At 40.5% G+C, this 286,101-nt stretch overlaps 11 protein-coding genes, 2 long non-coding RNA genes, 29 other non-coding genes and 1 pseudogene across 53 annotated transcripts in view; 30 read left to right on the plus strand and 13 right to left on the minus strand.

The window, feature by feature from the left end:
- Window positions 1-229: 229 nt before the first annotated feature.
- kcnh4b (potassium voltage-gated channel, subfamily H (eag-related), member 4b) lies at window positions 230-39,149 on the minus strand. The gene is made up of 16 exons (XM_085466353.1): window positions 38,490-39,149; window positions 28,251-28,484; window positions 25,852-25,983; window positions 25,244-25,377; window positions 15,925-16,165; window positions 14,229-14,386; window positions 13,769-13,970; window positions 12,916-13,110; window positions 11,861-12,060; window positions 11,322-11,571; window positions 10,999-11,213; window positions 7,690-7,728; window positions 5,979-6,361; window positions 5,243-5,337; window positions 3,567-3,643; window positions 230-2,685 (listed from the first exon to the last, which is right to left on the minus strand). Exons 1-16 carry the CDS (start codon window positions 38,563-38,565, stop codon window positions 1,648-1,650), a joined length of 3,669 nt encoding a protein of 1,222 aa, XP_085322479.1. The 5' UTR covers window positions 38,566-39,149; the 3' UTR covers window positions 230-1,647.
- Window positions 39,150-42,769: 3,620 nt separating this feature from the next.
- On the minus strand, window positions 42,770-111,495 carry ghdc (GH3 domain containing). 4 transcript variants are annotated; one of them, XM_085466359.1, is made up of 13 exons: window positions 111,270-111,495; window positions 109,399-109,523; window positions 89,621-89,750; window positions 48,350-48,625; window positions 46,870-47,066; window positions 46,582-46,776; window positions 46,388-46,507; window positions 45,701-45,998; window positions 45,391-45,580; window positions 43,827-43,898; window positions 43,596-43,729; window positions 43,396-43,484; window positions 42,770-43,287 (listed from the first exon to the last, which is right to left on the minus strand). In XM_085466359.1, exons 4-13 carry the CDS (start codon window positions 48,621-48,623, stop codon window positions 43,066-43,068), a joined length of 1,791 nt encoding a protein of 596 aa, XP_085322485.1. In that variant the 5' UTR covers window positions 48,624-48,625; window positions 89,621-89,750; window positions 109,399-109,523; window positions 111,270-111,495; the 3' UTR covers window positions 42,770-43,065. The 4 variants fall into 4 exon arrangements, with proteins under 4 accessions (XP_085322485.1, XP_085322484.1, XP_085322483.1 ...); XM_085466358.1 differs by having other exon boundaries at window positions 109,394-109,523; XM_085466357.1 differs by having other exon boundaries at window positions 103,864-109,523.
- LOC146703211 (uncharacterized) lies at window positions 50,495-52,783 on the minus strand. The gene is made up of 2 exons (XM_085466355.1): window positions 51,902-52,783; window positions 50,495-51,493 (listed from the first exon to the last, which is right to left on the minus strand). Exon 1 carries the CDS (start codon window positions 52,687-52,689, stop codon window positions 52,033-52,035), a length of 657 nt encoding a protein of 218 aa, XP_085322481.1. The 5' UTR covers window positions 52,690-52,783; the 3' UTR covers window positions 50,495-51,493; window positions 51,902-52,032.
- Window positions 55,918-56,000, plus strand: trnal-cag (transfer RNA leucine (anticodon CAG)). The gene has a single exon. It is a non-coding gene; the product is annotated as a tRNA-Leu (tRNA).
- On the plus strand, window positions 57,065-57,147 carry trnal-cag (transfer RNA leucine (anticodon CAG)). The gene has a single exon. It is a non-coding gene; the product is annotated as a tRNA-Leu (tRNA).
- On the plus strand, window positions 58,212-58,294 carry trnal-cag (transfer RNA leucine (anticodon CAG)). Its single transcript has one exon. It is a non-coding gene; the product is annotated as a tRNA-Leu (tRNA).
- trnal-cag (transfer RNA leucine (anticodon CAG)) lies at window positions 59,359-59,441 on the plus strand. The gene has a single exon. It is a non-coding gene; the product is annotated as a tRNA-Leu (tRNA).
- Window positions 60,506-60,588, plus strand: trnal-cag (transfer RNA leucine (anticodon CAG)). Its single transcript has one exon. It is a non-coding gene; the product is annotated as a tRNA-Leu (tRNA).
- On the plus strand, window positions 61,653-61,735 carry trnal-cag (transfer RNA leucine (anticodon CAG)). Its single transcript has one exon. It is a non-coding gene; the product is annotated as a tRNA-Leu (tRNA).
- trnal-cag (transfer RNA leucine (anticodon CAG)) lies at window positions 62,800-62,882 on the plus strand. The gene has a single exon. It is a non-coding gene; the product is annotated as a tRNA-Leu (tRNA).
- On the plus strand, window positions 63,947-64,029 carry trnal-cag (transfer RNA leucine (anticodon CAG)). The gene has a single exon. It is a non-coding gene; the product is annotated as a tRNA-Leu (tRNA).
- trnal-cag (transfer RNA leucine (anticodon CAG)) lies at window positions 65,094-65,176 on the plus strand. Its single transcript has one exon. It is a non-coding gene; the product is annotated as a tRNA-Leu (tRNA).
- Window positions 66,241-66,323, plus strand: trnal-caa (transfer RNA leucine (anticodon CAA)). The gene has a single exon. It is a non-coding gene; the product is annotated as a tRNA-Leu (tRNA).
- On the plus strand, window positions 67,388-67,470 carry trnal-cag (transfer RNA leucine (anticodon CAG)). The gene has a single exon. It is a non-coding gene; the product is annotated as a tRNA-Leu (tRNA).
- Window positions 68,532-68,614, plus strand: trnal-cag (transfer RNA leucine (anticodon CAG)). The gene has a single exon. It is a non-coding gene; the product is annotated as a tRNA-Leu (tRNA).
- trnal-cag (transfer RNA leucine (anticodon CAG)) lies at window positions 69,679-69,761 on the plus strand. The gene has a single exon. It is a non-coding gene; the product is annotated as a tRNA-Leu (tRNA).
- Window positions 70,823-70,905, plus strand: trnal-cag (transfer RNA leucine (anticodon CAG)). The gene has a single exon. It is a non-coding gene; the product is annotated as a tRNA-Leu (tRNA).
- Window positions 71,970-72,052, plus strand: trnal-cag (transfer RNA leucine (anticodon CAG)). Its single transcript has one exon. It is a non-coding gene; the product is annotated as a tRNA-Leu (tRNA).
- On the plus strand, window positions 73,117-73,199 carry trnal-cag (transfer RNA leucine (anticodon CAG)). Its single transcript has one exon. It is a non-coding gene; the product is annotated as a tRNA-Leu (tRNA).
- Window positions 74,264-74,346, plus strand: trnal-cag (transfer RNA leucine (anticodon CAG)). The gene has a single exon. It is a non-coding gene; the product is annotated as a tRNA-Leu (tRNA).
- trnal-cag (transfer RNA leucine (anticodon CAG)) lies at window positions 75,411-75,493 on the plus strand. Its single transcript has one exon. It is a non-coding gene; the product is annotated as a tRNA-Leu (tRNA).
- trnal-cag (transfer RNA leucine (anticodon CAG)) lies at window positions 76,558-76,640 on the plus strand. The gene has a single exon. It is a non-coding gene; the product is annotated as a tRNA-Leu (tRNA).
- On the plus strand, window positions 77,705-77,787 carry trnal-cag (transfer RNA leucine (anticodon CAG)). Its single transcript has one exon. It is a non-coding gene; the product is annotated as a tRNA-Leu (tRNA).
- Window positions 78,852-78,934, plus strand: trnal-cag (transfer RNA leucine (anticodon CAG)). The gene has a single exon. It is a non-coding gene; the product is annotated as a tRNA-Leu (tRNA).
- Window positions 79,999-80,081, plus strand: trnal-cag (transfer RNA leucine (anticodon CAG)). Its single transcript has one exon. It is a non-coding gene; the product is annotated as a tRNA-Leu (tRNA).
- Window positions 81,141-81,223, plus strand: trnal-cag (transfer RNA leucine (anticodon CAG)). The gene has a single exon. It is a non-coding gene; the product is annotated as a tRNA-Leu (tRNA).
- Window positions 83,496-83,578, plus strand: trnal-cag (transfer RNA leucine (anticodon CAG)). The gene has a single exon. It is a non-coding gene; the product is annotated as a tRNA-Leu (tRNA).
- A 6,918-nt stretch (window positions 111,496-118,413) lies between the features above and the next one.
- trnal-cag (transfer RNA leucine (anticodon CAG)) lies at window positions 118,414-118,496 on the plus strand. The gene has a single exon. It is a non-coding gene; the product is annotated as a tRNA-Leu (tRNA).
- Window positions 118,497-118,749: 253 nt separating this feature from the next.
- Window positions 118,750-118,832, plus strand: trnal-cag (transfer RNA leucine (anticodon CAG)). Its single transcript has one exon. It is a non-coding gene; the product is annotated as a tRNA-Leu (tRNA).
- A 205-nt stretch (window positions 118,833-119,037) lies between these two features.
- trnaq-uug (transfer RNA glutamine (anticodon UUG)) lies at window positions 119,038-119,109 on the minus strand. The gene has a single exon. It is a non-coding gene; the product is annotated as a tRNA-Gln (tRNA).
- Window positions 119,110-119,616: 507 nt separating this feature from the next.
- Window positions 119,617-119,688, minus strand: trnaq-uug (transfer RNA glutamine (anticodon UUG)). The gene has a single exon. It is a non-coding gene; the product is annotated as a tRNA-Gln (tRNA).
- A 1,527-nt stretch (window positions 119,689-121,215) lies between these two features.
- Window positions 121,216-125,761, minus strand: LOC146703240 (FERM domain-containing protein 6-like). 3 transcript variants are annotated; one of them, XM_085466365.1, is made up of 13 exons: window positions 125,543-125,761; window positions 125,188-125,278; window positions 124,364-124,443; window positions 123,782-123,840; window positions 123,412-123,637; window positions 123,172-123,327; window positions 122,710-122,775; window positions 122,537-122,605; window positions 122,242-122,413; window positions 121,903-122,055; window positions 121,479-121,610; window positions 121,363-121,385; window positions 121,216-121,279 (listed from the first exon to the last, which is right to left on the minus strand). In XM_085466365.1, exons 1-13 carry the CDS (start codon window positions 125,759-125,761, stop codon window positions 121,238-121,240), a joined length of 1,488 nt encoding a protein of 495 aa, XP_085322491.1. In that variant the 3' UTR covers window positions 121,216-121,237. The 3 variants fall into 3 exon arrangements, with proteins under 3 accessions (XP_085322491.1, XP_085322490.1, XP_085322492.1); XM_085466364.1 differs by having other exon boundaries at window positions 122,239-122,413; XM_085466366.1 differs by lacking the exon at window positions 121,363-121,385 and having other exon boundaries at window positions 121,217-121,279; window positions 122,239-122,413.
- LOC146703241 (uncharacterized) lies at window positions 121,603-128,183 on the plus strand. The gene is made up of 3 exons (XR_014921969.1): window positions 121,603-122,098; window positions 123,188-123,296; window positions 123,492-128,183. It is a non-coding gene; the product is annotated as an uncharacterized LOC146703241 (long non-coding RNA).
- gpam (glycerol-3-phosphate acyltransferase, mitochondrial) lies at window positions 126,400-143,465 on the minus strand. Of its 4 annotated transcripts, none has more exons than XM_085466360.1 (21): window positions 143,400-143,465; window positions 140,464-140,601; window positions 140,166-140,285; window positions 139,564-139,637; window positions 138,654-138,767; window positions 138,331-138,480; window positions 138,134-138,233; window positions 136,672-136,808; window positions 136,182-136,281; window positions 134,438-134,650; window positions 134,092-134,205; window positions 133,906-133,991; window positions 132,950-133,062; window positions 131,882-131,952; window positions 131,156-131,423; window positions 130,797-130,954; window positions 130,279-130,356; window positions 129,993-130,130; window positions 129,678-129,867; window positions 129,326-129,384; window positions 126,400-129,239 (listed from the first exon to the last, which is right to left on the minus strand). In XM_085466360.1, exons 2-21 carry the CDS (start codon window positions 140,545-140,547, stop codon window positions 129,123-129,125), a joined length of 2,484 nt encoding a protein of 827 aa, XP_085322486.1. In that variant the 5' UTR covers window positions 140,548-140,601; window positions 143,400-143,465; the 3' UTR covers window positions 126,400-129,122. The 4 variants fall into 4 exon arrangements, with proteins under 4 accessions (XP_085322486.1, XP_085322487.1, XP_085322488.1 ...); XM_085466361.1 differs by lacking the exon at window positions 143,400-143,465 and adding an exon at window positions 143,110-143,376; XM_085466362.1 differs by lacking the exon at window positions 143,400-143,465 and adding an exon at window positions 143,016-143,098.
- A 163-nt stretch (window positions 143,466-143,628) lies between these two features.
- On the plus strand, window positions 143,629-146,284 carry LOC146703243 (large ribosomal subunit protein eL19). 2 transcript variants are annotated; one of them, XM_085466368.1, is made up of 6 exons: window positions 143,629-143,694; window positions 145,100-145,206; window positions 145,296-145,418; window positions 145,619-145,739; window positions 145,835-145,945; window positions 146,035-146,284. In XM_085466368.1, the coding sequence occupies exons 2-6, from the start codon at window positions 145,101-145,103 to the stop codon at window positions 146,159-146,161; spliced, it is 588 nt and encodes a 195-aa protein (XP_085322494.1). In that variant the 5' UTR covers window positions 143,629-143,694; window position 145,100; the 3' UTR covers window positions 146,162-146,284. The 2 variants fall into 2 exon arrangements, with proteins under 2 accessions (XP_085322494.1, XP_085322493.1); XM_085466367.1 differs by lacking the exon at window positions 143,629-143,694 and adding an exon at window positions 144,040-144,122.
- Window positions 146,285-162,121: 15,837 nt separating this feature from the next.
- LOC146703244 (SH3 and cysteine-rich domain-containing protein 2-like) lies at window positions 162,122-205,876 on the minus strand. Of its 2 annotated transcripts, none has more exons than XM_085466370.1 (11): window positions 205,474-205,876; window positions 185,399-185,774; window positions 184,156-184,250; window positions 172,184-172,268; window positions 171,879-171,991; window positions 171,695-171,758; window positions 169,656-169,699; window positions 169,402-169,490; window positions 165,747-165,798; window positions 164,307-164,444; window positions 162,122-164,058 (listed from the first exon to the last, which is right to left on the minus strand). In XM_085466370.1, exons 1-11 carry the CDS (start codon window positions 205,561-205,563, stop codon window positions 163,960-163,962), a joined length of 1,245 nt encoding a protein of 414 aa, XP_085322496.1. In that variant the 5' UTR covers window positions 205,564-205,876; the 3' UTR covers window positions 162,122-163,959. The 2 variants fall into 2 exon arrangements, with proteins under 2 accessions (XP_085322496.1, XP_085322495.1); XM_085466369.1 differs by having other exon boundaries at window positions 169,644-169,699.
- On the minus strand, window positions 177,910-179,292 carry LOC146703245 (uncharacterized). Its single transcript, XM_085467283.1, has 2 exons — window positions 178,633-179,292; window positions 177,910-178,563 (listed from the first exon to the last, which is right to left on the minus strand). The coding sequence occupies exons 1-2, from the start codon at window positions 179,290-179,292 to the stop codon at window positions 177,910-177,912; spliced, it is 1,314 nt and encodes a 437-aa protein (XP_085323409.1).
- A 15,699-nt stretch (window positions 205,877-221,575) lies between the features above and the next one.
- med1 (mediator complex subunit 1) lies at window positions 221,576-233,349 on the minus strand. Its single transcript, XM_085466372.1, has 16 exons — window positions 233,182-233,349; window positions 231,404-231,510; window positions 230,730-230,808; window positions 230,594-230,648; window positions 230,171-230,303; window positions 229,820-229,848; window positions 229,581-229,652; window positions 229,197-229,271; window positions 228,404-228,567; window positions 228,205-228,316; window positions 227,919-228,043; window positions 227,684-227,811; window positions 227,253-227,454; window positions 227,061-227,156; window positions 226,172-226,277; window positions 221,576-226,088 (listed from the first exon to the last, which is right to left on the minus strand). The coding sequence occupies exons 1-16, from the start codon at window positions 233,300-233,302 to the stop codon at window positions 222,263-222,265; spliced, it is 5,430 nt and encodes a 1,809-aa protein (XP_085322498.1). The 5' UTR covers window positions 233,303-233,349; the 3' UTR covers window positions 221,576-222,262.
- A 24,486-nt stretch (window positions 233,350-257,835) lies between these two features.
- Window positions 257,836-261,697, minus strand: LOC146703247 (neurogenic differentiation factor 2 pseudogene; annotated as a pseudogene). The gene is made up of 2 exons (XR_014921970.1): window positions 261,331-261,697; window positions 257,836-259,230 (listed from the first exon to the last, which is right to left on the minus strand). The product of XR_014921970.1 is annotated as a neurogenic differentiation factor 2 pseudogene (transcript).
- A 2,686-nt stretch (window positions 261,698-264,383) lies between these two features.
- On the plus strand, window positions 264,384-276,524 carry LOC146703248 (uncharacterized). Its single transcript, XM_085466373.1, has 7 exons — window positions 264,384-264,456; window positions 264,936-265,078; window positions 265,161-265,346; window positions 271,972-272,055; window positions 272,873-272,951; window positions 275,072-275,191; window positions 275,298-276,524. Exons 1-7 carry the CDS (start codon window positions 264,384-264,386, stop codon window positions 275,408-275,410), a joined length of 798 nt encoding a protein of 265 aa, XP_085322499.1. The 3' UTR covers window positions 275,411-276,524.
- trnal-aag (transfer RNA leucine (anticodon AAG)) lies at window positions 274,104-274,185 on the plus strand. The gene has a single exon. It is a non-coding gene; the product is annotated as a tRNA-Leu (tRNA).
- Window positions 276,525-279,423: 2,899 nt separating the features above from the next.
- pnmt (phenylethanolamine N-methyltransferase) lies at window positions 279,424-281,959 on the minus strand. Its single transcript, XM_085467234.1, has 3 exons — window positions 281,607-281,959; window positions 280,834-281,044; window positions 279,424-280,429 (listed from the first exon to the last, which is right to left on the minus strand). The coding sequence occupies exons 1-3, from the start codon at window positions 281,779-281,781 to the stop codon at window positions 279,991-279,993; spliced, it is 825 nt and encodes a 274-aa protein (XP_085323360.1). The 5' UTR covers window positions 281,782-281,959; the 3' UTR covers window positions 279,424-279,990.
- A 1,989-nt stretch (window positions 281,960-283,948) lies between these two features.
- LOC146703251 (uncharacterized) overlaps window positions 283,949-286,101 on the minus strand; it is a 2,950-nt gene continuing 797 nt past the window's right edge. The window contains exons 2-4 of the long non-coding RNA XR_014921971.1: window positions 285,627-285,779; window positions 285,170-285,255; window positions 283,949-284,574 (exon numbers count right to left, since the gene is read on the minus strand). This is a non-coding gene — a long non-coding RNA (uncharacterized LOC146703251). The remainder of the gene's footprint in view (window positions 284,575-285,169; window positions 285,256-285,626; window positions 285,780-286,101) is intronic.

Below are 286,101 nucleotides of genomic sequence, written 5' to 3' on the forward strand. Positions count from 1 at the left end.
TTTCTCATTTTGTTAAACTCGGGGTTGCAAATTTAACTTAATTATTAAGAAATAATCAGACAAGACAATCATCAAATTTCCAGAGTAATAATAAAGTAAACTAAACAAATACAGTGATGTCTAATAATTGTGAGTTTTGGTCTTTTTCAGGCATCAGTACTAATCACCTAATAACTAAACAGAAAACGTTTTAGGAAAAAACGCAAAAACACGACTTTTCTTGGCATATAAAAGTCTTTATACTGATATATGTAAGCAATACCATGAGATTTGAAAACCACAAATAACCTGTCAAATAACAGCAAAGCATCGTAATCCAAATCCAAGAAAATTCAGAGCTTTGCCTCAGTGAAAAATAATCCAGTTTCTGTCTTTTTCTTTTTTCTCAAGCTTTGACACAAATAACCGGTAACTGCATTTTCTCCTTAAATAATTCCAAAGCAATTTTCCAAAGCTTATGCCGGTCTCCTGACTGCTGATGGCTTATTGCAACTAAGCAGTCATATATAGCACACAGTATGCTGGTTATTCTGACATGTTTTCTGTCTCTGAAATATCATTTGCATAAACAGTGGTAAGTGTGACACAACAGCAAAGGACACAGTTGCACATTTTCTGCATATTTATTTTGTCAGCCAGAGAGAAATCATTCAAAAGCTCCTGAATACTCTGAAAATTCTATAAGTGTCATAAGTTCATCTTTTTGTCCCTCGGAGGCATTTTTATTTCATAAATTAAGACCAGTTTAAATATTTAATGGGACCCACTTTATTTTTTTTCTTTGAAGCTAAATCTTTTTATTTATGTTTAAATTATGAGCAGCTATGGTGTGTTTATTATAAATGCTTGAGGAAGATTTTCTTTTGCATTGTTTTGCTCTATTTAACGCTTTAGTGAGGAAAAATAGGAAATTTTGATGTTTTAAGACTGCTTTAAAAGGAGATACTAACATAATTATAACTGAAATCATAAGTAAGTACTGTGTACTGGTTGGTGGAGTTTAAATATTAGATATTTATTGTCCAAATATTCACAAAACAACCCAGAAGGCTGAACTGAGAAAGACATTCAATTAAAAACAATAAACAATCTATGCCGTGTGATGCACATACTCTACTTTCTACATGCAAAGTGAGGCATGTTTCATTTTTGTTCCTCTGTATTCTTAAAACAGCAAATCATCCTCACCTGTCTGCACATAAATACAGCGCCTGTGTACACAATCAACTGGTTGTCATGTAGAATGCTTACACATTAATTTGGAAACCTTTTCCGTAGGAAAAAGAATAAATTACTTTACCATGCAAGGAGGTAACAGGTATTATCAACTGCAAGTTGTTCTGAAGATGTTGGAAAAAATATACAATATATATACTGGAACCCACTGTCGTGAGCTTTTTTCTTTTTTAGACACACTTCAGTAAAGCCAAAATGAAGCACAAAATACATGCGTTTGCATAGAAATAGTGTAAATTGCGTGGAGTTTGAGTAATAAGGGAGCATGGGAAGTAAAAGGTGGGGAAACAGAGCACACATCGACAGTCTCTGCCAGAGTCTCAGAAAACACTGTTGCATGAAGAAGTTGCATGTTAGAAATTTCGTGTTGGGTTCTGCTTTGTTCCAGTCTGCTGCTGAGATGTGGAAATATTAATCCGTGAGGTCCAGGCACCACGACTGCTCTGTGCTCTGAGTCTGAACGCCGATGCTGGACCGTCGTGAAGATGCACTTCCACTGTCCCTGCTTTCCAAAGAGCCTGTGTTTCCCAGTAGGCATTCCAGACTGGTGTGCTCCACCGCAGATGGGTCACCTAGTGGGAGATGGGGCTCAATAACATCAGATTGTAATGATCCTGAATCCACAGAACTCCCAAAAGGCTGGCATGGTAATGTGGGTGGAGAGGAAGAGACAGGGTGGAGAGAGGAGTTTGAATCCTTAATTTGGAAGATTGAGGTATCCTGGATCAGAGGGTGAGATGGCGGGGTGGACATCAGGACACACATGGCCTCATTTGAGGCTTTTAAAGGATTAAGGTTGGCATAATGACTGGGTGATGTGTCCAGCAGGCTGTGTGTGGACATTCCTGTAGGGACACTGGACAAAAGGCAAGAGTATTCATCATTATCACTGGGAGGCTGCAGGCACAAAGTGGGCTGGGACTGACTGATGGTAATTGAGCTAGCACCGAGGGGTCTGTTGTCTTCATGTCCAGCATGAGGTGGAAGGCCTGGACTTCCTCCATGGAAGCCTGGGCTGATGCTAAGAAGTGATGGGCTGGTCCACAGATGTGCAGTCATGCTCTCAGAGCTATGACACGGGACAGATTTAGGAGAAGATTTTGGAGAGAGTGTTGGACAGTGGTTAGCAGGCGGACTACAGGACTGAGGCCGCTGGTGGCTCTCTGTTGGGGTTTCAGTAGTTCCACTGCAGCTCCAGTGGCCAGCGGCTGGGGCACTTTGGTGGGAATAGTGGCTCCCGGGAACATTATGGAGGTGGAAAGCTGAACTATGACTAAAAGGCATGCCGCTGTTGGAGGCTCTGGGAGAGTTGGACGCCATTTGGACACCACACGGATGGGAGGGGAAAGAGGCATTGTAGTGATGAAAAGATACGTGAGCCTGGAGGATGTGCATCATGTGGTGAAGGCTCTTGGTGAGCTCAGAGACTTCCTGGTTTAACGTGCCCATCTGTGGAGAGAGCACTTACAGTTTACATGTGACATTTAAAGACTTCCAACATATTCAATGTAGGTAAATTTTCAAGGGAAACATTAAGGTAACAAATGATAAGGTTCTATCGCTGCTTAATTAATGAATTAATCAGCTTCTCTCTTTAAAGTTTACTCTCGGGCTGATGTCCAGCTATAACTTTCTGATGACCTTCCGAGGACTGTAAAAAAGTTGAAATCCCCTCTTGAAGAGATGTCTTCTAAAGCACTTGTGAAATCAAGGAAGAAGAGCAGGTAAGTGACCCTAGCAGAGAATAAAGCAGACAGAAAGCTAAGGATATACAAAATGCAGATGGGGGCCAAAAGGGCCACAAGTAGAGAGAGGTTGTCAACTATTTTTTAAATTGCAGAGTCAGCACTACCAGCCATCCTCTGCATTGCAGAAGTGCCCTGCTGATTAATTAATATTGACTTCAGACAGCACCCATCTGGATACTCCTGCTGCACCTGCTTTCTCTCTATTTACATTCAGATTAAGAGAGCAGGGGGAGACTGAGGTATAGGCCGGCATCAAGTCTGCTTCATCTCACTTTATATTTTCCCTTTACATACACCAAGCAGGCCGATAGTAGATGAGATGCTACAAATTTATCTGTGTGACAAAAAAAGTGAAGCTTGTGATTCTATATTTTTGCTTTTTACATACAACATAGAATAAGATGGATTTTTGTTTCTTAATTATTCCTGTGTTTCATATTCAGTCACTACCAAAGACAGAATGTATGATAATAAGAAGGAGAGCACTGAGCAAACTGCTCTGGATCTGTGAGAATTCACACTCAGGGCTACATTATCCTCTGTGCTATCAATTTTAATTTGGGCTAAGGGGCTGTAGCTCACCTGAAGGTTGAGTTGACTGATGCTCTGCCTGACCTCCTCCGTCTCCAGGAGCAGAGCAGGATTATTTTGTGTGGTGTCTTGGGAAACGAGGGGAAGAAAAATAGGAGGAGTTTTAGCTCCCAGGAGGATTGATCAATTTTAATATAAAGAAAAATTATGTTGCATGACCCCAGTATGTGCCGATAGAAGTTATACATGCATGTGTAACTATGTATGTTTAAATTTCTCTATAAATGAAACGTCATCCAAATTTCACTTAAATCCCCAAAATAGAAACATATTTTTTTATGATGGACAAAAATAAGTGATCCTTCGCTTTGAGTGTCTGGTGTGACCCTCTGACTCCCAGGAGTCATTGCCATTCAATGCTTTTGGTAACTTTTGATGAGGAATCTACCTGGAGGAAATTTAAGCTTTTCTTTCATCCACAAAACATAGTTTTAAACAGCTTTGTGGTGCACACAGACAGTTCTCTTTCCTTACAGTCCTGCATGCACACCGTTGTTGTTCACTGTTCTCTTGATGGTGGGCTCATAAACATGAACATCATTATTAGAAGGGACTTCAGCTACTTAGATGTTACCCATGGTTTCTTTGTGAGCATCCTCTATCTGTACACCGGACAAAGATCTCGACTCGACTGACCAGTGGCTCCTCGTTGTTCCCATGTTGAGACTGAAACACCGGGGAGGACAGAGCTCTAAATCTCTTTTTAAAAAATACTAAAGGGGAGCCGAGTCATGATTGTCATTCTACTGACTGAAAGAACCTCACTCTAATTTCACATGCAAATTTCCAACTATTCTTAGAGGTTCACATTTTCCCGTCAACAGGTATCTAACGTTTCCTTATTCTTCCTAAAAAAAAGAGACCACGTGATTTATTTTTCATTTAATTTAGTCCTTCTTTTCTTCTTTTATGACTTGCAAGAAAAAAGGATGATATTTTAGGCTATAGTTTTACACAAATACAGAAAATTCACAAACTGTATATGCATTAATTTATCTGTCTGAGGTGGGTGGGATGTGTTAGTTGTAACAGCAGTTTTGTGAGCTGTATAGAGAGTTTAATTTGCTTTTCTGCTGGAGTGCATAATGCAACACATATTTGAAAATTTCTTTATATTATGCAATCTAATACAGCTGCACATTGCACTGTGTTACATAGTGTTTAACTTTACAAAGACTGGTTTTGCAGTCTTTGTAGAAAGTGCTTTGGCTTTCTATATAACCTTGGTCTAGTATCATAGTGTCCACAAGCAAGCAGATGATGATAGGCAGACAGGAATAACTGTCTGCAATCAAAACAGAAACTGGAGATCGCCAGAGAGGAGCTAAAGAGATGCAAGTTGCAAGACTATGCTACCAAAGCACTCCCCTTAATAAGCAAATTAGCTGAATCTCTACTGAACTGAAACTGATAGTAATCCTAGGAGGAAAGCAACCATGCGTGGAGATTGAGGTCAGATGGCCAGAGCCCTGCTTTGACCTCAGTTGTCCTTTAACATGTTCTCTGACTCTGTGGACACCTGGCTGTCATTTCATTCTGCTGCGCTCTCATATTCCCCCTAAAGCAGGCAGACCTGCCTTGTGGTATCCACTATTTGAACTCCTGAGTTTACCTCCAGCCATCTGGCACCCAGGTGACCCTAGCAGCTCGTGGGTGGTTTGACTTACCTTGGGTGCTGCTGCTCTCTGAGCTGGCATTAGGCCTGCTGTGCTCAACGTTGAAATGGAACGTACTCCCGTTGTCTTCGATGCCATCTACAACCCTGGCGAGAGGGGTGAAGAGGAGGGAGACCGGAGTTAATGTAACAGTAGAGCTTTTTCAATTATCACTGGAGCCAAGAGACGACCGAGCGATGTGCCATGAGAGCTGCTGCTGGCAGACGCCCATGTGGGTTTGAACATGAAGACAGCAGCACAAGTCTGGAGGGGCAGACACCTGAGCTCTGTGAACCAGCACTTACCCATACCTAGAACTTACTGGGTGACTTAGGGATGCATTATGAATACAGATAGCGGGATCGGGAGTATAAGGTATGATGGTTATGAAATGCAGTAACATCTGTTGAAATATGCAATGCAAATACACTCCATCTGCAGCTTTCTGCTCAGTCCATTACTGCAAAGCCTCATTCAGATGCTCTTGGAGATACTATGACTGTATTAAAATCAAGGTGACTATATAAACATTCAAGAAATACGTGTGAAATTGTTTTGAAGTAGAAAGAAAAAATTATGCTCCTTATGTATCATCAAAACACACATAGAACAGCCGTAAAGTACTTTAGTTAGTATTATAGTTCCTGAGTACATATTATTATTAAACCGCATGGAATTGTATGACATTAATTTAGCCTTTGCGTTTTTACTTATGTTCTGGCTGAGGCCTGAAATTAAATATGACTACCTGGGACTAAGATCCGGTGGCCCAAAACAAGTGACAGTTGGAATGAGCAGCTTTGTAGGCTTTTGCTCAGCTCCTGACTCTCCCTCAGCCGCAGTTGATGCCGTGCTCGGGGCTGAGACAGGAGTCGTGTGCTCTTTTTTCGAAGGTGGCTGAGGGGAGCTCTGTCCTAGGAAGCCACGGCTAAGGTTCGGCGAACGGCAGCGTCGCAGGGCGTTGAACTGCCGTAACTCGTCCCCCAGGAGGTTCCCCAGGGAGGTGCGGCGAACGGGGCTGGTGAAGTTGGGCAGCAGGAGGTTGCGGCGGGAGCGCGTGGCTGGCGACAGGTGGAAGGAGTCATCAGGGTCATCAGTCTTGGTTTCCACAATAGAAGGAAGCCTGGATTGCTGCACAAAAAGAAAGTACAGTATGGAGAGTTAGCAACTAAACTGTACACTCTCAAAATAGTAAGATAAAAACAGTAAAGTGATGATAGTTAGCTCTGCTTGTTAGCAAGATCAGTAAGAAGACCTATTTGCTTTTGGATGGTGTATTTGAACTTGCATTATAATTTTAACTGAAATGGGACTTTGTCTTGATTTAGTTAAATGGTTAACTCTTTGAGTCACATCTGGATCTGGATCCATGAACTTTTTCGAAGGCTTCTTAACTATTGAAAGATTATAGGAGCTTATTTTTGCAACTGGAAAAAAAAATCTGCTACTTGTGAGTCAAAATCTCAGTTTATTTTTAAGTCAAGTCAATAATTTGACCTTAGGGGTAGGTTTAGGGTAAGGGTCAGGGTCTGGGCTACAGATGGTGTTAGAAAATAACTAAAAATTGACAAAAATCTTGAAATTTCACATTACCAGATTTTGAGATAATAATTAAAAATTTTAACTTGAGAATGGGGAAAAAAAAAAACTTTTTTCAGACCCATAAGAATTTATTTTTTTCTCAGTGAGAGGAAAAAAAGCTTCTACTGTATGTAATATAGATAAAATGTGCATATCTTGGAAAATTCATCTTAAATTAAAGCAAGAATAAATTCAGATCCAGACTTAAGATTCAGCTCTTATATTTATCTCTTTATATATTTATGCATAACAAACACCAAAGAAGACTTTTTTGTTTTATCTTTTTTAATGAAAAAACAAAAAAGAACTAAAACATATCTTAAAAACTGTTCTGTTCAAACTATCTGTCAAGTTTAAAACATCTAATATGGTTTAAAGCTGCCGATGAGGACAATTATGTATTTACAGCTGACAGTATGTCCATCATTAATTTACTAATGTTAGAAATGTGCTGTGCTTCTGCCAACAGAACTGTATTACACAGCCGTTTAAAACAGACAAAGTGAGCACTGTAAATAGTGTTTTAATGATACAGCAATAAAGCAGACTGATAAGTTCAGTACACAGTAAGCAAAGTAGCTCATAAGAGTTCCCATTAAAGGAGCTATTGACCCAGTTAGTGTGCCAGCTTGAGAGACTGAGCTGCTTTCATGTAGGGGAAGTCCTTACACAAGTCCCCCCAAAGTACTCACTAGCATTGCAGTAAGTTCCAGAAAAAAATGGTGGATGAAATCTCAAAAATACACAGCACACGTAATGACAACAGCTGTTCCAAGGCACTGCCAGCTGTAGATTAAAATTCAATACCAGCAGTATGTTAAGGAAATCTGAAAATGTGAAACCTGACTAGAAGGATACTGAATTTGCACTGAACTCACGTGTGGAAGCCTCGGTGACTTTGAAAATCTTCGGAGGCCCTGCGTTGACAAAAAAGAAAGACACAAGAAAGAAAGTAAGGCATAATACCTTAATTTATTCATTCAGCCTCCTGTGTATCAAACCCTGAACATTTTAGATTAACTGTTGCAGTGAAATCCCAAAAAATGAATACATTTCACTGGTTCCTTTTCTGTAGCAAAAGTGTCTAAATTCAAATTTGTTAGTCTCTCTTTCATCCACTGGTGCCACTAATTAAATGAACTTGGCCAGCGATGCAGCCACATGAGCTGAATTACATGCTCAATCTTCTTTCTACGCTCGATTGCGCCGGAATTCCAGGGGAAGTTTGTCTTTCCCTGGTGTGTGTGTGTGTATGTATGTGTGTATGTGTGTGTGTCTATGGCTAGAAAGTTTTAGCAACTTAGCAATCACCAGCTGGGTGGCAAATAAAGCTGTGGTAGCGTGAGTCCTTCCCTTGTGTGTCAAAAATGTGCTTCTGACAACATGGCTAATGTGACAGCACAAGCCACAGCCTGCCATTCTAGCAACATCATGCCAGCGATGCACTTTGACGAGGGAAACCAGCGAGGACGTGAATTAAATTTAATCTTTTGTTAAAGCACAATGCTGAGGTTAAAAAAAAAAGTGGTGCTATGTGGGAGGCGAAGGGAAAACGTGCATGAATCTGTTGAAAACAGGGGCAAACACTCCTCATAAGGAAACTAACCCTGGAGCAAAATGGGATGATTAACCAGCCAGTGAGAAACATTGGTTTCAACTTACATTAAATGTCAAGTCAATTAAAGGAGCACTAATGCAACAAGTGTCCCACATAGCAAAGTAGGTTTGCAGGGACAGGGGATTCTGGGAATTTCAGTCACAAGTATGCTATCTTGCACAAAAAGGGACGGAAGCAGCAAATTATGCCTGACTGACTTATAAAATTACACACCGTATCTGATTATCAAGTAAGTAGAGAGGGTTTTGCATAGTAGAGAGCTTTTCTTTTTACTTCTAGAGTCTAGAAAATCTCAAACTGGATCTACTGGGTCCAACAAGTTGAAACAGAGTTATCCCAAATAGAGCTGTCTATGAGCTCTCACAGTGGAAGATGCACTTCCAGAGACATTAATGTGGTCTGTGGGCGGGTCATCTGAGATAGTAGTCGTCTCTGCGAGCTGCACTCTCCAGGTTAGAATCGTCATGCTAAAAACTCAAAGTTCGGGTGGCAAATAAAGCTGTGGTAGCTATATATAACTAATATCATTTTTGTATACTGTCATCACTGCTTAGCAGCGGGTATCTTTGTCAACTTTGTTAAACTGTTTTTGTCAATTTGAGGCTCCAAAGGGAGCCACATCCCCATAACTCAGACCGACCGGCTTGTTCTTCACACGCCATGACTACAGACTACTTAACCCTCCCTGTGGCGACACGGTCATTATAGCCCAACAAATTTTGACACTCTGCTGGATCCCTGGTGGTGGAGTGACCTTCCCACTCTGCCCAGTACAGCGCAGTCATCCCTGATCTTTCAAAGCTCACCTCCCTTAAGAAATAAGCAACACTCCTGGGTCCTAGACCCCAATTACAACAAACCATTCAACCTGACCTTAAACCTGACAACTCTGACACATCATTACTTTTACTGTTAATGTTTTGAAAGTAAGTCTGCCATTGGGTGTTGAGTTGGTAGAGTGCACAGCATTTGCTATGAAGTGAAGCAAGATCCAGGCTGGACAAATAACTGATGAGCTTTAAGTAACTAAAGTAACTACGCAGTGTAATCCTCCATAAAGCCAGAGAGAGCTGCGGGTTCACAGCGAGTGCTTTGGAGTGATTTATGTAATAGCAAACTTATAATAATACCAGTATAGAGTGTTTTTTACATAATTGGCTGATGATTACAATTTCAGTGTATCTGACTTGCAGTTGATGTTTTTAGTTTCTCCAGCTGAGACACTCAGCTTGGTTTGCTGAGTAAAAAAATGTTACATTTTCTCCCCAAACTGCTAAAAATAATTTCACTGACAGCAAAGCAACAAAAGCTGAAATTAAATTATAGAATTGACAGAAAAAGAAAAGTCTTTTTCCATCTGGCATTCTGCTTTTTCTCCATTTACAGAAGATAAAGTAGTCCCTTGTGGATACCTTATATTGTAATAAGTATTCCTACAATCTGTTTCTTTGGCACTGTTTCACTGCGACTGACTGATTACTGTGCTGTCAGTATATAATACTCAAGTTAGTCTCAGGAGTTAAAGGACTTCCCTTCCTAGAGGAATTCCCATCTTAAAAAGACCCACTGTGAGGATGCCGATGAGACCAGTACAACTGTGAGTGTGTGTGTGTGTGTGTGGTCTGGAAATCATGTAGCAAAATAATTCCTTCATCCTTGCAGGGGGGTGGCTGTCCCCTGGCTTTGTGTTTGAGCAAAAACCCTGAACAGATGGCATGAGAGAAGTGCTAGTACTCACGATCAGCCATGCTTCAGAGAAGCCTATCTAATTTAGAAAACATAACTTATGTTTAAACACATACACAGTTTCTGCATAACTAAACATTCATTCTTAGGTCACAGGTACTTCTGCTATATATATATATATATATATATATATATATATATATATATATACCAATATATGCAATGGTTACTTAAAGGTGGGATTTTGCTCTTTGATGTTGCCTCATGGAACAAGTCTACCAAACACAATCAGTCTGCTTTGAAGTGCTGATTAATACAATTAAAGTTGTTTTCCCTGAGCCTGACTGACAAAAAGACATCTGCTAATTAACACAACCAGCACAGATGCCTATCGCGTCCCAAACTAAACAAATCAACCTAAGAAAAAAGAGAAAAAGAAATGATTAAGGCCAACGAGAAAAGTCAGATTCGAAAAAGAGAAATGCTTGAAGCAAAAAACATAATGTTTGAGAGGGGGAGGTTGCGGATGTCCTTGGAGATCTTTGTCAGTTTTGTCAGTCACACATGAAAAACTAAATCAGTTTTGTTTGTAGAGTTCAATTAAATATCCAATGAAGCCAATTACTTTTTTCTCCAAGGTTAAAATCGTTCAATGCTTAAGTTTGGATTGTTAAAACGATTACAGAATAGTAGCTGAAGATATGGACCCATGTGGATTGGCAATGGCAGCATTTGCTACTTGCTAGTTCCAACTTGTAGCTGCTTTTATCTTCATTAATGTCTTAATTCTTCATGGCATAGAATGACATCCCAATTTAGGCATGCTGGTTTTTCAGGTTTGAAGGCACCGAATCAACACCAGTATGTTGTGTGTATTTGGTACCTCGTCCTGGCTGCCTTCACGAAGGTTATAGGTGAGGTTGTTGTGGATGTCGGAGGTAAACACGCTGCCATACTCGGGGTATAGTTCCAGCACCTCCTTCAGGCCACGCACACTGATGTACTGGAGATCGCAGTAGGTAAGCGCCTTCACATCAGCATTGGTTTTGATTACCTGGTCTGTTCCAGGCAGGTCGGAGCCAATCAAATCTCCTTTCCCTAAAATCCAAAAGATGATAAATTCCCTGTTACACTTTAAAGTACAAAAAATATCAAATAAATAGAAAAAACATGATGCAAAAAATGCAATCTGACAACAATACAGACCTAATATAGCCAGCACCATGCCATCCTTCAGCACCTCTAGAGAGCCAGAGCAGACGAAGTAGTTGGCATGCAGCGCATCACCCTGACGGATGAGATACTCTCCCGGGACACAGAATGAGGTTTTTATATGAAGAGAGAGTGAGCGCAGGCAGCCGCGGCTGGCCCCCTTAAAGACCGGCAGCTGGAGGATGTCCTTATTCAGATGCATGGCGATATCGGCCCGCAGCTCATCAGGGAAGTCATGCAGGAGCTGGGGATTTGTGACAGATGTAACGAGGTGTGACACTGATAAGTAATTAGGGAATGGACTGTGTTGCCACCAGTCACCCTCTTTTGAATTTCAATAGGATATCAATTGATGGAGTATAGGGAACCATGTGCTGTGCACAAACAATTACAGCTTCAAAGGGCTGGCAATGAATTTTAGAGCAGAGTTCATTGTTCAATTGCCATCGAAAACAGTGCTGTGAAGTTCCTTGAAGGCAGATAACAGCATGTACAAAGATATTACATGACAGCAACAAGAAAGGGACTCCTACCTCGTTGGCATCTATACCATTGTTGACAGACCATGTGGTCTGGAAGTACTCCAGCATGCGCTGTTTAAGCTGCTGGGACAGACGGTGGACACGAATAAAGTCCTTCAGGTCCTTCATACGTGTGTGGTAGAGAGAGCGGCGCGAGTACATACGCTGGATGATGGCGGTAACATTACCAAAGACCAGCGCATGCATCAGTGCTGTAATAAGGACAGAAACAAAGGTGTAAATATAAAGGTGGGATGTGTAAAGATGTAACATATTACAATTTCAAATCCTATTTTGAAGTGTGGGCCCAAAGACATTCTTAAATTCTTAAGTTTTACCTCCTGATTACAAAAAAGGTTAACAATATTAAATAAAAACGAAAGAAATAAAAGATTTAAGTCTATTGATCCTTTATAAAATGTTTGTTTTTTAACATATTGAAATACATTAAGTGGATAAAAGCACAGGGTTACCTACAGATTATACCTACATGAGTTTCTTGGTCATGGATACCCATGCAATGAAGCTCCCACTGCACAGTTTTGTGTTGATGTTAATGCCAGATGAAGAGGTTTGCAGAGCATTGGTGACTTTTACACATCTAATATTCCATGATCCCCATTCTTTCACACATTTGTAAAGGCAGACTGCATTACTACATGCTTGAGTTTATACACATGTGGCAATGAGACTGAAAAAACTGAATTCAAGGATAGAAACATGTGGTTTAATACTTTGTTTTTTTCTCATAAAGTGTATATTATATGGCTCATTGCCCAGTCATGATCTACTTTTGATCCACAAAGAAGCCACAAGTTACAATTCTGCTTTCATCACCGATCAGAAAAGCAGTAAAACAAACACTTATTATGTATCTTCTGATATGCTGCACCAATAATTGCCATTTCAGCTGTTTCTGGGTTATGAAGACGACGGCAAGCTGTGTCTTAAAGGCCAGCCAAGCCATTCAACTCGATTCCTGCTGAATTTGTTGTACTTGCATGCCAAACAGAAGCAGCGTTATGCCAGGATGCCAGAGGGAGAATGTACCCCGGTGTCAGACGTACCGCCGATGAGCATGATGCAGATGGAGAAGATCTTCTCAGCATCGGTGTTGGCACAGACGTTGCCAAAGCCCACACTGGTCAGGCTGCTGAGGGTAAAATAGAGGGCAGCGATGTAGGAGCTGTGCACTGTTGGGCCGCCCACTGTGCTGTTAACGTAGGGCGTCTCCAGACGTTTGCCCAGCTCATGGAGCCACCCTTGAAAGAGAAGGTTAGAGAGTAGCGTTGACAGAGCAACGTCCAGAAGTTTAACCTCTTGTTATTTTTATGTGGATGGTAGTGGCAAGATCGGAGTGCAATGTGAGAGAAATACAGAAATGTATGTTTGTGCCTGCATGTGGGTGTCTTTCTGTGTATTAGAAAGAGATGATCAACAGCGTCAGGAGCCAGGTATGTTGGCTATAATTAGACCTACTCCTCCAGGGATAAATAGTGCTAAGCCTTAATTAGCGGCTGTGACTTCACCTCCCTTCAGCCAAAATGTACATACAAAAGCATGCATCATTCATTGACACATCAGCGTGCTGCTTGCTACCAGCCACTTTTTTGTAAAAGCTTTTGATCTGGTTTCAGGCTGTTCTTATTAGAGCAGCAGAGTACTGTCTCACCACAGAGCAGAGCTAGACACCCAATAAGTAAGCAATTACTATTTATAGCATAGTAGGGACAAAACAAATGCCTACTCAGTTTTTGCAGGAAACAGCCGACTTACACACCTATTAAAACTGAATCAAATCAGAACAGGCTTCGCTTATGTTCTGAGAAAATGTTGAAATGTCTTAATGTTTCGCCCTTGCTAGATGAAACACCAAAAATTCAACAGATCGGACTTCAGCAAGGCCACAACTAGACTCACCTATGTCCCAATTATCATTGGTCTCTAGTTCTTTGCGCCCAATCATGTACCAGATGCAGGCCATCCAGTGAGCCAGCAGGGCAAACACAGACATCAGCAAGGTTAGCACCATGGCGCTGTACTGGGAGTAGCGGTCAAGCTTCTGGAGCAGACGAAGGAGGCGCAGGAGGCGTACTGTCTTAAGCAGGTGGACTAAGGAGGTCTGAGGCAAATATGGGAGGAGAGGTGACAGAGAAAAGGAGAGAAAGGAAAGAGAGTAGAAAGCTAAATATCAAAATATCAACACTCAAACACTTTGTATTGTTTGTGAAATGTAGTACATATGGTTTACTTGTCACATAGGCAGCCAAACTGCAACAACAGGGCAGCAAGTTATCAGTTTAATGGTAATGCTGACAGCCACAGATGGATGCGGGGACAAAAAAGAAGGCTGGACATATGATTGTCCAGTAGTACTCACCACTGTGATATTGAATGCGTACAGCAGGTCAAAGGGCAGGGCAGCCACCAGATCCACAAAGAACCAGGTGGTGGCGTAGTGGATGCAAATAGAGCGTGGCTCATACACCACCTGGCCTGACTGGCTCACATAGGTTGTGCGAAAGTTCATGATGATGTCTGAAATATGTAATTATAAAAAAAATAAAATAAAACAAATAAGCAGGCCTGAAATATGACAGAAAACACTCAGTTCATAAAGAGCTTCAAGGATTGCCACTAGAAGCCTTTCAAGGGGTAAAAAGTCAAGCACCACAGCCTACGTGAACACTGCTGCTGACCATGTCGGTCCCCGTATGACCACAATGTACCCATCTTCTGATACAATAACACACCATGTCTCAAAACTGGAATCATCACAAACTGATTTCTTGAACATGTGCTCAAATGGCCTCCACAGTCCTAAGATCTCAATCCAACAGAGAACCTATCTGGTGGAACAAATCTGCAGTAACTGTGTGATCCTATCGTGTCAATGTTGAGCGAAATCTTTCAGGAATGTCTAAAGTTCCTTGTTTAATCTATGCCACAAAGAATTAAGGCAGGTCTAAACGAAACGGTGGGAAAATTATTAAACATCTGGGATGCTTCATAGTTACTTTACAATTTCAGGGTCTGTATGCAAGAAACATATAACCTTGACGTCACCACATGGCAAGCATGTAACATGCAAACTATTTGAATTAGCAACACCTCAGTTGAGATGAAAGCTCATCGTTGGATGCACATTTTATTTTTCATTGAATATTTAGCATTTATGGGAACACAATAAATAATTAAATAATAAAAAAAAAAACACAAACAAATACATCAGCATTAAAAAGATGTTTCATTACACCGTGTTCCTGGAGCGAATTGAGCCCCTTTCATGCCCCTTTCAGCTTTAATATGGAATTCATTAATTATTCATTTAACTAGAAATGGGTAGACTCTAAGTAAATGAGCTTTCAGAAACAAGCAATCTCATGCCCGTTTGTGCCAAGTTGATGGCATCAGGAATCTGACATAAACTCCAAACCCATGCTCAGAGGAGTGTGTTGCAAGCCAGCCACCTTAATTTATCCCTTGGGTGCTTTATTGAACTAAGAAGAGTCCCTCAAAGAGACCAAGTACATCCTGAAGGGACTCCTAAACCCAGGTAACCTGAATAAGAGGGGACATTTCTAAGAAAAGGCTGCTTGGATTGTTTTGGTTTCCATGGTGCCATAGATGGCACAAATGGATAGATGTTGGAGTAAAACCTTACGTCAGCATGTTGAAAAATGCTTCGAAAACACCGAAATGTGATCATGTTTTATCTTGAGCAGGGATACGGGGACATCTTTGGAATACTGATAAAGTCTAATTTTGACAAACCAGTGTTATGGACCAATATTTGTTGTGTCACATCAATTTTGCATTGGGTAAATGTTGAAAAACAGTGTTAAGAATACCTAAAAGCCTTTAAAACATGTTAGTTATGTTTAATAAAGAATATTTATTTGTTTTCCTGGAAGAAAAGGAGAGTAAATAATAACAAAACACCAAAAAGGACAAAAAAAACATCAATACTGTCATTAGATATTGACCAAATTGTTACACTGGAATCTCTCTAGAGTTTCATAATTGATATGTTTTTAATCTAATCATCTTTCCCAATTACGTCTTTAAAAACTTACCTATAATAAAAAGCATTTCCACTGCAATGTCACTGACAATAGTGGAGCGTGCAGCTGTGATGGCATCATCGTGTGGCGTGAAGCTGACATTGTAGGGCACGGTGACAGCCACGTAGAAGGTAGCCAGCAGAATGAGCCAGTCCCACAGCGCTTTCGAAACACTGTAGTGGAGCAGGATGAAGCGTGACTTCTGCACCGCTGCCACCTTGTACTCCGGTATTGCAGGTTTGTCCATCATTCTCTGTAAACAAACAGGTGAATAAAGTTTCAAACTTTCAAGCACAACCTCTAATATTCCTTCAAACATGTACGATAAAGGGAAACCACAGCCTCATGAATTTGAAGCTTTACTTGATAAATAACCAAAACACACAAAGTGCACTTGAGGAGCTGCATAAATGAATAACTGGATAACCAGATGGTCACGAGGTGGAGTATTGTGATGGACACCACGGTGCCAAGATTTAGCAGAAACAGACAATGTAAATGTCAACACCCTCTCTTGTGCGCTGACCGCTGATGATTCACCGTGGTAGGCAACTCAAGTGAAACAGATATGGTAATGCTGCTGGTTATCTCTTCTCCTGTACCCAGTGATAAGACCTCTACAATGTCTGGGCAGTAACAACACAGTGAGTGTCTATAATTTCACACGTGGCTCGGCTTCACACTTCCAAATGTCATTCATGCTTCAAATCTCAGGTATCCAAGTGTCGTGGTAGTTATGTTGTTATGAGAAAAACGCGGCATACCACTAGATTGACCGTGCATTGCAGTTATCTTTTCTCACATTTTGAAAATCCAGTGGTGAAAAGTATTGCAGATGAAATGGGAAGCCATTCAAAGCATAATGAGACTGCAACTCTCCAAATGGGGCCATGCACTTGCCACATAATAGCCTTAACTGTGTTTGGGAGACATGAGGAGAAGCTGTTACCTATGACAGCGGTGAGAGGGGAAAGAAAAGGCGAGATAAATGAGCAGTAATCCCATCTAAAAACAGTGTGAGCACTTTGGGAACAGGTGAACCCAAAAGAAGAAGCTGGTTAATTAAGGCTTAATGGGAGATTTCGTGTTTGGGCCCTGATGCTGCCTGGGCACCTCAGAGGAAAATGACAGATTCTATTTGAGTAATTGGAAGACAACAGGCAACGTTTACTTAAAAAAAAAAGGAGAAACATCAGAGAGATGACATACTCCAGTGTTTCCAAGGAAAAAAAGGATGATCCAAGTGTTCCCTCAGAAACCACGTATTAAAAGATTGTGCAAAAGATTTTATTATCACACTATCAGTGGGTTTTCTGGTCTCTGTCTAAATCCTTTTCTATCATCAACAGCTGTGTCCACTCTGATGACAGTTCAAGCAATGTCAGCGAAACCCTGACTGTTTCCTTTTTTCTTTTTTTTCATTTGCCTTACATCACAGAGGTCGCAAAGCCCACCAGACTTTTGGTTCTCGATGCAGGGAGTCGAGCCACATCGCAGTGATTAGGAAAGAAAAGCCTAGCATTTGCAGGCACGCATGGGAGTGCATGTCACACAGCTACAGCTGGTCTTCACACATCATTAACTCAAACTGTAGCCGTTGGGGCTACTGTTCCAACTACATCTCCCAGAGGTCTTTGAGCTTAGGAGATACACATGGCTTAATATGCAACCCCCTTCACCCTCAACCACAAACTACTACATAGCAAACTTAGTGTTGAAATGGCCACAAACATAATTTAAATGTCACAACAGGGCATTATACTGTCTAGATTATGCATTCTGATTGAGTCTGAACTTATTGTGCAAATCCTGGATAACTGCGCGTAATGGACTTTGCAATATTATGTTCAGCTTGGCAAAATCAGCAATCAAGGTGTCGTCTACTTAACTGTGTAACAACAAGAGACTGGAGATAAACATTCACGGTGAGTAAAGAAATAATAAGTAAAAAAAGAAAGAGAGAAAGTAAGATGTGAAAGCTCAGGTCAGTTTTTGTGTTTGCTTCACAACTTCAGGAGGCTCCAGACGGCACTATTTTTCCAATTATGTGAAAAGTGGCAACATCTCTCCCCTGGGACGTGGAGCTGCCTGAAATCAAGTCTGATTTGCTTGTCAGTGTGCTTCAGTTTTATTACACACTACAAATATAACAGATTTGTAAACTTTCTGTTTCAAAATCACAATTCTTTAAGCAGCAAGTTGCCACCTCTGCTTCGGCTTTCTGGCTGTGGTCCCATTTAAAGATCTGGAGTGTGTCTACATGTGTTTGAGCAAAGCTACGGATCCTTGCCTGACAGGTCGATGAGCTACAAATAGAGATCTAGTCAAAATAGATATGGCTGGCTTGATGTGGAGGCAGAGCACACCATTGTTAGCTAACAGCTACTAAGATACAGACAGTGAAGGAGGAAAAAAAAGAAAATGTATTAATAGTCAGAGTAAAGCAGTGGAGGAAGGATATTGATTCTTTACTTAAGGAGAAACATCAATATCACAATAAGTAAGCCCTGCATTCAAAATATGAAAAGTATCAACATGCCTTAAGGATCAACAGTACCATACGCAGAAATACAGGACTGTGCAAAAGTCTTGACCCACTCCTCATTTCTTTAAACTTTGTTTGGTGAAATGTGCAAACACACATGGAATTATTATTAGTTATTCTTCTACACATACTCAACTCTCTTAGTCAAGCTTTCTTGTAATTTCTTTAAGTAGTCTTCAGGATTAGTTCTCCAGGCTTCTTGAAGGACATTCAAAGCTCTTCTGTGGATGCTGGCGACCTTTTGTTCTGTTCTCTGTCAAGATGATCTCACACTGCTATTGAGGTCTGAACTCTGGGGAGGCCAGTCCATGACTGATTGTGTTCCACTGTGTGTGTTTTTCAATCCAGCTATGCTTTTACTGCATTGGCAGTGTGTTTGGGATGTGGGTTTTTTGCATTCATCATATCATCAGATCCCTAACACCACTGGCTGAAATGCAGACCCAAAACATGACAGAGTCTCCACTGTGTATTAAAGATGGTTCCTTTACTTTTCTGAAGTCCTTTGAACCCAGAATTTCACATTTGGATCCATTACTCTATAAGAGCTGTTGTTTACTTCTAGTGTAATTTAGCACACCTCAGTCTTTTCTCCTCATTTCTCTTCCTTAAGAATGGCTTTTTTGATTAAGCCTTAGTGAATAGTAGATGGATCAACTGAAGTCCTGGCACTTGTCCGGTTTCCTCATGTATTCTGAAAAACGCCAACTCTTTTGGCTAATAGCTAATCTTGATAGAGCAGAAAAACTGTTTTATGCCTGTGCTACATTTGGTCCTTTTCATAGATTTGACTAAACAAATTAAAATGAAAATGTTTAAATGTGTTTTCTAATAAAGTGCCTAAGAATTCAATTTAAAATTGTTTGTTTGCTAAGTTGTTTGTTAGCTGTACTCACAACACTGGTGTATCCCTTGGTTTCGGTGCCTTTTTGATGCTTGAATGAGCTAAAGGTAAATGTTAACATTACTCTGAAAATGGTCCAGTACAAGAGCTGGGCTGAAAATTAGTGAAAAAGGAGCCAATATCAAAAAAATATATCTTATTATTATTAGACTTCATTAGTATTATAAATCACATTTTTCTGTTATTTCAGCTGTTGTATCATTCTGGAATAGTGCCCTTTAAACTGCTGCTAACCTCACAGAAAATGGAAGTGTTTGAGTTAAGTGTACATACTCAAAATGTAAGCATTACATAAAAAAAAGTTTTAAAAGCAAAGTTCAGTATGTAAGCTGCACTAGCAAAGAAGGGCGAGACAATTTAAGTAGAAGAAAATGGGAGTATATGCAGAAAGACAGCAGGATGAAGCCAAAACGAGATGAGGTTAGAGCATGGGTTAGAGTGACAGATGGAGAGGAAGAAGAAATGCAGAGAACGGTGGTTAAAGCTAAAAAAGAAGGGGGAGTAGGATGGGTGATGGTTTGGGGTAAGACGTGCATTTGATCCACTTATTCAATATAAATGAACCGATGTAGTTCACACGGCTATGTTATGTTGACTTTTTCAAGTCAAGCAAAACTGGTTTCAGTGTCTTCATTTTTTTTTAAACTTTTTTCTTTTATAGTGAATTCACTGCCCTTAAGTACTTTTGCTATGGTGCCTGAATTTTCACATAACATCTGCACAAATGTAGAGTTCGCTGTACTCATCAGTGGTTATGTTTTGGATTTTGTTTCCCACCTTTTCCATTTTTTCCTTTTAGCACATATTCAAATGTAGCTGAGGCCAAAAACACTGCCTCCAAAACATATATATAAAATATATATTTAAGATAGATAGATAGATAGATAGATAGATAGATAGATAGATAGAACATTTAGCTATTTAGGAAACAGGACTGTAAGAAAATACAGTACAGTGTATTAAATAATCTTCTGTATTGTTTTTTTCATATATTTTTCTCCCATTTTTAAATTTATTTTTCTAACATTTACCATCAGGCAAATGTACGTAAAAAAAAATAAGTACGAAAGTACAAAAAGAAAAAAGAAACAAACAAAAAATTTGACAGCACTTGGATTTTAAAATGAAGCATTGCCAAACACTAAAATAACTGCATGAACAAAACAGAAAGCAGCATCTAGAATATTCCATCCAATCACTTCTTAATGTATTATTTGTTTATTTTGTCATTCAGAGAAGCACATTCACTTATTAAAATGATAGTTAATGTGCAGCAGTGTTATGTAAATGTACAGGCGGGTGCATTAACAGGTCTCTAAAATGAACCCCAGTGCCTACAAAATTGTAGTTATAAAGTCTGTTTGTGAAGCCAGTCAATTAATAAAACTTACATACAAATACAATATGTGCCAAACTGTGCAAAACCCAAATAAAATTAACCGAACATGCACTCAATGCTGAGATGAAAAAAGTCTGCTCATGCAAATAAACAAGCAGACACATTTCATCTGGTCTGTTGCATTTTATTATTACTGCTTTGAAAATAATCCCTTTACAAACTGCTTTTTTGCTTTGTTTTTGACACTGGTGATGTCTGAAAGATAAAAGTGACTGAAAGACTCACGCAGACACCATCCAATGAGCTGTCAAAGAAACACAAAACAAATAAAATGTCGCTTTTATTCTAAACAGCAGATGTTTCTGCTTTGCATCAACACATGCTCGTTGCGTCCGCGTTTATAAGACTGCATCATCACATGTTGGCTCAGAAAGATATGATGCTGCTGGAAATTGCCTTTTTATGCGACTATCAGTCCCTGAGGTCACGAATAAATTAGGCAAGAGCACTGGCTTGTGTGGGCTTTTATTGTGCACTGAAGTCACATTTTAACTCAAAAGTTTAAAAAAAATAAACTAAAATTCAGCCTCCGTCTTTGGCTTTGCTGTGGATTTTAAACGTGTTGCATTCACTGGTCTGCTGATGTGCTACTTTTCATACACACCTGTCTTCCCTTCGCTGCAATAGGAGTTACATATCAGATCGTGAGCTATCGATTGTTTCTCTGCAACTATTTTGTCCCTAGCGAAGTTGCCCTTGGCTCGGTGTTCATAGGAAAAGAATAATCTAATCTCTCTGGGAATTTGCTCAACACTTTAAAACGATTATTCTGGTAGTAGAGGTGGAGTAGGGGAATAATGGAGGTTTGTAAAAAGTGTGTGCATGTGTGAGAAGGGGAGGACATGAGAGACAGAAATGTGTTGAATTTGTATTAATATCCCTGAGAAATGACTTAAAAATACATCCTCGAGAGCTGGCATAGAATCTGAATGTTGATTTTATGGTCATATGTTGCTCTCTTCCTTTGTTTGGATGTTTTTGTGAAATGTGTGTGCACTTTCAAATGTGTGTGTGATCGGTGCGCGTATGGTATCAGCACTGGCATCTGTAAGTAGGTGGAAAAGGAGTGCAGCAGGAGGCTTGGCAGATGGAGGGAGGTGTAGCACACCGATTCCAATGAAGGCACCCGCAGGTCAGGTTTGAAAGCAGCAGTCGAGATTTTGATTTTGGAAGTATTAACAAGATGCGGGTCAGCTGCATGCAGCAGAGTATTATCACTTCGTTTTTTCCTATTTTTCTTAAAGCCCGCAGTTTTGGTGCTGTTTCAACTGAGTGTAAACATGCTTGATTTCTCAATTAAATACCAATGTGACCCTTTCAAAGTGCTGGCATTGTCTTATCCACGCTCTGATTGGTCATAATTATTTAAAAGTCGACACTACTACTTGCAATGTGAAGTAAATGTCTTGTCTCTTGGGTTCTTAGTAACAGTTTATTTTATTTTCTAATATAAATGAGCTTTCAGTAGTCAGTTATTCTGACTTTTACTGTAACTTCTTATATTTGAGCAGTATATACCTGCAAAATTATGTGCGGTGAAATTAAAAAAGGGCAATCCTGTGTGAGATTCTCGTTTCTTTTAAAGGTTGGCCGTGTGTCACTGCTGTGGGAGCTTAAAATTCAGTGTCAGGTGAGCGACATAGTGTAAAAATGGCAGAAACACTTTAAAAATAATGATATTCAGCTGTAAAGTTTTACTGGGCCACTCAATTTCTGGACTAAAATTAACAAGTGTTTTGGTTTCAGGCACTTAACAGCTAAATGATCCTCTAAAAACACGCACCACTTTTTATTCAAAAAATGTATTTTGAATGTTTTCTGCCTGAACCAGACGCAGATGTCTCACAGGTTCACTCGAAAAAAACCAAAACCTTTATCCCTGAAAAGTTTTGAATTGCTTTTAGTCCCTTGTGATCAAACACATATTTGAAGGACAGGTTTGAGTGCAGACTCGGTCAGTAACCGAACCTCTGTGGGGAATGAGTGGGATTATCTCAAAATGGTGCTCTGTCAGAAAAACTGCTCCCGTTTGGATCTGAGGGCAAAACAGAAGCTTGTTCTCATGAATATCACAGCATGGAGCGAGGCATGACTTTTTATTCAAGCCTATAAAAGCCTTTTTTATGTAGAAATAATAACCACAGCTAAAGGTCTCTAAAGGCCCTTGAAACACACACATACACGGAAAAAAAAAATAGACAAAATAGTGGTATTCCTATCTACAAAGGGCTGGCAAAACATATGATATCCAAATGATCCAAAATTATCCTAAAACAGAAAACAGGGAATTTATTTAGTTACATTAACATATCAGCCAGGTTGCTCTTCTAATCCATTTACATTCTATTTAAATTTATAGATTACATTAATGGCCTAGTTGCAATTTAAGTGAATGCATGCTGGTGTATAGCAGCCTCCATAGACTTTAAATTAAAAATGGATGTAGGCACTGTGAAATCACCAAAAATTAAGCTAACGAAGCAAACTTAAGCATCCTTTAATCCTTATTTGTTTAGACTGAGAATTGGACAAGTAATATATTTGGGATGTACATGCTAAAAGAAAATCAGAGAACATTAATTATTTGTTGTATTTTTATCTTTAAGTTACATATAAAAATTTGAATTCAGCCTCTCACTGTTGTTGACATGGCCTGTTTTGTCATACAGAAAGACAGTGTTTGGCCCACATTTAGTTTACTGGGATCTGGCCAACCAAACTCTGACTGGGGGGATTTTTTTATCCAGCTGAATTAGGCTGTGCCACATTGATTGACAGGTGTTGTGAACAGGCAGCTGAAGCCCACAGCGATCTGCTGGGCCTTACTCTGGATCCTGTTGGAGCATACTGAAGCATTTTTAATGGATTACCTGATAATATTATGGCTTGTTGTCCAACAAATTTGTGCAATACGTAGCCTTCATTTGTGGCTATGTGCAGTGCACCTGTATAGTTTGTGAATGCAGCTTTCTAACCTAGCTTAGCTGGTCAGCTTGGTGAGCACTCACCCACATTAAGGTTTTTCAGTCAAGTGACATTTTGTACGTCACAATCATGGTGACAATGAAAGAATCAAGTGAATAAGGCCTTAGTCACACAGCTCTAGTGACCAGTCAGTGATCGCCATATTTCTAATGGCTAATGTTGGCAGATAATATTGCTAACTGTATTTTCCTGGAAGTGATGGACTAATCTACAAACTACTGGCAGCTACTGTAGGTGGAGTGTAAGTGTGAAAAGTATGACACAAACTGGAACCAGGAAAATTAAAAGTTGTGGCTTTTGCTAAGCTTATTAGCATCTTAGACATAATAGCTAGCTTGCTGTCTAACCACTAAACTGTTAAAGATTTTCCACCTGCAGACATTTTTTGACTATTTTTAACTAATTATTTATTTCCAGTATTGTATATATGTATGAAGCTTATTCTCTGTTGATTACTTAACCTTTATGTAATTGTTATGTAGCTATTTTTCATTTATTTAATGCTTTGGAGAACAGAGAAGGTATAGAGTGCCTTTCCTGATGCTGCTTTCAACTGACAGATTACTTCGAATAAAGAAACCAAAGTTAAAAAAACAAAACAAAAAAACAAAACATAAATTCACATAGAATTGTATAATTTTGTCCACTTGATATTATGAGAAATAAAAGGAAGGGGAAAAAAATCATGACACTGAAAGTGATTTGTGGCAACATGAAACCTTTGAAAGTGAATTATATCTGGTGACGTGAAGCAAAAATGAGTGGAAGTAACTGCTGGTGATATGAAGAGGATGGGGCGCACAACAAACTTTCAGGTGAGCGACTAAAAAGACTACAGGTGAGAATACAATTGACTGTGCATTGCTAGAACCTGCTAATAAATGAATTAGAGGGTCAGCTACCCAACTTTAGGTAGTTAAATAAATGTGAAAATAACTTTCCCAGGACTCTGTATGATACTTTAGTGTTACACAGAGCAGCCTTATTTGAAGCTGAGAGTAGAGGTTATTTATGAGAACAGACCTTTGCCATAATAACCTATAACCCAAAGGTTTGGGAGGTGTCGGCATGTTTTTAAAAAAATTATTAGAACGATGCATTCAGCTTAATCTATGACCAATAGCCCCTCACCAGCAGTGAGAGCCATCTTGCAATCAACCACAGTTGTTGCACTGACCTTGCTCTTTGTCCATTTAAATCCACCAAACAACAGCTTGCATACAAAAAAGTAGGATTAAAACAGCACCAAAAATAGCAAAGTCATAAGTTTAATTTTTAACAGAGCTAGGCCACACTCTTGGAATCTGGACCAAGACTTCCCTGATAATGTCCTCTTAAAATCTCATCTTTTAGATGTCAGAATTAATAATTTAAGCTCAGGTGTGAAGGTGCTGCATGTCTAAGCAACTTCTGCTTATCTTTTTAGATGACATGCAGGGAAAAATAGAAAAAAAACCCATCACATCCAGTCAAATATGAGTGATAGAGGTATACTCACTCCACCCAGGTTGACCTCTCCTTTGCCTCCACTGGAGAATTGGCTGGTCAGCTGGTACAGCATGGTGTGTCCACGCTTCCTGGCCTCACTGAAGTGAGAAGTACTCTTCCCCCTGTGCATCTTGTCCTCTGAAACTGTCACACAGATTCAGTTAAGTCGCAAGGCTGTAAACTTTGTTGTGAGATGGCGATATATGAGAAAAAAAACCCAGTGCCATCCAACTCAATATCTGAAGTTTTTCTCTGGTGTAGTTACACAACTAAGACACAAAAACACAAGCTCCACTATCCTAAGACTCTTATCCAAATTCATGTTGCCAAAACAAGGGCGTATTTCCCCTGGCATTGGTATTTGTGGCAGACTGTGTTCAGGTTCCACTTGAAGACACATTGCGGCTTGAATCAAACTCCCAATTAGAAACAACTGTCTGAGTTCAATGAACAACTGCCAGCCCAAACAAAACTGCTGTGTAGGATGTGACAGTGATGAACAAGAACACACAGAGAAAATGAAAGCTAGGGGCTCGAGCATGACCCGCTCGTAAATCATGCTCTTAGTAAGCAAATAAAAGCAGTTTCCCCCCCCTAAAAACAAACCTTTCAACTTACATTCCTTCTTGCTGTTGAGGCGGCCCTTTTCGTAGGTGTCAGTGATGTCTTTGAATGAGAAGAGAAAGAGAACCATTTCGCCCTTCTCGTTTTTTATGGGCACAATGTCCAGCAGACACCAGAAGGCCACACCTGCAACAGAAGCAGAAATGATCATTTAGTAATAGTTTTCCTTTCACCTCATTTGGAGAATGGAGACAAATGCTCATCCTGTGCCGTGTAGAGCTTTAAAGAAAAGCTGGTGTAGCATAAAAAGGGATTTGAATAATATGATGGCATATTAATTAAAGAAAAAACCTGTTTGTACCTCCAAATAAACTTTATGAAACAATGTGCCCACTGGAGAAAAGAGATGGAAGAGGTACAACATTTAGTTGGAGAGTTTGTTTGGCTGTTTGTCTTTAATTCCTCTTTCCTGCTTCCTTCTTTGTTCTGCTCCACCCTCTCTCCTTCCTTTACTCTCCAGCATCCTCGGGTCCCTGCTTCCCTTTTATTTATTTCATTTGGGGGGATAGTTGTCCTGTTTATTGAAGCTTTGCTTGTTTAGTTTTCGTTCTCTTTATTGATTTAATGTCGTACAGCCTATTGTGTAGCTGACCCAGACTCCTTCCACCTTTTGATGACTTTAATCCAGACCAGATATCAGTTTGAGTCCCATTGGTAAACTGAAAGATGTTGGCATACTCTTTATATGTTGTATTCCCTGAGATTAGTTGAGTTGTTTTTGCTGGTTGTCTTTACTTTGTGGCATTTGTGTGGTTAGACTCTCTGTGGACTTTCTCTTTGTACTTGTTTTCAGTCTCAGTGAGGCTCACAACTGATTGTTTTCTGTGTATTTGGGGCCTTATTTAGTCACTGTGTCCTTGGTATTTATTTATTTATTTTGGAAAGTGTGCATTCTTCCTGTCTTTCTTTAAAATCTCTTTATGGCTCATCACACTGGTTTTTTCTATATTTGTGATCCCTTTGTATCCTGTTGGTTGTTTTGTGGTGATTCTCTGGTTGATTTGAATTTAATTACGCCAAACCTTTGTGGTCTAGAGGTCCTGATTGGCAATCAAATTCACGTGGGGTCTTGTGCACCCCATTGCCTTAATGGCATCAGTTTCTCAAGCCAAGGTTGTGCAATTTCACATCATGTCACCATCGCTGAACTGTGGCTACTTGTCATATCCTTGGCATATGGCATAGCCTTTCTATAAATATGCCCCAAATTAGCTGTAGACAGTGATCTGCAGGATAGAACACAAAGTGAAAGAGAAAGTTAGAGGGTTGGATATAACAAGTAAGAGAGGGAAGGAACAGCACAGATCCAAGACCCCACCAGAAACCAGTATGCTCATTAGGAGACTCTGTAGAAATTGTGCTCTGCCACCAAACAGATGTTTCACATCTTCTTTAGTGTCTCTATAGTGTGCTTGTTCGTGTGTCAAACACAGACAGGGAGGAAAGAAGGGGGAAGAAAACATTGTAGATGGTGGTGTTTTAGTGCAAGCCTGTCAGTGTAAATACAACAGGCAGCAAGCCATTTGTGAGTGTTTGTGCTTGCAAATTGTACACACTAGAGGAGTTTACGTGTAGTGAATTCCTTCGGTGACAGACTTCTTTATATACTCTACCAGTCGTGAACATTTGCCAAGTGAGATTCTAGCTTTCAAACTGCATTTTCCTTTTTGACTTTCACAGTCTTTGTTCTAGCCTTCTGCTTTTTTGGTGTCTACTTTTTATTAACTGTGGTGAATTAAAAATCAGTTTTAGCAGCAGTTCCTTACTTTTACTTGCTTTACTCTAAAAAAATAAGAAATAAAAAGATTAAAAGCAGTCGTGTTTTTGTTAAAGTCCAGATTTGACAATCCAATTGTATAATAAGCAGTTCACACACCCTGAGGAAGCAGGTTTGAGCCTCTGTCGAATGAGTATAATCCTGCGTGCCAATCAATGAGGCTTAAACAGTGTTGTATGTTCTCTCCTAATGCATGACATCATATTCTGAGTCAGAAGGATTAGCCAGAAGTTAGAAGGAAGGAGGTAATTCAAGACACTACGTACAGTACCTTATCCTGCATTAGCTGTGGAAATAGGGTACACAACTCCTCTCAGAACCTCTTACTCTGCCTTAATCTTATTGTTTTGTATTAATTATAATGAAAATTGAGGAACACCAACTCTCTAAAAAGCACGTAGGGCACTGCTTAACCGCTCTTTTAAATTCTGCATTCATAATTCAACCAGAACATTGAGCTCTCATCTAAAAATAAATGCACTCTTCAAAATGTTGAAAAAAATGTTTTTTTCATTTTGATCAGGCTGCTGGTTGATCAAAACAAAATAATGTAGTTAATAATATTGGAGCAGCTGGGATCTACTTTATTTCTACAGCTTCTGCAGTATGCACCCACCGTTCTTCTTGTAAAAGTGGACCTCAGCCTGGTACTCTTCTCGGCTCTCCAGAGCCTTCTCCATCTGTTGGGCCACTTGCTCGCTGGTGTCGGCCCCGTACAGGAAGCGGCAGCTGCAGTTCTTCTGCATCACCTCAGTTCTTGTAAAGCCCGTCAATTCGCAGAAGCCATCTGAGCAGTACACAATGGGGTACCCACGGTGACCCTGGGCATTACCCAGCAGGAAATTACTGTCTGTGATGTGGAACATGAGAAGGTAAAGATGTGTTAGAAGTATAGAAGCAGAGGTAGATTTTTTTTACATGCGTTTGTGAAACAGAGAGGTTTTTGATATGAATGTCAGTAACAAGCAAGGCCGAGCTTCATGCATCATGTTTAGCCTGGTGTTTAATACATTATCTCTTCTTCACACAGGGAATCAAAGTCCAGTTAGTTCTTTGAATTTACGTCAAAGCTTTTCAAAGAAAACATGAATCAGAGTTTAGTGTGGATTCATTTTCAGCTGAAATTAATTTCCCCAAGCCTTCATCAGGTCATTTTGGATCTTTGATGGTGGTTATTAGGAATGTTGAATGATACTGAAAGAAATTGGCATCATGCACTGCAGACAGTATGACATAAAACAGTCGACTGGGGTTTATGAGCACCACAAAGGTTAGTGACCGATTTTCCCACTGAGCTTTAGGCTTACTGCTAATTTGAGGATATGAACCGCGAAGAGTCTTGACTCTTCAATTTAAAAATCGAGTGGATAATAGAGAGATGGAGGAAAATGGAAATGTGCCAGTGGAATATAAACATAAATATGAAGTATGACTGGAGAAAGAAAGCAAATGCTTTAAGAATGACCAGTATAAAACCACACTCAATTTCACCTTTTCAATTTCATCTCATAAGGTGCCAGAGTGAGTGACTCAGTTTAATTTGACTGAACAGGTTCATTTACCTGTTTGTTCTATGTTTGACTGATGTGATGCCACATTTATGGAGCTGCAGATTAGAAAATACAGTGTACTTCAGTGAAAGCTGCAGAACATCTAAGCATGCAAATGTGACATTGACGTGGTGGAATATTTGCTTTAGTTTACATGTGGATCGTATGATGTGGTTATTGCCTCTGCACTTGTTTAATTCTGCAACAAAACAGCTTTGCTTTGGTTCCATTTCAGCACCACGGACAGCTCTTGTTTAGTTATTTCTGCAGGACATAAAGCCACAAAGCACGTTCGTCGGTCTGAGATCTTATCCCAGTAACTCAAGGCTGTAGTATTCAAAGGCTCTACATTTCTTCTGCATATGTTAATCTTGATGACAGGATAGAGTTTGATGTCACATGTTCCCTCGCTTGCTACAAGCATGTGACCTTGCTGCAGTGAGGTTCCTTTGTATGGCAAACATTTTGGTTATGTGTATACCAGAATGACTTGGGGTTTTTTTTAGTGTGTTGCATTACATCCCACATTTTCTAAATGCAATACATAGAAGCATACACATTGTTGCGATGATAAAAAAGTAACCATATTATATAATGTTTATTTAATCTGGATAATGCTGGGTATTTTCAGTCACTGAGCTGATATTACCACTTTGTTTTCCTGATTCATTTCCTCTTTAGGACACACAGTCAAACCCATATTTCAGTCTCTTTTCACAACTTTGCAACAAAGAAGAGAAAACAATCATCAGTCTCCAGTTTTTGTATCCTTACAAATGCTCAGCGAGTGTCAAACAACCACCAGCTTACACTAGATTTGTGACTCCTCACCTACAGGCTTCCAGGCAGAATGTGGTGAGTGAAACATAGTCTGGTAGAAAATGACTTCTGCAGACAAAATAAACAGCCTGAAGCTAGAAACATTAACAGATACTGTAGCTGAACCTGTCAGCACAAAAAGTATGGCTTTACTACTTTAGATTGCATTATGTTGTTCATAAGCAGTAGATACAGCGTGGATCTCATAGAATAGATGCTTCAGATGTTAGAAAACACACTACTTTGACTTTAAGGGTATGTAAAAATATTTGTGGTTTGAAATCTGCTTTACTGAAAAGGTCATTCATCTTTATACTGAATTTGCTGTAATAATCCAGGAAGTATTTATGCATATTTGCTCATTATTTCTTTGAACAAGTTACCATTGAGGCCTCAGCAAAGTAACTGACTTGTCTCTGCTGTCAAATTGAAAACATCAAACTGCAGAATTTGTGCCCAGAGAGTAAGAGGCAGCACACAGACAGACAGACAGACCGATAGACTGCTCTGTATGCTCACGATTCCACAGAGAGAAAGTCTAAGAAGGAGTATTAAACAGCTGCTGCTGCACTTTCCACAATCTAGCACTTTAATTGGCCGGGCTGAACAGAAAGCAGTCCACAGGGGATGTCTTTTCTGAGCGGTGACAACCTTTCTTGGGTGTGCAGCGAGCAGCAACTAAACTGTCACTGTGGAATTATAGAAGGAGACAGGCATTAGTCTGATCCATCAGCAGGCAGAGGAAGTTTTATGCCAGTCTATGCTATGGCTTGATGGTGCTCAGCAAGGAGAAATTGTACTATTTCTGTTCCATATTCTGCTGCAGATCTTTGTGAACAAAGATTCACACCTGTTATTTTTTTATGATACTGTATATTCAGGTTTTTTTTCTGCAGGTAAAGTCACAACTCTGAATAGAAAGCATCCTAAAAAACTAAGTCGTCCCCCCCCCCCCCACACACACACACACACACCCGGTTTCACATCTTAAAAAAACCCTTCACCTGAGAAACAATGGCGGAACAAGATGTGATTGCCTATCCAGCTGGGAAAAAAAAGAAACATGGCCTGTTTTTCAAGTTCTATAAATTCCTAACACTCTAACTCAGTGAGCCAGCAAGTGTCAGAGAGCAACCGCATTCATCTCTGGTTTATGTAATGTTTACCTAAGAATAGGTACATCTCTACTCAGCATCCCTAAATCGGTCCTCTAAATAGGTCAAGGGCAGGGGTAGTCATTAATCACTTTATAAGGAAACATTAGAACCAACGGGCCATGAAGGGAAAAACTTTTATGCTGTGTTTGGAGGTATGCAAAGTTTCATGGATGGGCAAATGGAAAGGTTTTCTTAAAGTGCACTAAAACTTTTAAATGAGTTAGCATTTTATTTCAAGTTCCACTCTTTCAGTCATCATGTAGGTTTTTGTATTCATTCACTAATTGATGATTAAGTCAAGCAATTGTTGTTGCTGGTGGTGTGAGATAAGGGGTGTTGAACCTGTGGCTTTTGCCCATCTCTACTGACTCCCTGTGAACCTCAGTTAAGGTGGTATGCAGTGATATAGAACAAAAAAAGTACAGTATCTAGTTATGGATTTCAAAATTTTTAAAAATTAAAAACACAGAAGAAAATGGAGAATTTAACAGCGTGTGGACAGATTTGTTTGCTTTCACCACCAACGCTGCTGGCTTCCTGGTATGTTTGATCTGCTGCTGGACTTTTGTCAAAATCAAATTGAAACTTTCCTATTTTTTGTTTACTTTTACTGTATAAAGCTAATAGGCTGCTAATTATTTTATTTTATTATCAAAGTAGGCTCTGAGAGGTGCAGACCTTCAAAGCTGCTTTACTAAGTAGTTGTATACTATACATGCTATTGGATAGTTTTTCCTCCACTTCATTATTGTCCAGTTTTGTTTGTAATTTAAAAAATAGCTATTTCACAAATGCAAAAAAACCAAACCAAACAAAATAAAAATATGACGTTCTTGTCATTTAAAATGTCAAATAATCATAAATAACCCACTGCAGAGTAGTCATGTGGTAAAAGGTTTTAAATATTTACAGCTGTCAAAGATGTTTTAAATGATTTTTAAATGAGGTGCTGTCACCTTCATTAAGAAAATATATGCTTTATTTATCCTAAATTTGGGAAATTATTTTGTTACTGCAGGTGAAAAGGACTAACTTGCTGAATAACATGTGCAAGTCTCATAAACTTTTATTTCCCACAGATATTATTTTATGCAAATTAATCCAAAATCCTACTGGCTTTTGGTCAACGATAACCATTTTATTTCCTGAATAAAGACCTTTCACCTTATTTATTTCAGTTCTAAAGTCGCATATTTATTTCTTCATTAATAAGTTAAGCTATACAGCAACCACATGAACCGCACTGTAAACAGTTTTGTCTGTGCATGCGTTTGTGTGGCTGTGACAATGCCTCAATTCTTAGTCTGTAATCCTCTGAGGGATATTGCTTCCAGTAGCCGCTCAGCTGACTCGCTACAACTGTAATCTGACATGATGACACTACATGCTACTGCTAACACCAAGCAGCCGGCCTCGTGTCCATATAAGAGTTCTTCTGTGCATAAAAGACTGATGAAACCCAAGAGGCCTGGCCACTTCCTCAGAAGCTAATTACCACTCAGTAGCATGTAATTACTTATTGGGGCAGATGGGTGAGAGCACAAGAAGGAGTGGGCTTGCAGGGGGAAAGGGTCACTGGTTTGACAAAGAGGCACGTGGGAAAATCAGTCACTTTGATGTCAACGATTAATAAAGATGTTTGAATTAAACGCAAAGACAGAAAAAAAGTATCTGTGCAGTCGTGATCTAACTCCCGTTAAAGGTAAAAAGACTGCAGCTCCATAGCGCCTTTATATCAAGAACAGTGCAAAGTGCTTTACAAAGCCTCACACCCACTCACACCTAAATTCACACACCGATGGAGGCGGAGCTGCAATGTAAGGTGCAGACCTGCACATTAGAAGCAGATTTATTTCGGTGTCTTGCTTGAAAACACCGACATGCATGGAGTAAGCCACCTGGGGACTCAACCACCAACCTGAACAATTACAGCAGAGCCTATTCCAAATGTACAGATCAAACTTTGCCACCTGTTACCACTGACTTTTAAAAAAACAAAACAAAAAGAGCAGCAAAGGATACAGCCACAAAAGAGTCTCAGCTATTATCTGGCTTCTATTTGGTGTTGGTTTCTGCAGCTGCCTATTAAGACCCGCTCATCAGCTGGGTAACAATGAGCTCCGTGAGCGTCAGCCTGACATTCTTTCCTGGCTCCTCTTTGGTTCTTTAGCTGCCTTTTATTAGAAAAGTGTTTAGGGGGAAAATAAACCCACTTCTTATCTTTGCCGGCAGCTGCCCCGTGGTTACGCTGCCCTGCAGGGTGAGCACTGCTGTCAGTGTAAAAATGCTGCTGGGGAGGTCGTGTACAAGAGCTCAGGGAGGTGGAGTTGGGTATAAAGGATGGGCATCTATACTGTAACACACACAGGCAGAGCACAGTGCCACCAGTATAATGGAAACTCTGGTTTTTAGGCAGTGTTGAGGATGAGCATCCAGACTGCTGACGTGCAAAACAAATCTACAGCCAGAACTGCAATTGTAACTTCACCCTGACCTTTGATCCTTTATAATTGCCCTTCAGAAATAATAATAATAAAAAAAGAAAGACTATTCAAACCAACAAAGAGATTTTTTTTTTTTTTGAAAGAGCGTGATGTGGTTTTGTTGCCTTGAGCACAGGCACTCAGATACACACAGGGAGACATCTCCTTTTGGGAAACATGGACGCTGACATTGCTGTGAGCCAAATACTGTGCTGTGTGTGTCAAAGGTTATCCGACCTAACCTGCCCTGACATTTTGCTTACCGCAGGGCTGTTCAGCTGGGTAATTGTCTCAGACCAGGAACCGTTAAATTATAAGCAACTTAAAATTGCTTTCGCTTTAATAACTGTTATTCTTAAGGTCAAGCACAGCCACATCAATATTTATGAGGATAAACACGCAAAAAAAACTCTTGGTGGAGAAATTACCCTGAAACACCCGGAAAATGCTCAACGTGAAGCTGCACGATAGATAATGACTGTAAGATTTGGGGCTTTTAAGATAATGTATTATTTGGTCCGTCAGAGCAAACAGATGCACAAAAGCACAACGTAGCCTTGTTTTGCATAGTGGAAATAATTACATGGACATGCAGGAATGTAATGATGAAATAACTGTCTCAGATGCTGCTCTTATTATATATGGCAGTCAAGGCAGGGGCTTAGTTGGAGTGGCACATTAAATAAAATTTTTGGACAATGTTTGACTGCGAGGCTGCTCACTCAGCAGGGGAGCTTCTTTTGGTTCCGCTGATCTAAATACATTCTTTACTCAGACTGATGGACTTAGCCATTTTTGCTGTAAGAAACTTTTACCTCGTCATCAGTTTATGTTTTAAACTGCATTGCATATTGCTTGTAAAAATATTAGATTTGAGAAGAAACTGGTGTTCAGTGTACAATGATGTGATACTATTAACTTATTTAACATAATAGAAATTGTAAAAGTAAAAGACTGCACAGGTTTCATATAGAAATCTACAAATAATTTTCCTTGTGTAAATAATGCATAAATAACACATAATACAATCAGTCACATCATTAAGCACAACTGTTCAACTGCTTGTTAGGGCAAATATCTAGCCAGCCAATTCATTAGCAGCAACTCAAAGCATTTTGTGCAGACATGTTCAAGACAACCTGCTGAAGGTTAAACTGAGCATCAGAATAGGGATTAAAGGGGACTTTGAATGTGACATGGTGCTGGTGAAAGACGGGCTGATTTGAATTGTTCAGAAATTCATCTCTACAGTTTTACAGATAATGGTGTGAAAAAGAGAAAGTATCCATTGTGCAGTAGTTCTCTAAAGGAAATGAGAAGAATGGCCAGAGTGGTTTGAGCTGATAGGAAGGCAACAGAAACTTAAATACCACTCGCTGTAACCAGGGTATGCAGAAGAGCATCTCTAAATGAACCTCGAAGCAGATGAGCTGTAGCAGCAGAAGACCACACCTGTAGCCACCTCTGTCAGCTAAAAACAGGAAACTAAGGCTGCACTTCACACAGGGTCACAAAAACTGGATCATAAGACTGGAAAAACACTGCCTGGTCTGATGAGTGCTGATTCTGCTGGAGCATTCAGATGGTAGGGTCAGACTTTGACGTAAACGACATGAAAATATGGATTCATCCTGCCTTGTATCAAAGTTTCAGGCTGGCAGTGGTGATGTAATGGTGTGGGGAATATTTTCTTGGCATAGTTTGGTCCCTTAATACTACCTGAGCATAATTTGAACTCCACAATCTACCTGATTATTGATGCTGACCATGTCTATTTCTTTATGACCACAGCGTACCCATTTTCTGACTTTCTTCTTCCAGAGGATAACGCACCATCTCACAACTCTCTAATTGGCTTCTTGAACATGATGATGAGTTCACTGTACTCAGAGGGTCTCCACAGTCATCAGATCACAGTCAAATGAGCACCTTTGGGATGCCGTAGAACGTCAGATTCTCATCATGGATGCGCAGCTGCCACATCAATATGGACCAAAATATTCAAACAAGGTTTCCAGCAGCAGGGAGTCCAACCTGGAACTAGCAACGTGTACCTATTGAAGTGGCTGATGAGCTAATATAAACTGTAATTGGTGAGTCAAGCCAAGGGTTATGTTTTCATGAAGAGTTTTTTTTTGTGATCTAATTGAACTTCTTTGACTTTATTTTCAATATTGAACAGTTAGTAAATGATGTAGCAGGTTTAATTGATGGTCTGTTGTCTTTGTGTAACTGCACATTTAGTGATGATGTGTTGGCTGATTTAAACTGAGACCTGCTACTTTTTACATGTTTCCTGCGCATGAAGATTCATTTTCAAATTTAACTGAATCTTGAGTTTGACTTGACTTAATTTTTTTAATTAATACAATTAATTTGCAGTAATTTAACATTAAAATAAGTCTTGTAAAAATAATTAAGAATCTTCTCCAGGCATATTTTAGGACTCCTAATACTGATTTTCCAGCAAAGCGAACTGGAGTATCACAAATCAGACAATTTTTTTCTTCCATCCTGAAAATATGAATGCAGGTTCCCTGTGTCTAAATTCTATCCAGTGAAGCTCAAACATCCAAGTGAAACCCACAAAAACAAACACTCTAATGAATGCTGCATGCACCAGACCGACGGCAGTTGGGGGCGACACAGAAGAGAGACTGCAGGTGCACGACCCACAATGCCACTTGTTTTAAGATGCTCTTTCCTGGAACAAGAGACCAGCTGCTTACAAGTCCTTAATTAGAAAGCAAGTTCAAGTGTTTTCTCTTTAGTCGACCATCTTTTTCTCCGAGTCCAAAGTGTTCGAGCATCATCCATGTCAAGTGGCAGGACCCTGTCACCCGGGCAACAGGAAGGAAGCTATTTTGAGCAGTGGGCACTCTGCCACTCCTGTAGGAGCCACAGCCTTATGGCAGGGATGAGAATGAGTTGGGGAAAATTTTTTTTAGATGCACGTCTCGCTAATGGCTACATGTTTTTATTGATTTATCTTTTATTCTGAATGAACGTTACACACTCAAAACCGGCACTACAGTATATATAAACAAATGACAAATTAAAGGAAAACCTGAACACTTAACTAACAGCAAGGGCATCTGGTGGGTTAGTTAACCCATGGGAGGTATCCTCTTGAGTGGTTTGGGTTCACTTAGAGGAAGGGTGATCATAAATAAGGCCTGGGGATTAGATTCAGCCCAACACAGACTTCATTCTGGTTCACTGAACGGCTTTGGAAAATGTGAAGTGCATAAAGTTTGGGCTTTTAACCATATTTTCATACGTTTCACAGCTCTGGCTACTGATAAAGTCCTTTCCTATGGCTATTCATACTATTTTAAAGTAAATTAGAGACGTGCTGTGGAAATTGCACTTCTTTTTCTTATTTTTATACATCTCAGGGATTAAAGTTGTAGCTAAACTTCTTCACGCTCACAGAAAGGGAAGTTTCACTGATCCAGCCCACTTAAGATCAAAATGAGCTGTATGTGGCTGCTGACTTAGAAAGAAGTGTCAAATCAATACAAAGTTGTTGTACTCTCAGCAAGTAAGGAAATATCTATTAAATGAGAAAAATCTATAGGGCGACTGTAAGACTTGTAGAATTAAAGCTAATGAACAATGAGGTTGATCTGAGGGCACTCAGTGGTCCACCATCCTACTAAGACAATATTTTTCCTTTAATTTGTCACCTGTTTACTGTCATTTGTATTTTATTCTGAAGTTTTAGAAGTGGGCTCAGCTCCAGATCTAATGGCTGTACGACCAAAATACAACAAGTAAATGTGGAAGAGTCCTATGACACCCTGAAACACCCTAAAGAGCACTGAATGTTTCTCAACATTACTGTCAACATTGAAATGTTTAGCTCAAGGGCACACAGGGACCTGTCTGACCTCCTGGCCCTCCAGCTGAACTGTGCAGTAGTCACATCATCTCTAGACTGAGTGCAAATCCTCTCGGCTCACAAAACTCCACTTTTGTATTTTCAGCTCCTTTAGTGCCCAGATACAAGAACAATTCGCGACGAGGTGAGTGCAAGTGTGCTTTAAGAAATTGAGAGATATCTCATTAGAATACCCGGCTCGCAAATTGAAGCTATAATTGCATACCCTGCACATCACTTACACGGTAATGTCTCCCATTTCACTGTGTTTATATTTCCCCAAGTGGAACGGAGACCGAGCTCTAAGAATCACAGCGAGCCATCCGTTCAATCTGGCTGCTGAAACCAGGCGAGGGAGGACAGGCTGAATCGACAAACAAACAAAACACAGACGTCCCCGTGGCATTTATTTACAACGAGCCGCAACCTCCCCTGAGAGGGGCACAAGGTGCAAAACAAGAGGCACGAGCTAAGCAAAAATGGCAGTGCTGCCTAATGGCTGCTCGGCTACTGTGAGGCTAAATGTGTGAAACAAATGTGAGATGTTGAGTGCAAGAAAACTTTTTCTTTTCTTTTTTTTTATTCAAGTGGAACCAGCAGCAGATGCTATTTTAGTCAGGACATTTGTACTGATTGTGATGACCTGAGAAGAGCTGAATCCAAGTTCTGCCCAAGTTTAAAGCAGAGGATGAAGAGAAACAAATTTTAATTCAGGCAGTGGGGTCTCTCACAGTGAAAACACAGCACAGGAGTCTGTATTTGATTTGATGCCAGCCACAAAACTTCCATTACTTTAGTTTATTAGCTGTATTTTAAAAACTGACAAGAAAAGAGGAGACAAATGACCACACAATAGATTTAAATGAGGCAAAGTCCAAGTCAGCAACCTAAACTACCAGGTTTTTTTTTTTTTTTCACTGAGTGAGGATTTATCAGAGAAGCTCAGCCTCACAGGACACTTACGTGTGCCATCGAAGCGTGTGGCGATGGTGTCTAGAAAGGTGTTCTGTGGGGCCAGGAGGCCCTTCATCACCGGCATCTTGACCCCGATTTAGGAAGGTCACCTGCTAGCTTGAGGTCACACCATCCCAAAGGCACAGCAGGTAGCTTCCAGGGAGTCTCAGCAGGTGCGTGAGACTTTGAGGGTGACTCTCTGGCACCAGCCGCAGGGATGCACATTTACAGTAAATGCTGCCACCCTTCCCCGAGCGATGCCTTCTCAGTAAATCAACAGCGTGGCTTTGGGAGGACTAAAATAGCTCACTCCAACAATGCAGAGGTTTGGGTGCAGTCTCGAAAAGGAGAAATTAAGAGTCACGGTCACGAGCAGCTGAAGAAGGGATCAAGTGCAACTGACTCTGAGATCCAAAGAGCTTCAAAACAGTGAGCCCAGCTGTTGCTTGTCTGCACCTTTCAGTCGGAGCGCCGATCCCGGCAGCAGTGTGGAGGAAGTTATCCTCCAAGTGCGCTGCGCTTTCCATTTAAAAGAGGACCGCAAATCTGTGCGACGAAAAATAACAGCATGTGTCTACACCTCTTTTCAGTGATGCTCAGTGATGTGTCAGGATGCTGTGGGGGAGTAGTTGCATCTTCTTGAGCGTTCTCCCCTCCTCGCTACTCTCCCTCTCCCTCACTCCTGCTCCCATCCGCGCCGGTGATATATCAGCCAATGAGATACAGGCATCCTCTGTAGGGACCTGTTTTCATCTGTGGTGGGGGTATAGAGAGAGAGAGGGGGAGAAAGAGAGTAAGGGAAGAAAGGGAGAGGTAGAGGAAAGAGGGAGGGGTGAGGCTTTGGGAGCATCTGACAGCACCATCACACCCAGCAGTGGTACTATCAGCACATGGCTTTTGTGGGCATGTCTGCAAAGCAAGGAAAGATGGATTACCTGCACATCGGTTAACGAAGCCTTTTGTATTCTGTTGGACTGTGTGCTGTATTGTCAAAGGAGCCTGGCTAAAGGGAGACTGTCAAAGTCCTCTAATTTATTTATTTTATCCAAGTTGCAGAGTAAAGGAGGCACAGCTTCAAAACACCGTTCCTAGAGTTTTTGTTTTTTTTTGTTAATTTCCATCTTGACTATTAAAAATGAGGCTGGTTGCCTTTGCCCTGTCACCCCCTGTGGAGTATCCATGAGCGAGTTAAGACTCTGGGATAAAAGCCGCTAAGAGCGGATTAAAAGGATAAGCCTGGAGATGTTTTTCGTGACAACGCGATGCCAAAACCCCCAAACCTAACTCACTTTGACCCAAGAAAGCAATACGGCTTAGCCAACGAGGGGAAATACCTCTAGACAGTGAACGTTCTCATCGGGAAGATAAATCATCTCCCCTCCGTGTTCGAAGAATCCTGTCAAAATCAATCTCATTAAAATTGTAGTAATCGGGGAAAGACGATCCATTGCTATTAATTAATGTGATCAATATTAAATGTTGAACGTGAAACCTAATATTAGGGGTTATTTGGGGGGTCATGCAGCTAATATTATAAGCCTGTATTATTGTATTTTGATCGGTATGTTATTAATTTAGAAGGAGGTTTTCAGCATTTTTACTTAACTAGCACATTCATCAGTACATTTTAAATCACTGGTATATGTATGAGGTGCTGAATGAAAACCTACAGTTGCTTTGTTTTGTCAAGAAGTAAGAGAAAGACCTAGAATAAATCCTACAATCCTCCATATTCCAATTAGAAGTCAATAGGCCTCAAGAATGTTTTATTATGGCTGTTTTGTGACTCAAAAGACGTACAACACACACGATAATACCCACTAATATAGCAAAATAAGATAAAAAGAATGAGATCTTCCCTACATATTTTCTGTTCCATCCATCAAATGTGTCTCTATGCAGATTGGGAGTCAAGTAAACAAAAATGATGAGGAAAGAAATATAATAGAAATTTCTTGTGGGGGTTGGTAATCTTGGAAAGATTTAGCAGATTCAGCAGCAGTGTGGGTGTTTCCTCTCACCAGAAATTGCATTTTTAATCTTCTCAGTGAAAAAAAAAAGTACATTTGTTTTTATCTTGACTAACATTTCTGAAAGCAGCTGCAGACTTCTGAGAATAGCCACCTCAGAGAAGAGATGAAAGCTGTTACGTCCACCGAAGGTGGGTATTTTAGGGGATAATTAAACAAAACCACAAACACATTAAATGTTAATTGCTGGGAGCAGAGGTGAGCTGGATTTGGAGGAGAAACAAAAAAGGTGGAGAAAAAAAAAGACAGTGAAAGTAAAAGAGAAGCTTGGAGGCTTTTAAGAGAGGATTGTTTCCTCTCTCGGATCCTATTCAAGCCTTGGCAGCCATTCACTGTTTTCTATTTTTAATGACATCTCATTGTCCCTTCTTCTTGTAGTTCATCCGTCGCTGCTTGTCACTAATAAAGAGGCTAATACATTAAACATGCTCACGATCATCTCCTCGGTCTAATGTGACAGAGTGACGCACACAGGGTCAGGTGAAATATTATCCCCAACTACATTTCCCATAGTTCTCAGTTTTAAGGGAACTGCTGGCGTGCTTGTAAAATTCACTTTGGCCCCTTAATTATGCATATAATAACATCTGAAAATCAATTCCTTGAATATTCTGCTGATTGAACTGACTGTAATTTACTAAACTTGAATGAAAATCCACAACCCTAATCCTGATTTAAATTGTATGCCAGATAAACTCAGCAGCCAGGCCGATTCACACATCCCGCAGCATCCCTTCTCTCACTTCAACACACTTCCCCCCTGCATCCCATTGAGAAGTCAAGCCTGCCTTTCTCAAATCTGTCTGTTTACAATGAATTAACTTGTGAGAGAACAGATGTGTGATCGCGGGCTCTGAGCGTTTGTGTGTCTGTAAATCCTCTGGGCGTATGAGGACGGCAGGCAGAGGAAGACACAAGCCATCTAACTAAACAACCAAGAAGAGATAGAAGGCAATCTGGAATGAATAAACAGCAAAGGGAAGAATGAAAGTACCTGCCAAGAAATACATTTTAATGTGAAACCACCCCAATAATGCTGTTCATATACACAACTGTGAAATACAAACAAACTAACCTTTTTTTTTTTTTTTAGGTGGATACTTAAGAAAAAGGCCTGAAATCAAACTAGTGCCATATTGTTTTAAGTTCTTCCATGCAGTGCTGTTTGCCAGCTTTCTTAAGCCAAAATGTAACACTTGTATATACAGTTGAGGCATTATGAAGCCAAAATAAAGCGAGAACGATGTCAAATCTCTGCTGAAATGGGGCGTTTCTAAAAATATTAGCCCACTTTGTGAACGAATCGACCTGCAGGAGAGAAGCAGTCGGCTCAGACCGGGGCTTATTCAGACTCAGACTTTCTTTGAGGCTAAAGATGGCAACAGGAAAATCTCACAGAATCAAATAAGGATGTGAGGATTAGTCTAGTCAACATACATATAAATATGCGCTTTCTCCGTCTTCTTTGTCTGCTCCCCTTTTTTCCAAAACCTTGATTATTTATAAGAAGATGATATTAATTCAGACGAGAGCCCTCACAGTCAGAGCTATCAACAAGAATTCACTGCTTCAGTCAAGGCTGACAAGCAGTTAAATGCTGGACCTGTGGGAGATAGCATTATGCTGCATGTCTTAAATATTAGACTAGCTCCCTCTGGTGGTAACAACAAAGTCCTGACACTCCTATTGCACTATTGTTTATGATGTAACTGAAGAAATAAGCTGTACAGGTGGTGAACAATGCGAGCAGGCAGATACTGAAGGCTATCTTGATTTCATAAGCATCATCAGTTACAGTCTAAAGGCCAAGGATGCTTACCAGTAATCAGCTCTTCTGGTCTGATGGATCCACTTGACTCTAAGATGAAACTAGAAGCTGGCCAAATCTGCACAATCTGAAAGAGAACCAGCTAAAAAACACGACTTCCACCAACAACCATATGATGTCAGATAATTAACTAAGCTAAAAATAGCATAATTACCTTCACCAGGACATGCTGTGACTGCTGTCTAACAATACTAAAGGGACCAAAAACACAAAATTCAGCCACATAACAGTAGCGTACTAGATTTAAATCTTGCCAAATGCTGCTTTAGTCATCACAGGTAATTTCACAAAATGGGATCATTAGATGGTGCAACATTTAGTAACAGATGGTATAAAATGAAAGCTTAAGCAACTCCATTAAAAAATGCAAGATATTAACAGCATGTTCTTTTGCTTTTCCTTTAACTGCCCAGAAAAAAAAAAACATTGGAGAAAAGTAAAGTGAAATTTATTGAGGAATGGCAACTGAAGCTTACATTTAAATACAGCTCAAAGATTTTCTCGTGCTGGTGTCACCAGAAAATTTCCACTGGAAATACTCGGGAAACTTCTAAATTGGGGGTTTTGTACAGATGAGACTTCGGGGATATTTTGTCAAAAGTCAAAAGTGCATTTTTATTGTTTAAAAATCAGAGTTAATGCATCATGGTTAACATCTCCCACAGGCACACTTCATTAAGTCAGTCATAAATAAAAAACATCCAATATCATCAGTCTGTAAGTGATCTCAGGAAATCGTTTTGCCCAGAAGGAATTCAGCATATTCTTTCCTGCGCAGCACTCGCTGCATTTTGAACGTATTGGGTGAGGTGCTCGAGTACGCCATCATCTGCTTACGAAGTTTGTTAAACGCTCCCTCTGCCACCAGCTGCACTCTCATTGGCCCGATGCTGCCTTTGATACGGAAGGATTTGTAGACGGCCGAATCCTGCTGGAGAGAAATGTCCAGCTGGGAAGCAAGAGAGGAAACACCAAACAAAAAGACAAGGTAGAGTGATTTAATGACAGACTGTAAACATGCTGCCTGTTGGTGAACCTTCATTAGGATTTCTCTTACCTTATGTCGTTGTTCCTCTGTAAGCCTCCTCACACCTTTCAGCTCTAAGAACACCTGGTAGTGAGGGTCCGAGCCACCAATTGTATCTCCTGCAATGCCACAATAAATAAAATAAAATATGCTGCAAAGGGTTCAATAGTTTTCGCATCATATTCAACTTTCTTCTATGATTTAAGGGTATAAACAAGAACAAATATTACCCAGGATGCCGCTCTCAGCACAGCAGTAGTCAACCAGCTGAGCTCCTGGCCACTGAGCGACGGCCTTCTTCAAAGCACTGAGGAACAACGCTTCTGACACTTTCTCTCCTCGAACATTCAGCATCTGACCTCGTCTAATGGAGCATGGAAGCAAGGAGAAAGTATCGTATCATGCTTTATATACACACACACACAGCATAAGAAAAACTGTACTGCTGTCCAGTGCTGTACCTGTACTGAAACTCCACGATGGGACACTGGTTGTGAAATCCAACAACTTTTACAATGTCTCCGATGCGATATCTGTAACAAGGGAAATATACAGGTAAATATGAGAGTTTGTTATAGTTGTAATATCACATTTTAATTGCAGTGATGGTCATAAAGAGCCATCGGACAAATCTGATTTTACACTCATTAGCAACTTTGTTAAGTACACCTGTTCAACTGCTCATTAACACAAATATCTAATGAGCCACTCAGAAACTTGGTGCACACAGAGATGTAGCCATGGTCAAGATAACCCACTGAAGTTCATACCAGGTGTTAAAATGGGTCAGAAAGTTGATCTAAGTGACTAAATGTGGCATGGTTGTTGGTGTCTGCTGGGATTTCACCACACAATCATGTCTAGGGTTTCCAGAGAATGGCACGGAAAAGAGAAAATATCCAGTGAGCGGCAGATCTCTGGTAGAAATGCTTTGCTGATGTCAGAGCTCAAAGGAGGGTGGCCAGACTGAGTTGAGCCTATAGGAAGGCAACAGAAACTCAGATAATGACTTGTTGCAACCAAATTATCAAGAAGAGCATTTCTATAATCACAGTGCATTGAACTATGAAGCAGATGGGTACAGCAGCAGAAGACCACATCAGCTGCCACTCATACTCTGCAATATTCTTGATATTTATTTAGAATCACCTCTGTTAATTCTTGATATTTATAATTGAGTGATTTGTATATATTAGTGCTGTTTCTTAAATTTGTAAAATCTGTAACATACTGTATTGTTTAGTCTGTTACTGTTACCGACTTGGAGCAACTGTAATCCACATTTATTCCCACAAGTAATCTGATTCTGAAGAACAGGAAACTGAGGCTATTATTCACATAGGGTCACCAAATTTGGACAAGATTGGAAAAAGTTGCCTAGAGTTTCATTTTTTGCTCCACCATTTGGAGAGAGGATCAGAATTTGGCATAAACAACATGAAAGCCTTGTTGTAACAATCGTTCAGGCAGATGGTGGTGGTAGCATAATGGTGTCAGGGATATTTTCTTTGTTTCCTTGGTACCAAGATCCTTTTAAACTCCACAGCCTCCTACTGAATAGTGATGCTGACCATGTCCATCCCTTTATGACCACAGTGTACCCATCTTCTGATGGTTGCTTCCGGTAGGATACCACACCATGTCACAAAGCTCAATCAAGTCTCAAAATGGTTTCTTGACCAATGAGTTCATTGTACTCAGATGACCTCCACAGTCACAGAAGTCTCAGTCCAATAGAGCATTTGTGGAACGGGAGATTCCCATCATGTCAACACTGACCAAATTCTCTCTGGAATGTTTCTAGTACCGTGTTGAATCTTTGCTGTGAAGAATTAAGAAAAAAGGATGTCCAACCTAAAAGTAGTGAAGTGTACCTAATAAAGTGTTACATATCAAACATGAACTCTTCCATTTGATTCTTAAACAGATTTAGAACATGTTAAAATGCAGTGTGACCCATCACAATCATGAGGACGTAAACATACAGCTGCAGTTATTTATATTTGTTTGTAGATGAAATCGAACCTGTAAAGTCCTGAAGCATTTGTGACAAGCAGCTCATAGTTTTCTCCCTCCTTCACCTCCTCCATCAGCAGAGTGTGAGGGGCCTCCTCATCCAGGCTGCTCTCTGGGAGGAACTCGCAGAACATTGAGCGAGGGCACAGCAAGTAACGTCTTTCTGACTCCTGAGGCCACAGGTTCACCCCAATTAAACCTGCAGGGGAACAGATAATGAGAGCAAATGCTGACCTCATCCACATATAGAAACCCTACAAATGCCCAACTGCAACGGTTTTTAATTAAACAGCTTAAAAATGTAAATGAAGGCTCTTACCTTCAGTAGCAGCATAGAAGGGCGAGTAGAAAGGCACTCCTTTGCAGTAACTCTCCCTCAACATTTCACCGTAGATCTGATTGGAGCCTGAGTCCACTGCCAGGACCAGGTTCAGATGAGGCCACAGGCGCTTGGCAATCCCCCTGAAGCCGTCCTGGAAGTGGGCCCGGAGCTGGGCAGCTCTCTGTGGGTCTGGCTTCATTAGCGCTTCAAGCTTGGCCCTCACTTTGGGCTCCAGAGACAGAGCAGTGCTGATTTTCCCCCGTTCAATGTCCTCCACAAGTTCCTGCCAACGCTCCTATGAGATCGAGAGCATATTAGGGAGAAATGACTTGCCCAAGCCTTTATTCATAAAGCAATTAACACAAATGTTTTAATCAGTCAGTGGGAGCTAAACACCTGACTCAAGATTTCATCTTGTTTTACTAAATGATGTCCCAGTGAGAACGAAATGAGGCACATGTGAAGGACAACAACAGCCTGCTACTGCTCAATGAAACGTTGTCTCTTAAAATAGACAAGAAATAACATTGCTAATGCTTTTCTTTGAAGGATGGAATGGATGAATTACTTTACATACTTTACGGTTTCCCATTAAGTCCTGTTTTTATGCCTCTACTCACATAAAAAAGAAAGAAAAACACAAAAACAACAAAAGTAACTCATTCCTGACAAACAACTGGGTACCTGTAGGGCACTGAAGGCATAGAAAACTGTGGAGGCGAAGTTGGACTCCAGAGTTCCCACATTAGGATCTTTCAGCGCAAAAAGAAGATGCAAATAGAGCGTGTCCTTCTCACCGGGAACCTGAAGAAACATAAGATTTTATTACCGAATCGGTCACACAAAGGCTGACCACTTGTTAGGCTTGCTGATTGTACCTTGAAGGCAGGTGCTGGAGTCGTGTACAGGTTTAGGATGTGGCGTGAGGAGGCTGGTGTCGAGGAGTTTGGTCCGATGGGAATTCCAGCCTCAGACTGCCGAAAAGTAGGAGTGTAAAAGAACTTGGTGGTGCGTTGAAGGCTCTTGGTCTCAGGGAATGCCTGCTGCATGGCATCTAAGCACACAGTCACTCCCTGATGGAAACACACAGCGAGTATTATTAGTAAAATTTCCTTGCGCAGCGCATGGGCTACACCGTCATCATCATCATCAAGCAGTGACTTCACCTGCAGGAAGAACTCAGTGTTGGTGTCCTTAGTGCTGAGCAGCATGGCACTGGATCCTGATGTCCCGGAGGTCATGGCCAGAATTAATGGCTTCTCTGCAATGATGAGCTTCTCTTCTCCAGCTGCGATGCGGTTGATTAGGTCTTGATAGTGCGTGTATGTAGTAATAGGATGGTATGCCTGAAATTCTTTAATATCTAGAAAATAAACAGATTTCATGATTTAAATCAAAACTGTATTGACACCTCTAATTTATCTTTCATCATTTGAGCTTATTTTAAGCACAAGTATCAAACAGTCCCCAATTTCAGCATCGCAATTCTCAGGACCTGCTGCATTGTCCGTGCCCATCAGGAACACTGGGACATTTCCCAGTATACTCAGGGTCATTTAATACCCTGGCCTGCTGTGAATAGTTTAAACAGCAACATTACAACAAGCAGAAATGAGTTGGTGGTACTCTCAGAAACCACATTCTCATCCACAGACTATATGATACTGCTGCTATATGTGCCCAGCGCATAGGCAGGTGAACCATGGACACAAGTAAATGCACACTCCAGCAAGACACACAGCACGCAGCAGCTTCTATATCAAAACTATTTAAGTGAAGCAATGAAATTGTGGAGGGGAAGAGAAAGAGAAAGTCACAAGGAAGCATCTTAACTCTGTGGTAGTCAGGATAATTTTCATCTCAGATGATCATAGAAATAGTGTAGTACTTTTTACATCTATACTAAAGGTGTTGTAGTACAGGAATGAAAGGAGTGATACTAAAAAAAATATGAATGTAACGTTAATAATACACATATAAACATAAATGATGGTAGTTGTATTTGATTGCATCTGGCTACAGGTGTACAGGCTACATGTGTTTTCAGTGTCAATTATCTGACAAAAAAAATGAAAAAAACATGAGAAAAATAAACAGATTTTGACTTACAGCATTATTATTCTTCCCTCCAATATTTCCTACAAATATTACTGTAATAACATAAAATGAATTCATTTGGAAACCCTTTGGCACAACTAAATAACAAATCAGCACATGGAGTTAAGTCTACAAAACGAGCCAAATTCCACTCAATGCATGAAATGCTGTTTCAGTCACCTGTACGCTGAAAATGTCTCGGGGACATTTGTTCATTGAAAACAATAAATTTGATGACACAGGTTTAAAACAAAATAAAAAGAAATTTTAAAAAAGCTTGACTTGCTCACAAAACAATAAAAATTGTGAACAGATAAATGCAGCTTTGATTATATTTGGAAAGCAACACGTTTAAAATAGGAATCAAATCAATATGAAATTGTGATTTGTTGCCGTTATTTAAGGACTCTGGGGTCTGGTGGCAGCTGGTGGCACGAGTTTTTTCCTTTAATGTGTCACCCCGGTCTTCCCAAGCGTTAACACTGAATAAGCACAAATGTCTTCACACTACCTGCTTGCTAAACTAACGCCATCTACTTCGCTGCTTACCTTTTATTGAGCTGAAGTCGTACTGTCTTCCATAATACGTATCTGCGCTTTTACGCAAGCGCTTCAGCAGAGTCTCCTGTTGGACTTCTTTGACTTTGAGTGTGTCTGCTTCAAGTTTCCTTCTCTGCCGCCTGCCCAGCCAGCCTACAACCTTCACCGCTACATGCTGGCTCAGAAGGCTGCTTAACGTCCGGTTTTCAACCTTTATCTTCAAGATTAATGCCATCCCGGCCACAGAGCACAAACCGATGACAGCGGGGAGAGGGGTCGGCATGGCTGTTACACAAGACACACAAAAACACAGAGGAGCCAGGTGGGGCGCTGTTAGTCAGCATTAGACCGTTACTTTTCTTCTCATTTACAAACAAGAGTACGCAGTCTACCGTGAAAGTGCGCAATCCTGTCGAGACAAGATGGTTTTTATTTCGCTATTTCGCGCACTCATTCACCGCTTACCGGGAATCTGTCCGCTGATGGCCAGGGCGACCGATGAAACCGCAAAACAAAGCGGAAGTGCAACGCGAAACCAAGAGGAAGACATCTTGAGCATTAAATAAGATGTGACGTCCCCGTGGTTATAATAATTAATGTCTATAAAAAGCCTTTGGACTGCATTTCCACGCCCAAGAAAGCATGTCAACTTTTACTTTCGCCGCTGTCTGTGCTGCTTCCGTATTTGGGTCAGAACTAGACGCTGATTGGTTTGACTAAATCATGACGTAAAAAACCTGGAAATACCAACTAAAAAAAACAACAACTTATATTTTATTTATCTGTTTTTGCTTTAAATGTAGCACCACTGCCTGGATAATGCTATAGCGTCCGTGGTTGTGATTGCACAACAAAGACAATCAATCTGCAAGTTCGATTCTTATTAAATATTTCTTACATAAAACACGGAAGTGTGAGGGTTTGTGGACATATATACTACCAGTCAAAAGTTTGACCACACCTCATTTAATGTTTTTCTTTATTTTCATGGCTATTTACATTGTAGATTCTCACTTAAGGCATCAAACTATGAATGAACACATATAGAACTATGTAGTAAACAAAAAACTGTTTTATATTTTAGATTCTTCCAAACAGCCACCACTGTTTCAGTCCCTGAAACAGTCACATGGGGGAAGGGGGGCACACCTACACACTGTAAAATAGTTTCAGAAAACTGTGAAGAAGTCCATGATTTTCAAAAATGTCTTATCTGTGCTTCAGCATAAAACAGCATTTTCTGACTGTCAGGATTTTGCATCTTTCAGTCTAACGTGCTTATGTATGTCAGATATGTTACACAAAAAATATACAAAAAAAGGACCCTGGGATGACACCCCAATGTCAGGTGTCTGCCTCCTGCTGGTTCCAGTGCCCAACGTCGTACAGGAACGTAAACAGCAGTGAGGTTTGTGGGGTTACTGAAGTTTGGTTAGCTGGTATATAATGATGTGCTATGTCATAGGTGTCAAACTCTGGCCCGTGGGCCAAATTTGGCCCGCAGCTTAATTACATTTGGCCCGCGAAGCCATGCCAAATTACTATCAGAGCTGGCCTACTGGTATTACACAGCTAATATATATATTGTTTAGTATTAAGCTTTGCTTGTTCCATATTCAGTTTTTCAGCAAAACGTGTTTGAGTTCATAAGAAAAGATTCATTCTTATATCTGGAGGAAGTATTTTTTTAAATAAATATTAACGTTAGCCCGCGACTTTGTTCCATTTTTGAATTTTGGCCCACTGTGTATTTGAGTTTGACACCCCTGTGCTATGTGATCGCTAGCGACACAGCTATGTTAGCATAATATAAACAGTGAAGCTGGAGGACTCAGTCGCTAGATGACGTCATCGCCTAATTTGCATAATTGGTCATGTAATTATAAAGGACCCTGTAGGAGAGAGAAATAACATAATGGAAGAGACATAAAGTCAGTAAAAACACCCTAAAACCATTTAGTATATATTTAAAACCACACATTAAATTTCTTTATCCGGACTTAACGTTGTTAACAAACTACATTAATCAAAAATGGACATAGCAAGCATCACCAGACAGCTTCAGTCGATTTTGGATGTAGAAGATGGAGGTAAGGCTCTGCAAGGACATCCGATTTCTAAGTTAGCAATAGAATAGAATAGAATAGAATAGAATAGAATAGAATAATCCTTTAATTGTCCCACAAGGGGAAATTTGGGTGTAACAGCAGCAAGAAAGACACATACAAACAAACAGTACACAAGACACAGAACAGAAACATACACAATTTTTACATATTTACATCAAGGACAAGGGTTACCAAAAACAGAGTACTGTACCGTTATTAAATTAAATAAAATTAAATACAGATAAGAGGCAAACCCTGCTTATAGTGTGAATGGGTTGATAAAATAGAGCAAGTTACAGCGCTGATGTAAAACTCTATGTTTGTTGGGAGCAGTTTTGATTGTACAGTCTGACAGCTGCAGGGAGGAAGGACCTGCGGAAACGCTCCTTCATGCATCTAGGATGTAGCAGTCTGTCACTGAAGGAGCTCTGCAGTTCAGCAACATTTACATGCATGGGGTGGGAGACTCTGTCCATCAGAGATGTTATTTTGGCCAGAGTCCTTCTGTCTCCCACCAACTGCACTGGGTCCCAGAACAGAGCTGGTCTTCCAAATGAGTTTATCCAACCTCTTCCTCTCAGCTGCCAATAAACTGCTGCTCCAACATATAACACTGTAAAAAATGACAGATGCCACCACAGAGTCATAGAAGGTCTTTAAAAGCGCTAGCTGGACTCCAAATGACCTCAGCCGCCTCAGCAGGTAGAGTCTGGTCTGTCCCTTCCTGTAGAGAGCATCAGTGTTGTGGCTCCAGTCTAGTTTATTATTCAGGTGAACACCCAGGTACCTATATGTAATGTATGTTTGCACTGATTGCCGATCACGCTTCAACTGAGTCCTACTCGGTCAGAAGGAATGGTACTCCACAGTGATGTAGTTCAAATAACTTTAATAAGGAGGTGGCAGATGACATCAACAGGATGTACAACGCTGTACATCCTGTTGATGTTATCTGCCACCTCATTACGGTAGGGAGGCAATTGCATCACAGTATTCACATGCAGGTAAAGGGGGTGTGAGTATGTATATGGGTGTGTGTGGTCATCTGTAAACAGAAAGAACAAACATTTGTATTAACCACTATGGATAGCAGTGTACCCCTTATACAGTACTGTGGGTTTCCAGCGTAATGTTATACAATCTGCCATAACCTCATGGCCACTAGATGGCACCCTAAGACCATAAATGAATTTCTGGCTCGTATATACATTGGCAAACCAGACCTCTGCAGATTACAACGATTCAGAGAATAAACATAGTAAATAGTTACATCCACCTACAACCACAATGCTTGACAGTAAGTCGTATATGGAATGAAATATGGGCTGAACACAAGGCTGCCTGTAGTAGGCCAAAAAAACGCATCTTAGCGATAGCAACGGGACTAGCTTCTTACGTAGCAAATTACACAAATAAAGTCAAACAAGCATCACTCTCATCTTACAATACTCACATGGTAAGCACGCACACAGTATTAACTCACACGGGAATGCAAGTAAATACGTTACTCCTCCGACACCCCTCTCATCTGTGCAGAACTGCGCTGAACACGTTCCCAACCGGAAGTACAGATACCGAGGTGCATCATGGGTAACGTAGTATAAAACAGCTACAGTAAACAAGCAGACTTTTAACACTATAAGAGTCCACTATCTCAATGTCCACTCCCTGGATGTTCACCGGTGTCAGTGTGGTGGGTCTGCGTCTCCGGAAGTCCACCACCAACTCCTTGGTTTTCCCGGCATTGATCAGCAGGTGGTTCTGCTGGCACCAGTCCGCAAAGTCCAGAGTGTACTGTCTGTACTCTGAGTCGTCCTCACCTGTGATGAGGCCAGCTATGGCAGTCGTCAGAGAACTTCTGTAAGTGGCTAGCACAGTTCCCTGTGGGGCCTTCATACTGCAGACCAGCGTATCAGAGACACAGCCCTGTGTCCTCACATACTGTGGGTGTTCTGTGAGGTAGTCCAGTATCCACTGGGACATGTGGTGGTCCACTCCCGATAGCTCCAGCTTGTCCCTCAGAAGTCGTGGCTGGCTGGTGTTGAAAGCACTGGAGAAATCAAAGAACATGATCCTTACAGTGCTTCCAGGCTTCTCCAGGTAAGTCAGAGCTCGGTGCAGGAGGTAGATGATGGCGTCCTCCACCCCAATGCCAAGCTGGTAAGAAAACTGCAGCGGATCCAATGAAGACCTCACCAGGGGGTGCAGATGGCTTAGAAGCAGCCTCTGGAGGGTCTTCATCAGATGTGATGTCAGGGCTACCTACCTGAAGCTGCTGAGGTCCTTAGGATGGGAGGTCTTTGGTACCAGTACCACACAGGAGGTCTTCCACAGCTGTGGAACTTTCCCCAGCGACAGGCTCAGGTTGAACAGTGTATTTTAGTGCATTGATTTATTTTAAACAAAGCAATGTACAACTACCGCTTCTCCCGACCTGCGTTATAGTCAGTGCGGGAGCAGCGGCTTCGCTCATGCGCAATTAATTTGCAGTTTGGACCCGTAGGTGTAAAAAGCTCCTGCTCTGACAGCAGCTGGGGGCAACTGCTGCGTTAGGACCGCCGCCTGTGAGTGCTTTGGCACGGGCGAGGTGCCCACGGCAGCTCCCGCTGCTTGTAAGAGCGATACGTGCTTTCACGTCAAAAAAGTCGTAATAAGACTCCAATAACACCAGAAAAAGTCACCAGATTTGTTGCTTTTTAGAGAAAAAAGTCAATAAGGGGGTCTGAAAACTCGCTAGATGTAGCGACAAAGTCGCTGCCGTTAAGTCCTCCGTTATTTGTTTAGCTAAACAAGTAACTTAACACTGGGTTACAGCCAATGACTGTATACAGTCATTGGTTACAGCACCATAGAAGTATATACAAAAAATACAAGCCTCCGTTATTTATTTAGCTAATATGCTAGTAGCCAATGTGCTTTAATCTAACCCGGCTTCCCACCATCTTACATTTGTAAATAAAAATACAAAGAAGTTACCTTTAATACCTTCGACTAGTATAATTTCACTCCACGTTAACAGGATGGCTCTTTTGACAAGCGCTGTTGTTCAGTCCGGAGCTTTCTATGTAAGAGCAAGCCGTAAAACTTGAAAACAAAAAGTAAATAATAAAAAAAGGAGAGTGTGTTGTTTGTTAATTGTCGCGGGCCCGCCGGTGCCCGCCGGTGAGACAGCGGGGCTGTATCCCAAGTGCGGTTGCACCCCGAGTTTTTTCCTGTCTGGGTTGCCATTCCTCGATAACAGCAGGTTAATATTAAGGTTAGCTTAATGGTTAATACTAACGTTCAGGGAGGTGAAGGTTCAAGACGTTTTGTGATGTCACGGCCCGTGTGCCTTTGAAGTCTTAGAACGTGAGCTCATAAATACCCCCAAGGTAAGGCACTCTACTTTACTGCACCTAGTGTTTTAACGTTGAATCGATAGTCGTCTGCAAATATATGGCGCTCAGTCTTCAGTCATACAAATTCTTCAGACACTGATGGCTTTGAGGAGCTTGACAGATATTATTTAGAGCCTGATGGGTTCTTCTTACCGATATCTATTTCCAGAGATGAACAGTCTGAGGTTCCTAAAACCAGTGTTTCTGTAAATGCCTATGAAAATGAACAGGCAACCACCTCTGAAATAGATGAGGCTCCTAAAACCAGTATAAACAACTTTGAACATGAAGAGTCTCCCACCAGTGAGAATTACAGCACTGATTTATTCAATGGCGTCCTCCCCAAACCTTCAGATATGAACAAATCTGAAGAGAATGAACAAAACGCTGACCAAGGAAGTTTTCAAAGAGAAGACAAAGAAACTTTTTTTTCCAGAGTTCAAACAAATCTTTCAGCTCTGTCTTCCATTATTACAGCTCCAGTTGAGTCGGTTGGGCGAGGAGTCATTTTTGTCACCAGGCACATTTTTAATATTGGTCGAGCACCATTTACCTCACCCACTAGTGAAACGGAAAAGTCACCCACCTCTGAAACAACTGAGGTTCCTTCACCGAGTGTTTCTGTAAACAACTTTGAATACGAACAGTCATCCTCCAGTGAAACAACTAAGATTCCTACAACCAGTGTTAATATGAACAACGCTGAAGATGAAAAGTCTTCAGCCAGCGAGAGTTACAACACTGATTTATTAAATGCCATTCTTCCTGAACCTTCAGATAACGGACCCGAAGATAATGAACAAAGTGTTGTCCCAGGCAGTCTTCAAACAAAGGAAGAAGAAACTATTTCTTCCAGAGTTCAAACAAATGTTTCAAATCTCTATTCCTCTTGTAGAGTTCCAGATGTGCCAGTGGGCCTTAGAGAAGCTTTTATCTCCAGGCACCTCCTTAATATTGGTCGACGACCATTTACCTCAATTATTCCAAATCTCTATTCCTCTTGTAGAGTTCCAGATGTGCCTGTGGGTCTTAGAGAAGATTTCATCACCAGGCACCTCCTTAATATTGGTCGAGCACCATTTACCTCAATTACCCCAAATGGCAACTGCTTTGATAAGTTATGAACTTGAAATCTGGTTTAGTTAGTGTCAGGGTTTCTGTAGTGCAGGTCACCTACCAGGTTGGTGATGGGATGCTTTAATCTACATGCCAAATATCCTTGTGCAAGATACTGACCTCAAGTACCTCTCTCTCATGCGTCTACCGGAGTCCGAATGTTTTGCGAAATCAATTTTTCCACACAGCCAAATTCACTGCAGATACAGACTGCTCCGTTACATCTATGTCCACTGTGAATGACCATCTTTGAACAGAGGTGGTGGCATAGGGCACCAACTGTCTGACATCTATAATCCAGTGTTGAGATACCTTCCCAGAAGCCTTAACGCCCACTCACATCTTGGGCCATTTGACCTCAGGAAATCACATGATAGGTTGGGGCTAGGTTTCACAATGAGCTCACCCGAATCCTTGGTTGCTTGTGACCTACACCCGTTTTCACACTTTGGCTCGTGTCATTAGGGAGAGGATCATTAGAGGGTCCATAGTCCCTCTTGGGCAGACACTCCCACAGGCCTTAAATCTGAGACACTCCACCATTTGACCCTAGAACTGAAGAAATTTCTCGGATGAGAGGTGAAACGTCTTCAAGCAACTTAAAGAAGTTTAAAGAAGTTTCCAAGCTCCTTAGACTACAATGACCTGGATGACAGAACCTTCACAGACATCCATTACAAGTTCCTTCACCAACTGGATCTCAGCCTGCAAAAATACATAGCTCTAAACCTCAAATCTCACAAATGTGCTTTAGATGTGAAGTAGAAGTCAGTTCCTTTCTGTACTGCAACTTGGTCACGTTCATTTATCAGATAGTTGAAGAAAAGTCTCACCACTCATCAAAGTGACTTCTTGAATCTCAGCTGAATATGTGTTGGTAAAGAAGAGGTGTAATAGTCTGCCAATCTGATCAGTTGTAAAGGTGTCTTGATCTGCTAGCCTGTCATGTGGATTCTGTATCAACAAGTGCAAATGTGTCAGGATGGCCGAGCGGTCTAAGGCGCTGCGTTCAGGTCGCAGTCTCTCCTAGAGGCGTGGGTTCAAATCCCACTCCTGACATTCTTTGCTCATTAACCGTAAGATTGACATGATATGTCATGTCTTCTGTCAATAAAGGAGTTGCCACCAAATGGCAACTGCTTTGATAAGTTATAAACTTGAAATCTGATTTAGTTAGTGTCGGGGGTGCTGTAGTGCAGGTCACCTACCAGGTTGGTGATGGGATGCTTTAATCTACATGCCAAATATCCTTTTGCAAGATACTGACCTCAAGTACCTCTCTCTCATGCGTCTACCGGAGTCCGAATGTTTTGCAAAATCACTTTTTCCACACAGCCAAATTCACTGCAGATACAGACTGCTCCGTTACATCTATGTCCACTGTGAATGACCATCTTTAAACAGAGGTGGTGGCATAGGGCACCAACTGTCTGACATCTATAATCCAGTGTTGAGATACCTTCCCAGAAGCCTTAACGCCCACTCACATCCTGGGCCATTTGACCTCAGGAAATCACATGATAGGTTGGGGCTAGGTTTCACAATGAGCTCACCCGAATCCTTGGTTGCTTGTGACCTACACCCGTTTTCACACTTTGGCTCGTGTCATTAGGGAGAGGATCATTAGAGGGTCCATAGTCCCTCTTGGGCAGACACTCCCACAGGCCTTAAATCTGAGACACTCCACCATTTGACCCTAGAACTGAAGAAATTTCTCGGATGAGAGGTGAAACGTCTTCAAGCAACTTAAAGAAGTTTAAAGAAGTTTCCAAGCTCCTTAGACTACAATGACCTGGATGACAGAACCTTCACAGACATCCATTACAAGTTCCTTCACCAACTGGATCTCAGCCTGCAAAAATACATAGCTCTAAACCTCAAATCTCACAAATGTGCTTTAGATGTGAAGTAGAAGTCAGTTCCTTTCTGTACTGCAACTTGGTCACGTTCATTTATCAGATAGTTGAAGAAAAGTCTCACCACTCATCAAAGTGACTTCTTGAATCTCAGCTGAATATGTGTTGGTAAAGAAGAGGTGTAATAGTCTGCCAATCTGATCAGTTGTAAAGGTGTCTTGATCTGCTAGCCTGTCATGTGGATTCTGTATCAACAAGTGCAAATGTGTCAGGATGGCCGAGCGGTCTAAGGCGCTGCGTTCAGGTCGCAGTCTCTCCTAGAGGCGTGGGTTCAAATCCCACTCCTGACATTCTTTGCTCATTAACAGTAAGATTGACATGATATGTCATGTCTTCTGTCAATAAAGGAGTTGCCACCAAATGGCAACTGCTTTGATAAGTTATGAACTTGAAATCTGATTTAGTTAGTGTCGGGGGTGCTGTAGTGCAGGTCACCTACCAGGTTGGTGATGGGATGCTTTAATCTACATGCCAAATATCCTTGTGCAAGATACTGACCTCAAGTACCTCTCTCTCATGCGTCTACCGGAGTCCGAATGTTTTGCAAAATCACTTTTTCCACACAGCCAAATTCACTGCAGATACAGACTGCTCCGTTACATCTATGTCCACTGTGAATGACCATCTTTGAACAGAGGTGGTGGCATAGGGCACCAACTGTCTGACATCTATAATCCAGTGTTGAGATACCTTCCCAGAAGCCTTAACGCCCACTCACATCCTGGGCCATTTGACCTCAGGAAATCACATGATAGGTTGGGGCTAGGTTTCACAATGAGCTCACCCGAATCCTTGGTTGCTTGTGACCTACACCCGTTTTCACACTTTGGCTCGTGTCATTAGGGAGAGGATCATTAGAGGGTCCATAGTCCCTCTTGGGCAGACACTCCCACAGGCCTTAAATCTGAGACACTCCACCATTTGACCCTAGAACTGAAGAAATTTCTCGGATGAGAGGTGAAACGTCTTCAAGCAACTTAAAGAAGTTTAAAGAAGTTTCCAAGCTCCTTAGACTACAATGACCTGGATGACAGAACCTTCACAGACATCCATTACAAGTTCCTTCACCAACTGGATCTCAGCCTGCAAAAATACATAGCTCTAAACCTCAAATCTCACAAATGTGCTTTAGATGTGAAGTAGAAGTCAGTTCCTTTCTGTACTGCAACTTGGTCACGTTCATTTATCAGATAGTTGAAGAAAAGTCTCACCACTCATCAAAGTGACTTCTTGAATCTCAGCTGAATATGTGTTGGTAAAGAAGAGGTGTAATAGTCTGCCAATCTGATCAGTTGTAAAGGTGTCTTGATCTGCTAGCCTGTCATGTGGATTCTGTATCAACAAGTGCAAATGTGTCAGGATGGCCGAGCGGTCTAAGGCGCTGCGTTCAGGTCGCAGTCTCTCCTAGAGGCGTGGGTTCAAATCCCACTCCTGACATTCTTTGCTCATTAACCGTAAGATTGACATGATATGTCATGTCTTCTGTCAATAAAGGAGTTGCCACCAAATGGCAACTGCTTTGATAAGTTATAAACTTGAAATCTGATTTAGTTAGTGTCGGGGGTGCTGTAGTGCAGGTCACCTACCAGGTTGGTGATGGGATGCTTTAATCTACATGCCAAATATCCTTTTGCAAGATACTGACCTCAAGTACCTCTCTCTCATGCGTCTACCGGAGTCCGAATGTTTTGCAAAATCACTTTTTCCACACAGCCAAATTCACTGCAGATACAGACTGCTCCGTTACATCTATGTCCACTGTGAATGACCATCTTTAAACAGAGGTGGTGGCATAGGGCACCAACTGTCTGACATCTATAATCCAGTGTTGAGATACCTTCCCAGAAGCCTTAACGCCCACTCACATCCTGGGCCATTTGACCTCAGGAAATCACATGATAGGTTGGGGCTAGGTTTCACAATGAGCTCACCCGAATCCTTGGTTGCTTGTGACCTACACCCGTTTTCACACTTTGGCTCGTGTCATTAGGGAGAGGATCATTAGAGGGTCCATAGTCCCTCTTGGGCAGACACTCCCACAGGCCTTAAATCTGAGACACTCCACCATTTGACCCTAGAACTGAAGAAATTTCTCGGATGAGAGGTGAAACGTCTTCAAGCAACTTAAAGAAGTTTAAAGAAGTTTCCAAGCTCCTTAGACTACAATGACCTGGATGACAGAACCTTCACAGACATCCATTACAAGTTCCTTCACCAACTGGATCTCAGCCTGCAAAAATACATAGCTCTAAACCTCAAATCTCACAAATGTGCTTTAGATGTGAAGTAGAAGTCAGTTCCTTTCTGTACTGCAACTTGGTCACGTTCATTTATCAGATAGTTGAAGAAAAGTCTCACCACTCATCAAAGTGACTTCTTGAATCTCAGCTGAATATGTGTTGGTAAAGAAGAGGTGTAATAGTCTGCCAATCTGATCAGTTGTAAAGGTGTCTTGATCTGCTAGCCTGTCATGTGGATTCTGTATCAACAAGTGCAAATGTGTCAGGATGGCCGAGCGGTCTAAGGCGCTGCGTTCAGGTCGCAGTCTCTCCTAGAGGCGTGGGTTCAAATCCCACTCCTGACATTCTTTGCTCATTAACCGTAAGATTGACATGATATGTCATGTCTTCTGTCAATAAAGGAGTTGCCACCAAATGGCAACTGCTTTGATAAGTTATGAACTTGAAATCTGATTTAGTTAGTGTCGGGGGTGCTGTAGTGCAGGTCACCTACCAGGTTGGTGATGGGATGCTTTAATCTACATGCCAAATATCCTTGTGCAAGATACTGACCTCAAGTACCTCTCTCTCATGCGTCTACCGGAGTCCGAATGTTTTGCGAAATCAATTTTTCCACACAGCCAAATTCACTGCAGCTACAGACTGCTCCGTTACATCTATGTCCACTGTGAATGACCATCTTTGAACAGAGGTGGTGGCATAGGGCACCAACTGTCTGACATCTATAATCCAGTGTTGAGATACCTTCCCAGAAGCCTTAACGCCCACTCACATCTTGGGCCATTTGACCTCAGGAAATCACATGATAGGTTGGGGCTAGGTTTCACAATGAGCTCACCCGAATCCTTGGTTGCTTGTGACCTACACCCGTTTTCACACTTTGGCTCGTGTCATTAGGGAGAGGATCATTAGAGGGTCCATAGTCCCTCTTGGGCAGACACTCCCACAGGCCTTAAATCTGAGACACTCCACCATTTGACCCTAGAACTGAAGAAATTTCTCGGATGAGAGGTGAAACGTCTTCAAGCAACTTAAAGAAGTTTAAAGAAGTTTCCAAGCTCCTTAGACTACAATGACCTGGATGACAGAACCTTCACAGACATCCATTACAAGTTCCTTCACCAACTGGATCTCAGCCTGCAAAAATACATAGCTCTAAACCTCAAATCTCACAAATGTGCTTTAGATGTGAAGTAGAAGTCAGTTCCTTTCTGTACTGCAACTTGGTCACGTTCATTTATCAGATAGTTGAAGAAAAGTCTCACCACTCATCAAAGTGACTTCTTGAATCTCAGCTGAATATGTGTTGGTAAAGAAGAGGTGTAATAGTCTGCCAATCTGATCAGTTGTAAAGGTGTCTTGATCTGCTAGCCTGTCATGTGGATTCTGTATCAACAAGTGCAAATGTGTCAGGATGGCCGAGCGGTCTAAGGCGCTGCGTTCAGGTCGCAGTCTCTCCTAGAGGCGTGGGTTCAAATCCCACTCCTGACATTCTTTGCTCATTAACAGTAAGATTGACATGATATGTCATGTCTTCTGTCAATAAAGGAGTTGCCACCAAATGGCAACTGCTTTGATAAGTTATGAACTTGAAATCTGATTTAGTTAGTGTCGGGGGTGCTGTAGTGCAGGTCACCTACCAGGTTGGTGATGGGATGCTTTAATCTACATGCCAAATATCCTTGTGCAAGATACTGACCTCAAGTACCTCTCTCTCATGCGTCTACCGGAGTCCGAATGTTTTGCAAAATCACTTTTTCCACACAGCCAAATTCACTGCAGATACAGACTGCTCCGTTACATCTATGTCCACTGTGAATGACCATCTTTGAACAGAGGTGGTGGCATAGGGCACCAACTGTCTGACATCTATAATCCAGTGTTGAGATACCTTCCCAGAAGCCTTAACGCCCACTCACATCCTGGGCCATTTGACCTCAGGAAATCACATGATAGGTTGGGGCTAGGTTTCACAATGAGCTCACCCGAATCCTTGGTTGCTTGTGACCTACACCCGTTTTCACACTTTGGCTCGTGTCATTAGGGAGAGGATCATTAGAGGGTCCATAGTCCCTCTTGGGCAGACACTCCCACAGGCCTTAAATCTGAGACACTCCACCATTTGACCCTAGAACTGAAGAAATTTCTCGGATGAGAGGTGAAACGTCTTCAAGCAACTTAAAGAAGTTTAAAGAAGTTTCCAAGCTCCTTAGACTACAATGACCTGGATGACAGAACCTTCACAGACATCCATTACAAGTTCCTTCACCAACTGGATCTCAGCCTGCAAAAATACATAGCTCTAAACCTCAAATCTAACAAATGTGCTTTAGATGTGAAGTAGAAGTCAGTTCCTTTCTGTACTGCAACTTGGTCACGTTCATTTATCAGATAGTTGAAGAAAAGTCTCACCACTCATCAAAGTGACTTCTTGAATCTCAGCTGAATATGTGTTGGTAAAGAAGAGGTGTAATAGTCTGCCAATCTGATCAGTTGTAAAGGTGTCTTGATCTGCTAGCCTGTCATGTGGATTCTGTATCAACAAGTGCAAATGTGTCAGGATGGCCGAGCGGTCTAAGGCGCTGCGTTCAGGTCGCAGTCTCTCCTAGAGGCGTGGGTTCAAATCCCACTCCTGACATTCTTTGCTCATTAACAGTAAGATTGACATGATATGTCATGTCTTCTGTCAATAAAGGAGTTGCCACCAAATGGCAACTGCTTTGATAAGTTATGAACTTGAAATCTGATTTAGTTAGTGTCGGGGGTGCTGTAGTGCAGGTCACCTACCAGGTTGGTGATGGGATGCTTTAATCTACATGCCAAATATCCTTGTGCAAGATACTGACCTCAAGTACCTCTCTCTCATGCGTCTACCGGAGTCCGAATGTTTTGCAAAATCACTTTTTCCACACAGCCAAATTCACTGCAGATACAGACTGCTCCGTTACATCTATGTCCACTGTGAATGACCATCTTTGAACAGAGGTGGTGGCATAGGGCACCAACTGTCTGACATCTATAATCCAGTGTTGAGATACCTTCCCAGAAGCCTTAACGCCCACTCACATCCTGGGCCATTTGACCTCAGGAAATCACATGATAGGTTGGGGCTAGGTTTCACAATGAGCTCACCCGAATCCTTGGTTGCTTGTGACCTACACCCGTTTTCACACTTTGGCTCGTGTCATTAGGGAGAGGATCATTAGAGGGTCCATAGTCCCTCTTGGGCAGACACTCCCACAGGCCTTAAATCTGAGACACTCCACCATTTGACCCTAGAACTGAAGAAATTTCTCGGATGAGAGGTGAAACGTCTTCAAGCAACTTAAAGAAGTTTAAAGAAGTTTCCAAGCTCCTTAGACTACAATGACCTGGATGACAGAACCTTCACAGACATCCATTACAAGTTCCTTCACCAACTGGATCTCAGCCTGCAAAAATACATAGCTCTAAACCTCAAATCTCACAAATGTGCTTTAGATGTGAAGTAGAAGTCAGTTCCTTTCTGTACTGCAACTTGGTCACGTTCATTTATCAGATAGTTGAAGAAAAGTCTCACCACTCATCAAAGTGACTTCTTGAATCTCAGCTGAATATGTGTTGGTAAAGAAGAGGTGTAATAGTCTGCCAATCTGATCAGTTGTAAAGGTGTCTTGATCTGCTAGCCTGTCATGTGGATTCTGTATCAACAAGTGCAAATGTGTCAGGATGGCCGAGCGGTCTAAGGCGCTGCGTTCAGGTCGCAGTCTCTCCTAGAGGCGTGGGTTCAAATCCCACTCCTGACATTCTTTGCTCATTAACCGTAAGATTGACATGATATGTCATGTCTTCTGTCAATAAAGGAGTTGCCACCAAATGGCAACTGCTTTGATAAGTTATAAACTTGAAATCTGATTTAGTTAGTGTCGGGGGTGCTGTAGTGCAGGTCACCTACCAGGTTGGTGATGGGATGCTTTAATCTACATGCCAAATATCCTTGTGCAAGATACTGACCTCAAGTACCTCTCTCTCATGCGTCTACCGGAGTCCGAATGTTTTGCAAAATCACTTTTTCCACACAGCCAAATTCACTGCAGATACAGACTGCTCCGTTACATCTATGTCCACTGTGAATGACCATCTTTGAACAGAGGTGGTGGCATAGGGCACCAACTGTCTGACATCTATAATCCAGTGTTGAGATACCTTCCCAGAAGCCTTAACGCCCACTCACATCCTGGGCCATTTGACCTCAGGAAATCACATGATAGGTTGGGGCTAGGTTTCACAATGAGCTCACCCGAATCCTTGGTTGCTTGTGACCTACACCCGTTTTCACACTTTGGCTCGTGTCATTAGGGAGAGGATCATTAGAGGGTCCATAGTCCCTCTTAGGCAGACACTCCCACAGGCCTTAAATCTGAGACACTCCACCATTTGACCCTAGAACTGAAGAAATTTCTCGGATGAGAGGTGAAACGTCTTCAAGCAACTTAAAGAAGTTTAAAGAAGTTTCCAAGCTCCTTAGACTACAATGACCTGGATGACAGAACCTTCACAGACATCCATTACAAGTTCCTTCACCAACTGGATCTCAGCCTGCAAAAATACATAGCTCTAAACCTCAAATCTCACAAATGTGCTTTAGATGTGAAGTAGAAGTCAGTTCCTTTCTGTACTGCAACTTGGTCACGTTCATTTATCAGATAGTTGAAGAAAAGTCTCACCACTCATCAAAGTGACTTCTTGAATCTCAGCTGAATATGTGTTGGTAAAGAAGAGGTGTAATAGTCTGCCAATCTGATCAGTTGTAAAGGTGTCTTGATCTGCTAGCCTGTCATGTGGATTCTGTATCAACAAGTGCAAATGTGTCAGGATGGCCGAGCGGTCTAAGGCGCTGCGTTCAGGTCGCAGTCTCTCCTAGAGGCGTGGGTTCAAATCCCACTCCTGACATTCTTTGCTCATTAACCGTAAGATTGACATGATATGTCATGTCTTCTGTCAATAAAGGAGTTGCCACCAAATGGCAACTGCTTTGATAAGTTATGAACTTGAAATCTGATTTAGTTAGTGTCGGGGGTGCTGTAGTGCAGGTCACCTACCAGGTTGGTGATGGGATGCTTTAATCTACATGCCAAATATCCTTGTGCAAGATACTGACCTCAAGTACCTCTCTCTCATGCGTCTACCGGAGTCCGAATGTTTTGCGAAATCAATTTTTCCACACAGCCAAATTCACTGCAGCTACAGACTGCTCCGTTACATCTATGTCCACTGTGAATGACCATCTTTGAACAGAGGTGGTGGCATAGGGCACCAACTGTCTGACATCTATAATCCAGTGTTGAGATACCTTCCCAGAAGCCTTAACGCCCACTCACATCTTGGGCCATTTGACCTCAGGAAATCACATGATAGGTTGGGGCTAGGTTTCACAATGAGCTCACCCGAATCCTTGGTTGCTTGTGACCTACACCCGTTTTCACACTTTGGCTCGTGTCATTAGGGAGAGGATCATTAGAGGGTCCATAGTCCCTCTTGGGCAGACACTCCCACAGGCCTTAAATCTGAGACACTCCACCATTTGACCCTAGAACTGAAGAAATTTCTCGGATGAGAGGTGAAACGTCTTCAAGCAACTTAAAGAAGTTTAAAGAAGTTTCCAAGCTCCTTAGACTACAATGACCTGGATGACAGAACCTTCACAGACATCCATTACAAGTTCCTTCACCAACTGGATCTCAGCCTGCAAAAATACATAGCTCTAAACCTCAAATCTCACAAATGTGCTTTAGATGTGAAGTAGAAGTCAGTTCCTTTCTGTACTGCAACTTGGTCACGTTCATTTATCAGATAGTTGAAGAAAAGTCTCACCACTCATCAAAGTGACTTCTTGAATCTCAGCTGAATATGTGTTGGTAAAGAAGAGGTGTAATAGTCTGCCAATCTGATCAGTTGTAAAGGTGTCTTGATCTGCTAGCCTGTCATGTGGATTCTGTATCAACAAGTGCAAATGTGTCAGGATGGCCGAGCGGTCTAAGGCGCTGCGTTCAGGTCGCAGTCTCTCCTAGAGGCGTGGGTTCAAATCCCACTCCTGACATTCTTTGCTCATTAACCGTAAGATTGACATGATATGTCATGTCTTCTGTCAATAAAGGAGTTGCCACCAAATGGCAACTGCTTTGATAAGTTATGAACTTGAAATCTGATTTAGTTAGTGTCGGGGGTGCTGTAGTGCAGGTCACCTACCAGGTTGGTGATGGGATGCTTTAATCTACATGCCAAATATCCTTGTGCAAGATACTGACCTCAAGTACCTCTCTCTCATGCGTCTACCGGAGTCCGAATGTTTTGCAAAATCACTTTTTCCACACAGCCAAATTCACTGCAGATACAGACTGCTCCGTTACATCTATGTCCACTGTGAATGACCATCTTTGAACAGAGGTGGTGGCATAGGGCACCAACTGTCTGACATCTATAATCCAGTGTTGAGATACCTTCCCAGAAGCCTTAACGCCCACTCACATCCTGGGCCATTTGACCTCAGGAAATCACATGATAGGTTGGGGCTAGGTTTCACAATGAGCTCACCCGAATCCTTGGTTGCTTGTGACCTACACCCGTTTTCACACTTTGGCTCGTGTCATTAGGGAGAGGATCATTAGAGGGTCCATAGTCCCTCTTGGGCAGACACTCCCACAGGCCTTAAATCTGAGACACTCCACCATTTGACCCTAGAACTGAAGAAATTTCTCGGATGAGAGGTGAAACGTCTTCAAGCAACTTAAAGAAGTTTAAAGAAGTTTCCAAGCTCCTTAGACTACAATGACCTGGATGACAGAACCTTCACAGACATCCATTACAAGTTCCTTCACCAACTGGATCTCAGCCTGCAAAAATACATAGCTCTAAACCTCAAATCTCACAAATGTGCTTTAGATGTGAAGTAGAAGTCAGTTCCTTTCTGTACTGCAACTTGGTCACGTTCATTTATCAGATAGTTGAAGAAAAGTCTCACCACTCATCAAAGTGACTTCTTGAATCTCAGCTGAATATGTGTTGGTAAAGAAGAGGTGTAATAGTCTGCCAATCTGATCAGTTGTAAAGGTGTCTTGATCTGCTAGCCTGTCATGTGGATTCTGTATCAACAAGTGCAAATGTGTCAGGATGGCCGAGCGGTCTAAGGCGCTGCGTTCAAGTCGCAGTCTCTCCTAGAGGTGTGGGTTCAAATCCCACTCCTGACATTCTTTGCTCATTAACCGTAAGTTTGACATGATATGTCATGTCTTCTGTCAATAAAGGAGTTGCCACCAAATGGCAACTGCTTTGATAAGTTATGAACTTGAAATCTGATTTAGTTAGTGTCGGGGGTGCTGTAGTGCAGGTCACCTACCAGGTTGGTGATGGGATGCTTTAATCTACATGCCAAATATCCTTGTGCAAGATACTGACCTCAAGTACCTCTCTCTCATGCGTCTACCGGAGTCCGAATGTTTTGCAAAATCACTTTTTCCACACAGCCAAATTCACTGCAGATACAGACTGCTCCGTTACATCTATGTCCACTGTGAATGACCATCTTTAAACAGAGGTGGTGGCATAGGGCACCAACTGTCTGACATCTATAATCCAGTGTTGAGATACCTTCCCAGAAGCCTTAACGCCCACTCACATCCTGGGCCATTTGACCTCAGGAAATCACATGATAGGTTGGGGCTAGGTTTCACAATGAGCTCACCCGAATCCTTGGTTGCTTGTGACCTACACCCGTTTTCACACTTTGGCTCGTGTCATTAGGGAGAGGATCATTAGAGGGTCCATAGTCCCTCTTGGGCAGACACTCCCACAGGCCTTAAATCTGAGACACTCCACCATTTGACCCTAGAACTGAAGAAATTTCTCGGATGAGAGGTGAAACGTCTTCAAGCAACTTAAAGAAGTTTAAAGAAGTTTCCAAGCTCCTTAGACTACAATGACCTGGATGACAGAACCTTCACAGACATCCATTACAAGTTCCTTCACCAACTGGATCTCAGCCTGCAAAAATACATAGCTCTAAACCTCAAATCTCACAAATGTGCTTTAGATGTGAAGTAGAAGTCAGTTCCTTTCTGTACTGCAACTTGGTCACGTTCATTTATCAGATAGTTGAAGAAAAGTCTCACCACTCATCAAAGTGACTTCTTGAATCTCAGCTGAATATGTGTTGGTAAAGAAGAGGTGTAATAGTCTGCCAATCTGATCAGTTGTAAAGGTGTCTTGATCTGCTAGCCTGTCATGTGGATTCTGTATCAACAAGTGCAAATGTGTCAGGATGGCCGAGCGGTCTAAGGCGCTGCGTTCAGGTCGCAGACTCTCCTAGAGGCGTGGGTTCAAATCCCACTCCTGACATTCTTTCTTCATTAACAGTAAGATTGACATATGTCATGTCTTCTGTCAATAAAGGAGTTGCCACCAAATGGCAACTGCTTTGATAAGTTATGAACTTGAAATCTGATTTAGTTAGTGTCGGGGGTGCTGTAGTGCAGGTCACCTACCAGGTTGGTGATGGGATGCTTTAATCTACATGCCAAATATCCTTGTGCAAGATACTGACCTCAAGTACCTCTCTCTCATGCGTCTACCGGAGTCCGAATGTTTTGCAAAATCACTTTTTCCACACAGCCAAATTCACTGCAGATACAGACTGCTCCGTTACATCTATGTCCACTGTGAATGACCATCTTTGAACAGAGGTGGTGGCATAGGGCACCAACTGTCTGACATCTATAATCCAGTGTTGAGATACCTTCCCAGAAGCCTTAACGCCCACTCACATCCTGGGCCATTTGACCTCAGGAAATCACATGATAGGTTGGGGCTAGGTTTCACAATGAGCTCACCCGAATCCTTGGTTGCTTGTGACCTACACCCGTTTTCACACTTTGGCTCGTGTCATTAGGGAGAGGATCATTAGAGGGTCCATAGTCCCTCTTGGGCAGACACTCCCACAGGCCTTAAATCTGAGACACTCCACCATTTGACCCTAGAACTGAAGAAATTTCTCGGATGAGAGGTGAAACGTCTTCAAGCAACTTAAAGAAGTTTAAAGAAGTTTCCAAGCTCCTTAGACTACAATGACCTGGATGACAGAACCTTCACAGACATCCATTACAAGTTCCTTCACCAACTGGATCTCAGCCTGCAAAAATACATAGCTCTAAACCTCAAATCTCACAAATGTGCTTTAGATGTGAAGTAGAAGTCAGTTCCTTTCTGTACTGCAACTTGGTCACGTTCATTTATCAGATAGTTGAAGAAAAGTCTCACCACTCATCAAAGTGACTTCTTGAATCTCAGCTGAATATGTGTTGGTAAAGAAGAGGTGTAATAGTCTGCCAATCTGATCAGTTGTAAAGGTGTCTTGATCTGCTAGCCTGTCATGTGGATTCTGTATCAACAAGTGCAAATGTGTCAGGATGGCCGAGCGGTCTAAGGCGCTGCGTTCAGGTCGCAGTCTCTCCTAGAGGCGTGGGTTCAAATCCCACTCCTGACATTCTTTGCTCATTAACCGTAAGATTGACATGATATGTCATGTCTTCTGTCAATAAAGGAGTTGCCACCAAATGGCAACTGCTTTGATAAGTTATGAACTTGAAATCTGATTTAGTTAGTGTCGGGGGTGCTGTAGTGCAGGTCACCTACCAGGTTGGTGATAGGATGCTTTAATCTACATGCCAAATATCCTTGTGCAAGATACTGACCTCAAGTACCTCTCTCTCATGCGTCTACCGGAGTCCGAATGTTTTGCAAAATCACTTTTTCCACACAGCCAAATTCACTGCAGATACAGACTGCTCCGTTACATCTATGTCCACTGTGAATGACCATCTTTAAACAGAGGTGGTGGCATAGGGCACCAACTGTCTGACATCTATAATCCAGTGTTGAGATACCTTCCCAGAAGCCTTAACGCCCACTCACATCCTGGGCCATTTGACCTCAGGAAATCACATGATAGGTTGGGGCTAGGTTTCACAATGAGCTCACCCGAATCCTTGGTTGCTTGTGACCTACACCCGTTTTCACACTTTGGCTCGTGTCATTAGGGAGAGGATCATTAGAGGGTCCATAGTCCCTCTTGGGCAGACACTCCCACAGGCCTTAAATCTGAGACACTCCACCATTTGACCCTAGAACTGAAGAAATTTCTCGGATGAGAGGTGAAACGTCTTCAAGCAACTTAAAGAAGTTTAAAGAAGTTTCCAAGCTCCTTAGACTACAATGACCTGGATGACAGAACCTTCACAGACATCCATTACAAGTTCCTTCACCAACTGGATCTCAGCCTGCAAAAATACATAGCTCTAAACCTCAAATCTCACAAATGTGCTTTAGATGTGAAGTAGAAGTCAGTTCCTTTCTGTACTGCAACTTGGTCACGTTCATTTATCAGATAGTTGAAGAAAAGTCTCACCACTCATCAAAGTGACTTCTTGAATCTCAGCTGAATATGTGTTGGTAAAGAAGAGGTGTAATAGTCTGCCAATCTGATCAGTTGTAAAGGTGTCTTGATCTGCTAGCCTGTCATGTGGATTCTGTATCAACAAGTGCAAATGTGTCAGGATGGCCGAGCGGTCTAAGGCGCTGCGTTCAGGTCGCAGACTCTCCTAGAGGCGTGGGTTCAAATCCCACTCCTGACATTCTTTCTTCATTAACAGTAAGATTGACATATGTCATGTCTTCTGTCAATAAAGGAGTTGCCACCAAATGGCAACTGCTTTGATAAGTTATGAACTTGAAATCTGATTTAGTTAGTGTCGGGGGTGCTGTAGTGCAGGTCACCTACCAGGTTGGTGATGGGATGCTTTAATCTACATGCCAAATATCCTTGTGCAAGATACTGACCTCAAGTACCTCTCTCTCATGCGTCTACCAGAGTCCGAATGTTTTGCAAAATCACTTTTTCCACACAGCCAAATTCACTGCAGATACAGACTGCTCCGTTACATCTATGTCCACTGTGAATGACCATCTTTGAACAGAGGTGGTGGCATAGGGCACCAACTGTCTGACATCTATAATCCAGTGTTGAGATACCTTCCCAGAAGCCTTAACGCCCACTCACATCCTGGGCCATTTGACCTCAGGAAATCACATGATAGGTTGGGGCTAGGTTTCACAATGAGCTCACCCGAATCCTTGGTTGCTTGTGACCTACACCCGTTTTCACACTTTGGCTCGTGTCATTAGGGAGAGGATCATTAGAGGGTCCATAGTCCCTCTTGGGCAGACACTCCCACAGGCCTTAAATCTGAGACACTCCACCATTTGACCCTAGAACTGAAGAAATTTCTCGGATGAGAGGTGAAACGTCTTCAAGCAACTTAAAGAAGTTTAAAGAAGTTTCCAAGCTCCTTAGACTACAATGACCTGGATGACAGAACCTTCACAGACATCCATTACAAGTTCCTTCACCAACTGGATCTCAGCCTGCAAAAATACATAGCTCTAAACCTCAAATCTCACAAATGTGCTTTAGATGTGAAGTAGAAGTCAGTTCCTTTCTGTACTGCAACTTGGTCACGTTCATTTATCAGATAGTTGAAGAAAAGTCTCACCACTCATCAAAGTGACTTCTTGAATCTCAGCTGAATATGTGTTGGTAAAGAAGAGGTGTAATAGTCTGCCAATCTGATCAGTTGTAAAGGTGTCTTGATCTGCTAGCCTGTCATGTGGATTCTGTATCAACAAGTGCAAATGTGTCAGGATGGCCGAGCGGTCTAAGGCGCTGCGTTCAGGTCGCAGTCTCTCCTAGAGGCGTGGGTTCAAATCCCACTCCTGACATTCTTTGCTCATTAACCGTAAGATTGACATGATATGTCATGTCTTCTGTCAATAAAGGAGTTGCCACCAAATGGCAACTGCTTTGATAAGTTATGAACTTGAAATCTGATTTAGTTAGTGTCGGGGGTGCTGTAGTGCAGGTCACCTACCAGGTTGGTGATGGGATGCTTTAATCTACATGCCAAATATCCTTGTGCAAGATACTGACCTCAAGTACCTCTCTCTCATGCGTCTACCGGAGTCCGAATGTTTTGCGAAATCAATTTTTCCACACAGCCAAATTCACTGCAGATACAGACTGCTCCGTTACATCTATGTCCACTGTGAATGACCATCTTTGAACAGAGGTGGTGGCATAGGGCACCAACTGTCTGACATCTATAATCCAGTGTTGAGATACCTTCCCAGAAGCCTTAACGCCCACTCACATCTTGGGCCATTTGACCTCAGGAAATCACATGATAGGTTGGGGCTAGGTTTCACAATGAGCTCACCCGAATCCTTGGTTGCTTGTGACCTACACCCGTTTTCACACTTTGGCTCGTGTCATTAGGGAGAGGATCATTAGAGGGTCCATAGTCCCTCTTGGGCAGACACTCCCACAGGCCTTAAATCTGAGACACTCCACCATTTGACCCTAGAACTGAAGAAATTTCTCGGATGAGAGGTGAAACGTCTTCAAGCAACTTAAAGAAGTTTAAAGAAGTTTCCAAGCTCCTTAGACTACAATGACCTGGATGACAGAACCTTCACAGACATCCATTACAAGTTCCTTCACCAACTGGATCTCAGCCTGCAAAAATACATAGCTCTAAACCTCAAATCTCACAAATGTGCTTTAGATGTGAAGTAGAAGTCAGTTCCTTTCTGTACTGCAACTTGGTCACGTTCATTTATCAGATAGTTGAAGAAAAGTCTCACCACTCATCAAAGTGACTTCTTGAATCTCAGCTGAATATGTGTTGGTAAAGAAGAGGTGTAATAGTCTGCCAATCTGATCAGTTGTAAAGGTGTCTTGATCTGCTAGCCTGTCATGTGGATTCTGTATCAACAAGTGCAAATGTGTCAGGATGGCCGAGCGGTCTAAGGCGCTGCGTTCAGGTCGCAGTCTCTCCTAGAGGCGTGGGTTCAAATCCCACTCCTGACATTCTTTGCTCATTAACAGTAAGATTGACATGATATGTCATGTCTTCTGTCAATAAAGGAGTTGCCACCAAATGGCAACTGCTTTGATAAGTTATGAACTTGAAATCTGATTTAGTTAGTGTCGGGGGTGCTGTAGTGCAGGTCACCTACCAGGTTGGTGATGGGATGCTTTAATCTACATGCCAAATATCCTTGTGCAAGATACTGACCTCAAGTACCTCTCTCTCATGCGTCTACCGGAGTCCGAATGTTTTGCAAAATCACTTTTTCCACACAGCCAAATTCACTGCAGATACAGACTGCTCCGTTACATCTATGTCCACTGTGAATGACCATCTTTGAACAGAGGTGGTGGCATAGGGCACCAACTGTCTGACATCTATAATCCAGTGTTGAGATACCTTCCCAGAAGCCTTAACGCCCACTCACATCCTGGGCCATTTGACCTCAGGAAATCACATGATAGGTTGGGGCTAGGTTTCACAATGAGCTCACCCGAATCCTTGGTTGCTTGTGACCTACACCCGTTTTCACACTTTGGCTCGTGTCATTAGGGAGAGGATCATTAGAGGGTCCATAGTCCCTCTTGGGCAGACACTCCCACAGGCCTTAAATCTGAGACACTCCACCATTTGACCCTAGAACTGAAGAAATTTCTCGGATGAGAGGTGAAACGTCTTCAAGCAACTTAAAGAAGTTTAAAGAAGTTTCCAAGCTCCTTAGACTACAATGACCTGGATGACAGAACCTTCACAGACATCCATTACAAGTTCCTTCACCAACTGGATCTCAGCCTGCAAAAATACATAGCTCTAAACCTCAAATCTCACAAATGTGCTTTAGATGTGAAGTAGAAGTCAGTTCCTTTCTGTACTGCAACTTGGTCACGTTCATTTATCAGATAGTTGAAGAAAAGTCTCACCACTCATCAAAGTGACTTCTTGAATCTCAGCTGAATATGTGTTGGTAAAGAAGAGGTGTAATAGTCTGCCAATCTGATCAGTTGTAAAGGTGTCTTGATCTGCTAGCCTGTCATGTGGATTCTGTATCAACAAGTGCAAATGTGTCAGGATGGCCGAGCGGTCTAAGGCCCTGCGTTCAGGTCGCAGTCTCTCCTAGAGGCGTGGGTTCAAATCCCACTCCTGACATTCTTTGCTCATTAACCGTAAGATTGACATGATATGTCATGTCTTCTGTCAATAAAGGAGTTGCCACCAAATGGCAACTGCTTTGATAAGTTATGAACTTGAAATCTGGTTTAGTTAGTGTCGGGGGTGCTGTAGTGCAGGTCACCTACCAGGTTGGTGATGGGATGCTTTAATCTACATGCCAAATATCCTTGTGCAAGATACTGACCTCAAGTACCTCTCTCTCATGCGTCTACCGGAGTCCGAATGTTTTGCGAAATCAATTTTTCCACACAGCCAAATTCACTGCAGATACAGACTGCTCCGTTACATCTATGTCCACTGTGAATGACCATCTTTGAACAGAGGTGGTGGCATAGGGCACCAACTGTCTGACATCTATAATCCAGTGTTGAGATACCTTCCCAGAAGCCTTAACGCCCACTCACATCTTGGGCCATTTGACCTCAGGAAATCACATGATAGGTTGGGGCTAGGTTTCACAATGAGCTCACCCGAATCCTTGGTTGCTTGTGACCTACACCCGTTTTCACACTTTGGCTCGTGTCATTAGGGAGAGGATCATTAGAGGGTCCATAGTCCCTCTTGGGCAGACACTCCCACAGGCCTTAAATCTGAGACACTCCACCATTTGACCCTAGAACTGAAGAAATTTCTCGGATGAGAGGTGAAACGTCTTCAAGCAACTTAAAGAAGTTTAAAGAAGTTTCCAAGCTCCTTAGACTACAATGACCTGGATGACAGAACCTTCACAGACATCCATTACAAGTTCCTTCACCAACTGGATCTCAGCCTGCAAAAATACATAGCTCTAAACCTCAAATCTCACAAATGTGCTTTAGATGTGAAGTAGAAGTCAGTTCCTTTCTGTACTGCAACTTGGTCACGTTCATTTATCAGATAGTTGAAGAAAAGTCTCACCACTCATCAAAGTGACTTCTTGAATCTCAGCTGAATATGTGTTGGTAAAGAAGAGGTGTAATAGTCTGCCAATCTGATCAGTTGTAAAGGTGTCTTGATCTGCTAGCCTGTCATGTGGATTCTGTATCAACAAGTGCAAATGTGTCAGGATGGCCGAGCGGTCTAAGGCGCTGCGTTCAGGTCGCAGTCTCTCCTAGAGGCGTGGGTTCAAATCCCACTCCTGACATTCTTTGCTCATTAACAGTAAGATTGACATGATATGTCATGTCTTCTGTCAATAAAGGAGTTGCCACCAAATGGCAACTGCTTTGATAAGTTATGAACTTGAAATCTGATTTAGTTAGTGTCGGGGGTGCTGTAGTGCAGGTCACCTACCAGGTTGGTGATGGGATGCTTTAATCTACATGCCAAATATCCTTGTGCAAGATACTGACCTCAAGTACCTCTCTCTCATGCGTCTACCGGAGTCCGAATGTTTTGCAAAATCACTTTTTCCACACAGCCAAATTCACTGCAGATACAGACTGCTCCGTTACATCTATGTCCACTGTGAATGACCATCTTTGAACAGAGGTGGTGGCATAGGGCACCAACTGTCTGACATCTATAATCCAGTGTTGAGATACCTTCCCAGAAGCCTTAACGCCCACTCACATCCTGGGCCATTTGACCTCAGGAAATCACATGATAGGTTGGGGCTAGGTTTCACAATGAGCTCACCCGAATCCTTGGTTGCTTGTGACCTACACCCGTTTTCACACTTTGGCTCGTGTCATTAGGGAGAGGATCATTAGAGGGTCCATAGTCCCTCTTGGGCAGACACTCCCACAGGCCTTAAATCTGAGACACTCCACCATTTGACCCTAGAACTGAAGAAATTTCTCGGATGAGAGGTGAAACGTCTTCAAGCAACTTAAAGAAGTTTAAAGAAGTTTCCAAGCTCCTTAGACTACAATGACCTGGATGACAGAACCTTCACAGACATCCATTACAAGTTCCTTCACCAACTGGATCTCAGCCTGCAAAAATACATAGCTCTAAACCTCAAATCTCACAAATGTGCTTTAGATGTGAAGTAGAAGTCAGTTCCTTTCTGTACTGCAACTTGGTCACGTTCATTTATCAGATAGTTGAAGAAAAGTCTCACCACTCATCAAAGTGACTTCTTGAATCTCAGCTGAATATGTGTTGGTAAAGAAGAGGTGTAATAGTCTGCCAATCTGATCAGTTGTAAAGGTGTCTTGATCTGCTAGCCTGTCATGTGGATTCTGTATCAACAAGTGCAAATGTGTCAGGATGGCCGAGCGGTCTAAGGCGCTGCGTTCAGGGCGCAGTCTCTCCTAGAGGCGTGGGTTCAAATCCCACTCCTGACATTCTTTGCTCATTAACTGTAAGATTGACATGATATGTCATGTCTTCTGTCAATAAAGGAGTTGCCACCAAATGGCAACTGCTTTGATAAGTTATGAACTTGAAATCTGATTTAGTTAGTGTCGGGGGTGCTGTAGTGCAGGTCACCTACCAGGTTGGTGATGGGATGCTTTAATCTACATGCCAAATATCCTTGTGCAAGATACTGACCTCAAGTACCTCTCTCTCATGCGTCTACCGGAGTCCGAATGTTTTGCAAAATCAATTTTTCCACACAGCCAAATTCACTGCAGATACAGACTGCTCCGTTACATCTATGTCCACTGTGAATGACCATCTTTGAACAGAGGTGGTGGCATAGGGCACCAACTGTCTGACATCTATAATCCAGTGTTGAGATACCTTCCCAGAAGCCTTAACGCCCACTCACATCTTGGGCCATTTGACCTCAGGAAATCACATGATAGGTTGGGGCTAGGTTTCACAATGAGCTCACCCGAATCCTTGGTTGCTTGTGACCTACACCCGTTTTCACACTTTGGCTCGTGTCATTAGGGAGAGGATCATTAGAGGGTCCATAGTCCCTCTTGGGCAGACACTCCCACAGGCCTTAAATCTGAGACACTCCACCATTTGACCCTAGAACTGAAGAAATTTCTCGGATGAGAGGTGAAACGTCTTCAAGCAACTTAAAGAAGTTTAAAGAAGTTTCCAAGCTCCTTAGACTACAATGACCTGGATGACAGAACCTTCACAGATATCCATTACAAGTTCCTTCACCAACTGGATCTCAGCCTGCAAAAATACATAGCTCTAAACCTCAAATCTCACAAATGTGCTTTAGATGTGAAGTAGAAGTCAGTTCCTTTCTGTACTGCAACTTGGTCACGTTCATTTATCAGATAGTTGAAGAAAAGTCTCACCACTCATCAAAGTGACTTCTTGAATCTCAGCTGAATATGTGTTGGTAAAGAAGAGGTGTAATAGTCTGCCAATCTGATCAGTTGTAAAGGTGTCTTGATCTGCTAGCCTGTCATGTGGATTCTGTATCAGCAAGTGCAAATGTGTCAGGATGGCCGAGCGGACTAAGGCGCTGCGTTCAGGTCGCAGTCTCTCCTAGAGGCGTGGGTTCAAATCCCACTCCTGACATTCTTTGCTCATTAACTGTAAGATTGACATGATATGTCATGTCTTCTGTCAATAAAGGAGTTGCCACCAAATGGCAACTGCTTTGATAAGTTATGAACTTGAAATCTGATTTAGTTAGTGTCGGGGGTGCTGTAGTGCAGGTCACCTACCAGGTTGGTGATGGGATGCTTTAATCTACATGCCAAATATCCTTGTGCAAGATACTGACCTCAAGTACCTCTCTCTCATGCGTCTACCGGAGTCCGAATGTTTTGCAAAATCAATTTTTCCACACAGCCAAATTCACTGCAGATACAGACTGCTCCGTTACATCTATGTCCACTGTGAATGACCATCTTTGAACAGAGGTGGTGGCATAGGGCACCAACTGTCTGACATCTATAATCCAGTGTTGAGATACCTTCCCAGAAGCCTTAACGCCCACTCACATCTTGGGCCATTTGACCTCAGGAAATCACATGATAGGTTGGGGCTAGGTTTCACAATGAGCTCACCCGAATCCTTGGTTGCTTGTGACCTACACCCGTTTTCACACTTTGGCTCGTGTCATTAGGGAGAGGATCATTAGAGGGTCCATAGTCCCTCTTGGGCAGACACTCCCACAGGCCTTAAATCTGAGACACTCCACCATTTGACCCTAGAACTGAAGAAATTTCTCGGATGAGAGGTGAAACGTCTTCAAGCAACTTAAAGAAGTTTAAAGAAGTTTCCAAGCTCCTTAGACTACAATGACCTGGATGACAGAACCTTCACAGATATCCATTACAAGTTCCTTCACCAACTGGATCTCAGCCTGCAAAAATACATAGCTCTAAACCTCAAATCTCACAAATGTGCTTTAGATGTGAAGTAGAAGTCAGTTCCTTTCTGTACTGCAACTTGGTCACGTTCATTTATCAGATAGTTGAAGAAAAGTCTCACCACTCATCAAAGTGACTTCTTGAATCTCAGCTGAATATGTGTTGGTAAAGAAGAGGTGTAATAGTCTGCCAATCTGATCAGTTGTAAAGGTGTCTTGATCTGCTAGCCTGTCATGCGGATTCTGTATCAACAAGTGCAAATGTGTCAGGATGGCCGAGCGGTCTAAGGCGCTGCGTTCAGGTCGCAGTCTCTCCTAGAGGCGTGGGTTCAAATCCCACTCCTGACATTCTTTGCTCATTAACTGTAAGATTGACATGATATGTCATGTCTTCTGTCAATAAAGGAGTTGCCACCAAATGGCAACTGCTTTGATAAGTTATGAACTTGAAATCTGATTTAGTTAGTGTCGGGGGTGCTGTAGTGCAGGTCACCTACCAGGTTGGTGATGGGATGCTTTAATCTACATGCCAAATATCCTTGTGCAAGATACTGACCTCAAGTACCTCTCTCTCATGCGTCTACTGGAGTCCGAATGTTTTGCAAAATCAATTTTTCCACACAGCCAAATTCACTGCAGATACAGACTGCTCCGTTACATCTATGTCCACTGTGAATGACCATCTTTGAACAGAGGTGGTGGCATAGGGCACCAACTGTCTGACATCTATAATCCAGTGTTGAGATACCTTCCCAGAAGCCTTAACGCCCACTCACATCTTGGGCCATTTGACCTCAGGAAATCACATGATAGGTTGGGGCTAGGTTTCACAATGAGCTCACCCGAATCCTTGGTTGCTTGTGACCTACACCCGTTTTCACACTTTGGCTCGTGTCATTAGGGAGAGGATCATTAGAGGGTCCATAGTCCCTCTTGGGCAGACACTCCCACAGGCCTTAAATCTGAGACACTCCACCATTTGACCCTAGAACTGAAGAAATTTCTCGGATGAGAGGTGAAACGTCTTCAAGCAACTTAAAGAAGTTTAAAGAAGTTTCCAAGCTCCTTAGACTACAATGACCTGGATGACAGAACCTTCACAGACATCCATTACAAGTTCCTTCACCAACTGGATCTCAGCCTGCAAAAATACATAGCTCTAAACCTCAAATCTCACAAATGTGCTTTAGATGTGAAGTAGAAGTCAGTTCCTTTCTGTACTGCAACTTGGTCACGTTCATTTATCAGATAGTTGAAGAAAAGTCTCACCACTCATCAAAGTGACTTCTTGAATCTCAGCTGAATATGTGTTGGTAAAGAAGAGGTGTAATAGTCTGCCAATCTGATCAGTTGTAAAGGTGTCTTGATCTGCTAGCCTGTCATGTGGATTCTGTATCAACAAGTGCAAATGTGTCAGGATGGCCGAGCGGTCTAAGGCGCTGCGTTCAGGTCGCAGTCTCTCCTAGAGGCGTGGGTTCAAATCCCACTCCTGACATTCTTTGCTCATTAACCGTAAGATTGACATGATATGTCATGTCTTCTGTCAATAAAGGAGTTGCCACCAAATGGCAACTGCTTTGATAAGTTATGAACTTGAAATCTGATTTAGTTAGTGTCGGGGGTGCTGTAGTGCAGGTCACCTACCAGGTTGGTGATGGGATGCTTTAATCTACATGCCAAATATCCTTGTGCAAGATACTGACCTCAAGTACCTCTCTCTCATGCGTCTACCGGAGTCCGAATGTTTTGCAAAATCAATTTTTCCACACAGCCAAATTCACTGCAGATACAGACTGCTCCGTTACATCTATGTCCACTGTGAATGACCATCTTTGAACAGAGGTGGTGGCATAGGGCACCAACTGTCTGACATCTATAATCCAGTGTTGAGATACCTTCCCAGAAGCCTTAACGCCCACTCACATCTTGGGCCATTTGACCTCAGGAAATCACATGATAGGTTGGGGCTAGGTTTCACAATGAGCTCACCCGAATCCTTGGTTGCTTGTGACCTACACCCGTTTTCACACTTTGGCTCGTGTCATTAGGGAGAGGATCATTAGAGGGTCCATAGTCCCTCTTGGGCAGACACTCCCACAGGCCTTAAATCTGAGACACTCCACCATTTGACCCTAGAACTGAAGAAATTTCTCGGATGAGAGGTGAAACGTCTTCAAGCAACTTAAAGAAGTTTAAAGAAGTTTCCAAGCTCCTTAGACTACAATGACCTGGATGACAGAACCTTCACAGACATCCATTACAAGTTCCTTCACCAACTGGATCTCAGCCTGCAAAAATACATAGCTCTAAACCTCAAATCTCACAAATGTGCTTTAGATGTGAAGTAGAAGTCAGTTCCTTTCTGTACTGCAACTTGGTCACGTTCATTTATCAGATAGTTGAAGAAAAGTCTCACCACTCATCAAAGTGACTTCTTGAATCTCAGCTGAATATGTGTTGGTAAAGAAGAGGTGTAATAGTCTGCCAATCTGATCAGTTGTAAAGGTGTCTTGATCTGCTAGCCTGTCATGTGGATTCTGTATCAACAAGTGCAAATGTGTCAGGATGGCCGAGCGGTCTAAGGCGCTGCGTTCAGGTCGCAGTCTCTCCTAGAGGCGTGGGTTCAAATCCCACTCCTGACATTCTTTGCTCATTAACCGTAAGATTGACATGTCATGTCTTCTGTCAATAAAGGAGTTGCCACCAAATGGCAACTGCTTTGATAAGTTATGAACTTGAAATCTGATTTAGTTAGTGTCGGGGGTGCTGTAGTGCAGGTCACCTACCAGGTTGGTGATGGGATGCTTTAATCTACATGCCAAATATCCTTGTGCAAGATACTGACCTCAAGTACCTCTCTCTCATGCGTCTACCGGAGTCCGAATGTTTTGCAAAATCACTTTTTCCACACAGCCAAATTCACTGCAGATACAGACTGCTCCGTTACATCTATGTCCACTGTGAATGACCATCTTTGAACAGAGGTGGTGGCATAGGGCACCAACTGTCTGACATCTATAATCCAGTGTTGAGATACCTTCCCAGAAGCCTTAACGCCCACTCACATCCTGGGCCATTTGACCTCAGGAAATCACATGATAGGTTGGGGCTAGGTTTCACAATGAGCTCACCCGAATCCTTGGTTGCTTGTGACCTACACCCGTTTTCACACTTTGGCTCGTGTCATTAGGGAGAGGATCATTAGAGGGTCCATAGTCCCTCTTGGGCAGACACTCCCACAGGCCTTAAATCTGAGACACTCCACCATTTGACCCTAGAACTGAAGAAATTTCTCGGATGAGAGGTGAAACATCTTCAAGCAACTTAAAGAAGTTTAAAGAAGTTTCCAAGCTCCTTAGACTACAATGACCTGGATGACAGAACCTTCACAGACATCCATTACAAGTTCCTTCACCAACTGGATCTCAGCCTGCAAAAATACATAGCTCTAAACCTCAAATCTCACAAATGTGCTTTAGATGTGAAGTAGAAGTCAGTTCCTTTCTGTACTGCAACTTGGTCACGTTCATTTATCAGATAGTTGAAGAAAAGTCTCACCACTCATCAAAGTGACTTCTTGAATCTCAGCTGAATATGTGTTGGTAAAGAAGAGGTGTAATAGTCTGCCAATCTGATCAGTTGTAAAGGTGTCTTGATCTGCTAGCCTGTCATGTGGATTCTGTATCAACAAGTGCAAATGTGTCAGGATGGCCGAGCGGTCTAAGGCGCTGCGTTCAGGTCGCAGTCTCTCCTAGAGGCGTGGGTTCAAATCCCACTCCTGACATTCTTTGCTCATTAACTGTAAGATTGACATGATATGTCATGTCTTCTGTCAATAAAGGAGTTGCCACCAAATGGCAACTGCTCAGGTAAAAACTTAGAACAGCTTCTGACTACAGCGGAAAAGGAGTTAAATATATTAAAAAACTGGTTTGATGTAAATAAGTTATCATTAAATATAAAGAAAACAAAATTGATTATTTTTGGCACTAGACCAATGAAAAATGTATCTAAAATAAGGGTTAATGGAATTGAAATTGAAAGAGTGTACGAAAATAAATTTCTTGGAGTGATAATTGATGATAAGCTGAGTTGGAAGTCTCATATAAACCACGTGAAAACAAAAATGTCAAAAACCATTGCTATTCTCTATAAAACAAAGCATGTCCTGAACAAAAAAACATTATACACACTTTATTGTACTCTGTTGCTTCCATATATGACTTACTGTCTGGAGATATGGGGTAATGCATATAAAACGAACACTCTTCCTATTTTCAAGTTACAAAAAAGAGCTATAAGAATTATAAACCAATCAAACTATACAGAACCAACTAACATTTTGTTTATTAATCTGAATACCCTGAAATTTTATGATTTAGTTGAATATAAAATGGCACAGATAATGTATAAAGCACAAAATAACTTGCTTTGCCCCAGTACTCAGAAGCTGTTCAAAGTCAGAGAGAGTCAATATGACTTAAGGGGAACAGATTTCTTTAAAAAAAACAAGATAAGGACAAATATAAAGCAGAGATGTGTTTCTGTTAGAGGAGTTAACCTGTGGAATAGTTATGACAGTGATTTAAAAAGGTGTAGTTCATTTTCCTTGTTTAAAAATATGTTTAAAAATAGAGTATTAGAAAAATATATAAATCAAGAATGAAAAGAGCAAAAAGGAGAAAGAAAAAAAAAAAAAAAAAAAAAACAACCTCTTGATTCTTTTGCTTTGATGTAGTTACTTATCTAAGGTGGAAAGTTTTTTTTTTCTTTGTTTTTTTTTTGTTTGTTTGTTTGTTTGTTTGGTTTTTGCTTTGTTTTATTATTTTCTTCAAGCCCTGTGTACAGGAGCTGCATACAAAAAGATATTTTGTGAAAAGGGTTGGCGTAATAAGCAAATGCTTCAGCCAATACCTTTTGATTAGCCTTGTCTCATGCTTTCTTTCTTTATGGTAGATTTTTGTTCTGTTTTCACTGTTTGTTTGTTTGTTTTTTCACTGTTTTCACTGAGATTTGAATTTGAATGCTAATCAATCAAATCAAATCAAATCAAATCAAATCAAATCAAACTGCTTTGATAAGTTATGAACTTGAAATCTGATTTAGTTAGTGTCGGGGGTGCTGTAGTGCAGGTCACCTACCAGGTTGGTGATGGGATGCTTTAATCTACATGCCAAATATCCTTGTGCAAGATACTGACCTCAAGTACCTCTCTCTCATGCGTCTACCGGAGTCCGAATGTTTTGCAAAATCAATTTTTCCACACAGCCAAATTCACTGCAGATACAGACTGCTCCGTTACATCTATGTCCACTGTGAATGACCATCTTTGAACAGAGGTGGTGGCATAGGGCACCAACTGTCTGACATCTATAATCCAGTGTTGAGATACCTTCCCAGAAGCCTTAACGCCCACTCACATCTTGGGCCATTTGACCTCAGGAAATCACATGATAGGTTGGGGCTAGGTTTCACAATGAGCTCACCCGAATCCTTGGTTGCTTGTGACCTACACCCGTTTTCACACTTTGGCTCGTGTCATTAGGGAGAGGATCATTAGAGGGTCCATAGTCCCTCTTGGGCAGACACTCCCACAGGCCTTAAATCTGAGACACTCCACCATTTGACCCTAGAACTGAAGAAATTTCTCGGATGAGAGGTGAAACGTCTTCAAGCAACTTAAAGAAGTTTAAAGAAGTTTCCAAGCTCCTTAGACTACAATGACCTGGATGACAGAACCTTCACAGATATCCATTACAAGTTCCTTCACCAACTGGATCTCAGCCTGCAAAAATACATAGCTCTAAACCTCAAATCTCACAAATGTGCTTTAGATGTGAAGTAGAAGTCAGTTCCTTTCTGTACTGCAACTTGGTCACGTTCATTTATCAGATAGTTGAAGAAAAGTCTCACCACTCATCAAAGTGACTTCTTGAATCTCAGCTGAATATGTGTTGGTAAAGAAGAGGTGTAATAGTCTGCCAATCTGATCAGTTGTAAAGGTGTCTTGATCTGCTAGCCTGTCATGTGGATTCTGTATCAACAAGTGCAAATGTGTCAGGATGGCCGAGCGGTCTAAGGCGCTGCGTTCAGGTCGCAGTCTCTCCTGGAGGCGTGGGTTCAAATCCCACTCCTGACATTACTTGCTCATTAAACATAAGACTGTGATACCTTCCTTCAATAAAGGAGTTGCCACCAAATGGCAACTGCTTTGATAAGTTATGAACTTGAAATCTGGTTTAGTTAGTGTCGGGGGTGCTGTAGTGCAGGAAGTGGTGCTCTGGCGATGTCTGCAACGCCTTCCGGTCCGAGGCAAAGCAGTTCCCGTACCAGACTGTTATACAGTTGGTCAGGATGCTCGATAGAAGTTCACCAGAATGTCTGATGACAGGTGGTTCTTCCTCAGAGTCCTCAAGAAGAAGAGGCACTGGTGAGCCTTCTTGACCAGCTTGGAGCAGTTGGTCATCCAGGTGAGATCCTCGGAGATGTGGACTCCCAGGAACTTGAAGCTGCTCACACGCTCCAAGCTGTCCCCTTAATGTGGATGTGGGTCAGCATTCCTCCTGTAGTCCACGATGAGCTCCTTGGTCTTCTTGGTGTTAAGCAGCAGGTTGTTTCTGTCGCACCACTCAGCCAGACGATCCACCTCCTCCCTGTAGGCGGCCTCATCGTTGTCACTGATGAGGCCAATCACCGTGGTGTCATCTGCAAACTTAATGATGGTGTTGGAACCGTCTGCAGTCGAGGGAGTAGAGGACTGACTTCTCCAGGTAAGTCAGAGCTCGGTGCAGGAGGTAGATGATGGCGTCCTCCACCCCAATGCCAGGCTGGTAAGCAAACTGCAGCGGATCCAATGAAGACCTCACCAGGGGGTGCAGATGGCTTAGAAGCAGCCTCTGGAGGGTCTTCATCAGATGTGATGTCAGGGCTACCTACCTGAAGCTGCTGAGGTCCTTGGGATGGGAGGTCTTTGGTACCAGTACCACACAGGAGGTCTTCCACAGCTGTGGAACTTTCCCCAGCGACAGGCTCAGGTTGAACAGATGATTGGAATGGTGTATTTTAGTGCATTGATTTATTTTAAACAAAGCAATGTACAACTACCGCTTCTCCCGACCTGCGTTATAGTCAGTGCAGGAGCAGCGGCTTCGCTCATGCGCAATTAATTTGCAGTTTGGACGCGTAGGTGTAAACATCTCCTGCTCTGACAGCAGCTGGGGGCAACTGCTGCGTTAGGACCGCCGCCTGTGAGTGCTTTGGCACACTCACTGGTTACAGCACCATATAAATATATACAAAAAATACAAGCCACCATTATTTATTTAGCTAATATCCTAATAGTCAATGTGCTTTAAGCTAACTCGGCTTCCCACAATCTAACATTTGTAAATAAAAACACCAAGAAGTTACCTTTAATACCTTCGACCAGTATAATTTCACTCCACGTTAACAGCATTGTTCTTTAGACAAGCGCTGCTGTTCAGTCAGGAGCTTTCTATGTGAGAGCAAGCCGTAAAACTTGAAAACAAAAAGTAAATAATAACAAAAGGAGAGTGTGTTGTTTGTTAATCGTCGCAGGCCCACTGGTGCCCGCCGGTGAGACAGCAGGGCCGTATCCGAAGGGCGGATGCACCCCGGGTTTTTTCCTGTCTGGGTCGCAATTCCTCGATAACAGCAGGTTAATATTAAGGTTAGCTTAATGGTTGATACTAACGTTCAGGGAGGTGGAGGTTCAAAACGTTTTGTGACCGAATGAATTTCAAAGAGTAAGTGTACTGTGACGTCACGGCACGTGTGCCTTGACATCACATTACAACGCGAGCTCATAAATACTCATCTTAGAACGCGAGCTCATAAATACCCCCAAGGTAAGGCACTCTACTTTACTGCACCTAGTGTTTTAACGCTGAATCGATAGTCGTCTGCAAATATGTGGCGCTCAGTGTTCAGTCATAAAAATTCTTCAGACAGAGATGGCTTTGAGGAGCTTGACAGATATTATTTAGAGTCTGATGGGTTCTTCTTACCGATATCTATTTCTAGAGATGAACAGTCTGAGGTTCCTAAAACCAGTGTTTCTGTAAACGCCTATGAAAATGAACAGGCAACCACCTCTGAAATAGATGAGGCTCCTAAAACCAGTATAAACAACTTTGAACATGAAGAGTCTCCCACCAGTGAGAATTACAGCACTGATTTATTCAATGGCGTCCTCCCCAAACCTTCAGATATGAACAAATCTGAAGAGAATGAACAAAACGCTGACCAAGGAAGTTTTCAAAGAGAGGACAAAGAAACGTTTTTTTCCAGAGTTCAAACAAATCTTTCAGCTCTGTCTTCCATTATTACAGCTCCAGTTGAGTCGGTTGGGCGAGGAGTCATTTTTGTCACCAGGCACATTTTAAATATTGGTCGAGCACCATTTACCTCACCCACTAGTGAAACGGAAAAGTCACCCACCTCTGAAACAACTGAGGTTCCTTCACCGAGTGTTTCTGTAAACAACTTTGAATACGAACAGTCACCCTCCAGTGAAACAACTAAGATTCCTACAACCAGTGTTAATATGAACAACGCTGAAGATGAAAAGTCTTCAGCCAGCGAGAGTTACAACACTGATTTATTAAATGCCATTCTTCCTGAACCTTCAGATAAAGGACCCGAAGATAATGAACAAACAGGCAGTCTTCAAACAAAGGAAGAAGAAACAATTTCTTCCAGAGTTCAAACAAATGCTCCAAATCTCGATTCCTCTTGTAGAGTTCCAGATGTGCCTGTGGGCCTTAGAGAAGATTTCATCACCAGGCACCTCCTTAATATTGGTCGAAGACCATTTACCTCAATTATTCCAACTCTCTATTCCTCTTGTAGAGTTCCAGTTGTGCCTGTGGGCCTTAGAGAAGATTTTATCTCTAGGCACCTCCTTAATATTGGTCGAGCACCATTTACCTCAAATATTCCAAATCTCTATTCCTCTTGTAGAGTTCCAGTTGTGCCTGTGGGCCTTAGAGAAGCTTTTGTCTCTAGGCACCTGCTTAATATTGGTCGAGCACCATTTACCTCAGTTACCACACCCACTAGTGAGACCTCTGAAACAGCTAAGGTTCCTAAAACCACTGTTTCTATAAACAACTTTGGACATGAAGATTCTCCCACCAGTGAGAGTTACAGCATTGATTTATTCAATGTTGGTCTCCCTGCAGCTTCAGATAACAGATCTAAAGAGAATGAACCAAATATTGTCCAAGGAACTCTTCAAAGAGAGGACGGAGACTCTGCTGTTTCCAGACTTCACAGAAATCTTCCAGGTTTTAATTCCCTTATTACAGCTCCAGTTATGCTTGCGGGCCAAGGAGTCATTTTTGTCACCAGGCACATCCTTAATATTTGTGGAGCACCATTTACCTCATTGTTCAATCATTTTTCAGCAATTATTCAGCGTAGGTTTCCCCATAGAGCTAATTCAGGCCTGATTCCTACAATCAGAAGATGGTTAGATATAATTTCTTGGATGACTTCAGTAATTGGTGCACTTGCACTTTTAGTTTTACTTATAATCATACTTAAAATAGTCATCATGGTAATTCACTAATTCTAACAAACAAACATGAAATTCAGTATCCTTAGCATAAAATTACATCACAATTATGCCCCCAGCCAGTCACAGCAGAAGGCTGCCCCTCCCTGAGTCTGGTTCTGCTGAAGGTTTCTTCCTCTTAAAAGGGAGTTTTTCCTTCCCACCGTCGCCTTAGTGCTTGCTCATAGGGGATCGTTTGATTGCTGGGGTTTTCTCTCTAATACTGTGGGGTTTTAACCTTACAGTACAAAGAGCTTTAAAGTGCCTGTTCTAACACAGCATTATTAAATAGACTTTAAATGGCTTCAACTGAAAAAACATTACTTAATAAAAAAAATAAATCAATAAATAATGGTGTGTGTTTGTTTCATTTTCTATACCAGGGTAAGTGCTAAAACTTAGTGGGTTATAATTTATGTAGCTTTTAACAGATTATTGTTGTTTCAAATGTGACTGTGCTGAGTGGCTGTGGCACTGTGCGCACTTAAGTAATATTGGTGATTGGAAGCCAGTGTTTTAGTCTTCTCCTTTTTTTCCTGATTAGTTTATTTTATACTTTATTTTTAAGTCTTGGATCTATTTTTATGGGTCGCTCTGGTTTTAAAAACAAATTTAAAGCTCTTACTGGTCATTAACACAAATGCAGCGTTTACCTGTACAGGGATTGACCACTAGAGGTCCTTTTACTCAAGGTTTACATTCATCAGCAACTTCCTTGACAAATGCTAAATGCTGATCAGATTAAATAGGATTATCAAGGGACAATACATTTTGTTCTTAATATCATATTATTTCATCTATCATGTCTTTTCTATGATTCATATTTTATTGATGAGACCATCGAAAGCGAGGTAGCAAATACTCAAAGATTAACTAGTCAGGACGTGATTTCTACAGTTTTTTTTACACGGTGGTCTTTGGCATGTTATCTTATTTTTGGTGAATAAAACAAAACCACCAGTGAAAATTGTTTTAGATTTAGTAAATTGTAAGTAAATTTTAACTCATGCAGTTGTAACCCCTTTAAACAATCGTTCGTGTCCTGCAGGAAATGGAATACCAAATGAACTGACTAAAGGGGGTGCATGTAAAAATTCCTAAGGTTCTTCTGCCCACTGGTGCTGCTGCAGCTGATTTCTATCAACAAGAGGTGGGATCACCTGCAAAGAGACTGCAATTTTTGGTTTGGGGCCTTTACCCTCTGAAGAAGCCAAACAGTGGACTGAAACTGTTTGGGTCTCATTTTGATTTGTGGTCACTGTACCAAAAATGTGGTTCATCATAATTATGGAACATTTAAAGATGCAGTTATATTTCTTATTGACATCACCAGAAATTGTGTGTGACTTCTTATGGTGGTGTTCAATAAAGAAGTATAATTATTTTTAAGAATAACAAAAAGCCATTTACTATAGAGTAAAGGGTGAAAGCTGCTTCTATTTAGAACAGTTACAATATTTTGTTTGATTTGATTTCTTGCAATAAACAGAGACAATTTGCAATTCTCTAATTCTTTGTAACAGGTCCTTTGTAAAGAATTCAGCTTTTGTGTAAACACCCAAGTTCACCAGATATCTGGGAAACAATGCAACAATTTATTTTAATAATTCTATAATGAAGTGTTAAATTGCAGTTAGAAGCTACTGCTCCAAACCTCGTAATAAACATCAAACAGGATTAAAACCTCAGGACAACAAAGAAAACAAGATGACATCATTACACAGAAAACCACACATCAATTAGAACAAGCAAATGTGTTCTTAAAAAGCCTCAGAGGTTGCAGGTTGTTACCTCTGAACAGTTTCACCCTGGTTCTTGGATTCCTCAGGCCTCCAGAGACAACACCGGGACTCAGTAGTCAATTCACAACACTTTTATTCATCCACACTTATTAATACAGCTTATGGAAAGGGAGATGTACAGGAACCCCAGAATTACTCTGCAGATCTCAACTTCGTTGTCTGTTACACACAGTTTTATAGAAGTGACCCCCATTCTATACGATGTGCCATAAAACTAAACACTGTGTTTGTATGTTTGTGTGCGTGCGAGCACGCGAGTGCCTGCGTACCTGTGTGTAAGTGCATGTGTATATATGTTTATGTACCTGTGTGTACGTGACTTCCTGTGGGTCATAAAAGTCCATCTCCCTTTCAAGCCAAAGTTATCCAGTTACAAACATTTAGATCCCCACCCAGGTATCCCCTGGGGAATTTCCACTCAGCTTCAGGTTCTCTTTGTCCTGTTTTCACAGCTCAAGGTGGGGAGGGTCTCTTACAAGTTTACTCCTAAGTTTATGTCACGTTTAGGCCTATATTACATCCAGGGCAGTGTCAGTGTCTCTACTATACTTCTACATCCTATCTAGCACATTTCTAAAACCTAAAATAAGCTACAAATATCTTCAAGTTCCTCTTTCTCTGTAGGATAACCAAATCAATTAAACCAAGTGCTGTGGTGGTGATATGAAATTCAACCTTTGCAGCCTCTGTAGCTTTCTAGTAACACATTTGCCTTTTCCTTTTCAAACAATTTTACATGAGTTACACATTATGTCTCTTCAAAGAGAGTCAGAACAGCATGGAGACCCTTAACCTCGTGTACCTTACAATCAAATTCTTCTCTGCATTTAAAACTATGATCTGCAGTTAGCAGCCACACTGCTCCACACATCCAACATCAGCATCCGACTAGAGACTTGCAACATGTGGAAAACTGGGCTTCTCCATAAGAGCTAGAAGGTTGAAAAAATAAAAGAAGAAGAAAAATATATTAGTTACTTCAACTGTAAACTAAGAAATTTAACTAAAAACAAACTTTTGAACTTGCTGTAACATTTGCAAATGAGGCAGATGAAGGCATCCTTTACAGAATGTGTGTGCAGTCTTTGCAGTTTCAGATTTACGGTCAAAGTGATGTCTTGGAGGTAGGGCTGGGCGATATGGCCTAAAATTAGGGTTGCCAACTCCCTGAAAAATAAATAAGGGACACCTCGTGGCCAGGGCCGGGCAACCCAGTTGTCTTCACCCTTCCCAGTGTGGTAGCTCTTTTTTTGTGTGTGAAATTATTTTTTTAACCATTTGACTTGAAGTTGATTTAAGCAGATGCATATTCTTTGTGATATGAACACATGGGAAACAAATGATCATTTAGCCATTTATTTTTAGCTCAAAATGAAAACATTAACACAGTAAAACAGGTCTCTTTCTTAAACAGAAGCCTGTCATGCTTAACTTTTGAGAATATAAGTAAATCTTTCTTTAAAAGAACTCTGTCCTGCTTAACTTAAAATTATATAAATTAATAGAAAACAATAGAAAGAAAAATATTCTTGTAACTGTGCACATATAGTGCATTTAGTACAATTGGCTTCAGTTGAGGTATTATTTCAGCTTTTCTAATGCTAATCAGCTGCTCCTGTTTGTAAACCCGCTTGTTCCCATGATTACGCATCTTAACTCACCATCATTATTCATCTATGTATTACTTTTATGTATTAGTGATCTATTTGTTGTAATCATCTATCCTTGCAGTTGTTTATTACACAAAATATGGTAAATGGCCTGTATTTATATAGCGCTTTACTAGTCCCTAGGGACCCCAAAGCGCTTTACATATCCAGTCATCCACCCATTCACACACACATTCACACATTCAAAATAAGTTATATTATCACACTTCTGGCCACATAGCGCTGATATTCACTGCACATGCCCATATTAACTTTTTCCAGCCAGGTGTTTTCCTTTTCCCATTCCTCCCTGTGCTTTTGCAGCCTATTTTTCTTTCTCTGAGCGAACAAACATTGCTGCTCTAATGCTGGGCTCACACTGTGCGATTTTTGGCCAATTTTGAGACGATTTCTGAGTCGTGCGACCGATTTGGTGATCAGACCGATTTTGGCCTTCATCGTGCGTCGTGTAGTATACGTGGGGTAACGAGAAGCGATTAACACCTCACGACCAGCTCCCGATCATCAATCGCTCGTGAGGGTGTCACCGCAGCCGCTCACACTGCGCACGCGCAAACACGTAAACGTCGGTGAAAAAGACGGAGCAGCACGGCTGTGCAGCGTGTGATCTGGACACAAGCCATGGAGGCACAACTTGTAGAACTTTGGAAAGCTCATCCGAGCCTTTTCGATGTGGCATCACAAAATTATCACGACCACAACAACCGTGAAAACAGTTGGATTTACATTGCTGCTCAATCACAGCTGCCTGATCAATGTTTTTCATTAGCAATTTAGCAAAGTTGATGGTGGTGGTGTGCGTGTCTGTGTGAGTGAAAGACAGAGAGAGCGAGCGACAGATTTTCTGTTATAACCTTCATGTTATGGAGGCACAGTGTGAGCACTCAGGTCGCATCAGAGCATCGGGCGGTATAGTGTGAGAGTACATCGTGACATACGAACTTCTAACCCCTGCGAGTCAATCGTGCAGTTTGAAAATCGCACAGTGTCTGCCCAGCTTTAAGTGTACTGTCATCTGAGACTTGCACCGCAGTGTCGGCGTTTGTTTCCCTGTTGGCCATGCTTGTTGTTGTGGTCATCTGTTGTCTTCCGGTATTTTCTCTGTAAGCGACCTTTCCTCGACCAATGAGATAATCTGAATTGTCATACTCGAATTGTCATAAGTGTGCTGTCAGCTCATTGGTCACAAAGCAGGAGAGGGGCTGGGAATTATGTTTTCAAACAAAGCGTTAATTCCATTAACATTTATAGACTACTTTTGATTCTCACTGTATTACGGGACAAAGTGCGTCCCTTATTAGCTCAATACGGGACGTGTACTTTTGTTTCGAAATACGGGACGATTCCGTATTTTAAGGGACGGTTGGCAACCCTACCTAAAATCCATATCATGGTATACTTTCAAGCATGTGCGGTAACAATATATATCGCGATATATTATTTTCTTCACTGCAGCATTACCGAGAGTTGAAAAACTGTCTAAATTCTTTCATCTGTAATAAAATGATCAGTGTGGTTGCTCTACCAGATGTAACAATTACATTTAATATCCAGGCATCCATGAAAACAGAATTTACGAAATTTAACAGAGTTAGAAGTTAGCAGCAAGTTAGCTCGCTAGTTTCCACCTAAACATAATATAGCATGTTCTGACTGAGGGATTTCTGAAACAAATTAAGACGTACAGCTTTGCTATTACTTCCCAAATAAATGAAGACAGGAAAGTAAACAGCAGTGAAGTTTGTAGTGTTACTGAAGTTTGGCTAGCTGCTATGTAATGATGCGCTACGTGACCGCTAGCGACACAGCTATGTTAGCATAATATAAACAGTGAAGCTGGAGGACAAAGTCGCTAGATGACGTCATTGCCTAATTTGCATAATTGGTCATGTAAGGCAAGGCAAGGCAAGTTTATTTGTATAGCACAATTCAACAACAAGGTGATTCAAAGTGCTTTACAGAGACATTAGAAACAAGAACAAATAAAAAGCATGATTTAAAATTGATTAAAACAAGCAAATAAACTAACTAATTAACAAACAAACAAACAACAGTATATAAAATCAAAACAGATAAAATCAGAACAGTAGATAAAATCAGTAGTTAAATGTAAGTTTTGAAATTTAAGCTTAAAGTGTGGGTTTGGTGCTTTATTCAAATGCAGCTGAGAACAGGTGAGTCTTCAACCTGGATTTAAATAAACTGAGTGTTTCAGCTGATCTGAGGCTTTCTGGGAGTTTGTTCCAGATATAAGGAGCATAAAAGCTGAATGCAGCTTCTCCGTGTCTGGTTCTGACTCTGGGAACTGATAAAAGACCGGATCCAGATGACCTGAGGGATCTGGAAGGTTCATACTGGGTCAGGAGGTCATTGATGTATTTTGGTCCTAAACCATTCAGAGCTTTATAGGCCAGCATCAGAACTTTAAAGTCTATCCTCTGACGGACAGGCAGCCAGTGTAAGGACCTCAGAGCTGGACTGATGTGGTCCACTTTTTTGGTCTTAGTGAGGACTCGAGCAGCAGAGTTCTGAATGAGCTGTAGTTGTCTGACTGATTTTTTAGGTAGACCTGTAAAGATGCTGTTACAGTAATCAAGCCTACTAAAGATGAATGCATGGACTAGTTTTTCCAGGTCCTGTTGAGACATCAGATCTTTTATCCTTGATATATTCTTGAGGTGATAGTAAGCTGACTTTGTTATTGTCTTAATGTGTTTTTCTAAGTTTAGGTCTGCATCCATCACTACACCCAAATTTCTCGCCTGGTTTGTGGTTTTTAGATGTATAGATTGAAGTTCTCTGGTGACCTGTAATCGTTTTTCTTTGGCGCCAAAGACTATTACCTCAGTTTTGTTTTTGTTTAGCTGGAGAAAATTGTGGCACAACCAGTCATTGATTTCCTCAATGCATTTACCAAGAGCCTGTACAGGGCCTCGGTCTCCTGGTGACATTGTGATATATATTTGTGTGTCATCTGCATAGCTGTGATAGTTTATTTTGTTGTTGTTTATAATCTGTGCCAGTGGGAGCATGTAGATGTTAAACAGAAGGGGTCCCAAGATGGAACCTTGGGGAACTCCACATGTGATACTTGTCTGCTCAGATGTGAAGTTACCTATTGATAGGTTTGTAGCTTGTACCTATCCGCTGGAACGTTGAAGACAATATAATTACACTGCAAAGCAAGACACAAGCAGGCTGGTTTACTCATGCATGAGGGAGGTGTCTGGCTGGAGCCAAGTGTCGTCCCACCACTTGACCTCCGTCAGAGACTCTCAGCCAGGCTCCCCATAGCACTCCTTTTATTGTGGTTACATGAATATGCATAGGTTCATTAACATATGACGTCTACATACACACAAAGAGTACCTTGCCTGTGTGTGTGTGTGTGTGTGTGTGTGTGTGTGTGTGTGTGTGTGTGTGTGAGAAATCTGTGTGAGGTCAAGATGTGACCCTGTGAAGACTCCCCAAGGCTAGTGCCAGGACGTCTAAGTCCATCTAACAAAAGGCTCTTATACTTAAACAGATATACGTGTGCTTGCTATACCATAAATCAACAAGAAAAGAGAAACTCTCCTAGGGAGTATGTGATTTATACCAAGGACACTCTAGAAGAACGGATGCACTCCCTAACACACAGAGCTGTTACTTTAGGATGAAACATCCTTTCAATCCACCAATGATTATATACACTTCTAAGCATATATGAGTAAATATTTCTAAGCATAAATGACAATCAACAATACAAATCTAACACCTATTGATACAAAGTATTTCCTGTTTTCTAAGTATGTTTTGAACCAGTTTAGTACAGTTCCTGAAAGACCTGTCCAGTTCTCCAGTCGTTTGAGTAATATGTTGTGGTCAACTGTATCAAATGCTGCACTGAGATCCAGTAAAACTAGGACTGACATTTTTCCACTGTCTGTATTCAGACATATGTCATTAAACACTTTGGTCAGAGCGGTTTCAGTGCTGTGGTTCTGTCTAAAACCTGACTGGAAGGCATCGTAGCAATTATTCTGTTTTAAGAAGTAACTGAGCTGTTGAGAAACTGCTTTTTCAATGATCTTACTTAAAAACGGGAGATTTGAGATTGACATATTCAGCATATGTCAAATCACCCTAAATTACTGAAAAAATACACAGTTTAACAAATGTATTAGCAGTTATCTCATTCCTCATTGATCTCATCTCATGGCAAACTGCATCCTACAAGCAAACAAAGAAATTGTTAATTTAATAGTGAAAATAAGAAAGTAACATTTTCAAAAACATCTCAGCTTGGTGGTGCTTCCTGCGGGTGTGCAAATCACATGTCTCTCTGCAGGGTGGTTTGAGCTCTGCAGGGCGTCATGAATGTCTCTTCCAGATGTTTCCATCATTGTCCATAGGACCAGAGTCCAAATGTATGTAGAATAAACATTCAAACATACCAGTTGGTTTTGTTGTTTGTCAACATGGGTCTCAGCTATTTCCAGAGCTGCAGACCTCTCAGCACTCTAGTTTTATGGCCTCCCATTACCTCACTTCAGGCCTTCGTCCTGTGAGGGGGATATTTATGACTCCTTCATTGTCCACGCTCTGCAGAGAAACACCTCTGTGAAAACGGTGCAGGGTTCAGTTGTCTTACTGCTGTTATGATCCCAGCAGCCTTCAGAGTGTCATCGTATGTACAGTATAGTGGCACCGCATTAGGTGATGTTCATAGGAAACTGCTGTCATCACCACCATAGCTTCTGGTTCCTGTGCTTTCACAGAATCATGATGTCATCCTCGAACTCCTTCTGCGCTGTCGATGGAGCTTAGCACGCTCCTCATCCCTCGAGTTTTCATGTTCCAACGCTGCTGAAGGTTTAAGGCAGAGCACGTCGTACACCTTAGTTGTCTTCCTCAGCGTCAATATTGAATCTTTCATTTTATTTAAAATCTCCTGGAAGCTCAGTAGCACAGCTCTCTGTGTCATGTCTGCTGTGCTGAAGATGATCTCTGATCCTCCTGAAGCCTCTCTCCTGGCCTCAGCTCCCATCTTGTGGACGATCCTCTCAGGCACTCCTTTTCGTCACGCATAGTCCTGATTTTGGGCCTGCTGGATCTGTCTCAAAACACTCAGCTTCTCCGCCTTCCTCCTGGTTCAGCTGATTCAGCCGTCACGCCTCGCACTTGGTTGCCTTAGAGTTGATCAGAGGCTGGAGGTTGAAGTGCGAGCTTACCCTACGGGGGCTCAATCAGCACTCCCCCCTCACCACTGAAACAACCAAGTGTGAGATTTCTCTATTGTGCTGTCTTGGGGGTGCTGGGGTTTCCTGGGACCTCGACCTCTTTGCAGTGGCTCCAAGGTCTGATCTCATGATGGGCCCCAACCAGCTTGACCTTTGACCTCAACCACTGCCTGGGCTATGCCTGGAATGTTTCTTGCTTCTCACTGCTGCACCTGTATTTCAGAAAAACTTCTATTTGGAGAGCATGTCAACAATCATCAAACCACATTCTTTAGTTCAGTGAACTTCACTTATAGGCCATCAAAGCCTCATCTGAACATGGATGCACCACTTGCATAGGTTTAATACTTGTAAATAAACGGCTAATCACACAAATCACTGCAACAATAATAGTAAACATTGTTTAATGTTAATTCTGGACCCCACCTCTTGACGCATGGACACTCTCATGCGTCAACTCACCAAACCTGGACCCCTGTCTTAAAAACTGGCTCCACCAGGAGCCTGCATACACAAGATCTGGAAATAAAATCAAACTTCACACGTATAAACAATTATATCAAAAGAGTAATAAGCATTCAGCACGGGCAAGACAAGTGTCATGTGCAGGTTTTCTCAAATCATTAAATCACTATTATTACCATAATTCGCCTCAAACATGGATCATCCCATGTGCTCAGTTAACATTAATGTAATCGGTGACTTCTCTTAAGCAAAGTCACTCCACTCACATATTATTATTATGGGCTCAAAGTGGCCAGCAAAGAGCCCATAATAAACTATTCCATAAATACCGTAATCTCTTATTTGTTTTACTCATGTCACTTGTCCGTTTCAGCTGAATCTTCCACAGCATTCTCAAAGAAACAAACATTAGCAATACACATTGACTGTGGTCAGATGGAGGTCAGACACAGGTCAACAGGTTCCAGAGGTGCCATAAAAACACCATAAAATCAACCATCAAAGTAACGTCACATTTTCCCAAAACACAGTGTAACAGCATCACCACTCATAACCTGTAAACACAGTTTTCCTCACACATAAACCCAAAAATCCTGTAGTAGGAAAAACATCAACCAGGTGTCCTGGTATAAATCATGTGAGCAAACCACATGAAGAACTGTAATGCTCGCTGAATCCTTTTTTTTAGGCTGGGACATAATTGTCCCAAATAAGTGGCTTTCTCGATCGGTCGTATAGCACTTTCAATTCCCGACGTGCAGATCTGCTTAAAGAAAAGAAATAAACAAACAAAATCAGTGCCTGTTCAAAAGATAAAAAATGAAAAATAACAAATTATCAAACCAAACTTTCAGTGCACTGTGAAAGTATCAAATAAAAAGGCCTTGTTAAGTCATGACACAAGCTCCTCATCAACTTCACAACAGGAGAAGAATCATCAGCTAGATTCACTCCAAACCAACCATCAGCTGCACAACACACAACAGTCTAATGTCTTATTAACTTATGAGTTTAATCACCAGGTCTGTGCTCTTCACTCATTTAGGCCACAGATCTATTTTATTCAATTTTCCTTTTTCCCTTCATCATAAAACATGTGACATGCTGTCATGCACTTCACAAAAGACGTTTGTTCTGACGTATTCAGAGTTGTATATCTAGATACAGAATTCACTCGCACATCAAAGCAGGAAACTCAGTGTTTTAGAGTTTCCACTCAAACACATCTCATTCACTCGTGCTAGAATTCAGTCACCTTTCATTAATCTAAAACCGATCAACTAATTTGCATATCAGCCATTAACCCACTAAGTTGACAGGACAACAGGAAAGCATGTTCAAAATAGTATCACAAAAGACAATTTCCCTCATACAGTAAATTACTTGCTGCATCAATCAAGCAGGAAGCTTCTCCCAATTTACCATTTTAACACTAAATTTATTGCCTGATCACTGATTTATCAAACCAGGATTTTTTTTTTTCCCCACAAAGGTTAAATTGTTGTCCTGCAACTTGGAGAGTCAATTTTTTTAGGATAAATTCAGTATTTGATAACAAGTGTCTGCTAAATTGACACTATTTTAACACTGATGAAAGATAACAAACTAATTTTCATTGCAGGTTTGTGTAATTAGACAGGTCTAATGCATGTCTGTGGAGCTGCATATCCAGCAGAGCATGTTCTTAAAGCTGCCTTTCCTACACACTTCTCTGCTATTATTTGATCATTTCTTAACTAATGTGCTGTGAGTCTTCATGAGTCATTTTGTGTTTGGAATTGTTAGTAAAGTTAATTCATGTTCTGCTTGTTTGTGTGATTTTGTATGTTTCTATTTGTTTCAGACTCCTTCACAATTTTCCAACTTAAGCAGTCAGTTTTCTTTTCCCCAGATTTGCTAACCCAAATTTTGATTTCCCACATTTAATAACAGCATTCCTCTGTGTTTCCACTTACTCTCACTCTGTTGTCCTCTCCCACTTGCAACAGTCCCCAGCCGGCAGTTCTCCTTCAGCTTTGTCCTGTGTTCCACTGTCTCTTCTTGCCATTTTACTCCACAGGTGGCAAATGTCAAACTCCAACAGTCTCCTCAGTTCTCCTCGAAAGTTTTCTTCACATGCATAGTGAAGTTGCAGCTTGTTGTAAACACAGTGCCATTCATCCGATCAGTCAGGATGATGGGTTTGCTCTTCTCTGATGCTGTTTGTCCACATTGCTGCTGCTTGCTGAGACTTTTTGCTCAGGACTTGATGCTGTCTCTTTATCTGCCATGTTATTGCTTTGGAGCTGCATTCTTCAGGGAGGAGTGAGCTTGCTTGTGAGTTTGTGAGGTTGAGAAACACATTGCGCTGTATATAAGTCAGCCAGAACTTGGCCTGCATGTTTCCAATGATGTTTAACTATAAATTTCTTCCGTCCGACCGCTGCATGTGGAAAATTGATACAGGTCTGCTTTTCACCTGAAAGTGACAAACTAAGACATGTTCATTATCATCACTGCTTAATCAACACACATCTCTCTCTCTCTCTCTCTCTCTCTGTCCGTGTTTGTGTGAACAATCCTTTCTTAAAGCAGAAAATGACATTGTAGTTGTTTTTTGGCTGATCAACACAAAACCTTTTTCCTATGATTATTTTTCTTCATCTACAATGTAATTTGTCTCTTTTTCACTCTTTTTTTTTCCCTTTACAATAGCTTGTGATCCGCAAAATCACTGCTCTCACTCACAATCAAAGGCAATTACTTTTGCACAGTGCACAAAAACACTGTGATGTCAGACACATTCACACTCACTTTTTCATCTGCATAAATAAATCATATGGCTGGAGATATGTGCCATGGTGATCCATAGGCATGATCACCAGTTTATTTAATTATTTTTAATCCAACAAAACAAATAAACAAAAACATGATGCTGATGCTACACACACACTAGTCAAGGTGCAGAAAAACTGCTCATGGAAACGCTGCACACTCTCTGTTTCCCCTCTCTTTGAGTAGTTCTCAGACAGCTCTTGATCTGATAATGTGTAGCTTGCTCATCAGCTAAAAAAACAAAAACAAAACTGCAACGCGACATCACACAGTAGTTGCAGCATATTAGTTGTTTTCACAGATGTGCTCTATATCTCAACAATGGCTCATAATAAGACGACAGTCTTCCACACAGGTCAAGTGCCTCTATGCACTTCATGAGTTTAAATATTTACCTATATCACTTCACCTCACATGTCATTGTACTGAATTTGAGCAACCACAAGCTTAATGTAGGTTACTTTTAACAACTATCCACCTCAATGGTTTGGCACACAGGCTGTTGTCGAACAGGGCAAGCTAAAGAGTTAACATTTTGTGTCAGCAAGGGGTGGGGGGAAAGCCACCCACCAGAGCACAGCTGCTGATGTGGGCTGGCCTTTTCCACACACTCCTGGCTGCTTAGGAGACCATGATAACAACAACAGTCGGTGTCGCAGACCACGTGTTCTACTCCGCACACACTCACACAACAACAACAACAACAAATATCCTCACTCACAACCAACAAAAATTAGGCCTATTGTCTCAACGCAGTCTCACACAGTGACCACGTGCTCTGCCGCACACAGTGGCAAAGACTTACATAGCAGTGATCACGCGCTTTATCGCACACAGTGATAAAGACTTTCAACGCAACCTCACACAGGGGATGCGTGCTTTGCTGCACACAGCGGCAAAGACTTACAACGCAACCTCACACAGTGACCGCGTGCTTTGCTGCACACAGCGGCAAAGACTTAAACTTACTCGGTGTTGCTTAGCGTGTAATGTAGCCTCGAATCCCGCCGATCGTCATTCATCGAGGAGAAAGGACAGACAGCGAATCCACAGGAACTTCCTGGCTGACGTCAGTCTTTCAGCGTGCCTCTCCCCCCCCCTCGGTGAATGCGATCCCAGGGATCCGGCATCGAAGGACCAATTAATGATAGGTTTGTAGCTTGTACCTATCCGCTGGAACGTTGAAGACAATATAATTACACTGCAAAGCAAGACACAAGCAGGCTGGTTTACTCATGCATGAGGGAGGTGTCTGGCTGGAGCCAAGTGTCGTCCCACCACTTGACCTCCGTCAGAGACTCTCAGCCAGGCTCCCCATAGCACTCCTTTTATTGTGGTTACATGAATATGCATAGGTTCATTAACATATGACGTCTACATACACACAAAGAGTACCTTGCCTGTGTGTGTGTGTGTGTGTGTGTGTGTGTGCGCGCGTGTGTGTGAGAGAGAAATCTGTGTGAGGTCAAGATGTGACCCTGTGAAGACTCCCCAAGGCTAGTGCCAGGACGTCTAAGTCCATCTAACAAAAGGCTCTTATACTTAAACAGATATACGTGTGCTTGCTATACCATAAATCAACAAGAAAAGAGAAACTCTCCTAGGGAGTATGTGATTTATACCAAGGACACTCTAGAAGAACGGATGCACTCCCTAACACACAGAGCTGTTACTTTAGGATGAAACATCCTTTCAATCCACCAATGATTATATACACTTCTAAGCATATATGAGTAAATATTTCTAAGCATAAATGACAATCAACAATACAAATCTAACACCTATTGATACAAAGTATTTCCTGTTTTCTAAGTATGTTTTGAACCAGTTTAGTACAGTTCCTGAAAGACCTGTCCAGTTCTCCAGTCGTTTGAGTAATATGTTGTGGTCAACTGTATCAAATGCTGCACTGAGATCCAGTAAAACTAGGACTGACATTTTTCCACTGTCTGTATTCAGACATATGTCATTAAACACTTTGGTCAGAGCGGTTTCAGTGCTGTGGTTCTGTCTAAAACCTGACTGGAAGGCATCGTAGCAATTATTCTGTTTTAAGAAGTAACTGAGCTGTTGAGAAACTGCTTTTTCAATGATCTTACTTAAAAACGGGAGATTTGAGATCGGCCTGTAGTTGTTCATTTGTGTCTTGTCAAGATTGTCCTTTTTCAGTATAGGTTTGATTACAGCAGTTTTTAGTGATTCTGGAAACACACCTGATAATAAAGAAAAGTTGACGATCTGTAACAGGTCTGACTCTAAAGTCTTTGAGACCTTTTTGAAAAAACTTGTTGGCAGGACATCTAAACAGCAGGAGGAGGAGTTCAGTTTACCTAAGATGTCCTCCAGGTCTTTGCTGTTAATAGGTTGAAACTGTTTCATGGTGTTTAAACAGTTTTTTGGTGGACACAGTACATATCCTGGATCTGCTGTTGATGTACCAATTGCTTGTCTAATTTTTTGGATTTTTTCAGTGAAGAATTTGGCAAAGTCATTGCAGGCCATGGTCGAATGAAGTTCAGCTGCCACTGACACAGGAGGGTTTGTTAGCCTGTCAACTGTAGAAAATAAGACCCGAGCATTATGGCTGTTTTTAGTGATGATGTCAGAGAAGTAGGACCTCCTTGCATTCCTCAGTTGTAAATTATAATTGTGAAGTTTCTCTTTATAAATGTCATAATGAACCTGGAGGTTTGTTTTTCTCCATCTGCGCTCAGCTTTCCTACACTCTCTTTTTTCATTTTTCACCAGTGTGGAGTTTCTCCATGGAGACTTTTTCCTTCCAGAGATAACCTTCACCTTAATGGGAGCAATAGTGTCCATTACATTTAACATTTTTGCATTAAAGCTATTGACGAGCTCATTGACTGACCCTCTGGACAGGTCAGGTGTTAATGGGAAGACCTGGTTAAAAATTGCACTACTGTGTTCAGTTATACACCGTTTTGTGATCACTGTTGTTGATATATTTGTGTGAGCTGAGATTTTACTTTCAAAGAAAACACAGTAATGATCAGACAGGCCCACATCAGACACAGTAACCTTTGAAATGCTCAGGCCTTTGGAGATCAGTAGGTCAAGAGTGTGTCCTCTATTATGTGTGGCCTCTGTTACATGCTGAGTCAGCCCAAAGTTGCCCAGAGTGTTACTCAGGTCTTTAGTCCCTTTGTCCTGAGGGTTGTCCACATGAATGTTAAAATCCCCAGCAATAATTACACAGTCAAAATCAACACAGATCACAGACAGCAGTTCACTGAGGTCATTAAAAAAGTCTGTGCAGTATTTGGGAGGCCTGTAAACATTAAGAAACACAACTTTGGATGGGGCCTTCAGCTGTAAAGCCACATATTCAAAAGACTGAAAACTTCCAGGAGATAGCTGCTTACATTGAAATGATTCATTAAATAAGACAGCGACCCCCCCTCCTCTCCTGCTCGCCCTGACCTCACTGATAAAACTGTAGTTAGGAGGGGTCGTCTCGATGAGAACAGCTCCACTGTTACTTTGGTCCAACCAAGTTTCAGTTAAAAACATAAAATCAAGGCTGTGCTCAGTGATTAAATCATTAATTAAAAATGTTTTCCCAGCTAGAGATCTAATGTTTAATAAAGCCAACTTAAGTGTTTTAGAGGTATTACTTGTCCCCTCGTGTTTGGGAGCAGTCTGTGGCACACAAGGTATGTTTACTATGTTTAAAGATCTTTTAGAGTGCAGCTCTCTGTGTTTTGACCAGGCCACATGTCTCCTGTCACCTAAAAGTACAGAAATTTTAAAACCTTCTAGTAAACAGGGTCCCAGCTTCTCCTGGGAAAAGTCATCACTGCCATAGTGATGACTTTATAATTAATTATAAAGGACCCTGTAGGAGAGAGAAATAACATCGCGAAAGAGACATAAAGTCAATAGAAACACCCTGAAAGCATTTAGTATATATTTAGAACCACAAATTTGATTTCTTTTAGCAATTATTGTTTTTGTTAATGTCACAATCCCAACCCCCCTCCTTTATCCAGACTTGTGACCTGGAAAACTGACCCGAAATAGGCACTCTGGCAGAGTTACTTTTTTGTTTATGTGTCTGTGTGTGTCTTTTACAGAGTTTTAAACCTTGGGATCCACAAAAAAGCAAGAGTAAAAGACGAACACTTTTTAAACATAATGTTGTTAACAAACTACATTAATCAAAAATGGACATAGCAAGCATCACCAGACAGCTTCAGTCAAAATTGGATGTAGAAGATAGAGTTAAGGCTCTGCAAGGACATCCGATTTCTAAGTTAGCAATGTTTGGAATGGTGTATTTTAGTGCATTGATTTATTTTAAACAAAGAACAATATACTTCTACCGCTTCTCCCGACCTGCGTTATAGTCAGAGCGGGAGCAGCGGTTTCGCTCATGCGCAATTCATTTGCAGTTTGGACCCGTAGGTGTAAAAAGCTCCTGCTCTGACAGCAGCTGGGGGCAACTGCTGCATTAGGACGGCCGCCTGTGAGTGCTTTGGCACGGGCGAGGTGCCCACGGCAGCTCCCGCTGCTTGTAAGAGCGATACGTGCTTCCACGTCAAAAACTCGTAATAACACCAGAAAAAAGTCACCAGATTTGTCGCTAGTCGCTTTTTAGAAAAAAAAAAAAAAGTCAATTAAGGCGTCTGAAAACTCGCTAGATATAGCGACAAAATCACTGTCGTTAAGTCCTCCGTTATTTATTTAGCTAAACAAGTCAATTAACACTGGCTTACAGCACCATAGAAATATATACAAAAATACAAGCCTCCGTTATTTATTTAGCTAATATGCTAGTAGCCAATGTGCTTTAAGCTAAGCTAACTCGGCTTCCCACAATCTTACATTTCTGAATAAAAACACTAAGAAGTTACCTTTAATACCTCCGACCAGTATAATTTCATTCCACGTTAACAGAGCTTTCTATGTGAGAGCAAGCCGTAAAACTTGAACACAAAAAGTAAATAATTAAAAAAGGGGAGTGTGTTGTTTGTTAATCGACGGTGAGACAGCGGGGGCGTAATCCCAAGGGCGGAAGCACCCCGGGTTTTTTCCTGTCTGGGTTGCCATTCCTCGAGAACAGCAGGTTAATATTAAGGTTAGCTTAATGGTTAATACTAACGTTCAGGGAGGTGAAGGTTCAAGACGTTTTGTGACTGAATGAATTTCAAAGAGTAAGCGTACTGTGACGTCACGGCACGTGTGCCTTAACGTCACACTGCTGTGAGGCTATAAATATGAGCTCGCGCCTTAGAACGCGAGCTCATATTTACCCCCAAGGTAAGGCACTCTACTACACCTAGTGTTGAAAACACATTTTAACAAAATTAACGCTGATTCTATAGTCTTCTAACAATCGTCTAAAGGTTAGAGCATATAGTTTATCTCTACTGAACCCTATCTCCTCTGTTTACAAATATGTGGCGCTCAGTGTTCAGTCGTACAAATTCTTCAGATACTGACGGCTTTGAGGTGCTTGACGAATGTTATTTGGACCCTGATGGGTTCTTACTGATACCTAATTCCAGAGATGAACAATCACACCCCTCTGAAACATCTGAGATTCCTACAACTAGTGTTTCTGTAAACACTGATGAAAATGCACACACCTCTGAAACAGATCAGGTTCCTACAACCAGTCTTTCTACAAACAACTATGAACCTGAAGAGTCTCCCACCACTGAAAGTTACAACAGCACTGACTTATTCAGTGCCGTCCTTCCTGATCCTTCAGATAACGGACCTGAAGATAATGAACAAAATGTTGTCCCAGGCAGTCTTCAAACAGAGGAAGAAGAAACTATTTCTTTTGGAGTTCAAACAAATGTTCCAAATCTTTATTCCTCTTGTAGAGTTCCAGATGTGCCTGTGGGCCTTAGAGAAGCTTTTATCACCAGGCACCTCCTTAATATTGGTCGAGCACCATTTGCCCCATTTCCTTCACCCACTAGAGAAACTGAATGTTTACCCACCTTTAAAACAGATGAGACTCCTACAACCAGTGTTTATATGAACAACACTGAAGATGACGAGTTTCCAGCTAGTGATAGTTATAGCACTAACTTATTCAATGGTGACATTCCTGAATCTTCCGATATTAATGGATCTGAAGATGTTGTACCAGACAGTGTCCAAAGAGAGCAAGAAGAAGCTAGTTTTTCCCAACTTCAAACATCTCTTTCAGCTCTTTTTTCTGTTATTACAGCTCCAGTTGACTCTGTGGGCCAAGCAACATTTTATGTCACCAGGCAACTCGTTAATTTTGGTCAAGCAATATTTGCCTTAATCACTAGTGAAACTGAACGTTCACCCACTTTTGAAACAACTGAGGTTGCTACAACGAATGTTTCTCTAATTAATTTTGAACGTGACGAGTCTTTGAGTAATGAGATTTACAGCATTGCTCCAGCTGTGTCTGTGGGCCGAAGAATACATTTTGTCAGCAGGCACGTCCTTAATAATGGTCCAGTGCCTTTTACCTTACCCACCTCTGAAATAACTGAGGTTCCTACAACAAGTGTTTCCATAAACAACTGTGGACATGAAGTGTCTCCCAACAATGAAAGTTACAGCATTGATGTATTCAATGTTGGCCTTCCTGACTCTTCAGATAGCAGATCTGAAGACAATGAACAAAATGTTGCCCAAGGAACTCTTCAAGGACAGGACGAAGAAACTATTGTTTCCAGAGTTTACACAAACTTTTCAGGTTTTTATTCCTTCATTAGAATGCCAATTGTGTCTGTGGCACGAAGAATATTTTTTGTGAACAGGCACATCTTTAATATTTTTCGAGTGCCTTTTACCTCACCCACCAATGTTGGCCTTCCTGACTCTTCAGATAACAGATCTGAAGAGAATGAACAAAATATTGTCCAAAGAAGTCGTCAAAGAGAGGATGAAGAAACTGTTCTTTCCAGAGTTCACAGAAATCTTTCAGCCTTTTATCCCTTTATTAGAGCTCTAGTTGTGTCTGTGGGCCAAGGAGCAATTTTTCCCATCAGGCACATCCTTAATATTTGTCTAGCACCATTTACCTTATTGAACAATCTGTTCACAGCAATTGTTCAATATGTGTTTTCCCTTGCCCAGACAGGAATTTCAGCCCTGAATCAAACAATCAGAAGACTTTTAAGTCCAATTTGTATAATAGGTACAGTAATATGTGTGATTTTTGTAATTGTAATTTTTACTTTTATACCATTTATCATACACTACATCGTAAATCACTAACTTAACAAACAAACAGCACATGCTGTTGCATAATTTTTCTCTTAAAATTCAGTTTCCTTAGCATAAAATTACATCACAATTATGCCCCCAGCCAGTCACAGCAGAAGGCTGCCCCTCCCTGAGTCTGGTTCTGCTGAAGGTTTCTTCCTCTTAAAAGGGAGTTTTTCCTTCCCACCGTCGCCTTAGTGCTTGCTCATAGGGGATCGTTTGATTGCTGGGGTTTTCTCTCTAATACTGTGGGGTTTTAACCTTACAGTACAAAGAGCTTTAAAGTGCCTGTTCTAACACAGCATTATTAAATAGACTTTAAATGGCTTCAACTGAAAAAACATTACTTAATAAAAAAAATAAATCAATAAATAATGGTGTGTGTTTGTTTCATTTTCTATACCAGGATAACTGCTAAAACTTAGTGGGTTATAATTTATGTAGCTTTTAACAGATTATTGTTGTTTCAAATGTGACTGTGCTGAGTGGCCGTGGCACTGTGCGCACTTAAGTAATATTGGTGATTGGAAGCCAGTGTTTTAGTCTTCTCCTTTTTTTCCTGATTAGTTTATTTTATACTTTATTTTTAAGTCTTGGATCTATTTTTATGGGTCGCTCTGGTTTTAAAAACAAATTTAAAGCTCTTACTGGTCATTAACACAAATGCAGCGTTTACCTGTACAGGGATTGACCACTAGAGGTCCTTTTACTCAAGGTTTACATTCATCAGCAACTTCCTTGACAAATGCTAAATGCTGATCAGATTAAATAGGATTATCAAGGGACAATACATTTTGTTCTTAATATCATATTATTTCATCTATCATGTCTTTTCTATGATTCATATTTTATTGATGAGACCATCGAAAGCGAGGTAGCAAATACTCAAAGATTAACTAGTCAGGACGTGATTTCTACATTTCTACAGTTTTTTTTTACACGGTGGTCTTTGGCATGTTATCTTATTTTTGGTGAATAAAACAAAACCACCAGTGAAAATTGTTTTAGATTTAGTAAATTGTAAGTAAATTTTAACTCATGCAGTTGTAACCCCTTTAAACAATCGTTCGTGTCCTGCAGGAAATGGAATACCAAATGAACTGACTAAAGGGGGTGCCTGTAAAAATTCCTAAGGTTCTTCTGCCCACTGGTGCTGCTGCAGCTGATTTCTATCAACAAGAGGTGGGATCACCTGCAAAGAGACTGCAATTTTTGGTTTGGGGCCTTTACCCTCTGAAGAAGCCAAACAGTGGACTGAAACTGTTTGGGTCTCATTTTGATTTGTGGTCACTGTACCAAAAATGTGGTTCATCATAATTATGGAACATTTAAAGATGCAGTTATATTTCTTATTGACATCACCAGAAATTGTGTGTGACTTCTTATGGTGGTGTTCAATAAAGAAGTATAATTATTTTTAAGAATAACAAAAAGCCATTTACTATAGAGTAAAGGGTGAAAGCTGCTTCTATTTAGAACAGTTACAATATTTTGTTTGATTTGATTTCTTGCAATAAACAGAGACAATTTGCAATTCTCTAATTCTTTGTAACAGGTCCTTTGTAAAGAATTCAGCTTTTGTGTAAACACCCAAGTTCACCAGATATCTGGGAAACAATGCAACAATTTATTTTAATAATTCTATAATGAAGTGTTAAATTGCAGTTAGAAGCTACTGCTCCAAACCTCGTAATAAACATCAAACAGGATTAAAACCTCAGGACAACAAAGAAAACAAGATGACATAGAAGTGACCCCCATTCTATACGATGTGCCATAAAACTAAACACTGTGTTTGTATGTTTGTGTGCGTGCGAGCACGCGAGTGCCTGCGTACCTGTGTGTAAGTGCATGTGTATATATGTTTATGTACCTGTGTGTACGTGACTTCCTGTGGGTCATAAAAGTCCATCTCCCTTTCAAGCCAAAGTTATCCAGTTACAAACATTTAGGTCCCCACCCAGGTATCCCCTGGGCAATTTCCACTCAGCTTTAGCTTCTCTTTGTCCTGTTTTCACAGCTCAAGGTGGGGAGGGTCTCTTACAAGTTTACTCCTAAGTTTATGTCACGTTTAGGCCTATATTACATCCAGGGCAGTGTCAGTGTCTCTACTATACTTCTACATCCTATCTAGCACATTTCTAAAACCTAAAATAAGCTACAAATATCTTCAAGTTCCTCTTTCTCTGTAGGATAACCAAATCAATTAAACCAAGTGCTGTGGTGGTGATATGAAATTCAACCTTTGCAGCCTCTGTAGCTTTCTAGTAACATGTCACGGGGTGGAAAGGGACAAGTTATCTAAGTTTTTCTACTATGCATGTTTTAGTTACCGTCAAATTGTCCTGGAGAGACTCCGCCCTTTCCCCCCATCTTTACTAATTGGACACACCTGAGAGGGAAGGCAAGGTAATTTACAGAGTGCTCAATGACACATAAGAGTGTTGGAGTTGGCGTTCGAGAGGGGACATGACCAGCGACTGGGGACGCGCCACCACGAGCGACTAGGGACGCGCAGCGAGCAGTCAGACGGCAATAACGACAAGAGCCAGCTTGTGCACTGCGGGAGAGCAGAAGCAGTGAGACAGCTGGTGCCGATTGCAGTTTTAAAGAAGCGGCGGGCGGAGTTGAGAGCTCTGCCCACCCGGGGTAAGTCTTTGACTTATCCCTTTTTATAAAGTAAAACTGTCGAAAGGAATATTGACTGCCGCTCCCTCTCTTCCTTCAGTGCACCGGGACGTGGAATGCGGGGAGGAAGGCGAGGACTCCACTGGGTTTCCCTCTTTTACTACTACGCTGGATTTCTTAGTTTTTTGTGACTTTTATGCCGTGGTGGATCCCACTGGACTTTTAATGTTGTGTTTTATTGATTTTTATTGTGTTATCCCTTGGCCAAGGTTGTTTTAATTCATTTTACATTTTTAACTATTTAAATATAATAAATTATATTTTTAATCTTACAGTTTAAATTATGTGCTTTCCCTTGGCGGCTCCACTGCTCTGCCCGTTTTGAGAAAGGTTTCCTTCCTTTTAAAAACACAAAACATCTTGGAAATAAAATCAGCCTTTCCGCTCCGTTACAAACACATTTGCCTTTTCCTTTTCAAACAATTTTACATGAGTTACACATTATGTCTCTTCAAAGAGAGTCAGAACAGCATGGAGACCCTTAACCTCGTGTACCTTACAATCAAATTCTTCTCTGCATTTAAAACCATGATCTGCAGTTAGCAGCCACACTGCTCCACACATCCAACATCAGCATCCGACTAGAGACTTGCAACATGTGGAAAACTGGGCTTCTCCATAAGAGCTAGAAGGTTGAAAAAATAAAAGAAGAAGAAAAATATATTAGTTACTTCAACTGTAAACTAAGAAATTTAACTAAAGACAAACTTTTGAACTTGCTGTAACATTTGCAAATGAGGCAGATGAAGGCATCCTTTACAGAATGTGTGTGCGGTCTTTGCAGTTTCAGATTTACGGTCAAAGTGATGTCTTGGAGGTAGGGCTGGGCGATATGGCCTAAAATCCATATCATGGTATACTTTGAAGCATGTGCGGTAACAATATATATCGCGATATATTATTTTCTTCACTGCAGCATTACCGAGAGTTGAAAAACTGTCTAAATTCTTTCATCTGTAATAAAATGATCAGTGTGGTTGCTCTACCAGATGTGACAATTACATTTAATATCCAGGCATCCATGAAAACAGAATTTACGAAATTTAACAGAGTTAGAAGTTAGCAGCAAGTAAGCTCGCTAGTTTCCACCTAAACATAATATAGCATGTTCTGACTGAGGGATTTCTGAAACAAATTAAGACGTACAGCTTTGCTATTACTTCCCAAATAAATGAAGACAGGAAAGTAAACAGCAGTGAAGTTTGTAGGGTTACTGAAGTTTGGCTAGCTGGTATATAATGACGCGCTACGCGACACAGCTATGTTAGCATAATATAAACAGTGAAGCTGGAGGACAAAGTCGCTAGATGACGTCATTGCCTAATTTGCATAATTGGTCATGTAATTATAAAGGACCCTGTAGGAGAGAGAAATAACATCGTGAAAGAGACATAAAGTCAATAGAAACACCCTGAAAGCATTTAGTATATATTTAGAACCACAAATTTGATTTCTTTTAGCAATTATTGTTTTTGTTAATGTCACAATCCCAACCCTCCTCCTTTATCCGGACTTGTGACCTGGAAAACTGACCCGAAATAGGCACTCTGGCAGAGTTACTTTTTTGTTTATGTGTCTGTGTGTGTCTTTTACAGAGTTTTAAACCTTGGGATCCACAAAAAAGCAAGAGTAAAAGACGAACATTTTTATCCATAATGTTGTTAACAAACTACATTAATCAAAAATGGACATAGCAAGCATCACCAGACAGCTTCAGTCGAAATTGGATGTAGAAGATAGAGTTAAGGCTCTGCAAGGACATCTGATTTCTAAGTTAGCAATGTTTGGAATGGTGTATTTTAGTGCATTGATTTATTTTAAACAAAGAACAATATACTTCTACCGCTTCTCCCGACCTGCGTTATAGTCAGAGCGGGAGCAGCGGTTTCGCTCATGCGCAATTCATTTGCAGTTTGGACCCGTAGGTGTAAAAAGCTCCTGCTCTGACAGCAGCTGGGGGCAACTGCTGCATTAGGACGGCCGCCTGTGAGTGCTTTGGCACGGGCGAGATGCCCACGGCAGCTCCCGCTGCTTGTAAGAGCGATACGTGCTTCCACGTCAAAAACTCGTAATAACACCAGAAAAAAGTCACCAGATTTGTCGCTAGTCGCTTTTTAGAAAAAAAAAAAAAAGAGTCAATTAAGGCGTCTGAAAACTCGCTAGATATAGCGACAAAATCACTGTCGTTAAGTCCTCCGTTATTTATTTAGCTAAACAAGTCAATTAACACTGGCTTACAGCACCATAGAAATATATACAAAAATACAAGCCTCCGTTATTTATTTAGCTAATATGCTAGTAGCCAATGTGCTTTAAGCTAACTCGGCTTCCCACAATCTTACATTTCTGAATAAAAACACTAAGAAGTTACCTTTAATACCTCCGACCAGTATAATTTCATTCCACGTTAACAGAGCTTTCTACGTGAGAGCAAGCCGTAAAACTTGAACACAAAAAGTAAATAATTAAAAAAGGGGAGTGTGTTGTTTGTTAATCGACGGTGAGACAGCGGGGGCGTAATCCCAAGGGCGGAAGCACCCCGGGTTTTTTCCTGTCTGGGTTGCCATTCCTCGATAACAGCAGGTTAATATTAAGGTTAGCTTAATGGTTAATACTAACGTTCAGGGAGGTGAAGGTTCAAGACGTTTTGTGACCGAATGAATTTCAAAGAGTAAGCGTACTGTGACGTCACGGCACGTGTGCCTTGACGTCACACTGCCGTGAGGCTATAAATATGAGCTCGCGCCTTAGAACGCGAGCTCATATTTACCCCCAAGGTAAGGCACTCTACTACACCTAGTGTTGAAAACACATTTTAACAAAATTAACGCTGATTCTATAGTCTTCTAACAATCGTCTAAAGGTTAGAGCATATAGTTTATCTCTACTGAACCCTATCTCCTCTGTTTACAAATATGTGGCGCTCAGTGTTCAGTCGTACAAATTCTTCAGATACTGACGGCTTTGAGGTGCTTGACAGATATTATTTAGAGCCTGATGGGTTCTTCTTACCGATATCTATTTCTAGAGATGAACAGTCTGAGGTTCCTAAAACCAGTGTTTCTGTAAACGCCTATGAAAATGAACAGGCAACCACCTCTGAAATAGATGAGGCTCCTAAAACCAGTATAAACAACTTTGAACATGAAGAGTCTCCCACCAGTGAGAATTACAGCACTGATTTATTCAATGGCGTCCTCCCCAAACCTTCAGATATGAACAAATCTGAAGAGAATGAGCAAAACGCTGACCAAGGAAGTTTTCAAAGAGAGGAGAAAGAAACTTTTTTTTCCAGAGTTCAAACAAATCTTTCAGCTCTGTCTTCCATTATTACAGCTCCAGTTGAGTCGGTTGGGCGAGGAGTCATTTTTGTCACCAGGCACATTTTTAATATTGGTCGAGCTCCATTTACCTCACCCACTAGTGAAACGGAAAAGTCACCCACCTCTGAAACAACTGAGGTTCCTTCACCGAGTGTTTCTGTAAACAACTTTGAATACGAACAGTCACCCTCCAGTGAAACAACTAAGATTCCTACAACCAGTGTTAATATGAACAACGCTGAAGATGAAAAGTCTTCAGCCAGCGAGAGTTACAACACTGATTTATTAAATGCCATTCTTCCTGAACCTTCAGATAAAGGACCCGAAGATAATGAACAAACAGGCAGTCTTCAAACAAAGGAAGAAGAAACAATTTCTTCCAGAGTTCAAACAAATGCTCCAAATCTCGATTCCTCTTGTAGAGTTCCAGATGTGCCTGTGGGCCTTAGAGAAGATTTCATCACCAGGCACCTCCTTAATATTGGTCGAAGACCATTTACCTCAATTATTCCAAATCTCTATTCCTCTTGTAGAGTTCCAGATGTGCCTGTGGGCCTTAGAGAAGATTTTATCTCTAGGCACCTCCTTAATATTGGTCGAGCACCATTTACCTCAATTATTCCAAATCTCTATTCCTCTTGTAGAGTTCCAGATGTGCCTGTGGGCCTTAGAGAAGATTTTATCTCTAGGCACCTCCTTAATATTGGTCGAGCACCATTTACCTCAATTATTCCAAATCTCTATTCCTCTTGTAGAGTTCCAGTTGTGCCTGTGGGCCTTAGAGAAGCTTTTATCTCTAGGCACCTGCTTAATATTGGTCGAGCACCATTTACCTCAGTTACCACACCCACTAGTGAGACCTCTGAAACAGCTAACGTTCCTAAAACCACTGTGTCTATAAACAACTTTGGACATGAAGATTCTCCCACCAGTGAGAGTTACAGCATTGATTTATTCAATGTTGGTCTCCTTGCAGCTTCAGATAACAGATCTGAAGAGAATGAACCAAATATTGTCCAAGGAACTCTTCAAAGAGAGGACGGAGACTCTGCTGTTTCCAGACTTCACAGAAATCTTCCAGGTTTTAATTCCCTTATTACAGCTCCAGTTGTGCTTGCGGGCCAAGGAGTCATTTTTGTCACCAGGCACATCCTTAATATTTGTGGAGCACCATTTACCTCATTGTTCAATCATTTTTCAGCAATTATTCAACGTAGGTTTCCCCATGGAGCTAATTCAGGCCTGATTCCTACAATCAGAAGATGGTTAGATATAATTTCTTGGATGACTTCAGTAATTGGTGCACTTGCACTTTTAGTTTTACTTATAATAGTCATCATGTTAATTCACTAATTCTAACAAACAAACATGAAATTCAGTATCCTTAGCATAAAATTACATCACAATTATGCCCCCAGCCAGTCACAGCAGAAGGCTGCCCCTCCCTGAGTCTGGTTCTGCTGAAGGTTTCTTCCTATTAAAAGGGAGTTTTTCCTTCCCACCGTCGCCTTAGTGCTTGCTCATAGGGGATCGTTTGATTGCTGGGGTTTTCTCTCTAATACTGTGGGGTTTTAACCTTACAGTACAAAGAGCTTTAAAGTGCCTGTTCTAACACAGCATTATTAAATAGACTTTAAATGGCTTCAACTGAAAAAACATTACTTAATAAAGAAAAATAAATCAATAAATAACGGTGTGTGTTTGTTTCATTTTCTATACCAGGGTAACTGCTAAAACTTAGTGGGTTATAATTTATGTAGCTTTTAACAGATTATTGTTGTTTCAAATGTGACTGTGCTGAGTGGCCGTGGCACTGTGTGCACAGGATAAAACCTGTTGATTTTAAGATTGCACTTAAGTAACATTGGGGATTAGAAACCAGGGTTTTAGTTTTTCCTTTTTTTTCCTGATAAGTTTATTTTATAGTTTATTTTTAAGTCTTTGATCTATTTTTATGGGTTGCTCTGATTTTAAAAACAAATTTAAAGCTCTTACTAGTCATTAACAGAAATGCAGCGTTTATCTGTACAGGGATTGACCACTAGAGGTCCTTTTGCTCAAGGTTTATATTCATCAGCAATTTTCTTGTCAAATGCTAAATGCTGATCAGATTAAATAGGATTATTATGGGACAATACATTTTGTTCTTAATATCAAAGGAGGCTTCTCTCTGTCTGATAGCTTGTGTTCTGAGACCTGACACCTTAGACCTGACCTCTTTGAGACCTGACTTTTTTGAGACCTCACACCTGAATTTCTGAGACCTGAGACCTGATGACTTTTTGTCTGAGACCTGAGGATGTCCTAAAAATGTACACTGTACTGCAGAGACAGTGCATGACGTGGGGTTTTATTTCATTTTCCGGGACAGTGAATGTAATGTACTAATAATATAAATTATGACAACTTCTTGCAGAGAAAGTTCATCAGCTTACACTATGTTAAAAACACACAAAAACCAAACAATGTATTTTAACTGTGATTTATAGAGAGAGTGAGAGGAGGTGCTAAAGAGATAAAAACATGACAACATAAATGTGTAAAAATGATTTTTTTTCTGTACAGATATGTGGTGCTTATCCCTGCTGAAGAGCAGATTGGTGTTGCTTCAGAGGAATTCTTTAGTGCTGTTATGTAGTGGTCTTACACTTAAGGTTTTAATAACATTATTTTATGTATTAGTGAAGATTTGCATACATTATCTTACATTCTGTAAATTAAGTTTTCTGGAAAGGTCAACTTAACTGATGTAACTACGTATTAATGAAAGACCTTGATGTGTATATGACTATAATAGATATTGTTTATCTATTATAGTCATATACGGCAACTCCTGTGGTTGCAAAGAAGCTTTGGGTGATAAAGAGGTCAGGGCAACTGTGGAACTGCTCAGCTTAAGATTTCTAAATAGAATTGAACTAATGGATGACATCAGTCTCTTTTTATATACAGTTAATGATTATAAGCCACTTCTAGCTTGATCAGTTGAGTATATTTTTGTTTTTCCTCTGGAAACTTTTGGAATTCAGGGCTGTCATTCGGTGTGGCCAGTGACATTGCTCTAGTTGTAAAAAACAAAACAAAATATAGATGTATATGAAAATCTAAAATGTATTCAAAGGCAAAATGGGATGCATAGCTAATAAATAGTATTATGAGAAAAAAAAAAAACAACTTTGTGTGAATGTAACCTTGTGAAATTTGAAAGTCCTAGTGGCAACACAATGATCATAGCTGCCATCATGCCTAACAAGCATCATCATATCATTTGGAAATGCAATCTGGGTCCCAGCTGAAACTGAGCAAGGCAGCAATGAAATGCTGCCCCTCTGTGCTCAAACAAACGTTCGCGGCTTGAAAGCGAGCGTATTTCTAAACCAATAAAAAGAAATCTGCTGATTCAGGACTAGCACGTTTTTTTGAAACTTGACAGAAAAACCCAGTGCCTAGTGTGTGACAGAACCAACGACAACAGTGTTGCCACCTGCTCTCTGGAGCGGTGGCCCAGTTGTTTAGATAGGTTAAGATGCGGATGCCACTCTCTCTAACGCTGCCTCAGTACATTTCACAAAGGTGCGAGGAGCAAGAGCAGCACTAGTCTTCGTGGCTACACCCTCGAATGCAAACCTCAGAAACTGCAACAATTCTCAGCACCCATGGAGAGGGGGCAAAAGCATGCCAATGAGCAAGGTGAGTAGCCAGCCGGCTGACCGTTGTCGCCCCCCAATGTGTCTGCGGGGAAATGCATCATCTGCCTGACCTGGCTCTTTTTGCCTGCGGGCTGAGCAGTGGTGCTCCTAACCTGTTTGGCGCCCTGGGCGAACACTCACTCTGGCGCCCCCCCCCCCACACACACACACACACACACACACATAAAACATATTACCGTAAGGATAGTACATTAACATAAAACTGTTGTCGAAATTCCCCAGAGAAACACACACACACACAAAGAGAGGGAGTATGCATTGTATGCAAACGGCTACCACTGTCACGGTCCCCGTGTCTCTCTGGTTGGCCCACGCTGGCTACAGGTTTTGTTGTTGTTAGTTTTAGTTTTTTGTCTCTCCTCCTCCTCTCTGCCTGGGTGGAGCTCATTACGGGCTCTCACTCTTGGCCCACGCACCCCTGTGGATGGTGTCCACCTGCGGCTGATCTGGCTGATTTCCCCAGCTGCTATTTAAGGCAGTGGCACAGAGCAGCTCACCGCTGGAACGTCGAACCACCTGAGTTCGTGCTCGCGGCATATTCAAAGAAGAATCGCTTACACGTGTTTTATGTTGTGGAACTAACCTTTGACCTTCTGTCTGTAGATTCTGGACCGAATCACCGGACCTGTCCAAGTGGGGCAGTGTGTGGAGTGTTGGAGCGAGTGCGGCTGAAGAGGAGTGCGTGTGTGCGGAGGAGCGGTGGCGGTGACTGAGTGGAAGAGGAAGTGTGTGTGTGGATTCCCCCCCCCTTCTCTCCCTGGAGCCCTGGACCCCCTCCCAACTCACTGTACATATATTTTGCACTAAGGTGATCCCTATTGTAAATAAATCCCCTTTTGTTTCCTTGAAAGAACAGTCTGCGCGTGGGTCCGTTCAGTAGCCATGACAACCACACAGCCATCATAATTCGTCATACAATGAGAACAGGACAAATCAACAATTGACACTGACTAATTAATATTAAAATCTGTAATATAATGTTTGAAGTTTGTTTGTCTGTTACTGTTACTATTTTTACCATTTCTTTTTGGAGCAACTGTAATCCACATTATTTCCTTAGGGATTAATAAAGTATTCTGATTCTGATTGTTTCAGGATACATGACCTGCCATTATCCAATGACACATCTGCTTACCTGTATCTTTTGCTCGTTTCTCCTCCTCTTCTTCTCTATTTTTTCTAAACTGAGCACCTGATGGCTTTGAACCTTACTTGTCCATCTTCCATTGGTTTTAATTTTGCACTCCAGTATGAACACAAATCCCCCAACTCGAGGATCACCACAACATAACCTAATAGACCTACACCTTAGTTCACATGTTTGTTGTTTTGTTTTTATTTTTTTTATTTTACGGGTTGGTTATTAGATGCCGCTCCAGACAGCTAGAGAATCCCCCGCCGTCCCGCCCTCTCCTCCCTGTGCAACAAGCAACAGGCGCACTTCACAAGTGGAGGGCGCCCTTACTCCCAGCAAAAGGGCGATAGAAAACCAGTCAGTGCCTATGCCATTCTCATTATGCGCTGGCTGATGTCGGGGCAGCATGAGTACGAGCAATTTTTTTATTTATTTTTTGCCGATACCCGTGATGCCGCCCCCCACCACGATGCCTCCCCGGGCAACTGCCCGTGTCGCCCGTATCAAAAACCGCTACTGAGGCTGAGGATTTGCAATTATTTGAGAATAAGCATTCTTTATTGGTTGTGTAACCCAGTGAGTTTACATGACTCAGTAATGCACTACAACATTGTTATTGTTAATTGTGATTCATCGTTACTCTGTTAATCACTGAGTTGAGGTAAAGTAGATCAAAAATAAAAGGTAAATAATATCAATATAAGAATAAAACCCCAAAGAGTATATTTAACACCCCTACTGGTTAGGAGGGAACAAGCCCCGCCTTCCCCTGCTCTGTACTGTCACATGTAGTGATGGTAAATTCAATTCTTTTTACTGAATCGAGTTTCAATGAGTCACTCACCAAAGTGAATCGGGTCTTATGAGTGATTTGAGTCACTGAGTCAGTTGCCCAGAGAGTGCAAAGGATGTACATTTTCACTCAAACTTAATATATTTCTTTTTTCATGTATATCCTACTGCTAAGATGAGTGATTGAAAAAGAAAAACAACTATTTTTATGGAGCAAAATAGAGCAAAAAAAAGATTTCTAAAGGGAACATTTATTTATTTTTATTTTATTTTATGTATCAAATATATATTTTTATGTATATTTAAACGTCCACTGAGCTGTGAGCCAGGGGGCGGTAATGCAAATTAACATTGGTTGCCAACTCACCCCTGTAGCTGTGTCCCAAAACGTCGGCTGCATCCTTCGGAGGCCGCATTTGAAAGCCAAATAAGTCACAGCCAGGCAACAAAGGCTGTCCCAATTCGTCGACTCCTTCAAATGCAGCCGGCATTCGTTCATGCTACAATTCAGCACAGCAAGAAACGGAGAGGGTGAGTGAGTGATCCGCTTAGGATGTCAGGATGGCCGAGTGGTCTAAGGCGCTGTGTTCAGATCGCAGTCTCTCCCAGAGGCGTGGGTTCAAATCCCACTCCTGACATCCCTTGCTTATTAAAAGTAAGACTGAAATGTCATGTTATGTGATGTCATCCTTCGATAAAGGAGTTGCCACCAAATGGTCACATTCATTTATCAGATAGTTGAAGAAAAGTCTCATCAAAGTGACTTCTTGAATCTCAGCTGAATATGTGTTGGTAAAGCAGAGGTGTAACAGTCTGCCAATCTGATCAGTTGTAAAGGTGTCTTGATCTGCTAGCCTGTCATGTGGATTCTGTATCAACAAGCACAAATGTGTCAGGATGGCCGAGCGGTCTAAGGCGCTGCGTTCAGGTCGCAGTCTCTCCTGGAGGCGTGGGTTCAAATCCCACTCCTGACATTACTTGCTTAAGACTGAAATGTTATGTGATGTCTTCCTTCAATAAAGGAGTTGCCACCAAATGGCAACTGCTTTGATAAGTTATGAACTTGAAATCTGATTCAGTTAGTGTTGGGGGTTCCGTAGTGGAGGTCACCTTCCAGGTTGGTGATGGGATGCTTTAATCTACATGCCAAATATCCTTGTGCAAGATACAAGGATATTTGGGCCCCACCGAGATTTGAACTCGGATTACTGGATTCAAAGTCCAGAGTGCTAACCACTACACCATGGGACCCACGAAGCAAAGGGTTTACAGACAGATTTTGGAAGATTTGGACAAAACCTTTTCTTTATCGAAGATAAAATCCAACTGTCAGGAGTTGGATTTGAACTCCAACTTTAACACAGTGCCTTAGAACACTTGGCCATCCTAACTAAACAAAAAAAAAAGCATTCGAATGAGCTTACGCCAAAGACTGAACAATTCACAAAACAGCTTAAGTCGAGAAGGTAACAGCCAACAGCTAGTGAAGATGTTACCTTTGTTCAAGATATTGTAGAGGAAACTGTTTTATTTTATGACAGTAAGTGTTTGAATGACATGTAATACTCATACTCATGCTAAAATACCTCTATACAACTGCTGTCAGGGAATACTAGCTCAGGACTAGAATACAACTGTCATTGGACGTTTTATGGTAATAACAAGTGGATCCTCTCACCACCTAAATGAATCAACTGCCACTGAACATGTAGCAGGTGATGTGAAGAAGGAAAGGAAAGTTAATAAATAACATGCATGAGGTCCCACCGAGATTTGAACTCAGATTACTGGATTCAAAGTCCAGAGTACTAACCATTACACCATGAAACCCACACCACAGAGGGTTTACACACAGATTTTGGAAGCCACACAATGTGATCTCATCAAATGAAATTCTGCATAACACTGTAAGATGCTTTGGATGAAAGCAAACTAAAACACTCTAGTTTTAATAAGTGATTAAAATATATTTTAATGGTAAAATGCTGATATAGTATTTTTGTTGTCTTTTTTTCTTTTTTTCAATGTAGCAATCAGAAATATTGTCAGAAGGCAAAACAAAAGGCCCAACAGATTTGCCGAGTGGACCATTACGGCTTTTGTTATAGTGGTCCACTTTATAGTCATATTTTATTAGAATTTGATTAGGATTTTTTTTTATTTTGAGTTAGTAGACTCAGATCAGACAAGATGGAGGGAACAGGGGAGAAGAAAGAAAGAGGGGAGTGGAGTTGAGGAGAAAGTTAACAGAAGAAGAGGGAGATAAAAATAGAAAAGAAGAGAGAGAAAAAACACTGAGCAGCACACAGTATTAATGATACATGTTTAGAGGCAGCAGCCGACCAAGATAGTGTGTCTGTGGGTACCTGTTTGTACACTTGTGTGTGTGAGCACACTTGTGTTCATTAGGTTACTCAATTTAACTATTTAACAGGTAGGTGTGGGGAGCCACAGCCTGCTCCCAAAGACATGAAGCAGGCATGGAGGAGACCTGGGCCCCAAATATCCAGAGGCCCCCCAGAGCATGAGAGCCCCTTTGAACAGAGAGCCAAGGAGAACCCTAGACAGGATTCACACAGCAGCCAGTGTGCAGAGCTGTCAACACTGACAGTGAAGCAATCTTCTGAGTGCTTAGTATTAGGGTTTTATCATTGTGTTTTTGAAGGAGATTAGTCCTCGGCACTGTACTTCCATGTGTCCTACACAGTGCATTGCTCTCCGATTTTGCTACCAACCTTCTCATATTGTACACAGATCTTTACTTTATTTTCAGAAAAGCTCATTTATATATGTTTGGTTTAACGCAACAACAGGAGTGTGCCTTGAACCCACACCTCCAGGGGAGAGTGCACCCTTAACACAGCATCTTAGACCTCTCACATGATGGCATGGACTCTGATTGTTTGGAAATACTGCCACACTGTGGAAGCCTGACAACATAATTTCACCTGAATCATAAAACAGAACAATTTTTTAATGGTAACATTAATAATGGCAAATGAACAGAAGTCAGCACTGATTGTAATAGCACTGTTCAAAGAATGACAAAAATGTCCCAAGTGTTGTATTTATTATGTTATTGATATTTTAATACGTTTAGTTTGTAAATATGTATTAAAACACTATTATACCTCTTTCGATTTCTGAAGTGTAATTACTGCAACTTTAGGCTGTATAGTTTAAAGCAAGTTATAACTACTCAGGTCACTATATGGCTTCTGTTTTAGCACATTTAATGAGGTTTCCTCTAAGCAAACAAAATATAACGCTCAGCTGTATCCTTTCAGCATTTTAGCTCCATAACAACAAACTCCAACAGGTGTCTCCTTGTCTTGAGATGAAGAACGGGTGATGAATCCCTGCATCCTCTGAATCTCAATTAGTCCACAGATATCCCTTCATCCGTTTTTTTCCACAGAACCTGAAGATCACAGAGAAAGATGTTGGCTTTGATGCAGGATCGTGCTGGAAATGTTCAAACAGACAGACCTGCAGTTTGCTCACCTGTTTCATTTCCATGGTGACAGCTGATAAAAGAGGACACAATATCACATGCTACACAGAACTAACACATGATTCAACTGTTATTTTAGAATGGTCTTAGTGGTTTTTGGACTAACCTGCCCAGCAAAAAGAGGGTAACATCAAAGGAGCGTCGACAGACACACCACGGAGCAGCTCAGCCAGCCAGGACACCTCAGCTGGATCATCAACAAACAACTCCTCTGATTCGTCCAACCACAGCTCAGACCCTGGCATCAGTATAAACAAACAACTGATTTTGAGTTCAAGGCAAAAGTACAACAGGTAAGTTAAGAAAGTAGTTCTGCGTTCATTTGCCTAATGAGCTTTTAAACTTTCCCTCTTGGTCACTTCAGCAACATCAGCTGTTTTCTTCCTTAATTAGGTCTGCAGACCTACTGCTGTAAACCATTGCTGGGTAGAATTAAACGTGTTTTTACCAGTTTCCAAACGTAAATGCACAATTTGTTTGAGAGGCAAATGTTGCACCATCTACACAATCATTTCCTCCCAATAGCAGACCTGTTGTAGAGCCTCCGTCCTCTTCCTTTTCCTCTTTAAACCAGGCAGTAGCTGTTTCCAGAGCATCACTGCAGTCGGACATTGAAGATGTGAGGTTGCTGCACTGGAGACTCTTTCTTAGGCACGCTGTGTCGCAGATGTAGGCTTCTTTGGCTGAAGATAGACAGAAAAGAGAACACCTTTGGAGTGTGACTGTGTAAGAGACTGTGATCTCAAATCTTTTAAAATCACTTAAAAGACTTATTGTTATTATTATTACATGATATTGGTTTCAGACCAAGACAACTGACTCAGTCGTGTCTTAGATAGGTTGTGGTAAAGTAAAGCCTTACGTACTACCCATGTTTTCCAGCTGTTGGATGGAACTGACTGCATCTCTGATGTTCATGTGGAGTTGGTGACTGTCACGGAGGTGCCTCAGGATGTGTTTAGAGTGGAAAGCTGATTTAGTGTAATAAACCAGTTTAGGAAGGCACAAAGAGCCCACAGCAGTGATTTCAAACCTGTTGCCCTGAAAAGTAAGAGCCATACATAAAGAGGATGATCTCGTGTGTTACGGTTAAAGCTACACGCAGGTCAATGTGACCTGTATTGTATGTATATTTTGATTATAGTCCAGTCTTTAGAACCTAACCTGAAAGGTAAAGCGATCAATACCTGTCCAGGAGAAATCGTACAACAAAGATTGTTTCCCTTCCACCTCCTTAAAAACACAAATTCAGATCAAGAATCTATATGTACATGTGAAAATAAGTTCATAAACTTTATTTAAAATTATGTGTGAGACTGTCATTGAAAACGACTCACCTGGCAAATATGGACTCCTTTCACTGTCACACCGAGGAGGATTAAACTCCTCGGCTGTTTGTCCTCCTGTGTGTAAAATAATAGTTGATAAAGCAGTTTTTTTGTTGTTGTTTTTTAAAGCCATGGGCTCACATAACAAACATGACTCAAAAAGAGTTCTCTAAAATGACCAAGGGAGACAAATAATGCAAGAGCATGCCAAAGAATTATTACTGGGGCTTTTTACGAGATCTGTAACAGTTTTCACACCCTGTAGGATATTTTTCTGAAGATTTTCTGAAATGTACGCGTTTATGGAGTGTCTGATATATGTGACCTCTTTTCCTTTTCCTTTTAACTGCCTGGTAGCTCCATATTCAACATCTCAGGACAGAAGTTTCTTAGTTAGTCTCTCTTAAACTAATTAAGAAACAGACATCCTCACACAGAGTTCGCCCTTGTTTAACTGTAACACTGTCTGACCTCTCTCATCCTGTAGAATGTGACAGGTCCATCCTGCAGCTCGTTGGCTTCCTTTATAAAGTGCAGGATGGCTTGCCTGCGGGACACCCCCCTCAGCTCACCATGCAGCACTGGGCTGTGCTGAAGTAAGTACTCTCTCCCTCTGCGCTTTATGAGCTGAGAAGATGAACACACAGATATATATATAAGAGTATTTCTGTCAAGGTTAGACTACACTTCTTTTTCTTTCTTTTTTTTTACCCATGAGGGGAAGTAATCTTCAGGGAGAAAGTAGCATCTGTGTTTTTTCTCCTGCTTCTTCTCTTCTCCGTCCTCCTCAGTCTCCTCTCCCTGTGCCAGATCGCCAACGTCAGCTTGGAGGGCAGAGGCTGCCAGCTGGAAGAACAAAGCCTCCTGATGGTGGCTCTGTGAACGCAGCACCTTCTGCCTCAGCTCAGTGTAGTAGAGCTGCTGCACTGTGGTGCTCCTGCAAGAAACAGGGAGGTTTTCTTTTCCTGTTATGAAGTCTGTCAGGTGTCTACTTTTCCACAAACATTTTCATAAACTTCAACAACACTTATAGTGGAAATTATTAATCTTGGAAAAAGAAGGTAATGGAAAACAAACTTACAAAATTAGCAGCCCACTTTCTACATAATACTGGACTCTTAGAAATAAGATAAACGGGACCTGGAAAGGTGGGATGAGTAAAGAGAGTACTCAGTTTATCGTTTCTGCTATCACACAGTCTAGTTAATATTTGACCAATATGATAAATCATTAAAAAAAGAAAAAGAAAACGTGGACATAAAAGAACTTTTAAAATAAGTCAGATCTTTCTAACATGTTTGACATGTTAGTCGTCCATTGGTGGACTTTATCTGGATACAGTGTTTTCACTGGGAGAAACATCTTAGTACTCATACAAGCAACGCCTTCAGTCTTATCTGTTGCAGGTTTCCCCAGTCTTGTAAACAGCAAAGTTGCACAACTACTGAAATCAGCACCAGTGCATAACAATGAGCCACAAGATCTACTTGAGATCATTGATATGCAAATCATCATGACTGCCAGGAAAACATGAAATTTTAAGTGAGATCACTAAATTCAGCTTTTAGAGTGTTCCCATTACAGCATGGGGCTGTTTGTAGATCTGGTGATTTCTGTTTCAACAGTGCAAACACTACATCAAAAAAAGAAATGGAAAACTAACCATTAAAGATCCTTTGTTCCATCGTTTCCCAAAGTACTTGCTCAGCTTTTGGTCCAAATCAAGAAACAGGTAATCATTATCTTAAAAAAAGGAGAAAAAAAAGCACACATTCAATCAGAGATGTCAGGCTCAGTTTAGGGTCTACATACAGCTCAGTTTCAGACCATGTGGCCCAGAAAAGTAAAAGTATTGACTAACAACCTAGCAGTACAAAGGCCTTTTATTTCCATTGCGTTTGCTCTGAAGAAGAACAAATACATTTTTAAAACATTCACACTTATGGGATCACAAACTAGCTGGTGTGTCTTAGATAGTGAGCGCAATTTGAACAACATGTCTCAGTTTTTCCACATTCAATAAATCTGCTGTCATTAAAAAGAACTGCAACTGTCTTAATCAAAGAACCACATCTATGAACAGCCATGAAACTGACCATATTTCACACTTCTCGGTAGGGCGGCAAAAATTAACAGTTGAGGTAGGTTAGCTCCTGACACAACACTTCATGCTGTACAGGAAAGAGTGGAAAAATAGGAAGAAAAAATTCGACATAACTTGCACGCTCAAGTAAAGTAACTCAGTTTTGGCCATATTTGTCCTGCAAACCATATGTTTGACAGCGCTGCATGAAATCAACACAATGAGTCCATTTAACACGTGTTATCCCTCAGTTATGTTGTTTACGGCTGATAGGAGATGGCTTTCCATTTATCATATCTTACAGCAGGTTCACTCACTATCAGCAGCCTCCCAGAATCTCAGCGTTCCACAGTTAATGAATAAAAAACATTTGCTCCTGAACTCCCGCGCAGAAACTAACTGACCTTTCATAACAGCTAGACCAAACACTTGGAGATCACTGACACCAAGATGCTTCAACACACTGTTCAACACCTCACGGCCTCTGGCTTTTACCTATAAACACACAGGAAGAAGAAAGAAAACATAAAACATACTGAGAGTCCATGCTTTCAGTGTTTTGGCTTTCTTGCAAATATGTTTTTTTCTAATAAAATACAGTTTTAGCTCTTCCACTGTTTTAAAAATAAATATACCCTACTGACAGATCAATGCAATCTTAACATGAATGTAATTTAGGTTTCTGTGTGCCCATGTGACGTGTCACAGTAAAATACCAAACAAGAAAATATGCTACAGAAAGGCCCTGTGGTCACTCACCGTGACAGCACAATCCAGGTGCTGCTTGTTCGGTAGAAGAACGCACACCTGTCGCCTCTGTTTGGTCCTCATTGCCACTAAGGCTTCGCATGGTCTCGATCCACTATATATCCTCCTCACAGCCTCCCATGGGCCTAACAAAGCAAGCCTCCCTCCTTCCTCAGCCTGACACATAATGATGTCTGTACAAACAGACAGATGCATCAAAAGTTGCCACATTACCAGATCTGCAACCAGAGAATTTAATGTATTTATTTATTTAGCAGTTTGATCTCTTTAGAAATAAATAAACAAAATTAGCTCTAATGTGCTAATAATGTGTTTGCATCATTTGATCACCTTTTACTTCTTTTGGACATACTGGGAGTTATTTTCACTCCAAATACTACAGAAAACTGAAAGATATTAATGTTTTGCAGAGAGAAATTGTCATGTCAGAAGCTACTGTTAGAAGCACTGTGTCTGCTTGTTTATCTTTGGGTTTATGTTCCCGTATGTACTGAATATAGTCAGCTTTTTAAAATCTGTCCTGGTAATAATAGTTTGTTCTACAAGCTACTGAGTGATGGGATGTACTTAGTGTTTCATGCACAGTGTAATAATTCACGCTGTTGTTCATCTGAGGTTGTATTTAAATAATTGACCTGTTGAACTTTGAAACTGAAATATGGTGTATTCTCTCTTTAACATGACTATAGTTTATTCTTATTTAATTTTTCATTGCAGTTACCATTCCTAACTCACTTTTATTTAAGCATTAGTTAACTATAATAACCTTTTACCCCTTTCACACACCAGAAAAATAATCACAAAATGCTTTTTAGATATAATAGAAGAAATAAAAAGGCAACACCATCACTAATCTATCATTAATTTATTTAAAAACAAAATCTAACAATGCCAATTGTGCTTTGCTTTGATAAAGCAAAAAGAAAAGTGACATATTTTTAGTAGCTGGTGATCCTAACATGTTCTCTCAACTTGTGAATTTTTTTTTCCAAGTTACCATCTACAGTGTTCTTTTGGATTCCCAAAATTATTAACATGCACAAAAACAAACAAACAAGAAAAACAAACAAGAAAAGAATACTACAGTGCATTAAAAAGGCACCTGCTTCCCAGATACAGGCATTTATCCTACGTTATACAGAGTAGTGGGATGTGGTTAATGCAGCTTCAGTATCCCACAAGCAGTTCATTAAAAACTATAAATCTGTACCACGTCCATCGAGTATTCGACAATACCACAATGACCTTTTTAGATAACATTCAAGAGGTAACACAATTAATCTTCTACACATACAGCTCGCTTTCATCAACACAACTTACACGACATACACAGCGGTAAGGCTGTAAAAGACCATTATTATCAGGTTGAGCAGAGTTCACATTGAAGTGCCGATGATTAAAGGCGACCAGAGGAAACATGCAGTACAGTACGTATCATGGCAGATGGGTCCCCTGGTGAGGAGACTTGTACAGACCGAGGGCTCAGAAATGCTAGAAAGCTCGTGACACTCTCAGAGCACATTCTTGTTGCAGTAACATACTCTTCTGTTCTTCCACATGCTTTAGGTGTCTTTCACCAATATGTAACTTTTTTTCATTTACAAGTTTAGAAAAATATGAAAAATAAACATTACAATGACCTGTAACAAGAAGTGTTGAACTATCACACGTATTTCCCAATAGAAATATTTATTTAAAGGACCCAATTCTTGTATTGCCCTGACGCATCAACAATGTCCTCACGATCATTCAATAATGATGGCAATTCATTACGCTTCCTTTCAAACTTGCTGCTTCCTCTTTTTCTTGCCATCAAGAAGAGGAGCGGTGTACGTTTATATTCATGTTCACTGCAAACTGAAACTGAAAGACACACTAAATATTGACTTGATCGACTTTGTGTTATCAAGTTACTTTACAACATAATTAGAAACTCACAGCCAAATGCACAATGCTGTGTTGTTTCACCATCGTACTTTAACTTCAGCCACTCTGCTTTTTGTTCATGTTTTTAAAATTTCACAGTCAGGCATAATCTGACTTTTTGATTCCAACACTGAAACACTTAAATGTGTAAATGCAACTATAACAATAATAATAATAATAAGAAGAAGAAGAATAGGTAATATCTAGTTACTAGAGTAAACTCTATCATAATTTAAGTCAGTGTAAGATTGATTTTATTAAAGAATGTAACTAATGATGGAATTTAAAATTCCATTGCTATATCTAACATGAAAGAAGAAGAATTTAACCCGGAGGTTTTGGATGACTGCATTTTTTTCTGTTTCCTGTTTGTTTTTGACCTTACAGAGGTCTGTAAAGAGAACACTATACTGCACTCATAATTAGCCAACTGTTCAAAAGAACTGCACTATTTTACCACACTATGCAGCAATTTCAACTCACAAATGCCCAACTATTGCTCTTTCAGCAGCAATGCTATAAAGGCTATACAGCGTGTTTATGATAGAAGAAGAAAAAAAAAAAAAAGAGGTGGTAATCCCAAATATCTGCTTTCCCTGAAAGGCATGTCACAGAGTGTCTGAGCGTGTTGTTATTAGAATAAAAGTGGGTGTGATGGCTGGTATTCATTACTTTAAGTGCTGTGCTGTGTAACATTCATCGAAAAGTGAGGTGCAAAAAGAAAAGAGATCAAAGTCACTTTTCATATGAAAAGTTTAAGTGAATGCACTTAGATATTAGTGGTTTGAATGCACTTAACTGTAGGTGGACATTGTTTTAGGCCTTGACTACGCCAGACTTTCAACAGGTACATATTGCATTCGCTAAGTAAATATTGTTCATGGGCCAAACTGCACACTGATTGTTTTTATCTAAAAACAAAAAAAAAAAACAGCAACTAGAAATAACTGACCTTCACCGTATGGAGATTTAAATTCATACATTTTGCCACTGAAACCTTGGATATGTACACAATTTGCAGGTGCACTGTATCTCTCTGAGTACAGCGAACTCTTCTCTTTAATTACACCAGAGTGTAATCATTTCAGTGCACTATAAATGAAGTTGTTCTACGTTCTATGTACAGGCAACACATTTTAAACTGTAAGATATTAGAGTGCACTGGAGAGAATACGGCAACTTTATAAACAAGCACAAAGAGTTAACATAAAAATGCCTCTGTTGTTGGTTATGTTTACAGTTATTTTATATGCATATTTTACTTGTTCACTTGTATAGACAAAAGGCAGCTTTGCTTTGTTCAGACTGCACGGTTAAATTTTTTTTTCCCATATTAAAACCTTTTGACTTCTCCTGCAAACGAACGATTCCTAGAGGGACCCCTTCAATACACATGTTAAATCAACTGCGCGGTTCTAACACAGGAAGTCAGAGACTGAAACAAAAAGAAAAAAAAAAAAGAAGAAGAAAGGGAAGACTGGCTTCAAGTCTCTTCCGACTACAGCTGATAGTTAGCTGCTTTTACGTGAAGGCACTTCCTGGTAAAGCTTTCCACAGAGTAGCACCTGGGACTGTTTAGAAGTAACCAGTAGAAGCCCTTTATTGGAAGGAGCCTGGGGTCCGAGCTGGGTGACGCGCGTCGCGGTCACAGCAGAGTGAAACCTAAGATGTACTGCAGGAGTTTGTTCCGATTTTCCTGAGGTAGAAAGGTGCTGCTTAGCTCCAGAGTTGTCACCTTGTTTTCTCTCCTCTCCTTTAGGACCTGGAGAATAAACAGAAAACAGGAGGTTTAGCTGGATGACTCTGCACATCACCCAAATACACACATAAAAATGCACACATGCCTACCCCGAGCTCCTTGAAAGTCCTCACGGTGTTCTTAACCAGATAATGAGTTGCACTTTCACCTGAATGAAAAGAGAAGTGCTTGAAATACATAAAACAGAGACAGGATCTTCCTTTTAAAATTTTTCACTAGCTAAATCCTTCTTTAATCTGATAGTAATTTCTTATTTTTCATGTGAATACTACTTATACTTTTGGACTTTATTCCCAGCACCTAAAAAAAAAATCATGACTGGAAAAACCATTTTCTCATTTTTAGCAATTTTCTCAATTCCAAGTGCGATGTAACACTAGAGAAGTTTTAAATTCTTTTTTAAATACATTGTGCAGTATGTGGGCGATATTAGGATATTACCATAACCAGCCACTCCTCTTTCTGTGCGTGTGAGCAGGTATCTGAAGAGCCTCTGGGTGTAGTCGGACTCGACCATGGGCTGGCTCAGACTGTGGACGAAGATCGCAGCCCCGCTGTAGGCCTCCAGCACCGGGCTGAGCAGCCGCTGAAGGAAGACAAAGAACTCCTGGTGCTCTGCAGAAACACTCACCTGAAAGACAACACAAACAGACCAAAAGTCAAATAAAGTCATTTTTGATGGTGAACAGTGGATGTTTGGATGTGAATGCTGTGGCGATTGTGTTGGCTGCAAAATTCCAAATGGTCTAAGTATACCTTAAGGTAGCGATCTCTCTGCTCCTCTCCAAAATCGCTGTCCTCATCCTCTTCGTCACTCCTCCAGGAAAGGGGCTCAGCAAACTTTTTGGGCCACGGCTCATCTGTGGGGCTTGGGCTCAGTTCCTCCTGGTCCTCCTGACGCACAAAAACAGATCAGAGGATCTGAAAGTTTCATTACCCAATAGCAACTATCGCTAAGAGTCCTTCCTAAAACATTCAACTTCTGACATTAACCGCCATGATCTGTTATTTTTGTCCAGCGGCTGACGGCCTGTAAACTCACCTCTGCCACATAAAGAACTCCATACTGGATCAGCCTGGTTACTGTGTCATGGAAAACCTGGTAAATAGTCTGGCAAGGCTGTGGGACAGACAGGAGAGATGTAGACACGCTAAAACATGAAACCACATAGGAGTTGAAAATGTAATTTTATAAACAACTACTTGTCAACAAACTTGTTCCATCATTACTAGTGTAAACTAATATGCAAACATTGTAAATAATCTTCATTTAGAGCCTAGGTTAGAGTTACTAATTACGGTGACAGGAATGTCTTATATTCAGATGATCAATGAGACTATAACCACACAGAGATGAAGTCAAGATTAATTATCTTGTCACAATTGCGCAAAACAATGTCTGGCATATATAAAAGGACTCTGATTGTAAACATGTCCACTGCTGAAGAAATGAGGCAGTGGACACGAGGTGGATGACAGCAGTAGTCATAATATCATAGACGCGTATGTAAAATGTGCGCAGACATTTGGAGTGATAAAGATGGAATATGCAGGACTTACTGGTGCTACAGCCACCTCATTGATAAGGAAGTGGGAGAGACCAGCGGCCTTGCGGATGAGTCTCTCTTGACTTAGAAGATGACTACTGGGATTGCCAGGCTGGCGAGCAGACTCTGATTCCATGACCAGCTCTCGCTGCAGCGACAGGACACTACAGGCTGGAGAGGTACAGGAAAACCTGTGTGTTTAGGACTGCTGAACTTAGATCTACTGTCACTTGTTTAACTTCAAACAGCAATTTAAACTAACTATTTAAAAAAAAAATGTATTATTCAAGCTTACATGTTCAGTATATTTTTCTTAAATAATAACCACAATGATGAACCAAAACAGCACATAATACTGTTGGCATAACTTACCAATGATTGCATCAGAAATGAATACATGGAAAAGGCCGTTGCTGTAGAAGTTGAGCTCAAAAAGCGCAGGTACAGTTTGACTAGGTGCGATGGTAAACTCTCCATTGCGATTAGAACTGCTGGTCACATTGAGGCAGTTCCCCAGGAGGTGGAGAGCACGCATGACCACGTCCTCTGAGTTCCCCGAAAAGCCCAAGTCAAAGTCTCGTGACAGGATCTCCTCCTTCATGTTGAAGAAGTCTTCCACTAGCTTGGACAACACCACCCCCTGACACAAAATGAGCAGGAAAAAACAACAACAACAACATCAGAAACTTAAAAAAAAAAAAAAGTATATTGGTGAATTTTAATAAGCCCACTTCAAAATAATAAAAGTCGAGAAACAAAGAAAAAAACTACAAAAGGGCTTTTGGGGTTGTATGCAGCACTGAGCAGTTGTCATGACATTAGTGTGTCTGTAGAGGTCAGAGTCTCACAATTAATGCAAGAGGCGATGAAAGAGAATGCAGGAAGAAATACGATTTTCTAACAGAGTTATCTATTCCTATATTTATGACTTAAGTGTCATGCCCAGGAAGGTGCATACCTGCTAAACGGAAGAGGAACAAGGGGAAAAAAAAAAAAACATACCAGACGGGGTAATAATAGCAGGATTTTAAAAAATGTGAGCTGGTGTATCTGGCAGTGACAGAACACGAGGAGAGAGGAGGCAACAGCTACACATACCTGTCTGTGTCTATACAGCAGTAGACAGGCCACAATGTGGGTCGACATGATTGCTGACGATTTATTGGCCGCTATGAGGAGGAGATACAAAAGGGTATAATAAGCAACACACAACAGAAAGAGAACAAAAAAAGCAGAAGTAGCAGAAGTACTTGTAATTCATTGAGACACCCTTAAAGCAAGACTACAGTGCTGTAAGCCCCAAACTAAGCTGTGTTCAGTTCCTTTTTATATGTGTATATATGTATAGCATCCAATCATAGCAGATATCAAGTCAGGAAAGTTTACAGAGTATTACAGAGACGATTCAACCTTGAGCGTGATTAAGAGTGGACACAAAAAAAAAAAAAAGGAAAAGTCTTAACATAAAGAAGCCTCAGACAGAACCCAACTCAAGGTGGGTGGCTGTCTGATTTAATAGGCTGGGGAGAAAGGATGTAAAAAAGCTATATGCCTGTGTTTTCTTATATATAATTTTAATTAATTCATCAGAGTTTGACTTACTACAAATAAAATATTAAATAGGCCTAAAAGAGCTGATTATATTGATAGCACTCAAAGGCAGAAAGAAAGAGTATGTGAGGGAGTGTGTAAAGACAAGGGTTACTACAGATCACCTAAAGTAGTAATCAAGCATAGAGGTGCAGGACATTTATGAACAGCTAAGCTGGTACTGCATTCTTCCCCCTCCCCTGTGCTTCCATCCTCCCCTTCACCTTATTGGCTAAAAACAACATGCCATCCAGCTGGTGGTTCTGTGATAGGCTGTTGGTTTAAAAAAAAAAAAAAAAGCTAGTGTAGGAGAATGCAGCTGAATGAGCTGGGGAGAACCGGTTTCTGGAGTGCTATCCCAGGGCAAAACACCCCGAGTGATGTAAAGCGGATGGACTGATGCTGTGCTGTATTTCATGAGTGCTGCCTTTGTGAGCAGGTGCACCTTTAGCACAGGATGAAAAGGAGACTTATGTGCTTATTTAAGGGACCGGTGCTTACTGAAGACTTTAAATTATGATTCCTAGTCATCGTGCATGTAGTAAACCCACCATCTGCGGGTTGTGATTTTCTTACTAAAGAGAACGTGCTTGGCCAGGTTGTTGATAAGCTGTCGTCTAGAGATGTCCTCGGGCAGCTCTCTGTTCACCTGCTCTTCCTCCTGTCCATCAAACAGCTGAGCATCAGGCCTGGAAGGATAATAACAACAAGCCAATGTGTTTTTTACTGTGTCACACACAGTATGTATAATTTAAGATGGCAGTTGTCATGTCCAAACACACACCAGCTCATCTTTCACTCCTATTTTTGGGAGCTTGCAGTGTAACCCCCAATAATGTTAGAATATAATAATATTGGGTACTGTAAAATGTAATACACATTAGAATATACAACCACTACACGGGGATACAGTATTTAAAACCTAAATAAACATAGACGAATAAATAGACAAAAGAGGAACAAAGTGGCATGAGAGTGCCCTGTGTCTGACTTCTCTACAAACAATCTGCCCCTGCCGTTAAAAAGTACTCAAGTTCAAGATCTCAAGTTAATAGCTTACCAATTATTTGTCATCATTTATCTAACGTGATCTCAGGGTGGTTATCTTACTCGTTTACTTCCTGGCTTTTGCCAAAGTCATTGCATGTCTCATCCATCCGTGCCATTAGCAAAACGTGATATGCCACTATTTCACGCGAGTGTTGAAAAGAGTCTTCCATAATATTTGTCTCCAAAGAGTTGAGAAGGTTGTTAATCACCACTGTTGGCACAAGTTTTGAAACTGACTGTAGACCAGCTGGGGCAGACTGCAGTGATCCCAGCGACAGTGCTTTATCGCTCGTTTTTACTATGAAGAGACAGCTTTGAACTGATCTGACCCCTGCCAGGGCTAACTAATGACCCGTTCTCAAATGTCACAGAGCCTGCCATGAAGTAGCAGGAGGGAGGTATAGAGCTTGGACATGAAGATGTCCAGGAAGGTCATGACATGTGAGACTATGGAGTGAGCGTGTGTGTATATTTGTACTAACTCTGCAGAAATAATGGTGGGCATCAAAGCATGTTCCAGAGATACAGGTGGTGGACTATGACGGCTTCTCTGGGTGTCCAAGTACTCCTATAATTGACATAAATGTGACATACGTATTCATAAATACATATTCAATATAAAAAACAAACATGGAAGGTTTTCAGCTCTTTTTAGTGTGATTAATCACCTTCAGGGAGAAGGGCTGGTTGAAATCAACACGGACACAACCGTAGTTCTTCCTCAACATCCTGAACACACCACATGCTATTCCCCACCAGCTTTCGTTCTTCTTCGGCTTGCCCTAGAACAAGACAGATTTGAAAATTACCAAAAATATAGCTATAAGGACACAGCTGAAGCAGTTTGTGTCAAAACATGCTTGGCTCTACCACCAGAAATACATACATTTTTTTCAGTCACAAATTCAAAATCCAACTAATTTATTTTTCTGTGTATTTTTCTTTTTCTGTGCATGATTAAAAAACAAAAAACAAAAACACCTTTGTTGCCACCGACGTCATCCAGACACTCACCAGCTGCTCACTATTGTAGTTTCCCTCAATAATGCGGTCATAGGAGATGCCAACTGGCACCACCAGCACGTCTCCGATGGCCCCCGTGCACATTGTGTCAACCACGATAGACAGCATGCCTGCACGTGCTGGAGATGGCTTACCACTGCGCGACCGAGTCCCCTCCAGAAAGACCTCCAAAAACTGCTGCTGCCGCAACAATTCCTCTGTGTACTACGACAATGACGAAACAGGGAAATGATCAGGTGAATACAGAAAAGGTGTGTGTCAGACAAATGAGAAAATAATACATGTAAAGGTCGCAGTATTTTTGGTGAAAATGTAATTTGCTGACGTCCCGAAGCAGGAAATTCACTTAATTACAAGCTGACAGTCAAGTAAAGTCAAGGCCATGCCAGTGCTGTAGTATGCAGGTTAAACATGAGACTCAAAGTGTAGGAAATCGGGTGCATGCTGAGGTAGCTTTGCTGTATAATGATATCCTCCTGAGTACAGTGTGTACACAGCTGTCTTAGCTATGCAGACACTTTTGAGAATAGAAGCTTTGTCCTGAAATAAACTCCAGGCCGTGGCATTCAAAGTAAGCCGGGACGTCTAGGTTCAGTTTTCATGGGAGCAACTGGAGTTAGAGCAGCATGTGACCTTTTTCTACAGCTTGCCTGTGAAAGCTAATTCCATTCTGGCAAGTGACACATGCGTGCCAGATTAAAATCTCACTTTTTAGCAAATTAAATTACTTTGACCACTTTCAATCATTACAGCTGCAACTTGTGCACTCTTTGACATGTGCAATAACACTAAGTGCAATACTCTTTTCTGGCGTCGTATTTTTACTCAGTTGTATACAGCATTTGTATTTTATTTTTATTCTATTGTATATTTTATTCTATTTTATTCTACTGTATATAGTATTTTATTGTGTTCTATTCTGTACAGTTGTGTACTGTATTTATTCTTATTGTATTCTAATTTTTGCTTCATAACTTTTGCACTGTCCACTTCCTGCTGTGACAAAACAAATTTCCCACGTGTGGGACTAATAAAGGTTATCTTATCTCATCTTAAGAAAAAGAGGTAAAATATGGTTTGTATAACAGGATTGAATTTCAGCTCATCATTTCTACTAGCTGCTCATGTCTTGGGCTGATAATTCTTATCTTAAGGACACAATACGAACCTATCTTACAAGCACAATACACTGTTACTTATTGCCAACCCCTTCTGAAGATACAAAGAAAATCTGCCACTCAGATCAACCCATGCAATTAAATAAACCACCTAAGTTTCCACGCTACTTTGTAGAAAACACACTGAAAATCTTCCAAGTAGTTTATGATGGCGAAACACTAACAAAAACCTATGAATCTGCAACACAAGCCTGAACATCTACTCGTCATGTGATACAGAAAAACCTATAATGACCAATACTGGGTTACAACTGGTAAATAAAAGGTTAGATGACGTATAAGCCGACCCAATATGTTTAGAGAGCAAAACTGTTGACACATGGGTCACTACAATAAAGGAAAGGAGCATATCTACCCAAACATTTAGTTTGGGCTTACAAATGACAGGACTGTAGCAGAGTCAAAATAAGTTCTTTGGAAGATATAATGCTAATTACAAAGTAAAACTGGAAACAAAGACAAGGCTTAAATAACAAAAACATTTCACTCTCTCATTATTCAATAGAAAAGAACACACAGAGCAGAAAACATGAAGAAAACCCGCTCTGCAGACTTACTGCGTGCAAAAGAGATCGGTACAAAATGTCTTTCTTTCCATCTGCAGACTCTTCCATTCTTCGTCGTATGAAGAAACCTCCAAGTTTACGGATCAGGGTGCTGAAAACAAAGAAGTTTTATAAAGTAGTTTCCAAGCTTTTCAATGGGCAGCAACAGCGAGCACAAACTCCACAGCTGTCAGCAAATACAGTTTTAATCAGTGATTTCCTCAAGGTACTAATTTGGATTAAGGTGTGACTATGATGAAAAAGGAGGACAGTTTGATACCGAAGCACTTAAAATATAAAGATGACTCATCCTGACACTTCAGGGACCCATGTTGTAAATACCCATGTAGTACAAAAGGATCAGTGCTGAACCAAATGCTAGTTGAAGCAGGATAAAAAAAAAGATTTAACTATCAAACATATTTCCAGGGAATTCTTTATTGTTTGAGTTAAACATACACCTTATTTCCAGATCAATCTTCACACAAGGCCTTATGTTTACCTGAGGATGGGGATGCTTAAGTTGTTTCCAGCAGCGATGTGCGGGGCTTTGATGTTATGACAGAACAGAATCAACGTGATGAGCAGGTAGTCGATGTGGGATTTGTGAACTGGGAGGAAGACCATCGGCACATTTTGCTGCAAAGAAAAGAGAAATAAGCAATTTCTCCTAACACGTTTTTAAGAACTCTGTATGTGATCAATGTTGAGAACTTTTATTATCTACGAGAAATGTACAATGACAGAAAACACCTTGTAAATATTACAAGCAAGAAAATAAACACTCAGCTAAACAGCCAGTTTATTAGGTACACTTGTTCAACTGCTTGTTAACTCACAAGTCTAATCAGCCAATCCCAATAACTGCCCAGGAACTGAATGCATTTAGGTGTGTAAACACAGCCATGATGAACTGCTGAGGTTTAAACCGAGCATCAGAATGGGGAAGAAAGGTCATTTAAGTGATTTTGAACGTGGCTTGAGTGTTGGTGCCAGATGAGCTGATCTAAGTATTTCAGACACTGATGATCTACTGGGATTTTCCTGTAAAGGAGAAAACATCCAGCAGTTCTTTGAGTAAGAATACCTTGGTGAAGTCAGAGGCCAGAGAAAAATGAGCAGACTGCTTTGAGTTGAACTGAACACTTGATTACTGCTGCAAGATTTGGATGGTAAGGTCAAAATCAGACATAAACAACATAAGGTAGGGATCCATCCTGCATTGTTCGGGCTAATGGTGGTGGTGGGGCAAATTTTCGTAGCAAACTTAAGATCCCATAGTAGAAAATGAGCATCATTTAAACACTAGAACCTAGCTCCGAGTATTGCTACTCATCATACCCATCCCTTTATTGCCGCACTGTACCCATCTTCCAGTGTGAATATCATGCCATGTAACAAAGCTTAAATGATCTCAAACTGGTTTCCTGAACATGACAGCAAGTTCACTATACTCAAATGGCCTCAACAGTCACCAGATCTCAATCAAATGAAGCACCTTTGCAGAGTCGTGGAACGACAGATTTGTATCTCAGATGTGCAGCCAAAAAATCTGCAGCATGATGTTATCATGTCAACACTGTTCAAAATCTGAATCTGTGCCACAGAGAATTAAAGCAGTACTGAAGTCAAAAGGGGGTCCAACCTGGTACTAGCATGGTGTACCTAATAAAGTGGAGTGTATATTTAGTGCTAGTTTATGTATATTTACAACTATCAATCATTTACATTCATAAAGCCTCTTCAGTGGTCAGAAATAAAGGCTGCTTCGCTAGTTAATCAAGACACAGCAATCAGTGAAGAAGACTATGTACATGAAATACTACATCAGCTTTATCGGTTTAGCCGTTACCGTTTTCAGCAATCAGAAACAAGTTTTCAATATTAATGGAAAAAACAGTCTTACTCATTTTGGGTAGCAGATTGTGCTGAGACAGTTTATCATGTGTGTCTTTGCCCCTCACCTCTGTAGCAGCTTTCTTCACCATTTCCAGCTGTCCTTTGTGGATCTGGATGCTCCAGAAGAAGCCATTAAACAGCCTCAAAAGCACCCAACCAGTTAGCCTAATCCAAAAGAAAAATTAAGATGTAGAACAGAACACAACATAGCAGGTTTGCTTAAGGCATTACAATATTGTCATAAACTAAAAAGTATAAATACCTAATAAAGGCTGGGGAAATGTTAGCAACCATCTCTTGGAGGAAGGCCCTGGCTTTCTGCTTTACTTTGCTGACAGCTTTGTGCTCCTGACCAGGCTGGCTGGCTGCAGCATCCAAGTCTGTTGCTACTGTCACAATAGCATCCTCCACCCTGCAATCAACAAAAGAAGAACACAAACATAAAGCTGCCTCTTCTAACATTCAACGCATTGTCTCCATTTCTCTAATAAAATGGTTTCTTTATGTCCACCATATCACAAATTTATCTATGATTGGAAAATAAAAGTTTGATGTGGGCTGAATTTCCTGTATCCTGACTTTTACCTGCTGTTGTTGAGTACGTTATCCACCACGTTCCTGGTGAACATGTCCTTGTGGACATCTCTCTCCACAACGAAAAGCACATAACTCAGTCTGCGTGCCAGCCAGCCCCGCTGTCTAGATGAGCACACACAGAAAAACGCTTGCATAAAACCACATAAACGATACATATTTACATACGAGAAGAGATTCTCAAATATACTCAGATATATGCTGAAAGCTGTGTTATAAACATGAGCCTTGCTTTTCGCACAAAAACACATAAGTTAAATATATGAATCAACATCCAGATAAGGGACAGTCAGGAATACTTGCACGACTTTTCATGGTAATATCACATTTCCAGGAACTGCAGAACAATGCATAACCTGCATAACCCAAACACACAGCTTCATCATCAACAGCTGTGTTACAGGTCAGGTTTGCTATACCTTGATGAGCTTTCAAGTAACATAATACTGACTGTGTCAGGACAAAGCAAACGATGCTAACCCAACCATGCTGAGTACGGTACATCACCATCTCTGTTTCCATGCTAATAGAACTAGATATTAACTTATTTCTGTTTTTCCCCCATTCGGTTTGGAGCATGGTGGCATATATCTTACTGAGTATTGTCAACAAAAGCCAGCCACTGGGTGCATGTGTCTGGTGTCCACTGACAAACACTGTAAATTATTCATCTGTCGACCTTTCCACAATTTCAGAGAGTCATCCTCTTGACTTAAATCCAGTTATTTTACACTGGTTGTTAAGAATTTCACCCTAAATCTGAACTGCATTCAATGGGACTGATTGGAGATCAGAGGACTGACAAGGCAAGTAGAGACTTTCCTGTTCTGCCAAAGCACGACGTGAAGTTTCAGTTGAAGAATGTTCCTAAAGTGGAAGGGAAGTGAAAAGCTCCGTTTACCTAGTGTGGGTCTCGTTTATGTAGATGACGTTTCGCAGACCCAGAGATGGAATACTGGGATTGAACAGTCTCTCCTGTAAGGAACAAAAAAGATAAAAAATGAGAAAGTAACTCGAATCAGTTTAGTTTCGCGTTACTTTACAGCTTGTTATGCTTTAATTCTCGTTAAGAAAATAAATTTAACTAGAATTGAACCTTTTAACAGCTAATTTTTTATATTACTGCACTAAACTCAATAATGAGGTGTTTTAAGAATTGCTTTATGTCTAAAAAAAACATTCCTTGAAAATGCCTTGCAACCACTTTTCAGATTTTCACCTTTATCATATAAACACAGGAAGACAACCTGAGATCCACATATCATTTAATTAGCAAATTAAATAATCAAATTAGATCTGAATAGATTATATGAATAATAATGACTTATCTAAAAAATCTTTTAATTATGATTTTTTTAAGAGGACTGCTTGTTTTTCCGAACAGCCAGGATAGATCGAGTTAGCAGGAACTATTCGATTCCATGCTGGCCAATTTCTTTACAAAAGACCAGAAATCAGCAAATGAACTCAAGCCACAGTTAATTAGCCGTGATGTAATTTTACCCAGCTCTGTGGTGTACAGGAGTGACAGCAGCGCCCCACAAAGGGCCTCTTTCTGTTCAGCAGACCCTCCTTCCACGTGCTGGCGACATTACGCAGGACTGAAGGGCTGGTGCTGCGGTCCTTGAAATGCATAAAAAAAAGATTGATCAGGAAGAAGCAAAAGCATCACATGAAAGGACCGTGTGTGCTGATATGAGATTTATCGCCTTTGATCTTGGGGGGGATGCATGGCGCTGTTCTGAATGTACAATGAAAATTACAACAACAACAAAAAGAAAACAAATTAATTGTGGCTTACCGAGTCTTCATTGGGATGTTTCCAGCGGTTACACCACTGCTCTCCATTGCTGACCTGCAGCAGCAAGCCATCTGACAGCTCCATGCTCTCTGCTGTCTCCTTCCTCTCCCTCCTGGTCACACACCACTAGCTGGCAAGCTGACAGCACACACAAATACAATACAGTTATATTTTTTTTAATTTAAGTGATCAATGAATATTAGTGAGTAGCACAAAGAAAATGCACAGCGTTTAAATCTAGCTGGTGGAAAAATACAACACTCACTGCAGCAATGTATTAAGCTACAGTGGGCGACATAGCTTATATCGCCTTCACGAGCAGCCTCTGCTCAGCATTTTGACTGCATGAGCAATGATGGTGAACAACCAGATGTTAACAGCTTCCTTTCAACTTTAAAGCCAAAAGTCAGCACCTCCCACATGAGGCATCGCTGTGCTATTCAGATTCAGTCAACGCTGGCATGCTCCGGTTAGACCTGATTTTCTAAGAAAAGTCGGAAGTCATACTGGAAAAACCAACAAGATGCAGCAGATAATAATGTATATTAATCACCCCAACATCTCAGACTGAATGCAGTCTGGTGGGACTAGTTAACAGAGAAGTCAAAGTTTTACTTCTTTAACTGATATGCGAGTAAGCCATTTTAAATAGCAGTGTGACCACAGATAGGGCAAAGACTTCCTCATTTTAGAAAACACAAACATTTTCAAACACCAAACAATGCACTTCTTAAAGATGTTAATTTAAGATCATCATCTGCCCTCAAGACACAGCTGTCGTACTCAACTCCAGCTGACAAGAACCTTAAATTAAATGCACAAACTCAGATATATGCAGCCAAACTACGCTGCTCTTTTTTTGGTTTAGCTTAATGCACACATTAAATATTTGACAATGGAAAAAAACAAATAACAGAACCAAATAAAGCCTTTACTTTGGGAAGCAGCAGGTTTATGGCACAGAAAAATTATCATTTTATCAAAAGGCCCGCAGTTAGATTGAGTAACAACATCAACTACTATGTACGCACTGATTTACTGGCTGAACAGTGCTATCTGACAAGTCACCAGTTCGCCATGATTTCTGACAGAGGCCCATTGGCAAACAACAACAAAACAAAAGTAAAACGCCAGTATTGCCCAAGCTGACATTTTAACATGAGTATCAGCTCACGGTTACACAGCTGGAGCGTCCCTATCAGTCACTATGTAGAAATGGTCACTACACAAAATAGCAATCTAAAAATAACATAATGGGAAGCTTTTGTTTGGCATTTTAAACATAATTTGTCTAATGTGCCTCAAATGACACTTTGCTTTTGTTACACACCAGTTGTCCTGCATAACACTGGTAAGCGTCCTGAAACAAAGTCAAAATTTACACTAAACACACAATGCTGGAGGATTTTACAATGAACCAAACATAGCATAACCACTGAACCTTCCTGAAGAAACAAGGTAAGGGGATAGCTAGACATCAGTAAGGAAAGAGAGAAGATGTGAAGAGAACCCACAAAGGTAATTAAGAGAATGTCTTTGATTAGCCTGGAAATGAGTCAATTTATGAATGAATGCTTACACAGACTGTACAGTATGTGTGTCAGTTAAGGACACTGTCGGTCCATCTTTCTCTGACTAATACGTCTGACTGTCAGCAGACTGGCCTCTTCACAAAAATGTTCCTGCCTAACAAGCTTCAATGAATGAATGAACATTGTGACATTGTCCTCCTGTGGTGTTGTGGTTGTAGTGGGTGATGTGCACACAGATGAGGGAAGCAGAGATTTCAAAGGGGTCAACGGCCGAGAGTACTCCAGAAAAACAAAGACCTCCAAGAATGAGGAGCTTAGGGGAATTAGATAACAAGTGAAGGTAGCCCTTACACTGCATTAAAGTTTAATGAGTACACGGATAATAACATTCAACGTATGCAAATCCTATAAACTAATTTGAATAATTTTCATGGGATATATCTACATTAGTTTGTAGCAACTTCCACTATCTGTTATAACGTTGTTAAATATTTGATTCAATCAGTAATTTCAAAATGAAGTATCATCAAGAAATTATTAAAAAACAACACGCTGAGGCGCTACTATCGAATTACACTGGCAAAGTATGGCCTGGGCCATCTGCCACATAATCACGTTTTATTTACCTTTAGCAAAATCATGCCTGTTCATGCACACTGAAAACCACTGGGTTAATCCGGCAGACAGGCTCAGACCTGCCTTGCAATAAGCAGGTCAAACAGGAGAGGTCTCTTTGTGACAGATGGTCAGTTCAGATAACTAGCTGATCAGACAACAATAGCACCAACCAGACATGCCCATGTCTAGCTTGGCCGCGGAAACGCGGTACTGTTCAGTTACAGCCGACACCTCCTAGAAAGACATTATTAAAAAGTCTCCAGTTTGTGCATTTGGATGGTGTTGCGTAAAGTTATTAAAACGTGATGTGAGCAGCTTCCGTGACCGTCTGTGGCACGCTGCATGGCATGCTTCCGAGCTTCATGAGGCACATCTCATCTTACAGCTAACGCCGGTACTCACGATGGTCTCCAAGACAGGGGTGACTTTAACCTGTTCTCCACTCGATGTCTTAATCTAGTCTGAATCTTAAATGATTAGCATTAGCCCGGTTTACCTCAGTGCGGATGAGACATGGAAAAATGTCAAATCCCACATTGCCGGGGGTCGTCTCGAACTCAATGTCAGTGTAAAGTTGACCGACTATGTCGTGTTTTACTGTGAAAAACGGCTCTAAATGATAAGTAATTATCTCTCACAACCGTGTCAACAAGTCCATATTAACGACACAGTTACTGTTTCTATGACAGGACAGGAACGGCGTTAGTAACAGTTACTAATAATGCAACGATGTAGCTGTTAGCATTAGCTCTCCAGCCACGCTCGCGAGAATGGACTCTCACTTACCTTGACAACAGTGTTACGCTGAGTCATATCTAAAATGTAAGCTTATCGACAAACAGCCGGCCGCTGAGTATTTCGGTACGCTTCTTTTGTAACACACTAGCTCCACTGTCCTTGGTACACCGGACAACACAGCTCTGACACTCGGGGATGTGTGACAGGAGGGAGGACCACTTGCGGTGGTTTTGTTTTGGTACAAGCAGCGGCGCCATTCTGCCACCAGCCAGAAGAGGGCAGCACGACGCCACTTTGACCACTTTGCGTTGCAATTTGACAACATTAAACACTTAATATAAAGGTGCGTTAGTATTTCTATTTTTTTGTCCATTTTTTATTTGATGTGGAAATGTGTCATCTTGACAAAGCTTTTTTTTTTTTTTTAAAGCTGTTTTTAAAATGCAGTCTTTGAAACATTGGGTTAACGCGCCCTCCAGTGGGCGGATTGATACAAGCATTTTATCGGACCGTACCACTGTGCTACATCAATAGGGTTACTGTGGCTTATTTTAAGACGCAGTAAACCAAAGCCAAAAGATTAAGATTATTAATTATTTTGTATTAATTATTAGTTAATTATTTAACTATTCTGTCACTTCATAAACATTGGCTGTATTTACATTTCTATATATTACAGCCACAGTTGTCTCACCCATGGCAATGGCTATAATGGTAGTGTCACAAACATTCTATTTCCTTCGTTTCTATCAAGCTAGCAGCAGCCATGAGGTAAGCTGTATATTTGAAATTTAATTAAGCTTTTCATTTCCAAGCAGAGTGCAGGAAGTGTTAGAGATTCTTTTTATTTAAAACAGCGGGGAGAACTGTCTAGATGACTTTGAGTGAATTCGCTCATTTCTACCAGAATGCGTTGATGGCCTTTGTTGGTAAGCAAACCGTGCTAATATAGTGAGACATGTCACAACATGTTAGAAGACAGCCCGTCTACTGAGCCAGGCATCAGCTGTAAAGACTGCAGTGTTTTGACTTTTTTTCAACAAGCTGACGAATGGATTGAGTGAAATAAAACGGATTTAATAATGAAAGTCAATTATCTCGGCAAGGTAGAGGTGTTACTTGTTGTCATGTGTTTTGGTACTTGGGCTACAGTCTTCTTCTCCCAAGTGGAAAACCAACCAGTAAACAAACAAGTTTACTGCACATCTAAAAGTCAGCAAATGACGTTTCAATCTTTTACAGCCTTTCATCAAAAAACACTCAAATGGTAGTTCAGTAGCTGATTTGTCCATTTATGTAACAGTTAGTTTATGACACTCGAAGAAAATAATTTAAATGATATATTGGCGTTAGGCGCTCAACTGGTCAAGGTCACACCTTCTTGTATAGGCATAAAAAATTAGGTATGAAGTAAAAATGGCTTATGAACACAATCGAGGGTGCTTTTTAATTGAATGGTGATGGGTAGGCAAAGTTTATTCCATCCTAACAAATAAGATTGTACTACAGAAACGTAGAATGTGACATATTTTTTTCATGTATGTTTTCTGTAACTGCCAGGGTGAATTAGTAATAGAATTATAATTTCTATTACTAAATTATATCCTCACTGGACTAAACTAGATTAAACTAAATCAGATGATACGCTTCTTCTTGCTGTAATATTGGGGTTTTTGTTTGTTTGTTTTTAATTTAGTTTAATAAAAACTATTTCCAACAGTGCTTATATAATGATTTTGCTCTCCCAGCATGCTCAGGCTCCAGAAGCGCTTGGCCTCCAGTGTCTTGCGCTGTGGTAAAAAGAAAGTGTGGCTGGACCCCAACGAGACCAACGAGATTGCCAACGCAAACTCTCGTGAGTTGTTTCCTTTGTGGATTTATGTAGTAGGCTCTGGGCTCCTTAAATTTACGCTTTTATTTAAATGAATTTTATTTGGGCTACAGGCCAGCAGATACGAAAACTGGTAAAGGATGGACTGATCATCAGAAAACCTGTGACTGTTCATTCCCGTGCACGCTGCCGCAAGAACACACTGGCACGCCGCAAGGGACGTCACACGGGTTATGGTGAGTAGTTAGGTTATTGTTATCTTTCCCCAAATTTGCTTTCACTAATAATGTGGCTAATAATTGCGTATTTGGGAAAATAAAATCAAGCGGTGTGTACATGTTAAGGACTGCTTATAGAAACTGCAAGTAGTGGTGGTTTCAGTATGAACTTGGAGTAAGATAAGAGTTTTATTTCAGTAATATAATTTTCTTTCCAGGTAAGAGAAAGGGCACGGCCAATGCTCGTATGCCGGAGAAGTTGTCATGGATGCGGCGCATGAGAATTCTGCGACGTCTTCTTCGTCGCTACAGGGAGTCCAAAAAAATTGACAGGCACATGTAAGAGTGAATGTCATCACTGATGTACTCACTGATCATGAATAAGGTTTTATGTCAGTTTCATTGATAGATGAGTAATGTTTTGTGTCTTCTAGGTACCACAGTCTCTACCTAAGAGCGAAGGGTAATGTCTTCAAAAACAAACGCATCCTTATGGAGCACATCCACAAATTAAAGGCTGACAAGGCTCGCAAGAAGCTCCTGGCGTACGTTTCCACTTCTTCTTTTCTTGTATTATTTCACTCCAAGCGCAGCAACATTTATACACTGAAATTAATTTGTTTCTGTCCTGCAGTGACCAAGCCGAGGCCCGGCGCACAAAGACAAGAGAAGCCCGCAAACGCAGAGAAGAGCGTCTCCAGGCCAAGAAAGAAGAGATCATCAAGAACTTATCAAAGGAGGAGGAAACTACAAAAAAGTGAATCTAAAATGTATTCAAATCTTGTGAGGATCAGCTTTTGGTTGTGAATAAATGTGGATAAGAGAAAATATCATCAGTAATGTTCTTGCCTTGATATTAAAAATGATTTGACATGAAAAGAGTACTTTGGAAAATATTTCATTTTGATTATGATTTATATATACCTGAATAAACAGAGGTGAGAGAAGCCCTTTTCTTCTTTTAACATGGCCATATATATATTGTAATATGGCTATGAAAAGACAGCAAACTATGCTTCTGAGGTAATGCTCTGAACACTACAAAAGGTGGCAGCAGAGTGCCAAATACATCTACGTCTACTCATTTTAGCCAGAGGAAATTAAACTAGAAAGAGAACTGGAAAAAAAAAAAGTCATTTTCAATCAGCAACTTGATCACACAGCACAGTATTCCTCAAAGGTATTATTAAAAATGGTAGATAAGCAACTTGGTAACAACAAACAAAGATCTTCCACTTTTTCCACATATAGCTTACAGTTGAATTTGTGTTCATTCAGCAAAAGCACTGCAAGCATTTGTGCATTTTTAGGAAGGTAGAGGTAGCAACAATTTAGCTGCTGTTAAATTACATATTTTATAAGGGAACATTTATAAATAGTAACTTCCTTGCTGAGGCAAATGTTCTCAAGTCATATTCATCCTTAGAGTATGGGCATCTGAAGCTTGGGTTGGATGCCATGCAGACTCTGCTGATAGTGAGGAGCAGTGTTACGTAACAGGAAGCTCTCACCATACTGGATTTTTCTGAAGATGGCCTGTAAGGAATGTGTTCACATTAACTGGCTGTAATTCTATAACAAAATCTATTAACTTTGTAAAGCAACTCATGCATTATTAAATGCTCAATGGTCTGCTCCGTAAAAGCTTCTTATTTTAAATTATTTTCCTGCTTCGTTTTTCCTGAAAGCAGGCACCAAAGTAGCAGAAGCTCAGACAACCACCGTTAGCCCCATTAAACCTGTGCTACTGACACTCCAGACATCCACTTATTTCTTGCTTGAGCCTTGAAGGATTTCATTTTTCATGCATGCAGAAGAAGGTGTGGCTGAAGTGTACAGATGCATCCTGTGGTAACTGGGACAGACAGGCTGCTGCTGTGCTGTGCAAGTGTGTGTGCATGAGAGAAAGGGGAGTTTTTACTATCCAAAGCACACTCAGCATTTCAGATCATTTTAAATACAGCAATCTGGAAAACAAAAAATAATCCCTGTACACTTTATTGGAATGTAAACTCGTCACTTACAATTTTCTGCCACCTCCTCCTTATTCTTAAGCTGCTATGTCTGTGACTGACAGTCATGCATAAACAATGGGACACTCAAGCTTTTGAAGCTGGCAGTGAAGAGCCCTCACATCTACAGTCTGGGTTTCAAAGGCCTTGAGTAGCTGGAATTAAGGTTTTTATACAGCATAACTCACTTGCTTACCTTGATATCCTGGTTTAATTTTCTCACAAAGCAGTGTTATGCACAACACTTTCGCTTAAAATGCACTTCAGCTGTATGCGGTCATTACCAAATTGCTCCGCACAGTCAAAACGATCTTTATAAATAAACGGGAGCTCTGCAGGAATATGTCGCAGGGATTACTGAAGGAGAAAACCGCCTTTGTACAGCCATTTTGCAGCTCCGTTAATGTATTTCTTCATTACCAGGAGGCACTCCTATTTCCTGAAGCGTGAGCCTTAATGGGATTAGATAAGGAGAGGAATATGAGCTGAAACCAAGCAGCACTCTTTATTACAGTTGGCCTTCAACCCAGGCAAAACAAATGGAGCACACTCAAGAGTTCAGGAGGGCTTTCATAACAAATGAAGTGAGGAGATGAAAGTGATTAAAGTAAGATTATTTTAAAATATAAAAACAGTTATCTAACGACTAAACGAATTACTTTGCTTTCGCCTGTTTGATTACCCTCTTTCCACCGTCTGTGGGACTGGTTCTCTTCTTTGCTGCATACTAAACTGTCGGTCAGCCTCTGTATCACAAAGACAATGACTGTTAGTCCACACATTAACACTGTCACATATAAAATGTTCGAGTCATCGTCTTTTTAATCCTTTTCAACATTATTTTTTATTTTCTCTTCCCACATGTTTAGTGGACTCTATTACCTAATCACTCTGGTTTATAGACTGACAGAGACACAAAGCACGAGGGAAGAATTCAGGAGCTCTAATTCTCTCATTCTCGTTCGCTGACTGATAGGAGGGATTACTGTAACAGTGCTCACTGATATAAATCAATCAGACAGGCAGTCGCTCTGATCTTATACAGATACGCCTCAGGCCTGTCTTCTTAACACCAGGGGTTGCTCTTTTACGCTTTCACACTGCCGCACACTCATTTAGTGACATCCAGACAAAGCTCAATGTCAAAATGCACCAGGAATCAAAGAAATTGCAATATAATATGACGAGAGTGATTGTGCTGATGATCTACTGGGATCCTGTGTGCACAAATTAGCAGTACTACTAGAAAGCAGTCAAATGCTGCTCCTGAAAAGAGCAGGTTGAAAAGTTTGCCTTGAATTTTTTGGTGTGTGCCAGCCGGCATCATCACAAGTGTTCTGTTGTTTCGTTTACACCAGATATATGACAGCTTATGTCTCCTCAAAATTATTTCTGTGTGAAGACTCCAATCCATGACCGCTCTAATCAAACACTTCCAAATGTCTTAGGCGCAATCAGACCAAGGGCAGACCTGCAAACAACGGAGAGATCATGATTCATTTTCTTCAGTTTTCAGAAACAGGAACGCCAGCATGCTTATCTTTAAAAATAGTGGCTGTATTTAATTTGTGTGCAAGAAAAGTTTTACTAAAACTTTTATATAATTTTACTGCTCTGACATCTGACTCACCTTGAACACTGTAGTTGTTTTAACCTGAGAATGTCCTCTATTTGCCTTCTAACTAATCTATTGGTTTTCTTGCTCTGTGAAGCACAGTGTGGGATTACATATGGAGACTGGGTTCTCAGGTGTCCAGTTAGAGGTCAGGGTACATCATATCAAGCAGACTGTAGGCTGCAGTCTGTAATTTGATAAGAAATTAGATTCAAATATGAGAGAGAAATCTCAGTGGTGTTAACTGACACCACTGCTGTTGTGACAAAACCATTAGCTGCCCTTTTCTTAGTTCTTTGTGCCACACTTACACTCTTCTTCTCTGTTTTTATTCCTTGTATGTTTCTTATCTTGTGGAAAACCTGGATTAAAGTAAAATGCTAGTCTACAAGAAAAACATATACATTATGTTATACACTCACCGGCCATGTTTTTAGGTACAGCTGTTCAAATGCTTGTTGATGCAAATATCTAATCGGCTAATCTTTTTGAAGCACAACCTGCTGAAGTTCAAACCAAGGATCAGGATGTTATTTCAGAAACTGCTTTTCTGCTGGGATTTCCCCCAAATAACCATATCTAGGGTTTACAGTGAATGGTCCAAGAATGAGAAAATATCCAGTGAGCTGCACTTCTTTGGGGAGAAAAGCCTTGTTGAGGAGAATTAAGGCTAGACTGCATTAAACTGATAGGAAGGTGACAGTAAGTTAAATAAGCAGTGGTTATAACTATGACTTTGAAGCTGATGGGCTACAGCAGCAGAGGATTGCACCGGTTGTCACTCTTGTTAGCTAAGAACAGGAAACTGAGGCTACAAGATCGGACAGCAGAAGAATGGAAAAATGTTTCCTGTCCTACGTGAAAGCATGGCTCCATCCTGCCTTATATCAACAGGTCAGGCTACTGTTGGTATAATGGTGCGAGGGATATTTTGTTATTGCTATCAATTCAACATGAACCAAAGTCTCTAAGGAATATTTGTAGTACCTTGTTGAATCTATTCCTTTGAGATTTAAGGCAATTCTGATGACAAAAATGGGTCCAACCTTAGACTAGCATAACAAAGTATACCTAATAAAGTGGTCACTGAGTGTATGCTTGTATGTCATTTCCCTGCAGCTCCTCACTAGCCCTTAGGAGTCAGTCTCTTCTTAGGACTCAATCAGGCACAAATATAATTGTCAATTATAATCTGGAAAAAACATGGACAGGTTAAGTGAAAACAGAGCTTAATAGCAAAACTGAGGAAAATGAATCTGAGCTGCAGTAAACTCAAAGCTTCATTTGATGATAAATGAGTCAGATAAAGTCATTTATCAATAACTGATTAAAATGCAAAATGGAACTGTTTTCTGCTGAGTGTTCAGATGATTCATCTTCTCACATTTGGAAAAGAAATCTGTGCAATTTAATGAATTCGCTGTTTAGTTAAAAACACAAAACTGTTAACAGGGATTTGTTGCTGCCCTAAACCCATTTAGCAATATGTACCTGGAGCCCCCAGAGGAGATACAGTATCTACAGAAGAAACATATGTTACGTGTTCCACTTTAGAAATAAACGCAATTGAGGATGGGAAGAAAAGAAGTCTTTGAAGTGGGAACTGGTTAAAATCATGAGGTGAACAACAGGCCAGCGACAACACTGGCTCAGATGAGTGAATAAGGTTTGCTGCAGAAAAGGTCAAATGATGAGATTCACACACAGAAAAAACCTAAGGCATCAAAATAATTTTTGAGCAAGTTTTTCCAAGTATGAAAATCGTTTGTGTTCATGAGCTGGAGGGCCAGATGGACTCATTAGAAAAAGAAGAAGAAAAAACATAAGAACCCAAAACAAGCTGACTCAGAAAACACCAGCCGGGGAATATTAGTAAATTTTATAAATCTGAATGCTGGAGAAAATCGGTTTCAGTCATTAGAGAACATGTCAACTGATGGAAGTGAGCACAGCTTAGTCATTCATTTGAAAGTGATGACTGCAGTTCAGGAAAGAGTTTGTTTGGAAGTGATGACTGATGAAAGTCAGAGAGTTCTGAGTCTTTTATGTTTTGAATCTAGTTAGCTTTTCCCCCGGCATTCCTGCTTTTCCCTCTCACTAGATCCTTATTTGTCATTCCTGTCCTCTTGTTTCTTAGAAGCTTTCCAAACACATACCAGGTAAGGCTAGCCCTATCTCCAGCTCTTTCCCCGTATAGCTGATTCTTCAGCCTGCTGAATAGCTTCTCCTTTTTCGTCTTTCTGTTTGTCATAACAGAGTTTTTGACTTGGATAAGGAGAGGGATAAAGCTGCAACAGATAGCAAGCAAAGCATCATTAACAAAACAGAGCAGTCCCACTTATCCTCTCATCCCTGCTCTGTGACGCTACACACCCCAAAGTCTGTGACACACATTAAACTGAATGGAATCAATTTTTCTATCCTATTTGTAGCAGGACCGAACATTTTACAGCATCTTTTGTGGGAATAGCAATAAACTGAGGGTTTGACTGTAATAAGCCTGTTGTAACGTAAACAATAGATGTTTGTGTGACGTTTTTCTGGGTCTATATTTTCAGATGAAAGTATAGATCCAGACAAACGTTACAGAATGCTATATATATATATAGGCACAGGAAAGCGCTGAGGCGGAGTAGATAAAAAATTTATATTTTCAGATGCACAAATGCACTGTGTGTGAGAGCATGGAGAGAGAAAGCACAAAGAAAACTCGTCCTGTGGATTTCAAATCCTTTTCTCAGTGACTTAATGGATTTTGAAGTATGCTTTTAAGATTTCAGAGCATGCTGGATTAGGAAAACATTTAAAGGCAGAGAGGGCTGAGGTTAGGACTTGAGGTATAAAGAGGACCTGTGGCAACGCACTCATGTTTGGCTGAGAGAAACATTACAGCTGTCCAGCTGAGATGACAAGACTGCAGGAAACATCTTAGATCAAAAGGCTCTTAAGTCTTAGTGCTGCAAGCAAAGCACAGCAACTGGTTAAAACCAAACTCTGACATGTTTTATCACATAAAAGATTCATATGCCTTGGAAACCTTTAATAGCTACGAACAACATATAAAATTACAGAGCAACAGTTAATTAATCAAAAACTAAATAAATAAATACATAAAAGAAACAGTTTCTACTCTAATCCAGCCCTTGAAACCCACAACAGACAGCTTAGGCAAAACTGTAAATCAACAATGTCAGTGCTTCACTTTGTGATATAATATAAATTTAGTAGTAGCGAAATATAGACACAGTGAAGAGGAAGAAGTAGCACCTGGTAACCTAATACATCTGTCAACTCTTGACTCCAGTTTAGAGAATTCAAGCAATGTAATCAAATTACATTCAATGTAAAAAAAGAAAAAAAAAAAAAAGGTGTGTGTGTGGGGGGTTGCACCCTGTCTGCATGACTTTTTCAGTCTTTGGCCTTTGGTCTTTCAGTCTTCAGTCTTTTGGCCCACTTTTTGTTACAACATTCCTTCCGGTCATTGAGGTTTGTGTCATGGTCCCTGTGCCCCGCTGGTCGACCCTCTATTAGGCAATATGTTTGTGGTTTGTTTGCTCTCTCTCTCTCTCTCTCGCCGCGGCGACGCTCATTGCGGGCTCCCGCTGCTGGCCCACACACCTGCTCTCATCAGCGCACCGGCCGCTGATCCCAGCTGATTACTGCACTACTTAAGATGGCGAGTCTGCACTAGTCTTCGCTGGATCGTTGAACTATCAGCGTCAGTCAAACTTGTGTATCTGCCAACCTGTATCTTGAAAGCCCTTTGTTATTATCCCGCTAACCCGACCTTTTGTGTTTAGATCGTTTTTGGAACCGGATTCTGAGAGGAGTGACTGAGGAGGAGCTTTTGTACAGAAAGTGTGGAGCACCTTTTCCCCTAACCCTGTTTCCCACGGACCCTGGCGACCCGGACCCGTTTCCCCTGCACGTTGTACATAGCCACTTGGTGATTGTGTTCACTGTGAATAAACGCACTGTTCTTCGCTTAAAGGAATACCCTGGCCTGTGCCTGAGTCTCTTTCGGAAACCATATCAGATTGCTGGTGTTCATTTATGGATTTCTGCTGTAGGTTTGATGCTGTGATTGGGATGATTGTCCTGTTGCATGACCCAATTTTGGCCAAACTTTAGTTGTCAGACAGATGGTCTCACATCTGACTCTAGGATATACAGAGGAATTCATGTTCAATTCAGTGACTGCAAGGTGCCCAGGTCTTATGGCTCCAGAACAAACCCAAATCATGACCCCTCCACCACCGTGCTTCACAGTTGGTGAAGGTGTTTGTGCTGATACGCTGCATTTGGTTTACTCCAAACATGGTTCTATGCATTATAGACAAAAATCTCCACTTTTGGAGAAAGTACTTAGCTTTTCATATACTGTTTCAGCCTTTTGGCTCACAATTTGTTAAATAAATAAATGTAGTATGTCACGTCTTGTTGTTTATTGGCAGCTCTATTTACTTAATTTTACTTAATTTTAAGATTATTTTATTTATTATATTTTAAGACATGGTGGTAAAAACTTGAAATTCAACAGAGGATGTCCTTTATTTTTTTTACCATGTCTTTATGACTGTTTGAATAAATAGTGTAAAATTAAATTAAAATTAAGTTTTTAGTGGTGGATGAAAGTTTGCTGCATAAACATGGAAAAAACAAAAATCCTACTTTAACACAAGTTAGTCTTCAGAAAAAGGGTTGTTGGCTTTACAGAACCATCTCCAGACATTTTTTTATTTTGTTCTCTAAAAAGTTCGATCTCTGTCAGTTCACAGTCAGACAGACTGAAATGCAGAAATTCAATGCATTGATTCTCCACAGAAGTGGTCGACCAACAAAGAACACGCTAAGAGTGAGCGGTATAACAGTCTGGGATGTCACAAAGGAACACATAGAAACACCTGAGTTTCTTTCTCACATTGGTTAATGTTCATGTTTATGAGTTCACAATCACAGGAACACTAATCAACAACGGTGTTTGTGCAGGACTGTAAGGAGAAAGAACGCCGCTTCCTGTCCAAGTCGTTGTTGTTGAGACCAAAAGAGATGCTTTCAGCATTTACTGCATCTGAGCTGTCATAATTACAGGAACAATTTATTTTAAATTATATCAAGAAATTAAAAAAAAATTTTCCCATGATTTTAAAAGTAGGCCATGTTTCTACTAATAACAAAATAAATATGCAAAGAAGAATAAAATCAATGTTTTGAAATATTTTCCCAAATAAATGAATGAAAGTATATTTTTTGGTTTAACTGGTTTCCCTTTGTCTATCTATGTTAAAATCTAGTTTTGTTTTAGGTCATACAGTGAGGGGAAATAATGATTTGATTCCCTCCTGAATTTGTGAGTCTCTATTTTCTTATGGTAGTTTCCCTTTAATGGACTATTAAATACTTATTTCACTCAATGACACACAATTCAATTCATAACTTTTATGAAATGCGTTTTTTCTGGATTTGTAGTTGATTTTCTGTATCTATTAAAATGTAAGTGACTAAACAAATTTGGTAGGAGATCAAATAATTATTTCCTCCAATGTAGTTGTGCAGAAATATGTATTTAAAAAGGTTTTTATTTCAAGGCACCACTCTGTTGGTTTAAATGTCAAACTTTCTAAATTTACTGAATAGCCTGCCTTTTTAGATTTGGGATAAATATGATTACACTGAGACACTTTTTGCTTTTTGATAGTTATGTTATACGGCAGAATGTCAATGGTTAAATAAATGCAGAATTTTGTAACTGGATAGAAATAAGTAACTGGGAAAACAGGACACTTAAGTGACAAAAAGTGTGTTTACACAGTGATTATGGAGATGGAAACTCAATTTTAAATGAATGAGTAACTAATGCAGAGCTGCTGCTGTAGTGTTGGAATATAACCTTTTTGATCAAAAGAAATTGATAAATAAAAACACTGTCCTTCCAATCCATGTCCTCATGTCCTGCTTGACCTCCCAAGATTTTCCTTTTCCATACAAGTCATGAAGCCATCAGTCATATCAAAGCTACATTACAGCCTGAAGGCTAAACACAGAGAGGTAAGAGAGGGAGAGAAAAAAAGAGATTGTGATCACTGATTAAAGAGTGCATTGGGTGAAGTGCTGTGGAGTTTAATCCTCTTACACCATGCAGCTGTGGAGTGACAGTGTGGAGCAAGAGCCTGAGAGCAGGTGTGGAGGTGGGGTGGATCTGCAAGAGTGGAACACAGTGTTGTGTTTTCATTTGGTGTCATGGGCTTAATTCAGAGAAACATCTGTCATAGGCAAAGAAACAGCCATCTGGAACACAAACCGGCATCCGGCGTAGATATTTACCCCAGCTCACAGGACTGGGGGAGATAGGTAGCCACACCTACAACCAGAAAATACTTTTTCAATAGTAAATTCTTTTAGTTTAAACAGCTTATGCATTCCTTATTATCATTACATTTAAACGATGTAACTATAAATATAATCATTCCTGTAGTCTGGCTGTGAGGGGCTGGTAGGCGGTCATTTCGGGATTATATGCCGTGGACCATTATGGAAACTGTTCACAGTGCGCTGGTTTAATGCTTAATCAATTCCTCATACATAAAACTTGCTTGATCTCCTTTTTATTATGTACTAGAATAACGAGTAAATCACCCAGGGCCTCCCTGAAATAGTTCGTCAATAGAGGCAAAGGGGCATATGTGATTCCTTAAATCTACCATTCCCAGTGTAGCGTGCTTCAAAGACAGCTTTCATGTGTCACCCCCCAGGCCTACGTTGTCTGTCCTGTTCAACCTCTGAGATCTACTCCGAGACTTTCCACTAGACTTAAAGCTCTTGAACTCATTGTGCCATCTTTTACCTCAGGACTTTGCCATGTGATGCTCATTCCTGTCACTAAAAGTGTGTTTGTGCAAGCAGCATCCTGAAAAAGCGGAGGTAGCCTCAGTACCAGGAGATGAGACCATGCATTAAACATGCAGCCTCCGTGTACCTTCTCCATTTTTAATGGTGCAGTTGGCTGTGGGTCTGAATGTAAACACGATTTTAACAATGGGGTGTTGACTGCATATGACAGACAGGAGGAGAGAAACATAACACACACAACAGACATGCTGTTATTACATTTTTAATGATTTGTAAGACTGCTGTACATATTTTTATTTTGTGTACTTCTTTGAGAACAAGAAGTTTTGCTATATGATAAAGGATGAGATTTAAGCACATGCTTAAACCAAGGATAGTTCTCCTTTTATTTAAAATTGCTATATTCTGCATCCTATTTTGTTATTCACATAACTACAAGCACACTGCTTTTAATGGCAAGCTATCAGAAAACATAAAGATCACCAACTTTGCAGTTGCAGATGTTTAAATGGAAATTTCTCAGAACTTGGTGCACACTGTATTCCTAGCAAAGCCAAATCCAAGAGATACCATCATTTGTAACTAGGGATGGGTATCGTTTAGTTTTATCCGATACCGGTGCCAAATCGGTACTTTTGAAACGGTGCCAGTGCTTAAATGGTGCTCAAACCGGTGCTTAAAGAATGGAGAACACAAAATTGGTCCAAAAACCTCTCATGTTCAGCTGTTTTTTTGTAAAAAGATATCAATGTTAGCCTTTTCTCCAGCTATAGGGCATATATGGTATCACTCTTGGTTGGAAGCAGTGCTTAAACAATGGAAAAAACAAACTTTGTCCAAAAACCTCTCATGTTTAGCTGTTTTCCACTTTTTCTTTGGTCATTTAGCCTTTTTGGCCAGGGTGAAGGGAGTATCTGCCATCAAACAAGAAGACAGCTGCATGTAGCTATGATGATGTTTGCTAGTTCACCTTACATGCATTAATGTAATAACGTGGTGAGCCTACTCAACGTAAATTATACACGAAAGCACTTGTTGCAGGCTGCTGAGTTTGCATCTTTTGCTGTGAAGTACAGCCAGACTTTTGACCGCTTCGCCTTTTTCGTCATTTTTAATCTGTAGCTCTGCTCTAAAAGAACGTACGTACCTGGGCCCGCCTACTATCTTCGGAAACGTAAAATGATTGGCTAGAATCTAAAGTGTATCACAGCTCAGGAAAAAAACCCCACCGAAATAAAGCACTGAAATGTACGCTGCTTTTCGGTCTGGTTACTAGTGATGTGCGATACCACTGATTTCCTTTCCGATCCGATACCAAGTAATATTCAGGGTGGTATCGACAATACTGATCCGATACCGATACTTTGTACAAAAACTTATTTTATTTATTGTATCTCAAATTATAGCATCATAATGATTACAGGACATCAGATTACTTGTTCTTATCACTTAATAATGCAGAGTTCATCACATAGAAATAAAAAAACTGAAGTTGTGCGCATTTTGAACAGCTTGCCTGCCTGCAGCAGTAAAGGACTCGTGAGAGACGTCTGTCTCACCCTGGCAGCACCTGTCCCTCTCCTCCTCTTCAGTTCACCTCAACATACGCTCGTCATATTCTGTGATATGATTTACTCTGAGGTGTTTACAGGGTTAGTGATGTTGCCACAACATACATGCCAACCCTGCCGATTTTCCACCCGGACAACAAAATTGAAAAACCATATTGCAGAATTCATAGCGCGGCCCAGCCAATTCCAGTTTCCAACAATGGAGGCAGCGACTTAGTTTTAATATCACTCTTATTTCTCTTTCTGGGTCGCAAGAAAACTTTTAACATATTTTCAGGTGAGAATGTAGCTGTGTAAACTTCAAATATCTGAGCCGACCTACACATCGTTTACAAACCCCCACGGTCTTTCATTACTCGGGTTAAACATGATATATAAGTCACTTTGATAACTTCAAAATGTTATTGTTTGGCTTTTTCAGTGTTTTATTTGTTCGTGAGTAAATCGGTTTGGCTGAGATTAAAGTTATTAGATTAGATTAAATTAAATTAAACTTTATTAATCCCTTGGGAGGGTTCCTCCGGGGTTTTCACACAGCTGAATAAACGTCAAACAGAAAATTAATTAAACAAAGTGTGAGATGGTCGAGAGTTTATGCCAGCGCCCGGTTATATTTTAGATAGCAAGGAGCAGACGGCAGTTTCACTCCACCAAGGGAGCTCGTGACGTACTACCTGGCTTTCTTTAGACCGCGAAGGCCGGTCCTCAGGTGGAAGCAGCCTCTGAATTTGGACACCCCCGCTGTTTCCGGGCCGGCCAATAATAACGGTGACATTTAATGTATTTTACCCGATAAATAAACCCTGTAAAATGCATTTTGAATGTCTCCCTAATTCTGAGGTCTCAAGGTTGGCAAGTATGGCCACAACACCTCACTTTTTTGCCACATGTATTGCAAACCACGTCTCAGCTGTTTGTGGAGGTAAAATACGTCCGCACATGACTCCAATTACGCTCAGCCATTGTTATGAGTGCGCACGCCAAGGGGCTGCGAGACTTTTATACAGCCGTATTTCGCACATGACTATGAAAGGCGGAAGAGGAAGTAGTTCCTTTGAATGTAGACAATCTGAATTTTATAATTTCTTTCCACTGTGTTTCTGTTAATGATAAACTACAAATTTACCCTAAATTACTAAAATATCGATATTTTAATGTGAGAATCGATTCTAGAAGATAAATGTTTGGTATCGGAGGAATCGATATTTCAGGATCGATCCGCACATCACTACTGGTTACTGATGGCACCGGTCCGGTACCCATCCCTGCTTGTAACAACAGTGCATGAGTGAGTATAAATAGTGATCAAATTGTAACGTAAGCCACTGTTTGTGAAGGCGTTTTACACACTAATTTAAAGGTTCATACAGTAAGCTAACTCTTTTTGCTGTCTGTAAACTGTTAAAAAGGTTTATGTGAAGGAGGTTCCAATGTCTTCTAAGAGAATTTTCAATAAACAAATGAATCCTACATCCTAGTCTAAAGCTGATAACAGTCAAAAACAAGTTACTCCTACTAGTTGCAAACATACATGTTGCGTTTGCTCAGTGGATACTTTGTAAATAGTCTAATGCAAAACTCTGTGCAGTTATATGAAACATTAAGTACACCTTTACTGCTTCCATAGGAATTAAGAGGGTAACAGCCAGACCCTCCTAATCAAATGTCTATGATTAACCGATCATCAGCAAGTGTCTTGCACCCTCTAAAAAAGAATTCCCAACAAATTCATCCCAAGGTCAAAGAGTACAATGCTCAGAAGAAAAAAAAGAGCTACACCTCAGTCTCTACAGGCCTGAGTTAGCATGTTAAATATTAAAGTTCAAGACAGAATTAGAAGAAGACCGAAAAAGTATAGCTCATTTAGAACTGCTGTCAGGAGTAATCCTCTTCTTTCTGAAAAACATGGAAGCATGGATCAAGTTTGCAAAGCTGCATCTTAACAAACAGCAATACCTCAGGAACAACATCCTTTAGACAGACGAGACCAAAGTGGAGATTTCTGGCCACTACTGGCCACTATCAACTGTCAAATACGGTGGTGGAGGGGTGATGATTTGGGTTGGTTTTCTAGCTACGTGACCTGGGCACTTTCCGATCACTGGATTTCCTCTGTATACCAAAGTATTTACAGAATCAAATGCGAAGCCATGTGCTGGACAACTGAAGCAAATTAGGTCACGCAATGGGACAATGATCCTAAGCAAACAAGCAAATCTACAACAGAACCAAGGCAGTGCAATGGCCCAGTCAAAGTCCAGACATTAACCCAACTGAAATGCTGCGGTGCTGTGCATGAACACATCTCCATACATCTCAATGAACTGCAGCAATGCTGCAAAGACGAGCGGGCCAAAATTCCTCTACAGCAAAGTGAGAGACTGATGAAGTCATACAGAAAACAACTACTTTACATTATTGCTGCTAAAGGTGGTTCTACAAGCTACTGAATCATGGATCATGGGGTGTACTTACTTTTTCACAGTTCTGTACATAGAGCTTTCCAGAAACTTTGTTTTTTAAGGGAATATAGGTGTGAGCACTTTGGCCACTTTGTTTTTGTGCTACGCTGCCAGTGATGCTCAGCACTTGATCCCCAGCTCAAGAAACCACTATGGGGAAGTTTTACATAATATATGTGCACCACTTGAGCTGACTGGCTGAACTACATCCACAAGGTGGGCTGTTAAAATGTGTAATTCATAAACTGAAGTGATAATTTCATGGTGCAAACCTTCCACAGATTCATATGTTAATATCCTCGCCTGTAGACTTAGTGGAAGTGAGGGATTGGAGATTATTTTTATTTTGTGTATTTGATGCAGGGGTTTGTAAGGTGTCAGCAAGCGCCAGAAAGCTTTATTTTCAACTGACAGTGCATTCCTTTTCTCCTGCCTGCCTTTATTATCAATTGCTATTTTGAGCTTGGATTTTCTTCTAAAATTGGCATTATTGTTATATTCCTTCTTCCCGTCAACGCCCCGTGTGCTGTGTTCATCGCCCCTGCTGTGCATCTGCCCAGCTGCTGCTGCTCATTTTTTAAAGATGCATAGAAGTAAGTGTGAAATCTACAGGATGAGACATGATTGTATAACCTATCACACATTTAATGAGCCATTTCATATCATTTTCTGGGGCTAGGAGCAACCTCTTTTATGTACATGGTGTAGAATTATGGCCGCCCAAACTGAACACTTCAGCATTGATGTTGATGGATGTTGCGTGAAAGCAAAGTGAAAATGATTTGTTAAGGAAGACACGGCCACTAAGCTGTGCATCCTTGGTTTGTTGTTGCTGCTTGAGCCACACAAAGAGAATTTAAAAAAAGGCTTCAACTTCCTCAGCTCATTATAATGAAAGAGAGAGAGAGAGCAGAGTGGTACAGTAAGCGGAGAGCAGTGTCGGAGCACCACAGTCAGCAATTTTTATGAAATGTATGCGCGGCTTGATGTACTGCCAGTCGCACACTTTTCAGTCTCCTTCTCTGCAGAGATGAAAATCACATTTGATCCAGTTTGATAACAGAACTGGGTCATGGTTTGAGAAATGTTCCTGGCTCTACAGCAGGGACACACGCACAACCGTAACACATTCGTAGACACACAACACTCTCTATGCCTGCTTAGTATATAGTTGGCCAGCAGCCCCTCCGTCACCAATTAATTTTATTGGGAGTTAATCACATCATTCATGGTCTTTAAGAACAAGCAGTCGTCACTTTAAATCAAAGCTCTCAATGTACTTCAGTGATGTGGCCATGAATGGAGACATTCTATTTGGGTGAATGGTATCAATTTTATGTGCAAGATTACTCAGTAAATGTAAAGTTATAGCGAATACTTTCAGCTTTAAATAAATATCTCAGCAAGTACTTGTAATCACCAGAGCATGTAAGCTAATCTAATGACTGTTAGGTTGCTTTTTCTAAGTAACACTCTTATATTTTATAGGAGTGTTACTTAGAAAAAGGGATTTACTCCTGCCTTCTTCTCCTAATAGCAGCCAAAATTGGCAGCATTCCCACTGGCTTTAGCTTTGTGTTTTGTAGAAATTAGCTAATGTAGCATGCTAAGGCTATCCATTATAAACACAAGCTTGTTAGCATTTTCTTAAAATCGTTGCTCAAGGCCTCACTAGCAAAGACAATTACAGTTTACTATAAACCTTTAGCTAATATTCATTCGATTATTAATAAATTATTGAACAACACAGTCAGATGAGCTACATTTAAATTCTAGAAATTCAACACAAGGAAGAGGACCAGTCCAACACGCCTGTGATGTTGATGCCTCTTTGCAACAGAGCTGAATCAATTTTTCATGTGCAGTCCATGCTACTTCTTCAGGAAATGACCCAAATCCTTCCTAAAGCACTAGCCCTCTTGTAAAAGTGAACATTTATGAGTTAAAAAAAAACAGCTAGATTTAATCTTTATGTCAACATAAGGGTCCCTGATATTTAGTGATAAATGTAAGTGCACTGAGAAGAGTCAACATTTTGGTCAAGAGTTAAAAGCACTAAATTAAAGCAGCAATTTTCTGCCTTTAGTGATAAAACCAAAGAGTCGCAGAGAAATAGGTTATACTACCAAATATTTACTCTCCACAACTATTGCTGACTTCAAACTGAAAGCACAAAATTGGATAACAAAGACAAAAAGACACAGCATTTTAGAGTTCATTTAACTTTATTGAGAGCTGTGAAGGTCACAGAGCAGCTAGCCATGCAGAGAACTAGCCTGGTAGTGCGCATTTAGATTTTAGATTCACCTGGTAATACTGATCCTGAGCCAATTTTGGTTCTAGTCAGTGAGGATAATGTTTAAGAGTAGCATGGTACAGACTAATTCAAGATGTAAAAGCAAGTCCAAATTCAAATCCTTGCAAAAGCACACCGACACACGTGTGGATACACTGGAAATAAGCAGAGTATAAAATAAGGTGAGTGACTAGAACTGTTGTGCATAGTATCTGAAAAGACTTGTGCTGACAGGGGTAGTTGTTAATTGAGCAAAGAGATGCATACATAGGTAAGTAAGACAATAAATAGTAATTTCCTGTAAGTTGTAACTGAAATTAATGCCCTTAGTTGGGTCCTGGATAGCTGCAAACCTCTTAACCAGAGTGCTATTCAGAGCCGCTATATACAATATTTTTAAGGCTATTTACAAATACTGTCATAATTGTATTTACAGTTATTGCCACAACAAAGGCAGTCCGTGACTGCCTTATTGTTTTCAAATGACAGAGCAATAAACCAAGTGTCGTGAGGTGATTTAGTCTTTTTCCTAACCCTGGTCTCTCTTTAATACTTATCACTTATGTGTGCTGGGAGAAACTTGCCATTGATTTAAAATAACATAAACTTTTGAGTGTCTGAGAGACTGAAAGTTGGAAGAGTTTAATAAATCATCCTGGATTATTTCTTTGCTCTGCTCTGTCCAGGAGGAAAAGCAAGCACATCAAAAAGTCCTAACATTGACACCATCCTCATGCTGAAGTACACAACTAGATATGACCGCGAATATTACAGGACATTACATACAGATAGACATGGCTTGGTGTTTATATGATGAAGAAAGCAGATTCTAGTGGATGGTTTTTAACGCTACACTGAACAGAGTGAATTATGAAATCTGTGTGTGTAAAGAAAGTGCGACTGAAGGGCACACTGACAAAGAAACTCCCCGAGGTGCACGTAAAGCATTTGTCACATCAGAGCTGTGAAGAGCACAAATGTACGATATTCCAATCACCGGAGAGCAGTCTGAAATGTAAAAACCTCAGAATCTGTGTGTGTCATTAATAAAAGATGTAGCCGAGAAGACTTACTTTTATATATTATGTAATACCTGAATCTTTTTCTACTCGGAGCAGAAGTGACACATATCCATATCATGATGTAAAATGTGCTCATATAGAGCTGCAGTGTGGACATCCAAATATGGTTTAAATTCTCAGCTAAATCTATCAAATCCAGGCGGTTTAACAGGGTTTCAAACAAACAGCCAGACAGTGTGTTTGCACAACGCACCACAATAAACAGCTACAGACTTTCACAATGTCTCGTTTCCTCTACAAAAACAATGACATTAAGACAGTTTGCTTACAATGTCTCTTTAGGCTTGGACAAGCCTCGACATCATAATTAAAAAGTCCTCTCTTCTTTCTCACAAACAGATGGCCAATGGAGATGGCTATTGAGGTAGCCAGACTTCCTGCACACTTATCCTCTTCCACATAATGCTACATTTCATTTGTGAGGGTATAAAAAAGGAAAGCTGTGCTACAAGAAAAGTAGCTCTAAATAATTGCAAGGAAGCCCCTGCATCCTTTAGGTCTTAAACTGCGGTAAAAAGCAAAGTTGTGAGTTATCTTCCACTCACACTGCTTTCACTGCCACATTTTTGAGATGGAGGCGGGTGGTTGGTGGTCAGTGAGGTGTTGGCTAAACACTCCTGAGTATTCCTCCATCACTGTAACAAAATGAGGGTCAAGGCGAAAGCAGCACCGTCATATTTCTAGCAGACACTTCACAGGAACCAGGCCCCTCTTCTTCCCGCTGCTCAGCCGGAGGAAGCCGTCAATCTCCTCGTTCTTCCCGATACAGATCTGCAGAGGGAGAGTCAGACGGTGAGGAAAGGCAAGAAGAGAGGACAATGGAGCAGGTGGAAGGGCAAGTGAAATAAAAATAAATAAATATATGTGAGTTTCTGGACTGAGGCAAAAAAAAACCAAAAAAAACAAACAGTCATAACATGCAGTCCTCGGTAATCTCAGCAGTTTTTTGCATTCATTTGCATAGATTTTGAAAAGGCTTTCAGCGTGCAAGAGAAACTGTGTGTATTTTACAGTCTCACCTGGGACTCTTTCACAGTCATCTGGCCTTTGTCTCGGTTGCCGTGGAAACCAGTAGTGACCTTCCACACCCTCTCACCAGGGCGGATACGCTGCACAAAGTTGGCCGGAAAAAATCCCACCTTGTTTCTGCTTTTCCCCTGGCAAACACACCCAACCAAGGACACACACATGCACAAACATTTAGCCCGTTAGTCTAAACAGAGAGGAAAAAAAGGTCTGCACTGGTTGTAGTATAAAAATAGATCTCACTCACTGGGTTTTCACTCAACTTTGCTCACTCGCTTAAGGTAAATTATTTCATATCATGTCCGCTTATGTTCCAACACGAGTATGTTATTCAGAGGCAGCTTCCTCTGCAGCCCTCAAATAAGCATCACATTTGTAGCACAATAAGAAAAATGAATTAGAATGAACCGTCACAATTAGCAAGAAATCTGGAATTAAAAAGAGATTTCTGAGTTTTTGTTCCCTAATTAGCAACACAGCCACTAGACCAAAAAGCCCTAATCCCCTGCTATTCTCTTCAGAGACTCTGGCACACAAGCATACAAAACCCAGGAATGGAATGCTGGAGTTGCACAACTCAAAATTTACCCATTTTGCTGGCTTGGCTGAGTCCTTGCTTAAACTGAAAGCATATATAAAAGGGAAACAGCAGATTTCTGCAGAGTGTAAGTATCTCTTTTGGAAGGTGGTTTGTATGTTTTTTTTTGTTTTTTTTGTTGAAATAACAGTAGCACTGTTTGTGCATTTGTAGCTGAAGTCACTAGACTGTCCTGAATCAGTTTAAACACATTCTGAATGAAGAATTGTACTGCGTTTAAATCAAGTCACAAATATTGTTTTCTGAAGTAATTTGGTTTGTACTCTTTAAGAAGGAAAATAGAAAAATCCAACAAAAATATTTATTTACAGTCAATTTTAAACGAGCCCCTTGATGATCTTTTCATTCATTTAATTGAGGCTTCTTCGTTAACTAAAATTAGCCGCAGGAAAATAGTTCCTCTGCTGCCACCGTGTCGGGTAAGACAAGCTTTTACTTTTCCCTGATGTTTTGTTATGTGAAGATTTGTCTGTCCTTCTGCTGGTCAAGGTTAAAATCGCCTGCCGTCTCATTAAAACACAGATTGCAATCTGTCCTCTTCCTCTTCATGTTAACTAGCTCTGCTAACAGTCACACCTGCCTTACTTCAGGGCTCAACTATCAACTCTGTTACTGTGACCAAACAGCTCTGCTTTGAAAGGAAGTTCAGATGTCGAGCTGAGGGTCCCATGTGTGATTCTGATAAATATATTGAGATACCCTGGATAAGTAAATATGTTATTTACAAAAGCACTGGCTCAGTTAAAAAGAAAGAAAATGTAATGCTTCCGAATGACTTAGTGAATAGATAACACTTCGGTGCATTTCAATATAAAGTCTGTTTTATAAAGCCTACCTTCCACCAGTCTTCATTGGAATCATCTGTCACTTGAATTCTGTCACCAGGCCTGCAGAGAAAATAGAATATAGACCAGAGTGCAGTGAGCTGAGTATCCCTTGAGGAGGATTTTTACCACTTTAAAAGCAATAGTGTCAGGTTTGATGTTCACTTGTAATTTTATTCTATTTTTACCAAAAAAAAAACAAACCCCCCCCCCCAAAAAAAACAGTTAGTGTTAGATAAACATCCATCAATCCATTCGCTTCCGCTTATCCTTTTTAGGGTCGCGGGGGGTGCTGGAGCCTATCCCAGCTGTCATAGGGCGAGAGGTGGGGTACACCCTGGACAGGTCGCCAGTCTGTCGCAGGGCTAACACACAGAGGCATACAGTGAAAACTAATTCGACGCATATTGGCACCTATAGACTCTTTGTTGACTTTAGCTCTGCTTTCAATACGATACTCCCGGACAGACTAATAGATAAACTGCTGGAAATTGGACTTCCTTCCACCACCTGCCGCTGGATCAGAGACTTCCTCTCAGACCGTGTACAGAGAGTTAGAGTGGGGCCTCATCTTTCCTCAGCCCTCAGCCTCAACACCGGCTCTCCACAAGGCTGTGTACTGAGTCCCCTACTGTACACTCTGTACACACATGACTGTGTTAGTTCCCACCCAGACAACACAGTCATCAAGTTTGCAGATGATACCACTGTGGTGGGGCTCATCTCAGGGGGAGATGAGACTGCATACAGAGCTGAAGTTCAGAGGCTGTCAGATTGGTGTGCAGACAACAACCTGGACCTCAATACCACCAAAACAAAAGAACTGGTAGTTGACTTCAGAAGGAGGAAGTCCGAGCTGCAGCCTGTCAGCATCAACGGGGAGTGCGTGGAAAGGGTCTCCAGTTTCAAGTTTCTGGGTGTGCACATAGACACAGACCTCCAATGGAGCTCTAACACCTCTGCGGTCTTAAAGAAGGCCCAACAGCGTCTCCACTTTCTGAGAATCCTCAGAAAAATGGACCTGAAGAAGGAGCTGCTGACCGTCTTCTACCGCTGCTCCATTGAAAGTGTGCTGACATATTGCATCGGTGTGTGGTTCTCCAGCTGCACCACAGCACACAGAAAGGCACTCCAGAGGGTCATCAACATGGCCCAAAAAATCATTGGACATCCTCTTCCCTCCCTGAAGGACCTGTACAGCACTCGCTGTCTCAAGAGGGCACGCAGCATCCTACGGGACTGCACACACCCAGGACACCGGGTGTTTAAGCTGCTGCCGTCTGGCAGGAGGTTCAGGCTGCTGAGGTCCCGAACAAATAGACTCAAGGACAGCTTTTACAACAGGGCAATAGCCCTGATCAATGTAAATAGCTGACCTGACTGGATACCTCCCTGGACTTTTTAGGGGGAGGTAACAATGTTTAAAACGATAACAATAATATTTATATTTATAACAAGGTGCAATAATAATTAATGTGCAATAATAACAGTGTGCAATACACATACACTTATTCTTCTTTTTTATACTAAGTTAATATACTGTGTTGTGTTGTTTGTTACGTTGTGATGTGTCATATCGTGTCGTGTTGTGTTATATGTAGTGCCGACGTAGGACAGTTTTTCCAATTTCATTGTACTACTGTACTATGTATGACTGTGCAATGACAATAAAGAGTTATCTTATCTTATCTTATCTTAAATACAAGATACAATACTTCTGCTGTTTATCAACCCTTATTACAAAGTAAGAACTGGAGGTGGAGGTGGTATTTTTACATTGATGTAAACCATTTAGAGTTTTTCAAATGTCATTCAAAATACTAATAATAGCAGTAAGTATACAGCAGCAGAATAACACTGACCATTTTCAGGCTAGCGTGTGTGTTAAAGGGTTTGCCTGAACTGGAACACTTTTGATCAACCATTTGTGTCTTGGTGGGTTTTTTTTTAATGTGCTATATAACGAAAATGGACTTCACTATGTAATTGTTCACTCTTCTATTATGTATAATCCTGTAAATATCACAGCAGCCTGAGACGCTTCTTTCCATTAGTCTGAAGGCAACTGAAATAGCTGGCTTCATGCCGGACTGTGTACTTTGGTCAGTTTTCCATTAAAGTCACAACAGCAATCTTAATAGGCTGACCTAACTTTAATGAGCTGACCTTATTAAGGCCCAACAGTGGCTAAACTTCCTCCGTGTCCTTAGAAAGAATAACCTGGACTGGAAGATGCTGCTGGCCTTCTACTGGCTCCTCAGTGGCGAGTGTGCTCTACTACTGCCTTGGTGTTTGGTACGCAGGGGCCACAAATGAGAACAGGAAGGGTAATTAGGGTAATTAACAATGCCCCCCCCCAAAAAAAAAAAAAAAAAAAAAAATCATTGACTGCTCTCTGCCACCCCTGGAGCCCATCGCCAGATCCTTCTGTCTCAGAAAACCCAGGGCCATCATAGGTGACCCCGCCCACCACCTGTTTGACCTGCTGCCCTCTGGTCGGTGCCTCATGTCAATCAGGTCCCACACCTCCAGACTCACCAACAGCTTCTTCCCCTGGGTCATTCAGACTGTTAAAAAACACTAACCCCCCACACCACACCACAGCCCACCCATCTCATTAATCTGAGTCATGGTCTGAGTAACCCTCATCACTCAGGCCGCTCACACACAGACTCTATACTCAGACAGTCCTTTTCACTGCTTCCAAACACTTTGCTCTCCAAAGTGTGCCTTTCTTTTGCTTTGTATATGTATTCTTCTAGTTTGTATATATTTCTTCTGTTTGCTATTTATTCCTGATTTTTTTTAAACTCCTGCACAGTTGGCACTAAGCACCCATAATTCCACCTTACATATACAGTAACAATAAAAGGCTATTTTATTCCAACCAACATTTACTTATCACTTCTGACTTGTGTCTGCACACTTATCAAATAAAATTACAACAGCACAGTCAGCAGTCTCTGATGTCTAATAAACTGTTGCTATTTAAAAAAAAAAAAAGATTAGAATACTTGTCTATCATATAGTTCTGGTATTCCCAACCTAGTAGAGATATCGGTTTGTCTGAGCTTTTACTGTGAGTGGCTGATGCAGTACAGTACAAACATAGACATGTGTGCTGAAATCCCAAGAAAAATGCAGTTAGAGTTTCTTCAGATAATATTCATTAATAGAAACACAACTACTTTGTCTATATAAAGCCATAAGAAACATAACATTTAAGTGAAATGTAAGTGAATGCCATAAATTTACCAGACTGATGAATCCAGCAATGTCTGAACACTTATAACATTACTGAGCTTTCTTAGTGGACTGTTGTCCATGTAAAGAAATTCCTGATGTGCTGTCTTCTTGCACAGAATTATCCTCCAGATTACTGTTGGGTGTAATTCTACACTCAGCAGATTCCTGCATCTACTGACATACAAAAACTCCTTTTTTTTAAACACACAGTGCAGCTGTTTGTCCTTCCTGACCTCCCAGCAAGCTCTCCCTTTCCAACCGAACCATGCAACCCCCTACAATCATCCTGCTGGGCAGGCAGATGGTGGGTGAATGTCAGTAAAATTTTGTCCAGGTACACATTTTCTCATCTCTCGGAACTGAACAATATTGATAACAAATGACACACACACAAACAGTAAACAAAGGAATTTTACTAACTGCAGCTCCAAATCGTTCTTCTCCTGAGGCAGAAACTTGTAGAGCGCCACATAGGTGTGAATAGAGCGAACCTCCACTCGTTTTGGAGTCTAACAAAACAAAAACCAGATGGAAAATCAAGATTGCTTTTTTGCATGCTTCTCTTGTGGAATCATCAAACATAAAAATATTTTTTGACAGAATGCATTTGTAATAATTAAAAAAAAAGAAGCTGAAATAACAGAGGAATGCTGACTACACACTTTTAGACTGACCCGTTCTTCTGAATCAGCCTTCTCGCTTTCAGGAGGGGTGAGCACTGGAGAGACAGACACAGAAACCAAAGACAGATAATATGCATGAGACAAAGAAAGGTCACATAGAAAAAAAAAAAAGAAAAAAATCAAGAAAGAGGGGTGGTGTAAGAGAAAGAAAGAAAAGACAAGACACAGGAAGAGGGAGAGCTCTTGTCACTTTGTGGCAAACAAGTAAGGCAGAAGGGAAGGTCATTCACTATAAAGTCGCAGCAGTACAAACAGAGATGAACTCTTCTCCTGGGACTAAAGTCAAAGAGGAAAAGTGCAGAAGACACACACTACCACCTCTACACTGTACTGTATATTATGTTAATGTGGTCCTTTAACTCTTTGACATTTATTTAGCAATTGTCCTTTACCAGAAACACATCACAATGTATTAGAGCTGAACATTTGTTCTTTAAATACTCAAACTGTGTAACGTATTGTTTCAAAACGTGTTTTTATGCATTACATTTTTTCACTCAGTATTCAGATATTCTATAAAGTTGTTTTAATGACAAATTCTAGATTAATCCATTAACAATACCTATACAGTATCACTTTCAGGACCAACGTACTGGTGCATGTTTTTTCTTTTGTCAGTATGTAGTCATAAAATGTTACACAAAGACCCTACACAAGGAATACTTTGGGGGGGGGGGGGTGTTTGTTTTTGTAAACAATCAGTACGAGTCTGAAGCAACGCAATCTGAAACTAGAGCCCAGCTGCCAGAAGCAAGGAAAAATGTCAAAACTTAAAAAAGAAAAAGAGTAAACTACATCTACCAGAAGCTCTAAAGCTCACACATGGACATGCTCTGTCTCATTTGTTTAGTGTTAGCTTGAAATTAAAAATAGCTTTAAAAGAAAAGAAGGTGGGTTATGCAAGGGACTATTTCTTGGCTAAGCACAGTGACGTCCCTGGACTCTGGACCAGTTACCCAACAGTGATGAACAAATACTCAACTAATGTCTATATCTGTCCAGCATGAGATTTTAACCAGTCTTTTTTTTTTAAAGGGAAATTGTTACTGAATAAGAAACTACTGGTAGCATGAGACAATACCTGCATCCTACAGAGTATGCACAGGTAGTCCACCTCCTCTAGGATGGCACATTAATATGCACCATTTTCCAGGAGGTTCACCGTGTCTCCCAGCGCAGTCTCAAGAGCTTGGAAGAGATTCCAGGAGACTGGCAGTTAGGAGAGCTGAACAGGGTGGTAGAAGGTCCTTAACCCATCAGAAAGACCGGTATCTGTTCCTTTGTGCAAAGAGGAACAGGATGATGCCAGAGCTAAAAAAAAATGACCTCCAGCAGGACACTGGTGTGAATGCTTCTGACCAAACAGTCAGGCCACCCTCATGAAGTCTGTTCCTGAGAACCCAGTATCCTAGTTGCCCTGTGCTCATTACCCATGGAGCTCGACCGGCATTTGCCATAGAATAAAAGCAGGTCCACTGCCTTGTGATTTTCAAAGAAATAAGCATGTTCATACTGAGCACACATGAGAGATGTCAAAAGGTCTGGAGAAGAGCTGGAGAATGTTATGCTGCCTGTAACACATAATGCAGCATGATCAGTTTTGGTGGTGGGTCAGTGATGGTTTGAGAGGGAGGCACAAACATATACAGCCCAGGCAACAGCACCCTGACTCAGACTGTCCAGGAGCTCAGTGATGTCCTGGTCCAGATCTGGGAGGAGAACCTCCAGAACACCATCCATCATCTCATTAGAAGCATGCCTGACAATGTTGAGGAGGCTATACAATTAAATTAGTTGCTGAAATTAAATTTTGGCAAAATAAACATCAATTTTTTCACTTTGATTTTCAGTGTGTTTTTGAATCAAGTCCTCTGTAAGTTGATACTTTTCATTACAATTAAAACAGATACCCAGCATGATTGTTTTCCCCTATTGAGATCTGATGTTATGTTAAGAATAATCCTCAAGGAATTTTAGCATGACAACATAACAAAATGCATTTCCTGTATTCAAGAAAATATTTAACTTACTTCCTGGGATGTGATCCTCTTCAGCTATAGGCTGGTTTTCTAGTTTGTCTTGCAGTTTTTCTTCCTATGATAAAGACAGGAAGAACAATATTCTTGCAAGAAATTATATCAACATAGATTTTTCTGAATGATGAGGGTTGTCAGTGTATTTTATGTGTGTGTGTCTGCCTGTGTGCATTTATACCTCATGACAGGGTGATTCTGAGATACTGCTGAAGCTGGATTGACTCAACTGAGCCAGTGTCATTCCGTAGCGCAAGGCCTCATACACAGGATCAACAGTGCTATTATCTGCTTCTACATATGACCAGACGAAAAGGAAAAGATCATCATATGTGCAGTTTTATAGATGACACTATACTGAGACACACGCACACACGCACGCCTCTCATGTATAAAGCATTAAAGGCCGCAGACATGGTGATTAGTCATCCTCGGAGTCTAGTTATTTGCTGCTGAGATAAATCAGTCTGTGCTTCCATCACTCACCCTGCGCAGCAGGAGCCTCTCTAACCACACCCAGTGGATCAACGGTAAGAAGAGGAGAGCTGAAGTTTCTTTTAAAAGCTCCTGTCTGACATACCAGGAGAGAGACAGCAGAGAAGGAAAGAGAAAGGGAGAAATGTTACTTGAAGTGGAAAAATGCTTTTGTAGGCTTTATCAAAGAAAAGCAGAACATACTTATACATACTTACAGAAAATACTCATGAACTCTGAGTAATTGAAAAGGTTCAAATGTGAATGCACTCAAAAGAATCTTGTTTGTGCTTTTCAAAACTGCAAATTATATATTTTCTTTGAGTTTTATTCAAATTAAATAAAACTAATTTTTACCCATGTGAAAAATACTAAAACATACTGCAGTAAATAAAACGCAAAACGTGTTTTATTACACCTACGAGACCTCTTTTGCCTTTAGAAGCGCTTCAAGGCTTAGATTCAACAAGGTGCTGGAAACATTCCTCAGAGATTTTGGTCTGTATTGACATGACAGCCTCCCACAGTTGCTGCTCATCTGTGATACAAATCTCTTGTTACACGACAGCTTAAAGGTACTCTATTGGATTCAAATGTGGTGGCTCTGGAAGCAATTTACGCAGACCAAACTCATTGTCGTATTCAGGGAACCACTTTGACATTATTTGAGCTTTGTGACATGGTGTGTCATCCTGCTGGAAGCAGCCATCAAAGGATGCGTACACTGTGGTCTTAATAGGGATGGACACGGTCAGCAACAATACTTAGGCAGGCTGTGGGGTTTAAATGACGCTCACTTTGTACTGAGGGGCCCAAATGTGCCAAGAAAACTTCCCCCACACCATCACCGCCATAAACCACCAAAAGCTGAAGGCAGGATAGCTCCATGCTTTCATGTTGTTTGTGCTCAACAGAACAGACAATGTCTTTCAGTCCTCTATTGTTCAATTTTGGTGAACCACTCTATTTGAGAGCCTCATTTTTCCTCTTCTTAACTACCAGGAGTGGCACCGGCTGTGGTCTTCTGCTGCTGCAGCACATTTGCATGCAGGTAATCAAATACAACTCTTCTGTCAGATGACACTAGCATCACAGAGATATGCACACATATCTGGTGACTGAAAGCATAATGGTCCAAAGTAACAAAGGCAAAATATTACTGCTGGGATGTCGTGTGAGACAACAGACTATAAAGGTGCACCTTAAAATATGGCAAAAATGAAGGGATATTTATCAAAGCACATACTAAGGTAGTTCATGTGTCTTGAACGCAATAAATGCAAAATATTGTTCATATTTTTCCATCAGAGGCTTAAATTTTATGGATTGTAGCATGAAGGAATGCATTCCTGATGAATGAGCAGGCAGTGGTTCAGTACTGACCCCCCCCCTGGCTAACCAGTGGCAGTCAACATCTGACAAGGTGTTAATTTTTGTTAGCATGACGTTTACAAGCAAAGTGTGTTAGCACTACACTAAGCATTAGATGATTTGTTGGAGAAATGTCTAAAAACACTGCTGTACCTTTTATATGCCTGCCTTCAGGAAGATTTAATCACGTGGTGTCTGCATTAATTCGTCACAAAGGTTTGTCACTGTCAAACTGAAGCTTGCCAGTACAGATCTGATACTGTACTCCTTTGATATCTGATTGTGTTTCTTTATTTAGTAAGAGAAACATGTTTAGCTACAGGACGTGACTCAGAGATAAATTTCAAAGCCTTGTTTTTCATGAAAGGGACACAAAATAGAAACAGTTTCTAAAGAATCTCAGCTTTATTTAAGCTCTTAGATTTTTTTCTTCTTTCATCTTTTTGTGATATATTGTTACGTCCCCTGGCTAGTCTAGGGGGTTGAAGGGACGAACATAAATGTGGATAGAGAAGGAGGAGCCAAGATGGTAAATTTAAAAGGTTTATTTAATACTGGTGATGGGACGTGGGTTCAGACCGAGGTGTAACGTCAGGGAGAGCCAAGGCCAACATAACAAACAAAACATCCCTGACGTAGAAATAAAAGAAACTTACCTAACTCCAAAGAAACAAAATATACAACCTATAACCATAACCTACCTAACAACACATAAACAGGAGAAAACAGGGTGTCAAAACAAAAGGCAGCTCTCCCCTACAAGCAGTCTGAACATGAAACAATAATGCTCACACAAAATACAAAGGCATGCAAGCCTGCACCAGTATGGCAACCAAAATGGCCAGAGGGCCCAGAAGCACAGCTCCACAGGCCTTAAATAGTGCTCTGCTGATTACCAATCAGCCGGACTCTGCACAGCATCCAATCAGGACAGAGGAGGTGGAGCCTGAACAAAACAAAGGGTTAATAGGGAGAAGAGACATCCTCCTGGGGGATGTAACACCCCCACCCAGAAAAACAAACATAAGTTTGTTAACCTTACACCATCACATTCTTGAGAGGGCATCGGCCACAATATTTTCACATCCTCTTTTATGCTTTATTTCAATGTTGTAGTTTTGTGAAATTAAAGCCCACCTCATCAGTCGCTGATTGTTGTTATACATACGAGAGAGGAACACGAGAGGATTGTGATCAGTGAAGACCTCTACAGGTTGGGAAGTAGATCCCACATACACGTCAAAATGCTGAAGAGCCAGAAGCATGGCCAGAGTCTCCTTTTCAATTGTCGAGTACCGCCTTTGATGAGTATCGAACTTCTTGCCAAAGAAGCAGACAGGATGACTCACTCCTTGTCCATCATCCTGAAGAAGAACAGCTCCAGCCCCCACCTCACTGGCATCCACTTCAAGCTTGAAAGGTTTAGAAAAGTCTGGAGCGACAAGAACAGGTGAACTCGACAGAAGACCTTTTGCACATTCAAAAGCATGTTGACACTCAGGACTCCAAATGAATGGTACCTTCGGGCTGCACAGGTTTGTCAGTGGTGTTACGACTTCAGAAAAATTCCTACAGAAACACGTAGTAACCAACCATCCCCAGAAATCTGCGCAGCTCACGGCGTGTTGTTGGCACAGGAAAGTTAAGAATGGCATTAACCTTTGCACTGATTGGGCGAACCTTGCCCTGCCCAACTTCCTTTCCAAGGTAGGTCACTGTAGCCTTACCAAACTCGCATTTAGCCAAGTTGAGGGTCAAGGAAGCATCAGCTAAACGCTTGAACACAGTGGTTAAGGTGTCAACATGCTCTGACCAGCTGGAAGAATAGATGACCACATCATCAAGATAAACATTACAGTTTGCCACACCAGATAATACAGTTGACATTAACCTCTGAAAGGTAGCAGGAGCATTTCTCATTCCAAATGCCATAACTGTATATTGTAAAAAGTGATCAGGTGTTACGAAAGCTGAGATTTCTGATGCTCTTTCTGTCAGAGGTACTTGCCAATAACCTTTAAGAAGGTCAAGCTTACTCACATAAGCAGCAGAGCCGACGCTGTCAATACAGTCCTCAACACGGGGCAGTGGGAAGGAATCAGGTACTGTTACTGCATTTACCTTGCGGAAATCTGTGCAAAACCGAGGTGTTCCATCTGATTTTGGCGTAACCAGGCACGGAGAACTCCATGGACTATAGCTTGGGATAGCCAATCCATGCTTCAGAAGGTAGTCTACTTCTGTGTTCATCATTTCCCTTTTTGCCATATTCACACGGTAAGCATGCTGCTTAATAGGCACGGCATTCCCAACATCAATGTCGTGCTCTATTACAGTAGTACGGGAAGGCATGTCCCCAAAGAGTGTTAAATGAATGGTGACGAGCCTTTCAATGTCCAACTGTTGCTCACGGGTCAAGTGAGACAGATATATAGACAACTGGGACAGTACCTCAGAATTAAGCATTCTGGCAGCTGGCATCACAAAGTTTGAGCCCATCTTCATCTAAACTTGACCTCAATCCTGAGGAAGAGTTCAACAAGAGAGGTTCTGGAGATGAGATTGGCTCGGACGGAGATGCCACAGACTTATCTGCAGGACCACAGAGAGAGTCAGCTCTAGAATGAAAAGATTTGAGCATATTGAGATGGCACAAGCGTGTTTTACACTTCCTGTCTGGGGTTTTAATCACATAGTCAGTGTCATTTACTTTCTTATCCACCTGGTATGGTCCACAGAAGCGGGCAGACAATGCAGAGCTAGCAGTTGGTAGAAGAACCAAAACCTTGTCACCTGGATTGAAAGATCGAGGAACGGCTTTCTTATCATACCAACTCTTCATCTTCCCCTGAGCAGAGGAGAGGGCTTCTGCAGCTGCCAACCTGGCCTTATGGAGGCACTCTCTGAACTGTGAAACATAATCCAGAACATTAGTTTTCACAACATGGTCTGTTGACAAGAACTGTTCTTTCAACAACTTCAAAGGTCCCCGGACAGAATGACCAAACACTAGTTCATTTGGGCTAAACCCAAGGGACTCTTGCTTAGCTTCGCGCATGGCAAACACCATCAGAGGTACTCCCTCATCCCACTCTTTTGCAGTATCCAAGCAGTATTTCTGCAATGTTGCCTTGAGTGTCTGATGCCAGCACTCCAATGCTCCTTGAGACTCAGGATGGTATGCACTTGACACAACATGCTTAATCCCCAGAGTCTGCATGACCTGCTTGAAAAGTTTAGACAGAAAGTTAGTTCCTTGGTCTGTCTGGACTACTTTTGGTAAACCAAAAGTAGTGAAGAACTTTGTCAAAACTTTAATCACCAAAGGTGCAGTTATTCTTCTGAGTGGGACAGCTTCTGGAAAACGAGTCGAAGTACACATTGCAGTCAGTAAAAACTGATTACCATTCTTTGTCTTGGGCAATGGACCAACACAGTCCACAATGACACGTTCAAAAGGTTCACCAAGTACTGGTATAGGATGAAGAGGAGCTATAGGAACTGTCTGGTTTGGCTTTCCTGCAATCTGACATGTTTTACAAGTGCGGCAAAACTCAACTATATCAGCCTTCAATCCTGGCCAAAAGAAATGGTTGAGTATCTTGTTGTACGTTTTTGTAACTCCCAAATGACCAGACAGAGGGTGCTCATGTGCAAGGGAGACTACGTAGTGACGATACTCAAGAGGCACAACAATCTGATAAGTAGTGCTCCAGTCACAGTCATCAGAACAGCTTTCCTCTACGTCTGCTGTTAGACTTGGGTGGGCAGTCCACTTGCGCATCAAGACCCCATCTTCCAAGAAATAAGAAGCCTTTTTATTTCCTGTTTCAGAAAGAGAAGTAAAGCATTTAGTCAATGAGGGATCAGACTTCTGAGCAGCAACAAGGCTTTCACGTGTGACTGGCAAGTCTAACTGTGGAAGATGTAGATCCTTCCACTTCTCAGTAGTATCCTTTGAACCACTTTTAAGATCAATCAGGGTTTGCAAATCATCTGTAGCCAGAGCCAACGAAGAGTCTGACAAATCAATTTCTGCAGCTTTACGTCTTGCTTGAGCCCTGGTGAGAACACAAGCAGGAAAAACAGATGGGAAACATGTTGCTAGGTCGTTGCTCTTCAAGTTTGATTCTGGATCATTTGTTACTTCGGGAACAGGTTGCACTTTTCCACCAGCAATATCATTTCCCAAAATGAACTGCACCCCTTTTATGGGAAGTGAGGGGCGTGCTGCCACAGAGAAGATGCCATTAACCAACTTTGACTTGATGTGTACATAATGCAAAGGAGCTTCAACATAGCCCATTTCAACTCCTTGAATCAGAACACTACCATGACAAGAGGAATGGTCACTCAGGGGTAATACATCAGATAAAAATCACAGATCTTGACCCTCCCGTATCTCTGAGTATTCGAATGGGTTTTTCATCCTCAGGCTTCCCAGTCAATGACACAGTGCCATCTAAGAGGAAGGGTTTGAAGCAGGGATCAACTCCTTCACTTTGGTCCCTTCTCTCAGCACGGATGGTTTTAATTAAGCCTACTCCTTTTGGTGACTGGTTCTTGCGCTTCAAAGCGGGACATTCAACAACAACATGACCAAGTTTATGACAATAGAAACATTCCCTTTCAGTCCTTGGAGCAAAAGTCTGTCGTGGGCTTGAAGGATCCTTTCGTGGGGGAGGTTCTCTGGTGGTAACTTCACGTTTCTGCACAAAAACAGTTTTATGAGTCAGCACAAATTCATCAGCTATCACAGCTGCTTCTTTCAAAGTGGAAACCTTCTGTTCATTAAGGTGTACAACAATGCGTTCTGGCAGGCCATTTTTGAACTCTTCCAGCAGTATCAGTTCACGTAAGGAGTTGTAGTCAGGAACTTTACTTGCTGTTATCCATCTATCAAAAAGAGTAGCTTTTTCACGAGCAAACTCTACAAAAGTCTGATTTGCTGTTCTTTTGTGATTGCGAAAGCGTTGCCTATACGCTTCGGGAACAAGTTCATAAGCAGCAAGGATAGCAGACTTCACTACATCATATTTCAAACTTTCTTCCAAAGACAAAGCAGAACAGACTTCTTGTGCTTTGCCTACCAATTTGCACTGAAGAAGCAATGGCCAAACTTCTCTCGGCCAGTGCAATGAGGCAGCCACACGTTCAAACACATTGAAATATGTATCAACTTCTGATTCACGAAATGAAGGTACCAACACAATGTTTTTACTCACATTGAAACCACCTGGGTTTACAGGGGAGGAGGTTGTTTCACCAACAGATGAATTTGCAGAACTAGGTTGAGTAGTAGTACTTCTTGAAGTCTGTGCCTGTAACTCCAACTGACGCAGTCTGACCTCCCTTTCAATCTGCAACTCCAGCTCCAACTTTTTCAGCTTTAACACCTTTTCTGTCTCTGCTTCCAACCTGCGAAGTTCCAACTCTGCCTGACGAGCTTGGGCTTTATCCTGAGCCTCAAATTGTAATTTAGCCAAACGTACCTTGAGTAATACTTCTTGTCTTGAACGAGGAGAAGATGGAGTAGCAAAAGAAGGTGAGCCATTAGTGCTTAAATTTTCCACCATTTGTTGCTCCACAGCAGCAGGGTTTTGCCCTTGGTCCTTTAACACAGCAGGCTTCAGTCCTTCATTAGGGGTCCTGTCAAGAGGAACTGGCAAACGAGGTGATTTAGAAACAGGAAGCAGGCCTTCTTCCACAAGTTTGTTTGAAACAGCAGTTTTCAAGTCCTCTTTCACCATTTGCCTTGATACATTTAACTCAAAGTGTGCTGCTATAGCAAACAAATCACATTTTCTACACGCATTTAGCTCCTCCCAAGAAGGATTACTCAAAAATGCACTCAAAGCAAAAACACCAGTTGCCATACTAACTACCTCTGCCAAATACACCAGCAGAAACAAACAACTCCAAACCTTCACCATCCACAAATGGATTAACCAGGACTTTTATCCCGGACGAGCCGCCAATTTATGTTACGTCCCCTGGCTAGTCTAGGGGGTTGAAGGGACGAACATAAATGTGGATAGAGAAGGAGGAGCCAAGATGGTAAATTTAAAAGGTTTATTTAATACTGGTGATGGGACGTGGGTTCAGACCGAGGTGTAACGTCAGGGAGAGCCAAGGCCAACATAACAAACAAAACATCCCTGACGTAGAAATAAAAGAAACTTACCTAACTCCAAAGAAACAAAATATACAACCTATAACCATAACCTACCTAACAACACATAAACAGGAGAAAACAGGGTGTCAAAACAAAAGGCAGCTCTCCCCTACAAGCAGTCTGAACATGAAACAATAATGCTCACACAAAATACAAAGGCATGCAAGCCTGCACCAGTATGGCAACCAAAATGGCCAGAGGGCCCAGAAGCACAGCTCCACAGGCCTTAAATAGTGCTCTGCTGATTACCAATCAGCCGGACTCTGCACAGCATCCAATCAGGACAGAGGAGGTGGAGCCTGGACAAAACAAAGGGTTAATAGGGAGAAGAGACATCCTCCTGGGGGATGTAACATATATGCTGAAAATAATATATCAGGTAAATCGCTTTAATCTCTGAATTACTTTTAGCACAGTTGTACTTAAAAAAAAAACAACACTTTCAAGGTTGTGTTTTATTTTTAGATTAAAACAATCTCATGAAAATTCACGAGATGTTTTTCTATACAAAAATATTTCACAAGGTCAAAGCACACCATACCAGAAATTACTGATAAACAATTGCCATCTACCAACCCCAATTATCACTAAATGATTTATTCCAGGATCTACAATTTTAAAAATAATAAAAGAAACTGGCAGCTGTGATCATTTATTGTAGCCACAGCCACCCTGGGGCGCACTGACAGAGGCGAGGCTGCCGGACTCTGACCACCACCAGTTTTAAGGTACAGAAGGAGATGATGGCTATTTTCAGGCCAGACAGACAAGATCTTGCCCAGAATTTTTTATTTCTTTTTTAATCTGCTTGTTCCCAGAAAATAACCTTCAGCTCTAGACAGAAATGACTGCATAAAACTGAACAGTGAAGCTTTTTGTTAAAAGGGACAATATCAGAAATACACATTGAGATAAATATCTGAACATATCTGCCTAATCAAACCCACTAATGAGAGTACTGCAGTTTGTGTATTTGAAGTATTACAGACTGAATGCATGTGGTAACAGTTACGGGGGGAGGGATGCAAATCAAATGTTTACTCTCACTGTATTTTAACATTACAGCCATTGATGGCATTTGACTGGCAAAATATTAGTTGACTTTTATAACGAAATGAAACCTGTTTGACAGTGTGCACAGCTATCGGTGGGTCTACAAAACTAAACAATGATCATTACTGCACTTTCTGAAAGTTGATCAGACATTACAGGAACAAAAAAAGGAGCTGAATGCTGCGGATGCACACCTTCTCGGTGAGGTGACTTCGTCCACTGTGCCCTGCTATTAGTCATAGACTCGTGCTGTGTTCAGCATAAAAGTGCACCATAGACAGGATAAAAGATGGATGTAGCTACCATGATGTCACCCAGTGTTTTGTTTTGAATCTGGGTCTGATTACGGGGCACATCTGAATGTGAAACTGCTCATTGAATTGCTCATTAGCTAATGAGCTTACCCTGGATAGTCTCCTATAGACTTCTATAGATCAGATGATCATACACTGATGAAAAAAGGCCAATTATTACCAAACCTCCTTATTAACAACGGTAATATATAGTTTTACTCCCAGAATTATGTCATTTGTAGTACTTATTAGTACTTCCTGTTGCTAGTACTAACTACAGGTTAGCAGATTATCTCTGTCCTTATGTGCATTAATAAGGCTAAGTCATAAGTTCTCAATAAAATCGTTACATTTGTACTTTTTGTATTTTTATTATTAATGAATCTGTGTGCCATCTCCTAAACTGCCTAAATTATTCAATTCACAATTTGTTTTTTTAAGTCTATGCCATTAATCTTCTTTTTATGCATTGTTGTACCTTTAGCATAGAGACACAGATAAGCAACTAAAGCCAAGTCCAGGTATTAATGCTGTCTTTCACTGAATATTTTAAATATCATCCCTTTTTTAATCTGTTTATCACAAGGTTCTTTACAGGAATTTGGACACACACACACACACACACACACACACACACACACACACACACACACACACACACACACACACACATCTCAGTAAATAAATATAGCAAATGCTTCACTCTCACACTTTTGCTAATTACTGAGAGACAACTGGGCTCAACTATACAACAAATGCTCCCAATTAAAATAAACTGTGCTCAAAACTGTAGGTAGAAAATGTTCTTAAGCACACAAACCTTTCTTTCACATTAAAGAGTGAGCGGTAACTTTATTTATCCAGAACCCGGATCACTCAGTAGCTTAAATCTCTATGCACATCTCCATATTTCAAAAGCAAGCAGGCCATCACTTTACACATACCTACTGTCTCTAAGACAAGGACAGCTGTGAACCCCAGATGTTTTAAATTTTTACCCAGCCTTTATTTATTTGTATTTAACCCTTATCATATTTTCTTTTAACTGAAAACAGGTTTTTGTTTAAGTATCACAATATCTTACGATTGTGACAGTATTACTGGAATGGCTTAGTCTTTAGGGGAGCAGACAAGCTGAAAGTTCACACCTATTTAAGATCAAAACTGGATTCAGATTTCTGAACTGTATAAAGACTTCACACAGAAGCAACGATTTTGTGCAATGCAGCAGGCCTAGTTCTAATAATACTGTAATTCATCTTTAATTCAAATTAGCATTGATTAGCAAAAAGTTGTCATGATTCCAAGCCAATTTAAAGCTGCTTGATTCTGGAGACGTTTTAAAGTAATTGGTCATATATCGGTGCACTCAGCAAATGGGTTGAGAGTGAGCCAAGAAGAGCGCAGTCATCAATATCTCTCTTGTGCTTTCTAAGGTCTAAGCCACTCAGATTTTTTTGTTTGACCATTCTCCTCATGTAATAATGCTTGTTTAAGATTTTTTTTCATTACTCAAACCCAAGAGAATAAATTTCAAAGGAAAAAATATACTGTTCATTTGTTAAGCTTTGAATTTTTTTCTTTCTTCTTCTGGGTCACGTAACTCTTATAACAATGATATGACATTAAATTAAAAAAATAATACTTCTGGGATCGTTAGGCTCTGTTAGTTATTACTGTTCTGGCTGCAGCCCTAGAACAGATAAACGCACTGAAGACTTGGGCATAAATATAAATGAAACATTTTAAAGTGTAAAAATGAATAAAAAAACAAACAAAACGCAGAATATGTTAAGTGATTTTTTAAACAGATTTATTATTTTAAATGTCCTTAAAAGACAGTGGAGTTCACGCCTGGAAGGACTTACGATTGCACCAGAGCTCCTGTTTTTTGGGGACTTAACTTTAGTAACATGTATACAAAATTGGAAACCTGGCTACTTTACATGAATTGCCACACATGTAAGTTTTTCTGACTTTAATTTGTTCCCTTTACATTTTTTCTCCAATTTTAAATCATTTATGAATTGTACCTGAGAAATTGACACACTGTAATTGTAATCCAACTGCAATTTACATTGAAGAGTATGTTTTGTACACAAAACTTTTGGGTGGCATGCTTTTGTTCGGAGTCAGTGAACCCCTTAATGTACGTCGATGTAGCCTTGAACTCCATTCAGTTTCAGTAAAATGCCTAATCCCTGCTTTGATGACCGCGCAGTGATCGAAAAGGACACTGCCGAAGGCTTGGCGAAAGCCTGCCGTGTCATATCCTCAAGGGATTGTACGCCTCAAACACACTGAATTTCACACTGAATTAGCCAGACCAGCTGGTACAGAGAGATATTGATTTTCCAACTGAGTTGAGAAGGGAGGAAGGAAATGTAGCATCCAGACAAGAGAGAGGGAGAGAAGAGGACGTCATGTGAGAAGAGCAGCACATGTGTGAGGAAGGGCAAAGAGGCAGAGTGAAAAATATTTGGACCTGGCCATGTATATTCTAGGTGTCATCCACAGCTTTTATTCCCCTCGGGCTTCACACTTAGTCTCAGTCTACTGTGAAAACATCATCAATAAAGATTCCAATTATAACCCATACCTTTTTGTCTTTGGTGGTTTGGTTTGAAAAAGGCTTTTATCCTCTTTTAACAAGACGGAGGGATCTGAGGCTAAGCATATTACCAAGACAAAACACTATGCCAGGTGACAGAGACAATTACAGCATCCAGATGCTGTTTAAAGCTGCTGGCACAATGCAATCTGTGTTAGTCTCCATTCTACAGAGAACGTGCTCGTTTTCAGTAAATTCTCTATGCAAGAACACATCATATAGAAAGGTAATTAACTAAGTGACAAGAATTTTTGGCTACATCAAGCAGAGCTGTTGGGAGATGATGGCAGTAAAGAGCAAAGCAACTAAGGTACACTGAAAATAATATTCAGACAAAGCCAACCAACCAGTGATTGAGTAGTACTTTATACCTGTGAAATATTTAAATCTTGGTATTTCAGACACTTCCACTGAGATTGTATGCTATCATTCAATCAATCCTTAAAGTGTAACAATCTGATGAAGGTGCAAAGAGCCTTACCTTGCCATTACAGGGCTGCTGGGAGAGCTCGGAGGAGCACCAGAGGTGGGTGGCCATCTTGCAAGATTTACAACGTAGGCCCTGCTTGGAGTTTCCTGCATTAACACCAAACATTACACATGTTACCATAAGCCTGTCAGGAAATATTTCTGTAGCTTTGAATCAATCGTTAGCTAGCGATGGTATTCTAATGGTAGCAAAGATGAGGTGTGCCAGATGTGTGCCTCATTTGTGGTTCCTGTATCAAGTATAAAATAAACCAGCTCTGTCACTCACATACATTGTAGTTTGTGTGCAAAATGTTACAGAAAACTAATGTTTCATATTAGGCACAGTTAGTATATCCACCTTCAGAAATGGCCTTTGTGCATAAACTGACATGGTTTTAAATTGGTCTACACTGATGACCATCCAAAGACAAAGGGACACAAAGACATCAGTTTGGTGGATGTTACTGGTAATCCCATTTTACATAAACAGCACTGCTGAGATAGGTCAGCATGCCAACAGAACAAGAAGGCAAAACAACTCCCAGTGGAAGCATGTACAGAGGTCCATAAAGCCTGCTGTCGGATGATTTCATTGGGACCAATGAGCAAATAGACTGCAAACTGCCCACAGTGACTGGGCAATAATAAGAAATGAGCTATAGTCCATTACAGGGTACCTATTATGCTCATTTCCAGTTTCATGTTTTTATATCTAGACAGATAACTTTGCATGATAGCAGTTCAAACTAATCCTTATTTATCCTGGCACTCCTCCACATCATACTCTGTCTAAAACAAGCCACTTTAACTCTCAGTCTCCTGACTTTAATCCAGCTTTCTTACGACTGGCTGCCTGTCCTGAGTGTGGCTTGTGTCTGAGATGACCATTTTAGGAATATTTGCTCACACACATTGACACAAAGGTAGAATATCTGTTGAAACAGATCATTCAGATATTTTATGAATTATCATGACAGGGACAGTAAAGAAATTCTACAATTCAATTCTAACACTCAAGAATATCAGTTTGTCTTTGAATTTCAAGTGGCATTTGCCTTTTTTCTTTGTCATGTTTATTTCCACCATGGACAGATACAAATAACAAAAAAACAAAAAAAAAGCCCCTAACATTATAAATCAAGGTAAATGTCAGAAAACAGATTGATAACAATCTAATTCCTACACCCTGAGCCAACATGGTTGCATCTTTTTGCTGTGAATACGATGTTCTTGAAGTGGAACAACTGACCTACCTTGGATTGTATGTTTGCATCGCTGGCAGCTGGTAGGCCTACGGAAGACATGCTCCTGGAAACAGTGGGTCTTGACTGGCTGCACTGGCTGGGCCTGACACTTTGGCTGGATCTTGGAAGTCCCATATATTGAAGGACTGACAGACGGGGAGTGTGATGACAACGAAGGGTTAGGACTGATAGATGGAGAGAGAGAGGGAGAGTGTTCATAGGCCAGAGGGGACTCAGACATGGGGGGAGGAGATGCCGGTGGTGCTGATGTGGCAGTTAGGCATAAAGGTGGCTGTGATTCACCGTTGCTGCGCTGGAAAAAGTTGTCCACACTCTTGCTGCGTATGACCGATTTGAAGGAGAGGGAGCGTTTCAGCCGCTGCAGCTAGAACAAAAAACATTAAAGATATTTAGTCAGGCTTCAACAGCATGAAAGATTATAACTGTTTTCAAGAAAACTGAGAAAGCAAGCGACAAAAGTACTAAAAGGCCCAGAGTGGAATGACTGCACAGCATACATGCTAAAACAAGAACTGAGTACACAATTTTAATTTTTCGATAATCCACACGGGGTCAAAATCATACATGTCTCAAATATAGACAAGCATGCACTTAACATCATTTAGTAAGTGATTCTGAAGATTACAGTGTTTTAATTTGACAAGGTCAGTCTTTATTAGGTTCATTAGTTATCATGATTGAGGAAATTGGTTAGGATGTTTAGGAACAACCCAGGAAACCACCAAGGTTCAAGCCTGCTATGAACTGGGAGTGGTGGAAAACCAGCATCACTGTCCACAATGAAGGGAGTTTCAAAGAAAGGAAACCCTACGACCCTACTCAATTCTGAAAAGAAGAGTGGCCAAATATCCAGACAGAATCCTTTCAGAAGCTTGCTGATGACTACCAAAAGTGTCTGGTTGAGGTGCAACTTGCTAAGGGACATTTAACCAAATATTTGTGGGGTTTAATGTATATGTATATATTTGTGCCTGTCGGTGGTGAGCAGTGTGGAACCAAAACAGTAACACGGTGGACCAAAAACAGTGAGCTAAAACATCCTAAAAAAGATGCCTAGAGCTGAGATTTGCTGACAACACAACTTCTTTCAAAATGTAAATGCAATCCATTTCATCTTTGAATGTATTCATAATTTCAATCATTTCTTCTTTAATATGGACTTCTATGTCCTTACTAAAGATTAGGTAAGGACTATTATACTTTTTCCAAGTGCTTTTAGAACAATGACTGCAACTTCAAATGTTAAAACACCCACCTTGTATTTAATTGAGGATCGTGTATGTTGTACGGTGGCAGCAGATTTAAAGTAGGAACAATAGCAGTGGGTTTTGATACAACAAACAGGAAACCAGCTAAAGTGTATGTGCCTTGTTTAAATATTAGTCTGTTAAAAATAGTTGTACCCTTTCTGTCCTTGCACTACTAGGCTGACTTCTGATCTTCCATATTCAGCCCACCCCACTCCACTATTCTCTTTTCCTTAGATGGCAAATATGCTTTCCCTTGCAAATCCACCCAAGTCAATACCCTTTAAAATTCATGTTTGATTAGTTTTATTGAGCAGACTGCAGCTATGCATTTGATGCAGTCAGTGATGCATGGCAAGCACTGTATTCATCTTTGGCTTCACTTTCCTCAATTTCTTGCATGCTTGCCATCCAGCGCTTTTGGCCACAATAAAGTGGAACTGAGAATGACAAATAATTACAGGGACTTGGGAGTGATGGAACTCAATTTATGGAAAATAATAACTGATATGGATTCATACAGAGAACGGCCTGGAGAATGGGAGCAAGGACATAATGGATCCGTGAGACCTCCTCAATTTGCACAGAGCTCATTAGCGGTCTGTGTTTGTGACTTGGTTGAAGATACCATTGCGATATACAGAGCAGTGCCTCAAACTTGAAGCCTATCAAAATTTATATTAAATTCTGGATTCTTGTTACTTCTAAGCATTAGTTTTCTTCCTGTGTAACCATTTCCAGCAAAAGGCGAGACATTTCTTCAAAGCCAGTAAGACCAGCATTGTAGCTTCACTGGACCTCTTTATGTTCATATGTGGAGAGGCTCTTCATCAGGTTTATTGCGTCTCTGAGCTTTGAAATCATCCAGCTGCACTCCTTCACAGAAAACCCAATCAATATCATTGAGCATGTTCCTTTTTTCCTTCTTCAAGCTACAGATTCACAGATGCCAATTAGTTTGAGTGATGAAAACAGTCCTCTCTGTTGACCCATTAGTGAGCTCCTCTCGCAAATGTTTTCTACAGGGAGCTGAGTCCATGCTTTCCTTAATGGCCTTTTCTTGGCATGACTGGTGGCCCATTCAGTAATGGATGTTCCTCTCTATTAGATTTTTAACTTGTCTGACTTTGTTAATCTTCTTTGTAGTGAATGCCTGTCTTTGCTTCACATCCAAGGAAAAGGAACAACTTCTTCGAGCACAAACTAGACAACACATGTCCGATAATCAATGGCTTTATTTATCTCCCCAAGCTTTTAAAGAGATTAAATAAAAACAGACAGAAGCTGGGATTCAGAGCCAATTTTAAAAAGTGAAAGAATAGCTAGTTGACTGCCAAACATATCTGGTACGTAGCTTTACATGGTTCAGTAATCATGAAATCTGGGCATTAGTACTCCAAATTACAACAGCATACTGACAAGAGTCTGGTTATAGATCTGCCTGAATAAAACAAAAAAGAAAAATCATAATGTTGTTCATCCAAATTTGAATTCCATTGTCTTATCAATTTCACATCTAAAAAAATGGCAATACATTATGTGGCCTGAAAAAAAAAAAAGTGATTATCTTTTATCTAAGAAATGATAACGACAGCATGTTCCACATTTGCTGATAGTTGTCAACACATCCATTTTCTGCATTTTTTTGACTGCACATGATTAAAACAGACACTCAAGATTTAATCCTTCTCTTCTTTCACATGAAACAAGCTACTTATAACTCCCTCAAACATGTATTTCATTGAAATAATAAGTCAAATCATTACAAATACAACAAATTTACCCTTGCGGCTAAGGGAAATGTAAACACTATGGCATACAGCAACAGTTTGAGGAATACTTTCTCCTGCTTCAGTGTCCTCAGGGTTTAAGCAAAGCCCATAACAAAACGTTTTTTCCAGTTTGCTGAAGAGAATTTTTACTGGCCTGACTTAAATCCCATCAAGGTATGACCCTATTGTCAAACATCAGGGGCTGACCTCACTAATCGCATTTTGGCAGCAAGGTTACAAAATCTTGTCAAAAGCCATCTGAAGAGTGGAGGCTGTGAAACCAGCACACTAATCACATATGCATTTACTATTTGGTTCTCCACATACTCGAATATATCAAACTGACTTTCAAGGCCCAGGTCAGTGCTGGTCCATAAATATTCAGTCCACATGCACATGGGCAGTGTGCATTTATGCATCACAGCCACACAGTGTCATTACCTGAGATGCACACTGGGTTCAGTCTGATTTAAGCTCTGCTGACTTCATAATACATGTCAGGGGGCATTGATCATGCTCTGTGAATATTCAAGCATCCTGACTGATTAAATTGGTATAAATAATTATTTAATGAATGTATCTATACATCAAGTAATTTAAAAAAATTACAGCTGCCTGACCTTCTGAAATTAGGGGTCTGCAGTGCATTCTGCTGGATATGCACCACTATCCTCATGATCTCCTAGGCTTTATAACTCTTATTATCTATTATTGAATAATGTTAGAACAGCTGCTGTTTTACAGATTTTATACATCTTATAACAACCCTCTGAAAGAACAATTCAAAAGCAATATCCTATTAATTACAGTTACTGTCTGTAATTACTCTCCGAAGGTGGTGAAAAGTCTATTTTTAGATCACAGAACTGGAAAGCTATCACACTACACAGCTGACAGCAATTACTTCATCACAGCATTTATGATGTAGTGTATTAGAACAGGCTGCGGTCTGTGAAAGAACACATGTAAACTATGTGTGTAGTCAAAGAAACTGAAAGAATTAGTGAAACAGAAGCAAGAAATGGAGGAAAGAACACGTTAAGAGAAGAAAATATCGCACCACCGCCTAGACTCTGCCTTGTATTTCAGCTGCACTTTGAAAATGAGCACAGAGATGTTTGGTGAAGCCTTCTATAAATAGGCTGTTGTAGGGAATACTTGGATAAATTAATTATTAAGAAGGGAGGTGTGGGCATGCAGACAAGATGCCTGTGTGAGGTAAAATCATCCTGCTGCCACCAAGATGGAGTTAATGCTCCTGCGCTTTTTGTGGGGCTGAGCAGAAAAGGAACAATATTTCGACCCTTTCTTATGCAATGCTTTTCTTCCTCTGCTATACCTTACAGTAAAAAACTGAAATCTGGCACAATAACGGAAAAGAGTCTCCTGATTCTTTTCAAAAAGTAGCCATCACCTGATTCCCTGGATCACAGTAACTTTAAAAGACTTTATCTAAACTTCTTTTGTACCCTCCTCCTCATTTAAACGTGAGAGCCATTTGAAATTGTAAGATGCAGCTAAATAAATGTCATGAAAGTCCAACTAGAACAACTGGAATTCATTTAACTTTAAACAGAGTCACTTTAACCGATGACAGGTGTGTACTGACAAGTGTTTAGGTTGGATTAATTCTGAAATTACCTACACCCCTACTTATAAGAGTGTGTACACTTATGTAACCATATTAGTTACATTTATTTTTGTTTTGTCAGTTTCATTGTGCAGGTTAAAGGTCACAAAAGTGAAAAACAAAAATCAGAAATCATTTATCTTGGTTCCTTACAAAAACATGGTATTTTAATGTGAATTTTATGACCGTGGTCCTAAATATTGACGAATTATTAACAAATCTGACACCAATCAACTTCAGAGAGAAAGGTTTATCATAATTGAGATAAGCTTTAACTTACTGGCAAAAGACTAAAAATGTTTTTGACACATTACCTATTGATTCTAGATTACAGATCAACAGGTATGAAATTACTACCTACTGACCAGTAAGTTCTCTGGAAAATAGCGCCATTCCTGGAATATCCTCTGAACCTTTGTTCAGAGTGTAAGAGCGTCTAAAGTTTGTGAAAAACACTAAGACATTTTTCAGCATTTAAAGTCTCTGCATTTCCTAGATGATGAGTGCTATAAATAAATAATTAAATGCAACTTTAAATCTTATTCCTCGACTTTTTCAGCATCAGCTGCAAACAGTTTCACAATTTTATTGTTCTGTATGAAGCTGTTTGCGCTTGCTGACCTTATATTGCATGTGCACACACACTGAGGCGGTGTCTGATTTTTCTTTTTCTTTTTATACTTTACTTACATTTTTGGGGGGCACATCTATTCATCTGGGAAGACTGGTAGGTAAGATGTTAGCTTAAATTCCATTTTTATTGTTACAGAGCATCTGCATCTGTCTATAAGCTTGTCCTCCAATCCTGATGAACCGGCAAAGTCTATGACTGTCAGCTAATTACCCCCGCAACACAGCATCAAGTGAATATTTAGTCAAATATAAAGTTAAATGTATTTATTACTCACACACCAATGAAGACGGCATCATAATTATTAATAAAGGGGGAAAAGGCTCTTAAATTCTTATTTTCGCAGAAAACAAGCAGAACTTTTATGCACTTTTTTAAAATCTGAAATGACTGGGATACATTATATGACAGTTTTTAAAACAGTTTTTATTGACATTGAAATTTAAGCTAGGTATATGTAATGCCTCAAAATAACTTTGATAGCTTTTTTTGAAGCCAAAATCCCTGCTGGGTGTCATCATTTGTTTGTAAAAACCTTCTAGTAACAGATTATTCAACTGAACCAGCAGCTGGTGGCAGATTACATAATATGCCCAGGTCATCTAGCATGTATAAAGCTGATATTTATTTTACTAAGAAAGTAGATGAAATAAATTTAAAAATGTAATTATTTGTAAGCATTTCAGTACATCCGCCCATTCAGTTTTAGCTGCCTTAAATCTGGCTGGGCTCCTCTGACAAGAAGCTGTCCCAGTGTGAACTGGGTGCAAATACATAAAACTATGTGATTTGGTCGTAAATATATCCATAGGCATTTATTAGATCAGGTTTATGAGCCTGGTTTGGTTATTAAATTCTTCTTTCTCTTCAGTTTGGGCCAATAAGATTAAAGCGCTAAGAGCTGACGAATGACTGAACCCCAAGTAGCTCAATTAGTCTTTAGTCTTCTTGTTATCTTGACAAACATATATTTTTCAGTAGTCACACTTTATAACTGCACACCATTTTATTTATGTAGAAATGCTTGTTTAATGTGGTCTGGTATCGTTTCTGTCTGTACAAACGAGGACAGTTGTAGTGTCTTGTAGCCTTTGCGCATCTCAAGCCCACTGCAGTGTTGTTCTCAGGAGATCTCTGCCTGCTTGTGATTCTCAAAGTCTCATTAAACACAGTGGGGTCTGATGTTTGGCGCTCTTGCAGTGACCCGAGATGTGAATTAAAGGTGACCTCATTAGGCACTCCATTAGTTGGCCCTTATTAGGGAAAAATGCATCTACTCAAACAACCTTTTGTGCAAATGGAAATGCCTCCCAGAACAAACCGCAGCACAGGTCACATTGATTAGAACAAACTTCCCAAACAAGTCCAAACTCTAGTTTTTCCATGTGTATATGTGTAAGGAGCCTTCGCTTAAAGTTCTGTCACTTCAAAAAAAACACTCCGAGAGGTAAAATTGTCGGTTTTGTTGTTGATGCCCATTGTTTATAATCAAGAGTCCTATTCAGATGAAACAGCATTTACTTTTATCTCAATGTGTCATAAATTACTGCCTGTGTCCTGCTTATTTCTCCCTACCTGACTCCTTTTGACATCAATGGAGACCCTCACACATTCACATTTATACCAGGGCTGCAATCTTCAACCTGCCTGCCATAGGACCTTAAACTTTCCCACCTTTCACAGTTCAGTGTGATGCATCACAAAATGTATGTATTATGGCAGTACCATGACACAGTAGTAACAGTATAGATTTTTTATTTTTAGTGTCGTCTTGCAAGATAATTGCTATCATTGCTTACATTCTATAGTGCACACAACCGGAAAAGGTTGGAAATGTCTGAGAGCAAGATCAGCATGTCATCTTCCAATAATGATTTTGTACCTTTAGTACCTGCTAAAATTGGAAAAAATAAAACAAAAACATCAACAACAACAATCATAAAACAAGCATAGCCAGACTATGAAGAGGAGATACTAGCAGCCGATGACGTGCCACCCAAAAGTAACCAAATGACTCCACTGAGCATTGCTAGAGCAGTTACACTCCACATGACAGGAAGAGCAAACGATGAATGGAAGTGACTGATGCAGCTGCATGATGGAAAAGCAGAGCTGTATGCAGCTGGTTTAAAAACCCCAGGTAGAAAATAGTTTTCAGTTTTATTATGTGATAATATTGTTCAGCTCCTGTAGAACTGAAAGATTAATTTACATTAGTCATTGTTAAATTAAAGTATGAAGAAGTCATGTCATACTTTCAGTTAAAATACCCAAGGAAAACACAACATAGGTGACTTTTGTGCTTACATTTCACTCATGCTGTGTCACTACTATTGCACTATAATGCTGGTGCTGGCACCTTGTTTGGGTAGATTCACACTTCTAATTAGGGAGCGTGTCATCAGTGACAGAATCTCATTGGAAAAGGAGGATGGAAATTTCCTTTCATTTACTTACATTTATAAATGCTGCTGCGAGCAAGCATCAACTAAAAGCTCATTATTTTTTAGCTATAATGTTAGAAATAGTATTACAAATTTTCTTGAAGAATCACTGATAGGTCTATAGTATAAACCTATTTGCTGGAACGTTAAGGACAATCTGCTACACAGCAAAAAGCAAGACTCAAGGCACCAAAGTTCTCTGGTTACTCATGCATGAGGGAGACCTGGCTGGAGCCAAGCGTCGTTCCACCACTTGACCTCTGTCAGACTCTCAGCCAGGCTCCCCATAGCACTCCTTTTATTGTAGTTACATGAATATGCCTAGGGTCATTAACATATAGCATCTTACATAGGTATACATGTGAACAAAGAATACTGTGTGTGTGTGTGTGTGTGTGTGTGTGTGTGTGTGTGTGTGTGTGTTACTGCTGATCAAAGGGTCATATAACATGAAGGCAAACATCCTTGGTCAGGAAGAGGGTAGACCCCCCCCCCCCGGTGAGGAAGTCCAGCAGTTCATCTAAACAGAAAAGCACTTAGACTAGAACAGACGTAGCTACGTTAATCCTACCATAAAACAATTAAGACAAGATGCGACCTCTTCCCATGCTCCCAGGATGTAGGTGTGCATTCTAGTGGAATACACACCAAGCCTCTGTAGCCTGTTAAAGATCACACAACTTATCACTACACAATTGATTATACACCTCTAAGAATATATGGTTAAATGTTTCCTAATACAAATGACAATAATAAAATCTAAACCCAACAATCACGATATAATTTTGAGTCAGACGCAGATAAATTTAAAGCTCCCTAAAATAACCTTTATAATAAGCTTACAGATCAAACCTGTTTCCAGGGCTAGGTGTTGGATCCATCCTAGTAATTATTTTCTTTTTTAAAAGAGTGGTTATAATCCGATAAGTAATCTGCCCTGATCTGCATTATCACCCTATAAGTGGTAGTAAAAGGGTTATGTAGCTGACCTGCCAAAATTGGAGAAAGACACACACTCACACATCCACAAAAAAAGATGAAATCATGGCAAAGAAAAGAAAGTTGTTAAAATTGGAGGGCTTATAAATTTTCCAGACATTACTCAAGTTATTTTGACTGTATTAGGCATTTGGCTGTGTCCATCAACCAATAAGAAATAAGACAGTAAAGATTAGAAATAGGCCAGACTCAAGGCAAATTCTCCCGTCTTTTCATTTTCATGACATTCACAGCTCTGTGTGTGGCTTCAAAATATCTGGCTATTGTTTGAAGTCCTATGTTTTAGCAATCCATGCAAGCAGACTCCACGAGCCCACAAGCCTGTCTGCCAAACTGTGCAGCAAAAGCAGCTTGCATCTCCAAATCCAGCCATTTAAAGGGCTTAACTGCACAAGCAGCTTTGTAGTTAGTATGAGGTGACAATCACAATGGCTCTTTGATGTTCACACAATGCTAAGGAAAAACACTTATCGCAAGGTGTTACTTTGATGTAACGTCAATACAAAACTGCAATTTTCTTGACACTTGTGAAATCCAAAGCACAGGTTTCCAAAAGATGCTTCATTTTAAAATTACACCATTTCTGACAATGAAGTCACGCAGTTTTCTTTACTAATTATATGTTCATCATTTTTCTCCAATACTTTCCTATCATTTCACTGAGGTACATCGCATGTGACAGTATTTATGTGCAAAAAAAAAAAAAAAAAAAGGGCCAAACATAAGCCTCTTAACACTAAGGCACCATTGTAGGTGGGCATATGCACAATTAGTTCATTAAATAAACAGTAACCACAAGAAGAACTAATTGGTTAAAGCAATAATTAATATGCAGTCTAACCACCCCTCTGCTATTATTCAGCCTTTTTAAACCAGCTAGATGGAAAGTAAGGCTGATGGGATCTTGGAAAACCTGCATTTTCTACATTTCTGTTCATCTTCTTTGCAGACTGTGGAGTTATATCGTGTCAAAAGTCCCACATAAGATTAAATGTAATCATGAGCAAATAATTTAATTACACGGGTACAGGTTTTCGTTGCCACTTACGTAGTTAAGTTCTGCACATGCAGAACTCAGCAGCCCAAGCACACAAAATAGCCATCACGCTGGTGAGAGCTTCTGCTTGGTTAACGCTGCAGCAGATTTGTGCTCTTGCAGGCAGCTCTGCTTTGAAAGCTGAATTCTGTTTACACAAATTACTCAGACTTTTGACAGTTTACGAGGCCAAAGTCCAAAGAAAGAAGGGGGACTTAAGTGATTTGTCAGATTCAGTGCACACACAACCTCTGTGACTGACAGGTTCATCTGAATGTGGTAAACCAAGTTATACTGTGATAGCAACATAAGCTACTGGAAGATAAAGAAGCTGAATGAACCATTAAAAGTTTTTTTTTTCTGTGTACATGTGGAAGTATTGACAACTAGCGCTGGATTGCTTTAATGCTAAAGAAATCTTAAAGGACTCAAAGTCAAGTTTTGAAGCCTCTACAGTCCTGTTCCATTAGCTTGTTGTACAAGATCAATATTCATAACAAGGATCATGAAAGGAAGAGCGCATCAGGATCTAGTCATTATAATTTTGGGGTTGCAGCCAAAATAGCTGCATATACACCTGTCAACAAATTATTGCCCACTTGCTTTAAAAGTTGCTCTAGAATCTCCAAGATCCAGTTTTGTGTGGATTGCTGAACACCAACGAGGCCTCCACTTCTTATCAACACATCATTTCCCCTAAATTACTTCCATATATTTTGTGAGGTTTTGATATTTTCTGCTTCTGTTGTGTTTTATTCAACTTGGATTGTGCTTTGTGTGCCTTTGCGGTATTTTTCTATTTGTTGGCATTTTCTTAGGCTGCAGTGCACTTGACCTCTCAGGGCCACCATATTTGCAGCCTTTTGTTGCCCTTGTCCTAACTATGTCCTAAGATATGTTGCTGCATCAAATTTAAACTGAGTCAAACTGTTTGGCATGAAATAGTGAAATTTCAAAGTTTAAGCATTTGATAAATTTCATATGTTCTAATTTGACCAAATGCAAGTTTATGGGACTTGCAAATCATTGAATTCTGTTTTTGTTTACACCGCATCAACTTTATTGGAATTGGGGTTGTACACGGAAAGAGAAACGTCCTACTCTGATAAACTTGTCTCAGTCTTGGAGAAAAAGTCAAGGCTGTATTTTTATTAATTTAATGTCAATGCAGTACTAGAAGTACCCTTCTTCAGGATAAGTAATTGTTATAAATTCATCTTATTTTACATCACACATGTACACATATCCCCATATTTGGTCAAGGCAAGTCTGCCATTTAGAGCTGAAGATGAAAACTATTCATTGTGAACTTTCAATTCTTCCATCTCATTACATTAACAGCTTTATATTTGAAAAGAGAAAATAACCTAGAAGTTCCCTATCCCTAAAGCAATAACCTAAGGTCAGTACTAAACAAAGTCCCTGCTTATTCCTCGCTGACATTGTACACGGGACTCTGCTGAATCAGCAGCATTTCTGAACCCAATCAAGGGCAGTAATTTACTGACTTCATCATCAATCAAAACAATGCGAGATACATAAGTATAACAGTGAGGCTGTAAAGAATGAGAAGTTGTTTTATTAGTTTGCAGTTTGTGGAGAATCCTGCTGTTGTCAATATCTGTGTCTCCCAACCATTTATCTGCCTTCCCTGCAAGCTTCTCTCTAGTTATTTTCAAAGGTCAGAAGGACAAATCCATCTATCTTACAGACAAAAAACAACACATCACAGACTGTCAGGAGGAAGATGCATCATTCACTCACTTTTAATTGGATGATATTTCCAGCAGGAATGCAGCTGAAACAAACACAAGGAGACGGAATACACTTTGTCCAGAAACATCATCTACACAGTATAATCAGGCTGTATGAACTGAGTGCTCATTAAAAGGAGTTTAGTTATACAAAATGTTATTGAAGAAGATCATCATTATCCAATTTGCTGCAGTGCATTTATGTGCGGTTTGTTTCATGAAGTGGAAATATTGCTAATCTTAAAATTCATGTTTCTAATGAACACTTTAAAGAAAGTCTTGATCAAAAATAAGTGCAACCTATAGTTTAGTTTAACCATCTAAATTCTGGCTATTGATAATATGATGATCACTGTCACGCTTCTCTTTTTTGCTTTTCCTCTTGTTCAGTCAATTCTGCTAACTCCGGCTTGAAATCCAGTCCCTAATTCATCTTTATCCTTCCAACCACCCATAACTATCTATCTACTCTGAACTTTGGAAAAAGTCATCATATACAGAAATAGGGAGCTATGGCACAGGAAACGCTAAAAAAGAAAGATATACAGATGAACTTCAACTACAAGTTTATTTAAATTGCCCAGAGTAATTATGAAAGAGAAAGGAAAGTGATATTCTAAGAGGAGAGCAAACAATTAATTAGTTAAAGAGGAGGAAAAAAAGCTGATAAGCAAGTTAGTGAGAGGAACAGCAGAAGGAGGAGAGCTCTGAGAAGTGACTGAAGGGCAAAGTCAGACAGAAATTGCGCTATAACTTTACCTCCATAAAAATGTCTTCTGTGTTGGCTGAAAATTTGGTGGTCTGTGTAACTCCCTATGGACCGGGGCACCAAGCACTGTCAGCATTTGCACGCAAAGTCTAATGTGAATATTAAACTTTATGTAGCAGCTGATTCTGAGCACAGCTCTCATTTTATCCACTACTTAACAAAAGTGGTGTTTTAAAGAACCCATATTATGAACAGTTACATGTTTTAAATTTTATTTTTCTACAGCAATAGGTTTACATGCTCTGATATAAAAAAAAATACATTCTTTTTTTTCATATTGTACTTGTGACACCGTGTTTTTCTCCTGGGATATTTTAAGCCCCCCCACATCCAAAAAATCCATTAAAAAGTGCAAAAAAAAAAAAAAAAAAAACTACAAAGAGTGACAGAAGTCCGCACGAAGTTAATATAATAATAATAATAATGATAATTATAATAATAATAATAATAATAAGTCTTATCTGCAGATGCACAATACTGCACGACACCCACTTTGTGTAAATCATTACATATTCAACTGGCATTTATAATTTATGGTTTATAGTTAGGTATTTAACATTTAATGGTCACAAGCAGAGGGTAGATACTGAAAGATCATGGTTACAATCGCAGAATCAAGCTTCCTCTGTAGAGTATTCTGGGCTAAGAAAGGGTGAGGAGTTCATTACACCTCAGAATAGAGCCACTACTCCACATTGAAAGGAGCCAACTGAATTGGTTCAGGCATCTGACAAGGATGCCTCCTAAGTATGTCCTGCATGAGGCATTTTCAGCGTGTCCTACAGGGAGGGGTCCCGGGGCAGTCCTAGAACAAGCCGGGGAAATTGTTTTTCAGCTAGTGTTGGAAGACCTCAGTGCTTTACCAGAAATTTAGAGGAAGTGTCCAAGGAGAGGGAGGTCTGGACGTCTCTGCTTAAACTGCTGCCCCAGTAACCCGGATGGAAATAAGAGGTAACTGTGTTATAAGCAGTCATAACAATAATGGACTGGTGCTTATAGAGCACGTTTCTATTCTACTTGAGCACAAAGCGCTTTACATGCCTCTTTCACCCATTCATACAAGCAGCTTTTTTCCTTCCTATGCACCTTCTATTTAACAGTCACACATTCACACTCCAATGAACACATTGCAGAGCAACTTGAGGGTCAGCATCTTGCACAAGAATACTTTGGCATAGGGCTGGGCGATATGACCCAAAATTCATATCTCGATATTTTTTAGCTGGATGGCGATATAAGATATATATCTCGATTTTTTTTTTTTAAAGCCATAAGTTAAGAACAAAAAGAGAGTTCTAGTCACACTGTGTCCCAGATGTCACACGGGCACTTTTATTTACATACAGCATAGATGTACATGAAGAAATTACTCAAAAATAAATTATCAGCATTTATTAAATAATCATGGTCCATAAATAAAAGAAAATGTTGTTTTTGTGCATAACAAAAAGCTCACAATTGTGCAGTCAAAATGTAAACTAATAGACGCTGAGCATAGTAACAAAGAGACAGATTTCACAGCTGCACCACGTCTCTGAACAGGTGCCATTTGTGGTCCTTATACACACACAGTACGTATCACTCCGCGAGGCTCCTCCCCGGTAGCCGTAATCCTCCGACATCAAGCCGTGCAGCTCCGTAGCTTAGCAAAGTCATATTAAAAAATTTTTTGACAGATTGCTGAGTGCTGTGTACCACATAAAATCGGTTCGCGATCAGTAAGCACAACCAGAATTCATACATAAGGCGCACTGTCGAGTTTTGAGAAAATGAAAGGATTTTAGGCCGTCCAGCCCCTCCGGGCTGCATGTCGTTAGCTCGTTAGCGCGGTTAGCTCGCTAACACGTTGACACCGTCCAGCCCCACGCACGGGGCCATCCGCGGTAACTCGCTAACGGAGATTTTCCGCTTTCATCTTGTCATTGCCTTGTCATTGTCAGGTGAAGCTATGGGGGAGGCGGAGTTGTGTTCAGTGAAGGAGAGGCGAGGCAGAGTAACGTTGCGTAGAGACAAAAGTGGACGAAAGAGAGGCAAACCTGCGGCTCCACAAGTATAATTATAACGTAACATAGACTATATCGATATAAACGATATTGTCACATCTTATATCTCGTATGAAAATATATCGATATTTTTAAAAAACTCGATATATCGCCCAGCCCTACTTTGGCATGCAGACTAGAACAGCCAGTCAACCAACCTTCCAATTAATAGACAACCTGCTCTACCTACTGAGCTATGGTCACCATGGATGGATGAATGGACGGGTCAGCTGATGGGCCAAAGCCAACACTACATAATGATACTACATGGGAATATCAGATAATAATCAGATTAGAATTTTAGATTATGAGCTATATGCTAACATTAAGGATTTTCCTGTTATTGGGAAGACATTAACACCCAAATGTAAAGTAATCGACTGGGTCTTTAGTTCCTCGGGAGTATTATGTTTGAGATGACAACTAGCTGGGATGGACTTCAACTTTTGGACCTCTCCATACCTGTGTGTGCATGATCAAATGTGCTATAGAATGAGCACAATAACTAAATATGGAGCAAATTGCTAGCTTACTTTTGTTAAAAGGTTACTAAATTGGTTGCTAAATTCAGCTGCTTCCAGAATCTGTGATGCTAAAAAACAGTAGTGGAAAACCTTAAAGGTGCCTTTTATACAGAGGTTGGCAAAAAAGCCTGGAGCCTTATAACTACGTGCAACCTTACAGACATGATAAACTACAGTTTTTAACAACTCGTGCCGCGATGAGACTGTTGTGTGCCATAATTGTTGAGTTGTTGGTCTTCATAGAGGTGCTAGAAGGATTGATTTTGCTGCTTCTGGACAGCGCCAGGATGTCGAGTTCCCTGTTTTTAGTCTTAATTTTAAACTAAGCTTAATGTAAAGTGCATTTACATGACACAACAAGCCAAAAGCAAAAGCAAATTCAATACCGAATAAACTTGTACAACATGTGCTCCAAGTGAGTAGAGAGGAATAATAATATTTTTGGAGCAATCACCTTGCCCGTAGGTGGAGGAGGTGGAATAACTACTCATTCTCTGTCACTAGCTCTATTAGAAGCACTCAAGAAAGCCAGTGGGCCCACTTAGCGGTGCAATAAATACTCTGAGAGCTGAGGGACAGTGAGGAGAGAGAGAGCGAGAGAGGGGAAAATGAGTGAGACATAAGGGAGAGCTGCTAAAGAGATGAGAAAGAATAAAAAGATTGGTTGTTAGAAGTCAGAACGGGGGAAACAGGGCGAGAGCAGAAGGAAGAAACTGTTATGAAATTAAAAGATTTAAGTAAAAATATTCAGAGTGACAGAAGAAAAAAAAGCAAGTAAATCTCTACAGATACTCTCAAGTAGATTACTCTTAAAGAGACCCCAGTTGTAACACATATTTAATCTTTCCCCTGCCAGGCATCCTCTGCACACGGCCATTAACAACCAGAAGAGTCTGTTCAGTGACAGGTTGCTTCTCCCCAAGACAAGAACTAACAGACTTAAAAACTCCTTTGTCCCACACGCCATCAAACTGTTTAACTCCTCTCTGGAGGGGAGAGGGAGGGGAAACAGGAGGACAAAGGAGGGGGGAACAACTAAGCTGTAGTGCCTCTTCACCTCACTGTGCAATACCTTGTGCAATACTTTTTGTAAATAGTCAACAGTGCAATAGACTCAATACTTGAAATGTGCAATTCACTTGTATTTTTATTTTTTATTCCTATTTATTCTATTTATCCCCTTTGTATATTTTATTTATATTTGTCTCTGTATTTATATATATATATGTGTGTGTGTGTGTGTGTGTGTGTGTGTGTGTGTGTGTGTGTGTGTGTGTGTGTGTGTGTGTGTGTGTGTGTGTGTGTGTATATATATATGTATATATATAACAATTCTGTCGAATTTCCCAGAGGAACCCACCCGAGGGATTAATAAAGTTCTATCTTATCCCCTTTCCTCTTCCTTATTCTTCTGTGAGATGGGAATAGGTCACGGTGCCAGCAGCTGGTTTTGCAAACAACGGGGCGACATGGCTGACGTAGCTCAGAGGATTGTTTCCTCCCATTTCTGTGTTGTCTGGACAAGCATTTGCATGAATTATGACCCAGCCACTAGCAGGACACAGCAAACATATGCTAGCTGATTGTCTCATAAATTCACGCCGCACCTCACTGCCCACCATCCATTGTGCCGTCTGTAGTCAAGTAACAACAACAAAGAGCCCTTCCTGCCAGGCCTGTTTCAGGTCCCTGTGGTGATGACCAACAAAAGACGAGTATAATGCGATTTGTTATTGTGATATTTGCTGCAATTAAAGCTGTCGTTGGAGATTTAGATCCATGTTGGTGAGGGATTTAAGCTGGTTTAGTCACTGAAAATTTACTCTGATTCAATTCGGAGAAAAACGGATTGGCAAATCCATTTAAAAATAAAATAAAACTTCGGAGTTACAAAGCAGGCAACAACCCTCTGTTAAATCTAAACCAGAGGTACAACACAAGCAAACACAACAAACTCTTCTGAAACCCTCCACTTTACCTTACATGACAAAAAAATTTAACTACACCTCACAACGACACAACTTTGGTGACAAAACTGCAGAGCAAGGCAGGCAGAAGCATGACACCTAGTTTATGCTCGCTGTTGTTACCCTGTATACAGCTTAAAAAGACTTTCTAGGGAAAACTTGCCTCCCAACTTTTACTCCTGCTCCAGAGCTGGTGCAGAGCTTTCTTCTGAATGGTAACACCTTCATTTTAAGACTGCAGCAAGTCCAGTGCCTCAAGCACCAGCATAAATGGATACGGTGCTGTAGTAATGTCACGTTTGGTGTGACATTACCAGTGCAGAGACCATAAACTAGATTTAAATGTAGGTGAGTATACATTAGCACTCCAGGGCACAAGTTTAAGAAATACTAGTCAGAGCAAATTTGGTTGAAGTCTAGTTAGTGAAAAATGAAAAATGGCAGATGCCTTGATGTGTAAATAGATGTGCGTAATAAAGTTGTTCCATAATACAGAGTGGGCCATTTAAATGGATACACCGTAATAACATGGGAATGGTTGGTGATATTAAAGTCCTGTTTGTGGCACATTAGTATATGTGAGGGGGCAAACTCCTCAAGATGGGTGGTGACCATGGTGGCCATTTAGAAGTCGGCCATCTTGGATACAACTTTTGTTTTTTTCAATAGGAAGAGGGCCATGTGACACATCAAACTTATTGGTAATGTCACAAGAAAAACAATGGTGTGCTTGGTTTCAATGTAACTTTATTCTTTCATGAGTTATTTACAAGTTTCTCTTTGTTCACAGCCATTGACATGTCGAAGAGGTTAACACGTGAGGAGCGGATTGAAATTGTGTTGATATCTGGTGAATGCAGTAACCGGGTCATTACAGCAGATTTCAATGCAAGACACCCTACGAGACCACCCATCTCCCATGCTACAGTTAGCAAACTGCTTGCTAAGTTTCGCGAAACTGGTTCAGTGTTGGATTTGCCAAAATGTGGATGCAAGAAAACTGTCACTAATGAAGAAACATCAGTGGCTGTCCTAGCTTCATTCAGCAAGCGCCCACAGCGTAGCACTCGCATGTCACTGGAGAGTGGCATTAGTCGAACATCCCTTCGGCGGATATTAGCTACTCACAAATGGCACCCTTACAAACTCCAGCTACTGCAGCATCTCAACGAGGATGACCCAGATCGGCGCACAGAATTTGCAGAATGGGCAAAACAAAAATTGGAACAGGACCCTCAGTTCACGCAGAAGATTTTGTTCAGTGATGAGGCAAACTTTTATGTAAATGGTGAAGTTAACAAACAAAACCACCGCTATTGGTCTGACACTAACCCACATTGGATGGATCCCTCCAAGACTGTTGGAACAACAAAAGTGAGGGTTTGGTGTGGTATATGGGGTACAACGATAGTGGGTCCATTCTTCATCAATGGAAACTTCAAGGCCACTGGATATTTGAAATTGCTACATGATGATGTGTTTCCCTCTTTATGCACTGAAGCTGGCACGTTCCCTGAGTTTTTCCAGCAAGATGGTGCACCACCACATTATGGGTGCCAGGTCTAAGCATTCCTAGATGAACAGTTTCCTGGACTGGTCATCGTGGGCCAGTTAATTGGCCCCCAAGGTCTCCCGATCTGACCCCCTTAAGACTTTTATCTTTGGGGTCATCTGAAGGCAATTGTCTATGGTTTGAAGATACGAGATGTGCAGCACCTGAAACTATGGATACTGCATGCCTGTGCTGGCATTTCTCCTGTGGTGTTGCTATCAGCGTGTGAAGAGGGTTGCATTGACAATCCAACACAATGGGCAGTACATTGAACACATTTTATAAATGGTCAGAAACTTGTAAATAACTCATGTATCCATATAAATGGCCCACCCTGTACTTTAAGTGTCACTAGAGTCTTCATGTCATCAGATGTTTGTCTCCTCCATGCTTTCGATGCCTTGATGTGAGCACCACTCTGTTTTCCAGATCATTTGGTCCTATTTTAAAGAGGGTTTTCCATGTCCTTTTTAAAAATTTTTTTAGTTGTTCTTAGTTACTACTACTATTATTATTATTACCATTATTATTATTAATATTAACATTATTATTATTATTATTATCCTGGAGGACACAGAAGCCTTCAGGGTTGCATCCGAAAGGCCATTTGCCATAAAAAGCTGACCTTAAATTTTCTATTTTCACTTTTCCCCCCACTTATTTGGGAAAATCCTACTGAGGTTGGAAGTTTAGCCAAGATGGCAGTATACAAGGCTGAAAACCAAAACACTACATCAGAAAGAACTACAATGAACTCATATTACAAGATTAAAATAAGGCTAATCGCAGGAGCAGTAGTAATGGCGATGACAATGGTTCTGAATTTAGCCAAGGATATTGGACTCATCAATTTAACCTCAAAACAAGCAGGGTCCCTGAAAACAAGCATTAGCATCCAAACCTTGTTCAGGTATTCTCAGGGCATAGATTTAAGTGAGAGAACTGGAGCACAAATGAGTGGAACAAAATTAAACCTACTTCAAGGGGAGACTTGTTTAATTCTATTTGCAGACTATTAAAGCTGGCTGCTGCAGTCTCTCTTCCCAGCCTCCATGTGTACATTAGTGATAACTAATGCACTGTACGTCTAGTAATCTCATATGTCTGCAAACTGCCAATGCCTAAATTAATGTACTTAATCAAATAACAGCCAACATTAGCAGATAAAGCACAGAAGAAGTGTTGGCACATCCATTTAACTAGACACGAGGTGTTATAAAAGGGCGACTGGATTCCATGTTTGGCAGCAGGGAGGACTCCTCTTCTGGGACACTGTACTTCTAATATTTACAGCATGTACACAAAACGACTGTGGACATCCTTCTCTGACCTAAGCTAAACAAGCAATAAGGACCTTTCTTCTTTGTTTACTTGCAGCTTTTGATATTTTGTGCACACATACCAGACAACGCTTACACCCCTCTGTGTAATCTCTGCTCTCCAACTCTGAGGCCAAGCTAATTACCTGAATTAAAGCGGGTTAGGGTTGTTATGCAAGCCGCCACAGAATTAGCCTCGTGGGAAAGTAAATACTCGCACTTAGTCCCAATTTACATATTAAAAATTATTTCTTTTAAACTGAAAGACCGCTAAATAAAACAGTAAAGAAAATGATATAAAAACATTCCTCTATCAGTAACAGATTATTGCTTTTAAAAAAAAATCCTGCCGTTTTTACACAGGTGTGTTCCGTTACCTTTGATTCTTGTTGACTAGGCACAGTAGCCTGTGGTCGGTGAAGGTCCCGGTTTTGAGGTTCGTTCTCCTTTTCGCTTATTTCTGTCATTTTCTGTTTAAAAAAAAAACTTCCTTCCTCAGGAAAACTCAACCAAACTGGCAAGTCCACAGCGACAGAGGAATCTGGAAACTACGCATGCAGAGGTGCAAGCATCCCTACGGTCTCTCGTGCAGCGACCCTGGACCGATTCTGACTGCTAACTTGTGGACAGCAGCCATCTAGGAATACGCTTTAAAGCTCTCTCTGTCCTTTTTTTTTCGCTCTGAAGACACGGTGGGAAAAATATCCAACAGCTGCAGCCAGCCGGTTCGTCCACTTCCCTCCGCCGCCTCTCTCCTCTCTCTCACACCGGCCAGTTTTTCTCCGCTCGCTCGCTCACTTGCACACGCGCTCCTACAACAACTTTGATTTCACCGTCACAAGTGCTCCGCTCGTCCTGATTGGTCGAGACCAACGAAACTACGCCAAAAGCAGCAGAGGAGCTGAATTCTATAGGCTGGAAAATGATGATGATGAAGGGGCAGTACCAGATTCAGGTGAAAGCTGTTGAATTCTCCTTATAAGCATCGTATTTAGATATTCAGCGTCTATGTTGTTGTTACGCTTTTGCCTACAATGGAGAGTAAGGGCCAATAAAATAGTGTAAATGTCTCGAATGGTCGCTCAACATTGTAATGATGTGTTTCGACAGCTTATTTTCCTTCAGTGAAAGATTTCTTAGCTAACTGTGTTTATAAAAAGTGGTTTTATTATTTGGAATTAAACTTTGTCAACTTTGACTTGTTTAAATTTGCTCCAGCAAACAGTAGATTATCTCCACAATATTGCACGTGGTAGAAAATTCCAATATATCGCATATAAAAATAGCATGATTATGTTGTTGATGTTTAAGTGCGGTGCGATGCTAATACACTTCTCCTGATGCACAGGATATTGGTAGCAAGCCTGCAAATGTAATATTATTACTTCATTAGTGAAATGAAACTTCTTCCCCCACTGAAAACGGTTGCGTACAATATGATCTCATTCAGTTTCCTGAAAGCAAGACTGCATTCACTACTGGGGCAATATGCAGGGGTTGATGAAAAATGAAAGGCAATAAGGCTGAATTTCGTGCAATACAATGTTTATTTGTACACCACAAGAACAATGGTTAAAGCTAAAGGGACACTAAAGTAGCATAGTGGAGGTATGGAGGCAAATACAACTGTGTTTATAAAAGGTTTGCACTTCTAAATTTTGTGAGCAGGTGTCTGCACATGCGTATGGATACAAATCAGCAAATTATCTGATGCATACCCAGGACTGATTTATCTTGTACTTGCATACTATTCTTATACCAAGTTATTTCTCATAAATATGTGCAAGTATTTGATTTTATAGATTTTATCTTATGTATTTAAAATTAAAGTCCAATTAAAAAAATTGAACAAGAAGAAAATAAGAATATATTTTAAAACAATACAATACTATGTGCGTAGACAGTTCACAAAGAGCACCAGCAGCAAAGCACAGGTGGCTGATTCAGCACCAAGGACAGCTCCTCCCCTCTCTTGCCTGCCTCTATGTGTGTGTGTCTGTCACTTATTATCAGCCTTACATGTGAAACTGTCTGGTTTTATAGTTGACAAGTTCTTTTCATTCCAATAATAGAACTTCTCTTATCATGCAAGGTCGTTTGTGTTTGTTGCAACAACCTGTATACAGCGTGTAATGTATTCCATAAAAACAAGCTAATTATAGAAAGGACTCAGAACAAAGCAGTGGCACTGACTGCTAATGATTCATTAATATTTAGATACTGTACTGAAAACTAAACACTTTGACAATGAGCATAGGGGAAACATATCACGCTGCGATGCTGCCCTGTCTAGTTTTATTCATGTGCACATTTAAAAATATACACAATGAAATGTTTTTATACAATATTTTCTACCTATTTATCTATCTTCACCAAAATATTCTATCTGAGGAAGATGATGTTTGTACACCATGTCCCAGTTTTTTTAGTGGCAGTTGTCTGAAATAATCATAGCTGGCCTTGAGCAGTTTAACAGCACACTGACAGAGCCTGCCTTTGTCAATTTCTGCTGCAATGTTGTGTTATTTTGGAGCAGGAAATTATGTAAATTGAAGACCATATTATCTTATCTTAAATGCATGAAAAAGCTGATAAGGACTCTCAAGGGCTCCTCTGCGTAACTGTGTGTGTGAGCTAGTATCAGCTCTAGAAATGAACAGAGTGAGGTTATGACCTTCGTGCATACATTTTGATACTTCATAGGTATATGTAATCATTTCCTGATGATTAAGATTTTTTTGCCCTTTTACATGTCACAGAACTCATCTGTGCTTTTTATCTATTTCTTGTTTTGCAAATATCATCAGCTGAGCATCAAATAAGTATGTACAACTGAATGTCCACATTTGTATGGATATTTTTGCTACATTTATTAGCCACTGAAAACACTTGGTTGCCAAATAATTATTATTAGACATAGTTGATGTCCTTTGCTGTCATGTCATGGCAGGATTCTTGCTGATATCTATTTTAAAGCATCATCTTTTAATATTTGCTTAAGGAAGTACTTTTTCATTCTACTTATGATACTCTGTCTTCCATATGCTTGCTGATTCTCTGTCTCTCAGCGTGTATTTTTGATGTCTAATTCAGGTTTAAAGGTAAATATGTGTTTGATTACAAGCCTTCACTTTGCAAAAGATAAAAAATAAAACAAATCCTTATCACATGTGAAGTTTGCTCAAAGTAAATATTCCAGAAGGACCAACAGCGTGCACTGGTAACAGAAGAAAAAAGTAAAATAAAATATTTTACACATGTTGTTTCTTCACTCTTTCTTCTTTTCCCTGCAGTTCCAGATGTCTTACTCCATTTTCCCGACTGTCATCTAAAATGCTCTCCACAGTGCACCAGTCTTTTTACGTCATCTTGTGTATGTGAATATGTGCGAGTGTGTGCATTTGTACTGTATGTTTGCGAAGTAGAGCTGCAAGAAGCAGGAGAAGGGGATTAGGGCCCTGTCTCTAGAAGGCACATGACCTGATATGCCTCTATTTAATCTCCCCATCCATTCAAATTAGCATAACCCTATTTTCTCTTTTGCTTCCCCTCTATCTAGCCTCTCTTCCTTCTCCTCTCCCATTTTTAAATCTGTCAATCTGCACGCTCCCTCTCATTTCCAAATTATCATTTGTCATCTATACTTTGATTCTCATCTGTTTCCAGGAGTAAAACTGTATTTTCCCAGCAGGCAGTCTGGAGAGACAGCTGACTTCAGCTGCTTCCCAGCACTGGGTGGCCAGACAGTTTTGGTTTTGCTCTGAAATGCTTCAATTGGGCTCTGCTTGGGCTGTGTTTGTTGCCTCCAGAGCTTGTGGTGCCATTCAGCCACCAATAAGTACAATTTATTACATATAGTAAGAAACAGATGAAGAACTGGATTGGTTTTAGTCGGGGTTCTCATTCTCTCTATCACTGACTTTGTGTTAATCTGTATTTAGCCTTTTCTTCTCCCTCTGTCTTTATCAGGTCATTGCTAGCTCCCTGTTTTAGATTAAAGATTTGTTAGGTACGTTTTCAGTTAAAGCACCTTTTCTTGTAACACCTACCACTCAACCTTGTTTTTTATCTGCTCTTCAATCCACTTTTTGGACTTTATTGAACTCATGGATAATAGTGTCAACATTATCATAATCCTCAGGAGGATTACTGTAAGTTTGCTGGGTTGCTGTCATTGTAAAGCACAATCAAAATTCTTTAGTCATTGTCCTTATATGCCATTATTGGAAGATTATGCTGCATATGACCTTCCTGATGCAAGTTTTATCTTTCTATCATTAGACCCTCGACTTCAAAAGAATGCACACATTGCTCAGGCCGGGGGGTTTCTCTGTATGTGGCCAACAGCTTTTATTAAGCATTAAACACGCATTATACCCCAGAATTCATCTGGGTAACATTGAGTTGTAATGAATGCATTAGTCATCTGCTGACTTTGTCAGCTAAAATGTTTTTATTGGTCTCAGAAGCAAAAAGAACTTAAATTTTGAAAAAGTGATATACACTTACCGGCCTCTATATTAAGTACTGCTTGATGATGCAAATATCCAACCAGCCACTGGATGCATCAATGTATGGGTCAGCTGTGGCTCAAGTAAGTAAGGTTTATTTATATAGTGCTTTTCAAAGACATAGAAGTCACAAAGTTCTGTATGAATATATGAGTAACTGGGTGAATTAAACTTGTAGTAGAATGTGCTTTGATTGCTTACCTGACTTAAAATGTGTTGTAAAAGTACCAGTTCATTCACCATTCTTTCATGCACACATGGTCGACATAACCTGGTGAAGTTCAAACACATCATGAATCTACAGCAGCTGTGCAATGCCATCATGTCAGTGTAGACCAAAAGATTAATTATCATTGTCACCCACTTGCATCCATTATACACCCACAGTTTTTGAATGCTGCTTCTATCTTCAAAACCAAGGAATCACACCAGATAAATGCAACACCAATATCTATTTTATCACTCTGCCTCATCCATGTCATATTAAAGAAATCAAATATAATTATAAGAATAAATAGTATGATTGAACTACATTATGTATTTGTTCAGCTGCACTTCATTCATACTGAAGTCTGTTTATTTGTATTCTCAGCAGCAAAAGCGTATTGCATATGTAAAAAAGGAAAATCTGTATAAAGCCTTTTTAAAAAAGCCTTAAATGATGCAACAGAAAACCTGATAGATTGTCTCAAATAAGCCTCCCATTTAGGTCCCAGTCACAGAAGGGAAAAAAATATGTCAACAACTGTGAGGGACCACAAAAAACCACTGGCTGGTGACTGACTGCAGGGATTTTTTATCTGATTTTTTTTGTAACCCAATGATCACTATCCCAGTCTGTCACAAGGCTAACACATAGAGACAGACAAATATTTAAATCCACATTAATACCTTTAGCCGGTTTAGATAACCCCATGCATTACTTTGGATTGTAGGACAAAGCCAGAATACCTGGAGACAACCCAGACACGGGGAGAACATGCAAACTCCTCACAGAAAGGCTCAAGGCTGGATTCAAATCCAGGACCTTCTTGCTGTGAAATGGCAGTACTAACCACTGCATCGCCTTAAGGCCACAAGGAACTAGAGATACTTTCTTTCTATATTTATATTAGTATAAATATAGAAAGAAAGTATCTCTAGTTCCTTTGGGTCCACTTGTTCCTTTAAATAAAACCTTACCACTGTGAGTGTGACAATTATAAAAGCGATGACAGTCATAGGATTGAAATGCTAAATTCGTTGATCAGACTAAGCATAGATTAACAGACACTTTCAGCAGTTACATAGCAAAGTCTGAGAGTATCTGCCAGCCTGTGCAGGTCACTAAGGACAGTCACATGTTATCTCGTGTGCTGCACACAGTGCAAATCTCTTTGCTGCCAACACAGCCCGAGAGCAGAAATAGCTATCACAACACAAACTTACTTCTTGGAAACTAAACTAATCTCTAAGAGATGCTGTAGTTTTAAATGGTTTTGTGTAATGGGAAGTATGTAGGACTTGGTATCTTTAGAAAACTGCTCACAGAATAAAAACATGTCATACAGGTCTAAAGGTTCTCCATGAAGAGACGGAAATAACAATGCTGGACACTGTAGCACAAAAAGTTGCCAAGTGCAACAAGCTTTGGAAGATTATTAAGAATCTGAATAGCCTGCAATAAGAAAATAGGAGACAAGTTGCATATTTCAGTTGTCTCATGAGGCCAACTCAGCCTTAAAGCCACTCAGTGAAAAAGTGTGTTATTTTAAAGATCATTTTCTTTTTAAATGAGAAAGCTTAATTTAAAGTCTTTGATGTAATGAACAACCTCAGATCTCCGCTGTATCTGGGTCAAATGTTAACCTACTAATTCCTGATAGGAGACAAATCTCTTTCATGATATAACAAGCAAACGTTTGCTCGTGTGTGAAACAGCCTTGTTTTTTTATTTATCACTTTGAAGAGTTTTTCATTGCTAGTTTGATCCACATGGAATACATGGCCCACTTTTTCTGTGTGGATTTTATTTTTTTATTTTTTATTTTTTGCCTTGTAGCGGATCTATTTCCTTTCTGTTATTCCAACTTCACGTGTGGTTCTCTATTTTCATTCTATTTACAAAGTGACAGTATTTAATGACAATGTGAAAACACAGAGTCCCCAGTGTTTGCTCTACCAGGTCAGGTGTGAACTATGAAATATATAAGTGTGAGCTATCATGAAAAAAAAAGGATCCAAGTGAGACTTTCGGGGTGAGAGAGTAGCGATGGTGAAATGAGAGAAGGAACCAAGTCAAGTGTAGAGAATGAAATCTTATTTCATTCAGAATGATCACACTGTAGATGCGGTCCTCTAAAAAGATTTTTTTAATATAAATATAAAGAAAGAGATGTCAAACTTTGCTAAAAACAGTATGATTTATTTATACACCACAACTGTCATGAGGTCACAAGGAATGTGTCATTTTCCCTGCAGTAAAAAGCAGTTGTGAACATCAGTGCGACACTATTCAGGTAACTGACTGTAAGATGAATCAAAGACTCACACTCATCCTTTCTTGTGTTACGAGGCAGAAGCAAACAGACACGGTGACAGGTGGAGCAAACGCAGACCTGTCTTTAACTACGGTATAATTTAATAACAATTTTAGAAGTTATTAACAACAAGAAATTAAATTGTCTGACTATAATCTGATTATGTGAAAATGATTCTGACCTAATTGGAGCAAGAAAGCATATTACCTGCTGAGCAACACAGCTCACTACAAGCTCAGGGAGCAGGACATGAAAAAGAAATGAACGGCCATTACATGATAGATAAACATACAGTAAAGTATTTATTGTCAATAACTTATATTATCTACAATTTGACCTAACGGTGTTGATAGTGGTGAAAAGACAGGGGATCAAATATAATTCAAACCCAATTCAGCCCAAGGTTTACATCTGATGAAAGTCATCAATTTGATGGTGAACCATCAAATATTTGGTTTTTATTTCACCAAAAAATGTGAAATGCTCTCCCTCCTGGGAACCGTAGGCCGTCAGTTAACTCAGCGGTCCCCAACCCCCGGGCCTCGGACCGTGGGTTGTTTGGTACCGGGCCTCGAGAGTTGAGGCTCAGGTGTGAAATGTATGGTTTTCAGGGTTTTTATCGGTTTTCAGCGTTATTTTGTTATCGTTTTTATCGTTAACTTGGTTTTCCTGGGTCTTTTCACGTGTGTTATGAATAAATCTTCTTTTTTCGGTACCGGTACTAATTTTATTTTATTGTATTTATCCGCGACACCTTAAAGGCCGGTCCGTGAAAATATTGTCGGACATAAACCGGTCCGTGGCGCAAAAAAGGTTGGGACCGCTGAGTTAACTGACCAAACTCCTGGCCAGAGGGGATGTTGGTATCGTTGTAAAGAAGCAGACAAGTCAAATAATCATCATCATAACTTCATTTAGAAACCATTTTCAGTACATCAGCTTCAAATGTTTCAATTGGTGCTTTTGTTGCTTTGAAAGTGGTGATGGAGAAGTATTGAGGATATCAGAAGAAGCTGCACTGTGTCTTTGTGGATCTAGAAAAAGCATATGATAGGGTCCCAAGAGTGAAGCTGTCGTACTGCATGAGAAAGGCCAGAGTGGCAGAGAAATATGTGAGGGTGGTACAGGACATGTATGAGGACAGCGAGACAGGGTGAGGTAAGAGCGATGGATGGTTCAAGGTGGGGTTGGGATTACATCAGAGATCGGCTCTGAGAACCTTATTGTTTACAGTGCTGAAGGACAAGTTGGCAGATGAGGTCAGGCAGGAGTCTCCGTGGACTATGATGTTTGCAGAGGAATGAAAGCCCACGCAGAATGCATGTGTGTGAATGAGAGGAAGATGTATAGAAAGGTGAGCATGCAGGCAGTAGAGATAGTGAGGGTCGAATGGGGTCAACCATCCAGAGCAATGGACAGTGCGCAATAGAGGTAAGAAGTGCATGTAAGCAGGGTGGAGTGGGTGGAGTGTCAGGTGTGATTTGTGTCAGAAGGATAGCAGCAAGAAGGAAAGGGAAGGTTTATAAAATGGTAGTGAGACCTGCTTGGATGTATGGTTTAGTGACGGTGGCGCTAACAAGACAGGAGTTTGGTGCTAAAGGTGGCAGAGCTGAAGATGCTCAGATTGTTATTGGTAGTGATCAGGACTGACAAGTTTACAAATCAATATTTCAGAGGGACAGCTCAGGTTGACTAGTTTGAAGACAAGGTTAAGACATGTGCAGAAGAGGGGGTAGGGGATATACTGGGCAAAGGATAGATTGAATATGGAGCGGCCGAGAGATGAATAAATCAGAGAAGGTTCATGGATGCACTGAAGGAGGATATGCAGAGTGAGACAGAGAGACAGAGTGAGACAGAGGCAGATCATCCACGGTGGTGATCCCTAAAGGGGGGAGAAGAAGAAGAAGAAGATGTGACATACAAAACTAGATTCGATTGCTGATGCTGCATAGGAATAATTCGCTAAACAAATGTGGCAGCTATATTTAGCTTCACAGGCAGTTCTACTGTGCCAAACAGTGTCTCTTCACAGACTGCTGTTGCCTAAAGATTTACTCTATTTACTCTATGCCAATGATTACATGTGTTTTTCTTTCCCTGTGAGATCCAGCTCAAAATCCAGCCCAATATGAAAGCTATTTTGTTTGGTCATTACAGCTTTAAGGCTGAGGGTTCAAGAAAACATTTTAGAGATGTGGAATGAAAGTGTTTACAGTGTGTGTGTGTGTGTGTGTGTGTGTGTGTGTGTGTGTGTGTGTGTGTGTGTGTGTGTGTGTGTGTGTGTGTCAACAATAACAAAATGTCATTTGCTCATACTGAGTAAGGTCATAACTAAGTGAAAATTTGTCACGTCCACAATTACACCCACTCGGTTTCTTACTTTGGATAATGATGCAAACTCCTTTTTGCGTTTTGAGGTGATGTTGGCAGTGGAAGGTAGGAATCTTTATCATTTTAGCCATGAGTCTGATAAATGCTGGCAGAAGACATTATGAGATGCAATCACAACAGCTTTTTAAAATACATGATATACTTGCTGTGTACCTAAAAAGCACCGCTAACTGTAGGTAACACAAGCTTTTGGTATCACTATGTTAGTGAAAAGTTATAAACGTAATTTTAAGTGGAGAGAGTCTTTAATATATCTTTACATTTTAGCAATATTTTCTTTCTCACGAGAGCAAAATATAACTAATATGATAGACTTTGAAAAGATGTCTTCTTGTAAAGTCGATCGAACTCACTCTGGAGCAGGACACAGTACATTATGCGTCTGCAGTACACAGCAATAGAGCAACTGAAAGAAAAACCAGATTGTCAGCAGCAGTGATTCTGTGAGCGAGTCAGGGATGAGATGGCTAAAGAAAAGGCTAGGTGGAGAGGATAGGCAGCTGGCCAGAATGACACTGAGATTTGTGTTCAACATGCCAAAAAGGGTTGGCACTGCCACTCGCTGACTCACACCCCAGCCTCACTGGGAGTATAGAGACAATAGACTCCCAAACACGTGGTGTAAGGGCCAAGTGACCCACTCTGACACAAATACCTGCCTTTTAGTTTAAACAGGTGCCCACGGCTCTTTAGGTTTTGAGAAAGAGATGGAGAGATATAATGCTGCATATAAACATTTGCTTAATTCATTTATTAGACCACCTGTAATAAAAACAGGAAATGCAAACATTTTCAGAGGTTTCTGAACATTTGTGTTCAGAACTAAGACATATATTGCTATTTATTAAACAAAAAACAATCTGAATTCACGTGTTGATACCCAAATTTGAGACGGCACACTGGACTTCAAGCACAACATTTAGCCAGTAAAACTAGTTCATCTATTCAGAAATACAAGTATCTTACTAAAAAAAATAATGTGCTTTACCATTTTTTAGGATTTTGTAAAACAGTAAATTTGAACATTTGTGGTTACCGATAAATGTTAGATTTGAGTATTAGTGCATTAGTATGTGCTCAGCACATAGTATAGGATTAACCATCACAGAATCATTAAAATTTTCATTTTGGGCCGATGTGATATTAGCCTTCCACTGTGTGGTGGTCAAACAAATTTGTTAAGCACTATACAAGAGAAAAAGTATAATGAGTCTGACTCTTAGAGCTTGTTAATGATTCTGTGTGTTTATGTGGTCCTGGGTTCTTTGACCCAGCGCTTTGGGTTTTTGGGCTGTTCTTAGTCCTTTGTTAACAGTTTTCTTATTTGTGATTTGTGTAATTGTGTTTCTGGATTATCCATTTTGGGTTTTTTTGTGTTATCATAAAATAGATTTAAGTCCTTGAGGCTACATTGTGTTTTACCTGCCCTCTGTTCCCTGTCAAGTCTTAGAGTCTCTGTGTGGTGTTTTTCTGTCTTGTTACTTCCTGTTTTTATTTTGATAGTCATTTGTCTCCGGTGCCATGTTTTAGTTTTACCTCACCACCTCTTGTTATCTGATTTAGTTCAGCTGTGTCTCTCAGATGTCTCCACTCTGCCCCAATTGCTATTCTGTGTTTGCAGAGTTGCTGTCTGCCTTTGTTTTATTGTTTGTTAGGCTTCTTTGGATTCTGCAATTAATTTTCTGCTATGGACTCAATAGTCCAGCTAAATAAATGTTGATTTTGTTTGTTTGTTTATTGCTTTTTGCCTCAGAAGTCTACATTTAGGTCCTCTTCTGCCACTCATGACAGTATAGACTAGTATTACAGTCACTTAACTGAGTCATGTGCATATTTCATCCTGATTTCTCACTGTAAACAGCTCTTAAAAAAGGGAAAGCACACAGTGAAATGCATAGTGACACGGTGGCTATGAACTGTAGATGTACCTTCACTTCCTTCCTTTTTGCTGATGTTTCACAAGCGACACAGTTTTACAGCCGCTTACTTCAGTTTGCCTCAGCATTACTTGAAAACTTGATGCAGTTAGGGAAAATTTCCTCAGCACAGCATTTTAAAAAGACCTGCAAAGCTACACAACCATAAATTTTTCCCTCAAAGCATGTTATGCCATGAAGGAAACGTGATTCTGCTCGCCGTTGTTTTTCGGTCAAAGCAAGAATGATTACTTTACTATCGGACAGAAAATGAAATTGCAAACTGCTGATGAACTTGCATAAGCGGTTTGAATAATGGAATTCGCATCAACAAATTAATCCACAGCTTTCATGCTTCAGTTGCAGCAACTTGCCTAAGAAAAGCGGTTAAATTCAATTTCACTTGCAGCCCATTCAGTTACCCTTTCTCAACAGAACAATTAATATTCAGTGATGCTGATCTACATCTCTGCACACACAAATATGTAAATTACTGGCACAGTGAAACCACTGCAACATGGAGAAAAATTAAGAATATTCTTGATAAATATAAAACTCTTTTTTTGGCGGGTTACGCTCAGTACTGATAAAATGATTCAGCCTATAAGCTGCTGCATACTCCAAACAGTATAATCTGGACTTTGTCTGCAGCTCTTATTGTGCTATAATAACATCCCTAGTTAAGGATGCAGCATAAATAAATCTCTCTCTTCTCCTCCATCTTTCCTTTGACTTCTTACTTCTTTTCATCCTCTTCTAACCCCTTCTCCTCCTCCATTGCCTCCAAAAGCTGACTGTGTGCAGCTATAAAGCTTAACTAACTGGCAAATGACTGCCTCCCTCTTGCTTGCTTATCTACAGGATAAGCTGGGAGGTTATTTCCATGCTATACAGCTCATCAACAGTCGTGAACTGCAGCTCTTCCTTGTGTGCTCGAGGGTAAACCGCAGTTTGCTGAAGTCATCTCCTGCACCTTATGTGTCTTACACACCTGAAATTGAAGGAATCTGCTACAACTGGGAAGAAAAGAAAATGATGCACAGTGCTGCATAACAGCAAGTGAGACAGATGAGCCTGACTGCAGCACACGAAGACAGGCAAGGAGTCCAAAAGAAACCAAAAGTAGAGCCACTGAAGGAGAGAGGGATGGTGTAGGATGAGCTACAGGAAGAAACCAAACAGACGTGGGAACTCAAAAGGAGAGGAGAGTGAATTTTTAATCATATTATGTAGAACAGAATAATGGTGGAATTAGAAATGAAATTAATTATGAGTACTACAGGATCAGGAGTGAAGAGAATCAGCAGAACATGAAATCTGGCCAGCATCCTTTCTGGGCTGCAAAGATTCTTAGCACCCCAGGCTGCAATCAGCTACAGTGGCACTAGCTTAACAACAACATCAGAATGCTAACAATTGGCAGGTAATTTGTATCTTGTCATTAAGCTTTTGGCTGGTGGTGGTGCTGCAGAGTAAAAGAATAAAGCTCCAGGGGACACAAAATAGTATCTAATCATCCAGGTGTAGTTTCCCCTGTCAGTGCATCAAGCCAAACAACGAAACAACACTTACTGCTTAAGAGACAGAGTGTTAAAGTGGACACCAGGGTTATATTTAACCTTGGTTGCAGCCAGGGACAGCACAAAAGTGATCCCCTTAAGCTGATTTTTAGTTTTAGTGTCCTTATATCCCCCCAAGTTATTGGTTCTGTTACTAGGTAGGTAACAGAAGCTAGCTGATGTAAGTCTATTGACCGCAACCAGCCAACCAAGACGGTGACGTAAAGCTCCAAACTTACAGAAGAAGTCACTAAACATGTTTTTAAAACTTTGTGTATCTGGATTTGAGAAATAAGTGGTGAAAGTTAGTGTTATGTCTATGTCAGTTTTTGAGAGCAGGGTTCAGTGGTGTAAATGAGCCTTTTTACATTTGGTGTTTTCACTATAAGCATATAGATTCGGTCAGGACAACCTGCTGAAGTTCAAACTGAGCATCAAAATGGATTTAAAAAAAAGGGTGATTTTAGTGACGTTAAGTGTAGCATGGTTTAATTTTTCAGAAACTGCTGCTGAGATTTTTCCACATAATAATCACAAAGGAGAAAGAATGGTATGCATGTTGAAGCCTCACCAAATTTAAGAACAAAAGACTGGAAAAACATTGCCTGGTCTACATCAGTGTTTAATATTTAGTTGGTAGGGTAAGAATCTAGTGTTAACTAGATGAAAGCGTGGATCCATTGTAGTTTGTATCAGTGGTTCAGGCTCCAGGTGGTTTGATGGTGTGGTGGATAGTTTCTTGTCACAATTTGACTCCTTTAGTACAGATTAAGCATTTGTTAAACACCACAGTCTGAGTATTGTTGCTGACCGCGTCTGTCCCTTTATGACCACTCTGTACCGATCTTCTGATGGCTGCTTCCAGCAGGATAACACACCATGTCACAAAGCTCAAATAATCTCAAACTGGTTTCTGGAACATGACTATGAGTTCAATGTACTCAAATGACCTCCACAGTCACCAGATCTCAATCCAATAGATCACATTTGGATTGTGGTGAATAGGAGATTCACATCACAGATGTGCAGCCAACAAATCTGCAGTAACTTTCAGTAAGTTTCAGCACTTTGATGAATCAAATCACTTCATCATTTTGCTGATATTCTACAAAATCAATAAGACATATTCCTGTATGGATGGAAAAAATATCTTTTTAACCTTTGCCTCCCCTCATGTCTCAAATGACACATGAAACCAAGTTTTGATACAAACCTTTTAGCAAGCTGATCCTCTGAAACATTACCTCACTTTTCCTTGGGTTTGCTGACTGGGCTGTTTTTTGAAGATTTTTTTCCCCCCCAGAAGCCAGTGCTAAACTTTATAGCTTCCACAAATTAATAGGGTTATTTTATGATTTAAAAAAATGATTTAGAAAAAGAATAAGAAAAAACGCTATTGTCAACCATGTGCACCTTGATTGGCTTCACATTCCTGTCTATGTCCCCAGTGCCCCATCTGAAGGGCCCCAAAGCAAAGTCATCTGATCCTTTGTACTGTATATTTGCAAAGGATAAATGCAGAGTGTCATATGCAGCTAAGTACCCTACGACACCACAGCAGGAGGTTGCTTGAATATCATTACTGCCAATGTGGTTTATCATGTCCTTGTGAATAATAAAGGAATCAAGTCTTTCTGCTATTGAGCTGCAGCACAGTCTGTTCCTCTTCTGTCTCACCTTTCAGAAGCACCTATTTGCATCTTTTCTTCATGACTGCTAGGAATTTGACTTGTGTTTTTTTTTTTTTTACATTTTGGCTTCAAAACTAAACAAAACTGTGAGATGCATTTATTTTCACCTTATTTAATTCAGTGTATGTAGAGACATGTTGTAGAGACAGTTTGCTGATAGCCTTAAACACAGTTTATATATTTAGTCATGGGAATCAATGTAAATCATTGCATTTACACCAAAAGAGAAAACAGCATCCTAAAACGACATGTTGAATGTGTGCCCTCATTATGGGAACAGTAGCCCAGAGCTGAACTCCTTTTTGAGCCTCTAAAGTGGCATTTTCAGTCAAAGTTTTTATAATCAACATTCTCATTTCTACCAGGCCATCTTTTCGCCATCCTCCAGCTGCGAGCTTCTCTCCATTCCTCCCTTTGTGGCTCTTTGACTTTATATTCCCTGCCAACCTTTTGAAACTGCTGATCTGCCTTTTTTCTCCAGCACAGCTAATTTCTCTATTGTTGACCCTGTCACTCACACTTTCTGACTGCTTGGAACATATCCACATATTTCCTTTTCTTCCCATAATCCTCTCATTCTGTGCAAAGTCTTTTATCGTCTCTCGGGCACAAGCCTGATGTTGACTAAAGGTCCGTGCAATGTTACTGGAATATGTCTGTGAAGGTTCTCAGTCAGTTTTTCCAAGCTCCTTTGACTGCAATGTTACTGGAAGGTTTAGAACTGGTCATGTGACACATAATATTTATTTATATTTCTCCTCTATTAATTGATTACTTTGGCATGAACAATCCCATTCTTCAGTGCAATGTAGATACAAATTTAAAGTCCTGACAATTTCAAATTTTATTACAGAGTACTCAGCAACCCAACATTTCAGACTGCCCCATTTTTTAAAGTCTAATTTAGCAAACACATTTTTGAGCTGTGCTGGAAGTTTGCTACTATGGATGGTGATGTTGGTCTGACCACAACTTTAGTCTTGGGTGATCACCTTGCTTTATATGTAGCTCCATCAGAAAATGGGTACATTGTGATTATAAAGAGACGGACATGGTCAGCAACAATACTCAGCTAGGCTGTGTTTAAGTAATGCTCAGTTGATAATAAGGGGCCCAAAGCGTGCCAAGAAAATATTTCCCACACCATTACGCCACCCTCTTTTTCAGACCATTCACTTTAAACCCTCGAGACCAACAACTGTGCCACATTCAAAGTCCCTTCAGTCACTATTCTTCCTCATTCTGATGCTCAGTTTGAACTTCAGCAGGCCATCTACATGTATAAGTTCATGGAGTTGAGCTACCATCTTATTGGTTGATTAGATATTTGCTTTACTGAGTACACCTCAGCTGCTTGTTAAAGACTGTATGTCTTACATCTAATCATTTCACAAAGACAAAGCAGAAAATGCAATGACGAAAAAAAGAACGCACAGTGGCCATTTAATCTCTTTAGATTAAATGTCCACTGTGCATACAGTGATACACAGACGTTGCTTTGATTTAAATGTATCTGGAGCTACAAAGTCATACTACTTTATAGCACCAAATCAAAAAACTACACCAACTCATTCTGGCATATCTGTACTGTTAGGTCTTAATGCCGGTTAGTTTCCTAATAAGATTGCCTCAACACAAGTATTTTTTGCTGATATTAAACATGACAGTATAAACATCTCTTAGTTCTGTCAATTTGGAGGCTCAAAATGAGCCCATTGTGAGCAAAGAAAAACCCTTTAGTTGCACTCTGAATCTACAAATCATCCTTTATAATACCTGTGAATAAAGATGTGAAAATCCATTTAACCTCCACACATTACCTTTGGGAAAATGACTCATTATAACGCACCCTGTAATTCTGCAGCCAGAAATAGAGCCTGATACACTGCTGCCATCTAGTGCCACATAGGGTTCACATGTGAAATTTTTATTCCAACCTTCAAAAACAATTCCAGTTATAAAAAATAACTGCATGTCTCTTTTACTCCACCATCAGCATCATCATCATCATCATCATTATCAGTTACAGTCTTTTTACCTTCACTAATTTACTCGTTAACAATTTAAAATGTATCAAAAATCTACAAATTTGAAGGTTTTGTGAAAAACAAGGCAAGTAAATGCTGTACCTTTCTGTCTTTACAATAACTTCCAATAGATGTCATACTGTATAATAGCAACCCATTGTTTTTTATGACAGAAGCAGAATGTACATGGATTACATGGATAAAGAAATGGGGAAACGTACTAAAAAAATAAAAACATCTGACATCACAGGAAAGACAAAAATGGTTAATTTCTCAATTCGGAGGTGGCTTTTTATGTGTAGTGTTCACATTCACATACACCTGGCATCCTAACCACCCCGACATCATACATCGGTATTCATACAGTAAAATACAAAACTAAAATACAGCTTTAACAGTTCAATGATCAGCTACAGAGCTTTAATATTCCTATATCCAGCTCTAATCTGCAGCTTGATTGAAATAAATAGAAGTTTACTTTACGTTTTAAAAGGAATGGGTTAAAATTTGACAACAAATGAGTGAAATCAAAGCACTTTCTACATCAAATTAAAGGTTGCCGGTGAGGGCTGAGTCCATGAGGTCATCATCTTCATTTCTCATATACATTGGGCTCGGCCGGGAAGGCCGATCTGAACTTAACATGGACAAAGATGAATCTGAAGCTGAGATGGGAGACCTTGACCAACTGTCCGATTTTATTGGATGAGAAGACGGCCCCATTGACATAGATTTCTTTTTCTCTTTGTCCCTGTCCCGTTCTCGGTCTCTGTCCCTCTCCCGTTCCCTCTCCTTCTGCTTCTTTTTCTCCTTCTTGTGTTTCTTATGTTTCTCACCTGAGCTAAGGGGAATAGAGCTCATGTAGTCCTGGGGAGGAAGTGGGCGCATGGTCTGGTCATCGTCCGAGCTGGGGCTGTTCTGGTGAGACTTTTCAGCCACTGAGCTGCTTCCTGACTCGCTCTCACTATCCTGGTTAAGTGGGGTATATCCTGGTGAGCGGCTGTGACTGGGGGAGGAGCGGTCATGTTTGGGAGTCGAGCCACTGAAGAGTGGAGAAGCTTTCAGGCTAGAAATCTGAGGACGCATATTGTCACCAGATCCTTCTCCTGCTTTCTGTAGGGTCACTTTAGCCTTGATACTTGGAGAGCCACCGTCTGGTTTGCTAATTATAATCTTGGCCAAAGCAGTCGAACCTACCCCACCTGTTTTTGGGTCCATCAACTTTTTATCCCCACTGCTCCCCCCTGACACTGACACTTTTGCCTTTGCCTCTTTATCAGACTTTTCCCGCTTATAGTCACCACTTTGAGAGGATGAGACATGCTTGGATGGTGCCATGTTTGAAGGCCCACTGGGAACATTTCCAGACCCACCGCCAGGAGTAGATGACGAACCAGCTCCCCCTACTGGTGGCCCTACCTCACAACCATCCTCCCCTACTCCTCCTCCTCCAACACTCTTCAGCTTGTCTATGACTGCTGTTAGAGAGGGTTTCTTGTTACGGCTAGGAGACTTTCCTTTGGCGTTTGGGTTATTTGCATTATTCTGGCCAGCCCCTCCACCACTGCCACCTCCACCCCCACTTGCACTGCCTCCTCCACCACCTCCACCACTTCCCCCTCCACCACTGCCATACTGAGACTGAGAGCCTCCTGAGAAGCCAACTGAACCTGAAGATGACGAGGAACTGGAGGATGATGAAGAAGATGAAGAACCAGATGAAGAGCTTCCCCCAGCTGGTTTCTGTGAGCTCATGCCTCCACCAGAAGAAGACTTGGACCCTCCGGAGCTGCCACCTCCTGAGCCCATGGGGGATTTGGCCTTGGAAGAAGGTGGAGTTCCTGGAACCTGGGACTGCTGCATCTTCATAGGGGAGGATAATTTTTCACCAGAGCTACTGGAACGAGAATGGGAAGGTGAAATGTTGGGCTTTATGTTGGGATTCATAAGTGAACCAGGAGGCTTGCCCCCCTGAGGCTTAACTTTATTACTACTTCCTATTCCTCCGCCAGTACCTCCAGGCCCAGACAGGCCATGTTTGGTGATTGGTGAAGATCCTGGCTTGCCAACACCCATCCCTTGGGAGGAGCCTTTAGACTGGGATGGCCCACTTCCTCCACTCCCTGGTTTGGAGCTGTTGCCTTGTGTCATGGAGCCTTCCTTGGATTTGATCTTTCCAGAGGACGATGAGTGTGAATGATGGCTTTTGCTGCTGCTGGTTCCTCCAGTTCCTCCTGTGCTGCTTGTGGCTGAACTGCTGGAGGTGTATCCACTATGGGAAGAGGTTTTGCCCCCAGTTATGGTCCCTTTGGGGATCTGAATAGTGATTTTGGGAATTGGAGGTGTGGCACCTCCAGGGGGGGTTTGTGACCGTCCTGAGCTACCAGGAGACTTGGAACCGCCTCCACTTATGCTGCTACCAGAGCCTGAGCCACCACTAGGTGGTGTATAAGGCCGTCCCCCTGAGCTGTGAGAAGGGGATTTTCCATCAGGATCGAGCTTTTTGCGTTTGGGAGGTTTATCTTTAGATTTTCCCTCACTGGATGGCGTCCTGCTACGCTTCACCTGTTTTCCCTCTGTTGAGCTGCTCCCGATTCCCATCCCAGAACTGCTCCCACCGCTGCCCCCATTCTCATCTTTTGGCCGCATGAGAACCTGTTGTTGTTTAACTTTTGGTTCACCAGATGCTCCTCCAAGGCCCATGCTCAAAAGGGGGCTCTGGGACCCTCCACCATGTGTGTCTCCTAAATCAGGAGCTTGTCCCAGAAGTGGTTTACCACTACCACTGTTGCCTCCAAACACCATCCCAATATCAAAAGGCTCCTTTAGTGAAGGCTCTGGAGTGCTCTGTCCATGTGGAGTAGGATTTTGAGGCGTTCCTGATGGGGTATTCTGCTGGCTACCTCCCCCAAAACTCTTGACAAGGTCCATGTCTCCATCAGCACTTGGAGAACTGTCATCAAAGTAGCTCTGGGAGAAACCATGGCCTGAGGTAAGAAGGTCAGGGTTGAAGTCCGCGGCATCAGGGAAGAAGTTGGTAGAAGAAGAGTCACTGGTGGGAGTGGTAACAGTTCCGGCCGCCTCAGCAATCAGGTCAGCGGGGTCTGTGAAGGGATTCTCATTGCTGTTGGTATTGAAAATATCTGCTGAGTCAAACACTGCACTACCCTGACCTGAACTCGAAGAGTCACGGATAGGGGTACCTAGTGCGCCTCCATCCTCCCCACCGCTGCCCATTAGATGCTGCCCATGGCTCCCACCACTGCCTTTGCCAGTTTGTTCAGGTAAATCTGACAAGATTTCTGTGATATCAGGTCCAATACTATCAGAGCTGGAGAGACGGACCATACGAGGTGGTACGGTACCTGGTGGCTGCTGTTGCTGAGACTGGACATGAGACTGTGAATAAGGCATGCTGGGACCAGATGGTGGTGTTCCACACTGGCTTGGTGCAGGAGTAATGCTATGGGGCGTGTCTAAGCCATCACTGGTCAGGTTAACATCATAGATGGAATTCTGAGATGCGTCCACATCCATAGAGAGGAGCTCACGGTGGAAATCATCCTCGTGAGTGACTTGATGGTGCTGGTGGTGCTGTGGCATGGAAGATGACTGTTGAGATTTCATGCCTAAGCTACCGCCTCCAACACCAGCAGCTGTTCCAGGCAGCATGCCACCCTTTTCATTCCCCCGTGGGCGCTTCTTTTTTCCCTTCGTGCTACCTCCAGGGCAGGTTCCGCCCATGCCTTCTGTCCGTGGAGAACCAGAAGAATTCTGTCTCTCTAATGGACTAGACCCATACAGGGAAGCAAAATCTTGAGTGGGATTGTCTTTCAACAAGTTCATCAGCATGGGGTGATTCTTGGTGTTGCTGGCAGGGGAAGATGTTGGAGGTGGAGTTTGGTGGGGCTGTGGTGCATTCTGGGAGCTGGGACTAGAACCCACACTTCCAGTTATCTGTAACAGACTTGTTAGTATGGGATTTTGTGTGACTTTGCTATAGTCATCTGAATGGCCTTGACCTTGCTGCTGTTGTTGCTGCATCTGTTGCTGGCTAGCCACAGCTCCTGGGGTTAGGCACTCTCCTCCTTGAGCTTGCCTGTCAGTTCGGGACATCCCATACAGAGAAGTGATTGGACCTGTAAAATTGGGCCCTCCTCCAGTAGGTGTGTTGCCCCCTGTAAGCCCAGGCAGTCCCATGGGATTAGATCCATCAGCTGTTACCATATTATAGGTGGGACTACCAGAGGGTGGAAGGTTGTTTTTCACCATAGTCTCCACGGTTTGTGCAATTAGGGAAAGGGCTGGAGTGTCTGCTTGAATGGTTTCTGCTTTCCTTCGAATTGCTCTCATGGTTACAGGGATGGACATGCATCTACAAGAGGAAGGAAACAATTACCAACCATGTACTAAACTGTGCATAACCACACAGTTATGGTGTTATGGTGAGTATCTCACCTCTGGACCACTTTGGTGATGAATTCATCAGTGCAGATTAGAGCATCTGACACTCCTTTATATAGCTTGCAGGATACCTGTCTGGAGTCAATCACCTCCATCACCACTAAAGGAAAAAGATCACATAGAATAGAGTTACACAAAAAACAAAAGATATTCCAGCAGATTAACACATGAACCCCTTTAGACTGCAATCTACTCCAAAGCTAAAAGTGTAAAGTGGCTGCCTGCTAATCAACCTTGAAGTGACTTAGAGGATTTTTTTTTTTCAGTCAACATTTTATATTAGCCAACAGTGAAAAGACAGACAGCAAACATAGGTTTGAGATAAAGGTTCAACATGCTGCAGTCATGTGTTGAGTCCTCCAGTTAAAATAATAAATACCAGTTTAGCTGAACTTTAACGCAATGGCAATTTTATAAAAACTTTGCAATTGTTGGTTTTGTGTTTCTGGGCAATGAGTTGGGGAAACCTTTATATACTCAACCAAAGATAATTTACCATGTAAAAAAACAGTTCTCTGTAAAACCACTATACAATCAGAAAAGACCAATTTCCCACATAATTAATTAATATCAACCACTCCAACAGTGTCACATCAATTTCAGTAGTCAGAACTTCTGACTTAAAAATGAATATATGAAATATAAACAAATTAAAGTTCAACTTCAAGCTCTCTATCAGGATTTCAAGTATTTGTAGCAAGTGACTACTGGGGAGAAAAAAAAAGTAGTATAAAGACATTTGTGTCAAATCCACTTGTTACAAAACATCATGTTTGCTGTGATGTTTTTTTAAATGCATCTATCTTAGTGAAACACCTTTATTCCCCGAAACCTCCCAAAAAAAGAAAGAAAAAAAAAAAAAAGAGCAAAAGTATGTGCTTACCACAGACCAGGGACTCATTCACTGGATGCTGGAAAGAAACGCTGAAACTTGAGTCAGTAAGAGGACACACCTCAAACTGCAGCAGGCCTGCACTGTCTGAAATAACAATGACACTTATTATAAGTAATTTAATATGATAGAAAACAGAGCACATGTTAATAAGATAAATACAGGAAATCAGAAGCCACCTACCTTCTTTGATAGAAGTCCGCTTCACACAGCTGCCAATCAAGGTGTTATAGGCTGCCTGATGCCGAATGATATCCAACAAGAATGGTACTTGTGCCGGGTGGCGGAAGGGGATCTTGGACACCAGTGCTCCTTGAAGAGATCGACCATCTTGCACTGGAGCATCGCCATTCAGGAAGTAACAGTGCTGCTGATCAGGTAACACCTTAGACAGCAAAATAGAAGTTTTCAGATACTTCCAATGACAGAAATTGTGATAATTGTGATATATAAATACAAGTAATGGAGACAATTCTAAAGCCAAAAGAAGAGGTTGGGGGTAACCACCGAGGGTGGACAGACCTTTAACTAAACCAAATAATGTGCAAGTTGAAAGATTCTAGAGATTTACAACACATCGCTGATATTTGTGGAGGCAAGTAATGTCTGCTCACAGAATAAAAGTGCATGTTGTGTGGGGGTGGAGGCTGGGAGCTGCCCTCCTCAAGACGTTGGAGCTGGCTCTGGACAATTAACTGGTAGAGAGGTGACAAGATTGGTGGGGTCTCAAACACTGGGATGGCTGGGGGAAAAATTGACAGAGATTAAGGTTAAACCGTTCAAATAAAGAATAATATTTTCTATGTGTGTTAATGAATAGTGAATACAACATGCATTAGGTAAACTCACAAGTAGCATTGCCCATCCTCTGGATAAAAGAGAGTGAAAAGGGTGTGGGTTGGTTCATCTTAAGGAAAAAACAAGCTGGCAGGTCCACACAGTTGGAGTTGGTCACAGTGGAAAAGGAAGGTGTCCTAAAATAAAGAGAAAAAAATCAATTACCCATGATAACTGCCTAATATTTGCAAGAGTGGTGAATTTGTAAACAATTCCCAGTATAGCATAATTGCAGGTTTTACACAGATTAGAGTTGCTCACTGGAGGACTTTGTAAACACTGGTGAACATGTTCTTACCCCTTGTTGTCAACAGGGTGGGATCCTGTGATCAGTGGAGCAATTGGGAGCTTATAGACAGAGGAGGTTCCTTCAATTGTAACAGAGACACTGACACCCAGAGAGCGCGGCACTGTAACAACAAGCATCCAGTAAGTTACATAGGTCGTGACTGGTAGATGATTCTTGATAAGGTCATCAATGCCCTGCATGCACTTGCCATTGTTGTCCATTAGGTTGAGCTGTGTGCCTGTTCCCTCTTCAAATATGTCATAAGGGGACACATAGCACTGGAGAGAAACAAGGTGACCACCACTTCTGGCTGTCAGCAAGCCCACACTCCCATGCAGAATAGTTTCTACTGTATTAGCATTGGTAGCTAACCTAAAAAACATAAAAACAAAGAAGACTGCATTAAAATAGAGATGATCAAATTAAGTGCTTCGGTCATAATTATTAATATATACAATTTAGGCAAATGTACAGAGATACAGTCTCTTATAATAAGAGATGACCCTTGCGATCTTTAACAATAGGTGTCCCAACACCTCATAAAATTAGTGTCAGAATCAGAATCAGAATACTTTATTGATCCCTGGGGGAAATTATTTTTTGTTACAGTGCTCAATTTTAAACCAACATTAAGACAAGACAGACAATACGCTAACTAAGAATAGTACAATATATACATATATATACATACATACATAAGTCACTTATAAATAAATAGTTGGAAAAGAAACATGTGTAGCTGTAGCAGCAAACAGTGTGTTAAGTGGATGCGTTGTACAGGGAGATGGCCACAGGCAGGAATGTACTTAGTGTACTTAGTCTTTTAACAGTACCACAGGTTCAAACTGATTAAATCTTCAGGGATTTATTATTTAACATGCATTTTCTAGAAGCACATACATATAGCATACAACCAAAGTCCTCAGAAATGTGATGAATATGAAAAGTCCAAAGATCCCAAAGGCAACTTAAACAGTAAATCAAAGACTTATTGAACTTACCTAAACATGTGCATCATCTTTGTAAGATCAAGCTCCAAAGACTGGAGTGCTATGTACATCTTGGTTTTCAGTTTACTGATACACAGAAAGGAAATATTATTAGACATATGAAAACAATATTCAGAGATGTATGGCATATGCATCTTATAAAAAAAATAATATCACTAATCTGGTCTTTGATTGCTTTCTTTTCAGCTCTCCTGTCTCTCAGCAGTTAAAAAGCCTAAATACATTACATATTCATAATTCAACAATTTAAGAAAAGATAATTTTCATAATCTGGAAGATAGCACATGTAAATTCAATTTTATACGTGGAACGAAATATCTACTCGTGCTTTTAGATAAGCCTAAACCAAACGTCAAAGCCTGCAAGCCTACTTACTTGTCTCCAGGAAGCTTGTATAAATCAACAAGTCCCTTGAGATGTTTAGAAAACTCTTCAAAGTTCTTTTCCCTGTTAAAAAGAAAACAAAAGTGGCTCAATCAGCTATTAAACAGGACTCTCTAACAGGTAACTGCAATTTTAACTTTTAATCATTAACAGAAATGAAACACCATGCACTACAGGTTTGTCTCTTATCATCCACAAGAGTTTCAATTACACATGTGCTTTCTACTCACCTTAAATGCTGAAAAAGCTCAGGACAACTCTGTGACCAAAAATTAAATGCAAAAAAAGATTACTGAATCTTCACTAGTGGAATTAGATTAATGTAATTTGCCTCTCCCAGTCACACAAGCCTAGAGACCAGTTGGCAACCCACGGCAACCACTGGTTGTAAGGGAAAATATGTGTATTCCAAACGGTTGCCAAAGATTACTGGCACTGCGCTTTATTGGAAACCTCCTTGTGATTGGTTAGTTTTTTTCCTAGCAGGTGGAGGTTGCAATGGTGCACTGAATGGTCTCTAGACCTGTGTTACCAAGGCCTTCTATTACTAATTTATGGAACTACATAGTGATTAGACTGACCGTGGGGCTTTCTCCTTGATGAGCCACTTTAACATCCACTAGCTGGCCACTGGTGTCTAGCTGCACCTCCACATAAAACATGTCCATTGTGATGTAGCACTCCGTTCCAGAGGGACTCAGGTGGGAGCCCAGCCTGCATAAACAAGACAAAAAAAATTGACAAAATAATGCTATGACGTTTCTATACTCCATTTCCTGTTGTGCTTTAGCTAAAACAGTTTTAGTATATTGGAATGGATAAATGCCATCAAAACTGTAAAATAAAGAACATCATGCAATGTGTTGTATGTAGCCCTCCTAACCAATAAAGAAGCTCATTCTCATTTGAAATATTAAACTAAAGGTTTTTCAACCTAAGCACTGAAAGCTTCCACTGCTTTCAGTGCTTAGGTTTACCGGCCTCGGTAACTGTAAGAGACTCACATGTTTTGTCGAGCAATGGATTCCAGACGATCTGTCATGGAGGGAAGTGATGAGACTGAAAAAGAAAGCAGTTTGTTTTTCTAAACAAAAAGGTCAACTCGCTCTCCCTTGTGTTTCAATCAACTGACGTCCTCACCTTTCAAAGCTCTCTGCAGGGTCTCCAGACAGTTGAGCAGGAGCTGGTGACCTGCTGCATTCATCACACCACGTTTCTCCTGGGACACATTATGTGGAAAGAAAGAGAAAGTTCATAAAACAAAAAATGTGCTTAATCAACAAGATCTAAAATTTGTTTTCCACCTGCTCCACTGGGTTCAAGAATGTAAATTCATTACAGCTTTACTTATCCAGAAGCTAAGTTACTGAAGAATATACCTTTTATGCAATTATATGTTTAATGACATTAAATGTGTTCTCTGTTGTGATTACTTGTTACATTGTGACCTGATGTGGGATTGTTAAGTAAATAGATGGGTCATGATGGGTATTGTGTGTGTTTATAATGTTGTTAAGGCCTTCTAAAACTGGTATATTATACCACTGTAGAATATATTGTATGACTTTCCCCTTAAAGTCTTTCTAAGTCATGAAAACACTTGGTTTTTTTGTAGAGCTAAACTGCACCACTAGGTGGTGCCTATTACTGTTTCAAGAAATGGAGTTGAGGATGTTTTTCGCTTTCTATTCACAAAGGCACCACAGATTTTATCGTAAGGGCCTTGCTGCAGATGCCTCTTTCCTGCCTTTACTGATGTAAAATAATGCTTTTGAAATTTGTACAAATCACTTGTAGAAAGGTCTCTCTCTCACCATAGCCTGACGAACAACCTTGCAGGTCTCCTGCCATGGCCGGGAAGCATTGTGTTTGGCATGAAGCCTCTCCAGCAGAGCAGCCATGCGACTCTGCTTCTCTGCTTCTAAATAAAAAAGAAATACATGCATTTAGATAACTTTTAAGCAAATTTCATACACTTATTCTGTTCTGCATTTTAAAAGAGGTTTATGATCTTTTTTGCCACCCAGAATAACCATATTTATGTAATAAAAGTACTTAAACTAGAACAAGACAAAGTTTTTACTATTCCTCTAGGCAAAAACTAATTTCATCAAACAAACACATTTTTTTGTCAGTTTAACAGCTGCAGTTTGAGTTGCTGTTAAGCTATATTGTATATCTTTATGGGCGTTTCTATTATCCTTGTTATTCTGAGAAAAACACAACCACAAACTATACTGTTTAGAAATAATTTTGGTTAATCCACACCTGTGTGAAAGGCTATACAAAAACTTCCCGTTCAAACTTCTATGTGGCATTTGTCTAAGAAGTGGTAAACATTGTAAAGCTACATGTGGTAACTTCAATGTTTTAAGGCAATAAAAACAACAAAACAAAACTTAAAGAAATAAAATATCAACTTAACACACACAAACACATTTTTTTTAGTGTAACTTTATGAGGAAAAAAAAGTTTTGTGCGTGTTTTTGAATGTAGATCAGCAGGAATCCCAAAAAGTGGATTCTGTTTGAATGTAGCATTTTCAGCAGGAGAAGCAGTTTGTCACTCATCCAAGTGACTTCTTCAGTCTCAGCTGACTGCAGGTTTCCTCAACCTTACAAAAAGTACATTTGTTTAATGACATGACCACTAATCAAAGACCATTGATCAATGATAGATAGATAGATAGATAGATAGATAGATAGATAGATAGATAGATAGATAGATAGATCTCAGCCAATCCTGGTGGACCAAGGTCTAATAGTGTTGTAGGCATTATCATCATTTACGTATTCCAAACAAATTGGAAGCCAAATGTGTACTGTAACAAATATAAGTATAAAAATACTTTCTTTCCTCTATATTTTCAAGAGTGACCTGAGAGCATGACAACAACATCATTATCATCATCTATGTCCCACTTGTACTATTTGTGTTCCAGGCAGATGTCTCACGTAGGTAGGCGACTGGCATGATTTTTATACATTAGCTGGTTGGTAGGATTTGTCAGCTCTTTGGAAAAATAACAAAAAGAACAAAAAAAAAAACAACAACTTTTAATAAAAGTTTTGGGATCCTTTTACCAGACTGTTAGTCTAGGATGTCTAGTGTTGTCAAAACATGTCGATAATGAGCTATTACAATGTTGCAGCTTATTACACAGTTTGCCAAACTGATGGACAGACTGGCATTTTTTGCTCTACACACTGAATAGGTAAGCAAAACTTCTGTGGTGTTTATATTTTCAGAGCCTTGTTTTGCACGACCTACCTATCATCAGTGTTTGCAGAAAGTTGACGTTAGCAAGTTGCTAACGTTAGCCGTTAGCTGATTACAGATAGGCAACTAACGTGACTTTAAGCGCACCAAAAAATAACACCAATCCTTGTACAGATAAGCCGCACTTATCAATCTGGAGTTATTGTGTGTGTATGGTACCCACAGATGGATTTCAAATCTATAAAACATACGCAAAAAGCAGCAGTACTCGCCAACATAGTGGGCTGATTTAGCAGTTAGCCATTGATAGCCCAAGTCCCAAAATAAATTATCAGTAAAGCAACGAAAAATAAAGCACGAGTCGCGTTCTTACCCGTTACTTCTTCGGTTTTAACCCGATCGCCATGAGTCTGATTTCCTCCCTGCTGAACTGAAACAGAAAGTTCCCTCGCAGGGCTGCAGCTCTGCATAGAAACACCAGGCCCCGCCGCCATTGTACCCCCTGCTCCACTTCGACTTCCCCGCTTCAGGTTCCTAGCATCCCTTCCGGGTTTCCGTACTACTATAAACTCGTCATAGCAAGAGAGGAACAGCGATTTTTTTTTCTCTTGGGTGAGTCCTTTCTCTATTTGTGTGTATTCTCCAGACTTTTTTTTTTTTAAATTTTATGTATCAATTTTTTTTGCATGTTTGTGTGTATATATAACATACACGAGCACATTTAAAATAGTATAAACATTTTAAGGTTCCGACTTACCATTTTGCACGTTGTAACAATTACTTTGGGTTATTTATCACAACGTTTCCAGGAGAAACGAAACAGCTGCCTTTATCGCTTCAAAAATAAAAGCCTTTTCAGCTTATAGTAAGACAGTGTCAAAATTAATACTGCAGATGGCGTATGGTCGCTGTGAGTAAATGATTCATGATTTGCCAACAGCAACTAACAGGCAAAATCCAAAGGAAGGTTGAAATAATCATGTAAATAATGCACTACATTACTAATGGTTTTTTGTTTGTTTGTTTGTTTGTTTGTTCCTACTGTTGCCCTCTACTATAAAGCAGTCAGAGAAATAGGCCGTTTAATCAAGCAGTAGATTAAAAAAAAAAAAGATTAAAGAGCAAAAGCATCCATGCCTTGCACACACAAGCACATACTACAGGCACACACCTGAGCCTATTGTACAGCTGAGCCTGTGGCAGAGTGCTCTCTAGGGAGGATTTTCCCACCAACCATTATGACCTGCCTAAGAGGAAAGCACGGGGTGTGTGCGTGAATAGGATTCATGTGCATTTGTGCATATGCAAAGATGTATTTGTGAACATGGGTAGGCTATAAAGCAGTATGCACACAAACACAGGAGATAGCTATAGACAGCAGTGGAAATGGAGTGGGACCAGATTGGCATCGTCTGAGACAGTAGACAGACCCACAGATAGACATGAGAAAAGAGGGGAGGTGCCGCTATGTAATTGATGTGCCCACCAGGAGCTTTAGCTGGCTGCCTGGCATGGAAGAGGAGTTGGGCACTGCTGCCAAGACAGCAGTAGGAAAAAGGAAAAGGAGGCACGGGCCTTAGGGAGCACAGTAGCAGGCTGAAACCATGCCCATCAATCAGAGGCTAGTTCACCTTGCCATGCCAAGCGGGACCTCCCTCTGTGCCGAGGGATGGCGTGGCACAGGGAGTGAGGCTGGCACCGGTGTTAAACCTTCCCTAATCCTCCTGGTGGGTGTATCAGTGCCACGTCCGAATGGCAGCAGAGTGGGCAGAGCCAGGCATGAGAAAAAAAGAGAAAGTTCAACCCCTGTGCTGAGAAACGCTTCTCTGCATGTTGTTAACATGATGGAAAAATGTTCACATTGTCTCAACTACAAAATGAATGCCACAGTGGCTAAAGAAAACCCCAAAGTAAAACAACAACAACAGCAGTGAAAAAAAAAAAAAAAAATCTAAGAACTGTCACATTAATCAGAAAAGGTATTATCTCATGAGGCATTATTGGCAGTACATTTTTGACACAATAATACACATTACAAATTTTACATTTAGGCCAAATTTACATTGCTTCTTTGCACATTTTGAGTCCTCCGATCCATTTATTATCACATTTTATTATTTTATGAATAGATAAAACATACACACACACACACATGTGAACACATACATACGCTCCAAGTGCACTGCTATGCAACATTTCTACACACTTTAAATGTTTAGGTGCTCGTTCATCATATGGCACCATTAGGGTGTAGCCTAACAGAGCCCCAAAATCATTTCGCAGCTTGACAACTACACAGAATATACAACCAAAGTCACGAAGAACTTTCTTCAGCAAGACAAACAAGGAGTCCTGCAACAGATGGTATGACCTCCACAAAACACTGGTCTCAACATCACTGAGTCAGGGTGGAACTGAATAAAGAAGCAGAAGCTAATGAGACAGCCTAAATCAACAGAAGATACTTACCTTGGCACATGCTTAAAGGCAAATGTTAGACATACCCATTAATCCGATTCAGCTTTTTTCTGCTTTCCGCATTCGGTGCAAAGATGTGTCATTATTTTAAAAGAAACCTGATTTTACATCCAGTACACAAAAGATTTGCATAATATGTGTGTATGCATACATATAATATACATATTATATGTATGCATACACCTACATATAAGCTGTATGTGTGGGGTGGTGAACATATATATACTGTATGTCAACCACTAATTTTCAGTGTTTTTACATTTTGTATATTTTCACAGTGTTGTTGTGTAGAACATCTCCTTATACACATGTATTTGATTTCCTCTGCATGTTTCCAGCTTTAACACAGGGGATGAAGATGTGTGAACAGCTTGGCAACCTTATTGAGCGCTTTGAAGTTAACTACCCTCCTTCTTTTTTTCCCTACAGCCTCTCTTGGTGAACTCTCATATTACCTGCAATGAATAAAGATAAATTATTTGATGCATGCATGCCTCCTTGAAAATTCATAGCCATCAGACAAATTAAGCATACAATGCAATCAGCGCACTTTCTATATGGTTTGGCGGTGGGTTTAGAAGCGGCCTTATTAAGATGCTCTTGTACAAATGTGCCAGACAAAAAAGGAATCAACTGAGCTTTTTGCTTTCCACCTATCGTACAAGTTTGAGATCAGTGAGCCTGAAGGCTGGAAGCAGTCCAGAAAACAGTGAAGCATTATCAGGACACAGTTTCTGCTTCTTTGGCACCGAGTGCCTTGAAGTGCTCGGGCAGCTGGGAAGACTAGAGGGGGGAGGGTGGTGAGGGAAGAGTAAGAGACAAGGAGCGGGAGAGAGAAAGGAGGGGTTAGCCCTATAGGACCATTTGTGATGAGGCTCATTTGCACAACGGCACTTAATTGGCTACAACAATTAATTAATGTGTTGGAAAGTTGGCACAAAAAGTTCATTTAAGAGGGTTTTAATAAGCAATTAGGGAGAAGTAACCAGTGAGGTAGAAGCAAGCGCAAAAAATAGACGTAAAAAACTCTAAATGTATAAACTTCCAACTAGGTCTTTTTGGGAATAATGTGCCATATCTGGAAAGCAGGATGCGGTTTGCTATTATGGGTAGTTATGACGCATCCCATTGTGAGCGCTGATGACATTAAAATACATTATTTTTACCCCATACTTTTATAACCCCACATGTTAATGGCACCCACTTTCCAAAAACAGCATTGTCTCCTCTCCCCTTCATTCTCCCTCCCACTGTCTGCCTCCCTCTCTCTCATTCTCACTCTGTGTATGAAATATCGCATGACTAATGAGTGGAGCAGGTTGAAATCCTGGGGAAGATGTCCTTGGAAGACGAATGCATTTTCAGCAGAATAATTAACTTAATTAACAAATTCACATGCATATTCATCAGCCTATTAATGTCTCCTCTGTGCGGCTTGATGAGCAGTGGGGTAATAACCATCTCATTTGCATAGCCTGTTCACACGACTCTCCGTTTAAAGACAAAATAAGGAAAGGAAGAGCGCGGGAGGAAGAAGGAAGAGAGAAACTGGAAAAGGAGATGACACGTAGAAAACAAGGGAGAGGCTCAGCAGGGTAACACGCAGAGGTGAGGCAGTGATGCAGCCTGGTTGGAAATAGGCAAACATTTATATTTTGACTGATAGGTGACATGAGGAGTGGTGACAAAAATGAGCCCAGATGAAGGGGCTTTCTCATCCCTCCAGTCAACCTTGTAGCTTCCCTCTCCTCATCACCACTTCCTAGCATTAATGCCTTAACATTATATCTCCTCAAAGCTGCAGCAAGTGCGCTTTTGCTTTTTAATGACCCTCTTAGTCTCATAGTGAAGTCACAGTACACTAATACTAGGGTTCAGATGTTTATCTGCGGATAGTGAACTGCTCGTCCGTCATTCGGTGGAAACACATGATCATATCAGCATGCCCTCTCCGTGCCTCTCTCCCTCTCTGTCTGCCTCATTCTCTCCTTGCTACGGTCTCTCTGGGGGAATCTTCTTGGCATTGCTCCACTCCTTTCTTCTCCACTGCCAGGCTGCTGCTGCCGTCTCTACTCTGCTACCACTGTCTGCACACAACCTGGTGCTCCTAGCAACGCCACCTCTCTCGCATACACTCCACATGGCAGTCCGATTGGCATGTGTGTTTGCACCAAGCACGCACACACACACCTCGTGTTTGACGAAGGTTTATCGCCGCTCTTATGTTTGTTTGTCGTATCGTAAATCCTTTGTCCACAGTGTGAAAGCTCACTGTTTATTCTGCCACTTCAAAAGAAAACAAAATTAAAAATGTCAATTTCAATAAACCCTCTTTCTCTCTCGACTTCTGATTGGCTGCCGGTTTGGAATAATTGAACTTGTTTCAAGCACATGCCGCCTTGAACAGTGTTCTTTACTAAATCATGTGAGACAACTCTATTACTTCTCAATGATTACAATCATTTTACCTTTTCAAATGCATAATATTTTTAATCATGATGACTTACTGACATTTCTACAGGTTGTATGATACTTTACTGTTTACAGCTTCATCCTAAACTTAGCTTTTTTTTAGTCTTTTTAAAATGTTATTCTGGTTTTTTTTTCACCTCCAGCAGATTAATTGTGTGTACTTGGAAATTGATTCGTCACTCAGTCACTTCTTATGGTAACAGAGACCGTTAAGAGGAGTTTCACGTTTCTCTGTCATTTCACTTCAAACAAATCTAAAGCACCTGATTTCACATCAGACACTGAGGAGAAATCAGTGTCTGATATCACATGACGCATCACTGTTAGATTGCAACATGCAACCAACTACTTTTCCACAAAATTTGTGGGATTTTACTTCATTTATTTATTGTCAGTTTTATTTTTTTGTATTCGCCACATTATGCTCTGATGCTGGTTGCATGTAATTCTCTGGCTTCTCTTCCGTCTGCTCTCCTTAGCATTTATATGAGCATGCACAAATGTGCGTACACATAAATTTAGAAAGCTCCTAGTCCCATTTGGGATTGTTTTGGAAGCTGACAAGTTTCTTTCTTGTATTTGAACACTCTAACATGTCTCTCTGTGAAGCATGTAATTAATCAAATTAATATGTGTGTCATAACGTAGATCTATTCTTTTGTGTTGACCGAATTTTAGGGTTTATTTCCACCTTTTAATTTTCAGTACTCTCAGTCACTTCAGTGCTCTGTTCATATGCAAAGCGTCATGGATGAAATCCTCTGACTGAGGAAACATTTCCATTTATTTATTTATTTTTATTTTGCTTGTGTCATATTTACTTGTTTTTGACATTGTTTAAATTTTGCTGTTTTGTGTTGGGTTTCTCCTGCATAGAGCAACACGTGCAGTTATCTCTGTTGTTGTTTGCTCTATGCTATATGTCTTTTACTGGAGCTGATACCACACACAGATATTTTTTGCTGGAGCATATAGCACCCTACACACTTCAACTGGTGGAGCTGCGGAATTGGAGATAAAAAGTTATTCCTCCTCAATTAGAAGCATTTAAAAAGTATCGGTACAAAACTCTTTACACATGTAGCAGTTTATACTATGAGATTTTTTCCCCCCCACAGCATGTGAGAATGTTTTTTTTTTCCTAATTGATTTTCTCACTTCCCACTCACACTGCAGTTTTTGATCTGGCTGCCTGTACAACTAACTTGGCGCAAGGGACTCAAAGGGTACCAGCTAATGGTTTGACACTGATAACCATAAAATGACCATGAAATCTTAGAATTTGCTGAGTTTTGTTTATTTCAGAGTAAAATTTTCTACTCACATTCGTAAAGAAAACAACTATAAGACACGCGACTGTTCTTAGGTACTTGAATCTGTGTCCTTCCTTATGAGATGGTTTAGCTGTCACGTCATTCCACTTCTGTTGCTTTCATAATTTTTATCAGCATGTTAAGTTATGTTTCTTCATTTTGTGCATTATGACTGTCTGGGGGAAAACATTATCTTGCTATAATACAATTACTCCCTTTGATTAAAGATTGAACACAGTTGCAAGAGAGTTTTAGATTTCCTTTTGTAAAATATCTCTTACACTTTTTAAGTCAGCTTGGAGGATGCCGACAAGCGGTGCAAGCTGTTGTGTTCATATAGTTGTGAGAGGGAGAGCCAGGATGGGCAATTGAGATACAGAGCATTAGCCAGTGTCAGGAGAAAATTAAAGGCCAGATCGCTTTCTTAATCAGAGCACAAGCACAGCGTTAAGAAGGAATTAGGTCGACAGCTGCTGTTTAGCTGCTTACCTTGCTCCCGCTTTCTCCTTTCCTCATATATGTACACATGTTTTTCACACTCTTATTGTCATTCTCCTTTTTATTTCACTCTTTATGCTCTAAAGCTTTTTCCTTAGTCATTGTTTTGTACATTTCCTCCTGGCCTGTCACTTTTTGTTGCCCTGTCTCTCTGGCTCCCCTTCCATATTTAATCTTTTCACCCCACACGAGAGCTGCGCTTTGGCCGCTTGTCAGCACCAGACACAATCTCAGTCAAAAGTAAAAATAACCTGATTTTGTTTTTTAGAAGAGAAGAGAAGAGAAGAGAAGAGAAGAGAAGAGAAGAGAAGAGAAGAGAAGAGAAGAGAAGAGAAGAGAAGAGAAGAGAAGAGAAGAGAAGAGAAGCATGATGGATAGAGGTGGTTTTTGGTTCCGTTCCAGGAGGCTCAGTAGTCTCCCTGTGGCTGATGGATGAGTTGTCATAGTTGAGTTCTTCTACATACACCTGAGATGAATGGACAAACAGCAGTGGCTCTTTCCTTGTCTATCCATCTTCCTCTGTTTAGGTACCTTCTGCTGTCCACACTTGTCCCCTACATCCGCCCATGCAAAGGGCTTTTCAGATATTGGTTTTTCAAAATGAATGTCTAATTATAGACTCGAGAAGACAATACTTGTGTGTTTGCCAAGCTTGTTGCTGCAATGATGAAAATAATTCAAAAGTGCAAGAAATGTAACAGTTGGATTTTTGTTTTATTTATTTAAAAAAACAGACATTGTAGAAATTGTTCATACAAAGCTTTCAAAGAACCTGCAATACAGCATGTTAGCACACTGACTGGAATGTTTATGTTAAAAAGCCAATATCAGATCTGTGCCAAATCAGTATGTCAGTCTAAATGGTTTACCGAAACATGCATATTAAATTCCAGCCCATTTTTCCAGCTCCCGTAGAAATAGGGTGGACTGGTCACTGAGGTCAGGAGTCATGCCACTTTCTGATTTGGCAAATGTGGCGTATAAATTTGAATTTGTTGCGTTAATCTGTGGAATCAGCTGGAATGACCCTTAGCCCGAGTGCCAGCATTTTACCAGGGATAACCAGAGCTCTTTACGCTGTGGAAATTATACCACAAAGTGGAAGGTTTTAACTGATTTTTTCAATTAACTTTCATTGCAATGCATTAGGTGCTAACAAAATTACATGAATTTTCATTTTTAATTATTTTGGTTAGAGAGAATTAATCAAATAACACTGTAAATTAATGCTGTTAGGACATTAGGTGACCTTGTGGTTAGGATAGTAGGATATCAGCAGTTATAACAGTAACTGCATTTAATATTTTGTGTGTTCTGCACTCTGTTAGAAAGGCAAGAGAGGCAAAATGCCAACACGTGCTAGTTTGTCATGTGATCAATACCCTTCAGACACAGTGGAGTTCAATGTCATGAATACAAGTTTAGTTCTGGTGCATTATAGAAAGACTGACTCTTAAAATGTTTTTGTGAGTGTTGCTCTCACCCTGGGTGCACAAGCTTACCACAGACTGCCCTTATGTAGTTGGTAGGCTACATACAGCCCATACTAACCCACCTCTTTGAAGCACAGGCACACTCTGGGGTGAAACTACTCTGTGTCCTCTCCAAGGGGAAAGGTTTAAAAAACATTTAATTAGGCTTTTGGCATGGCTTCACTTTTCGCCTGGAGGTGCTGGAGGAGGTTTTACAGACTTCATCCCTATTAGAGCCTCACCGATTAAACATTCATGAGAGCAATCAGGAAACCCTATGTGTTCTCTCCTGCTGTACAACTTCATCTGTAGTTTGCAGTATAGTGTTGCATGTCAAGGTTTATGTCGCTGAATTATCCGCCTGGGTGGCGTGTGCTCTCTTTTTATGCAATGACTTTGTAATTATTTGCCTTTTGAAACAGTACATGAAGGTGTTTCCTCAGTCATGGTGCATCCATGCATGCGTATAGTAAAAGTCCTCCTGTTTTGGTGGTTCCCAGATCTGGTCTAGAGAGGTGTTGTACGGCTAAGATGGCGCAGGAAGGCAGAGGAAGTTTGGGGGAGTAGGTTGGGATGGTGTTGGAGGGAGAGATTGGGGGTGGGCGGGGTGGAGGGGGGGCAACAGATGGTACGCCACGCTGCGAGGGACGTCGGCTGCCACGGGTGGGGGTGGGGGGTGTGGAGTGGGGGCAGATAAATGGGAGTGGGAGGAGGTACTTTTTCCCCAAAGTGCCAGCAGGGATGACGAGGAGGGGGACTAGATGTATGTTAGCGTGCTTGTACGAGTGTGCCTGCGTCTCCATGTGTGTGCCCGCCTTGCATGTGTGAAGCAAGGGCCATATTCAGACTCCCGCTTCTCATCGAGCTGGGTGAGGAGCCGCTGCCCCAGTGCCTTGTGCCCACTCAGTGTCTGTCTGTGGACTTCCAGCGTTGGAGAAGAGTGATGACTCCCCACGTGCCAGTACACAGCTAGCTTGCTGGCATCAAGGCTGTATGAAGAAGATGCTGAAATTACTCGTAACCCAGTTGTTGTGATGAACTACAAATTGTGATCCTCACGTCAGACACCATAAATCAGCCTCGAGCAAAACGGCCATATGTGAGGGGAATTTAATAGCGCTCGTTTGATTTTTGTGCTTTTTCCTTTTTTTTGTTGGGCCAGCCTTTATTTCATTGAAAGCTGCTGAGCCAAGAGGAGAACAATTGAAACTTACCCTCAATATTCTGCATCCCTACCCATCATCTCTTTCTCCCATCCTCATCTCCCCTCTTCTACAACACCTAGGCATGCACAGAAGGCGCACATGCCCACACACATGTACACACCAACCCCCCAATTACAATGGTTGCCTGTGAGCACACCAGCTTCAGTGGTATATATGGCTCTGCCTATTGAACAGATGTTGTGGAATTTAAGATGCAAAACCACCCCTCCATCACCCCCCACGCAACTCACACATGCATGTATATATACACACACACAACCCTCACTTTCCCTCCCCCCAGCTGGCCCTGCCATGAACATGCCATGTGGCGCTCCATTCCCCCTGGCACTCTGACTCTGGCTGTGCCAACTCTGCCGCGTCTGGCCGCCGCCAACTGGAAAGACTAAGAAAACAGCAGACTCAAAGTGCACTCTTTCTTTGTGTGCTGTCTGGGAGAGTGTGTGTGTGCATTTGTTTCTACCTGCAGAAAACTTAAACTGTCAGTTTTTTGGAGCAATAATTTTTGTAAAACTGAAGAATTGATTTTTACTTTCAAGCGACGTAACAACAGCTCTGACGTCCTGTACAGTTTGATGGGAGATGGAACTGTGCGCGTGTGTGATCATTTGTGAGTTTGCGTGCCTTTTGCCTCCTTTTCTGTGCACAGGTGTACAGCATACGCAGTGTGCACAGCATGTCACGCTGTCAGTCCGTACGTGCTGATTGTGAATCCACTTGGGAATGGCGGTGGAATTCCTGTTACCATGGAGATGTCCAAGCTCGCCTATAATAAAATTTCAACTTGAGAGAGATTAATTTAGGGGAAAGTGTTGATTTATTCATCCTTGTGGCTACTGATGCACTTCCTCATTCGCTCTGATGTTCAGCTCTGATGGCTGCCCATTTTCTGACTGGTTTTGATTTTTCAACCGTACCACAGCTGAAACGTGGCTGCTGGGCCTGCTGATGGGCTTTTCCATCTTCATCATCAGATAAGACAAAGGCTAAGTCTAATGATATTTTCAGTGTTTCTTGTAATCATCACATTTTTTAAGCCAACAGATCAAAGAGTTGCCTTTTATAGCAGTTGAGCTCTCTTGTTGGAGAAACAAACACATTCATGTGTCACCTTTAAGCTGGATGATGTCTTATTTCATTACAAAGCACATGGTCACTGTATTTTATGTTAAGCCAGTATAAAATATGCCAGCCTGCTGCCATAATCCTTCATAATGTGCCATTTTTAAAAAATCCCCATATATACTGCAACATGTATGTGTATAAAAGATGGCAACAGTCGTTGAAGATTGTTGTGAAGCTGTGAGCATGGTGCAGCTAGACCAGGAGTGTCAACCTCACTTGAGTTACTGGGCCTTACTTGAGTCCAATCTGATCTCAAGTGAGCTGAAATAGTAAAAGAGTTGCATAATAATCATTCATTCTCTTTTAATGAACCACCACATTTCCAAATCAGATGATGAACAGCCTGATATATGTTTTAAAAAAGTCCAGCATAAGCATTATGTTCTATGTGATATGTGACTAGCGCGTCACAGTGGTTCATCAAAAACACAAAACCTTCACACGTCAAGTTTTTACTTATTTTACACTTTATGATTCAATTTATCAAAATCTTAAAAATACATTTTATATCCCTGACATTTCAATTCAATTTTTCAGTGCAATTTCATTTATTTATCAGATCACAACAACTGTCTCCTCAAGGTGCTTTATATTGAAAGATAAAGACCCTACAATAATACAGAGAAAAAGCCAACAATCACATGACTCCCCTGTCAGCAAGCACTTTGGCGACAGTGGCAAGGAAAAACTCCCTTTAAACAGGAAGAAACATCTGGCAGGACCAGGTTCAACGAGGGGCAGCCATCTGCCATGACTGGTTGAGGGTGAGGGGAGGAAGACAGGACAATAGGCACACTGTGGAAGAGAGCCAGAGATTAATATTAACTATGATTAAATGCAGAGTGGTGAATAAACACATAGTGAGTGAAGAAGAATCGCTCCGCATCATGGAAAGCCCCCTGCAGCCTAGACTTACTGCAGCGTAACTACAGGAGGATTCAATAAAGACATCTTTAGCAATGTGGAAACAATAGGTTTGCCACCCACTGCACAGATCCTTAAAATACAACAAATGCCCCTAAAACAGCTACGCAGTGTCCATTAAAAAAAAAAACCCTGTAGACAGAGTAAAACAACTGCACAGGTATGTTCAATTTCAAGAAACCTGTTTGTGAGAGTCCTTATCATTGTACTGTAATCAGTGTTTCTCTTGCTAACATGTCCTTTTTGGATGCTGGTGAAAAACATTATAAATGTATTTTTGTGGATGAGGGAGGTTTCAAATTGCTCAATAAAGGGAGGTCAGAGTTTCACTGGCCAGTGAGCAACCATCGCAGTACTGTGGGGTTAGTATCATCATGTATAACAGAAGATGGTGGGGTAGGATGGAATTTTTTTATTGGCATAGAGTGCAGGATTCCTTGACAGCTATTCAGAGCTATTGGCATGACCTGTCATTTTGGGGAACAATGTCAGGTTCTGTCATGCTTAGCTGAGGCAGGCCTGCTTTCAGATCAATCCACATATGGAGTAACTGGTGATTTCACTGCAATTTTCACACTGTGAAAAGCCTACCAGTGGGGTCAAATTGGACTTTTCAGCAGGCCAGTTCTGGCCCTGGGGACACATGTTTGAAACCCCTGATCTAGCCTATTTAGGTACAAAGCACAAACAAAGAACTTAAGCACAGACAACCTGTTAGTTATCAGATTGTTAGATTTAAAATGCTCCAAAATGCACCAAAACCACAAGGACATTCAATAAGTCAAATTAGGTGAGGTAACATATTGCAGACATCTACTATTACTACTTATTAATCACATAAGTGAGCTTCCTAATAATGCATGCCTGTAAGAGTTAATAACTTTTAAACAGGAGGATTAGAATGCAGTTGTCATGAAGTTGCAGGCTGCAAGCATACTTATTTCTGCTGTAACGTGGGAATCCATGAGGAATGGCTCATTTTTGGAGCCATTTATAAAATGTAAGCTTTTATTACTTCCATATTAGCTTCATTTTTTCATTCCTTGCAGTCGCAGCCTAAGAATGACACATAGACATGTCTCATTCGATGTGAAATCTCATTCTCAGCGCTTCTTTCACTGCAGTCATAAACCATTACAAAACACAGATAAGAAGAAAATAACATTTCAAAACCAAATATTTTGATAAGTAGAAAATAGGAAGCAAGCAGAAGACCCCTGTGAAAAAGTCAGATGTTTTGTTGACCCATGCTTCCGCCCCAAACTCCTCCGTAACTATTTATCACGTCACAACTCCATCTCCTCATTTTGTTTGTCTGAGCCTAAAGAAAAATTATTTGATGCACTTGCTCAATCGAGTGAGATTTCTGCTCTTCTCCTGCCATAAATCTGCAATAAATGCTCACTGGAGCATCAAATGTATACTAATTTGCACTCGAAACAGTCAACTAAAAACATACAATTTACATAATGTTTAAATTATATTCACTATCATTTATGGGAATTAACTGAGTTGGGACTGAGTGACACATGGTGTAAAAACAAAGTTGTGGTGGTGGGGGTACTGCCCTTCAAAGATTTTAATATTCATCATTTCACAAACAGCTGTTGCACACTGAAATCTTCTTTTTAACGAAGAGGCTTTATAAATGTGTGTTTTTTTCCAGGTGCTCAACACAAGTCTTTCATCTGTAGTTTTGATAGGAAGCACTTATTACCTTTTGTTAGCATGAGACTAGATGTAGTGAAAAGACGCATTAATATACACACCAGAGATAAACCCATATTTTAATTGAAATTGATACGTCACTCGCAACTGAATTTAATGCAAGGTCTGTGCTGTTGTTTACATTTAGTATGCATCCATGTGTTCATATGCATGGACATGTGTTTAATACCAGCATGTCTCAATGCGACCCTCATGTCTTTCTTTTATTCAATGGATGCCCATCGAGCCCCTCACCCACACCCCTTCCCACATGCTGTGATGTGACGTGAGAGCTAATCTGTTCATTCCTCTCCTCATAATCTCTTTTAATCTGAAAAAGCATGGATGGCTATGGCATTACCTTGTCTCAAGGCTTCCACTGGGATGCGCACTCCATCTTGTTTTTAGCATGTGGGGAGAGAATGAAGGATGAGGCAATGGGGGCTATGGATCAGCAGAAAAAGAAAAGAGATATAGAACTAGAGGGAAGAGCAGAGAAAGGTGACATTGACCTGTGAGAGATGGTTGCAAATATTCAGAGAGGCCATGTCAGTGCCATAGTCTATGTACACATGTGGATAGAGGAAAGATGGCTGTAACAAGGTGTAACCTAATGGATTGGTTTACGTTGGAGCCAGATGGGCTCAGTTTTCAGCTGGTGCTGGTCTCATCTGTTTGAAACCATGAATTTCCATCTGAGGTTATACATTGATATGGAAATATTAAAATAGTAGTAAGACACAGATACTGCTCCAGGTCAATCAGCTCTCTGAAAGTATTTCTCTGCCTCCTCAGATGTCAGACACAAACTGATGCCGTATCTGGTACTCCAAAAGGCAGATTAGCATGTTAGCATTTTCTAATAAGTTGAAAAGTGTTCATTGTCAGCCTTTCAGGGGTAATAAAGAGGAATCTGCTGGTGTAGCTAGGTGAACTACAACAGGGAGCAACACAAAACTATCATGAACACCACGTCAATTCTATTGTACAGGGTGGGCCATTTATATGGATACACTGTAATAACATGGGAATGGTTGGTGATATTAAAGTCCTGTTTGTGGCACATTAGTATATGTGAGGGGGCAAACTCCTCAAGATGGGTGGTGACCATGGTGGCCATTTAGAAGTCGGCCATCTTGGATACAACTTTTGTTTTTTCAATAGGAAGAGGGCCATGTGACACATCAAACTTATTGGTAATGTCACAAGAAAAACAATGGTGTGTTTGGTTTCAACGTAACTTTATTCTTTCATGAGTTATTTACAAGTTTCTCTTTGTTCACAGCCATTGACATGTCGAAGAGGTTAACACGTGAGGAGCGGATCGAAATTGTGTTGATATCTGGTGAATGCAGTAACCGGGTCAGTGCAGCAGATTTCAATGCAAGACACCCTACGAGACCACCCATCTCCCATGCTACAGTTAGCAAACTGCTTGCTAAGTTTCGTGAAACTGGTTCAGTGTTGGATTTGCCAAAATGTGGACGCAAGAAAACTGTCACTAATGAAGAAACATCAGTGGCTGTCCTAGCTTCATTCAGCAAGCGCCCACAGCGTAGCACTCGCCGCATGTCACTGGTGAGTGGCATTAGTCGAACATCCCTTTGGCGGATATTAGCTACTCACAAATGGCACCCTTACAAACTCCAGCTACTGCTGGAATCCATTGCAGTCATTTCCTAGAAAGTGCTAGCTGGTGCCGTCTTCCTAATGAAATCAAACACATTGTAAAAGCCGAAGAGCGTGATGAAGTCTGTCATTTTGCTCATTTGCAAGAAGTCAATATTATATGATCACCAGCACATTAATCAAAGCTCTAAATTTAGCTGTTGAAACCACAATGAAACAGACTGTTGAAATGACTAATTGGTTTGAAAATTTGACACTTTTTAAATCAGATTGAGATTTGATTTGAATCCAGCACCCAGCGACTGTTGGTTGCACTGCACTTTGGCACCGGCTTCAGCCTCAAACCGTGGTATTTGACTTGTGCAAAACAGCCTGAGAGATTTGAGATTATGTTAATAAAGGTCAACAATACACAGTAATTATCAGGACATGATTGCCAGTTGTTGCTTTACATAATGCTGAACAGCTCAAATTATAAAGCTTTGGCAAACTCATCATAATCAGCATGAAAGTGAAGAGCACTTACCTCAGAGTGCTCCATGTCTATGTGGAGGATCATAAAATCAAAACAAGGATAGAGCGAAATGCAACTGTTTCATGCAAAGCCAGAACATGCAACGCTTCACACTCTTGACATTTTACACATGGTAAGCTGCTACACCAAGTAAACACAATAAACATTGTGGATCTTACATAACTCTGGGTGCAATGTGAAACTAAATTACCAAAATACTTTAACACACAAAATAGTGAAACTGTAAATCAAAGCATCTGTATGTTGTGTCAGCTCAGTAAGTATTTCAGTCATGTATCAATGTGATATTACTATGTACATTTTTCTGAGGACCAAGAGCAGAAACCTTTATTGATTTTCAGTAAGTTCACAAAAAACCCCGCTTATGTTGATCCAAATACTAAACTCTTGTTTCTTTCCTTAACAATGTGAACAAATACACTCTTTGCTTCATTGGGCTCTTATGTGTCTTTATGTTTGACGAAAAAGAAGTACAGCATTTAAAATTAAAGGTGGAAACTGTCTTGAATTTTCCTCTTTATCACAACAAGTGGGATTATAAATCTCTTGTTAGGTGGAACATAGTAGATATTTAATTAAAAGCTATTGTTTTCTCAAAAGGGATTGAAAGCACATTGTTTGTTGGAAATAACTGGATGTGTTTTTATTGTCTTAATATCTGATTGTGTTGTGTAAATCTGTTGTTTTGAGTCTGAACATGTTTAACTTGTTAATAATGTCAGTATTTTCCAAAGCTAATCCACCAAAGCTAGATTTTGACATTTCTTTACTGTATATTTTTATTTTTGCCAAATACTACACTGAAACTGATTACTGATGCTAATGGTAAAAGCGCTGACAGCATGTAAAAAAATTAAAAATTCTGAAATATGCATTCCTTTAAATGTGATTCTAAGGACATAAGAATATGTAAAGACAGCTCATCGTACCTCTGATTTTGAAATCATTGTACACAGCATGATTTCCCTGTAAATCTAAGCCTCGTATTTACAGTAAAATAAAATCAGGGGCAGGTCTGCAACAAGACAGAGAACTCTTTCAAATTTAACATCTGGGCTGTTCTGATCAAAGGCTTTTTTTTTTCAAACCAGGGGAAAACAAGTGTTTTATATGCACATCAAGCAATAAACTCAGGTACAAATGGACACTTAGAGGTCAGAGCCACACAAAGTCGAAACCTGTGGGTGGCTGCTAAGTCAAGGCCAGCGACTAAAGAGAGAGAAGAGGTTGTGTGTGTATACATGTCTGCACGGATGTGTATGTGTGTGTGTGTGTGTGTGTGTGTGTGTGTGTGTGTGTGTGTGTGTGTGTGTGTGTGTTGTGAGCATCTGCATGCATGAGAGACACTGTGGTAGTCTCAGTATGTGTGAGAGAGTGTTTAAATTCAGTGACAGCTGTTCATTAGTCCATTACAACCCCACACTGCTGATTCCTCGAAGCAGCACATACAAGCAGAAAGACACAACAAGAAGGACGGGCCACATTTCATATACATACGTCTTAATTGTTGTTGTGTGTGTGTGTTCTTATGTGTCTTTCCTCTGGCATTAAATTTCATACAGGTTTATTGTATTAAAAGAGGGAAATTTTATACATTGCTGTTTTTGACAAATCTAAATTTTAGCTAAATATTTAAGCTTCTTCTTTAATTTTCTTTTCCTTCTATCTTTTCTTTGTCTTCATTTTTATTTTGATTGACTTTTTCAGGCCAGCATAGTATTATCTCACTGATAACAATCTCCATTGGTGTTATTTTAATTTTGGTCTTTTTTGTAACCTAATCGCCCTTCACTTAAAAAAAGAGTATTTAATAATAGTTGAAACTGCTTCTTTTGAAATAAAAGGTGTATTTCTTAATGCATCAGTGTTTCAAATGCATGCATACAACAAATGTATGTTTTATTTAAAAAATTGACCCCCTACCTAATTGCATCCTCGTGAGCGAGTACTGAGTGTCTGAGCTTCTCCTGTGGACATGCAAATAGTTTTCCTTCTGTTATGGTGTGTTTGCTGTGTTATGCTGCGTGTACATCTGGGGGATGTCTAATGTGTGAGTGGGAGAATGCAGAAACATATGGACAGCGGCCAGCACGGGTCTATTTCACTGAACTTTAAATGAAATCTGCACACCTGGCAGATTCTCGTCTTGCTGTATCTAAAATCAGGTCTTTGGTAGTTGCATTTACATATTTTAATATATAGGAATCCACTAAAGACACTGGATTTTTTTTGTCTGTGTTAATGACAGTTTGTGCAGCATTTTTCAGGTTTTATAAAATCAGCGATGCACTGATGTTACGGTTAAATATTAAAATATTATTTTGTGTAATATGGAAATATAAAACACACACATGTGCACAGAGACACCCAAGCACTGTCACTGTGACCTCACCATACACAGATGATTTAGCCACACTGACAGCTAACAGCTACAATACAACCACATTATCATTTGTAATTGAATTAAATGCTCAAAACATTTCAGAATAGAGGAAATTTACATCTTACATCGTTTTACATGTTGTGGATATTTAATATTAAATATAATTTGTGATTTCCATTTATCCAAATTCTGCTGTTTATTATAATATTGATCATAATAATACAATTAATCTTCCTGAATATCATGTTATTATGTGGGAGAGGCAGGAGCCACAAAGACAAGCTGCAGAGGTCGGTTAAGTTAGGACACTTGGATGCTATTTGTTGGATCCAGGCCCAGATTTCCTCAGCTGGGAAGAGATTTGACCTCTAATCTTAAGTCTATCACCTCTTTAGAACTGAACCTGCGTAAAGCATCATCCATATGGTTGATTGTCTCACTTTAACCTCAGCAGAAAGCCTGGAAATTATAATGTAAATATTAAACTCAACAAATCCAGTACAGTGTATGGGTAACTACTTCATACTCCTGTCATGTCGCTATCTATGTGCTGGTGTCCTGTAAAGCAGCCCTGATGTCCTCTCCCTTAAAATTACTAGTTATTACTACACCGTTAAATGAAGCTGCCTAGCTCTAAATTTCCAGACACTATTGGCTGCATCAGCATCTGCTAAAATTTCAAGAAAGGACTTCTTTAATAGGAAGTCAATGTTTAGCAAGAGAGACACAACTGCGAGGGTGGGAACTATATTGAGTATCTTAGAAGGAATGCTTGCATGAGGTGTGTACATGTATGAAAAAGTGTACTTGTGTTGTTCATGTTGTGGGGACATAAATTTGCATTCACACGTTGTTAGGCAAGTAGGAGTTCTGGTTCAATTTAGGGTAAATCTTCTGGAAGTGAGTGCTCGCTGTGAGTTGTAATGTCCTCCGAAGTTATGAAAACACGACTTTGCATGTGTGCGTGTGTTTGTGAATGTGGGTGACCAGTGACGGAGGAGATAGGCAAGGGTGTGATGTACTTTTAGATACTCAACGTGTTAGATAGAAGTGACCATGTGCCATTAGTGCGAAAAACCGAGGCGAAAAAAAGTAAAGAGAAGAGAAAGGTGAGGAAAAAAGTGATATGCCGGGAGGAGAAAGTGCTGTGTGGAAAAAAAAAAAAGGAGAGAGAGAAAGAAATATGCGATGAGTGTGTGATTAAAGAAAATAGGAGCTGTGAGGGAGAGTTTGTGTAAGTTTGTGTGTGGGATGAAGTAAAGATGGGTAAAAAGGCAGGGAGGAGAGGAGAAGAACAAAAAGAAGTGAACATGCCAGAGTAGGAGAGGAGATGGAGGGAAAGAGAGGAGAAAGGAGCAGAGGAGCGAGGGCAATGAGCTGGATTGAATACCATCTGACAGGTCCAGCTGGGAGTTTGCCCACCCTGCAGCACCGCAAAACCCCTCAATATGGAGGCCAATTACTGCTGCCCGTGTGACCGTGGCATGGCAGCATCAGAGACGCAACCCTCCTCCTCGCCTCTCCTTTCCCTCTTCCTCTGCCCCCCTCCTCCCCTTCTCATTTCCTCACACTCCCCCAAAAAATAAATAAAAAACACTCCCACCATCTGTGCAGAGTGACAACAACCTCTATAGCCTACCATGCACAACACAGACTGTACACTGCACACACAGACACACACACACACAGGCACTTGGGGCAAACACACACATCAAACATGACAAATCCTCACTGATGGGCTCTGTGTGCTTTCATACTCACCATCAAGTGTGTGAGTGGTTGGGTATCAGTGTGTTTGAGTTGTGTGTGCATCTTTTTTTTTTTGAGGTCTGATACTTTTACACTTGCATTTTAAAAAGAAAAATAATAAATGTAATAATCCTGCAACACACAAAGACAGTCAGCCATGCACATGGGTATCCATGCTGTACCCAGTCACACAGACTTGCACACAACACTATTGTTCTGCAGATGCAGTGGAATTTCACCCCTTCATCTCTTTTCACAGAGCTGGGCGTGGCGCTCAGGCTGGCAGGGTGGTAATGGTGGGAGGGGGCACGGTGGCTAAATATGATGCAGTGCCCACTGCAGTGGAGGTGAGTGCAGAATTTAGCCAGGAATAAAAAGATCAAGGATGAAAAATTAAAAGACATTTTTTTTTGTTCTTGTGCCTTCTCTTCAACTGTTGGGGAGTAAGTGACAAAACATGTTGCATATTATATAGAGCTCTCTCTCTATGTGTCACACACACACACACACACACACACACACACACACACACACACACACACACACACACTGGGCCCCACAGAAGCTCTCCAGTGAGTGATCCTGGTGCTGCAATGGGGACTTTGTCACTCTTCTTTTAATAGCACTAAGTTATTTTAAGCCTGATTTATTTGTGCCTTCCGCCTGTCTCTCTCTCTCTCCTCTAACGCACAAACACTCTATGCTATGACACTGATTAGTCCCATTAAACCATTAAATACATTTTCGAGATTAATCCCAATACAATTAATCCGGTAAATGTTTACCTAATCTGATAAATGGGAGTAAAGCGGTCCAGATGGAGATCTGTGTAGGCCCCCGTAAGCCTGGGACTACCTTGTGACCTGTTTGCAGTGTCGCGAGTGTTGTGTGGTGTCCGGCGACTTTAGCGAATCGCCAAATTGGAGCTCTGAGCTGGATTATTTAATTACAGTAATTGCACGGTATTTTATAAACACTCATTTGAATAATTACGCCTAAACGCGATACCAGAGAAATTATTTTTTTTGGTCATTAGTAATGTCACTTACAGTTTTTTCTGATTGCTTAAGCACATTTTTTGTAACTATTGGCTAATTTTGCAAAACTCTTCACACAAATAAGAAAACCTGTCACCCAATCATCAAAACATTGTAGTTCTCTTGCAAAAGCAAACACAGCTAGACTAACTCTTCACACCTTCGTAAAAGTGGTGTTTCCGTATCAAACAGTACACACAAGCCATCATCTACTAAGCACACAACTAACCGATTCTCATTTCAAGATGTCCTTATGGTACTTGCTACAGTGTAGCGGCTCGAGTTAGGCTGGACCCATTGGCCAGCTACCCTCAGGTTCACTCCACGGTTGATTACATGGTCCACTATTGTAGCTCTGATGTCATCAGTAATTCTATTTCTTACTCTTCCTACCCTTCCTCTCCCCCCTCCTCATTTTCCTCTCCCCCCTCCTCATTTTCCTCTCCCCCCTCCTCATCTTCCTCTTGTTCCTCCTTGTCCTTGTCGTCCTCTTCATCCTACTTCTTCACCTCCACGTCCTCTTCCTCGGCCTCCTCTTCTTCTCACTCTTTCTGCTCCCTCCATTGTACTCCGCACACACAGCTTACCTGTATTATAGTGCTTAGGCAGATTGCAAAGTGAACGAATTATCTAAAAAAGTTTTCACATGTGAAAGTGTGCCAGACAGTTGGCAAATTAGTGTTAATGATAGCCATACATGTGTATACTTTTGCTAGGAGTGTGTTGGAAATTTGGTAATTGAGTGTTGTGCAGTGAATTGTGCCTACAGTTTTGCAAAGTGTGTGTTACAAAATTGCAAACTGAGTGCAAAGCAGTTTTTGTGCTTTTAGTTTTGCAAACTCAGTGAGTGGTTTTGCTATAAGTCTGAATAGTTTTAGAGATTGTGCTACAGGAATCACAGTTAGTGTTTAAGCATTCAGAAAAAACTGTAACCCGATTTATCATAGATTTGTCCAGAAATACCACGTGTAGCTACGATAATGTAAGATGTAAAATATATTTTATTAAGATCTGGCAAATCTGACTTGAAACCCGTAATGATAAATAATTAATCGGGTAATTGCTTTAGACCGAGGCCCATAGTCGTATGGGTGTCAGTGGAACACTGTTCAAGGGCTAATTTGACATTTATAATGATTATAATAATGATATTATTATTATTTTTTTTTATTTTCTGAATGCCCCTGGACCCACAGGTGAGTTTAAAGGGTTAAAAGTCATGCACTATTTAAAGGAATGCTGCAGGAGGGACTAACGGGAGATGAAACGGACACCTCTTTAACCCAGTTCAGTGTCCGATTAGTTTCACGCTCGGTCTCTCTGCAGTCTCCTTCAAAAGTGCACGACCGGGGGAAAAGGGTCCCTTTCTGCGCGGGGCACTCAGCCTCCTTTAACGGCGGAGAATAATGAACAGATGCTGAGTGAATTAGGAAAGAAATACTGGGTCCCTCCCACAAGGGCCACTTTGGCAGGGGCCGCCTGGCTGCCACGTGGCGCAGCTGGCACCCGGGTTGGTGATGGTGGGCTCTAGTAGTCTCTGGCTTTACTGGTGCTCAGACATTTAGCGACTTGGCACTGAGCTCAGCCATCAAATCCACTGCCAACCGACACCCTCCTCGCTAAAAGAAGTCCACCACCGAACTGTCAGGTTACAGCGGAAAATAAAGTAAAAAATGCATCCTCTCACCTTGCCCTCTGAGACCTGCCCTTCACCCGGGAAGAATAGTGGTCAACTGGTGAGAGGGGATGCCGGAAATATCAGGTGGTGATCACTTTTCCCCCCAAGATTGTTTTACGCAACCTAATTTTATCTAATGCAAAACATTAAAAATATACGTCCGTGTGGCCACACTCGCTTTCAGGCATGCAGCCACTTGTAGGATACAAGCGTTCAAGGGACATAGAGGTTTCCTTTTCTTTCTAATGCTGGCTAATTAATATATAATCTAAGAGTTTCCCAAATTAAGAAGCTTTTCGTTACTTGAATTAATCAAAATTGTTTTCTGGAAATTGTTTTTGCGGTTTTTTTACGCACTCGTGGGCAGCACCACATAATAAATATTAAACGCCGGATGCAAAAGAAAAGATGCAAACCCCAAATTACGATTTTTTAAAATCACTTTGATATCAAATATTTCTTAGCGTGCAAATGCTTTTAACCATGTTTAGGTTAAGTTAGTTTATAGTTGAGCGCACGCATAATACAAAACTGCGCGATTTTCCCTTCAAAAGTAGAAATAAATAAATGAATAAATACAATTTTGTTTAAGGGTTAGATCCGTTTAGTAAACATTAAAGTAAAATAAATTACAATAAATTAATCATTTAAATTCCTAAAAGACATCAAGCTCGTCATCTGAGAACTTTCTCCGACCAAAAATGGCCTTTTAACCCATGTTTGCTTGTCTGCCCTTCCACGATCACCAAAACTGCGGCCCTGCCAAAACCTTTCAAAACTGTGCATTTTCTGTATTTATACAGGATATATGTTACTACTATGTATCATTTATGTTGGTGGTTTGGACTTTACGCGTGCAGGTGTGTGTGCATGTCTATTCTGGCACGGACTTGATCTTCAGGGGAACGGGCCACTGACTCACCTGATTTTGCACCTGCACATCTCTTTCACCGTTCTAGGACGTCAGATGGGCTTTTTTTTATGGTAAAATGTAATTAAATTAAAATGCAAAAATAAAATTCTTACAGCACCGAATCGATGTTTTTGCAGTGCAAATCTTTTTTTACGTACATTTTTGCTGACATTTTTTTCTTTTTTGCTTGTGTTAGTGCTTGGATGGGACCGTTTCCACCCTGCGGTGCCCGGTACTGATTTCCCCTGGATGTCCAGAGCAACATATGGGACCCAGGGCACTGGTCCAAAGATGGTGGCTGCTTTCTCCAGTGATATGAGAAATCACCAAAAATACGATCTCGACCACACATGATTAAACTGTGAACTATTCGCTCAAACGTGGTTTAAAGCGAGCATTAAAAACTTTACCAATAACTTATTTGTGGTCAGTGTTAATATTAATATTATTGTTTTGCATTAAGTAAGTGTTGTGAATCTTTAATAAGGTCATTCTATTATTTAAGCTGTTGGACAAATACACTCACCTGAGAATCAAACCACGGTGGCGTGACAGGGCCCAGATCCATGCGCGTTGTGCTGGAAAAGAGAATCGCTAATCTGAATGCCAGGCGCTCAGTTTCTGCAGACCACTTGTTCTTCCTCCTACGCTCTGCATTCAGGGGCCTTTAAACTATATCCATCTTGAACGGATCCCTTACATTCCATTGTTGTGAATTTAAAACCGTGGAGTTTAAAAAAAGAAGAATAAGGAGGAAAAAACGCAACCCACAAAATAAAAAGATGGAAGCCAAAAAAGATGTGGCACGATTTTATCGCTAAACACTTGAGGGTTTCCTTAAGGTTGCCGTGTGAACTGCTAAAAATAAAATAAAATAAAATGTGTTTAAAAAGCAACACATCTCAAGTATATTATCCGCATATTTGATTTGGCAACGATGTCTTTTCCTAGCGCAACTCTCCCCGTTTTCTGGGCTTGAGAGCCGCACTAGGATTACACTGGCTTGTGCCCCCCTCCCCTGTGGCTGGGTTACATATCGCCTCAAAGAATTGGCCTCAGATTTAGCATTACATACTTGCCATTTAGCAGGGTACATCACTCCTTATGGATGATAATTCTGTTCCAGGCCTCTTCAAAGTTCAAGGATGCATCCTGCTAGGAAGGCAGGAGAATGTGCCTTTAATGAGTACACATTATGGCACAGTGAAATACAGCCCAATTTATTCTTGTTTCTTTTTCTTTTTACTCAAAGTGCTGTTTCAGTTTGTGTAACAGGTTTGTTTGATTTCTATACCTGTTTATCGTAGCCTTTACTTTACAGTGCGCATGCGTAGAGGCTGTTACAAGTGGTTGTTAACCTAATTAACCCACGCCTTCAGCAGTCCAGATTTTCTAACTATCAGCTGTGTTCAAAATGTTTTTGTTCGTTGGATATTTTGGGACCTAAAAGCCAGGGTCACAGGCTTCACTCCAAAATTTAATGATTTTCCTTTCTGCGTTTGATTCTAATAAGCTGTTGTCTAGCAACGTACATAAATTCTTAATTTATAAAGCAGAGATCAACTACACATTGCCATTGAGCTGAGATAAAAGGCTTTTAGCCTGCTGCTCTAATCTGTCTACTGTAAATCTTTCACTGCCCTGAGAGCGAGTGAGCTGTAGGACCTGTGTATTCTGCGAAAAGCGACTTTAATGTGTTGTTTACAGGGTTGGCTGACCACAGGGAAAATTTGCACCTAGTTATATTAAAAAATATTACTGAGTTACAACCGTTAAGTGCTATTTTTTTATTTTTTTTTTATTTTCAAGGAACCTTTTTTATGAATTATTTTCATGATATATTGCAGTAACTGAATGAAAGCTCCCCTAGTAAAGAAAGAAGATTTGTTCGCTCATTTCAGACGATTAGAAAACACTTTTTTATTTTAAGTCGTTTGAGTCATAACATGTTTCATGTTGGCCTATACATTGTTTATGTCAGTTGCACTCATTCTGCATACAGGATAATACTGGACACACTTTGATATGATGTACAACAGTATAGGGATGACATCAGTAGAATACAGAAGATAATCAAAAGACTCTTTCTGCCACCTCCATCACCTCCCTTTAGAGACTCTTCTTGTTTCCCAAACAATATTAAACATTATAGGATTGTCATTAGAATGTCAATAAGCCTGATTGGACCGTAGTATGGAATCAATTGTGGAAAAAGGCATTGAGATCCTCGTATGGGGGCGCCCTGTCGTGGTGCAAGTGTACGTCGTGGAATGGTGGAATGTTTTCTGAGTGCGCACCACCACTGCGCGTACCCGAAGGCCCAAAGGGTATGCTGTGGCTGGGTCGAGAAGTGGTCAGTCCAGAGTAGTGCACAGAGTAATGATAGTTCCTGTCAGTCTCAGAGGACTCCTGCTGCCTCCCGGAGAGTCCGCCGTTCAGGCACACGGGAGGGCTGTGCTGGCCTTCGTAGTCCGGGCTGCTGTAGTCAGGGGACGTGCCTCCAGGCGGGTACACGGCCTCGTATCCAGAGCCGTAGGAGTGGCTTCGCAAGTTGAGAGCACCGGTTCCGGGCTGGTAATGAGGGCTGGAGATGCGCGAACACCGGTACGAGTAGGGATGGACCGAGAAAGGAGAACTCGGCATGTGGAATCGGGCTCCGTCTGAACACTGTTCAGTTAGGAAGTTCCTGGTGTTGAGCTGCAGGCAGCCTGCCACCAGATTGGTGGTGGGCTGGGACAGGCCTTTGCACAACATCTGCACGTAGGTCACCACATCTGGACGCTTTCCGTTGCGTAAAATCTCCCCGAGGGCTAATATGTAATTCTTGGCCAGCCTCAGAGTCTCGATCTTGGAGAGTTTTTGGGTTTTTGAATAGCAGGGCACCACCTTGCGCAGGTTGTCCAGCGCGGAATTCAAGTCGTGCATGCGCATGCGCTCCCGAGCGTTTGCCTTTACCCGACGCATCTTGGAGCGCTCCACGCGAGCCGCCGTCATCTTACGTTTCTTTGGGCCGCGCTTCTTGGGTTTGTCCCCGCTGTTCTCATCCCCACACTCCTCTTCCTCGGCCTCCTCGTCCTCATCATCGTCGCCGGCCATCTCAGACTCAGCTCGACTGCTGCCTTCCAGTGGCTCGTCCAGCTCGTCCTCCTCGAGGTGGCAGGGCTCGTGGTCATCTTCCTTGGCTTTGGAGTCCTCGACCTCATTGTCCTCCACCCAGTCGGCTGCGAGCCTCTGGACGTCTGGCAGCACCTCGCTGAACAGACGGCTCAACATTGTGGCATGCAACCTGCAAGACAGACAAACAGCGCTTCAGCCTGGCTGTTGGGCGCCCTGCTTTTTACGCACCAACAAGCACGCATTGCAAAAAAATCTCCGGTGAGCCCTCATAGGGTCGTAGCTTCTAGACGTCCCTAATCTTAAGAAAGAAACAAAAAAAACAGTTATTATTCGCTAATTATTTTATAAGCAGTGAGAGTGCCCTGTGGCTTATATCACCGAGTTTTGCGTTGAACGTCAAGGCTTCTTCAGACTGAAATCCACCAAGCAGGGTATCCCAGCTGTTCCACAGTGGGTTACATCTTTGTTTGAAAAAGAGACAACCTAGAGCTATAGAGCTATGACAGTTTGTAAAATTATCCCATCACCTAGGGTTCAAAATTCTACAAGACAGGTTATCTATATGCCATGAAATATTGTTCAATTGCTAAACAAAAAAAAAAACTGTCATCTTTTGTGTAAAAAAATAAATGCATACATTTAATATTTATTTCAATTTGAATCAATTTAGTTTCACATTGTGCTTAACCAAATTGGCCGTATAAAATTGCTCGTCACGAAAACTTAATGTTTCCACCTTTTAAAAAAAATTATAGCAAAAACATATTTATGGGAGATTCTCTTAATAAAAACTTTATAATTTAGTACTATCGTTTTTTTAAGAAAATCAGATGCATTTGGTTTATTCTTCAGGCAAGTAACCGTGTAGGCCACTGTTCGGCCTCAGCATGTGCTTCGATCTGTTCCCTCCAGCAGCACGGCGCAGACTGGCCTGCTTCTGCTGAATCCCCAAGGGGCTCACTGGGGTGCGGGTCCCTCCTCTGTCCAATAAATTACCAACTTGGAGGAATTCCATTACACACAGGCCGCACACAGGACCAAGGGAGCAAACAGATTTTTGTTAAAAATTACATTTTTAAAATACACCTTTTTCTATTTTTTTAATCTTAATCGTGAAAAAAAATTAGATATATGCGTTTAACTTATAACATCCAGATAGTGTAAAAATGAAATGCACCAGAACCTCAGTAAACTCTCTGCGGGTTCATGAACCCTGTTTGGCACACCTTCGCAGATCACGCAGGCTACAGATAAATCCTCATCTGAGGACTTTAGTTTGTCTGGACTTAATAGATAAATAAATCATAGATTTGTGAGCGAAAATTAGAGTATGTTTTCATACTGACCTTGACTGTTTGTTTTTTTAAATAATTCTATCAATACCTTTCTTTTCCGTCAGAGATTCCAGCCCAATCAAAGCTCTTTTTAAGTTACACAAATCTAGCTTTTAATTAAATTTCTCCTCATAATTTATTTATTTATTTATTTTTTCTGAAACCAACTTAGTCAAAATGTAAATCCTCTCCGAATTCATGTCACCACATTCACCGACGACACGGGTTAAATAGACATGTTCTGTGCTAAAATTAAATGTAAAGATATTATAAAAGCTGCCACATCCACAGATCTCCTCAGGTTCTCACTACCCTGAGCTCAGCTGTGCGTTTGGTGTCCAAGGGCGTATTTTTTATCTAATCTTGTAAGCACAATGTAATTAATGCCTACCAATACCTTGTCAATTAGCCTATGTATCTCTGTGGAGAATACTACCCCCACAGTGCTCTGACGTGAATCATGCAAGAGCACACACAAACACACACACACACACACACGCACACACACATGCTGCTCATTTTCTAAGACAATAAAATGCAAATTATGAATGCCAAAAGTGACAAGTAGAACCTATCTCTTGAGGGTCAGTGTGGATTTATTTAAACGAAATCTATGAAACACAGAATGATCGATGTCCTCCGATAATAAAAACATTAATATATATATATATATATATATATAACAAAAATGAAAAAGCCTTAAAAAAAGATTACAAGCCCAATCTGATCATATCGCTTGCGATACAATGATCAAAAAGAGCCAGGAAAACTGCACCCTTCTTCCAAAACAGGTTTAAAGCATTACATTATCTCAATCTGGCATCGAAACCCAAATTACCCTCCCCTAACCGTGGCTGTAAGAGACATCAGCACAAAGACAAAAACAAATCTGGATCATTATCTGATAGTCTACTGACTAGAATTGTGCAACCTACCTCCGTGGTGGAGCTCAGTGACGGGGCAAAGCGGGTTTGTTTACACCATCTCTCTCCGGGTGGGCATCACATCCACACGCCCTGCACGGATGCTTGTGCGAGCGAGGCGCTGCGTTCTGCTCTCACACCTCTCTCTCCTCTCCTGCCACCCTGCTCTGTCTACTGCTGCTATCCTCAGCCCAAACGCGAGGAGGGAGCCGTGTGGCACCTCAGAGGCAGGACTGGGTGGGTTACATACCAGCTCTGATGCCAGGCCCATATGGCTGGCACGTCATTGGCAAGAGCCATCACATGAGAGCCGGTGATTGACATGCGGCCGCATTCACAGAGACTGGCTTCCCCTGGGGGAGAGGGACTCGCCATCTGTCACTGAGCTGAAAGAGAAAATGGAATAAGGAGAGGATGGCACAAAAAAAAAGAAACGTAGGATTTAGGCTGCTTCTCTTAACCTCCATCTTTGGGGAAAATTGGGTTAATCTCGTATAGAAGATGTAGGAAAATCCCCTTATAGCATTAATTGTAATATACATGTAATAGCATTCATATAGTTGGCTGCGCCACAACAAATATCCCCAGCGCGGAGATCTAAAATGAGCTGTGTAGGATAAGAAAATCATGATGATGGAAATCATCCACATATGGGAACATTTTGGAAGTATTTCAGTGAAACAGTATATTGGCCCAAAAAAACAAACAGCAACTGAACTCATCCCCGATTCCATCAACAGAAACTTGAGCAAACCAGCGTGCCCACACCCCACACAAAGGTCTGGGATGAGTAAGTTGCCGTTCATACAGATCAGAGTCAGAGTGCAATTGCCTAAACGAATCAGTTAAACTGAGCTTAGCAAGGCGTCTTGGTTTGGGTTGCCAGGACTGGCACAGGTGCCAGCGGCCGGACTGACGCCAAAGGTGGCGAAGGCACAGATTGCAGAGAGGGGCCAGAAGATGGGGCAAGGCAAGAGGTAGAGAGAAGCAAGAACGAAAGGCGGGGTGGGTGGTGGGGAGGCTTATCAGCATCATCATCATCATCATGCTATTGAGCCTCACTCGACTGACCGCTGTGTAATTTGTGCATTCTCAGTGGAAAAACCAAAGTGCCTGACAGACAAGTATTTTTATTTTTTATTGTTTCACACATTTAAATCTCTGATAAAAGTCATACACGGGCACAAATGTGAATGGAGGTTAATGAGAGATATTATGTGCCATTTTCAGGAGTCCTTTGGGTTAATAACAAAAGCTCAAACCCAATAAGAAGAATTTCATGCTATTTTTCTTTCACTATTAAATGCCAAACATACACTTACATCAAATGGACATTTAAATAATGAAGACACGTCATGCATATCATCATATCATTACATTATCCTGCAGGCAAAAGGAGAGTTCGAGATTCTCGGTTTTAGGAGTCACCAAAGGCGTCATGTCACAGCTCAGATTAAAAGTAAGAACTAAATGAACAAATAAATGCATTTTCCCCTCCGCTATGATTGAAAAGGTTTAAAACCTGGAGAAGAGTATTGTATAGTTTTGTTTATTCTATATCTGCCTTGAGTTATTATATTTAAAGAGGAAAATGAAGAGATTAGGAGAAGCTTTAAAGTTAATTTGGCCTCATATGTCCTGAACTGCCAAGCCTTTGGTTCTATCAATCTTATAAACATCTATATTTTACGGCTCGGTTCACATATCACTGAAATTCTCAGTGACTACTCTTTCCACAGTTATGTATGGGTGACACCTGCTGGAAATAGAAAGCAAATACACGACGTCCTCGGTAAAATATAATAAAATTACGCATTTTCAGCTTTTCCAAGAGAGGATGGAACGACGTTTTTAATTTAGAGTGTGTTGTAAATAAACACAGCCAAATATTTACCTTCTTCAGCAGAAGTAAATCTGTGGATATTTGCATCATGTTTTATTGCTTTGAGGTTTTGTGAAATATATTGAAATATTCATATTTTTAAATATTGCAAATAAATATTCTTGTTATTTCAATACTTTGAACTATAAATGTAAAAATTTAAATATCGCTCTGTGCAAACGTCAGTCATAAGAAATTAGAAATGGCTGCTTTTTCTTAGCAGTTGTCGCCACCTTCTGGTGGTTTCAGTAACTACACAGTGCCACACAGGAACGCTCACATATATGATCTGTTGTGGATTCTACATTACATTTATAATAACACAATAATCTTATAAATATTTCACCTTCAGCTCTGCTCATTTTTGTGCTGTGTCGTGAGTTTGGACTATCATATATTTACTTGCATTCAAACCTCCCCTCAGTGAAGTGATTTCTTTACTTTTGGCCATAAGATGGTGCTGACTTGTCATCCCAGTGTTGCTTGGTGTCACGTGTTGTTGAAAGTGCTCGCAAACATACATTATGTTTTCAAGGACGACAGACGAACTGAAACGGAGCTGAGCCACAGATGGGCTCTTTTAAAATGTCCAAGGTGGCGAGCTCTTTTATCTGCAGACCTCGCCCAGCAGGCCTGAGTTTGCTGTCATTAGCAACTCTTCTTGAAGCTGGCAGATGTCCAGAGCTTTTCTCAAGTCCAGTACTTCAGTAGAGGGTGAACCCTTGGGCTTGTGGCAAGTGGGATCAACCATGGGGCCCTCTGCTTACAGGGGCATCTGGTTCGTTTTCCAATATACACACAATATACACCACAAGGAGAAAGCCTTTAGAAAAGTTTGTTTTTCAATCTCCTTTTGGTTATATTTAGTCACCAAATGTATCCTGTTGTTTGACTTTTAGGAAAACATAATGATTTGGGTGAAAGTTTACCTTTTTCCACTTCTTTACGAATTGCATGACACATGAAAAATAGGACACTTCCGCCTGAAACAGCCTACATGCTGTTTCAGGCGGATCCCACGTACAAATAAATGACAGTTCGTGACAGCTTGGCCGCTGATTGTGTTGCGCGCTGACAAATGCATTTGTCCTCTCTTGCCCTGCCTCTCCTCGAACTTATGCCGAAGCACACACTCCAACACACTTCCTGCACTGCCAGCTCTCTAAGAAGAAAAGCTGTTGTCATGGCAACTGAGTGCCTCGCAGATATTCGCTGTGCATATGGTAAAGCCAAGGTGGGCACCGGCGAAAGCAGAGGTTAATACTTTTGCCTCTGGAAGAGGGGAAGCGATTAGATCTTTATTTATTTATATTTCCAGTTTGTTGATCGTCCTCAAAGTGAGCACGCAAATTTGCACTCAACGTCAGTGCAATAAAATACGACCTTAAGTGCCTACCTAAAATTAATTACTTCGTTAATTAATTAAAATTAAAAAATCTATTTCTTCCCAACCAGGATTCGGCACATTTTTGCTAAGATAGCAGTGAGTGGCATCTTCGTAATATCTTAAAATTCGTTTCTTTTAGTTCACTATGACTCGATGCTGACTTTAGTTGTTTATCAGTTTGTGAAATTCTTTGAAGTTGTGTAACTTCCTCGCTTTTTTTCTTCAATTTCCCCTTCATTCGGGTAGATTTCTTTATCGGACAACTTTAAAATGCAAATGCGCAAAGTTTGCGGCTCCAGTAAAGGCAACAAAACCTTCACTGCTCTTCTTTCCTCCTCACGCATTAAGGTCAGCGGACAAAGTGTGAGAGGAAGGGGAGGGGAGACTGGCGGGGAGGCGGGGAAGAGGAGCTGATCGCTGCTGTTAAACGGAACTCCAGAGACCAGAGGATCGCCGGGACAGAGAGAGATGCCGCTGTTTACTCACTGACGGCGAGTTTTTGTCAAGTATAAGCACTTTACTGCAGTTTTTCCACAGGCGGTTCCACTGAAGCTGACCTCCTCTGGACTCTAGGTTTGTGCGCTCGGCTGCGGAGGTGACAGGCGGGACTCGTTGCTGCTGCTGCTGCTGCTGCTGCTGCTGTTCCCCGCAGAGACGGAGGTGATGGACCGAGAGGCAGACGCGGATGCGAGGAGGAAGATCCAATTTTCCGTGCCTTCCTCCGTGCCCACCCAGCTGGACCCGCGACAGGTGGAGATGGTGAGATCTGAGGGAGTGTGGCTGTAGCCTACACGGATGATGACAGTGGTTGTGGAGATGAGTGTGTGTGTGGAAGGATTGTTAAGCTCAGGCTGGGTAACTGCATCTGTACATTTTAAAAGTAAATATCTAAAACGTGCTCGCCTGCAGTTCCATCATTAATGCTTCTTCAGGGGCATCAGTGCTTAACACGGAGGCTGACAGACTGCTCTAGCAAGACTTTGCAAAACTGTGTTTTGATGTTTGTATGTTACTCTGTGGGCAGCAGGGTATGGGCAGTGCTGGAATTAAGCAGAGCTCTGCAGCTACAGATTTTTTTTGGAGTCCTTAAAGTTGATGAGATTTCTTTGCCCTTCCATCCGAATGGAGGAGGAAGAGGAGGAGGAGGATGTGAGGGATAAAGGACTATTTGTGGCATTAAAAATTAGTTGCGCCTGAGTAATAAATCCTTTACCACACACAAGAAGCAAAATGTAGAAGGTATTACTCATACGCTCGTGGAGGTGGTGAGCATATTATGTAAAGTCAGATCCGTTATCTGTTGCTTATGCTGAATCATCCCAAAGCGAGCGCTGGTCAATGCAAACAGTGCAGGGCAGGGTGAAGAGGGAAGGTATTATGCTGTACAGTATGAGCAGAGATGTGCATATGTTATTGGTGGTGTTAAAGACAAGAGCCCATAAAGGTCACAAAGTTGCCAATGAGGTAATATTTGGACACAAAAAGCAGCAAATGACAGGCTTATCCATTCCTTGTGCAGGAGATGTTCATTTCTTCAGTCGCTCCCTTAAGGGAAGTTTCACTGGAGACCAGGTGCAGAGTAAGAAATGTTCTTTTTTTTTCCAAGTAGGAGATTTGGAAAATTTCAAATGGCATCTGTTTGGAAAGCTTGTTTCAGCCTAATAAATCAATAAGTTCTGGGCAGATATTTTCTGCTGCATCTGCTGTTTACAGCCCACTCTTGGTCTCTGGGTTTTCTGTTTGTTTGATTCATACCCTGTCCAGTACAGAAGGGATCATTTATTTGCTTTTCTAAGCAAGCCCATGCACAATGATGGCACAATTCTGAGTGATATTTTAATTTAAATACAGTCTGATGCTAATCAGTTGCTATACTCTACCTGATAGACTTGTTCACTTCTTCACTCGTTTTGTCTATAAGATGCTCTGGCAGTTTTATCAGCTCAGATCTTAGTAAGATTATGGCAATCTTCCTCCACTGATTAAATAAGACTGCAAGAAGCCAGAGACATTATATATCAGGAGGACCCTGAAGAAGCACATTTCCTTCAAAGTAGGAGTAAGGTTACAGGGCTTCATTTTCTGTGTTTCTGAAGCCATCACGTCACCAAAGTGACCATAAGTCTGCTGGAACAGTGTGCACAAAATAATAATCCTCAGGCATCTGTTGATGAAAATAAGAGGGACGGGATCAAACTAAGGAAGTCCTGCACACACAGAGATACAAGGAAACAGTCTGAGGAGATAAATATTCACCTGCAAAAAGAGCTTTGTGATCTATAGTTTTGGAAAACTGTATCATAATCTTCGAATTTCTTCTTTCTAACTGACCAAAAATGCCCTGTGGTCATATCATGTGGAATGAGACTTGTAGGAATGCTTAAAACCACAACTCTCATCGATAACTTAACCCAACATGTAGCAAGTCCTTCTGGGAATGGGTTCCTAGCTCGAAAGACCTTGATAGCACCTCATCGGCTGAATTTCTTGATCACTTTTTAAAAAGCTAAACTAGAAATGACCGTCTTCGGCATCAGTGTACACACACATAAAAGGAAGTGATTTCAAATTCATACATACAGTAAAAGTGACACAACAACAAGTAGAAAAAGAGGAGATTCAAATCCTGTGAGGCCAGACCTCAGCAATGACTTATATTCAGCAAATTTCCTCTGTAAGGAAGTCTTGTACCCTGGCAGCGATCCTAGTAATGACTCAGGCAGTTATTTTGACAGTTTTTTTTAAGGTCCCATGAGTGAAAGAGGAGAGAGTAATAACTTTAAATCCAAAATTGCAAGAGCATAATAGGCAGTCAGAGCTGATTTTTTTAATACTTAAAAATAAATTGTGCTTACTTTGATTTTAAAAGCATTTTGATTATAAGTTACACCTGAGCTACACATGCACAAAGTCACATGATATTTTGGCATCATTAACAGCTCTTCCAGTGTGCCAACAGAGCACATCAGAGCTCACACAACATGCTAATTCATGTTATGGACAATATCAGCTTGCTTACCTAAATCTTTCTACTATGACAAGTAGATGAGCTGCCACCAAACAGTCTTGAGCCTCTACTGTATGCATGTGTGAGTGCAACAGCATGACTAGTTAATAGGATCTGTCTTGTAATACTTCTGTTTCCGTCCAGTGGTGGAATTTGTTTCAAAAAACAAGTGGAGAGCTGCAGGAGCAGTGCTGAAGTGTATTTTTTCTTTTCTGTCCTTGAGATTTTGGTTTACTGAGGTTTTAGCCACCTTCTCTTACTGTCTTGTGAGGTCTCATCAAGAGTTTCTTGTCCTTTTGTGGTCCTTGAGAAATGCCGCCCGTCGATAGCGACTGAAACATCTAGAATAAATCAAAATAAAGGCAGGAATAAACGGAACACATTGAGCTGGAAAGGGAAAAACGGCAGAAGAAAAGAGACAAAGATAGCTGACAGAAGCCGAACAAGACACGCAAAAGGAGGAAAATCATCAGCCAAGGAGATGACTGATTAAAAAGAAAGAGATTAGCTGTGGATGACTGAGGAATGAATCAAGGGCGAGGGCAGCTCCTGCCAAGAGCACAAATAAAAAGCTCTAAAGTCTAATAGGGTCTTATTCTTACAAACCCAGCATACGCACCCCTGTTAATCATTAATGCTATTTACAGAGTGGGCTGATGGCTTAATATTGGTCTTAATATTGGTAAATCTTCAGACCTAGATGAAGTGACTGTAGCTGACAAAGGGAGGTGGTAGCAGGAGAATAAAATAAACAAGACAGTTCCAGTCTTCCAATGGGAAGTTTCTATTTTCAAGTGCATCAATTGTGTTTTCTTTAATTTGTGTGGGTTCAGCTCCTGTTCTCCACTATCCAGGCCAACGCTACACAAAAAAAACCAGGTCAAAAGTCCGAAGTCATGAGTCGTGTTGTGGTCAAATCAAGTTCTGCAAAGGATTATTCCCTGAAAAGTGTTTTGTGTACACAGTTTTATACTTTTAGTGCATGCATTTAATCATTAAGCACAGAAGTTATTTTTGCGTAAAAGGCTTTTTAGGTCACTACCCCCCACTCAGTGTTGTCATTGTTCATTTAAACATCCAGTATGACGCATTGGAGTTGAATGTTATGCAACTAAAGGTCATCTGACCTACAAAAAAAATGGGGTGTGGGATTAATGATTTACTACATGACCACTAAACTTAGAACCCATGCTGCTGCTTAAATTTGCCTTTCTAGACGTGTCTGTGTTTTGATGGTAGCGGCAACAGAAAAAGGCTTCTTATAACCCCAAAGCATCGATCAACGAGTTCCAGTAACATTTAAAACACATTACATTTCTAAGTGGATTGAAAAATATGATCAATAAGTTGACCTTTTCTGGATATTGATAAGTACAGAGTAAAGAGTTAGCTATTAAAAGGAAATGTTAGACATAATTCATTTAGAGAGGTTTCTGTTATGTTTTAAACAATAGCCCAAACTTCTTTAAAGAACTCTCCTTCTGCTTTTTGTTTTCCAAATTTTTGTCAGACCCCTCACTCAGTTTTGTGTGTTGCTATCTTTATTGTCCCTCTATCAGTATCCTAATCCTCAGCCTTAACCCTATGCTATCAGAACATGTCAGAGGGACTTTGTCCCCTGAAAAGTCGCCTCAGAAGTCTCAAAAAGCAATCAGGGGATAAAAGATAAATATCATAAAACCAACAGCTGATGTCAAAAACAAACTTTGCATTTTTTAGGGTTAAGGTTACTTCTTATCATCAATGATAACATGATAACTTGGACCTCACTGGTTTAAGACATTATTGGACCAATAAAATGCATTTTCAAAAAACGCTTTGGGTAATACAGTTTTTAAAAACCTGAAGAATAGAATATCACCTAAATAATAAGGTCCATATTATAAAATACAATGTTAAAATGATTTATTATTCTAAAATAACAAACACAATAAGCCCAGCATGTGAGGAGGAACTATGAAACATTAATTTGTTTCCAGTGAAATCAAACGTCCACTGCAGCCACACTGAGCAATCAGTGGTATTTACAGGAATTTCAGACATGCACAACAAGGATCTGATGAAAATAAAATATGTTCCCTGCAGGTGCTTGACCTTCCGACTACAGTGTTAACAAAACATAGGCCACTATGTCTGAAGAGGCTCTCAGACAGGTGCTCCAAATGTGGTTTGGTCCTTTGGCCCCACATGCCTTTTTTCCCCTCCTGAGTGCTGTGTGCACATGTTTTATGTGTTTATTGGATTGCCACACTCATATTTTCATGTTAACACATCTTTAACCTCTAATAGGATGCCCCCCCCAAAAAAAGGGGCTGCATATTTAATTCTAGTGTGTGACTCATGAATATGGATGAATGCAGTGCACAAAGGGAAGCAGAAGCTGTGAGAGTTACTCCAGAGTGAAAGCTGCCCACACATTTCAATGCCTACACTCTTCGCTGTGATTGGCTTGGCAGCCACTTGTATCTCATAACAATGTTATCACCATCACACATCACAAAATAGAGCCGGCGATGAGTATAGTGTGTGTTTTCCATAAATAACAAGTTATAAAAATAATGGTGAGAAAATGTAATCAATCTAATTACAAGTAAAAAATCTATGAAATGACACAATAAGGATCCTAACAGTGTTATATTATTGGATTTTTGCTGTTTCTATAAAATAAATTCTTAATTGTGCCTACTTTATTTAGTGTGGAGCAGATTTGTAAATATGGTATTTTCAATCAGTAATTTATTTACCCAGGTGTTGTGTATTTTGCTTTTGGAACTTTGAAACCTGGAAATGACCTTAACAACTCTGCTTTAAAATCTTAATCTGAAAACTATCCAGAAATAGTGCATGAAAAAGTACATTATTTCACTTTGAAATGTTATGGGAAAGTAAAATATAAACTGAAGGTCCAAGAATACAAGAGCATTACTAATACAATGTATTCACGTGTCACAGGAGGTGACGAATACAGCAAAATTTTGCCCCGTGGCCTCAAATTGCATCTTTTTGAACCAAATTAAAAGTTAGAGAGTTCATTTACAAGTCATATTACTGACAGGCTTAGTTTTGTAATGCCCAACTATCAGAGGAATGTGACAGGTCGGGATATGCTGTAGATAAACACTCATCGGACACTTGCTAGTACTGAGTTGGGCCCTCTTATACCTTCAGAAATGCCTTCATTTTTCATTGAATAGACCCTACAAGGTGCTGGAAAATACATGTGGTCATAAAGGGACAGACATACTCAGCAACAACACAGAGGCGGTGGCGTTTGAACAATACTCAGTTGGTACTAAGGTGCCCAAAGTGCGCCAAGAAAATATTCCCACACCATTACACTCCAGCAGTGTCATGACTGCTGTGGCAGGTAGGAAGTGGGCCCAAATGCAGGACTCAAACACAAAAAGGTAAACTTAGAAAAGAAAAAATGTTGCTGCTGCTAAAATTAAGGCTGACCAGATCAGGCTACATTTTTCCAAACTCCTGTTGTCCAATTTTGTTGAGCCTGTGCAAACTGTAGCCTCAGTTTCCTGCTCTTAGCTGACAGGAGTGGCACCTGGTGTGGTCTGCTGCTGCAACCAATCTGCTTCAAGGTTCAACATGTTCTTCTTCTGCTCTTCAATGCTGCCTTGGTTGTAGCAAGTTTTCATTTGAGTTACTGCTGCATTCCTTTCAGCTCAAAGCAGTCTGACTATTCCACTCTGACCTCTGACATTAACAAGGCATATTTTCTTTTCATAGTCTCTGTAAACTCTAGTTAAACTTAACTCTAGTTACTTAAATCATCTTTCTTCAAGAAATGTAAAGAAAGGCTTGAACTTTATTTCCGTATGTTTTTATGCATAAATGCACTGTCATGTGATTGGCTGATTAAATATTTGCATTAACTAGCAGTTGAACAGGTGTGCCTAACAATTTGGCAGTTGGGTGTATATTTAATGTTTTGTGTGTTTTGTGGTTACTTTGACTCTCCCTGCTTCACACATATAAGACAAGGAGATGAAGAAGTACCGGCTGCTTTGTATGATGGAGACATACTGTAAACATGTTACAAAAGAACTGTGATTTCATCCAAGCGATAGGAACTTGTAGCAGAAAAGGAAATAAATTTAAATAATCCTTATTTAGATTTATTTATAATTTAAATAATCCTTCTGCCTTCTATCATAAAACGTAATCCTCATTCACAAACAAGCTGGACAGTCTCTTGAATGTTGTTGCATAATGATATGCATTTATTTTTTTAATGCATCTAACTTTCAAAGAACAAGTCCTCTGCATACATGCCATAAACCACAGTTTAGAATAAATGAATGCTGATTATTGAAGCAGTGAAGCCCTAAAGAAAAAAACCTCTTGTATCTCTCTCTTCTGCAGATTCGTCGTCGGAGGCCGACACCTGCCACGCTGTTCAGATTGACGGACCCACCATCACCAGAAGAAGACAGCAGCCCACATCAGGTAGATATGCATGTGAATTATACAAGTTAAAGATCCAGCAGTAAAAGGTTTGAATCAAATTTCAATGATACAGTAGTCATAAGTTCCAAAAGACCACAGTACAATGCAATCATGGCCTCTGAAATAATTGGAAATGTGGTGTTTCGACTTTCTATGTGCATTGTGAATGTCTCTTTAGTTTTTTTTTGTTATCATTAAGCCCACATTTTGCTATTTAAGTCAAAGTTTCAGGTTATTATGTCAAAATTTCCAGATAGGTATCTCAAACATTTCTCTTCCCAACTCAAACGTCTGAGAAAAGAAGTAGAGACTAAAAAAATAACTTTAATTTCCAAGTTATTAAATTGAAATAATAACTTGAAATTTTGACTTATTGATGATGAAATTTTTTTTTTCTGTTTTGAAACCAGCTTCTACATTTTCAAGCTGTTTCTAAAACAGCTGCAGAAAAGCTTTCATAGGAAATGTCAAATTCGATTATTTACATTATGTACATTACAGTGACAACTAATTCTGCATCTTCACTTAATAACGCAACAAATATGTGAATAAGTGATGGCATTTTTATTTATGCTTTACTCCATAATTACCTGTTACAAGTATGAAAGTGCTTTTACGTTTTGTTTTATCTTTTCATTGACTTTTGCTGACAAACCTTCACATTGTGCATTACTGCCTTTCTGCTCTAATCCTTGCAACTGGAAAGGAGCGATTATTAGATTTCTTATATTGTATCATTTGTTTGAGGCAACAATAAGACAAAAAAGTGTTGCGTACACTTTTAGCTGTAAACCCTGGTTTGCATTTTTTATTTCAGCAGTGGGTTCTTGGGGAAAATGGAGCTTTGAAAGCCAAACTGGTTCACATGTCAACCTACCAGCCGCCATCTCTTAAAGGTAAATGAACCCTGACTCGAATCATTTTGTGTGTGTTTTTCCCTTGTACCCACACACTGGTTTTTCTTGTTTATATAACAAATGACACCAAATGAAAGAATTTGGGAGACCTAATTCTGCTGTGGCAACCACCATGTGGTCTCTATCTGTCTGGACTACGCACATTTCCACAACCACAATGAGAGTGTGTGTGTGTGCATGCGTGTGTCATGTAAGATTAGGAGCAGTGGCAGCTGTGAGTCTGTTCTGGATCATCCTGGATTATAGAATGGCTGCACAGCTGTAACACAGTCTCACCCACTCGCTGGCACATGCACACACACTATCAGATGCAACCAGAGTCACACAGACTTAAATACACACAAAAAAACCAACTCTGTTGTTATAAATATCTATACAACAGACGTTTTTATGCGTCTTCTTTTTTGTGCAAATTGTGGCTTTGGCACCTGCAGTCATGACAGTTGCCACTCATAATATTAACTGGGTTTTGCTCGTTTTATTTGAGTGATGTTTGCATTTATAATTTTATATAACAAAAATATTTTCCTTTCATAAGACATGCATGTATATTTTAAAATTGAAAATCCACATTAAAAAAATGTAACAAAATTTTAAGATTGATTTTTACTTTATTTGAATAGCTCAAAAGCTTCATGAGTTTGTTATATTCTCATTGCTTCATAGAACATTATTTATCTTCACCTTGGCATTAACTTGTTGTCTCTATATGCAGATGACATAGTCCTTTCCTGTGGATATTGATCATTAGATAAATGACCAGACAGGCGATTAGAAACCTAACTCCAAAATGATTATACTAACCCGTATAAAAAAAATTAAAAACAATTCTGACCTTTGCAGAAAATAGTTGAAATGACCTAATTCAGTGATGCTGAGTTTAAATAATAAATCTTTTTTGTCACCTTTTTTCACATTTGGTCCATTTGTGCTAATTGTATCTCTGCTTCTCCAAAACATTTTGCAAATTTTCATATGTTTCTTTTAACAAGACATAATAGCCATTTGGCTAATGTGTCCTATAATGTGCACTAGGACACATTATAGGTCCTGTTTCGAGCTGTCAATGAATAACCTCCACTCATCTGCATTGTACTTATAACACATTGCACCCAGTCGTCAGCCAGCAATGGTAGTGTGGCCGAGCGGTCTAAGGCGCTGGCTTAAGGCTCCAGTCTCTTTGGGGGCGTGGGTTCGAATCCCACTGCTGCCAATGCACATTTTCCAGAATTTCTCATACAAGGGCTATTCTATCTTCTCATACATTTGCAATAAAGGGCTATTCTATTTCTATCTAAAGAACATTTCAAAGAATCGATTAGGATCCTTTTCATGATTCTTATTAAAAGAAAAAGCATAGACACAAAAAACTCAAGTGCGTCCTTTGGCATATCCGAATCTCTTACTAAGTCATTAAACTCTGGCTTAGTGAATAACTGGAGGACAAATGAACTACTGGATAATGGATCTTCAAAGTCTGAATCTGCATCTGGAGACAAAACATCATCAGATCTTCTTCCTCATCAACTAACCCAATAAAAATCAGAGAGGGTATTTCATTTAAACATGGTACAGGTCTTATTGTAGATGGGAGGTTAGGGCAACTGATAGATGATTTAGTTTTGGAAGTTCATCCAGAAATATTAACTAAACAGTGGTAGTCATCAAAATGACTCTGTGACTCCCTATATACCACTGGAATACCAAAAACCCAGCCTCTTCCCCTTAGTAGAATTACAACACACACCCTGCTCAACTAAATGAGGTCCACATGGCTGGTTCTGTTCACCCAGTTTCATACCAAAATAACCAAAGGATCCTGTTATAGCGGTAATAGAGCAAAGGGGATATCATTTGTTAAGTCAATCAATCAAAGCCAAAATTAGTAAAGAGCAAGTGTTAGATTTCACACGCATTGCACACAGTTGATGTGTAACATTACAACTCTAGATACACAAATCCAAACACAATAATCTCTTTTATCAACCTATTCTTTGTCCTCTAGAGGACAATGGACAGATGATTGGAAAATTTGGTATTTTTGTTAGTAAAATGTTTGCAGTGTAACTTCATTCATCATAACTGATTTGTATTTTCAGCTGTCCAGAAGATGGCACAGGCCCATTTGTCCTCACTTGACATGAAGTCTGTAGACACAGAGTCCTCTTCAGGGGAAGAAGAGGAGCAACATGATGAGGAAAGGCAGCAGAAAGCCTCAGGTGGGTAAGCTAGGATAGGCTTTCCCATTTTTGGATTTTTGCTGGCAACTATACCAAGTATGGACATTTACACTTTGGAAATTTCTTTTCATGTTGGATCTAAAAGAAGAAAGCAAGGCACAGAGGGATCAGCGTGGTCTCCTGGACAGTCTGACAGAAGGTCATCGCAACAAAGACAAAGAGGATGCCAAAGAAAGAGAGGAAGGAAATGCAGAATGACAAATGAAGAGAGCCCTGATCGAGACAGTTTTATGATGAATCAATATGCATAGCACATGTGTGTGCCGTACATATGCGTGTATGGATATGTGTATGAGTGTGTATTAATTGGGTCTGTGGGTTTGTGGAAACATACAGTGTAAAAGAGGAATGTGGAGAAAAAAGAGAAACACAACAGAGATTATATGATGAAGGTCAGAATATCATTGAGCTGACAGAGGAAATCTTTAGCTGGAGACTTGTGAAGGAAACTGTGTCGCCGTCAGCCAAAGAAACGAGGGCTAAATTCCAATCAGCCAAGGACGCTGCACAAGAAATATAAGAATAGCTAAGAACTCTCGTATTTTCACAAAGCATTCATTAGTTCAAAAAGGTGTTTTGTTTTTGTTTTGTTTTATTCACTTTGAAGGTCTGGGAATACTGTGAGACATCTGAGTTTGAAGAATTAGAATTTAAATAGGCTTTGTTGACATCATGTAAAAGGGGCATGAGCTGAAGTGACACGGGTGCTAAATTTACAGTTCACGTCCGATTAGAAGCAAAAGAAGTACATAAAGAAATCAAATGCCAAATGTCACAGTGGGTAATGAAGATACATCTGCAGCTAATGTGTGTGTTGTACAAATGCACAAGATTATATTTTGTACGTAGTATCAGTGCAGACAGTAACAGACTGCAGTGCGATGACCATAGCCAGTTTCAACTGGAATTTAGCTCAGAAACTGTGACACTGCTTTCAGAGTTATGTCCATCTCTGAAGTTTGCTTTCCTCAGTCTTTCAGACATTTGTCTGCAAGGTCAAGAAATCAAAAGACGGAGGATTACAGACGAATTCAGCGCAGTCACAGTAGACCAGATTATATCCTAACAGATTAATCCAACTAATCACGATAATGCAGCAAACTGTTTCAGGCTAGATATTTTAAACTGGGGTTTTTTGTTTTTTTGTAACATGGAGATTAGCGGACATGATATGTTTGGGATGCCACACATGTTAGCTTGATAGTGAAATAAAATCTACCTGATTTTCAGAAACATCACATATGAAGGTTCATTCATGACCCTGTACATAAACACTGTTTCGTGCCGGTTGATAATAAATCATTTATGAGGCTGTTGGTGTTTGTGTATTTGTATGCCTAATGCTTCTTTTCCTTGAAAGACATATTTCATTTGATTTTTATTCAAACCAAACCATGTCACCATATTTAGGCCATATGTAGCTTAAGCTCAAACTTTTTTTTTATGTTTGTGGGATTTAACCAAGAGTATTTGTGTTCTTTATCAGTGCACACTCACCTGCCAGTTTATTGCGTTCACCTGCTCAACTGCTTATTAATGCAAATATCTGACTAGCCAATCACAATGCAGTAACTAAATACATTTAGGCATGTAGACATAATCGCGAAGACCTGCTGAAGTTCAAACTGAGCATCAGAATGAGGAGGAAAGATGGTTGACTATAAGTGAATCTGGATATTTCATAAACTGCTGATCTACTGGAACTGTCCCATGCAACCATCTCAAGAGGATACAGTCATGGTCTGAAAGAGAGAAAATATTCACTGACCTGCAGCTCTGGGTGAAAATGCCTTGTTGTTGTCAAACAAAGTTTACAGAAGAACATCACTGAGTGCACAACAGGTTAAAATTTGAATCAGATGGTTTACAGCAGCAGAAGACCACACCTGTGCTGTTACTGTCGGCTAAGAACAAGAAACTGAGGCAAAAATTTGCTCACCATGGAAAAATGCTGTCTGATCTGATGAGTACTGATTTTTCAGAATCTAGTGTAAACAAGCCTGTATCCAACCTGTTGATGGTTCAGGCTGGTGTGGTGGTGTAATAGTATGGGTAATATTTCTTGCCACACTTCAGGCCACTTTAGTATCAATGAATCCTTGTTTAAAGCCAGAGCCTCAATAATGTTTTTGACTATATCCATCCTTTTCTGTGTACCCACAGTGTACCCATCATCTGGCTCCTTTCAGTAGGATAACGTGTCATGTCACAAAGCTCAAATATTCCAAGCCTGGTTTGTTGGCATGACAATGAGTTTCCTGTACTAAAATAATCTCGACAGTCACCAGATGTGGGAGGAAAAGTGGTACCGACTACATAGAGCCCCAGTAGTAGAAGAGAGCGTGTAAACCCAGAATGAAAAGCTTTTTCTTGCAATTTTTTGCCCCTAATAAATATGTGCTACAATTAAATTGCCTGAATAAATTAGTTGGGTGAATGAACTTTGATTCCTCAAACGTTCATCACTTACAAACAAGCTGAAGGAAGCCAGCTCTTTCAAAACAGATGTGACCAGACCATAACTAATGGGTTAAGAATGGTTTGGCTATTAGCAGTTGTTAAAAACAACTTAACTCCAGGAAACTCAAGGTCCTTAATTCCAGGAACAGCCAAAAAGTGAAGCAGTGGGAGCTTGTGTTCTCATCTATATCGAGTGCAGTCTCAACCAAAAGCTTAGCACTACGCTTTACTGTATGTTGGACCGCCAGTTCTTAACTGTGAGTTATTTTAAGGAAGCCACCGCGTTTCATGCTGATAAAACAGCATTTTAAAATACTAAAATGACACTTCTTATGAATGAAAAGAAAAGAAAAGGTTGTAGGTAGTCAGTTATATCTTCTAATCGCCACGGTATCATTTATTAAACTTCAAATAGTTCTAATTAAAAACCATGGGGCAGCATTACAGCGCAGCAGATCCCTGCATAATATTTCAAAAGTGGATAAATGTACCAAAATGTGCATATTTGTCCCTTTTTGATTTATATGCTTTTGACTTTTAACACATTCTGGTTTGTCTTTATTATTCAGTGGTGGAGAGTAATTCTAATTTCTGCTTTATTGTCTAGCATTTTTCACTCTATAGTCCTAAGAGGTATAAAAATGGAGAGACATCCTCAGTGACGCACCTTTTTTATAGTGAGTATAACTTCCTACCATCAGGACAAATGTATGGGGTTCCACCTCTGCAAACTTCTTGTGCCAGAAGTTTTTTATGCTTTGCAGTGTAATTGTTGAATAAATCCAGGTGTAACGTCGAGAGTGTCATTTGCACATAGCTGTGCTTTGATTCTGGGTGATGTTTCAGGCCCATCTTGTTAATATCTGTGATGTTTGTAACTGTGACATCTTTATTGTTGTGGTTCTGTTTATCTGAAAGCTGCCCAAAGGGGCAAATTGAATTTCTGGATTATAAATGTTACTGCTACTACATGTATATGGCATCACTAACATTTGTGTTGTGATAACATTTAAAACAAGGGTATCAAACTTAAGGCCGGGGCCCAGATTTTTTGACTTTTAAGTGTATTTTCATAAAATTAATTACTATTATTAGTTGCTCTCAACTAAGGTACCTCTAATTTAGTGTTTCATAAACACAAATAAGTTTGGACACTTATTTTGTTGCTGATAGTGACAGTGTGACGCAAACAACAGAATTTGCTGAGAAACAAGGGTTGAAGATGGAGATTTCAAACTGTCAAACTGTGCATATCCTAGATTATTATTAAATGTGGTGTATAGGGCCCAGAGTTCTGTGTTAGGTCCTGTGCACATCTCTGAAGAATGTTTCCAGCATCCTGTTGAATCTTTACTATGACAAATTAAAACAGTTCTCAAGGCAAAATGAACATGTGAGTGTAATACGTATTACCCAAGGCAACAAGTTAGTTTTGTTAAGCTTTTTTTAATGTTAGGGGAACACAAAATAAGCTATTAATAGTGTCTTTACACATTGTAATTAATTTAGAGTACAATTAGTAACCGTTTTGCAGCAATAATAATAATAATAATAATAATAATAATAATAATAATAACAACAATGATATCTCTTTACTAAAGAGATGTGTTAAGGCCTGTGATGAGATTTGAGGAGCAACTCAAGATGATCAAGTAGCGACACCTTGTGTTCAATCCTTCTAATTACACAAAGACGTTTCTAGATGGCAATATAAAATGATTCCCTAAAATAGCACATAGTACCAAGAAAAATAAATAAGCATTGCATTTTTATTCATACAATCAAAAATCATCTCAACCTTTTGAATAATTAGCAGCTGAACGAAGATAAGCACATGCTGTTTACATACGGCTGGGTAATTCCTGTGGGGATTTTATGTGATATGCCTACTGTAGGACTAATGTTTACATTCTTGATGCTGTAGAAACTGCAGGAGGTGGCTGCCTTTACTAAACCAATAAGTGCTTCTGCAGCAAAATAGTCTCTCATTTACTTTCCCTCTTAGAAAGACAGACGGAGGTCCAGAGTAACATGATGAAAATGCGACAAAATGTGGTGGAATAAAGTGAAACATGTCATTCGTGTGGAAACTGGAATACCTTAAAATGACTAAAGCACAGGCTCTAACTCAAAACAGAAATATGTGTGCATTTTATTCTCAGCATTATCAGCAATCCACTTTCTAAATAACTGCTAAACATTTACCCAGGCTTAATCTATATTATTTCCGTCTGAATAGTGACTTATTTAATTTCTTCTTTGAGATTTTTTTTATCTGCCTTCTTTGCTTTTCTCTCACTTGTTTATTTTCTCCCTTGTTAATCCTTCTTTGCCTTTACAAAAAACACTCCAGTCACATCATCAACCCCCACCCTCATATCCTGAGTCAGTGTGTAAACCTCCAGTCGGATCAGAGTGTATCCACTCTCCTTCAAACTAGTACAGACCTGGGCCTCATTCAGCGGGACCACTGGGATCCTCACCCCAGGCCCCGCAAAATAATAACTCTCCCCGAGGGCTCCGATGAGCATGAGGTGACCACCAGGGCGCAGGAGCTTCCCGATGTGGCCAAGGGCCCTGGTGAAGGCAGCGAGGTCAGGGCTGACACTCTCCAGGCAGAAGCAGGACACCAGACAGTCGGCCCCTGCCAAAGGAAGGGCGTCAGGAGCCAGGGGCTGAGAGCAGTGCACGTCAATGGGGAGGATGTCCGCGACGACCTGACGTAACTTTGCAGCTTTCTCAGTCCACGCTGAGGGCCTGTTTGAGTGAATCATCAAACTGTATAAAACAGCTCTTTCAGACTGGCACCATATTCTAATCAGTGCATGATTTTTTATCATTATCATTAAACTGGCAAGTATTTTATTCTAACTTAGACACTTTTTTCTTGCCTTATTATTAAGAAGAACGCTCCATGATAGAACCCAAAATAAATTGTTATGACACAGAAGGCAACTTCATTCTGAGGACTGTGCAAGAAAAGAGTGTTGCTTCAAGAAAATCAACAAGAAAGAGGAAAATATGTGATCTTGTTTTTCTTTCTCTCTGTCTTTGGTTAGCCATACAAAATACCAGGTATCTAACGTTCACTGAATCTTAGTAACCATCATTTTAAGCTGTACCAAGTCTTTAGCTATAGTTCAAAGTGATCTTTTCCATACCGTCGTCCCTCCAGTTTGCAGACGTGCTGTAGGTATGGTGTCCAGTCAAGACTGCATTGTCCCTCATCCTGCAGCCAGCGCCTCAGCTCCTGCCGGTTCACCTCCAGGAAGTCTGTCAGGAGCACTTTACTAAAAACCTCACAGCCACTCATCACCTGGTACAAGGTGGGACCTGAACCTATGTCCACGAGGAGCTCACCACTCATATCACCTGGGAAGAGGGGAGAAAAAAAGAGCAAAGTGAGATCATGAAGGAAAGTTTTCTTGGTTAAAACATTATCTTATTAGATGTAAAGATCCTGACACTGAATCACTCAGTAAAATAAAAGTGATCATTCATTAAGTAACCTTATAGGAAAAGAAAAAGAGGTTTAGTTGCCTTTTTAAAAATTATTATTTTTATTAGGGACAAGCTCTTCAGCAGTGCTTGGACCCACCCAAGGCTCTATTTGTTTTCTGCTACAAACTAGGATTAATGTGCAATAATAACAGTGTGCAATACACATACACTTATTCTTCTTAATATACTGTGTTGTGTTGTTTGTTGCGTTGCGATCTGTAATATCGTGTCGTGTTGTGTTATATGTAGTGCCGACGTAGGACAGTTTTCCAATTTCATTGTACTACTGTACTATGTATGACTGTGCAATGACAATAAAGAGTTATCTTATCTTATCTTAGGAGAAGGAAAAATGGGGAGATGAAGAAGCAAATGAGTGATGAAGCAAATTTTTATTGCATTTCAGAAACAAAATACGCCAGAACCTCCTTACCTTCAGTAAAAGCTCTGTGCAGGCATGCCAGTTTCCACGGCACAATACTGTCTTTTCTTGTGAAGTCAGCCCGTGGTGGAGTGTAGTTGTACTGTAGATACGCAGCAGGATCAAATCTCCGGTAGCAGGCTTTCATGGCTGCCACTCCATTCTCTCTTCCTTTTTCTTCCATCATCCTGCTTTCTCTGCTGCGATACCTTGCACGTCTGTTTTGGCTGGTCAGTCTTCAGGTAAGCTGCTGAGACCCCTTGAGCTGAATTATATACTTGTGTCTGTGTGTCTCTGTGTGGGTGTATCTGTGGTATTATGCGTGTGCTTTTGCTTTGGGCTACTCTGAGTTTCATGGACAGAGATAGAGATCCTCTTTTTTTAGTCGATGCTGCCTGATAGCATTTGTTCTGTTCACTTTCCCTGCCCTAAGGCACTGATACCATCAGATCAGGGGGCTTCCTCCAACACTAGACCCAATAATGGACTCCTCATATGGCTTTTAGCTCCTTCACCCACCTTTCAAAAGCCTCTCATATCTACACAATCATTCCAAAGGGCCTTTTGGAGTTAAATGGCACTGAGCAGGTTTGTTCTTAGGCAACCCCTTTCGAAAATACAAACAGGTCTGTCTCAAAGACAAACAAGTTTGTCTCTGTCTTCGTTGGCCATTTCGCTTTGTGATTTTTGTACTGAGCTGCAGAGATAAGAAATATCAAGTGGTTGCAAAGTAAAGGCGGGGAAGACTGCCTCTTTACGTATGCCTCACATAGGAAGTCAAAGATTTAAAAAGAAGTTTGAAACTTGTAAAGTCTTTCACTGACACTCACAAAAAAAGGAGAATGCAAAGATTGTTGTCTTGCTAACAATCTTAGCAAGACAAACAATCTTACGGTTTTTAAAATAAAGCTTTAAAAAATATAATTACAATATAATATATATATAATATAAATATAATTACAATGCTCTTGAAATATTTTTATATATACACTCAAACAGAAAATCTTTCTCTTGCTCACCTCAAAGCATTCCTCTGTCCCCTGAGTGTCCACAGACATTTCACACTCTGGAGACTGTAACACACATTGAGACAATTTGGATTGTTATTAGTTCAAAATATGTAAATAGTTGTGAAGCTCTGCTATTATCGTTAGGTTGAGTCTAACACATGTAAGAGCCCCATTTTAATAAAGCTAATTAGGTTTGTGGGTATTAATCAGCAGTGTAATGAAAGATTTATTTAATAAATACTTTGCAATTTAATCCTTTAAATTTAAATTCATTAGAATATGTAAATGGTTAATTATGACTGAGAAAAGAAAGAAAATACTGATACTGTCTGAAAAGAAAACGACAAAGACAGATGCATTCAACATTTATCTGTGATCAGCATTGTTTAAGACAAACAACAATCACAATGTATAAAATCCAGGTGAAATTCCAGTACCAACCAGAAAAAACAATGCAAAGGTATCAGATGCATCACACTGAAAAAAATATGTTGTTGGATTTACTTAATTCAATGGTGGACATTTGTTGCACATAGATGTTTTGCTTTGGCAGCAACTTAAACAATTGAGTTAAATTAACACAATTTATTCATGTTCAATAAACCTGTGCAATTTGTGTTGATAAAATGTGACTTAAACATGTTTTGATGAAGTAATTTGAGCTCTTGAAATATTTTAATCCTTCACAATTTTCTCACTTTATCCCAACACCATTCAATAACTTTTACCCAATACTACTTGGTCACTTAAATACTACATGTTATCTTCAAATTACATTTTGCTATTATATTCTAGTATCAAATACACAATTTTCAAATGGAGGCCTTATAACAGATTGTATTGTTCTCTTCCAAGATGGTTGCTGGCATCCACCAGTAACCTTTCAAAACAACATGTCTAATTTCACTGCAGTAGGTAAAGAATTAAACTGACATTACTCCTCTACTGAATCTACATAAATCAACAGTTAAATAATGTCAGTTCTTCCGTGTTCTCTGGAATCAATCGCAGCAAAGAAATTAGACTGTTTCTTTTGAAAAATGTTGGGAAAGAACAAATCAAAACATTCTATTTAAGGCCTCTGACATCAAGATTCAGTTAAACAACAATTATAACTAAACAATTTGAGGTAATGTTAGTTTCCATTAACATTAAATTAGGTTACTGAATTGGCAAACACCTTCCTATTAACACTACCCATTTTACCCCAATAACTAAAGAAATTAGCACTTGCAGGTCAAAACCTTTATTCAAGAGACGCAAAAATAACATTGATACAGTGACTGTCAAAAAATACAGCACTGATCATACTGTGACATCTTGGTTCAAAACAGCACACTTAGAAATATTCAACGTTCTTTACTTCAACTGAATGAAACTGAAAATACCATTTCACACGACCCATATGGGATATTTAGACTGTATAACTGTTCACGCTACATCTCTTCACTAGTAAAAGAAAGAAAAAATACAAAGAGAAATTTAAAAATGCTGCCAAAATGCTGTACAGAGCAAAAGGAAAAACAAACAACAACAAAAAACAGCTCGTCCTCATGGCAGTTGCAGAGTATATAAAAATGAACCCTGCGATCCGTTCCTGGAATTGAGCTTCAAAAATGCAGCAGAACAAGTGTGAGATTTAAATGTCTTCTCACCTAGAGCTGGTCACCTCACATGCATAACAGTGAGCTTCGTTGCAGGAGCAGTTTTGTCTTAGTTGTGAGCTTTTCTTGAGAGCTGAGTTGCATCCAACTCCATTACCACCCTTTGAATCACCTCAAAAGTGTAGCAGAGTTGTGATGGGTAACTCATGTTGAAGGAATAAAAAAGGTCCAAACAGCATGGCTACTGCAAAGGTCACGTTATCCAGATCTTGAAGAACAACATCAGAAAAGTCATTGCCTGGCGCATCTCTGGAGACAGATGTTCATTGTGGTTTTCTCAATCTGTGCAGTGGCCTCAGGCAAGTCCTGGTTAAACACAAAACATTTCTTTAAGATTCCTTTTTAAGCTCATCTCTTTTGAATCTACCAGTTCTAATGTTAGAGTAATTTAAACCAATGCAAGCAACATAGTAAATAGCTATAGCCAAAGAGTGGCCTGCCATGCTGCCATTCATGGTCTAACAGAGTTTCTAAGAGAGGGTGAAAAACATAATAATTTCAAATGCTTTACATTAGTTTTTGTTAGAAAGACACCGGCCCATCAGAAATCCAGGTTATGTCACTCAGAAGATGTTAGAATTTAGACTTTCAGCCCCACAATTTGGTTAGCTGTTGGTCAGTTGGTCATTTTTTCAAACAAAAGCTAATGTAAATACTGGTGGGATTTTCCTTTGTTCATTAGAATGACAAATTTAAAGTTTTTTTCACACTGATGTGACCCCTAATACAGGGGTGGGGGTGGGGCCTCAAGGGCCGGCGGCCGAGTTCACTACCAGGCCTCATGTGAACTTCAAATTATTAAAGAGGACTACTGGTCCTAACCAGTCCAATGAGGATCAAGTGGATAACTAAATGCATTTTTAAATGTTGCAAATCCACAATCTACTCATAAAACACTCACCATGAACTCCTGCACCAAGATGTTGCAATTGTCTTTCACACAGATGCGGAGCACTTTGATGAGGGACTTCAAGCATTAATGTCATCCTTGAGTATTATAACAAAGAAAACAAAGATTTGTGAACTTTTCAGTAGCACAGAAGAAAATGATCCCAGACAAAAACTCTTGACTTTTTAAACCAGTCAACATGCAACACCAGCATCTACAAAGCAATATCAAAAGTTCCTGTTTGACATCAACTTTATGGATATATAGTTTCCAGAACATTTATTTTTAAAAAAAGATAAATTTTTCTCAGTGGGCCAGTAAATGCATGACGAAAATTATGGCATCCTTTTAGTGGAATCATTACTCACAGGTAATAGTTGACTGTTTCAATGGATGTAGCATAAAAATCTTTTACTGACCTAATGCAATACATATACACTTTGTAGTTAAAGAATTTTAAAGTTCTTACTGTCATAATGGCAGCTACATCCTTTAGCTTTGTGCCCTGTTCCCCCGATCACTTTGCAAACACTTTCAGCAGACTGTCAGAGAGAAACTCAGCTCCGTCAGAAACCTTGACTGTAAAGGCATGGTTGGGATGCACTGGAATGCTGCATTTTATCTGAAATGACATAAAATTATTTTGAAATAACAGCAGGCACTGTGCTTGGTTAATCAGTAATGTTTTGTTGAATAAAAACTGTGTTTCCAGATCTTATGGGATTAAAAAAAATCCAAAGATGTTTGTTTCTGATTTGCAACCCAACAACCCACAAGTTACAACCTCATTTCAGTTCAAGTGTGCATTAATGCGAGTCCAGTAATCACCTTTCTGGCAATACATACAGGTATAAGTTAAACCTATGGCAGATTTTGGATTTCTCAGTTGTATTAATAGGGTGAGTATGCATGCACCTAATAATTATAAAAAACCTATTATAATT

The sequence above is a fragment of the Copadichromis virginalis genome, linkage group LG8, assembly GCF_057382275.1.
Source record: "Copadichromis virginalis isolate Kocher_CV1m ecotype Utaka linkage group LG8, C_Virginalis_male_GT1.1, whole genome shotgun sequence".
In the NCBI taxonomy this organism is placed as follows: Eukaryota; Metazoa; Chordata; class Actinopteri; order Cichliformes; family Cichlidae; genus Copadichromis; species Copadichromis virginalis.

What these genes read in the sequence shown, in the direction of transcription:
- kcnh4b (XM_085466353.1), bottom strand. Translation starts at nt 38,565, where the DNA reads ATGCCGGTGATGAAGGGCCTCCTGGCCCCACAGAACACCTTTCTAGAC. An exon ending in CACACGCTTCGATGGCACAC is followed by an intron (nt 28,485 to 38,489) that starts GTAAGTGTCCTG and finishes TCCACATCACAG; the next exon opens with ACAGTAATTTCCTGCTGGGT. An exon ending in CCTCAACAGCAAGAAGGAAT is followed by an intron (nt 25,378 to 25,851) that starts GTAAGTTGAAAG and finishes TCTGTGTGACAG; the next exon opens with TTTCAGAGGACAAGATGCAC.
- ghdc (XM_085466356.1), bottom strand. Translation starts at nt 48,899, where the DNA reads ATGCTCAAGATGTCTTCCTCTTGGTTTCGCGTTGCACTTCCGCTTTGT. An exon ending in ATGCCTTCAGTGCCCTACAG is followed by an intron (nt 45,999 to 46,387) that starts GTACCCAGTTGT and finishes TCGATCTCATAG; the next exon opens with GAGCGTTGGCAGGAACTTGT. An exon ending in CAGAGGAACAACGACATAAG is followed by an intron (nt 43,288 to 43,395) that starts GTAAGAGAAATC and finishes CTTGCTTCCCAG; the next exon opens with CTGGACATTTCTCTCCAGCA.
- LOC146703211 (XM_085466355.1), bottom strand. Translation starts at nt 52,689, where the DNA reads ATGAAGACCCTCCAGAGGCTGCTTCTAAGCCATCTGCACCCCCTGGTG.
- LOC146703240 (XM_085466364.1), bottom strand. Translation starts at nt 125,761, where the DNA reads ATGTGGCAACTTTTGATGCATCTGTCTGTTTGTACAGACATCATTATG. An exon ending in GGAACAAAGGATCTTTAATG is followed by an intron (nt 123,841 to 124,363) that starts GTTAGTTTTCCA and finishes CCACCTTTCCAG; the next exon opens with GTCCCGTTTATCTTATTTCT. An exon ending in CATTCTACAGGATGAGAGAG is followed by an intron (nt 122,776 to 123,171) that starts GTCAGACAGTGT and finishes TTTTACACACAG; the next exon opens with GAGGACAAACAGCCGAGGAG.
- gpam (XM_085466360.1), bottom strand. Translation starts at nt 140,547, where the DNA reads ATGGAGCTGTCAGATGGCTTGCTGCTGCAGGTCAGCAATGGAGAGCAG. An exon ending in AACGTACTCAACAACAGCAG is followed by an intron (nt 138,481 to 138,653) that starts GTAAAAGTCAGG and finishes TGTTGATTGCAG; the next exon opens with GGTGGAGGATGCTATTGTGA. An exon ending in ATGAGGTGGCTGTAGCACCA is followed by an intron (nt 130,357 to 130,796) that starts GTAAGTCCTGCA and finishes TCTGTCCCACAG; the next exon opens with CCTTGCCAGACTATTTACCA.
- LOC146703243 (XM_085466367.1), top strand. An exon ending in AAAAAAATTGACAGGCACAT is followed by an intron (nt 145,740 to 145,834) that starts GTAAGAGTGAAT and finishes TGTGTCTTCTAG; the next exon opens with GTACCACAGTCTCTACCTAA. An exon ending in GCTCGCAAGAAGCTCCTGGC is followed by an intron (nt 145,946 to 146,034) that starts GTACGTTTCCAC and finishes TCTGTCCTGCAG; the next exon opens with TGACCAAGCCGAGGCCCGGC.
- LOC146703245 (XM_085467283.1), bottom strand. Translation starts at nt 179,292, where the DNA reads ATGGTGAAAGAGGACTTGAAAACTGCTGTTTCAAACAAACTTGTGGAA. An exon ending in TGCTTCTTCAGTGCAAATTG is followed by an intron (nt 178,564 to 178,632) that starts GTAGGCAAAGCA and finishes GATGTAGTGAAG; the next exon opens with TCTGCTATCCTTGCTGCTTA.
- LOC146703244 (XM_085466369.1), bottom strand. Translation starts at nt 205,563, where the DNA reads ATGACAGAAATAAGCGAAAAGGAGAACGAACCTCAAAACCGGGACCTT. An exon ending in AGAGGCTCCTGCTGCGCAGG is followed by an intron (nt 171,992 to 172,183) that starts GTGAGTGATGGA and finishes GGTCATATGTAG; the next exon opens with AAGCAGATAATAGCACTGTT. An exon ending in AGAGGATCACATCCCAGGAA is followed by an intron (nt 169,700 to 171,694) that starts GTAAGTTAAATA and finishes CTGTCTCTCCAG; the next exon opens with TGCTCACCCCTCCTGAAAGC.
- med1 (XM_085466372.1), bottom strand. Translation starts at nt 233,302, where the DNA reads ATGGCGGCGGGGCCTGGTGTTTCTATGCAGAGCTGCAGCCCTGCGAGG. An exon ending in TAAAACCGAAGAAGTAACGG is followed by an intron (nt 231,511 to 233,181) that starts GTAAGAACGCGA and finishes TTTTTTATTTAG; the next exon opens with AAGCAGAGAAGCAGAGTCGC. An exon ending in ACAACATGCACTTTTATTCT is followed by an intron (nt 227,455 to 227,683) that starts GTGAGCAGACAT and finishes TTGCTGTCTAAG; the next exon opens with GTGTTACCTGATCAGCAGCA.
- LOC146703248 (XM_085466373.1), top strand. Translation starts at nt 264,384, where the DNA reads ATGGCAACTGAGTGCCTCGCAGATATTCGCTGTGCATATGGTAAAGCC. An exon ending in GGGCACCGGCGAAAGCAGAG is followed by an intron (nt 264,457 to 264,935) that starts GTTAATACTTTT and finishes TCACGCATTAAG; the next exon opens with GTCAGCGGACAAAGTGTGAG. An exon ending in ACCCGCGACAGGTGGAGATG is followed by an intron (nt 265,347 to 271,971) that starts GTGAGATCTGAG and finishes TCTCTTCTGCAG; the next exon opens with ATTCGTCGTCGGAGGCCGAC.
- pnmt (XM_085467234.1), bottom strand. Translation starts at nt 281,781, where the DNA reads ATGATGGAAGAAAAAGGAAGAGAGAATGGAGTGGCAGCCATGAAAGCC. An exon ending in GCACAGAGCTTTTACTGAAG is followed by an intron (nt 281,045 to 281,606) that starts GTAAGGAGGTTC and finishes CCCTCTTCCCAG; the next exon opens with GTGATATGAGTGGTGAGCTC. An exon ending in TGCAAACTGGAGGGACGACG is followed by an intron (nt 280,430 to 280,833) that starts GTATGGAAAAGA and finishes TCACTCAAACAG; the next exon opens with GCCCTCAGCGTGGACTGAGA.